A 285,022-nucleotide genomic window follows, 5' to 3' on the forward strand; every position below is an offset into this window, starting at 1 on the left:
GTGGGTAAGAGCCTGGCCTCTGGGTCTTTGTGGGTAAGAGCCTGGCCTCTGGGTCTTTGTGGGTAAGAGGCTGGCCTCTGGGTCTTTGTGGGTAAGAGACCGGCCTCTGGGTCTTTGTGGGTAAGAGCCTGGCCTCTGGGTCTTTGTGGTTAAGAGCCTGGCCTCTGGGTCTTTGTGGGTAAGAGACTGGCCTCTGGGTCTTTGTGGGTAAGAGCCTGGCCTCTGGGTCTCTGTGGGTAAGAGCCTGGCCTCTGGGTCTTTGTGGGTAAGAGCCTGGCCTCTGGGTCTTTGTGGGTAAGAGCCTGGCCTCTGGGTCTTTGTGGGTAAGAGCCTGGCCTCTGGGTCTTTGTGGGTAAGAGCCTGGCCTCTGGGTCTTTGTGGGTAAGAGCCTGGCCTCTGGGTCTTTGTGGGTAAGAGCCTGGCCTCTGGGTCTTTGTGGGTAAGAGGCTGGCCTCTGGGTCTTTGTGGGTAAGAGGCTGGCCTCTGGGTCTTTGTGGGTAAGAGCCTGGCCTCTGGGTCTTTGTGGGTAAGAGCCTGGCCTCTGGGTCTTTGTGGGTAAGAGCCTGGCCTCTGGGTCTTTGTGGGTAAGAGCCTGGCCTCTGGGTCTTTGTGGGTAAGAGGCTGGCCTCTGGGTCTTTGTGGGTAAGAGACCGGCCTCTGGGTCTTTGTGGGTAAGAGCCTGGCCTCTGGGTCTTTGTGGTTAAGAGCCTGGCCTCTGGGTCTTTGTGGGTAAGAGACTGGCCTCTGGGTCTTTGTGGGTAAGAGCCTGGCCTCTGGGTCTCTGTGGGTAAGAGCCTGGCCTCTGGGTCTTTGTGGGTAAGAGCCTGGCCTCTGGGTCTTTGTGGGTAAGAGCCTGGCCTCTGGGTCTTTGTGGGTAAGAGCCTGGCCTCTGGGTCTTTGTGGGTAAGAGCCTGGCCTCTGGGTCTTTGTGGGTAAGAGCCTGGCCTCTGGGTCTTTGTGGGTAAGAGCCTGGCCTCTGGGTCTTTGTGGGTAAGAGGCTGGCCTCTGGGTCTTTGTGGGTAAGAGGCTGGCCTCTGGGTCTTTGTGGGTAAGAGCCTGGCCTCTGGGTATTTGTGGGTAAGAGCCTGGCCTCTGGGTCTTTGTGGGTAAGAGGCTGGCCTCTGGGTCTTTGTGGGTAAGAGACCGGCCTCTGGGTCTTTGTGGGTAAGAGACCGGCCTCTGGGTCTTTGTGGGTAAGAGCCTGGCCTCTGGGTCTTTGTGGGATAGAGGCTGGCCTCTGGGTCTTTGTGGGTAAGAGACTGGCCTCTGGGTCTTTGTGGGTAAAAGACTGGCCTCTGGGTCTTTGTGGGTAAGAGCCTGGCCTCTGGGTCTGTGTGGGTAAGAGACTGGCCTCTGGGTCTTTGTGGGTAAGAGACTGGCCTCAGGGTCTTTGTGGGTAAGAGCCTGGCCTCTGGGTCTTTGTGGGTAAGAGACTGGCCTCTGGGTCTTTGAGGGTAAGGGACAAGCCTCTGGGTCTTTGTGGGTAACAGCCTGGCCTCTGGGTCTTTGTGGGTAAGAGACTGGCCTCTGGGTCTTTGTGGGTAAAAGACTGGCCTCTGGGTCTTTGTGGGTAAGAGCCTGGCCTCTGGGTCTTTGTGGGTAAGAGACTGGCCTCTGGGTCTTTGTGGGTAAGAGCCTGGCCTCTGGGTCTGTGTGGGTAAGAGACTGGCCTCTGGGTCTTTGTGGGTAAGAGCCTGGCCTCTGGGTCTGTGTGGTTAAGAGACCGGCCTCTGGGTCTTTGTGGGTAAGAGCCTGGCCTCTGTGTGTTTGTGGGTAACAGCCTGGCCTCTGAGTCTTTGTGGGTAAGAGACTGGCCTCTGGGTCTTTGTGGGTAAGAGCCTGGCCTCTGGGTCTTTGTGGGTAAAAGACTGGCCTCAGGGTCTTTGTGGGTAAGAGCCTGGCCTCTGGGTCTTTGTGGGTAAGAGACTGGCCTCTGGGTCTTTGTGGGATAGAGACTGGCCTCTGGGACATTGTGGGTAAGAGACTGGCCTCTGGGTCTTTGTGGGTAAGAGCCTGGCCTCTGGGTCTCTGTGGGTAAGAGCCTGGCCTCTGGGTCTTTGTGGGTAAGAGCCTGGCCTCTGGGTCTTTGTGGGTAAGAGCCTGGCCTCTGGGTCTTTGTGGGTAAGAGACTGGCCTCTGGGTCTTTGTGGGTAAGAGCCTGGCCTCTGGGTCTTTGTGGGTAAGAGCCTGGCCTCTGGGTCTTTGTGGGTAAGAGCCTGGCCTCTGGGTCTTTGTGGGTAAGAGCCTGGCCTCTGGGTCTTTGTGGGTAAGAGCCTGGCCTCTGGGTCTTTGTGGGTAAGAGCCTGGCCTCTGGGTCTTTGTGGGTAAGAGCCTGGCCTCTGGGTCTTTGTGGGTAAGAGCCTGGCCTCTGGGTCTTTGTGGGTAAGAGCCTGGCCTCTGGGTCTTTGTGGGTAAGAGGCTGGCCTCTGGGTCTTTGTGGGTAAGAGGCTGGCCTCTGGGTCTTTGTGGGTAAGAGCCTGGCCTCTGGGTCTTTGTGGGTAAGAGCCTGGCCCCTGGGTCTTTGTGGGTAAGAGCCTGGCCTCTGGGTCTTTGTGGGTAAGAGCCTGGCCTCTGGGTCTTTGTGGGTAAGAGGCTGGCCTCTGGGTCTTTGTGGGTAAGAGACCGGCCTCTGGGTCTTTGTGGGTAAGAGCCTGGCCTCTGGGTCTTTGTGGTTAAGAGCCTGGCCTCTGGGTCTTTGTGGGTAAGAGACTGGCCTCTGGGTCTTTGTGGGTAAGAGCCTGGCCTCTGGGTCTCTGTGGGTAAGAGCCTGGCCTCTGGGTCTTTGTGGGTAAGAGCCTGGCCTCTGGGTCTTTGTGGGTAAGAGCCTGGCCTCTGGGTCTTTGTGGGTAAGAGCCTGGCCTCTGGGTCTTTGTGGGTAAGAGCCTGGCCTCTGGGTCTTTGTGGGTAAGAGCCTGGCCTCTGGGTCTTTGTGGGTAAGAGCCTGGCCTCTGGGTCTTTGTGGGTAAGAGGCTGGCCTCTGGGTCTTTGTGGGTAAGAGGCTGGCCTCTGGGTCTTTGTGGGTAAGAGCCTGGCCTCTGGGTCTTTGTGGGTAAGAGCCTGGCCTCTGGGTCTTTGTGGGTAAAAGGCTGGCCTCTGGGTCTTTGTGGGTAAGAGACCGGCCTCTGGGTCTTTGTGGGTAAGAGACCGGCCTCTGGGTCTTTGTGGGTAAGAGCCTGGCCTCTGGGTCTTTGTGGGATAGAGGCTGGCCTCTGGGTCTTTGTGGGTAAGAGACTGGCCTCTGGGTCTTTGTGGGTAAAAGACTGGCCTCTGGGTCTTTGTGGGTAAGAGCCTGGCCTCTGGGTCTGTGTGGGTAAGAGACTGGCCTCTGGGTCTTTGTGGGTAAGAGACTGGCCTCAGGGTCTTTGTGGGTAAGAGCCTGGCCTCTGGGTCTTTGTGGGTAAGAGACTGGCCTCTGGGTCTTTGAGGGTAAGGGACTGGCCTCTGGGTCTTTGTGGGTAACAGCCTGGCCTCTGGGTCTTTGTGGGTAAGAGACTGGCCTCTGGGTCTTTGTGGGTAAAAGACTGGCCTCTGGGTCTTTGTGGGTAAGAGCCTGGCCTCTGGGTCTTTGTGGGTAAGAGACTGGCCTCTGGGTCTTTGTGGGTAAGAGCCTGGCCTCTGGGTCTGTGTGGGTAAGAGACTGGCCTCTGGGTCTTTGTGGGTAAGAGCCTGGCCTCTGGGTCTGTGTGGTTAAGAGACCGGCCTCTGGGTCTTTGTGGGTAAGAGCCTGGCCTCTGTGTGTTTGTGGGTAACAGCCTGGCCTCTGAGTCTTTGTGGGTAAGAGACTGGCCTCTGGGTCTTTGTGGGTAAGAGCCTGGCCTCTGGGTCTTTGTGGGTAAAAGACTGGCCTCAGGGTCTTTGTGGGTAAGAGCCTGGCCTCTGGGTCTTTGTGGGTAAGAGACTGGCCTCTGGGTCTTTGTGGGATAGAGACTGGCCTCTGGGACATTGTGGGTAAGAGACTGGCCTCTGGGTCTTTGTGGGTAAGAGCCTGGCCTCTGGGTCTCTGTGGGTAAGAGCCTGGCCTCTGGGTCTTTGTGGGTAAGAGCCTGGCCTCTGGGTCTTTGTGGGTAAGAGCCTGGCCTCTGGGTCTTTGTGGGTAAGAGACTGGCCTCTGGGTCTTTGTGGGTAAGAGCCTGGCCTCTGGGTCTTTGTGGGTAAGAGCCTGGCCTCTGGGTCTTTGTGGGTAAGAGCCTGGCCTCCTGGTCTTTGTGGGTAAGAGACTGGCCTCTGGGTCTTTGTGGGTAAGAGACTGGCCTCTGGGTCTTTGTGGGTAAGAGCTTGGCCTCTGGGTCTTTGTGGGTAAGAGCCTGGCCTCTGGGTCTTTGTGGGTAAGAGCCTGGCCTCTGGGTCTTTGTGGGTAAGAGACCGGCCTCTGGGTCTTTGTGGGTAAGAGCCTGGCCTCTGGGTCTTTGTGGGTAAGAGCCTGGCCTCTGGGTCTTTGTGGGATAGAGGCTGGCCTCTGGGTCTTTGTGGGTAAAAGACTGGCCTCTGGGTCTTTGTGGGTAAGAGCCTGGCCTCTGGGTCTGTGTGGGTAAGAGACTGGCCTCTGGGTCTTTGTGGGTAAGAGACTGGCCTCAGGGTCTTTGTGGGTAAGAGCCTGGCCTCTGGGTCTTTGTGGGTAAGAGACTGGCCTCTGGGTCTTTGAGGGTAAGGGACTGGCCTCTGGGTCTTTGTGGGTAACAGCCTGGCCTCTGGGTCTTTGTGGGTAAGAGACTGGCCTCTGGGTCTTTGTGGGTAAAAGACTGGCCTCTGGGTCTTTGTGGGTAAGAGCCTGGCCTCTGGGTCTTTGTGGGTAAGAGACTGGCCTCTGGGTCTTTGTGGGTAAGAGCCTGGCCTCTGGGTCTGTGTGGGTAAGAGACTGGCCTCAGGGTCTTTGTGGGTAAGAGCCTGGCCTCTGGGTCTATGTGGGTAAGAGACTGGCCTCAGGGTCTTTGTGGGTAAGAGACTGGCCTCTGGGTCTTTGTGGGTAAGAGACTGGCCTCTGGGTCTTTGTGGGTAAGAGCCTGGCCTCTGGGTCTTTGTGGGTAAGAGCCAGGCCTCTGGGTCTTTGTGGGTAAGAGACTGGCCTCTGTGTGTTTGTGGGTAACAGCCTGGCCTCTGAGTCTTTGTGGGTAAGAGACTGGCCTCTGGGTCTTTGTGGGTAAGAGCCTGGCCTCTGGGTCTTTGTAGGTAAAAGACTGGCCTCAGGGTCTTTGTGGGTAAGAGCCTGGCCTCTGGGTCTTTGTGGGTAAGAGACTGGCCTCTGGGTCTTTGTGGGTAAGAGACTGGTCTCTGGGTCTTTGTGGGTAAGAGCTTGGCCTCTGGGTCTTTGTGGGTAAGAGCCTGGCCTCTGGGTCTTTGTGGGTAAGAGCCTGGCCTCTGGGTCTTTGTGGGTAAGAGCCGGGCCTCTGGTCTTTGTGGGTAAGAGACTGGCCTCTGGGTCTTTGTGGGTAAGAGACTGGCCTCTGGGTCTTTGTGGGTAAGAGACTGGCCTCTGGGTCTTTGTGGTTAAGAGCCTGGCCTCTGGGTCTTTGTGGGTTAGAGACCGGCCTCTGGGTCTTTGTGGGTAAGAGACTGGCCTCTGGGGCTTTGTGGGTAAGAGCCTGGCCTCTGGGTCTTTGTGGGTAAGAGACTGGCCTCTGGGTCTTTGTGGGTAGGAGACTGGCCTCTGGGTCTTTGTGGGTAAGAGCCTGGCCTCTGGGTCTTTGTGGGTAAGAGACTGGCCTCTGGGTCTTTGTGGGTAAGAGACTGGCCTCTTGGTCTTTGTGGTTAAGAGCCTGGCCTCTGGGTCTTTGTGGGTAAGAGACTGGCCTCTGGGTCTTTGTGGGTAAGAGCCTGGCCTCTGGGTCTTTGTGGGTAAAAGACTGGCCTCAGGGTCTTTGTGGGTAAGAGCCTGGCCTCTGGGTCTTTGTGGGTAAGAGACTGGCCTCTGGGTCTTTGTGGGATAGAGACTGGCCTCTGGGACATTGTGGGTAAGAGACTGGCCTCTGGGTCTTTGTGGGTAAGAGCCTGGCCTCTGGGTCGCTGTGGGTAAGAGCCTGGCCTCTGGGTCTTTGTGGGTAAGAGCCTGGCCTCTGGGTCTTTGTGGGTAAGAGCCTGGCCTCTGGGTCTTTGTGGGTAAGAGACTGGCCTCTGGGTCTTTGTGGGTAAGAGCCTGGCCTCTGGGTCTTTGTGGGTAAGAGCCTGGCCTCTGGGTCTTTGTGGGTAAGAGCCTGGCCTCCTGGTCTTTGTGGGTAAGAGACTGGCCTCTGGGTCTTTGTGGGTAAGAGACTGGTCTCTGGGTCTTTGTGGGTAAGAGCTTGGCCTCTGGGTCTTTGTGGGTAAGAGCCTGGCCTCTGGGTCTTTGTGGGTAAGAGCCTGGCCTCTGGGTCTTTGTGGGTAAGAGACCGGCCTCTGGGTCTTTGTGGGTAAGAGCCTGGCCTCTGGGTCTTTGTGGGATAGAGGCTGGCCTCTGGGTCTTTGTGGGTAAGAGACTGGCCTCTGGGTCTTTGTGGGTAAAAGACTGGCCTCTGGGTCTTTGTGGGTAAGAGCCTGGCCTCTGGGTCTGTGTGGGTAAGAGACTGGCCTCTGGGTCTTTGTGGGTAAGAGACTGGCCTCAGGGTCTTTGTGGGTAAGAGCCTGGCCTCTGGGTCTTTGTGGGTAAGAGACTGGCCTCTGGGTCTTTGAGGGTAAGGGACTGGCCTCTGGGTCTTTGTGGGTAACAGCCTGGCCTCTGGGTCTTTGTGGGTAAGAGACTGGCCTCTGGGTCTTTGTGGGTAAAAGACTGGCCTCTGGGTCTTTGTGGGTAAGAGCCTGGCCTCTGGGTCTTTGTGGGTAAGAGACTGGCCTCTGGGTCTTTGTGGGTAAGAGCCTGGCCTCTGGGTCTGTGTGGGTAAGAGACTGGCCTCAGGGTCTTTGTGGGTAAGAGCCTGGCCTCTGGGTCTATGTGGGTAAGAGACTGGCCTCAGGGTCTTTGTGGGTAAGAGACTGGCCTCTGGGTCTTTGTGGGTAAGAGACTGGCCTCTGGGTCTTTGTGGGTAAGAGCCTGGCCTCTGGGTCTTTGTGGGTAAGAGCCTGGCCTCTGGGTCTTTGTGGGTAAGAGACTGGCCTCAGGGTTTTTGTGGTTAAGAGACCGGCCTCTGGGTCTTTGTGGGTAAGAGCCTGGCCTCTGTGTGTTTGTGGGTAACAGCCTGGCCTCTGAGTCTTTGTGGGTAAGAGACTGGCCTCTGGGTCTTTGTGGGTAGGAGCCTGGCCTCTGGGTCTTTGTGGGTAAAAGACTGGCCTCAGGGTCTTTGTGGGTAAGAGCCTGGCCTCTGGGTCTTTGTGGGTAAGAGACTGGCCTCTGGGTCTTTGTGGGATAGAGACTGGCCTCTGGGACATTGTGGGTAAGAGACTGGCCTCTGGGTCTTTGTGGGTAAGAGCCTGGCCTCTGGGTCTCTGTGGGTAAGAGCCTGGCCTCTGGGTCTTTGTGGGTAAGAGCCTGGCCTCTGGGTCTTTGTGGGTAAGAGCCTGGCCTCTGGGTCTTTGTGGGTAAGAGACTGGCCTCTGGGTCTTTGTGGGTAAGAGCCTGGCCTCTGGGTCTTTGTGGGTAAGAGCCTGGCCTCTGGGTCTTTGTGGGTAAGAGCCTGGCCTCCTGGTCTTTGTGGGTAAGAGACTGGCCTCTGGGTCTTTGTGGGTAAGAGACTGGTCTCTGGGTCTTTGTGGGTAAGAGCTTGGCCTCTGGGTCTTTGTGGGTAAGAGCCTGGCCTCTGGGTCTTTGTGGGTAAGAGCCTGGCCTCTGGGTCTTTGTGGGTAAGAGCCGGGCCTCTGGGTCTTTGTGGGTAAGAGCCGGGCCTCTGGGTCTTTGTGGGTAAGAGACTGGCCTCTGGGTCTTTGTGGGTAAGAGACTGGCCTCTGGGTCTTTGTGGGTAAGAGACTGGCCTCTGGGTCTTTGTGGTTAAGAGCCTGGCCTCTGGGTCTTTGTGGGTTAGAGACCGGCCTCTGGGTCTTTGTGGGTAAGAGACTGGCCTCTGGGGCTTTGTGGGTAAGAGCCTGGCCTCTGGGTCTTTGTGGGTAAGAGACTGGCCTCTGGGTCTTTGTGGGTAGGAGACTGGCCTCTGGGTCTTTGTGGGTAAGAGCCTGGCCTCTGGGTCTTTGTGGGTAAGAGACTGGCCTCTGGGTCTTTGTGGGTAAGAGACTGGCCTCTTGGTCTTTGTGGTTAAGAGCCTGGCCTCTGGGTCTTTGTGGGTAAGAGCCTGGCCTCTGGGTCTTTGTGGGTAAGAGCCTGGCCTCTGGGTCTTTGTGGGTAAGAGACTGGCCTCTGGGTCTTTGTGGGTAAGAGACTGGCCTCTGGGTCTTTGTGGTTAAGAGCCTGGCCTCTGGGTCTTTGTGGGTAAGAGCCTGGCCTCTGGGTCTTTGTAGGTAAGAGTCTGGCCTCTGGATCTTTGTGGGTAAGAGACTGGCCTCTGGGTCTTTGTGGTTAAGAGCCTGGCCTCTGGGTCTTTGTGGGTAAGAGCCTGGCCTCTGGGTCTTTGTGGGTAAGAGCCTGGCCTCTGGGTCTTTGTGGGTAAGAGACTGGCCTCTGGGTCTTTGTGGGTAAGAGACTGGTCTCTGGGTCTTTGTGGGTAAGAGACTGGCCTCTGGGTCTTTGTGGTTAAGAGCCTGGCCTCTGGGTCTTTGTGGGTAAGAGCCTGGCCTCTGGGTCTTTGTGGGTAAGAGCCTGGCCTCTGGGTCTTTGTGGGTAAGAGCCTGGCCTCTGGGTCTTTGTGGGTAAGAGAACGGCCTCTGGGTCTTCGTGGGTAAGAGAACGGCCTCTGGGTCTTTGTGGGTAAGAGCCTGGCCTCTGGGTCTTTGTGGGTAAGAGACTGGTCTCTGGGTCTTTGTGGGTAAGAGCCTGGCCTCTGGGTCTTTGTGGGTAAGAGCCTGGCCTCTGGGTCTTTGCGGGTAAGAGACTGGCCTCTGGGTCTTTGTGGGATAGAGACTGGCCTCTGGGACATTGTGGGTAAGAGACTGGCCTCAGGGTCTTTGTAGGTAAGAGCCTGGCCTCAGGGTCTTTGTGGGTAAGAGACTGGCCTCTGGGTCTTTGTGGGTAAGAGACTGGCCTCTGGGTCTTTGTGGGTAAGAGACTGGCCTCTGGGTCTTTGTGGGTAAGAGACTGGCCTCTGGGTCTTTGTGGGTAAGAGACCGGCCTCTGGGTCTTTGTGGGTAACAGCCTGGCCTCTGGGTCTTTGTGGGTAAGAGACTGGCCTCTGGGTCTTTGTGGGATAGAGACTGGCCTCTGGGTCTTTGTGGGTAAGAGATTGGCCTCTGTGTCTTTGTGGGTAAGGCACTGGCCTACGTGTCTTTGTGGGTAAGGCACTGGCCTCTGTGTCTTTGTGGGTAAGAGACTGGCCTCTGGTTCTCCATGGGTAAGGCACTGACCTCTGTGTCTTTGTGGGTAATAAACTGGCCTCTGTATCTCCCTGGATAAGGTACTGGCCTCTGGGTCACCACGGGTAAGGCACTGGCCTCTGTGTCTTTGTGGGTAATAAACTGGCCTCTGTATCTCCCTGGATAAGGTACTGGCCTCTGGGTCACCACGGGTAAGGCACTGGCCTCTGTGTCTTTGTGGGTAATAAACTGGCCTCTGTATCTCCCTGGATAAGGTACTGGCCTCTGGGTCACCACGGGTAAGGCACTGGCCTCTGTGTCTCCACAGGTAAGGCACTGGCCTCTGTGTCTTAGTGGGTAAGCCACTGGCCTCTGGGTCTTAGTGGGTTAGGCACTGGCCTCTCCTGTGTCATTGTAGGTAATGAACTGGCCTCTGGGTCTCTGTGGGTAAGGCACTGGAATCTGTATCTCCTTGGGTAAGGAACTTGCCTCTGGGTCACCACAGGTAAGGCACGGGCCTCTCTGTCTAACTGGGTAAGGCACTGACCTGTGCGTAAGACACTGGCATCTGTATGTCCGGGGGTAAGGTACTTCCCTCTGGGTCACCACGGGTATGGCAATGGCCTCTGTGTCTTTGTGGGTAAGGCACTGGCATCTGTATCTCCGTGGGTAAGGCAATGGCCTCTGTGTCTTTCTGGTTAAGACCATGGCCTCTGTGTCATCATGGGTAAGGCACTGACTTCTGTATCTCCATGGGTAAGGTATTGGCCTCAGGGTTGCCGTGGGTAAGGCACTGGCCTCTGTGTCTTTGTGGGTACAGCCATGGCCTATGCGTCTTTGTGTGTAAGGCACTGGCCTCTGAGTTTCCACGGGTAAAGCACTGGCGTCTGTGTATTTGTGGGTAAGGCACTGGCCTCTGTGTTTTTCTGGGTAAGGAACATCCCTCTGTATCTTTGTAGGTAAGAAAATGGCCTCTCTGTATTTCTGGGTAAGAGACTGACCTCTGTGTCTCCCTGGATAAAGCACTGGCCTCCGTGTCTTTGCAGGTAAGGCCATAACGTATGTGTCTTTGTGGGTAAGGCACTGGACTCTGGGTCTTTGTGGATAAGGCACTGGCCTCTGTGACTCGGTGGGAAAAGCACTGGCCTCTGGGCCTTTGTGGGTAAAAGACGGGCCTCTGGGTCTCCACAGGTAAGGAACTGGGATCCGTACCTTTGTGTGTAAGATACTGGCTTCTGTGTCTTTGTGTGTGAAAGACTGGCTTCTGTGTCTTTGTTGGTATGTCTCCATGGGTAAGGTACTGGCCTCTGGGTCTTCCTGGGTAAGAGACTGGCCTCTGTGTGTTTGTGGGTAAGGCACTGGCCTCTGTGTGTTTGTGGGTAAGGCACTGGCCTCTGTGTCATTGTGGGTAAGGCACTGGCCTCTGTGTGTTTGTGGGTAAGGCACTGGCCTCTGTGTCATTGTGGGTAAGGCACTGGCTTCTGTGTGTTTGTGGGTAAGGCACTGGCCTCTGTGTGTTTGTGGGTAAGGCAGTGGCCTCTGTGTCATTGTGGGTAAGGCACTGACCTCTGTGTGTTTGTGGGTAAGGCACTGGCCTCTGTGTGTTTGTGGATAAGGCACTGGCCTCTGTGTCATTGTGGGTAAGGCACTGGCTTCTGTGTGTTTGTGGGTAAGGCACTCGCCTCTGTGTGTTTGTGGGTAAGGCACTGGCCTCTGTGTCATTGTGGGTAAGGCACTGGCTTCTGTGTGTTTGTGGGTAAGGCACTGGCCTCTGTGTGTTTGTGGGTAAGGCACTGGCCTCTGTGTCATTGTGGGTAAGGCACTGGCTTCTGTGTGTTTGTGGGTAAGGCACTGGCTTCTGTGTGTTTGTGGGTAAGGCACTGGCCTCTGTGTGTTTGTGGGTAAGGCACTGGCCTCTGTGTCATTGTGGGTAAGGCACTGGCTTCTGTGTGTTTGTGGGTAAGGCACTGGCCTCTGTGTGTTTGTGGGTAAGGCACTGGCCTCGGTGTCATTGTGGGTAAGGCACTGGCTTCTGTGTGTTTGTGGGTAAGGCACTGGCCTCTGTGTGTTTGTGGGTAAGGCACTGGCCTCTGTGTCATTGTGGGTAAGGCACTGGCTTCTGTGTGTTTGTGGGTAAGGCACTGGCCTCTGTGTGTTTGTGGGTAAGGCAGTGGCCTCTGTGTCATTGTGGGTAAGGCACTGACCTCTGTGTGTTTGTGGGTAAGGCACTGGCCTCTGTGTGTTTGTGGATAAGGCACTGGCCTCTGTGTCATTGTGGGTAAGGCACTGGCTTCTGTGTGTTTGTGGGTAAGGCACTCGCCTCTGTGTGTTTGTGGGTAAGGCACTGGCCTCTGTGTCATTGTGGGTAAGGCACTGGCTTCTGTGTGTTTGTGGGTAAGGCACTGGCCTCTGTGTGTTTGTGGGTAAGGCACTGGCCTCTGTGTCATTGTGGGTAAGGCACTGGCTTCTGTGTGTTTGTGGGTAAGGCACTGGCTTCTGTGTGTTTGTGGGTAAGGCACTGGCCTCTGTGTGTTTGTGGGTAAGGCACTGGCCTCTGTGTCATTGTGGGTAAGGCACTGGCTTCTGTGTGTTTGTGGGTAAGGCACTGGCCTCTGTGTGTTTGTGGGTAAGGCACTGGCCTCGGTGTCATTGTGGGTAAGGCACTGGCTTCTGTGTGTTTGTGGGTAAGGCACTGGCCTCTGTGTGTTTGTGGGTAAGGCACTGGCCTCTGTGTGTTTGTGAGTAAGGCACTGGCCTCTGTGTGTTTGTGGGTAAGGCACTGGCCTCTGTGTGTTTGTGGGTAAGGCACTGGCCTCTGTGTGTTTGTGGGTAAGGCACTGGCCTCGGTGTGTTTGTGAGTAAGGCACTGGCCTCTGTGTGTTTGTGGGTAAGGCACTGGCCTCTGTGTCATTGTGGGGAAGGCACTGGCTTCTGTGTGTTTGAGGGTAAGGCACTGGCCTCTGTGTCATTGTGGGTAAGGCACTGGCTTCTGTGTGTTTGTGGGTAAGGCACTGGCCTCTGTGTCATTGTGGGTAAGGCACTGGCTTCTGTGTGTTTGTGGGTAAGGCACTGGCCTCTGTGTGTTTGTGGGTAAGGCACTGACCTCTGTGTGTTTGTGGGTAAGGCACTGGCTTCTGTGTGTTTGTGGGTAAGGCACTGACCTCTGTGTGTTTGTGGGTAAGGCACTGTCCTCTGTGTGTTTGTGGGTAAGGCACTGACCTCTGTGTGTTTGTGGGTAAGGCACTGACCTCTGAGTCATTGTGGGTAAGGCACTGGCTTCGGTGTCTTTGCGGGTAAGACACTGACTTCTGTGTCTCCGTGGATAAGGCACTGGCCTCTGTGTCATTGTGGGTAAGGCACTGGCTTCTGTGTGTTTGTGGGTAAGGCACTGGCCTCTGTGTGTTTGTGGGTAAGGCACTGACCTCTGTGTGTTTGTGGGTAAGGCACTGGCTTCTGTGTCTTTGTGGGTAAGGCACTGTCCTCTGTGTGTTTGTGGGTAAGGCACTGACCTCTGAGTCATTGTGGGTAAGGCACTGGCTTCGGTGTCTTTGCGGGTAAGGCACTGACTTCTGTGTCTCCGTGGATAAGGCACTGTCCTCTGTGTGTTTGTGGGTAAGGCACTGTCCTCTGTGTGTTTGTGGGTGAGGCACTGACCTCTGTGTGTTTGTGGGTAAGGCACTGACCTCTGAGTCATTGTGGGTAAGGCACTGGCTTCGGTGTCTTTGCGGGTAAGGCACTGACTTCTGTGTCTCCGTGGATAAGGCACTGTCCTCTGTGTGTTTGTGGGTAAGGCACTGTCCTCTGTGTGTTTGTGGGTAAGGCACTGGCCTTTGTGTGTTTGTGGGTAAGACACTGACCTCTGTGTGTTTGTGGGTAAGGCACTGGCTTCTGTGTGTTTGTGGGTAAGGCACTGACCTCTGTGTGTTTGTGGGTAAGGCACTGGCCTCTGTGTGTTTGTGGGTAAGGCACTGGCCTCTGTGTGGGTAAGGCACTGGCTTTGGTGTCTTTGCGGGTAAGGCACTGACTTCTGTGTCTCCGTGGATAAGGCACTGTCCTCTGTGTGTTTGTGGGTAAGGCACTGTCCTCTGTGTGTTTGTGGGTAAGGCACTGGCCTTTGTGTGTTTGTGGGTAAGACACTGACCTCTGTGTGTTTGTGGGTAAGGCACTGGCTTCTGTGTGTTTGTGGGTAAGGCACTGACCTCTGTGTGTTTGTGGGTAAGGCACTGGCCTCTGTGTGTTTGTGGGTAAGGCACTGGCCTCTGTGTGGGTAAGGCACTGGCTTTGGTGTCTTTGCGGGTAAGGCACTGACTTCTGTGTCTCCGTGGATAAGGCACTGTGCCTTTATGCGTAATAGACTGGTGTCTGGGTTTTCTTAGGCAAGGAACTGTCCTCTGCTTTTAAGGAAGCTAATGTCCTGTGAGAGCCTCACATGGAAGTGAGGGTCCTGTGGCAGCGGGTGAAGGAGTGGGAACCTTATGTGCGGGACTGTCCGTGGCATAATCCTGTGTGATCCGACAGATCTCTGCTCGGGACATGGTGATCTACCTCTTTTCTGTCTCCTTGGAGGCACTAGTCTTACCCCCATCATCGTGTGTGTTTCAGAACCTAGCACCTTGTTGGAAGGGTCTTCACAATAACCACAGTCCCAGGTTGGGAAACAGTGTCAACAAACTTTCCCAGCCTTGTCCTGCTGTGAGGGAACTTCAGGCCTATGCCCAGCCTGCTCCATGAAACCACCCTGAGTAGAATGAGGTTCATCCCTGAGTGACAGCGGGTCATTCCTGAGGAGGCTGTTTATTTCTCCCGGGTACACTGGTTGTACTTCATATGGCATTGGTGACCAGAGCCCTCTGTGCTGGCCCAGAGGACCAGTTCAGACAAGGGAAGGTGACTAATGGGCCTGTCAGAAGGCGCTGCTCTGAAAATTTGTGCTGCATACAAGTGGCCACCGAAACATATGGAGCCCAATTCATAAAGGTAAACTTAAACCAAAAGTCTAAGGGCCCAATTCACAAAGGAAAACTTAGACCAGAATTCTAAGGGCCCAATTCACAAAGGTAAACTTAGACCAGAATTCTAAGGGCCCAATTCACAAAGGTAAACTTAGACCAGAATTCTAAGGGCCCAATTCACAAAGGTAAACTTAGACCAGAATTCTAAGGGCCCAATTCACAAAGGTAAACTTAGACCAGAATTCTAAGGGCCCAATTCACAAAGGTAAACTTAGACCAGAATTCTAAGGGCCCAATTCACAAAGGTAAACTTAGACCAGAATTCTAAGGGCCCAATTCACAAAGGTAAACTTAGACCAGAATTCTAAGGGCCCAATTCACAAAGGTAAACTTAGACCAGAATTCTAAGGGCCCAATTCACAAAGGTAAACTTAGACCAAAAGTCTAAGGGCCCAATTCACAAATGTAAACTTAGACCAAAAATCTAATTTTACGACTGTCGGTCTTCACAAAGGTAAGTTACAAGTAGTATCTTTACCACCGCACTCGGGGCAAAATCTCCACCCGATTAGGGAGATTCCACTCCAGGTGAGGAAACTCAGCCCGAGTGCAGACGTAAAAAAACCTATTCATAACTTGCGTTTGTGAAAACTGAAAGTCGTACACTTAGACTTGTGGTCCAAGTTTACCTTTGTGAAACGTGCCCATGGTTGGGCCGCCACGTTATGTGCCGCCACGTTGGAGCCAATACTGCCCAAGTATAATTTGATTGGAGATTGCGTTAGGCGCATTTGTGTAAAATTGCCCCTAATGTGAGTTAATTGCAAGATAAGTCATGAACAATAACAAGCTGAATTTGTGCCAACGTTTATACTTCCTGCCGGTAACCATCTGATTACAAATTCCGTGACAATAAAGAGTTGCGTGCAAGCACTGGGCTTTGCATGTGCCTTTTGTGGTGTTAAAGACATTGTAACACTGCACTCTTCCGGCTTAGGGTAGGGATTACATGGCAATGGTAGGTCCCACATTAAAAGGACACTTTAAAAAAACTTGTGCATTCACATATAAAAGTTGCTTTTTCCTTTTGTCTGAAGAAGGGACCTTTTTAAGTCGAGAAAAGCTTGAAAATAAATACCTTTGTCAGTCAAACGTTTACCTGCTTTTGTCTGAGCGGCTGCTGTGACATGTGTCACATCTTACAGCCCTAGCTGTAGAGACTGCCGATGTTAATCACATTAGTTTTGGAACACTAGTCAACCAGGCTGGCAATGCCAGTACTTTAGCTCCTGGAGCTGCAGCCAGCAGGGCCTTCTTCACAAGTTTGAGTGTTTTTGAATCCCGGTTGCCATTAGGGGGTCCTGGCCAGAAGTCTACAGGCGCAGACGGGACTGGCCAATGACAGAGTGGTCCAGTTGCGGTTGCCTCTGCGTCATCAGCGCAGGTTGGCCCAGTGTAGACAGGGCTGGCCAATGACAGAGTGGTCCAGTTCTGGTTGCCTTTAGGTCATCCGCGCAGGTTGGCCCAGTGTAGACAGGGCTGGCCAATGACAGAGTGGCGAAGTTCCGGATGCCTCTAGGTCCTCAGAGCAGGTTTGCCATGCTGGACGAGGTCTCTCTCCGCTGGTTCTCTGCCAGCCTGCCTGAAATGGTGAACACCCCGATGTTGCCTCTGTTAATACCCCTGGTGCCAATGGGACAAAAGAAGTTAAACAACAAGTACACCAGCACGGCGAGGAAGAGCAGCGAGCCAAGGGTGGCCATTGCCACGCCTACTTTGAACTTGGTGGACAAGGGGTGTCTTTCGCCAACCTGGGAGGTAGAGTTGTCCAACACGAGCAGGATGATCCCACACACCAGGATGATGACGGCGCTGATCAGCAGGACAATGGAATCAGAGAAGCCGCCGCTCTTCAGCGCGTCAATCTGATCCCGGCTACTGATGCAGTTCATGTCCTGGACAGCAGAGCTGAGCAGTTGCTTCATCAGGATGAGGAGGGCCAGGATGCACAGCGTACTGCCCACCGCCAACCGCCACTCGCTGGAGCGACTGCTGGTGGTGTTCACAAGCAGAATCCCGCCCACTCCGCAGAGCAGGATGACGAGTACGGCGACACTGTAGCACAGGATGGACTTCCTGGGATCCCGGGCCCACCACAGTTCAATGTGCTCATCCAGGATGTTCCGCTCCATACGGTGTGGATCGAAGGGGACTCTGGGTGGAGAAGCCTCCTCCATCCTTTCCATTCTGTGTCCACCTGAAGAAGGATGGGTGCAAGATAGAGTAACCACGTCACAGAAGGAGGACCTCTGGATGGCAGTATACCTGACCCCTCAGGGTCATCACTGCTGTAGTTGTGGTGCAGCGTGGGGCCTCCATGTCTGTCCTAGTGGTTGCAGATCCTGTCACTCTTGTAGAGACTTAGCACCATGTCCTAGTGGTTGCAGACCCTGTGAGACTCCGGTAGAGACCTAGCAAAGCGTCCCAGTGGTTGCAGACCCTGTGACTCCTGTAGAGACCTAGCAACGCGTCCCAGTGGTTGCAGACCCTGTGACTCCTGTAGAGACCTAGCAACGCGTCCCAGTGGTTGCAGACCCTGTGACTCCAGCAGAGACTTAGCAACGTGTCCCAGTGGTTGCAGACCCTGTGACTCCTGTAGAGACCTAGCAACACGTCCCAGTGGTTGCAGACCATATGACTCCTCTGGAGACCTAGCGACGTGTCCTAGTGGTTGCAGACCCTGTGACTCCAGCAGAGACTTAGCAAGACCCCGCGTCATGTGATGAGGATAGCGTGGTCGAGATCTTCAGTTCCCAGACACCGTAGGCCTCTCCGACGACGTATGGTATGAATGTTCTAGGAGGATTGCGAAATCACAGCCTCTCAAGAGAATTCTTGGCCTCTTCTCTTCCACGTCACCTGAAAGTGCAGAAAACAAGACAGCATTAGATGAAGCCAGAGGCTTTGGCTGTGTACAGCGCTCTGCAGCCTCGCAACTAGCTTTGCACTATATAAATGCCACATATATACATACAGAGCTATATTTTGTATACTGAACTCAAGTATGCTGATGCTGAGGACAACAGATGTGGGTATCTGGGAATACAAAGCCTGTGACCTTTCTATATGTGTTCACGTTGTTCTTAGCATAGAATTATAGGGAATTCAAATGGAGAAAAAGCATCCTATATGGGATATGAAGTCCGCCTTTATGGTTAATATAAAGGAACGCAACCATCCTTTGTCTGCTATGTGGAATGTGACCAACCTAGATGGGCTATGATGAGTGAGATCATCCTATATGGGCTATGAGGTGTGAGCCATCCTATATGGGATATGAGAACCGTCCTGCTGGGAATATGGGGATTGTAAAGCAGCAATAGTATCTTATACGAGATATGAAGACTACCTTCGTGGTAGTATAAAGTAATGAGACTTTTTGAATGTGGGATTTGGTGTGTACAAAACAGTGAGGCCATACGATATGGAATATGAGAAATGGGACCAACCTATATGGTTTATGAGGAGTGAGCTATCCTAATAGGGTTATGGCGATCCTCTGGCAGGGTAAGTGTGGAATACATGAGTTTTGCCCACTCCGCTTTATGCTTGTAACGCGGAGTTCTGGCAAAACTCCTCCAACTGCCACATGGTGACGTTTTTTCATGTGCAGCTCACCAACGTTAAATTGGTGAGTGGGAGTGAGAATTGGCATCCCCATGCATTATTTTCGGGCAATAGGACGGCACCTGGTGAGATTTTCTCAACGTAGGCGGTTGTTGGCAGTCCCGCCCATTTGCGGTGAGAAAGCTGCCGCTCACAGTGAGAAAGCTGCCACTCGAGTAGAAAATCTACTCGAGCTGGACCAAAGAAGTAGAGCCTACTGGTGCGCTGCGTGGTGCAGTTCCCTCTGATTTCGCAGCATGGAACAAGCTCCCGGTGCTAAAAATCAGCATGGCGCCTGGATTTTGCCCACTTGCGGAACTCTGTGGAATCTTGCTGAGTTTTTATGTGACTTCCCGGAATTCTGCGGAGTGAAGCTCCGCGAGTTCTGCCAACCCCCTATCTTATATGAGATACGAAAGCCACCTTTATGGTGAGTAGAAAGGAGTAAAACCATCCTCTATGAGGAACGAGCCATCTGGTATGGAATATGAGGGCCGCCCTGCAGTGAATATGGGGAATACAAATGGGCAAGAACATCTTATATGTCACATGAAGACCACCTTTATGGTGAGTATAGAGAATGAGACTATTGAATGTGGAATATAGTACGTACGAAGAAGCGAGACCATTCGCTATGGAAATATTTGTTTATTGTAAAGTTCAAGACATCTGACAAAGACAATGCATGCACGCGGTACATACTTTAAGAACTTGTAGTAGATTTGCTAACATTTGCTTATGACTCTCAGCACCACCCAAAGCCTGTTCTCTGCAGCTTTGCTCCTTACTGCCTGTGTCCCCCAGGAGTACCTTTATAGTCTTCCGTCAGGAATGCTATAATCTAATCAGCTGCAGCATTGCCGCTTAGGAGCCTCCCTCTAGCTCCACCCCCACCTCAGCATCATCAGAGCTACAGCATCTGGACCACGCCCAGGGTCAGAAACCCCCAAGTTGAAGCTGTTCATCAACAGCTCCACTAGACCTACAAAGATGGCGTCTTCCAATGCCAACCTCTTTATCAAATCCAACACTCGCAGCCGCATCAACATTCCCTTTACTGACTCATGTGCTCCAGATATTCCTGGTCCAGTGATACCTCCCTTTAGAAACAGACCTGAGTGTGAAGAAGGCTCCATTGAGCACTTCCCAGCACCTGTTACCACCCGCCATACCACAGGCCAACCACCTCTTTTTCAGCAGCCTGCACCCCCTCTCATGAGCCAGACTTCCCCAATCTTGATCAGACCCTGGCCCCCGTTTAATAATCTACCCACACTCTTCTTGCACTGCACTGTGTCCTTTTAACTGAAGAATGAAAAACTGCCATGGGTGGGATGCTTGAATTAATCTCAGCCACTGATAATTACCCAGGCTGCATTCCAATCCATCATTTGTGTCCACATTTCTACCTCAGGCAGGAACCAGCCCTTTGCAAATCAGCAAGAGGAACATTGTCCTTCATAAGACAGACATCTTGCCACGAGCCAGGGATACTTCCCAGGCCTCACCCCAAAGTACCAACCCAGGTGCTGCGGACGGAGTCAGCTGTCTCCTGGATAGTCATGTGCAGGTGACTGGCCATTAAAGCACCTCCATGGACCGCTCATAGCAGGGGCGGATCTAGGCTCATGGCGGCCCTGGGCAGGGAGCATAGGTAGGGGGCCCCGGAAGAGGGGGTCTGGGCAGGGCGGAGCCCCCGGAGCTCAGGAAGGGGGTCAGGGTGTTTGGAAGTGGAACAGAGCTGGAGGCCACCAAATCCCTGCCACTGGGGCCGCGACGCAAATATGTATCCATCCTCAGAGGATTATTATATTAAGGATATATATTGGCGTGGCGGCCCCTGGGGTTTAGCGGCCCTGTGCAGGTGCACAGTTTGCACATGACTAAGGCTTGCTCATAGTCACCAGCAGTTGCCCTCTGACATGTTGCAGAGTTCATTTCACATTCAGGGAACCCGTGGATCCAGCGCTGACCCGAAGGTCAGAAGTGTGGCTCACTGGTTAGAGGCGGCAGACCCGTAAGCAGAGAACGGCCTGGGACCAGGGTTCGATTCCCGACGCGGCAGGGTCGTGGACCAGGGTCAGCGGACACGATAATTCTCGCCTCGGTGCCTACTCTAGTCAGAAACCACACTCGGCAACTCTGGGCATCAGCTTGCCTCATCTTCACAACGGCCCCCCCAGACCGCCGGGGATGCTTGGTCGCACCTTAGAGATACCCATCAGGGACCATCTCTCAGGGTGAGCCAGGACGGGTTCCCCAGCGGTCGAAGCGTGGAGATACTCCTCCGGGAGTCGATTCCTAGCGCTATATAAACCCGCAATTAAATTAAAGGTCCCCTGTATCCACACTCGGGCAGCCTCCTAGATCATCTAAAGTGGTCCTGGATCCGCTCCTCCACCACTCTGACTCCAGGAGGCAAACACCTTCCTTTTGTCACTCTTGGTGGCTCCGCTTCCCCTAGCACAGCATCGCTCCTTTTGCCTTCCGTACCCGAAGCTATGCCTCGCCAAGCGGGTACCCTTCTTATGCCAGTCCTTTCCATCACTGTCAATCCTAACCCGGTTGTCTCAGCAATGGATACTGCCTTGAAGTGTCCATGGTTGAACAGCAAGGCCTTGAGTGAAGAATTTCCAAGAGTCCCTGTGGTGTCACATGATCAATCACAGTGGCGGCTGCCTCTGAATGGAAGTGGCGGGTGAAAATAAATAAATAAATAAACTTACCTCTGTGACGCCGCAGCGGCTGCAGATGCCGCTGCACGACTCTCCTGCCACTGCACGTCTCTCTTCCATCTACTGCCAGCACCGGAAGCCCCCAGCTTTCCATACTCTCCCAGCCAATAACGACACTGCCTGAGCAGCATTGTGATTGGACTGAGCGGCCTGTTGGGCCTGGGAGGCCTGCCATTTTCTCCACGGGGCCGTGCAACACAGCTCAATGGAGAACATTCCAAGTGTGCATGACGGTTAGGGCTGGTCAAGTGTCATGCGCATGTAGGGAAGTAGTGAAAACCACTCCTGCTCCCTCCATGGCGAGCCAGCCACGCCCCGCCCCGTCCGACCTGGCTGCAGCCAAGTAAAATAAAATTATAAGAACTTCTTGTTATTATCATTTTATTTTTCTCTCGCACTGCTCAAGGAGTAGGCGGGTGATGCTCTTCCGCCTTAGCGGAGGAGCCGCCACTGATCAATCAACATGGCATCCTTCCAGGCGGCCCCAAAAACCAGCAGCATTGTAGGGTTCTTAATGACACACCTGGAAACTATTACATGCAAAAAATAATGTTTTAACACCCTCAAAATAATCAAAAGTGGTAAATTGAGAAAGTTCTCAGAGACTGTACTCTGCACACTGTAGCACAGGAGCAGGCGCAACCTGTATACACAGAACATCCAAGGGCTGCCAAAAAATAATTCTGAGAAGCCATTTGGGGGAAAAAAACTTAGGGTTTCTAACAGGCTTGAGGATTAAAGCAGCAGGCACCGGCCAAACTTCTTCCAAGAGACTAAAACGGTGGCCCTACATGACCAGGGCCACTGGAATTATGCAGCAGGGGAGGGTCAAACTACGTGGGGGGGTTGAGTACAGTATGCATCAAGAAAAGGCAAATTATGCGGCGTAAAGGGCACATATTTTAATAGTATTACTTCATTACTTTGGGCTTTTTACATTTGTTAACACTGCCTTGGCATTGGAGGCACCTCATTAGTGCCAGTTAACACCCAAAGGTAACAATGCGCAACAGAAAGGTGACCAGTCAAGCTTTGCAAGGTCTGCGCGGCTGCAGATGTTGTTGCTGTGTTGGTAACTTTTGAACCGTTTGAGCTAGAAAGACTTTTTATTGTTAAAATCTTCATACTATGATGGGTTATGTGGCAAATGCGGCAAATCTATAATTATGTGAAAATAGCTGCACAATTGCATAATTTCAGTGGCCCTGTACACGACTCAGATCTCTGTATGGAGAGGGGGTCGGTGCTCGGCGGATGAGAAGGGGGGTGACCAGTGCACGCCTCACTCGGGGTGACTGACCTAGTAACTGAAGGGCGACCTCAGGCAGAGGTAGAAATAAACTGGGGTTCAGATGAATGTCTGCTAGGGAGGTTGTATGGGGACTCACACACAGGTGGGGGTGAGGCTGAGGGTGTTCCGACCCTCAGTGGGGGCGCGTATGGGGTGTGCACCAGGGGCAGGAACCAGAAAGAGTGGCACAATCCTGACAATGGACAGCCCCAGATCACTTTCCTTTTGTGCCAGGCACTCCAGGAGCTGTGAGGCACAGACACTTCCTTGTTCTCCAGCATTAGTGGGAAAGGAATGATTAATGTGTGCAAACAAGTGAGCCCTGTGTGCAGGGAGACCGCAGCCGGTGAACAAAGCCCGTGTGAAGAGGGCGCTGCAACGAGAGCTGCACAAAGGGGCAAAGTCATCCACACTTCCCCTACCTCATTTGAACACGTCACTGTCCTCGTGAGCTTAGCAAAGGTATGGAAAAGGTGCAATCATGTGCACATAATACCTATATATATGAGAGGAAACAAGGCTGTGACCCTCAGTGGAGGTGTGCGAAGTTGGGAAACTGGTTCGACGGCACAAACTTTCCAAAGTGCGACGGCTGCCAACCTCAGCCACCTCAGCCCATGCCACCACTCTATGTCAGGAACGGAGGCCAGGATTACGCTTCTCTTTCTTTACTGAAGCATCACAGCAGCCAACAAAACTTTCAACTTCATAACACAGAAGGCTTAGTCCTGCTTCTCTCCACCAATCACAGTCCACCGCGTAGGCTAAAGAGCACAGTGACGAGAAAGCCCTTCCTCTTTTTTCGCTGCTGCAGCAGCTGAGCTGAGTCCATTACCCTATTTTATTACGCACTGTGACGTTATTGGTACTGTGTAATTGTTGCTCTCAGTTGTGTTGTGTCCCCGGTGTTCGGTGCGCAGGACGGGAGCTGTGCCACCTGCCTGGAGCGGGAGATGAGCGCACGCGCATGCGCACTCGGGGTCTGCCGCGCATGCGCGGTGAGGCACAATAGGGAATAATGACCAATCGGTTCATTGCTCTGCACCCAGCGAGTGCATCTCTGCCCCTCCACATCCGGGGAGAAAAAAGTGAGATCGGGGCTCAGCCTAAAGAGAGCTAAGTACCTCCCACCACTACTTAAAATAAATCTTTTGGGCAACAATTTAGGGTTTGTTTTACCCTGTTAATAGGTTATTGGTCCTTCTTGAACCCGTATAGGCCTGCCTCTCCCCCTTTAACCTCCCAAAACCCTTGGTGAAAGTGGCCATGGCTAATTGTGTCGATGAAGGTGATAACTATCTGGAGTAACATAACAGGTGTAAAGCACACAATTACCCGAAGGTGTCTTGGCACTGAACAACAGATGTTTATTGTTACCCAACTCAATGGTACTCATTTTAAGAACCTCAGATGGATAAATGGCTGAGTGGACCCGCCAGGATTTGAACCTGTGACCATGAAGTCAAACACAGGCCCTTGCAGTGGCTGCTCCACCAGACCCAGGTATATATAAGTCTCAAAAGAATAAGACATGGAAGAGCGTTTAGTAGAGGCACTTGAAACTCAAGTTTGGGAGTCTGTGAATAGAGCTTTGATAAAGGCTTTGCTGCCCTTCGCCCAACCCTGGCACGCTATGGTCGGCATGAGTTGGTCGGTTTGGTGCAGCACGAGGCGGGCTTTGACCGTGGTACTTCTTCCAGAGGTTCCTTGACTAATGTCCCTTTCACAATTCGCACATTCAGTCCTGTGTGACCACCTATATATAAGTACTGGTTTTTACGAACCCTCGGAGTTTGCTCGAAGCTCCACCGACATGGTGGACCCTCTACATCATCCTCAGATTCGCTATCAGATGAGAAGGCTCCTCAGGAGGACTTTGAACCTGCCACCAAATGGAAACAACATGTGAGACCTGATATTCCCCCCCCAAACAAATATGTTGTTTGATCCAAAGGAGATTGTTCACCCCCGCTCCACAGAATGGGTGCCATGTACGGAGGTGGCACATTATGTGCAAGACATCTTGCAACAAGGCTTTGAGCAGGAAGTGTGTAGCACGTTGCTCTCTGAATGCGTGCGACTGTCTCTTCTGGGTAAAGTGGTAGTCACACAAGACCTGGATCCAAACATGGCCACTTTTCTTAAGAAATGTTTTAACTGCTTCGCCGTGGCGGACATTCAGCCGCGGCGTGGAAAAAAATGACACGCACGCAGTTCGGACAGCCCCTGGCCGCCTGACACACACGCCCACCGTGATGTCGGACGCATCGAAAAGGTTAAGGATCCTAGGAGAGGACTGGATAGAGCCTGGCGGGAATGCCAGGACATTGTGCTTGATATCGTTGGTCCCCTTAGTAAAATCCTGGACTTGGCAGTCCAGACTAAGGACAGTCAGTCTCCATTGGATCCTGGCAAACTACTGGAGTGGGCACAGAGAGCACTGTACCTTTTGAAGAACACCAACTGCGCATTTTACTGTGAACTTACTGTACCACAATATTCCTGTATGGAATAGTCAGACACGTAACCACTTGAAAATGCGAGTTAAAACATTCAGCCACGTAGTAAGTCGAGCAACAAGCTCAGAAGGCAGCATGCTCACCTTAGTGTTTACACAAAGCGCTGCAACAAAAAATGTGGTTGGATCACTTATGAATCACCCTCAATTTCTCAAGCATGTTTCACTACCAGTTTCTTGCACTAGTACAGATATCAATCCTGTTACTAACTTCTAGGAGTTATCTGACAGAGACTTAATGTTTGCGCCCCAAAAGATCTTAGTGGTCAAAGGCACCAAGAACAGCTATCCATACTCTAGAAAACCAACCATCTTCTTCAGACTGGCTGTGTGGAGCTCAAGAAAGAAGTTTTGATATAGCCTCTATTACTGATGTGGGCCTCCCCGAAACACTGACTAACAGGCTGCAAAGTCTACAGACGTAGACAGCCAGAACACAACAAAAGTGCACAAACGTGTGGATATGATACCAGACTGAACCCACCCAAATAGCTTTAATTTATAATTCTATGTTATACATGCACTATCATTACATTGGCCTACCTCTACATAGAGGCCACTACATCACTGTAATGACACCTGGGAAAAATATGATTATTGGTTGATGGGGTGCGAGCCCCACTCAGACAACAACCACAATCCTTGTTGAGTGAATCACAAAAGTCACTAAATTAACATGTGCATAACCGACAGGTAGCTTGTCACAAAAGCAGTCAGGCTTAACTTAGAGGTAATGTGTAAAGTATATATGCAGCACTCAAACAATAATAAAGTAAAAATTCAACACAAGAAAAATCCCAAACCAATTTACAAAAGTAGAGTTTGTCTTAATAAATAAAATGATACTAGAACAACTAAGATCCAATAAGTAGAACCGGAGATACGCAATTTCAAAATTTAAAGTAGATATAGCGCCTAAAAGCACAAAGTGCCTCTTGCAGTCATCTGGTCATGCTAGATCGGGTGTAAGTCACAAGTTCAATCTGACTGCGATGGAGTGCAGGCAGGATACAAGAGCAAGGTTAGTACAGCTGAAAAAATCAATTTTCTCAAACTCTGGTGCAAAGAGTCAATTTTGCAGTGGAGGAGGCCACGAGAAGCAGGGAGAGTGTCGTGGATGGCATTGATCTATTAGGAAGAGCAGGTCTGGCAACACAGACAGTCTGCTTCGCTGTAGCGTGAAGATCTGATTGGGCGTCATGGACGGTCGTTGCTGGAGCTTCTCATTAGCGGTCACTGCCATCTGTCGTTGCTGTAGCATGAAGTTCATATCTCGTTCTGCCGGTTGTGGCTGGCAGTCGCTGTTGCATGAAGACTTGGCTTCACTGGAGCTTCACGTTGGCTGTCATCACAGGCGTTGGAGTCTTGGAGCGAACGGACCAGTTTGCAGTTGCAAAGAGTCCAAAACTTAAGGATTTACCTTTTTTTTACAGACAAGTGCCCTCTGATGCCAGCCAAGATTCAGGGCCTAGTGGGGCGACTCTTGGGAATCAGGGACTCACTCTAGCAGAGGTCAGCAGGGCTCAGGCAGGTACAATTGCAGCTCTAGTCAGCTGGGCAGAGACAGGACAGGTCTCCGGAACTTGTTATGTCCCTGTAGCTCACACAGGAGGCCAGCCAGCTAACTCTTGGAGACACTCAGTTGGTCCTGGGTTCAAGGAGCAGGTCCAGGCTTCCTTCCTCTGGCTGCAGGCCAGTCCTTCCAGCAGCAAGGCAGCAGGCTGGTCCGTCTTTCAAGTATTCCACTGGTCCAGAAATTATCATATGAGTGGCTCAGAAGGTCCAATATTTATACCTGGTGCTAGCCTATGAGTTAGGGGGGGGATTCCCTATACGAGCCCCTCATCTGGTTCTAGGAAGTTCTTTCCTTCCCGTGTCAAGACTAGTGTTAGTTCCTTTGTGTGAGTGTGCTGGAGGCAGCCCTTTGAATATAAGTCAAACAGGGAACACCTCTACTCCAACCACCCTGGCAGGATTGCCCATCCTGCCAACACCTAGTCCCCCTTGTCTCACTGTCTGGGAGGAATACACAAAGACCAACCTCTAAGTTATTCACAGTCATATGACCCAGGACACAGGCAGCTGGTACAAAATGGATGGTACAAGAAAATACCAACTTTGAAAAAAAGTGGCCTTTTCAGGATTGTAACTTGAAACCCAAATGTATCATTAAAGAGGATTTAAAATGTCAATACATTTAAGTCCAAACATGATATTCCTACCTGCTCCCAATTAAAAGTTAGCACTTATATTAAAGGTAATAAGATAGCCCATTGTTGTCCAATGGAAGAGATAGTCCTTACAGTATTGAAAAAACGAATTAAGGAGTTTTTTACTACCAGGACATGTAAAACTTAAAAGCACAAGTCCTACATTTTAAATGCAATACACCCTGCCATTTGGATTGTTATGGCCTACCATAGAGGTTTTAAAAATGCCATTACAGGCACTGTAATTGCAGGCCTGTGTTACTTAAGTGGGCAGCACAATGAGTGTTTGAAGTCCACTGGTAGGATTTAATTTACAGGGCCTAGGTACATATATTACCATATACTGGGGACGTATAAGTAAATTAAATATTCCAATCAGGTGTAAGCTAATTGTACCATGTTTTAGGGAGGGAGCACAAGCACTTTAGCACTCGTCATCTGTGGTAAAGTGCACAGAGTCCTAATGACAACAAAAATGTAATTCAGAAAACAGGAGAGCTAAATGCAAAATGTTTAGGGGTGACCCTGCACAGAGGTTCAAGTCCAATACTGTCCTCACTCAAAGCACTTTCCTAGAAGCTCTCAATATAGACCAGATCCTCCTATTCCTAAATAAACCTTTACTAGACCCTGATGGTTTTGCCAACTACCAGCCCATCACTCACCTACCCTTCATTGGTAAGACCATGGAAAAAGCAGTTAATGGGCATCTCCAAAATCACATCAATGCAAGCCATCTCCTGCACGACAACCAGTCAGGCTTCATATCACACTGCAGCGTGGATGCCAAAACCGTACACATCATAGACAATGCTCTCTTGACCACAAATCCCTGCCTTCTAATATTGCTGGACCTCTCAGCCAAGCATCCCACCCTCACAGGCACCACGGGGTCTCGCATGGGAGCCACAAGCAGTGTCCTTCACTCAGGGATGGCTTTAGCACTGGTGGTGCCCGGTGCAACAATCTTTTATGGCGTCCCACCCAGCCAATGATCTCTTCCTTGGATTCCCTCATGACCACCCAGCCAAAGTACCTCGTATCTCTCCATAGCCTTGTTCTCACATACATTTAATTTGTTTTTACTCATCGCCACGTACTGCCCGGTCTGCAATCTTCGCTCAGCCCATCTTCACCTTCTGGTCACTTCGATGGTTAAACTTAAAAAGCTGGGTGGCCGCAGATTCAGTTATTTGGCACCCAAGTTGTGGAACTCACTTTCCCTGGCAATTAAGACCTCTGACACCCTGCTGAGCTTCAGGAAGAGTCTAAAAACCTGGCTCTTCTCTAATTCCAACTAGTCTTTTTGTCACCACCTCACAATCATTATTTCAGCGCCAGGAAACTTATGGTGTCAGTGCGCTTTATAAGTTTAGCCTAACAAAGTGCTGGTAAAGGATGGCTTTACTAATAAGAATGTACATCTACCCAAACAAACCCTTTTCAGCAAAATTAGGCCTAGATAATGAAAGACTGGGGGAAAAAACATAATGTCTTAACCTATTTTATGCAGTTTGCATGCAGCTCTTTGATGACCGTTTGTAACAGTCGCTGTTCTATATTAGGGTTGTTTCCTATGAAATGTGGTAACAAAAGGATCTCTGTAACAAAAGCAGTAATCTACTCAGCTATCCACATAAAATACAGATCTGCGATCTGCACAGTCCGAGTTCTTTGCAGCAGGCATATCAGCCCTCTGTGCTACTTCATGGCGAGTCAAAACTGCCACTAGACAAAAACCCCATCTCTCTCTCTAGCAGGAACATTAAGCACAAGAGTTCTCTTGACATTTGTATTGCTGCCTGAAATCTGGAAGCACAAGGAACTCTGCAGCAGGTGCTTTTAAATCGTAAGTTATTGCTAAACACAGCACCCCTCTTGAGGTCAGTGCCCCCTCCCCAGGTCATCGCCCAGTCGCACCCTCCTACAGCAGGCCCTGCCTTCACTGGTTCTGCTCCTATTTTTCCAGCTGGCACCAGTTTGTTCACATGGGCACCCCCAGGTCACAAAAGATGCCTATCGCACATGGCGTCGCCCAGGCTTACATGCGATCTCCTGTCATCTTCAACCTCTACATGGAGCTGCCAGGGCTGGACACCAAAACTGGCCCTGGCAAAGTGCTCCCCCCCCCGGGGGGGTTGTGGGTGCCGCCGAGCTCTTTGCCAGGGCCGGTTTTGGGCGATTTTGCAGCTATGCTGGAAAAACGGCCCTGTAACAAAAACGGTCCCCAGGGGCCCAAAACCGGCCCCCACGCTTGCAGCCCACCGGGCGATTGCCCGTTGCCCGCTATGGCCAGTCCGGCCCTGGGAGCTGCGTGGTTCTCTACTCACAGATAACAGCATCGAGATTCACCAGTATGCTGATGATCCATAACTTTACCTGAAAGTCTCCTGTGCTGCAGACATCCAGCACCTCAAACGCTGCCTGCAGATCACCCACACCTGAATGTCTTATGGCTGCCTGAATTTCAACCCAGCCCAGGCAGAATTCCGACTATTTGCCAACAACAGCAACCAAGACACAGTACAAACCTGGCTCAGTTAAATGAACCTTGATGGCTTTGAACCACAATTCTCACCAGATGACAATACACCCAGATTCACCGTGGACACCAATCTCTACCAGTTTAGCCCTATTGAGCTGTTCTGTTTTCTTTCCCTCATGATCCTCTGACTCCTTTTATCTCATTCATAGAAAGGATGACGTTTTCAAGATATGCACAGAAACATTACTATTGTGTCTCCTAATTGTCTAAAGTGACATGCTTTTATTTAGAGATGCATATAATCAATATGTGAATCGAGATGATGCATTTGTTGTCATGACTGATTAGCCTTGCTGATACTTTGGTGTCTTCAAGTTCTGCATTTGTTTTCATAAGCCAAGATACAATCGGTGATCACATACTATAAAAACTCAGGTATCAAAGCACAGCCAAAGAGGGACTTTGTGCTTGGACTATCAAGCCAGGGGGCACACTGCTTCGCAGCACCCACCGTCCTCAGTCAGAGGCGACATCGGGGACCACAAAAAGAAGTGGCCGTCAGTTTGTCGCTGTTTATTTTCAGCCCCAAACAAGCTGTAATAGGAAACAGCTGACTGGCTACTTTACAACTAAAGCACAGGTATGCTGTGCAACCCATCCTCAGAAACTCAAGTACAGCCTTCCTATTTACTACTCTAGCTAGAATTAACAGAGCACTTAGAAATAGCCCTTGGGTGCTAGGATGCTAAAAATTCAATGACCATGTAGACATGACTTTTCTGTTTTTGTTGACCATGATATGATGAGTTGCATTCCCCTTTGCATTCTGTGTGGTTACAATTCCTATTTTATGCACTTGGTTATGACTTTAAAATAAACATTTTTAAATACAATTGTAGTTTCTTAGTGCTATTCTAAGTGTGTTATTCATTTACAAAAGGGGGTTTGGAGTTCCACTGTGTCTCTGAACTCATCTTGTGGGACTGATCATTACCAGAAAACACTTCCTGTGCAGTATTGCACTGTGGGTTGTGCATGGGTTGCAGTTCAATTCGATTTCTAATTCCCACTGGTGCACCCTGCTGCTGTGGGTGCCGGGGACTGGGTGTCCGATCATATCACTGAAAGGAATACATTGCAATAAAAACAAAGGAGACTTGGTGCAAGCTCTGTCTTTTAAAAAACGTCCAACCATTTCTTCCAGAAAACATCTTAAGAACTGCTGTTCATGCTCTCATAATCTTGCATCTGGATAGCGGTAATGCCCTAGTCCGTGGCCTCCAAGCTCACACTGGCGCTCTTTAGGGCCATCCTACATATTGCAGCACATCTCATCCAAGGCTTGAAGAAATATGATCACAACCTCCCCCCCCCACCACTCCCCACCCTGATGGAAATCCATTGGCTCCCTTTGTCAGCCCGCACCATCTTTAAAACCAGCTGCTTCATTTACAAAGCCATCACGACCAGCATCCCCTGCTGATCTGCAAACAAGTTCACTATCTCTGTTGACTCTCAGCCAGGAAACCATCAGGCTGGAGACAGAGAAGTGTAGAAAAGACAAAAACAAGACAACAGGCCTTTGAGTCTGTAACAGTCTCCCTGTATCTGTCAGGACTGCCTCAACGCTGCTCCAATTTAGGAAAGAGTTGAAGACTCACCTCTCCAAAGAACACTACATCACAACACAATGCATTATCCATCCAAACTCAGCTTCCTGTCCTATTACTCACCAACTTTACGCTTGCATTTGCCCATGTACAGCGCACCGCTGCCTTTTGCATGGGTTTGTGGTATAGAAATGCCACTTATGTACATACATACACAGAGTGCCACATTGAGCAGACAGACATATAAAGTAGCTAGTTATTACATCAGCCCCACTACGAGGTCTGTTTATCTGCATTGGCCCTTGCCATGAACCTAACTCTAACCTTACCCTAACCCAAACACTAAAGCTGACCCTAGTACTTGTCCTTGCTCTGCACATCTCCAGGATGCAGAGATCACTACCTTCTGAAGAGTAAATGACAAAAGAGCACAGAGGGATGGCACGTCTCCTTATTACCTGATCCAAAAATGCTGTATTTTGCTTTCGTGTTCTTCTCTGGTGCAGCCGGGGTTGGTCCTAACACCGATGTAAAAGTACAAGAACATCAGAGACCACTTGCATTGCATGTAATTCAGAAAGTAAAAAAGAGAACGCATAAGGGAGACCGTGAACCTCAATTTTGAAAGAAGGAAAGCAAATGGATTCATAGGCTTGATACTGTTACATAAGGTTGCAATATAGAGTCAGAAATGCATTACTGGTTATTTTAAGGACAGATGAGGTTTGATGCTCTTAAATATGGTCTCAATACAGAGTAAGTAATGCATTATTGGTTATTTCAAGAAGGGGCGAGGCCCAATGCTGTTAAATATTGCCTATATATAGAAGCAGAAATGCATTATTGTTTATTTTAAGAAGGGATGAAGCTCAGTTCTGTTAAACATGGCCTCAATATAGAAGTATCATTGTTTATTTAAAGAGGGAATGAGGCCCAGTGCTGTTAAAAATGGATTCAATATACAGGCAACGATGCAGAAAATGTTTTATGAGGTTTGATTCTGGTAAATATTAGGTGATGGGGTTACTCTTGTAATTTCCTATAGTGTAATTGTGAAATTTAAGTGAGATTACGCGGAATTATGCAAAAAGCATAACCCGGCATTTAGCACTATTGTTTTAGCACAAATGGACCCTTGCGTCCACAATTGACTATAAGCTGCATTTTGTGCTTAGAAAATAGCGCTAAATGCAACAGAACACGAACAGCAGCAGCCAGCTGCCACTTGTGCTCTCTAAATTCATTATTCCTGTGCTTTTGCAGTAGAATTTTTGTGTCTTATTACTCATAGTTTCAGAAACGGGCATGAGCGTATAATTTTGCCTCATAAGAGTAATGCGAAATTACTAAAATTTCTCCGATTACTCAGGCGTAATTGAAATTTCCCGTAAGCCTATTAAATATGGTCTCATACAGAGTAAGCAATTCAGTATTGGCTATTTTAAGACCTGACAGGACTCAGAACTCATAAATATGGACTCACTAGAGAGGCTGAATGAATGATTAGTTATTTCAAGGACAGATGAGTTTTGGTGCTGTAAATATGAACTCATTACAGAGGCAGAACACATTACTGGTTAACGAAGCACGGATGAGTCTAACGCTTCACCAACTGGAGACGAAGAGCTGTACTGAAGCAGGTTAGGAGTACGCACCCTACTGAACATTTGCAAGATATGAGATTATTTGCTATTGGACAGCTTGATGGACTTCATAACCCACTGTTTACTGTGTGTATAACATTTATCACTCGTATTATCTCTGCTCTACACCTGCCTTTTGTGTATTTGTACAAACCTTGTTCTGAGTTTATTCCTATCAGGACTGCTCGATGCATCTTGAATCAGTGATGGTCACTGTGGATATGCAAACAGCACCTAAAATGCAAAAGTATGCAAGAGTGCTAGGTCAGGCAATTAATTATGCACAATCATTATGTGGATATTTCCATGTCATTACCATACAAACCTGGGACCTCACACTCCCTCTCTGAGGGTCTCCATAACCCACTCTGGCCTGGTTACCCGCGACAACCGACAAAACGCCTTGTCATTTCCCTGATTTGATAACATAAATATATGTCTATTGGTGAAGGATCAGGAACTTGTCCCAGGCGAGCATCTATACTCAACATGGAACCCAGTTTACTATCCCCTAAGCTAGGATCCCAGAACCTTATATACCATGACGTCACACTGCAGCTCTGCGTCATCGTGCACGCAAGCGTCCTGTGTCATGAGGGATGTAGTGAGCAGGTGTGACACCTAAATGAATAACCCAGTGCCCTCCATCACTAAAGCTCAGACCTCATTAGGATAAACAGAACCACAGACTGCATGAAGGTTACTCAACCTTCACCGATGGCAAGTGACCTGCAGTCACGCCTTTAGCAAACCCATGCACAGGATGTTGCATAAGACAGAGGTTTTCAAGGTGTGGGAGTCGGTCATTGTATTTACTCGCAGGGATTATACTCTAAAATTGTATAGCCAGGAGGAATGCAAACTCAGGATTTAAAACATAGCCCAGTGCTTGGGGTTATTTGTTATTACTACCCTTGTAGCAGCCTTGTATTAACAGATTGAGAACAATCAGTAAGGTGTTTGACCCATGTCTTGCAGTTTGCACGCACGGCCTTGATTTCGGTGCATAGCTCACTGTGCTATATTAAAAGGATTGCACTTTATGAACTGCAAGTAATAAAAGGATATTTGTGTCAAAGGCAGTGACTCATTTACCCATCTACATAACATAATAATCTGTCATCTGCATGGTGCAGATGTGTTTTGCTGGATTCACATGAACCTTCTTAGCTACTTTATGAGTCTAAACTGAGACTAAACAAAACACAGATCTCTCCAGGAAGCATTTTAACCACCAGAGTTATCTTACCATTATTATTTTTATTCCCTGAGATTTAATGGGCAGACAAAGCTCTCTGCGCAGGTGCTTTGGCCCCGTAAAATAGTCTAAATTGCAGCCTTTGCAACTAATTAAGCCACCGATTTACTATCACGTTTCTCCTTGGTGCCAATTTCATTGTGACTGATGTTTTTTTAAATCATAAATGTAGACATTGACGGTCAGACTGCTTTTCATGACCCCGCCCCCTGTGACTCCACCCTCTTTTTGTTGCTCACCTTGAGCCCCAATGTATGGGTTCCAAGAGTAAAGTATTCCCACTTCCAGAACTGTCAGCAAGGGGATAGAAAACATTATGCCTTCCCCTCTAACCCCCGGTGCCTTCCTGTGCTTGAGTAATTGCTTATATCACTTCTGGACATTTGCCTTTTCCCATTTCTGGGCAAAATGTTGACTTAGAAACTAGAAAGCCAGGGTACTGGGGTTGTAACTAAAGGGTCAGAAAGGAGCAAAGGGACACAAGCAGAACTCTGTGTTGCTCCCTTACACAAAGCCAAGGAAAACATGTCCATTGTAGACCACCCTGGGCTCTCCAACGCCAACCCCTGGCTCTGATGGGCCATGAGCATCCCTCTGCCCACTACACCAGGTACCAAGAATGAGTAGCGTCAAGCGCCTTACATTTTGGGAGATCTCCTCATAATATGAAATTACTTGAGGCTCACTGATGGCCGTGTTGTTACTCCCAGTGCCCGGTGATGACCAGTTGTTGAGGTTGGATCTGTGCCCGCCTGTCGCCGATATAAACAGAGGTGTTTATCAATGTGTGGGTGACATATTTTTCAGAAACAGCGCACCCGTAGTTGTTGGTCTTTATCACATTCACGCCTAAAGGGGAGAAGCTTATGAAAGGTGCAAGACATGTACAGCATCACACCATATGGTGATAGGAGAAGAAATTCTTGTAATATCCATCACTGATTTAAGATAATAAGGACCTATATTAGATTCATATGGCAGGTGAAGTATCCTGATGATGATCCATAACATTTATCATCTTTAAGGATCGAAACATCATTGAGTCTTTGGAGTTGAAAGGACAAAGAAATCCCTTATTTGTCCTTTCTGAGTTCCTATATGTTTGGATGTTATATCTGTATTTATATCTCGTATTACATTGTCACCCATTAAATAGCATGCATCCTCTTTATTCTACATTATTAGGGTTTGAGTAGACAACTGAACTTTGAAAAAAAGCTTTTGTTCATGCCTAGCCACAAATGCAACACTGCTGCCAACTGAGCACACAGCAGGCATGATCTGTTATTGTGCACTCATGACAAGTAAGCAAAGCAGGGCTGCCAGGGGCTGCACACAGGTTTGCACGCCGCAACTAGAGAAGGGGGAATAACGCATATAAAGATAGCTGAGAGTCTAAAGAGGAGCCAATAGATTCGTTTTAGTCTGTTCACCAAAGTAACATCCACAAAACGCCACAGGCTGATAGGAAAAGGTGATGGGCAACCAATCATGCCAATGCCTGAAAGGGTCTTACTAAAATAAGTTAATAGCTAAGAGGGCTGACACAAAGCCACTCTGTTGTATGTCAGTTATACTGTTTTAGGTTTCAACCTACAATAACTGATAAAATCTCAAGAATGAGTATTTTTTATTTTTTACTTAAGGGGTCAACACAATGTAACTTTTTTATACATAGTAGCAGCAAAAAAGACTCGTCTAAGATTATTCTGGTTGGGTTTTGTTGTGTAGGGGTGCCACTAAAATATTGTTTCTTCTTTCTTTTATTTCTTCCAGTTTTGTGTGCTTGGATTAAAGGTTCATGGATTAGAAGAATATTTTAGGTGTGATCTAATTATTCTACAAACAGTAGAAATACTAAAATCATATTTGATCTTTTGGTAGTTTTTAATCCTTTCACTGAAATGCAACTTATTGCAATCTTGTACTATCACATTAACCCACAGACACAGAACAGGTAAAATCCTTTGATAAAGCAACCCCCTTTTCTAACAAGTTACTATTGATAGCAGGTGAACTGCAAAGCACCCAGAGTTCAAATATCCAGTGCAAGGTGTAGTGACAGGTACATGTGAAAAGAGTGATGTCACCATGCTCACTAGATTGTGGTGAAAACACAATACACGACTTTCCACATACCATACAAAATTCACAGCTGCAAAGTATCTCACTTCTATGTGCGATACCTTCATCTAATCCTGTTCTTTTACCAAATTTCACTTTACTGCTGGGATTTTTAAGCCTTTAGTTACACTGCTTACAGCAAAATTTCAGTCACAGAATACAATATGATGTCAGTTTAAAGGTCAGGACTGACTGAAAGTGAGACATTTGCCTTGGGACACTTGGCAGCTCTGAATATCCACACAACAGCAGCATCACCTCAATGTAGTCAGGCAAAGAGTGCAGAAGAGCAGTTGTGACCATGCTTGAAGCATCACATTTTAGGTGCCTCCGATGGCAAGGCTACAAATTAATCCGCTCTAATTCAATATTTTTAAAGTTCTTAAGGTATTATACAGTTGTCATGATTGACCACCTCTACAATGTCATAATACTCAGTAATGAGCAGGTGACCAACCCTATACTGTACCCAGGAACTTGTTTACTAAAACATTTGAATATAGTGCCCTTACTTTTTAAGCCATTTATAAGTCCTGACAGAGTGAGTGTGAGAGGTAATGAGATGTGAATGTGAGTGAAAGTGCAATACACAGACTTTGTATGCTAAAACAGTCTGACATAAGTCCATTTGGCATACTTCCACTGCGACGATAATACATAACCTTCATTGCTTCTCCTTTAAATTAAATATACGCTTTAGTACAATCACTGCAAACAAAAAAAACATGTTTTTTGTAATTACTACAAAAACACAGTTTCTGTTTATTTTGGGGGTTAATCAGCTGAATAAACACTGATAAGCACTGATTTCAAAAGGTTTGGAAAGCACTGAGAAAACACCAGTGAAACCGACACACAATAAACAGTGAAAGCAGGACAGTCTAGTTGTATGCTGTTTGTTGTGTGGCCATGATTTCTGCCAAACCACTAAAGCTGTGTGTAAATACAATAGTGAATGAGCAATGAACACCTGGCACAGGGAATATTGAGAGCCCTGCAAACACACTTAGGCATGGGCACAGACTCCATTCCATGCATGCATGCATACAGATAGCCATGGAGTGTGTGTTCATTCTATGAATTGTGCATGTGTGTTAAAGCTAACACGCTTACAGACAACATGCTCCAGCCCATCATCGACTTCCACTGCAGCACACATCTGCACTCCTGTGGAAGCTCTAACTACAGAAGAGAGAGACTGGAAAGCACGCGGATCATGAGGAGTGTTGTGAAATCAAAGGCTTGTTTTGGATCATACCAAGCAGCCTCTGATATCACAAAACTGGTATCCGAATAGGTCTGACGTCAGTACTGTCCTGATGTCAGTTTGAATCTACATCACAGCTGGGGTGTTTAATCATTCTCTCTGGTATAGACATTAGATACAGCACACCCTGCTGTACGCTATAAAGATACTGGAAGTCACTGGGGAGTTTCGGTCTAGGGTCATAGAACTCCAAGGTGACTTACTGTATTTAATGTACAGTAGAGGGTATTTTATTCCTTATAATACATGGTCACGCCATCACCCATCCCATAACCTGCTTAAACCTTTGTTGTTATGCTCTTTAATATGAAAGATAGTATGGTTGCATAGATGAAGAATAAAAGTGAAACATGTAGCATGACATTAAACTCGACAAAGATCAGTTAGTAATTTGTTGCAAAAACATACTAGAGTCAGCTTAAAGTGCATATTACAAATTACTGTAGTTCAGAATGTGTAGAAACATGCAGAAAGATTGTGTTTTGGGGGTAATGACCCATTGCATCAATGTTCTTTTAGAAACAACAATCAGAAAGAAATTCTAGTTCTTTTTTGTGGTATTTAAACTGTAGCTGTAATTAAGCACCAAGGCTTCTGGCTCTGGCAGACAGAAATATGATGTAACAACTCAACTAAAATAACTTATTACAGTTGAACAGCTATGACATGTAATCATTACAGGTGACTAGAGCTGAAGCAACTCAACTGTAAAAGAAGCATTAGAGAGAGGCTTTAACCAGGGATTGCAGGCTCCTCTATACGTTATGCCTATACTTTAAATCACATTATCTGATAGACAGGCATACACCTGGAGCCCTCTACTCACAACAGTGTATCCGGACCCCAAAGTGGCTCCTGAAGCCTTCTCGACTCCTTATGGTGGCGTGTACCGCAACAGCGGAAAGGAAAAGATTCCTTTTGTTATTTAACCCTCACACACCCTATTGGTGTCATGCTTCATCATCGGGTTCACCTTGACTCCGAAAGGTCAGGGTGGGTTCAACCGTATTTCAGGGAGCCCTTAGGAGAGGTAGGCCAGGGGGACTTAAAGATAAAAATCCTACTGCACCCCCAGGTATCCCTTTGTCAATGGGGATGCAGTGGATGTTAAAAAGATAATAAAAGCAGGTCTTTTTTGGAGGTTATGGCCCTAAAACCCTAAAAAACTGCCAACATGTTTCAGCCCAAAGATTAGTGGCCAAAAATGGTCATGGGCTTTCATGAGGGCACAATGAAATTCCCTCCCTGGTGTAGATCAAAAGACAATATTGCTGACCTATATATTATTTTAGAAGGCGCAGAAAGCTGCAACCTTCGTGAAAATAGTGACAGTAAAAACAATCACAACAGGGAGAATACTTCTATCTCCGGGGATCAGAGATACTGAATAGATTTACCACTGGGCAGGACCTTTGGAGTACGTTTGACTACAAGGCTACCCCATCGTGACCCCGTAGATACTTGCATTCCCCTCTAATTGGGCGAAATTTTTTGTTAAAGGAAAAAGGGAGATAAGCATTCTCCCTATTGTGATTGTTTTTACTGTCACTATTGTCACGAAGGTTGCAGCTTTCTGCGCCTTCAAACCTAATATATAGGCCAGCAAATATTGTCTTTTGATCTACACCAGGGAGGGAATTTCATTATGCCCTCACGAAAGCCCAGGACCATTTTTGGCCACTAATCTTTGGGCTGAAACATGTCGGCAGTTTTTTAGGGTCTTAGGGCCATAACCTCCAAAAAAGAACTGCTTTTATTATCTTTTTAACATCCACTGCTTCCCCATTGATAAAGGGATACCTGGGGGTGCAGTAGGATTTTTATCTTTAAGTCCCTCTGGCCTGAGTGAGCAGTTTAGAAGGGGTTTCTTAGACTTACAGGAGTCTGGCGGGGCTGAGGGAAAGTCTTGAGTAAGGCTTCTACTCACAATTGCAGTGGCCCAGGTCAGTTCCTGGGAGATCCAGCGGGGCTTCCATCTGATCAAGAATAATCCACCCGTGTCGTCTACCCTGGGATCCACAGAGATCACGGGTTGATGTGTGCTCTCAACAGCAGAGATGTCCAGTGAGTGACCGTTCAGTGTTACTGTGGGGATATCTGGTGAGTGACAGTCCTCAGCCGGATACCGCTGCGCTTATCCATGCTCTTCCTCAGGGGTGAAGGGATGAACACGGGAACTCCTGGGGTGCTTGCGATATGTCTCTGTAGATCCATGGCCCCTGAGGCTGGACTCCGCTGCTCTTAGGCCGGGGCGTGGGGTGTGATGAACCTCTGCATCCGTGGACCTCAGAAAGTGAATCACCACCAATGGCTTCTGCTAGATGTGATGCTGGGGGGCTCCATGAGTCTGGGAGGAGGGTCTCCAGGGACCTTTGGTGATGGGCTCGCGGGCCACCACGTACCTTGACTGGAAGTGTTTAGGGGTGCTAGTCTGCTGGCCTCCACGAAGGGCTCATGGGCATGAGTTTCAATGGGGACACATGCGGAGGGTCTGTGAGGGTCTCATAGGGGCCCCTAGGATGGGCCTCCGGGTCTCAGGCAGATGTGTCCCAGGGGTGGACCATCGAGGGTCTCAGGCAGGTGTGTCTGAGGATGGACCTCCGGGTCTCAGGCAGAGGTGTCACAGGGATGGACCATCGAGGGTATCAGACAGGTGTGTCCCATGGATAGACTTCTGGGTCTCAGGAATGGGTCACTGTGGATCAGCCAAGTAAGTCCCACAAACGTGTTTCTGAGGGTCTCACACTGGTGTTTCCCAGGGATCTGCCCCTGAGGGGATGGCCCTCTGAGGTTTCAATCAGGTGTCTTCCAGGGGTAGATATCTGAGGTTTCAGCCATGTGTCCCCCAAAGATGAGTCTTTTAAAGTCTCACAAAGTGACGCGAAAGCTTAGAAACAGGTATCTAAGCGTCTCAGCAGGGACGGGCCGCTGAGGGTCTTGGAAAGAGGTGAGACATTCCAGAGTTGGGTGTTCCAGGGACTCAGACAGAGGCTTGCTAGGAATTATCTCTGTAGATCCCAGGAAAGGGGTGTCCCAGGGATGGGTCTCTAAGGGTCTTGGTAAGGGTGTGACACTCCAGGGATGGGTATCCAAGGGTCTCAGACAGGGATGAGCCTTTGCAGGTCTCACACAGGTGTACCCAGGTATGGAATCCTGAGGGTCTCATAAAGGTGTGTCCCAGGAATGGACCTCTCAGGTCTCACACAGGTGTATCAACTTAAGGGATGATACCCTGAGGGTCTCACACAGGTGTACCCAGGGATGGAACCCTGAGGGTCTCACACAGGTGTACCCAGGGATGGAACCCTGAGGGTCTCATACAGGTGTACCTAGGGACGGAACCCTGAGGGTCTCATACAGGTGTGTCCCAGTAATCGCCCTCTGAGGTCTCATACAGGTGTTCCACAGGCATGGGCGCCTGAGGGTCTCACACAGGTGGGTCCCAGCGATGGACCTCTGCAGGTTCAGCCATGTATTTCACAGGAATAGGTCTCCTAGAGTCTCAGAAAGGATTGTGTGAGCCCAGGGGTAGGTTTCTGAGGGTCTCAGGAAGGGTTGTATGAACCCAGGGGTAGGTTTCTGAGGGTCTCAGGCAGGGTTGTGTGAACCCTGGGGTAGGTTTCTGAGAGTCTCAAGCAGGGTTGTGTGAACCCAGGGTAGGTTTCTGAGGGTCTCCGGCAGGGTTGTATGAACCCAGGGTAGGTTTCTGAGGGTCTCAGGAAGGGTTGTGTGAACCCAGGGTAGGTTTCTGAGGGTCTCAGGAAGGGGTGTGTGAACCCAGGTTAGGTTTCTGAGAGTCTCAAGCAGGGTTGTGTGAACCCACGGATAGGTTTCTGAGGGTCTCAGGCAGGGTTTTGTGAACCCAGGTTAGGCTTCTGAGGGTCTCAGGAATGGTTGTGTGAACCCAGGGTAGGTTTCTGAGGGTCTCAGGTAGGGTTGTATGAACCCAGGGTAGGCTTCTGATGGTCTCAGGAATGGTTGTGTGAACCCAGGGTAGGTTTCTGAGGGTCTCAGGCAGGGTTGTATGAACCCAGGGTAGGTTTCTGAGAGTCTCAAGCAGAGTTGTGTGAACCCAGGGTAGGTTTCTGAGGGTCTCAGGTAGGGTTGTGTGAAGCCAGGGGTAGGTTTCTGAGGATCTCAGGCAGGGTTGTGTGAACCCAGGGTAGGTTTCTGAGGGTCTCAGGAATGGTTGTGTGATCCCAGGGGTAGGTTTTTGAGGGTCTAAGGCAGGGTTGTGTGAACCCAGGGATAGGTTTTTGAGGGTCTCAGGCAGGGTTATGTGAACCCAGGTATAGGTTTCTGAAGGTCTCAGGCAGGGTTGTGTGCACCCAGGGATAGGTTTCTGAGGGTCTCAGAAAGAGTTGTGTGAACCCAGGGATAGGTTTTTGAGGGTCTCAGGCAGGGTTGTGTGAACCCAGGGGTAGGTTTCTGATGGTCTCAGGAAGGGTTGTGTGAACCCAGGGATAGGTTTTTGAGGGTCTCAGGCAGGGTTATGTGAACCCAGGTATAGGTTTCTGAGGGTCTCAGTCAGGGTTGTGTGAAACCAGGGATAGGTTTCTGAGGGTCTCAGAAAGGGTTGTGTGAACCCAGGGGTAGGTTTCTGAGGGTCTCAGGAAGGATTGTGTGAACCCAGGGATAGGTTTCTGTGGGTCTCAGGAAGGCTTGTGTGAACCCAGGGATAGGTTTCTGAGGGTCTCAGGCAGGGTTGTGTGAACCCAGGGTAGGTTTCTGAGGGTCTCAGGTAGGGTTGTGTGAAGCCAGGGGTAGGTTTCTGAGGATCTCAGGCAGGGTTGTGTGAACCCAGGGTAGGTTTCTGAGGGTCTCAGGAATGGTTGTGTGATCCCAGGGGTAGGTTTTTGAGGGTCTAAGGCAGGGTTGTGTGAACCCAGGGATAGGTTTTTGAGGGTCTCAGGCAGGGTTATGTGAACCCAGGTATAGGTTTCTGAAGGTCTCAGGCAGGGTTGTGTGCACCCAGGGATAGGTTTCTGAGGGTCTCAGAAAGAGTTGTGTGAACCCAGGGATAGGTTTTTGAGGGTCTCAGGCAGGGTTGTGTGAACCCACGGGTAGGTTTCTGATAGTCTCAGGAAGGGTTGTGTGAACCCAGGGATAGGTTTTTGAGGGTCTCAGGCAGGGTTATGTGAACCCAGGTATAGGTTTCTGAGGGTCTCAGTCAGGGTTGTGTGAAACCAGGGATAGGTTTCTGAGGGTCTCAGAAAGGGTTGTGTGAACCCAGGGATAGGTTTTTGAGGGTCTCAGGCAGGGTTGTGTGAACCCAGGGGTAGGTTTCTGATGGTCTCAGGCAGGGTTGTGTGAACCCAGGTATAGGCTTCTGAGGGTCTCAGGAAGGGTTGTGTGAACCCAGGGATAGGTTTTTGAGGGTCTCAGTCAGGGTTGTGTGAAACCAGGGATAGGTTTCTGAGGGTCTCCGGCAGGGTTGTGTGAACCCAGGGGTAGGTTCCTGATGGTCTCAGGCAGGGTTGTGTGAACCCAGAGGTAGTTTTCTGAGGGTCTCCGGCAGGGTTGTATGAACCCAGGTTAGGCTTCTGAGGGTCTCAGGAATGGTTGTGTGAACCCAGGGTAGGTTTCTGAGGGTCTCAGGAAGGGTTGTGTGAACCCAGGTTAGGTTTCTGAGAGTCTCAAGCAGGGTTGTGTGAACCCAGGGATAGGTTTCTGAGGGTCTCAGGCAGGGTTTTGTGAACCCAGGGTAGGTTTCTGAGGGTATCAGGAAGGGTTGTATGAACCCAGGGGTAGGTTTCTGAGGGTCTCAGGCAGGGTTGTGTGAACCCTGGGGTAGGTTTCTGAGAGTCTCAAGCAGGGTTGTGTGGACCCAGGGTAGGTTTCTGAGGGTCTCCGGCAGGGTTGTATGAACCCAGGGTAGGTTGCTGAGGGTCTCAGGAAGGGTTGTGTGAACCCAGGGTAGGTTTCTGAGGGTCTCAGGAAGGGTTGTGTGAACCCAGGTTAGGTTTCTGAGAGTCTCAAGCAGGGTTGTGTGAACCCAGGGATAGGTTTCTGAGGGTCTCAGGCAGGGTTTTGTGAACCCAGGTTAGGCTTCAGAGGGTCTCAGGAATGGTTGTGTGAACCCAGGGTAGGTTTCTGAGGGTCTCAGGCAGGGTTGTATGAACCCAGGGTAGGCTTCTGAGGGTCTCAGGAATGGTTGTGTGAACCCAGGGTAGGTTTCTGAGGGTCTCAGGCAGGGTTGTATGAACCCAGGGTAGGTTTCTGAGAGTCTCAAGCAGGGTTGTGTGAACCCAGGGTAGGTTTCTGAGGGTCTCAGGTAGGGTTGTGTGAAGCCAGGGGTAGGTTTCTGAGGATCTCAGGCAGGGTTGTGTGAACCCAGGGTAGGTTTCTGAGGGTCTCAGGAATGGTTGTGTGATCCCAGGGGTAGGTTTTTGAGGGTCTAAGGCAGGGTTGTGTGAACCCAGGGATAGGTTTTTGAGGGTCTCAGGCAGGGTTATGTGAACCCAGGTATAGGTTTCTGAAGGTCTCAGGCAGGGTTGTGTGCACCCAGGGATAGGTTTCTGAGGGTCTCAGAAAGAGTTGTGTGAACCCAGGGATAGGTTTTTGAGGGTCTCAGGCAGGGTTGTGTGAATCCAGGGGTAGGTTTCTGATGGTCTCAGGAAGGGTTGTGTGAACCCAGGGATAGGTTTTTTAGGGTCTCAGGCAGGGTTATGTGAACCCAGGTATAGGTTTCTGAGAGTCTCAGTCAGGGTTGTGTGAAACCAGGGATAGGTTTCTGAGGGTCTCAGAAAGGGTTGTGTGAACCCAGGGGTAGGTTTCTGAGGGTCTCAGGAAGGGTTGTGTGAACCCAGGGATAGGTTTCTGAGGGTCTCAGGAAGGCTTGTGTGAACCCAGGGATAGGTTTCTGAGGGTCTCAGGCAGGGTTGTGTGAACCCAGGGTAGGTTTCTGAGGGTCTCAGGTAGGGTTGTGTGAAGCCAGGGGTAGGTTTCTGAGGATCTCAGGCAGGGTTGTGTGAACCCAGGGTAGGTTTCTGAGGATCTCAGGAATGGTTGTGTGATCCCAGGGGTAGGTTTTTGAGGGTCTAATGCAGGGTTGTGTGAACCCAGGGATAGGTTTTTGAGGGTCTCAGGCAGGGTTATCTGAACCCAGGTATAGGTTTCTGAAGGTCTCAGGCAGGGTTGTGTGCACCCAGGGATAGGTTTCTGAGGGTCTCAGAAAGAGTTGTGTGAACCAGGGATAGGTTTTTGAGGGTCTCAGGCAGGGTTGTGTGAACCCAGGGGTAGGTTTTTGAGGGTCTCAGGCAGGGTTATGTGAACCCAGGTATAGGTTTCTAAGGGTCTCAGTCAGGGTTGTGTGAAACCAGGGATAGGTTTCTGAGGGTCTCAGAAAGGGTTGTGTGAACCCAGGGATAGGTTTTTGAGGGTCTCAGGCAGGGTTGTGTGAACCCAGGGGTAGGTTTATGATGGTCTCAGGCAGGGTTGTGTGAACCCAGGTATAGGCTTCTGAGGGTCTCAGGAAGGGTTGTGTGAACCCAGGGATAGGTTTTTGAGGGTCTCAGTCAGGGTTGTGTGAAACCAGGGATAGGTTTCTGAGGGTCTCCGGCAGGGTTGTGTGAACCCAGGGGTAGGTTCCTGATGGTCTCAGGCAGGGTTGTGTGAACCCAGGGGTAGTTTTCTGAGGGTCTCAGGCAGGGTTTTGTGAACCCAGGGGTAGGTTTCTGAGGTCTCAGGCAGGGTTGTGTGAACCCAGGGGTAGGTTTCTGAGGGTCTCAGGGTTGTGTGAAACTAGGGGTAGGTTTCTGAGGTCTCAGGCAGGGTTGTGTGAACCCAGGGGTAGGTTTCCGAGGGTCTCAGGCAGGGTTGTGTGAACCCAGGGGTAGGTTTCTGAGGGTCTCAGGTGCGGTTGTGTGAACCTGGGGGTAGGTTTCTGAGGGTCTCAGCTAGGGTTGTGTGAACCCAGGGTATGTTTCTGAGGGTCTCAGGAAGGGTTGTGTGAACCCAGTGATAGGTTTTTGAGGGTTCAGGCAGGGTTTTATGAACCCAGGGATAGGTTTCTGAGGTCTCAGGCAGGGTTGTGTGAACCCAGGGGTAGGTTTCTGAGGGTCTCAGGGTTGTGTGAAACTAGGGGTAGGTTTCTGAGGTCTCAGGCAGGGTTGTGTGAACCCAGGGGTAGGTTTCCGAGGGTCTCAGGCAGGGTTGTGTGAACCCAGGGGTAGGTTTCTGAGGGTCTCAGGTGCGGTTGTGTGAACCTGGGGGTAGGTTTCTGAGGGTCTCAGCCAGGGTTGTGTGAACCCAGGGTAGGTTTCTGAGGGTCTCAGGAAGGGTTGTGTGAACCCAGGGATAGGTTTCTGAGGGTCTCAGGCAGGGTTTTGTGAACCCAGAGGTAGGTTTCTGAGGGTCTCAGGAAGGGTTGTGTGAACCCAGGGATAGGTTTCTGAGGGTCTCAGGCAGGGTTTTGTGAACCCAGAGGTAGGTTTCTGAGGGCCTCAGGAAGGGTTGTGTGAACCCAGGGTAGATTTCTGAGGGTCTCAGGAAGGCTTGTGTGAACCCAGGGATAGGTTTCTGAGGGTCTCAGGCAGGGTTTTGTGAACCCAGGGGTAGGTTTCTGAGGGTCTCAGGAAGGGTTGTGTGAACCCAGGGATAGGTTTCTGAGGGTCTCAGGAAGGCTTGTGTGAACCCAGGGATAGGTTTCTGAGGGTCTCAGGAAGGCTTGTGTGAACCCAGGGATAGGTTTCTGAGGGTCTCAGGCAGGGTTGTGTGAACCCAGGGATAGGTTTGTGAGGGTCTCAGGCAGGGTTGTGTGAACCCAGGGTAGGTTTCTGATGGTCTCAGGTAGGGTTGTGTGAAGCCAGGGGTAGGTTTCTGAGGATCTCAGGCAGGGTTGTGTGAACCCAGGGTAGGTTTCTGAGGGTCTCAGGAATGGTTGTGTGATCCCAGGGGTAGGTTTTTGAGGGTCTAAGGCAGGGTTGTGTGAACCCAGGGTAGGTTTCTGAGGGTCTCAGGTAGGGTTGTGTGAACCCTGGGGTAGGTTTCTGAGGGTCTCAGGCAGGGTTGTGTGAAGCCAGGGGTAGGTTTCCGAGGGTATCAGGAAGGGTTGTGTGAACCCAGGGTAGATTTCTGAGGGTCTCAGGTAGGGTTGTGTGAACCCAGGGGTAGGTTTCTGAGGGTCTCCGGTACGGTTGTGTGAACCCAGGGGTAGGTTTCTGAGGGTCTCAGACAGGGTTGTGTGAACCCAGGGTAGGTTTCTGAGGGTCTCAGGAAGGGTTGTGTGAACCCAGGGATAGGTTTTTGAAGGTCTCAGGCAGGGTTGTGTGAACCCAGGGGTAGGTTTCTGAGGGTCTTGGGCAGGGTTGTGTGAACCCAGGGTAGGTTTCTGAGGGTCTCAGGCAGGGTTGTATGAACCCAGGGTTGGTTTCTGAGGGTCTCGGGCAGGGTTGTGTGAACCCAGGGTAGGTTTCTGAGGGTCTCAGGCAGGGTTGTATGAACCCAGGGTAGGTTTCTGAGGGTCTCAGGCAGGGTTAGGTGAACCCAGGGGTAGGTTTCTGAGGGTCTCAGAAAGGGTTGTGTGAACCCAGGGATAGGTTTTTGAGGGTCTCAGGCAGGGTTGTGTGAACCAGGTATAGGTTTCTGAGGGTCTTAGAAAGGGTTGTGTGAACCCAGGGGTAGGTTTCTGAAGGTCTCAGGAAGGGTTGTGTGAACCCAGGGATAGGTTTTTGAGGGTCTCAGGCAGGGTTATGTGAACCCAGGTATAGGTTTCTGAGGGTCTCAGAAACGGTTGTGTGAACCCAGGGATAGGTTTTTGAGGGTCTCAGGCAGGGTTGTGTGAACCCAGGGGTAGGTTTCTGATGATCTCAGGCAGGGTTGTGTGAACCCAGGTATAGGTTTCTGAGGGTCTCAGGAAGGGTTGTGTGAACCCAGGGATAGGTTTTTGAGGGTCTCAGTCAGGGTTGTGTGAAACCAGGGATAGGTTTCTGAGGGTCTCCGGCAGGGTTGTGTGAACCCAGGGGTAGGTTCCTGATGGTCTCAGGCAGGGTTGTGTGAACCCAGGGGTAGTTTTCTGAGGGTCTCAGGCAGGGTTGTGTGAACCCAGGGGTAGATTCCTGAGGGTCTCAGGCAGGGTTGTGTGAACCCAGGGGAAGGTTGCTGAGGTCTCAGGCAGGGTTGTGTGAACCCAGGGGTAGGTTTCTGAGGGTCTCAGGGTTGTGTGAAACTAGGTGTAGGTTTCTGAGGTCTCAGGCAGGGTTGTGTGAACCCAGGGGTAGGTTTCCGAGGGTCTCAGGCAGGGTTGTGTGAACCCAGGGGTAGGTTTCTGAGGGTCTCAGGTGCGGTTGTGTGAACCTGGGGGTAGGTTTCTGAGGGTCTCAGCCAGGGTTGTGTGAACCCAGGGTAGGTTTCTGAGGATCTCAGGTGCGGTTGTGTGAACCTGGGGGTAGGTTTCTGAGGGTCTCAGCCAGGGTTGTGTGAACCCAGGGTAGGTTTCTGAGGGTCTCAGGAAGGGTTGTGTGAACCCAGTGATAGGTTTTTGAGGGTCTCAGGAAGGGTTGTGTGAACCCAGGGGTAGGTTTCTGAGGGTCTCGGGCAGGGTTGTGTGAACCCAGGGGTAGGTTTTTGAGGGTCTCAGGAAGGGTTGCGTGAACCCAGGAGTAGGTTCCTGGGGGTCTCAGGGAGGGTTGTGTGAACCCAGGGGTAGGTTTCTGACGGTCTCAGGAAGGGTTGTGTGAACCCAGGAGTAGGTTTCTGACGGTCTCAGGAAGGGTTGTGTGAACCCTGGGGTAGGTTTCTGAGGGTTTCAGGAAGGGTTGTGTGAACCCAGGGTTAGGTTTCTGAGGGTCTCAGGAAGGGTTGTGTGAACCCAGGGGTAGGTTTCTGAGGGTGTGAGAAAGGGCTGTATGAACCCAGGGGTAGGTTTCTGAGGGTCTCAGGCAGGGTGTGTGAACCCAGGGTAGGTTTCTGAGGGTCTCAGGAAGGGTTGTGTGAACCCAGGGGTAGGTTTCTGAGGGTCTCAGGAAGGGTTGTGTGAACCCAGGGGTAGGTTTCTGAGGGTCTCAGGAATTGTTGTGTGAACCTAGGGGTAGGTTTCTGAGGGTGTGAGAAAGGGCTGTATGAACCCAGGGGTAGGTTTCTGAGGGTCTCAGGAAGGGTTGTGTGACCCAGGTTAGGTTTCTGAGGGTCTCAGGAAGGGTTGTGTGAACCCAGGGGTAGGTTTCTGAGGGTCTCAGGAAGGGTTGTGTGACCCAGGGGTAGGTTTCTGAGGGTCTCAGGAAGGGTTGTGTGAACCCAGGGTAGGCTTCTGAGGGTCTCAGGAATTGTTGTGTGAACCCAGGGGTAGGTTTCTGAGGGTCTCAGGAAGGGTTGTGTGAACCCAGGGGTAGGTTTCTGAGGGTCTCAGGAAGGGTTGTGTGAACCAAGGGGTAGGTTTCTGAGGGTCTCAGGAAGGGCTGTGTGACCCAGGTTAGGTTTCTGAGGGTCTCAGGAAGGGTTGTGTGAACCCTGGGGTAGGTTTCTGAGGGTCTCAGGAAGGGTTGTGTGACCCAGGTTAGGTTTCTGAGGGTCTCAGGAAGGGTTGTGTGAACCCTGGGGTAGGTTTCTGAGGGTTTCAGGAAGGGTTGTGTGAACCCAGGGGTAGGTTTCTGAGGGTCTCAGGAAGGGTTGTGTGAACCCAGGGATAGGTTTCTGAGGTCTCAGGCAGGGTTGTGTGAACCCAGGGGTAGGTTTCTGAGGGTCTCAGGCAGGGTTGTGTTAACCCAGGGTAGGTTTCTGAGGGTCTCAGGAAGGGTTGTGTGAACCAAGGGGTAGGTTTCTAAGGGTCTCAGTCAGGGTTGTGTGAACCCAGGGGTAGGTTTCTGAGGGTCTCAGGAAGGGTTGTGTGGGTGTCTAGTAGGTCTTAGGTCACTTCTGTTGTCTCAGGCAGTCCCTGAGCCGTGGTGTCTCAGTGGGTTTCAGGAAATGAGTCTAAGGGAGTTGGTTCTTCTGCCCCTGGGTCTCTGTAGGCCTTAGCGAGGTAGTCCTGTGTTCTTGGATTCCTCTGGCTTCGTGCAGACTGTTGCTCGCCTCCTGGCTCTCTGGGGATTTAAGTCAGGTAGTTGCTGCACTCTAGGTCTCGTTCATCTCAATGGTCATCAGGCAGGTGGCTGCTCATCTCCTGTTTCTCTGTGGCTTTAGGGCAGATGGTTGCTCAGCTCCTGATCTTCAAGGTGTTGATGGCTGTCAGGCAGGTGGTTGCTCATCTTCTGGTTCTTTATGGATTTCAGGCAGGCAGTTGTTCAGCTGCTGATCTTCTGGGTGTCTCTGGCTATCAGGCAGGTGGTTGCTCATCTTCTGGTTCTTTATGGATTTCAGGCAGGCAGTTGTTCAGCTGCTGATCTTCTGGGTGTCTCTGGCTATCAGGCAGGTGGTTGTGCATCTCCTGGATCTCTGTGGCCTGTTCTTCTGCTAGTTCTCTGTGGCCTGTTCTTCTCCTGGTTCTCTGTGGATTTAGGACAGGCGTTGGTGCAGCTCCTGGTGTTTCAGTACTCTGCTGGTTCTCAGGAGGAGGCCTGGGGCAATCTGTTCTTCGTCTCCTGGCCTTTGAGGGTCTCAGGCAGGTGGTTGCTCATCTCCTAGCTCTCTGTGGCTTGTTCTTCTCCTGGTTCTCCGTGGCTTTAAGGTAGTTGTTTGCTCAGCTCCTGATCTTCAAGGTGTTGATGGCTGTCAGGCGGTGGTTGCTCATCTTCTGGTTCTCTGTGGATTTAGGGCAGTTGTTTGCTCAGCTCCTGATCTTCAAGGTGTTGGTGGCTGTCAGGCGGTGGTTGCTAATCTTCTGGTTCTCTGTGGATTTAGGGCAGTTGTTTGCTCAGCTCCTGATCTTCAAGGTGTTGATGGCTGTCAAGCGGTGGTTGCTAATCTTCTGGTTCTCTGTGGATTTAGGGCAGTTGTTTGCTCAGCTCCTGATCTTCAAGGTGTTGGTGGCTGTCAGGCGGTGGTTGCTCATCTTCTGGTTCTCTGTGTATTTATGGCAGGTGTTTGCTCAGCTCCTGATCTTCAAGGTGTTGGTGGCTGTCAGGCGGTGGTTGCTCATCTTCTGGTTCTCTGTGTATTTATGGCAGGTGTTTGCTCAGCTATTGGTATCTGCGCTCTCTGTGGCTTGTTCTCCTCCAGGTTCTCTGTGGATTTAAGGCAGGCAGTTGCTCAGCTTTTAATCTTCAGGGTGTCTGTGGCTACCAGGCGGGTGGCTGCTCATCTTCAGGTGTGTGTCCAGCTCCTGGTGTGTCGGTGCTCTGTGGGATTATGGCAGACAGTTGCTCAGCTGCTGGTTCTCAAGAGGAAGTCTGACACAGTCTGTCCTCGGTCTCCCGGTCTGTGTGGGTCTCAGGCAGGTGGTTGCTGAGTTCCTGGTTGTCCTGGTCAGTCTGTGCTCGGTCTCAGGTCGGTGTGGGTCTCAGGCAGGTGGTTGCTGAGTTCCTGGTTGTCCTGGTCAGTCTGTGCTCGGTCTCCCGGTCTGTGTGGGTCTCAGGCAGGTGGTTGCTGAGTTCCTGGTTGTCCTGGTCAGTCTGTGCTCGGTCTCCCGGTCTGTGTGGGTCTCAGGCAGGTGGTTGCTGAGTTCCTGGTTGTCCTGGTCAGTCTGTGCTCGGTCTCAGGTCGGTGTGGGTCTCAGGCAGGTGGTTGCTGAGTTCCTGGTCCTCTTGTCGGACTCGAGGCAGCTGGTGAGGAGTGATGGTTTCTGTTCGTCTCTTCGGTCTATCGAGGTCTGTCTGTGGGACGGGAGAGGCGGACAGACAGACACGTGAATGATGCCGATGCTGGGAGGCACCGGGTGCGCTGGGGGAGGCCCCACGCCCCCGTCAGTGGGTGGTGCAGGCACCGGGTGCTGTACTCGGTGGACCCCACGCGCACGCACACGTCAGTGGGTGCCGTGCGGACCTTGCACCCAGCCTGGGGTGGCACACGCACGGAGAGGGGGTGGGTGCTGCCCCGCCGGGCACACACAGGACAGCCCACACACACACACACACGGGGATTGTGGTGCACACAATGCTGTGCTTCAGCCCGGCTGCCGCTCCGCCTGTCTCTGGAGTGTCTCTTTCTTGTCACCAACTGGTGCCCGTCACCGAGAGAGCAGTGCGGCCGTGGGACAGCGTGTGCGCGGGGGGTCAAGGGCAGAGGGGTGGGTGTACCGGGGGGAGGGGGTGGGTTCCATCCCTGGCTGAATACAGATACAGAGACAGATTTTTGAAGGCGGAGACTGGCCCCTCCCGCTGCCGGCCTGGTGGAAAGGACATGAGAGTACCTCGCGGGGAGCCTGGCAGTGCCCGCCACTGGACAGGGCACGCGGCAGAGATGCCCCTCATAGACACCAATGTACCCCACCTGTACCCCGAGCTTTAAGAGACCCCTCGGCGCATGCACACCCCTTTCTTTACAGCCCCCTCAATGTTTACAGACACACGGGCGAGTAACCCCTCCAGTGCTCAGTTATAGATTAACCCATTTCTGATTTTATTGATGTATTTATTGATTTATGGAAGGGTTCTTGAAACGGTCATTGAATAGACATCCGTCACCTGCTTTATTGGGGCCGCGAGGGAGCGAACCCATTAACCACCTAGTACAGGGATTTAACCCCATCAACCCCACTTTTATAGTGCACTCTGCAGGGTTATCACCGTAAATACCGTTTTTATGGTGTAAATTGGAGTGTTAATCCCTTCAAGCACAGTTTTATAGTGTACCCTGCATGATTAACCCCTTCATTTCCACTCATATAGTGGAGTGTGTTGGATTAACTCCTTCAACCAGCATCTTTGTAGACCCACTTGCCGGACAAGCTGCAAAATGATGGAATTTCTTCCGGCAAAGACAAAAGACTTTGGGGCAGATTTACAAGAAACTCACGCATCTGTATAGATGCATCAGTTTTTCTGCACCTCAGTGAAAAACCCTTGCGTCACCATAGATGCGCCATATTTCTGACACATCTGTTGGTGGAAAAGTCACGCATTGGTGGAGTTGTGTTGCAAGTATGACACAACTTCAGCAGTGCGTGTTGTGGCCTATTTCCAATACACTGCGTCATTCCTTATGCCTGCTTCAAGCAGGCATAATGTTTTGATGTAGTAGTGTCCTAAAATTCACGCAGTGAAACTTTCACTGCGTCACTTTTATGAGGCTCTCCTGCGTGGGAACGCCTACCCTGCATACATCATACCTGACGCAGGTATAATGTCACGCAGGGCTTTACAACGCGACGCATCTCACTAGATGCATCATGTAGTAAATTTGCCACATTTTTTACACCGCCGTTGCGTTAGAAAAGTGACGCAACAGCAGTGTAAAAGTGACGCAAGGGGCTTGTAAATCCGCCCCTTTATATTCAGAGAAGTGTCAGAGCTGTCTCTTACCAAGCAGGTGATGGTGGATTGCACAGACCAGTAAATCACCCACGCAAGGAAGCTATGGCCATGAGACCACATCCACCCACGCACCAGACCTCTGCCCTCAAGGGTCATTGCTCCAGCACAGTGCAGCGACAATCTGCTCTAATTCACTGGAGTGCAAACAAGAGCACAGCTGTGGGGGTCTCTGCGACACGAGGAGTGCGCTGTACTACTTATCACACCTGGCACCAGAGCACTTCCCCGCAGGCCACACTCACAACTCACCCCTTTCCACCAGACGCAATCAATGACCATGAAGGCCTCGTGCTCTATCCCTCAAGCCTCTTTGCTGCACTTGTCTCTTTCGGGCAGCAGGAGTCGTCAGGATAAGAGCAAGTCTGGGTATCAAGCACAGCACCAAAACATGCACGGCAAAGGCCACGCTGCACTTCAACATCAGTCCAACCACGCACGTCATGCAGTGAAAGGGAGCTAGCGGGCTCTAAAGTGCTTTGGTGCAAAAAGAACAATTGATGGACAGAATGCAGAACAATGTCATACATTCACCCCAGTACAGAGATCTGGGACTAAATCCATGTTTTTTTTGCTCACCATGCCATTCCAGTTTGAACCCAGCCATATGCAAATCAGGGATGACCCTGTGCCCCATGGGAACATCAACTGTGTGCCTTTTGCTAAAGTGCTTTAGTGCCACCTCAAGAGCATGAAGCGCTCTACCAATGCCAGTACACTAAAACGGATCTCTGAGTGTGGGGGCGTCAGTACCCCTCACACCACAAGTTCAACATTGGGTTCAAGGTCCAAATACACCAGAATGAATCAGCGCAGGGGGTCACCTGACCAACCGATTGGCTAACCTCACCTCCAGATCAGACTGTTCACTCCAGGCACAAGTCCCAGAGTGAAACAATGGAGGTGCAAAGCGCTTACTTACTTGGATCTACTTTACAACATGTTCCTTAGTACATATCAACGTTCGGATATAGTGGCCTACTCGCCAGCCGAGAGGTCATCAGAAGAGCTTTGCACTCTTGCACAAAAAAACAATAGTACAAATACATTTGCAGCTTTTTGGTTACGTGTCAGCCCAGAATGCAGCTCATACGTACCAGTACGAGGCTGACTATAACTTCATTGATGTAACTGAGCTGTGTATGAATCCGGGACTAAAGATTCTGTATGCACCCTTTCGGTACCCGATCACACATTATTTGATGATGCCTCTGACGGTTTGAGAGTCACCATTTACACTGACAGTCAGTATAGCTTTGGAGTCGTTCACGAATTTCTGTAGTTGAGACCCCAGAGAGGGTTTCTGACCTCCTCTGGTTCCACCATTTGCAACCGCCTGTATATTATGAACCTGTCGACAGCACTTCAATTGCCAAGAGTGATAGTCATCGAGAAATGTGCTTACCACAAGAGTGGCGATGATTTTGTTACTTTCTAACACTAAGGAGTTAGGTCCTGGGGCATGAAGTCGGCTGGACCATTAATAAATTGTGTAAAGAAGTAATTGCCAACTTCACCTTACTTTTCACCTTACAATTAAGGAAAAACAAACCAAAGTTACTATATGGTCTGTTTGGTATATCTACTTGATACCTTTTTATTTTTTATTTTCTTATTTTCAAGTATTTTTTGTTTGAAAAAGACACAACAATACGAAAAACATTTTCAACATAAATTCACTAAACAAACAATTACATTCCACATTACATATATAAATACCACATAAATCTACATTACATATATAGACACCATATCGATTTTTGTCAACAATTAGATTCAATGAATGATCTCTAATTCTAATCAAAGAACAAAGGACAAGGTAAACATTTGGATACTATTATTCTTCAAACAGCAACTTAATACATTTCAATTTGTCAATATCATTTAGTATGCTGCAAATAAATGCATTCCTGATTTAAATGCCGACGCGTTTCAAACCCATTCTGTCATTTTATGGGTTCTCATCAGGGCTCTGTCTCTTTTGTTTGTCTGAATTCCAGCTTGTCGCCGGTCGTCTGCTTTACACTTCACTTGCTAGCTCATATGTTTCTTTATCTTTTCTGGTCTTTATCCACGTGTATGCACCCTTATCGATAGTTTGTTTCGTAGTATATTCAAATACTTATCACAGTGTGGCGCATTTGTGCGCGGGGTGCAGCACGTCTCGGCTTAATAGGTTTATAGAGTTGAAGGGTTGCGTTTCCCTCCTTTCTTCAATTGCGCGGTCCCGCGCTGAGTGCTTCGTGCGTCTATGAGACGCCTGTTTTTCTTATCCTCTTCACCGCTAGTCTCCTGCTTGTCTTGTATGCCGAGTTTGGGTCCGCTTAGTCCTTTGACATCGCGGCCATCTTTTAGTGGGTTATTTAAGGATTCTGAAACATTCGGCAAATATTTACTTTGTCCTTTGTTCTTTGATTAGAATTAGAGATCATTCATTGAATCTAATTGTTGACAAAAATCGATATGGTATCTATATATGTAATGTAGATTTATGTGGTATTTATATATGTAATGTGGAATGTAATTGTTTGTTTAGTGAATTTATGTTGAAAATGTTTTTCGTATTGTTGTGTCTTTTTCAAACAAAAAATACTTGAAAATAAGAAAATAAAAAATAAAAAGGTATCAAGTAGATATACCAAACAGACCATATAGTAACTTTGGTTTGTTTTTCCTTAATTGTAAGGTGAAAAGTAAGGTGAAGTTGGCAATTACTTCTTTACACAAGATGATTTTGTTACAGCAGGTACTAGGTATGCCGACGAGATCGCCAGATGCTGCGCTCTTGAAACCAACACATTTCACTTAGATGAACCACGCAGTGAGGAAAATGTGACAGTCTTGAGTACAGTAGCGTCTTTTCAGCTATGGTGGAGGAGCGTCACCCACCCCTTCCATCAGCGTAAATAAAAAAAAAACAATAAAAAATCTTGGTTTATTATCGTTTTCTTTTGTCTCCATGCAGAGTCTTGGAGGTGTGGCTTGGGGGGTGACAAGCACCGGCGGGGAGTGGCGGGCACTGCTATCAGTGCGCATGTCGGTTTGGCGGAATTCCGCATAGTGCAACTCTGCGAACTCCACCCACCCCTGGTGATTACCAGACTGACGTTGATGAGCTTTCGTGAAAGAGGAGACAGCAGTTAAGGAAACAAAAAACATGAGAATTTTTCAGAACATTCCCAAAGAAAGATTGAGATAGTTTACCGTAGGTCAGCGGTTAAAGGACCGCAGAGCCCATTGGCATCAAGCTGACATACTCGACTATCACTAATAGATTTTGAGATTGGGTTAAGACAGCAATATAGGAAGAAGAGAACTAACAAAAACTAAATTCAAGCAAAGATTGAAGTTATTTCTTCCTTTCTCTGTAACAAGATTGACATGGTGTTATTTGCGGTGAAATTGTCCTTATAGTTTTGGCTGTTGCCGTCGCAATCCTCATATTTGGGCTTGTTGTTGGGTTTCTATTTGCTGGAGGGGGATGTCTCGCCTAACCAGAGTAAAGTGAACCAAACAGTAGTGATTAAACCAAAGAAGCCAGTAGGTAGGATTTCTCATGGTTCAAATTCTGAGAATATCTTTGGATATAATGTCTACTACCAGATGCTTGTGGAGTATGTAATGTTTATGCGTGTAGAGAACTGTTTTGTATATTCTTATCTCCCTACTTTTGCATCTGAAGGCTTAATTTATTGTCACCTTTCTTTCCCTTACACTTTTTCCTGTAACATGTTCCTGAATCTGTGACACAAACCTTGAATATTAATAAGCTTTGTTTATTTTATTTTGCTCTGGTTGACTTTTTTAGCACAACTTAGGTTTGAAACTAGATGTTTGAAATTGGTTTTGATACACTTCTTTTTTCTCTCGCTATGCAGGAGATATACTGCTCTGTGCTGCTCGGTGGTGAAAACGAGGAATTGAATGTTTACGCTCTAACCGTATCTCAAAGGTGCATGAATTTTATAATGACTGCTATTTACTATGATCACATTTATGCCTCTATGTCATGCAAGCGGGAATACATCATGCGTTAGTTTGTCGTAAGAATGTATTCCTATGGAATATCCTACAGTGTGTTTTATCTTTGTGAGTGTCGTTCATAAATTTTTAAGAGTAAGTTTTGATCAAATCATTAGGTAGTTGATACGTCTTCATCAGAATTCATTTTTATTTTAAAGTGGTCATTGGGTATTGTATTATTCAAGAATAGACTCTGATTAGGTATATGTTCAATAGTCCATCCCTATTTCATAAATCACTGACCCATCTGGGCTTAAAACATAGCTATTGGCCTCATGGATATTCCACTTACATGTTCACATCTACTGGAGCGCTCTTTGGATATCCAATGTTCAATTTGTATAAAAAACATTAATCAACTTGTTATGAATGTTGGTGAGAACAGACCATAATTAATTCTAGTATCATATCCTTTACTATAGAATCAGGACTATATCAATTCCTGCTTTCTGCTCATTCAAGGAATTAAACAGAGGACTTTTCGTATTTTCAACGATCTTGTAACTGAGAGTGAGTTCGACATTATTATATTTTTAAATGAAATAATTGTCTATTTCCATGTGGTCAATAAGTTGTTGCATTCGGGGATTGATTAGGTAAATAGGATATTACCAATTTCAATTGTGTGGTGACTATTATCCTGTTAGCCCTATATTATATATGCCCCAATTGTAAATATCGTTTAGACAATCTGTTTAATCCCTTATGCTCTTTTTCAAACCTTTCCTTCTTTGATATTCTTTTTCTTTTCTTGTTTATTATGTATCTGATGCTTTGGGTACTTATTATTATATTGTTTATGAGGTCGTATTTTATGTTACCTTTAGAAAACATGATGTAATATATAGGAATCAAGATGACAGCAGAAAGTTCCCCTTGTGTTTTTATAAAAATGTTAAATTATTGTAATTTTAAAAGAATTGAATACTTTATAATGTGCAACACCGTAATGAAATAATTTGATGATGGTGTTTTCTCTCCCTTTTTCTTTACATATATGATCCAGATTTTATACATATCTTTCCGCTTGTGGCTCCTGAAGAAGGCGTTTGCTATGCCGAAACGCGCATCGATGCTATTTGCCACTCTGCTTGGATATTTCGATTAAAAGTCTTAGGCTTTTTTTATATATTGATGATCATTGTTTGTTTTGTTGTATATAAATTCATGTTTTTAATGCCCTGTCAATAGACAGTTCACAATTGTCATAAACTGTATGATTTTTTAATGTGTTTTTTAATGTGTCTATTAAACTGATGGTACTATCCATTGTTATTTTTTATGTTTTTTTCTTGCTGTTATCTGATGTCACATGTTTTCCTATATGCTACTGCCTAGGAATTTTTTCACATACCCTGAATCTGTTGTATTATTAAGGCATAGTCAAGCAGTATTATTCTGATGATGAGCTATCTTTAGAAAATGTATGTTACCAATACCTTTAATATATATATATATATATATATACAAATGATGAAGCATATTTCCCAAATTTTGAATTATCATGAACTAGTAAGTAAAGTAGAGAACATGGTGACATTTTTCTTGCCTCCTGCACGTTCTAATTTAAGTAACCCAGATGTTTGAGAACTTTTATGCAAGATTAACCAAGCAGAGAGAATCTTTGTAGATTAAGTTAACGAAAAGATAAGAAAGGAATAGGATTTTACAGCAGAAGGAGTCAAGGAAAGCTCAAATGGAGGAAGCAAGAAATGTTAGAAAAAGGATTTACATCCAAGATTGAACTTGGACTTGGTAAAGAAATGAAAACTTTGCATTGCTTGAGAACAAGAAGGAAACGAGATAGTTAAAATGGTAGGTTGGTATCAGTGTGAACAGAAAATATTTAGTAGAGGACAACGTATTGGCAGGATATGGAGAAAGCATAAGGACAATATACTATGTATGTAGCAAATCCGCTTATTTTCAGTCGCTCCAAAATTGGTTAGGTAGCTGTTATGCAGCCTTGTTCTTTCCAATGATATACCAAACTGACATCTTAGGTGCCAGGAATGGAGCATATCTGAGAAGAAGCAAACTCAGTTTAGCACAAATTTTGGGATATATATTTGGTCCATTGATACCATGTAAATGTACAGGAATTTATATAGCGCAAATCACCAAGCGCTTGCTTAGGGAACCCGTCCTGGTATTCCCCTGTGAGATAACCCCGGCAGGGTATCCGCAAGGTGAAAGCCAGGCATCCCGCCGCGAGGGGCCGTTGTGGAGATTAAGCAAGCTATTGCCCAGAGTCGCAGAGTGTGAACCTGTGAATCGAGTAGGCACCGGAGAGCGACTTGTCGAGTCCATGGACATTTTAGGACTCAAGACCCCGCCGAGCCAGGAATTGAACCCTGGTCCCAGGCTGACCTCTGCTTCCAGGTCTGCCTCCTCTAACCAGTGAGCCACACTTCTCCCACTCATCAGTAGGAGTGTACTTAAATGACGTGCAGATCAGACATTATCAACTTTGGTGGACAGATTAGCCACAAACTCCACAGGAGTTTAACAGTGGAACAAGGAACTGAGGCATTGAGCGCAATGATAATTCAAAATCGCTTGGCTTTAGATATGCTTCTTGCAAAGGACAGCATAGTGTGTAAGGTAATGCACACTAGAGAATACTGTGCCTATATTCCTAGAATAGAAAACCAGATTAACAACATTGGTGCTCATATTACGAATATCACACATGAGATAAAAGAGCTGGAGGAAACGGGTGGTTGGGAAGGAGTATCTTTTGTGATCAGTTCTATTGGGAGAGGATTTTGCGAATTAGGTGAGTGGCTTGGAAGCGTAGGCGGAGGAATCCTTAAACTGCTTTTGATCGCTATCCTAGTCATATTCATTGGAGCAGCATGTATTTTCCATTTCCTCAGAGGCTGTGGAATAATCTCATCAAAGGATGGGATAAAATTTTGGGGGAAATGCTGTCAGCGACCGAGCAGAAGAAAGACAAAAATGATTGATGTGAAATGACTAATTACTCAGCGACCTGTGCACTGAAATTAAAGACCTGGAGGAAACCAGAAAGAAAAGCCCAAAGCTGGTGTCCTATGAAACTTGCAGATATAATGATTGTGACGATTCAAGGGAACCCTCGGGGGGCGGGGGGTGATACAGCTGTTCTGTTAGCATGTATGCTTTGCATGTAGCAAGAATTGGCATTCTATCTTAAGGCAAACTAGAATTTAGATGATATGTTTACTGTGATGTTTCATTAAACCCTGTGAATCAAACTGTATTTTAATTTCTTACTAGAATAAAAAAGAAATGTGTCCCTCAGAAAAGGACGAAGATTTTCCCAGACTGTTTTGAATAAAGTGTGCACATTCATGGTTAACCCTGGCTGGCCCAGGGAAAGCACGTACCATGTAAGACTTTCTGGTCCTTCCTTAGATGATTGTTCCTAAGAAGCTTCATGTAGTAGAAATATGAGAAACCTGTTGAATGTATTCACTTGTGAAAGTTTCTGTTCTCTTATTTCTGGTTTGACCAGAACACGTGAACCACTTACGTCTGTAGTGAATAAATGAAATCTTTTGTTTAGAGCCATATAAAAGAGTCTGATTTTTTGATGTGGCAGAGAGCCTCTTTCCCCTTAATTTAGAAAGCAAATATATGCTGGATTACCATCTCATTGCTTTAATCCGTATTTAATCATCTGAACTTTGCTGAGTTCTTCTTTGATTCTGTACTTTAACCGAGCTTTGCAGTCTGGTTGTGTACTAATTAATTTTGACCATATTGAATTAAGTCCTGTATGCCTAAACTGCTTATAATAAAACCTTTAACGGTGAGACTTTATTGGCTGTCACTTTTGTGGGACCAAATGTGTTCTACATTATTGTTCTTTGAAATTGCCACCTTTGACTTCTCAAATTGAGACAAATGCAGCCGGGAGCACCAAGTCCGCCTAGAGACCACACCGCTCCTGATCGATCAAGGCGCGCTGTGGAGAAAGAACAAATGGGTTTGCGCGCCTTCGCTTGTGAAGTTTTGCTAATCTGTCAGGGGATGTAGATGGTTTTGCCAAACCAAAGCTCTGGACTTCCATTGAGCGCCCTACGATCGGACCATGAGTTTAGCATCAATCAATCAATCAGGGGTTTATAAAGCGCGCTACTCACCCATGAGGGTCTGAAGGTGCTGGGGGGTGGGGGTTTGCAGCTCCGGATCAGTCGAATAGCCAGGTCTTGAGGCTCTTCCTGAAGGGGTGCAGAGTGGGTGAGCGTCTGATGTTGACTGGGAGCTCGTTCCAGGTCTTGAGGCTCTTCCTGAAGGGGTGCAGAGTGGGTGAGCGTCTGATTTTTTTTTCAAATATATTTTTATTGCAGAATTAGAAACCACAGGATACAATCAATCAACCAGTGCACTCGTGACATCCCCTCGTCCACTAAGAAGTCCAAACTGTACACAGCCATTCAGCCCGCATCCCGGGGGCCGGGCGGCATGTTATTACATTCAATAGGAAAAGCACGGTGCACGTCCCACGGGGACCATGGTCGAAAAGTCGTTGTACGTATCTGCTTTTATCCCCCCCACCCACAACAACTTCTCCGTCAGCCATCCCAGAGGTAAAGCAGTGACACCGCTCATATCGGGGCCTACCCTAGGTGCTATCGTTCTATCTCGCCTGGCTGCTCCCTCCAGCCCTTTCATACTCCACACTGTGCCAACCATCCTAGTAGAGTCAAGGCACCCAGGCGGCTACCATCCAGTGGCTTCCGTCCCACCCCGAACCCCCATGAACCAGTCCCCCCCAAGGCCCCCCCCCCCCGGCAACTGCTGGGCGTACGCCTTGTCCTGTCGAGTTAGATGGAACCACCACAGTGCGGAATATAGCACTTCTGTGTTCGCCCCGTGGTGTCCACTGGCTTAGTTCTCCCCATCCTCGTCGTCCACAAAAGAATCACGCAAGGCCTGCACCACTAGCTCCCATGCACGCGTGTTAAAAGTTAGGCTGAAAACCGTCAACATTATCGGCGCCCTCTTGCTCTCCTTAAACCTTTTGTGCGCGTAAAACAGCCGCCATTTTGGACACCATGGCTTCCCTGCTCTCGCCGAGAGCCAGCGCGTCTCTCTCTCTCCTAACTTCGCTGGCAACCCCCCTGCTTGCACCTGCCTTGAGTCATAAACCCCTCTTCGGCGCTGCTCTGCCCCAGGCCCTCATCCTGTTCCCAGCGCGACACCTCCCTGCTTCCCCGTCATGACCTCCGGCCCTTTTGATGCAAACCCCTTTTCCCCGTGTGCCCGTTTGTCTTCCCCGTTCCCAGGCCGACACCCAGCTCTGCCGATACCAATCCCTTGCCCCTCCCCGTACAATAGAAAGCTTTCCTCCTCTAAGGACCCCCCGAGATGATCAAAGCCCCCCCCCATCCCACGAGATCCGATCGAAACCCACACACACTGTGGATCGGCGGAATACCCAGCTGCGCGATGATCATCACCTGTTGTGAACGGGGCGGGGACTTCCACTGTAACCTTGCGTGGGAACGGGCTGGGAAAGGGGGGATTCTGAGGATGTCTTTCCGTACTTCAAAGTATCAACGAGAATGTGTTACATGCAATAAACAGATAAACGTGTGTATAAGAGGCCAGGCCTCAGGGATGCAGTTAGAGCACCTCAGAACGATACCTTCTGTCCGTTTTCGTTGTGTTCTCCTCCGGAGCGAATAAAAACCTTGTTTCCTGCCTTCCAGTCTCCAGCGCCTGCCTCTTCAATAGTTTAACTTCTTTGTGGGTTCAAGAGGCGACATCGCCGGGCAATAATTAAGGATCTTATATTCTGGTTGGTAGTGCCCCCCAGTTTGTATTTTTCCACAATTGGCGTCCCAAGCGTGGGGCCCATCAGCGACCCATGGATCCAGTGGGAGAGGTCCTGACGACAAAGTGAACGACTGCAACGATCGGGAACGCGTCTGTCCGATAGACCCTCGTCTGACAGCCGATCATCCGAACTTCACTGGTTCCGAACAGACCTCTCTCGAGTGATCTACGGTCCTGACTGGGAACCATCAGGAGTGCCGCGAGGATAACGAAGAAGAGAGGACGATCGGGCGCTGGATTCGGAAGTCAGGAAACTGTCCATGCGGTCCGGGTAAGGTCGTGTTACCACGACAAATTGCGAAAAAATTGCTTGATTGCTTGTTTGTTAAATACTAGTATTGCTCTTTTTGTTTATTTGGAGATTCACTGTCTGCAAACGGAGAAACAACAGGCTCTCTCTTTGCAAGCAGTGGAGGATAGGTAGGGCAGACAACCGTGCTTATTTTTCTCCCCCACTCAATAATCACCTGAAACTGAGCTGTTGTTCACAAACTATTGTTTCCTGGAGATTCCCTGTCTGCAAACAGGGAAGAGACCACCCTTTTTGCAGATAGTGAAAAGGGTAGGTAACGCAGATCTTTGCGGACCTACTCATTCTCCCCATTGTTATTTATCGGTCTTTTGTTATCTTGATCTATGAGGGATTCACTGTCTGCAAACGGAGAAACAAAGGTCTCTCCCTTTGCAAGCAGTGGAGGATAGGTAGGGTAGCAGCCGTGCTTATTTTTTTCTCCCCCACCCTATAATTGCTTGAAACTGAACTGTTGTTCGCAAAATTATTGTTTCCTGGAGATTCCCTGTCTGCAAACAGGGAAGAGACCACCCTTTTTGCAGATAGTGAAAAAGGTAGGTAACGCAGATCTTTGCGGACCTACTCATTCTCCCCATTGTTATTTATTGGTCTTTGGTTATTGTGATCCATGAGGTATTCACTGCCTGCAAACAACGTAGAATAGAAATATTCTGTCTAGTCTTTGCACCTAGTGATAAGATAGGCAGTGCTGACTTTTTAGTCCCTCGTTACGAGCCATCATGTCTGTCTTCTCCCCACTGATTAGTAGCCTGTTTAGCCCGGACCGCTTATTAGAGATGGACCATCCAGCCCCACTGGAAGGCACCCCTAATAAGGACATGTTCATGAAGCATGGATTGACCGCTATTGCCTATAGTAAACTATGGCATAAATATACAAAACAGGGTCAAGAAAGTCAATGGCCCCTGATAGGATCCTTCGATGATGATAAAATAAAAACGCTAGAAACTGCCCTAGGTAAAAACAAGACAACACCTACTATGCTTGATAGCTTCGGCATGTGGCGAAAAGAAACTGAACAGCGTAAAAAGAAAACTGAGAGTAGGTTGGAAAAAGAGCTGCAAAAAGCAGCCCACCTAGCTGCTCAGAAACTAAAAAAGGAGATAGAGGAAAGAGAGAAAGCTAAACAGAAACTAGAAAGGGAAACGCCAAACCAGTGTCCGGTTAGAACCCCCTCCATGCTCTACCCTGATTTACCCTCGAAACGACAAGCCAATGAGGACCTGCTGTTAGGTCCCCCTATCATCTACATGCCCCCTCCATATGCCCCTTCTCAACCCTTGGCGCAGCACGCGCCACCCCCAGGTACAAACGAAGGTACCGCCACAGCGTCGGCCCCAATGGCCTCTGTGCCAGCCGAACCCCTTGTATTAAAACCCGCATCAACGACAACGTTAGACGAGCATGAGACTCGAGGGGCTGGCCTTGCAAGAACAAACAGGCTAGACAAAGATGAGCGAGCGGGGATCGACAAAATAGCAAGGACACTGGTAGAAAGGAAGGATGATGAAGAGTACATCACAGATATGTTCAGCTCGTATACAGGGAGTCACAGACGACATTTTACCGTACGACTGTGTTATCATGTCTTGAATGCATACGAGGACCGATATCGAGACAAAGGTCCCGAGAGCCTAAGGACTCTGTACCGGAAGGTCGATATCGGGGATGAGGGCGAGTGTGATGTGTCGGACCTCCTTACGCGTACGCTTGAGGTTTTCCGCCACCTCACTGAACGAAAGCCGGGAGCTAAATCCGCGGCCCCCGTAGTGACCGAACCACCAACCGAGCAATCTAACACCATGATGCCGATACGTGAGGCTGCCCCTTACTGGGTTCCCCCTCGAGGTACAGGGACTCACGATGATGCAAACAACCAAGATGCAAAGGGAAGGGTAGTATACAACTGGGTCTACCAGCCATGGGACCGGCAAGAGATACTGACATTCCGGAAATCTCTACCCGACCTACGTAAAAACCCCACTGCCTTCTATACTGAATTGGGTACAGCCCTGGGTTCAACTATCATGACCCTGGCTGACATCGACTTGTTCTTCGGGTTATGTCTACCAGCTGATGTGTGGAAGCAAATCCGGAAAGTCGACCACCTTGAGCTGTTCGGACATACCTGGTCACAACTCGATGACTTGGACAAACAACGGGGACCAGGACAAAAGCCGTTGAAATCCATTCTAGACCTCCCAGATAAAATTGTAGAGAAATTAAAAACCCTAATCCCAGAAAAGAAAGTGGACTGGTCGATAGTAACAGCCTGTCGCCAAAAACCCCAGGAGGATGTATCGGAATACTTCTCCCGGTTTGAAACGGTGTTCTCCGATTACAGCGGCCAGGACATGACCACTGCAACCGGACACCATCTGTTTGTCCAGAATTATGTTAAGGGCCTATCATTGGACATCTCCCAGAAACTACAGGCCAGCGAGAGTAGTTGGGCAGCCTCCAAACCTACAGCGATTCTCCAAATGGCCCAATATTATGAGCATCAGAAAAATGAAAACGATAGGGCGACAGAGAAAAAGAAGAAAGACTTAAAAGAGAGGGTGATGATTGCCAAACTGCAAGGGGTGACTATAGGACGAGACCAATACCGGGGAAACTACCAGACAAACGTCCCTAAGACTGCATTTCCCCAGGACCGCACTCTGACTCCCTACAGTGGACGCACAGACCTTAGAGATGACCAGTGCGCTTTCTGCAAAGGGACTGGCCATTGGAAATCCCAGTGCCCAGTTCTCCTGGAAATGATCAGGAACAGAGACCCCAGGGATGTAGCAAACGGACCGAGACCTAAGGGACCACAACGAGGGCCCCCAAATGACGCGACTAATGACAGATCAAGCAAACCGAATACGTTCGATCGACCCAGACAGAACCAATATCAACAATCTGACTATGACGACACTCACACCTTTGCATAGGACAGCCAAGGGCGAGGGAGGGATCCAGTCGAGCTCTATGTTGACCAGCAGGGCCCTTATGTCACTGCTAAGGTCCTGGGTACCAAGTCTCCATTTCTGGTAGACACTGGCGCAACACGTAGTGCGTTATCTAAACGACTGATTCCAAGGGCACCCTTGTCTGGCTCACTCATAACATCGACAGGTTTCGATGGAACGCCCTCCACCAACCCTTTGTCTGCCCGATTCTCTTTGACGTAGAAAACAACACCACCGACACCACGTTCTTGCTTTCCTCCAATAGCCCTGACGCCATTATGGGACTTGACTTACTGAAACACTTCCGAGCGACGATTAGGTGTTCTCAAGATGGAGTTCGAGTGTTTCTTTACGACAACCCCGTTCTGCTTAAACATTGTTCCCCCCGACACATGTTTTCCATCACCGACGTCGACGCGTCCCTGCTTGACACCCTACCTCCGTACCTGTGGGCCAAAGCGGATTCGGACGTAGGGCGTATGTTAATTGACCCAGTGCACATTACTGTCCGACCAGACGCAACACTCCCAAAACTCCCACAATATCGGATATCGCCAGAGGGCGAGAAGGCATTGGTAATGATTATCCAGTCACTGATAGACGCAGGAGTGGTAGAGGAAGTGGTTAGCAACGTTTGCAACAGCCCTATCTTGCCCATTATCAAGAAGCAGGGAGAGGGAGATGAGAAAGCATACCGTTTCATCATCGACCTCCGAGAGATCAACAAAGTGGTGGTACCCCAGTACCCTGTGGTCTCAGACATCACCACCATCCTGACCTTGATTCCATCCACTGCCACCACCTTTTCCGTCATCGACCTCAAGAACGCATTCTTCTCCATCCCCATCCACCCAGACAGCCGATATCTCTTCGGCTTTACCCTAAAATCCCGCTCATATAGGTTTTGCCGAGCCCCTCAAGGCTACACGGAGAGCCCTAGCATCTACAGCCAGGCCCTCAAAAGGCAACTAGACCAAGTCCGGTTACCCGACGGGGTGGTGTTGGTACAATATGTCGATGACATCCTTTTGGCAGCCGACACCACCCCTCTAGCGGTTACCGCCACCATTCAACTCTTGCACTTCCTTGCGGAAAATGGCCACAAGGTCTCCAAGAAGAAGTTGCAATTCTGCCTACCCCAGGTCACTTACCTAGGCCACCTTCTGTCCAAAGATGGAAGGAAACTCACCCCTGATCGAATCCAGACCATTCTAGACACCCCTGTCCCTAAAACCCAGAAGCAGGTTCGCTCCCTATTAGGCCTCACCTCCTTCTGCCGACAATGGTTGCCAAACTTCAGCCTCGTTGTAAAACCACTGCTCTCTCTCCTAAACAAAGACGTCCCTTTCCCACTCCCTTGGACTCCTGAGTGTCAAACTTCCTTCACAGAACTACGAGATGCCCTTTGCTCAGCCCCTGTCCTGGGTACCCCTGATTACAGAAAGCCCTTCTCCCTTTACACTCACGAAAGGGAGGGGTGCGCTTTATCTGTCCTGACCCAGGCCATCGGTCCTAAGCAACGACCGTGCGCTTACTTCTCTGCCACTCTTGACCCTGTCGCCAGAGCCTTGCCTGCCTGCCTTCGAGCTGTAGCTGCTGCTGCAGTCTCTATCCGACAGAGTGAGGGGATTGTACTCTCGAATTCCCTCACGGTACTGGTACCCCATGCAGTCGACACCCTCCTGAACCAAACCAAGACGCAACATCTGACGAGTGCACGACTGACTGGATACGAACTAACCTTGCTTGCCCCCCATATCACCCTGAAAAGATGCACCACACTGAACCCAGCAACTCTGTTACCCTTGCCAGAGAACGATCCCAATGTGCACCCCGTACATGACTGCGTGACTCTTACGGACGAACAGACCAGGAGTAGGGTCGATCTCAGAGACACAGCTTTCCCTGACCCCGACGGGGAGTTGTGGGTAGACGGTTCTTGCATCAAACTCTCTGATGGTACCACTTCCGCTGCCTATGCAGTCACCACGGCTCGAACTGTAGTAGAAACAGCCCGCATCACCCAGCGATCTGCCCAGGCAGCGGAACTGATTGCTTTGACACGAGCCTGCATCCTGGCAACAGGAACCACAGCGAACATTTACACTGACAGCCAGTATGCCTTCGGGGTGGTTCACCATTTTGGGCTCCTCTGGAGGGAGAGAGGATACTTGACCTCACACGGCACACCCATTTTGCACGGGGATTTAGTCTCCGCCTTAATCGAAGCTGTCCTCCTCCCCAACAAACTTGCCGTTATCAAATGCCAGGCACACAAGAAGGTGACAGACATTATTGGACAGGGAAATGCACTAGCCGACATTACCGCCCGAACGACAGCTGAAAATAGAACGACAACACATATGTACGTGACCAGGTCACAAGCAGAAAACTGGACTGACGCCAAGGACACAATTAGAGACATACAAACGACTAGCACACAACACGAATTGACTGAATGGACACGGGTGGGATTGAAAGACGATGAAGGCTGCTGGCGGACAAAAGACACGAACAAATGGCTACTACCTGATTCGTACTTGATTCCTATATTAACCATGGCACACTCCCCTGCCCACATAGGATCAGCCCCCATGATCGAACTTGTCTCCAGGGTTTGGCACAATGACAAGATCCCAGATTCCGCCAAACGCCTGGTTCAACAATGTTTAATATGCCTGCAACACAACCCCGGGAAAGGAACTGTAGTACCCCGGGGGGGATTTGGGGTCCCAAACCACCCATTTGAAGTCCTGCAGATGGACTACATCCAGCTAGACAGATGCCAAGGCCTGAAATATGTACTTGTCGTGGTGTGCGCATTTAGCAAATGGGTGGAAGCATATCCAACCCGCGACAACACCGCTATGGCCACTGCAAAGGTCCTGTTAAAGGAGTTTTTCCCCCGTTATGGCCTCTGTCGTGTTTTGTGGAGTGATAACGGCCCCCACTTTGTAGCCAACGTTATCCAGCTCATCCTAAATGGGCTGGGTATTAAACAGAAATTCCACGCAGTCTTCCACCCTCAATCTGCTGGGCTTGTCGAACGACACAACGCCACACTAAAGCTTAAACTGGCCAAAATAGTGGCTACGACGGGCCTGAAATGGCCAGACGCCCTCCCATTGGCATTGCTATCGATGCGCTCTACCCCCACCCGACATCACTTAACCCCTTATGAAGTTGTTTTCGGTCGACCCATGAGCGTCTGGTCTGCCCCGAAACCAACGTCCATTCATGACGTTCCGGATGTCCTAATGTCTGATTATCTGTACAAATTGACTGAAACTTTGTCTGTCCTTCATCAGCAGGTGCAGCAGGCCATCCCCGATGCTTCCAGGGGTCCGGGTCACGCCATCCAGCCGGGGGACTTCGTGCTGATCCGAAACTTTCAGCGATCAAAGAGTTTGGAACCCCGGTGGACGGGCCCCTGGCAAGTGCTGATCACCACTCGGACCGCACTTCGAGTGGAGGGGAAGAAACATTGGCTGCACGCCCATCACTGCAAAAAGGTCTCTCCAACCCTGGCCACGACAGACACCGTCAACACCCAAGAAGAGCTCCTGAACCAGGACCGACCATCGTTGAACTGCTATCCTGACACAGAGACACTTGAACTTTCAAAACATCCTGACCCCACTGTGCCATCTCGAGAAGGGTATTTCCTGCGTCGAAAGGAGGGAGCTTCGGCTAAGTAGGCCACGGACTAGGTTAAAGAATCTCAGAACGGTGACCCAAACTACCAAGGGTTACCTGGAGAGAAGCTAAAACTAAGTCTGTGGTCCTGCCCACTACCGAGCACCTTGAAGACGAAGATGATGGAAGCGCCAGATAAGAAGATGATGGAAGCGCCAAACAAGAAGCCGACTGAGACAACAGGAAATACCCACTACAGAAATCCGAGAACAGACAGACTCCATAGCTCAAAGACAATTGCACTCTTCATCGTAATCCTCCTCTGTTTTCTCCTCATGACTACGCTCTGGATTATGGAAGAACACGCACCTGCTCACGAAACATTCCTAACCACTGCTCAGCCTACCACCATGAAGGAACATTATCTAATTTCGCTCTCTCCTCAACTAAGAGAGAGGCGAAAGGAGTTTTGGAACAACTCTTTCGTGCAGCTACTTCACCAGCACAATCTTGCCACCAACGCCACCAACTGCTGGATCTGTGGGTTGCTACCCCATGCCACTGGACATTCAATACCATTCATCCCTTCACCCTTCTCCGTCCACGGCTCCTGCCTTGCCTGGCTGATCCTCCTGCAAGAGAGCTATACGGGAAATGCCACCTCCAGCAGAGCTGCAGCACATTCTTCTCATGGGGCCGGGCGAAACAAGACAAAGACACACTTCTGCCCGCTGACCCCCAGCGACTCAATCCAAATGGACATTCCGGCCAAAGAACGAATCGAAATGCAGGTGTTCAACAATCCAACCAGACCCACCTTCTCCTATCTGCGGAAATGAACGGCTGCCACTCTGACTGTGGCCCTGACGGTCATCAACGTCACAGGCCACATGTGTGTAGAAGGACTTGGGACACAGCTGGTGGGTCACAGCGCTTGCCGCTTTACCAGAACTTTGGACTCCACGGATCCACCTTCCTTTGTGTCATCCCCAAACATGTATTTCATCTGTGGCACGAAGGCCTACACCTGGCTCCCCAAAGGCTGGGGGGGCACTTGCTACATCTCCTTCGTCCTTCCTCCAACTTATGTGGCCCCAGCGAATCACCACAGACAAAAACGAGCCAAAGACGTTGAGCAAGCCGACTCAACAGGAGCACAGTTCCTCGATGCTATGAAAGGACTCGTCCCCCTCTGGGGCCCGATGGCAAACAGCCGTGCCATCCGACATTTGACTCAGGCAGTCGAGACAACCATGAACATCACAGCGGGCATCTTTGCCAACAACACTGCCGAGCTCCAAGCGGTCCGTTTGGTGGCTCTTCAGAACCGCCTCGTTCTAGATGTGGTTCTGGCGGACCGTGGAGGAGCATGCCGCATTATTGGGGCCAGCTGTTGTACATACATACCGGACAACTCACCCTCAGTGTACAAAGCCATCGAACATCTTCACAGACTCTCTTCGGAAGTTCACCAAGAGCAAGAAGAATGGTCGCTTGGTGGTTGGTTCTGGGACACCGTCAAAAGCTGGGGCTGGAGACTGCTCACCATTATCCTGATTCCCGTAGTTGTAATATGTGGCCTATGCTTAGGAATTCAATGTTTGCCACCTATGTGTTCTTTATGTGCGAGTTGTATTTTTCCCAAAACTGTGGACATTGGAAGCGAACATATGAGGGCATTATATGATACCGAAGTTAGGAATTTGATGAAAATTGACATTGAGTAAGCAAGTTGGCTAGATATGTTGAAAAGGGAGGACTGTTAAAAGTTAGGCTGAAAACCGTCAACATTATCGGCGCCCTCTTGCTCTCCTTAAACCTTTTGTGCGCGTAAAACAGCCGCCATTTTGGACACCATGGCTTCCCTGCTCTCGCCGAGAGCCAGCGCGTCTCTCTCTCTCCTAACTTCGCTGGCAACCCCCCTGCTTGCACCTGCCTTGAGTCATAAACCCCTCTTCGGCGCTGCTCTGCCCCAGGCCCTCATCCTGTTCCCAGCGCGACACCTCCCTGCTTCCCCGTCATGACCTCCGGCCCTTTTGATGCAAACCCCTTTTCCCCGTGTGCCCGTTTGTCTTCCCCGTTCCCAGGCCGACACCCAGCTCTGCCGATACCAATCCCTTGCCCCTCCCCGTACAATAGAAAGCTTTCCTCCTCTAAGGACCCCCCGAGATGATCAAAGCCCCCCCCCATCCCACGAGATCCGATCGAAACCCACACACACTGTGGATCGGCGGAATACCCAGCTGCGCGATGATCATCACCTGTTGTGAACGGGGCGGGGACTTCCACTGTAACCTTGCGTGGGAACGGGCTGGGAAAGGGGGGATTCTGAGGATGTCTTTCCGTACTTCAAAGTATCAACGAGAATGTGTTACATGCAATAAACAGATAAACGTGTGTATAAGAGGCCAGGCCTCAGGGATGCAGTTAGAGCACCTCAGAACGATACCTTCTGTCCGTTTTCGTTGTGTTCTCCTCCGGAGCGAATAAAAACCTTGTTTCCTGCCTTCCAGTCTCCAGCGCCTGCCTCTTCAATAGTTTAACTTCTTTGTGGGTTCAAGAGGCGACATCGCCGGGCAATAATTAAGGATCTTATATTCTGGTTGGTAGTGCCCCCCAGTTTGTATTTTTCCACACGCGCCGCATCCAAAACCTTCTCATTCCCCATCTTAACAGCCTGCCGCATCCGGAGCACACTCTCGCAGGCAGACCACCGCAGCAATTCATTCTTCCATCTACGCAGCGAGGGCCCCCCCCTGGACTTCCAATGCCACGATATCTCCCTCTGCGCCAATATCAGACCCAGATCAAGGAACTTGCTCGTCACCTTGGTGCGTTTAGTGTGCGGGAACCAGAGCAGCAGGCACGCCGCCATATCGAATTCCACCTCCCTATCTGTCACTGCATTCAGGAGTCCCCCTACCTCCGCCCAATAGGTCCCCAATTGCGGGCACTTCCAAAACAAATGATCCATGTCCGCTCCCAGAGACGAACACCGTGGGCATCGGGCATCCGGCACCTGGAAGTACCGCTGTAATTTCTCTGGAGTTAAATAGGCCCTATGAAGCACATAGAAATGCACTTGCTGAAAGCGCGCATTTCTCGCGCCCTTCCACGTGCGCCGCAGGATGTGTCCCCAAGCCGTATCCGGTATGTGCCGGCCCACACTCTCCTCCCATTTAGCCTTGAGCCCCAGGAGTGGCTCCAGTCCCTCATTCAGCATCCTATTATGGAGGCACGTCACAGCTTTGACCGTGCCTGCTGCCATCACCACATATTGGCACGCCATAGTCGTCGTGGGTTCTACGAGCCCCCCTTTCCAGTGCTTCTGTATGGCAGCCACCACTGCCGCGTGCAGGAGGAACCCCCCGTCGGGCAGCCCGAACTGGTCCCGGAGCGCCTCGAACGGTGCCAAAGCCCCATCTATGTACAAGTCGCCTACCACCTGTAGTCCCGCCTCCTCCCAATCCAGCAACGGGGACCAATCTCCCCCGTGCGGCAAGGCCGTCAGCATGCCGATCGGGATCTCCGGCGCATAAGGCCGCGAAGCCCTCGCTCTCCGAAGGCTCCTCTGCCAACACAGCCGGAGCGTCCTTTCCTCCATAGTGAGGGCCCGCAACTCAAGCCTCTGCTGCATGACAATATAAGACAGCACGTGGCGTCGTATCCCTCGGTCCCGGTCCTCCTCTGGACCCCGGAACACCCTAGCTACGTTCTGTGTAAGAACCTGCAGCTGCGCCGCTAGATAATACAGCTCGAAGTCAGGCACAGCCATGCCCCCTTCAACCTTAGGGCGAAGGAGCGTGCTCAGGGCCACTCTACGGCGGCCGTGTCCCCATAAGAAGCCAATAATCATCGATCTCAGGTCTCTGAAGACCCCTTGGGGAATCCAGACAGGCAGCGTTCGGAAATAATAGAGGAAGCGGGGGAGCGCCACCATCTTCAAAAGCGCAATCCTACCCAGAACCGTCAGCGGGAGGGGGGTGAGCGTCTGATGTTGACTGGGAGCTCGTTCCAGGTCTTGAGGCTCTTCCTGAAGGGGTGCAGAGTGGGTGAGCGTCTGATGTTGACTGGGAGCTCGTTCCAGGTCTTGAGGCTCTTCCTGAAGGGGTGCAGAGTGGGTGAGCGTCTGATGTTGACTGGGAGCTCGTTCCAGGTCTTGAGGCTCTTCCTGAAGGGGTGCAGAGTGGGTGAGCGTCTGATGTTGACTGGGAGCTCGTTCCAGGTCTTGAGGCTCTTCCTGAAGGGGTGCAGAGTGGGTGAGCGTCTGATGTTGACTGGGAGCTCGTTCCAGGACTTGAGGCACTTCCTGAAGAGGTGCAGAGTGGGTGAGCATCTGATGTTGACTGGGAGCTCGTTCCAGGTCTTGAGGCTCTTCCTGAAGAGGTGCAGAGTGGGTGAGCGTCTGATGTTGACTGGGAGCTCGTTCCAGGTCTTGAGGCTCTTCCTGAAGGGGTGCAGAGTGGGTGAGCGTCTGATGTTGACTGGGAGCTCGTTCCAGGTCTTGAGGCTCTTCCTGAAGGGGTGCAGAGTGGGTGAGCGTCTGATGTTGACTGGGAGCTCATTCCAGGACTTGAGGCACTTCCTGAAGAGGTGCAGAGTGGGTGAGCATCTGATGTTGACTGGGAGCTCGTTCCAGGTCTTGAGGCTCTTCCTGAAGAGGTGCAGAGTGGGTGAGCATCTGATGTTGACTGGGAGCTCGTTCCAGGTCTTGAGGCTCTTCCTGAAGAGGTGCAGAGTGGGTGAGCATCTGATGTTGACTGGGAGCTCTTTCCAGGTCATTGCTGTGACGTAGGAGAAGGCTCTTCCACCTGCTCTGGGTCTGTGGATGCGTGGGGTCTCGGCCAGGGCGGGGTCGGCAGAGTGGAGGTTCCTTTTGTGCACGTGGAAGGAGACTCTTTCGTTGAGGTAATTGGGTCCGATGTTGTGGAGGGATTTGTAGGCGTGGGTGAGTAGCTTGAAGGTTACTCTCTTCCCGATGTGGAGCCAGTGGAGGTCACATAGGTGTGGGGTCATGTGCTTGTCTTGTGGGGTTCTGAGGATGGGTCTGGCTGCAGTGTACTGGATGGTTTGGAGCTTGTGTAGCAGAGGTTTGTTGATTCTGGCGTAGCGGGCGTTACCTTAGTCCAGTCTGCTAGTTATGAGTGCTTGGGTGACGGTCATTCTGCATTCAGGGGTGATCCACATGAAGGTCTTGCAGCGGATGCGGAAGGAGTTGAAACAGGTAGAGGCAACATCGTTTGATCTGGCAGGTCATGGTGAGGGAGGAGTCAAGTTATATGATACCACAATGGTGCTTTCTTTGCACAGATGGGGATTTTGCAAACAAAAGCAATTTGAAAAGCAAATGTGAAAATACATGGATGTGTGACTTTAGTTCCTACTGCATTTTCACTCCTGTGAGCAAAGATCATGTTGACCTCATTGTGATGTTAACCAAATGTGATCTCATGCTCATGCACACGGTTTACTGTCCTGTCCAAAAGTACCCTCATACACCACAAACACTCAGCCCTGAAGGCCAATCATAATTCCTTAATCAGTAACAAATACTATTGTTTCAAACCAGACTTCCTTAAAACTGACTCTATGCGTTTTACGAAGCCCGTGCATCTCCACCCTCCTCGACCAACACACAAGGCTTCATCCTCTTGGCTTTGACTCAAACTCCCTTACATGAAAACATTAACTGCCTCAGGGTACCAAAAGAAGAAATGTGAGGTGCACATCACAGTGGATGAAAATAGAAACTCCTGATCTGTTCCTCGGACAGCCGCTTCCACATCTTTACTCCATTGAACCACACCCTGAAGGCCATAAGAGATTCTCCCATGTCTGGGGCATCACTACTGATACATGCTGACAACTCTCATGACTGCGGCGATGACACGAGCTTGCCCCCCTCCCCTGGTACCTTCTCCACACTGCCATCCGGACACCCCTTTGGTATGAAAGTAGACAGTGTAACGGCAAGATAGGCTAAAGTAGTTGAGACTCTTACTTGGGGCCATTCTACTCTTACGCTGAGATAGTTTGAAAAACGACCGATGACCAAACCCAGACCCCTTCTGGTAGCCGCTGCTGCCCCCGATACAGACTCCCTCGGACATCCAACTTTCCGATCTTGTCCATCTCACAAACTGACTATCCACAGAAGGTCCCGACCACGAATCACAACAAAGGGGCAGGTACTTTCCTCATACTTCATTAAAGCTACTTACTACTGACCAGAGCACAGATGTTATCCACTCCCTAAAATAAACTGCCTAAAACCAACTAAATCTGGATCATCTTCATGAGAGGACAAAAAGCCTGCGGACCACACTCTCTCTCTTTCCCACAAGCACTCTCCACCCACGGACTGCTCTCCTGGCTTGAGTTACAATTCTCAGAGCATGCGTACTAATGAAGAGCTCAACATGCACTAGCCAAATAATTCCATTCTGCCGGTGGAGTTCACAGATTTTTGTGCACTCCGCGTTCCGCTTGGAACATTGAGCTCCAGCAAAACTCCACCAACCGCTACATGGAGTTTTTTTCAAGCACGTCTCACCAGCGTTAAGTTGGCAAGCGAGAATTTGTACCCCCTAACAAGAGTTTCAGGCCCTAGAACTCCTCTCGGTGAGAGTTCTCAAAACAGGCGGTTGCAGCAGATCGTGACCATTCGCGTTGAGAAAGCTGCCGCTCGAGTCAATCAATCAATCAATCAAAGTATTTATAAAGCGCACTACTCACCCAGAGGGTCTCAAGGCGCTAGGGGAGGGGGGTCCGCTACTGCTCGAACAGCCAGGTCTTGAGTTGCTTCCTGAAGACGAGGTGGTCCTGGGTCAGGCGGAGGTGGGTCGGGAGGGAGTTCCAAGTCTTGGCGGCGAGATAGGAGAAGGACCGTCCCCCTGTGGTGGCTCTTCGGATGCGGGGGACGGCGGCGAGGGCGTGGCCGGTCGATCGAAGCTGGCGTTTGGGAGCGTAGAAGTTGAGGCGGCTGTTGAGGTATCCTGGGCCTTGGTTGTGTAGGGCTTTGTGTGCGTGGGTGAGGAGACGGAAGGTGATTCTCTTGTTGACCGGGAGCCAGTGCAGGTCTCTCAGGTGTCCGGAGATGTGGCTGCGACGGGGGATGTCCAGGATGAGTCGTGCTGAGGCGTTCTGGATCCGCTGGAGTCTCTGCTGGAGTTTGGCGGTGGTTACGGCGTAGAGGGAGTTGCCGTAGTCCAACCGGCTGGTGACGAGGGCCTGGGTGACCGTCTTCCTGGTCTCGGTGGGGATCCATCGGAAGATCTTACGTAGCATGCGCAGGATGTTAAAGCATGACGAGGAGACGGCGTTGACTTGTCTGGTCATGGAGAGGGAGGAGTCCAGGATGAAGCCCAGGTTGCGTGCGTGGTCTGTTGGTTTGGGTGCGCTGCCTAGGGCGGGGGGCCACCAGGAGTCGTCCCAGGCGGAGGGTGAAGGTCCCAGGATGAGGACTTCCGTCTTGTCCGAGTTCAGTTTCAGGCGGCTGTTCTTCATCCATTCGGCTACCTCTTTCATCCCCTCGTGTAGGTTGGCTCTGGCGGTGGCGGGGTCGTTGGTGAGGGAGAGGATCAGCTGGGTGTCGTCGGCGTAGGAGATGATGTTGAGGTTGGGCTGGCGTGCGATGTCTGCGAGGGGGCTCATGTAGACGTTGAAGAGGGTTGGGCTGAGCGAGGAGCCTTGAGGGACGCCGCAGATGACTTCGGTGGCTTCTGATCTGAACGGGGGGAGGCGGACTCTCTGTGTCCTTCCGGCGAGGAAGGAGATGATCCACTCCCGTGCCTTCTCCTGGATTCCGACGTTGCTGAGGCGCTGCACTAGGGTGAGGTGACAGACAGTGTCGAAGGCCGCGGAGAGGTCTAGGAGGATGAGGGCTGCTGTTTCTCCGTTGTCAAGCAGGGCTCGGATGTCATCGGTGGCTGCGATCAGGGCGGTCTCGGTGCTGTGGTTGGCCCGGAAGCCAGACTGCGAGAGGTCGAGGGATTCGTTCGTCTCGAGGAAGGCGGTCAGCTGTTTGTTGACGGTCTTCTCGATGACTTTTGCAGGGAACGGGAGCAGCGAGATGGGGCGGTAGTTCTTGAGGTCGGTGGGGTCGGCTGATGGCTTCTTGAGTAGAGCGCTGAGTTCGGCGTGCTTCCAGCTCTCCGGGAAGGTGGCGGTGTCGAAGGAGGTGTTGATGATGTCCCGCAGGTGGGGTGCGATGACCGCGTCGGCCTTGTTGAAGATGTGGTGAGGGCAGGGGTCGGTCGGCGATCCGGAGTGGATGGAGTTCATCGTGCGGACGGTGTCTTCGGTGCTGATCGGGGTCCAGGCGCGGAGGGTGGTGGTGGGGGGCGGTGGTTCGGTCGTGGCGTGCGTCGGTTGAGTGCTGAAGCTGTTGTGTATGTCCGCGATCTTGTTGTGGAAGTAGGAGGCGAGGGAGTTGCAGAGGTCTTGCGAAGGGGTGATGTCGTTGTTTCCGGCGATGGGGTTGGAGAGCTCTTTAACGATGATGAAGAGTTCCTTGCTGTTGTGTGCGTTGTTGTCCAGACGTTCCTTGAATGCAGTTTTCTTGGTGGCGTGGATCAGTTGGTGGTGTTTTCGAGTGGCGAGCTTGAGGGCAGTCATGTTGTCCGGTGTTGGGTCTCTGCGCCAGGCTCTCTCGAGGGCTCGGCAGTTCTTCTTGGAGCTCTTGAGTTCATCGGTGAACCATGTGGCTTTCTTGCTGCCGGGTCTGCTAGGTGGGGTCCTCAGGGGGGCGAGATCGTCTGCAGTGGCAGAAAGAAGCAGCGTCCTTTGGCGCACCCTATGGTGCCATTCACGCTGGCTTTACACCGTAGAACAAGCTTTCTGCACAAACAATTTGCACGAGCAGTACAACATGCCAAATTCCACCTGCTTTTGGAACTCAGAATTTCTCACAGAGTTTTTCTGAAACTCTACGGAATTCCGCAGAGTGAAACTCCACAAGTTCTGCCCACCCTTAACAACACACAAACACGCTTCACACACACCAGCCACAATGATTTGTAATATTTGCATATTACCTATAACAGACTCACAACACCCAAAAACTTTATGATCACAGATGCCACAGCACATCCTACCAAACAATCTACTCAGCAAGATATATTTTCCCAATACAAGATCAAAGCGCCCAAGCAACATCAAAGGAATCGGCTCATCCCACCTTCTCAACCCAGATCCTACACAGTGCCTCATAGCTACTGAAGGACTGCGGTCTCTATCCTAATACCACCCTACCCTCTCTAGACCTCGCAAAGCAGAGGACACTCCTTATCCTACCTCTCTGAAAAGTCCTGGAATGACCTCCCCCTTCACCTCTGGACCTCATCCTCGGTGCTAAAAATCAGGAAAGAACTCAAGACCTGGCTATTCAACTGCCCCTGCCCCTGCAGCAGCATTCTCAGCGCCTGGATACCCTAATGGTTGACTTGCCGTGCTTTACAAATCCTGATTGATTCCTAGACCATGACCCGATGCCACTGCAGTCATGGAAACAGGTTCTGCTCATCCTTGGAAACATCCTCTACAACAACTGGCGTAAGGAGGCCTTTAACCCGTTTACTGCAGCGATAATTTTGCTGCAGTGCGGGCGTTCCACGGAGTGGGCGGGGCTGCGTCGGCCGTTGGCCGTTCGCAACACCAGCGAGGTAGTGCTCGTGGCGGCCAACGGCCGACGGGAGCACGGAAGGGGTTAACCAAAAAACAACTCCTAAGTGCAAATTGATGAACTCACTTCTCATTCCAGTGCCTCAATATGGAGATTACAAACAGGACAGCTGAACCCCAGAGGCTTATCATTTTCTACAAATACCAGACAGCACTAATGTTTTCCTTGGTTGTATCACTGACCATCTCACCTTCTCTTCGGATCTGATTCTCTGTGGAGATTTGAACCTTCCCTGGGAAATGGATGAACACACTCACCCCTCCCCCCTCCCTCAAACCCCTGTTAACAAAGACCAACCTACAGCAGCAATGAACTGTCTCTGCTGACAGAAAGGATGAAAAGGCTCACCCATACCCCCTCCCTTAAACCCCTGCTATCAGAGAACAACCTACTGCAGCATTGCACTGTCTCTGCCCACAGAAAGGATGAAAACACTCAGCCATACCCCCTCCCTCAAACCCCTGCTATCAGAGAAGTACCTACTGCAGCATTGCACTGTCTCTGCCCACAGAAAGGATGAAAATACTCACCCACCCTCCCCTCAAACCCCTGCTATCAGAGAACAACCTACTGCAGCATTGCACTGTCTCTGCCCACAGAAAGGATGAAAACACTCACCCATACCCCCTCCCTCAAACCCCTGCTATCAGAGAACAACCTACTGCAGCATTGCACTGTCTCTGCCCACAGAAAGGATGAAAACACTCACCCACCCTCCCCTCAAACCCCTGCTATCAGAGAACAACCTACTGCAGCATTACACTGTCTCTGCCCACAGAAAGGATGAAAACACTCACCCGTCCCCCTCCCTCAACCCCCTGCTATCAGAGAACAACCTACTGCAGTATTGCACTCTCTCTGCCCACAGAACGGATGAAAACACTCACCCGTCCCCCCCTCCCTCGAACACCTGCTATCAGAGAACAACCTACTGCAGCATTGCACTGTCTCTGCCCACAGAAAGGATGAAAACACTCACCCATCCCCCCTCCCTCAAACCCCTGCTATCAGAGAACATCCTACTGCAGCATTGCACTGTCTCTGCCCACAGAAAGGATGAAAACAGTCACTCGTCCCCCTCCCTCAAAACCCTGCTATCAGAGAACAACCTACTGCAGCACTGCACTGTCTCTGCCCACAGAAAGGATGAAAACACTCACCCGTCCCCCTCCCTCAAACCCATGCTATCAGAGAACAACCTACTGCAGCACTGCACTGTCTCTGCCCACAGAAAGGATGAAAACACTCACCCTTCCCCCTCCATCAAACCCCTGCTATCAGAGAACAACCTACTGAAGCACTGCACATGCTCTGCCCACAGAAAGGATGGAAACCCTCACCCATCCACCTCCCCCAAACGCCTGCTATCAGAGAACAACCTACTGCAGCATTGCATTGTCTCTGCCCACAGAAAGGATGAAAACACTCATCCGTCCCCCCTCCCTCAAACCCCTGATATCAGAGAACAACCTACTGCAGCATTGCACTGTCTCTGCCCACAGAAAGGATGAAAACACTCTCCCAGCCCCCCTCCCTCAAACCCCTGCTATCAGAGAACAACCTACTGCAGCATTGCACTGTTTCTGCCCACAGAAAGGATGAAAACACTCACCCATCCCCCCACCCTCAAACCCCTGCTATCAGAGAACAACCTACTGCAGCATTGCTCCTCTATGCCCACAGAAAGGATGAACACACTCACCAATACCACCTCTCTCGAACCCCTGCTATCAGAGAACAACCTACTGCAGCATTGAACTCTCTATGCCCACAGAAAGGATGAAAACACTCACCCTTCCCCCTCCATCAAACCCCTGCTATCAGAGAACAACCTACTGAAGCACTGCACATGCTCTGCCCACAGAAAGGATGGAAACCCTCACCCATCCACCTCCCCCAAACCCCTGCTATCATAGAACAGCCTACTGCAGCATTGCACTGTCTCTGCCCACAGAAAGGATGAAAACACTCACCCATCCCCCCTCCCTCAACCCCCTGCTATCAGAGAACAACCTACTGCAGCATTGCTCCTCTATGCCCACAGAAAGGATGAAAACACTCACCCTTCCCCCTCCCTCAAACCTCTGCTATCAGAGAACAACCTACTGAAGCACTGCACACGCTCTGCCCACAGAAAGGATAGAAACCCTCACCCATCCACCTCCCCCAAACCCCTGCTATCAGAGAACAACCTACTGCAGCATTGCACTGTCTCTGCCCACAGAAAGGATGAAAACACTCACCCATCCCCCCTTCCACAAACCCTTGCTATCAGAGAACAACCTACTGCAACATTGCATTGTCTCTGCCCACAGAAAGGATGAAAACACTCACCCATTCCCCCTCCCTCAAACCCCTGCTATCAGAGAACAACCTACTAAAGTACTGCACGCGCTATGCCCACAGAAAGGATGAAAACACTCACCCATCCACCTCCCCCAAACCCTGCTATCATAGAACAGCCTACTGCAGCATTGCACTGTCTCTGCCCACAGAAAGGATGAAAACACTCACCCATCCACCTCCCCCAAACCCCTGCTATCAGAGAACAACCTATTGCAGCATTGCACTGTCTCTGCCCACAGAAAGGATGAAAACACTCACCCATCCCCCCTCCCTCAAACCCCTGCTATCAGAGAACAGCCTACTGCAGCATTTCACTTTCTCTGCCCACAGAACGGATGAAAACACTCATCCACCCCCCTCCCTCAAACCCCTGCTATAAAAGAACAACCTACTGCAGTATTGCACTGTCTCTGCCGACAGAAAGGATGAAAACACTCACTCATCCCCCTTCCTCAAACCCCTGCTATCAGAGAACAGCCTACTGCAACATTGCACTGTCTCTGCCCACAGAAAGCAGGAAAACACTCACCCATTCCCCCTTCCTCAAACTCCTGCTATCAGAGAACAACCTACTGAAGCACTGCACACGCTCTGCCCACAGCAAGGATGAAAACACTCACCCATCCACCTCCCCCAAACCCCTGCTATCAGAGAACAACCTACTGCAGCATTGCACTGTCTCTGCCCACAGAAAGGATGAAAAGACTTACCCATCCCCCCTCCCTCAAACCCCTGCTATCAGAGAACAACCTACTGCAGCATTGCACTCTCTATGCCCACAGAAAGGATGAAAACACTCACCCTTCCCCCTCCCTCAAACCTCTGCTATCAGAGAACAACCTACTGAAGCACTGCACACGCTCTGCCCACAGAAAGGATAGAAACTCTCACCCATCCACCTCCCCCAAACCCCTGCTATCAGAGAACAACCACCTGCTGCATTGCACTGTCTCTGCCCACAGAAAGGATGAAAACACTCACCCATCCCCCCCTTCCACAAACCCCTGCTATCAGAGAACAACCTACTGCAACATTGCATTGTCTCTGCCCACAGAAAGGATGAAAACACCCACCCATTCTCCCTCCCTCAAACCCCTGCTATCAGAGAACAACCTACTGCAGCACTGCACACGCTCAGCCCACAGAAAGGATGAAAACACACACCCACCCTCCCCTCAAACCCCTGCTATCAGAGAACAAACTACTGCACCATTGCACTGTCTCTGCCCACAGAAAGGATGAATACACTCACCTGTCCCCCCTCCCTCAAACCCCTGATAACAGAGAACAACCTACTGCAGCATTGCACTGTCTCTGCTGACAGAAAGGATGAAAACACTCACACGTCCCCCCTCCCTCAAACCCCTGCTGTTAGATTTGGGGGTCTCTAGTTGGCACAGGTGGGTACTTGTGACAAATGGGGACCCTTTCCTCTCTGCCCACAGAAAGGATAAAAACACTCACCCACCCCCCTCCCTCAAACCCCTGCTATCAGAGAACAACCTACTGCAGCATTGCACTGTCTCTGCCCACAGAAAAGATGAAAACACTCACCCATCCCAACTCCCTCAAACCCCTGCTATCAGAGAACAACCTACAGCAGCACTGCACACGGTATGCCCACAGAAAGGATGAAAACACTCACCCACCCTCCCCGCAAACCCCTGCTATCAGAGAACACACTACTGCAGCATTGTACTGTCTCTGCCCACAGAAAGTATGAAAACACTTACCCGTCCTCCCTCCCTCAAACCCCTAATAACAGAGAACAACCTACTGCAGCATTGCACTGTCTCTGCCCGCAGAAAGGATGAAAACACTCACCCATCCCCCCTCCCTCAAACCCCTGCTATCAGAGAACAACCTACTGCAGCATTGCACTGTTTCTGCCCACAGAAAGGATGAAAACACTCACCCATACCCCCTCCCTCAAGCCCCTGCTATCAGAGAACAACCTACTGCAGCATTGCACTGTCTCTGCCTACATAAAGGGTGCACACACTCACCAATACCACCTCCCTCGAACCCCTGCTATCAGAGAACAACCTACTGCAGCATTGAACTCTCTATGCCCACAGAAAGGATGAAAACACTCACCCTTCCCCCTCCCTCAAACCCCTGCTATCAGAGAACAACCTACTGAAGCACTGCACACGCTCTGCCCACAGCAAGGATGAAAACACTCACCCATCCACCTCCCCCAAACCCCTGCTATCAGAGAACAACCTACTGCAGCATTGCACTGTCTCTGCCCACAGAAAGGATGAAAACACTTACCCATCCCCCCTCCCTCAAACCCCTGCTATCAGAGAACAGCCTACTGCAGCATTGAACTCTCTATGCCCACAGAAAGGATGAAAACACTCACCCTTCCCCCCTCCCTCAAACCTCTGCTATCAGAGAACAACCTACTGAAGCACTGCACACGCTCTGCCCACAGAAAGGATAGAAACCCTCACCCATCCACCTCCCCCAAACCCCTGCTATCAGAGAACAACCTACTGCAGCATTGCACTGTCTCTGCCCACAGAAAGGATGAAAACACTCACCCATCCCCCCCTTTCACAAACCCCTGCTATCAGAGAACAACCTACTGCAACATTGCATTGCCTCTGCCCACAGAAAGGATGAAAACACTCACCCATTCCCCCTCCCTCAAACCCCTGCTATCAGAGAACAACCTACTGAAGCACTGCACGCGCTATGCCCACAGAAACGATGAAAACACTCACCCATCCACCTCCCCCAAACCCCTGCTATCAGAGAACAACCTACTGCAGCATTGCACTGTCTCTGCCCACAGAAAGGATGAAATCACTCACCCATCCACCTCCCCCAAACCCCTGCTATCAGAGAACAACCTACTGCAGCATTGCACTGTCTCTGCCCGCAGAAAAGATGAAAACACTCACCCATCCTCCCCTCCCTCAAACCCCTGCTATCAGAGAACAGCCTACTGCAACATTGCACTGTCTCTGCCCACAGAAAGGATGAAAACACTCACCCATCCGCCTCCCCCAAACCCCTGCTATCAGAGAACAACCTACTGCAGCATTGCACTGTCTCTGCCCACAGAAAGGAGGAAAACACTCACCCATTCCCCCTCCCTCAAACCCCTGCTATCAGAGAACAACCTACTGAAGCACTGCTCACGCTCTGCCCACAGAAAGGATGAAAACACTCACCCATCCACCTCCCCCAAACCCCTGCTATCAGAGAACAACCTACTGCAGCATTGCACTTTCTCTGCCCACAGAATGGATTAAAACACTCACCCACCGCCCTCCCTCAAACCCCTGCTATCAGAGGACAACCTACTGCAGCATTGAACTCTCTATGCCCACAGAAAGGATGAAAACACTCACCCACCCCCTCCCTCAAACCCATGCTATCAGAGAACAACCTACTGCAGCATTGAACTCTTCATGCCCACAGAAAGGATGAAAACACTCAGCCATCCCCCCTCCCTCAAACCCATGCTATCAGAGAACAACCTACTGCAGCACTGCACACGCTCTGCCCACAGAAAGGATAACAACACTCACCCACCCCTCCATCAAACCCCTGCTATCAGAGAACAACCTACTGCAGCACTGCACACGCTCTGCCCACAGAAAGAATGAAAACACTCACCTACCCTCCCCTCAAACCCCTGCTATCAGAGAACAAACTACTGCAGCATTGCACTGTCTCTGCTGACAGAAAGGATGAAAACACTCCCCCCTCCCCCCTCCCTCAAACCCCTGTTAACAGAGAACAACCTACAGCAGCATTGCACTGTCTCTGCTGGCAGAAAGGATGAGTACACTCACCCATCCCCCCTTCCTCAAACCCCTGCTAACAGAGAACAACCTACCACAACATTACCTGTCTCTGCCCACAGAAAGGATGAAAACACTAACACGTCCCCCCTCCCTCAAACCCCTGCTGTTAGATGTGGGGGTCTCTAGTTGGCACAGGTGGGTAGTTGTGACAAATGGGGACCCTTGCCTCTCGTCAGGGTATGGGGGTACACTCCTAAAATAACCCCTGCTCACCCTTTTGGTAGCTTGGCAAGAGCAAACAGGCTTATCTCAGAGGCAGTGTGTAAAGCATTTGTGACCACATATACCCAGTGGCAACATTACAGAGGGACACCACATAGTTGTATATTAAAAATGAGTATTCTTTATATGGACTTAAACCCAAGACCATAAATGATAATAATCCACAATACTATACTTAAGATGGTAGTTTTAGCTTAGTTCTGTTCAGTTCTTAAGAAGCGACACTTTGCGTCAATGTACCTTACGATGCGTTGCGCTTCCACAACAAGCAATGCTGAAGCGATGGAAATGCGGCAAAGTTCCAGTGCAAAGAAATAAAGACGTGAAGATCTTCCAGATGCGGCACGCTTCTCCGATGATGCGAGACGTCTCGGTTCGATGCGTCAGCTGCAGAAGCGACACCCTTGCTCCGCGATGCGACAGCAACAGCTTCAGCTGCGACACTCTTCTCCGACGTTACGAGAAGTTTCTGCACAATGCGACAAATACAGCGGCGACATCCAAGATGCAACGGCAGCAGCTCCGGCGGTGGTACGCTTCTCGGTGGATGCGAGGCACTTTTCTTGATCCGGTGCAATACAACAGCTACAGCTGCGACATCCACGATGCGACAGCAGCAGCAGCGACGGCAACATGCTTCCTCTTCATTGCGAGACGCTTCTCTCGATGCGGTGCAATACGACAGCTACAGCGGCGACATCCAAGATGCCACGACAGCAGCAGCGACGGTGACACGCTTCCTCTTCGTTGCGAGACGCTTCTCTCGATGCGGTGCAATACGACAGCTACATCGGCGACATCCATGATGCGACGGCAGCAGCGACGGGGACACGCTTCTTCCTCTTGAGTTGCGCTTTCAGGTCCTTGCGACACGCAGTCCCTCGGAAGGCCCAAAACAGCAGCAGGCACTTCCCAAGGAACTCTGGGGAGCTGGGGGTTGAAGTCTGTTGTCCTTGAGGCTTCAGCAGGAGGCAAGCTCTGTTCCAAGCCTTTGGAGATCCTTCACAAGTTGAAAGTAAAGTACACAAAGTTCTTTCTCCTCTCTTTTGCAGTCAGGCAACCACTGCAGGCCAATCCCCCAAGCAGCACTTCAGCTTAGGGATAGTCTCTCCTCAGTTTCTTCAGGTTCCTCTCCCCAGCAGAGGTTTCTTCTTGTAGTCCAAAAGTGATCTAATTTCTTGAGATCAGGATCCCAATATTTATACCCCAAAATCCTTTATCCTCTGAGGGCAGAGGGGCCTTTGCCCAGTCCAAACCAGTTCTGGAGCACTCTATTTACATGACTCCTTCTTTCCTTTCACAGTGCAGGGCAGAAACATCAGATGCCCCACAGGAGGTGGAGCCAGCATTGTGGAGGGAAAGCACAGCCTTGGAGCACTTTGTTGACATGATTCCTTCTCTTCTTTCACTGTGCAGGGCAGAGACATCAGACACACCACAGGGGGTGGGGCCAGCACTGTGGGGGTCATGCACAGTCCTATTCAGTTCCCAGGTGCAACTCCTGCCACCCATCTAGATGCAGATCTCTCTATTCACCACTGGGCTGACTCATTCGGTCTCTTGGAATCCCCCAGCCCTGTCACTCAAAAACACCAGACAAGGAATACACAACCTAGCAGAGGCAGGCCTGGATAGTTAGACAAGAAAACACCTAGGGCCAGATGTAGGTCGCCATTTACCGGTCGGTAACGGCCGATTTCGGCCGTTACCGACCGGTATTTGGGATTTGGCATGTAGGGGGCATCTCATTTACAGAATCGGTATATTTACCAATTCGGTAAATATACAGAATCGGTAAAATACTGAATCGGTAAATTTACCGATTCTGTAAATCAAGATGTAGGTGGCACTTCAAAGAGTGCCACAGGCCCTTTAGGAGTCGGTATTTACCACCCAATCCTATTGGGTGGTAAAATACCAAATTCCAGTGTACATGCACATCTGTGCATGTACACCTATGCCATGTGACACACAGACATGCCCTTAGGGCATGTATGTGTGCCAAATGGCACACAAGCCTGCAATTGGGGTGCTACAGGGTGTCAAAGTGACACCCCGTTCCCCCTTCCAGGATTTGGTATTTACCGATTCGGTAAATACCGAATCGGTATCTTCAATTGATTCCTATGGGCTTCAAAGCCCATAGGAATCAATGGGGAATACCGAATCTTACAGATTCGGTAATTGTAAATTAAAAATTACCTACATCTGCCTCCTTCCAATTTACCGATTAAATTCGGTATTTATGAGTCGGTAAATTAGATTTACCTACATCGGGGCCCTACTTTCTAAAAGTGGTATTTTCAAACACAGAATGTTAAAACCAAATTCACTAAAATATGTATTTTATCATTCTGAGTTCAGGCATACCAAACTCAAATTTCTACCATGTTCCCTGAGTCAGTTAGGATTATGATGTAATGATGTATCTGCCCATTCTGGCCTATGGAGAACAGGTAGCCTTGCAATAGTGAAAAACGAAAATGGCTGTAATTCACTATTAGGACATGCCACACACATCAGGGCTTGTCCTACCTTATACTTACAATGCATTCTGCCCTTGGGCCTACCGTAGGGGTGTCTGATATGAAGAAAGGGGAAGGTTTAGGGACTGGCAAGTGGGTGCACTTGCCCAGTCAGCATGGCAGTACCAGACTACACACAGGCTCTGCAATGGCAGACTTGAGACACACATTTACAGGTTGCCTCTGTGGGTGGCACAAACAGTGCTGCAAGCCCACCAGCAGCATGTGGTTTACAAGCCCTGGGCACAGTCAGTGCACTGTACTAGGGTCTCACAGGTAAACCAAACCAATCAATCATGGAATCACCAATTCATACATCAATTTACACAGGGAGAGCATATGCACTTTAGTGCTGATCAGCAGTGGTAAAGTGCACAGAGTCATTAAACCAACAAAAACAGGTCAGAGAAAATACAGGAGGAAGGCAAAAAGTTCAGGGATTACCCTGCAAAAAGGGTCAAGTCCAACACCTGCTAACAGATAACAACCTACTGCAGCACTGCACTGTCTCTGACAACAGAAAGGATGCTGCCTGGAGCCTCACATACATCCATGAAGGGTCGCCATTCACACATGTGCTACCCGTTCACGCTCGACTGCTCAGACCACTTCCTCATTCCTTTAAAATTTTTGAACCTAGAGCACCATCATCTTGCTAAACATGACAAAGAAATGGGGAAATGAAGGTATACCAGAGTGGTAACAGGCATTGACAATTCCAGGAAGTCCCATGAACACATCAAACAGGCATGCACGAAGGAGCACCTATGATGTGTGACTTGCCTCTGTGTGATGTCTCTTTCCGCGCCATGTGTATCTGCGCCCTGATTCTTAAAACCTCAGCGCTGATTGTTGATGTCAGGTGTCACCACAGGCTTGCTTTCAATGAAACCGCAGGATTTACACTCGCTGTACAAGAGGTGAGAAGCGCAATACGTCAACCGCCTGTACAAGGGGCGAGATGTGCAGTACGTCCACCGCCTGTAGAAGGGGTGAGAAGTGCAGTACGTCCACCGCCTGTACAAGGGATGAGAAGTGCAGTACGTCCATCGCCTCTACAGGGGGTGAGATGCACATTACTTTCATCACCTGTACAAGGGGTGAGAAGTGCAGTACGTCCACCGCCTTTACAAGGGGTGAGAAGCGCAGTATGTCCACCACCTGTACAAGGGGCGAGAAGTGCAGTACATCCACCGCCTGTACAAGGGGCGAGAAGTGCAGTACGTCCATCGCCTGTACAAGGGGTGAGAAGTGCAGTACATCCACCGCCTGTACAAGAGGTGAGAAGTGCAGTATGTCCACCACCTGTACAAGAGGTGAGAAGTGCAGTATGTCCACAACCTGTACAAGGGGCGAGGAGTGCAGTATGTCCACAACCTGTACAAGGGGCGAGAAGTGCAGTACGTCCACTGCCTGTACAAGGAGCGAGAAGCTCAGTACGTCCACCGCCTGTACAAGGAGCGAGAAGTGCAGTACATCCACCGTTTGTACAAGGGGGGAGAAGCGCAGTACGTCCACCGCCTGTACAAGGGGTGAGAAGCGCAGTACGTCCACCACCTGTACAAGGGGTGAGAAGTGCAGTACATCCACTGCCTGTACAAGAGGTGAGAAGTGCAGTACGTCCACCACCTGTAAAAGAGGTGAGAAGTGCAGTACGTCCACCGACTGTACAAAGGGCGAGAAGTGCAGTACGTCCACTGCCTGTACAAGGAGCGAGAAGCGCAGTACGTCCACCGCCTGTACAAGGAGCGAGAAGTGCAGTACATCCACCGTTTGTACAAGGGGTGAGAAGTGCAGTATGTCCACCACCTGTACAAGAGGTGAGAAGTGCAGTATGTCCACAACCTACAAGGGGCGAGAAGTGCAGTATGTCCACAACCTGTACAAGGGGCGAGAAGCGCAGTACGTCCACCGCCTGTACAAGGGGTGAGAAGTGCAGGATGTCCACCACCTGTACAAGAGATGAGAAGTGCAGTACGTCCACCACCTGTACAAGAGGTGAGAAGTACAGTACGTCCACCGCCTGTACAAGGGGTGAGAAGCACAGTACGTCCATCCCCTGTACAACTGGTGAGAAGTGCAGTACGTCCACCTGTGCAAGAGGTGAGAAGCACAGGACGTCCACCGCCTGTAACAAGAGGTGAGAAGTGCAGTACGTCCACTGCCTGTACAAAGGGCGAGAAGTGTAGTACGTCCACAGCCTGTACAAGGAGAGAGAAGAGCAGTACGTCCATCACCTGTACAGGGGTCGAGAAGAGCAGTACATCCACCACCTGTACAAGGGGCGAGAAGTGCAGTACGTCCACTGCCTGTACAAGGAGCGAGAAGCGCAGTACGTGCACCGCCTGTACAAGGGGTGAGAAGTGCAGTACGTCCACCACCTGTACAAGAGGTGAGAAGTGCAGTACGTCCACCGCTTGTACAAGGAGCGAGAAGCGCAGTACGTCCACCGCCTCCACAAGAAGTGCAGTACGTCCACCGCCTGTACAAGAGGTGAGAAGTACAGTACATCCACTGCCTGTACAAGGGGTGAGAAGCACAGTACGTCCATCCCCTGTACAAGGGGCGAGAAGTGCAGTACGTCCACTGCCTGTACAAGGAACGAGAAGCGCAGTACGTCCACCGCCTGTACAAGGGGTGAGAAGTGCAGTACGTCCACCGCCTGTACAAGAGGTGAGAAGTACAGTACGTCCACCGTCTGTACAAGGCGTGAGAAGCACAGTACGTCCATCCCCTGTACAAGGGGTGAGAAGTGCAGTACGTCCACCACCTGTTCAAGAGGTGAGAATTGCAGGACGTCCACCGCCTGTACAAGAGGTGAGAAGTGCAGTACGTCCACCGCCTGTACAAAGGGCGAGAAGTGCAGTACGTCCACCGCCTGTACAAGGAGAGAGAAGCGCAGTACGTTCATCACCTGTACAGGGGTCGAGAAGAGCAGTACATCCACCACCTGTACAAGGGGCGAGAAGTGCAATAGGTCCACCACTTGTACAAGGGGCGAGAAGCGCAGTACGTTCATCACCTGTACAGGGGTCGAGAAGTGCAGTACATCCACTGCCTGTACAAGGGGCGAGAAGTGCAATACGTCCACCGCCTGTACAAGGGGTGAGAAGTGCAGTACATCCACCGCCTGTACAAGAAGCGAGAAGCACAGTACGTCCACCGCTTGTACAAGGAGCGAGAAGCGCAGTACGTCAACCGCTTGTACAAGTGGTGAGAAGTGCAGTACATCCACCGCCTGTACAAGGGGCGAGAAGTGCAGTACGTCCACCGCATGTACAAGGGGTGAGAAGTGGAGTTCGTCGTCCGCCTGTAAAAGGGGCGAGACGTGCATTACGTCCACCGTGTGTACAAGGGGCGAGAAGTGCAGTGCGTCCACTGCCTGTACAGGGGGTGATAAGAGCAGTACGTCCATGGCCTGTACAAGGGGTGAGAAGTGCAGTACGTCCACCGCCTGTACAAGGGGTGAGAAGTGCAGTACGTGCACCACCTATACAAGGGGTGAGAAGTGCAGTACGTCCATTGCCTGTACAAGGGGTGAGAAGCTCAGTACGTCCACCACCTGTACAAGAGGTGAGAAGTGCAGTACAACCGCCGTCTGTACAAGGGGTGTGAAGTGCAGAACGTCCATCACCTGTACAGGGGGCGAGAAGTGCAGAATGTCCACTGCCTGTACAAGGGGCGAGAAGTGCAGTAGGTCCACCGCCTGAACAAGGGGCAACAAGTGCAGTACGTCCACCGCCTGTACCAGGGGTGAGAAGCGCAGTACGTCCACAGCCTGTACCAGGGGCGAGAAGTGCAGTACGTTCACCGCCTGTACAAGGGGCGAGAAGTGCAGTACGTCCACCGCCTGTACAAGGGGTGAGGAGTGTAGGACGTCTACCGCCTGAACAAGGAGCGAGAAGTGCAGTACGTCCACCGCCTGTACAAGGGGCGAGAAGTGCAGTACGTCCACCGCCTGTACAAGGAGAGAGAAGAACAGTACGTCCATCACCTGTACAGGGGTCGAGAAGAGCAGTACGCCCATCGCCTGTACAAGGGGCGAGAAGTGCAGTACATCCACTGCCTGTACAAGGGGCGAGAAGTGCAGTATGTCCACCGCCTGTACAAGGAGAGAGAAGAACAGTACGTCCATCACCTGTACAGGGGTCGAGAAGAGCAGTACGTCCACCGCCTGTACAAGGAGCGAGAAGTGCAGTACGTCCACCGCCTGTACAAGGGGCGAGAAGTGCAGTACGTCCACCGCCTGTACAAGGGGCGAGAAGTGCAGTACGTCCACCGCCTGTACAAGGGGCGAGAAGTGCAGTACATCCACTGCCTGAACAAGGGGCGAGAAGTGCAGTACGTCCACCGCCTGTACAAGGAGAGAGAAGCGTAGTACGTCCATCACCTGTACAGGGGTCGAGAAGAGCAGTACGTCCACCGCCTGTACAAGGAGCGAGAAGTGCAGTACGTCCACCACCTGTACAAGGGGCGAGAAGTGCAGTACGTCCACCGCCTGTACAAGGGGCGAGAAGTGCAGTACGTGCACCACCTGTACAAGGAGCGAGAAGTGCAGTACGTTCACCGCCTGTACAAGGGGCGAGAAGTGCAGTACATTCAGTGCCTGAACAAGGGGCGAGAAGTGCAGTACGTCCACCGCCTGTACAAGGGGCAAGAAGTGCAGTACGTCCATCGCCTGTGCAAGGGGAGAGAAGTGCAGTACATCCACTGCCTGTACAAGGGGTGAGAAGTGCAGTTCATCCACCGCCTGTACAAGGGGTGAGACGTGGATTATGTCCACCGTGTGTACAAGGGGCGAGAAGTGCAGTACATTCACTGCCTGTACAAGGGGCGAGAAGTGCAGTATGTCCACCGCCTGTACAAGGGGCGAGAAGTGCAGTACATGCACCACCTGTACAAGGGGCGAGACGTGCAGTACGTCCACCGCCTGTACAAGGGGCGAGAAGTGCAGTACGTCCACCGCCTGTACAAGGGGCGAGAAGTGCAGTACATCCACTTCCTGTACAAGGGGCGAGAAGTGCAGTACGTCCGCCGCCTGTACAACGGGCTAGAAGTGCAGTACGTCCACCGCCTGTACAAGGACCGAAAAGCGCAGTACGTCCACAGTGTGTACAAGTGGTGAGAAGTGCAGTACGTCCACTGCCTGTACAAGGGGCGAGAAGTGCAGTACATCCACTGCCTGTACAAGGGGCGAGAAGTGCAGTACGTCCACCGCCTGTACAAGGGGCGAGAAGTGCAGTACGTGCACCACCTGTACAAGGGGCGAGACGTGCAGTACGTCCACCGCCTGTACAAGGGGCGAGAAGTGCAGTACGTCCACCGCCTGTACAAGGACCGAAAAGCGCAGTACGTCCACAGTGTGTACAAGGGGCGAGAAGTGCAGTACATCCACTTCCTGTACAAGGGGCGAGAAGTGCAGTACGTCCGCCGCCTGTACAAGGGGCTAGAAGTGCAGTACGTCCACCGCCTGTACAAGGACCGAAAAGCGCAGTACGTCCACAGTGTGTACAAGGGGCCAGAAGTGCAGTACGTTCACCGCATGTACAAGGGGCGAAAAGTGCTGTTCTTCCACCCACTGTACAAGAGATTAGAACCTTGGACTCTCAGTGATCACTCAAGCCACGCCCTCCTTCAGGCTCTTGGTCAACATTCACGGGTGGAGATCTAAAGGCACTTTATGATCAGGGCTACTGCATGCGAAAGCACATTCCTTGAGAAGCAGTGAGGGCAAAGGTCACAGAAAAGTGTAAAATGTACACTAGGATTGACTTCCTAACTATCACAAGCACACGTCACCACTGAGGGAAGGAATGTGAGAGGCCCCGCCCTCCGTCAAGTCGATAAACAGCGATGGTCCATGGACTCCGGTTTGTACCCGGATTCCTCAATACTGCTTGCACCCCCTGTGCCCAGCACAGCACTTTACAACGGGTTTGCACGCTCGTCTGTGCAACACTCGCAGCCTCCCCATCAATGCATGCATTCAATGTCACTCCTCAGTTTGCGTCAATGAGAGGTATGTAAAGGGGGGCGGGGATCTGTGTGCTCAGCAGGTCATGTTAGGTGATGCTTAAGTCTTGTTCTGTTATGTTATGGTTTTGTTATGTTATTTTATGCTATGTTATGTTACAGTCTTGTTATAGTATGTCATGTCATGTTATTTTATGTTATGTGATGTTATGTCATGTGATGTCATGTCATAGTATTTTATGCTGATTTGATTTTTTTTTTTTTTAAACCTTTATTGAGTTAATCAAAGTATGACAAGCGCAGGCCTACAACCACAGAGGCCGGCCGCAAACACAGGAATCAAATCAGGAGTCATGCACGTATATACGACCAAATAATATCGACAATATAGATACAGCATGTGATTGTATATGCCTCAACGCAGCAGGATATCAAAGGTTTAATTTTAAAGTTATAAAGAAGCAGAAGTGGCTGTACTATCGGTGGCGTCACACCATAACATGAAGTTAAGAAGAGATGGGGGGGAGGTATCCCGCAGTGAAAACAAGTCCAGGTGATGAGCAATGTGAACCTTGGGCACACTATGCCCGCCGAGGCTGACGAGGAATAAAAGACAATGTAATAGCAAGCGATTAGCGAGCACACCCTCCCGAAAACCCACCCTCCAGAGACACTAAGGTATAGGCAAGTATAGACGCCAAACAGAGAAAGAAAAAAAAAGATAAGGAGAGACAGCCAACCCTACTGTAAGGAAGGAAAAACCCTACCCAAAGAAAGAGGAAAGAAAGAAAGGGGACCATAGAACAAAACAAACTAAAATAACAAACCCCCCCAACACCCGCCACCCTGCACCCCTGTAATGGCTACGGCCTACCCCACTAACAGCGTGCCTGTCGCCCCGGAACACCCCAAAGAAGGGAAATAAAGAAAGCGGAGGAGGAGAAGAACAAACATACTCCCGGCCACCTATACCCCCCGCCATTAGCGACCTCCCCAAAACATATTGTCCATTATTAAAAGCAAGTATTAAGCACCAATATGGGGCTGATTTGATTTTTGAATTTGTAAACAGTGACAATTACCCAAAAAGCATCAAGGCGCTGTAAATGACCATCCGGAGAAACCCATATTTACAAGCTCCAGGCATCACCAGAGCGTCACTGTTAGACGGGGACCCTGAGGGTCGGCCGGATACTGAGGGAGAGATCCCCGAGGGGGACCGTCTCCGGTGATCGTACAGACAAGTTACCTCCCTCCCCACAAACAGGCACCACACCAAGTCGAGTTCAATGCTTTATATAAGGTTCTTAAGGCAAGGATATCAGCGATACAGGATATCTCGGACCCGGGGGTCCTCTCACTTCTAGTCTCTGTAGGGAAAGGGGGTAGCGGGACAGTCTTGGTACCGGATCGGTACAGGTAGTGGTAAGGGGCGAGCTCACAATCCTCGAGCTGGAGGGTCTGTGGATCGGGCCGCGGCAGCGCCAGCAGGCCAAGATGGTAGTCTCACAAGGCAGAGGGCCGCGGCAGCGCCAGCAGGCCAAGTCGATGGTTTCACGAGGCAGAGGGCCGCGGCAGCGCCAGCAGGCCAAGATGGTTTCACTAGGCAGAGGGCCGCGGCAGCGCCAGCAGGCCAAGACGATGGTTTCACGAGGCAGAGGGCCGCGGCAGCGCCAGCAGGCCAAGACGATGGTTTCACGAGGCAGAGGGCCGCGGCAGCGCCAGCAGGCCAAGACGATGGTTTCACGAGGCAGAGGCCCGCGGCAGCGCCAGCAGGCCAAGATGGTTTCACGAGGCAGAGGGCCGCGGCAGCGCCAGCAGGCCAGTCACGGATGAGTTCTTCTCGGGTCTCTCGACTCCAGGATACAACTGCCTTCCTGGTCTGGCACTGCCCCAGTTATAGGTCTGGTCCCCTTTGATGTCCGGACCCTCGCGCCTGGGGGCCGGGAGGTCCGGGATGAGGGAGTCCAGACACCCAGCAGGGGGGTGGAGCCAGCGCCCAGGGCGGCCGGGGGTGATCGACACCTGGCGGAGGGGAGCCGTTGACGATTCCTTCTCCCATTGATTTGCCAAGTGGTCGCTCTGCCTCCTGGGGGGAGGTTGGTGCCCCGATGTCGGGGCCGGCCGGGCCCAGGGTTAGGGTCGAGTTGAGGCCACGCGGCCTCGTGCTGCAGTGCCCCAAGATGGCGGCCGGTTCGATGTCGGGGTGTGGATGGTGACCCGGGCCAGCTGGGTCCGGGGCTGGTGTCTTGTAGTGGAGGGATTGCAGGGTACTTCGGGTGGTCGTTTAGGGACTCTGGCTGGGGATGCAGGGAGAGCCAGGGTCCAGGTCCTACTGCGGGGAGGGGGGGCAGCCCGACCATGCGGCCTGTCCAACATGCGTCCCCCCCAGCTGAAGGCGGGGAGAGTCAGCCATCTTCCTGGGGACTCTCCTCGCTGAGGCGGAAAAAGCGTGACAGGCCGTCGGCGTTGGCGTGGTCCTGGCCTGGACGATGTTCCACCGTGAAGTCCATCCCCTGCAGGGAGATGGACCAGCGCAACAGCTTCGGGTTTTCCCCCCGCATTTGCATCAGCCATTGCAGGGGTCGGTGGTCTGTTTGCACCCGGAAGTGGGTGCCGAAGAGGTATGGCCGGAGCTTCTTGAGTGCCCAGACTACGGCGAAGGCCTCTCTCTCAATGGTGCTCCAGCGCTGTTCTCGGGGCAAGAGGCGTCTGCTGATGAAGACCACCGGATGGTCGACCCCTTCGGCGTTGAGTTGGGAGAGGACGGCCCCCACACCATGATCGGAGGCGTCCGTCTGCACAATGAATTCCCGGCTGTAGTCGGGAGCCTGGAGCACGGGGGCCGTGCACATGGCGGTCTTTAGTTTCTCGAAGGCCGATTGGCAGTCCAGGGACCAGTTGACGGTTTTGGGGCCCTTTTTGGAGGTGAGCTCTGTGAGGGGCCCCACGATGCTGCCATAGTCCTTCACGAACCGCCGGTAGTATCCGGTGAGCCCCAGGAAGGCCCGGACCTCCGTTTGGGTCGTAGGGGGTTGCCAGGCCTGGATGGCAGCAATCTTGAGTTGGAGAGGAGCCACTAGCCCGCTTCCCACTTGGTGTCCCAGGTAGGTCACGGACCCTTGGCCAACCTGGCACTTGCTGGCCTTGATGGTGAGCCCGGCTTGCTGGAGGGCGTGTAGAACCTCCCGCAGGTGGCGGAGGTGGTCGGTCCACTGGTGGCTGTACACAGCAATGTCGTCCAGGTAGGCGGCGCTGAAGTCTTCCAGGCCCGCCAGTACCTGGTTTACCAGCCGTTGGAACGTGGCCGGGGCGTTTTTCATGCCGAAGGGCATGACTTTAAAGTGGTAGTGCCCGTCTGGGGTAGAGAAGGCGGATCGTTCTTGGGCCCGAGGGGTGAGGCCGATCTGCCAGTAGCCCGCTGTTAGGTCGAAGATGCTCAGGTAGCGGGCGGCCCCCATCCGGTCAATTAGCTCGTCGGCCCGGGGGATGGGATGAGCGTCGGTCCTGGTAACTGCATTCAGCCCCCGATAGTCCACGCAGAACCGGAGCTCAGGGGCAACGCCCGGGGCGGCCGCCTTGGGAACCAGGACGACTGGGCTTGCCCAGGGGCTGTCTGAGGGTTCGATCACTCCCAGGGTCAGCATTTTGGACACCTCGGTCTGGATGCAGGCTCGTACCCGGTCTGGTACGCGGTAGGCCCGGTGTCGGATAGGAGGGCTGTCCCCGGTGTCCACATCGTGGAGGCACCAGGGGGTGACTCCGGGGGTGAGGGAGAACAGGGAGGCGAACCGCCTCAGGAGCGTTTGGCAGTCTTGGCGTTGCTCCGGGGACAGGGCCTCGGAGAGCTGGACCCCTTCCACTGAGCCATCCTGCTCGAAGGCCCTCAGTAAGTCCGGAAGGGGTTCGGAGTCTTCTTCTGTCCCATTATCGGTAGCCATCAGGAGGCTGAGCTCGGATCGCACAAAATGGGGTTTTAGCCTGTTGGCATGGAGGACCCGTAGGGGGTTCCGGGCAGTCTCCATGTCGATTAAATAGGTGACGGGCCCTTTGCGTTCGATTACCTTGAAGGGCCCGGACCATCGGTCTTGGAGTGCACAGGGTTCAACCGGGGACATCACCCAGACCTGTTGTCCCGGTTCGAACTCAATGGAGGACGCGTGCTGATCGTACCACCTCTTCATGTCCTCCTGACTGGCCTCGAGATTGGCTTTGGCGGTGTCTCGGAACTGCCGGGTCTGGTTGCGGAGAGCTAGGAGGTACCTGTAGATGTCCGGGGGAGTTTTCTGGGGAGGCTGCTCCCAACCTTCCTTGACTAGGCTGAGGGGGCCCCGGACGGGGTGCCCGTACAGGAGTTCAAATGGGCTGAAGCCGAGGGACTTCTGCGGGACCTCCCGATAGGCAAACAGGAGGCAGGGAAGTAGCACGTCCCACTGGCGTCGAAGGGGTTCTTCTAGGCCCATAATCATCCCCTTGAGGGTGCGGTTGAACCTCTCGACCAGTCCGTTTCCTTGCGGGTGATAGGGGGTCGTGAATTTGTAGGTGACCCCGCATTGTTGCCAAAGAGACTTCATATATCTGGAGATAAAGTTCGTGCCCCTGTCACTGACGACCTCCCGGGGGAACCCCACCCGGGAGAAGATCCCCATCAGGGCCCGGCCCACCACGGGGGCCGTCACCGTCCGAAGAGGGATGGCCTCGGGATAGCGAGTGGCGTGGTCTACGAGGACCAGGATGAACCGGTGTCCTTGGGCTGTTCGAGGGTCGAGGGGCCCCACAATGTCTATTCCCACTCGTTCAAACGGGGTGGTGACGACAGGAAAGGGTTGCAATGGTGCTTTGATTTTTCGGCCACTTTTTCCGCTGGCCTGGCAGGTGGGGCAGGCCTTGCAGTGGTTGGTGACATCCTTTCGCATGTGGGGCCAGAAAAAATGGGTCACCAGGCGGTCGTAGGTTTTATCCTGCCCCAGGTGTCCGGCAAGGGGGACATCGTGGGCTAAGTTCAGGAGGAAGTCTCGGAAGCGAAGGGGCACCACCAGCACCCGACTGGCCCCTAGTTCCGCCACTTTCTGCTCGCTGTAGAGCAGGTCTTGGTCCCAGTAGATCCAGTGGGCCCCCGAGGTATCCCCGGTGCTCTGGGCCAGGGCTTGCTGCCGGAGTCCTTCGAGAGAGGGACAGGTTTTCTGTTCGGCCCGGAATTGTTCCTGCGTGGGGCCTCCCTCCTGCCGCCATTGTGCCAGGTCAGGGATGTCCCGAAGCTGGTCGGATCCTTCTTCGGTTTGGGTCAATGGACTGGCTCCTGGGGCGGCCTCCTCTGGGATGAGCGCGGGAGGAGGTTCTGGCCACTCGGGCTCTTCTGGGCTGGGGACCGCGCGGGCGGTCATGGACCGGGTCGTGACGCAGACCCATTCGGGGAGGCCAAGCATCCCCAGGTGCTCCCTCCGTTCGACAGCTGCCCATGGAGAGCTTTCAAGGTCGTTTCCTAGGAGGCAGTCCACGGGGGCATCATCGCGGACAGTTACTTTTAACATCCCTGTTACTCCTCCCCACTCGAAGGGGACGCAGGCCATGTGGCATAGGCTTTCGGAGTTGTCGGCTGATCGGACAGGGCAAAGAATGTTCGGCAAGATTTGGTCGGGAGTGACGAGGTGGCGTCGGACCGCCGTTACACTGGCCCCGGTGTCGCGGAGGGCTTCCGCCCGGCGGCCATTAATGTTGACCCATTGACCGTACTTCTGGGTGTTGGCGGGAAGGGGGGCCCGCGGAATCATGTCTCTCTCCCCTAAGCAGACCAGTGCCATGGCGGCAGGCGCCCATTCAGAGGGATCGGTCTCGTACTCTTCTTGGTCTTCCGGGATTAGTTCTTCCCCTAGGGCCGCCGCTGCAACTTGGCGGGGGGTAGTGTTCGGATTCTTTGGGCAGTTGGGATCACTGGCGTAGTGGCCGGGTCGCTGGCACCTGTGGCACGTAATGTTGGCCCGGAAACCGGCCCGGACGGCAGGGCTTCCTCGGCCAACCGGGGTCGAGGGGTTTCTGGGGGGTGACGAGGGGCCGGGGTCTCTCCCCCGACCCTGACTCCCTCCTCCCCCTCGGGGGCGATACGGTCTGGATAATTCGCTGGGTGCGTTCCGGCCAACTCGGGTGCTTTCCCACCGGTCGGCTTCGACGGCGAGTTGTCGAGGGTCGGTTAGCTTACTGTCCAGGAGGTGTTGCCGGAGCTCCACGAAGCAGTTGTTCGACAGGTGTTCCCATACGATAAGGTCAAAGAGTTGTTCGTAGGTGGTTACTTTGTTGCCCTTGATCCACCCCTCGAAGGCTCGGCTAAAAAAGTTCACGTACTCCACCCAAGTTGTACCCGGAATCCGTTTGCAGTCGCGGAACCGTTGGCGGTACATCTCAGGTGTGAGCCCGTATCGAGTGAGGAGGGCGGCCTTCATGTGGTCGTAGGAGATCATCAGCTGGTCCGGGAGTTGCAGCAGGGCGTCCCGCCCTTCGTTGACAAACCTCCCCCATAATCCGGCTCCCCAATCGCTTCGGGGAATCCGGTGGGAGGTCATTGCCACCTCATAGGCTTTAAACCACTGCTGTATATCATCGTTCTTGTGGTATTCCCGGATGACATCTTTGGGGATGTGAACCTTGGGTTCGGTCGAGGCAGACGGGGTCGGTCGTTCGGGGAGCCCGAGGTCTTTATTCTGTTTCTGGATCTCCAGTGCTTTGAGATCGCGCTCATGTTCGTACTCTAGTTTCTTTTCCTCTAGCTCTCTCTGTCTTTGCTTGTCTTCTCGCTCTTCCTTGAGCCGTAAGTGTTCCAGGGTTATTTTTTGTTCGACCAGCTTGAGTTCTCCATCCAAGCGAAGTCGGGCTAGTTCTAATTCGTGGAGTCTGGTTTTTTCTCTTTCTCGGATCTCTTCCAGGGAGAGACCCGCTCTTTCTTTAGTTGGTGCGGGGCTCGTTTCGGTCGTTTGTGTTCGGGGTACGGCCGTACCCGTTTCCGCCCAGGCTTCTAGGGCTCGTTTGAAGTCTTCCTTCGTACTCAGACCCGTGGTTGGGAGACCAAGTTCCATGCAATATTGCTTCAGTTCTCGGTGGTTGTAGTCTTCCAATTTTTCCATCTGGAATTTCTCCGTTGTTCCGCTCTCTGTTGTCATGGTGGTCGTGTGTCGTGGGTCGGGTGACTTTCTGTACGATTATGCGTAGGTTCGGATCCCGTCGCTGGCCACCAATGTTAGACGGGGACTCTGAGGGTCGGCCGGATACTGAGGGAGAGATCCCCGAGGGGGACCGTCTCCGGTGATCGTACAGACAAGTTACCTCCCTCCCCACAAACAGGCACCACACCAAGTCGAGTTCAATGCTTTATATAAGGTTCTTAAGGCAAGGATATCAGCGATACAGGATATCTCGGACCCGGGGGTCCTCTCACTTCTAGTCTCTGTAGGGAAAGGGGGTAGCGGGACAGTCTTGGTACCGGATCGGTACAGGTAGTGGTAAGGGGCGAGCTCACAATCCTCGAGCTGGAGGGTCTGTGGATCGGGCCGCGGCAGCGCCAGCAGGCCAAGATGGTAGTCTCACAAGGCAGAGGGCCGCGGCAGCGCCAGCAGGCCAAGTCGATGGTTTCACGAGGCAGAGGGCCGCGGCAGCGCCAGCAGGCCAAGATGGTTTCACTAGGCAGAGGGCCGCGGCAGCGCCAGCAGGCCAAGACGATGGTTTCACGAGGCAGAGGGCCGCGGCAGCGCCAGCAGGCCAAGACGATGGTTTCACGAGGCAGAGGGCCGCGGCAGCGCCAGCAGGCCAAGACGATGGTTTCACGAGGCAGAGGGCCGCGGCAGCGCCAGCAGGCCAAGATGGTTTCACGAGGCAGAGGGCCGCGGCAGCGCCAGCAGGCCAGTCACGGATGAGTTCTTCTCGGGTCTCTCGACTCCAGGATACAACTGCCTTCCTGGTCTGGCACTGCCCCAGTTATAGGTCTGGTCCCCTTTGATGTCCGGACCCTCGCGCCTGGGGGCCGGGAGGTCCGGGATGAGGGAGTCCAGACACCCAGCAGGGGGGTGGAGCCAGCGCCCAGGGCGGCCGGGGGTGATCGACACCTGGCGGAGGGGAGCCGTTGACGATTCCTTCTCCCATTGATTTGCCAAGTGGTCGCTCTGCCTCCTGGGGGGAGGTTGGTGCCCCGATGTCGGGGCCGGCCGGGCCCAGGGTTAGGGTCGAGTTGAGGCCACGCGGCCTCGTGCTGCAGTGCCCCAAGATGGCGGCCGGTTCGATGTCGGGGTGTGGATGGTGACCCGGGCCAGCTGGGTCCGGGGCTGGTGTCTTGTAGTGGAGGGATTGCAGGGTACTTCGGGTGGTCGTTTAGGGACTCTGGCTGGGGATGCAGGGAGAGCCAGGGTCCAGGTCCTACTGCGGGGAGGGGGGGCAGCCCGACCATGCGGCCTGTCCAACAGTCACTTTTTTTTTACGCTTCGGTGGTGCTCTATGCTGCCCATATTTACAAGGATCACTTTGCGTGGCTTAAGACAGCCTTGTAAATTTGGCCCTCAGCAACGCAGTTTTCTGCAGCAAAGTGGCGTGTAATGGGTGTCGCTGTGGGCGATCCCAGTAACACCCACAGCTTGTGGACACTGTTCCAGATTTTCAAGGATCTGTAAATTTGAGGCAGGACCAAAAACGAATGCCTTTCAAAAGGAGGCGTTGATGTGGCACAATGAGGAGAAATGCTTGTATTTCTCCTCATTTTTTGCTCCTTCTATGTGAGCTGCATTCTGCAGCTCATATAGAAGAAGTAAAACGCCATTAATTATTGTTTTTTGTACAGGAAGGTGTCCCTTCCTACAGAAACACCATCAGCCCTGCAACACAGGCACCCTTGCAGCATTGTGCAAGGGTGCCTGCAGTGGCGCTCGGCAGCTTGTTTAGCGCCTGTGCTGGGGTGGGCGGCTACTTTTAGCATCGATGCAGGGGTGAGCCCAGGGATGCACCATATTCATGTTAATACGACGCATCCTCATGTTTTGAAATATACACATGCCACACAGTTTTACTGTGTTCGAGACATGGAACACCTCAAACACTACTGCCAACAAGAACATTGAGCAACAAAACACCCAAGCCTTGCTTGCAGGTGGATGAGCTCAAACCCCAACTATCACCCAACTCAAACTTACCTGTATTCATCCTGAACAATTACCTCACCCTCAGGAAACACAACTTAACAACACAAGGACTTCTCCAGTAGAGAACATGAAGAAGTAAAGAAGCATTCCTGCATCAGATGTTGCAGGAATGCTCAATGCATAATTTTGCTTTCAAATAGGAACGATATATAGCACAAAAGATAGAAGTTACCATATTCCCACACCTAAGTGATGTGTGCCTAAAGGGTGAGTCATGTTCACTGCACTCACGGAAATTAGATTGACTAACATAGAGATTTGAAGTGAGTAATATGTACTGCTTATTGTTGCAGTTATGATGGGAAGAAATTGAATAATGATGAGGACAATACTCTGAACCCAGCTTTTTAATACTGGGTAAGTGTATTCGTGAAGAATAAAGACGAAATACACACTACGGATATGTGAGATTAGTATTAGTGATATATACTTTTATTTTCAGATTTACGGAGAATTCAAATATTGGAAGAATCAGAAGGGATTTGTTATTGATCCTTGAGAATGGGAGCAAATTGAGGTACATTTTAGTGGTCTATCTTATTGTTTGAACAACGAGGCGGACCTTACTAACCGAATATATCGATGACTTATTTGGTTACTTAGTTATTCAAAGGATGAATGCTGATATTAAGGTTTCTCTTTACAGAAATACATTTCATTTGACTCAAGAATTACTCCAAGAGTTTCAGAAACCGTGAATATATAGGTGAATATCAGAATAGGTTATACCTTGACCATCACCTTACCTATCTTTACTCTTGGTATTGGGACTTTTACTTTACTCACAGAATTCTGGATTGAATTTCAATTGGAGTGGCTTTACGTTTTCTTTCTTTTCCTTAAAATTACACACTTAGCGGGCTTTTACATTAACAGGAAGGTGGCAGGTACTCCCTTTCCTCTTAACATTGGCCATGCGTTATTCGTGTAATAATTGTGGGTAATGTCTATTTGGTTTCAGCCCTGAAGAAGTCAGTGTGTTACATTGTACACGACGAAACATGTGTTGGCTGTTGTACCATCATTTGAATATTGAAGCAAGAGAATAAACATCAAGGAAAATCCACCTATTTTGATTTATGGACATTTCTATTACAAATTTGTGATTTTGAGACAAGTGACTCTTGCCTGAAACATTCTCTTTTATTCACGAACTGGTTCTTGATATGTGTGCTCAGAGGTTATTGTAGAATTCCTGCATGCTGCACTTGTGTGTAGCCCTGTCTGAGTGGCCCCATTGCAGGTGGAACTCGTATCCAGTTAGTACACTAACCTAGAGTGTGCTCTGAGGCCTGGTCTGTCTATAGTGCAACCGAGGTCCAGAGAACCTGCTCTGTGACCCACAGGGGTGCACCAAACATGTATTCTTTTATGACCTGGGACTACTAACCATGTCCTTACTTGTTCACGTAAAGCGGCAGGTGCAGCGTACTGATTTTTGAAGATATTCGTTTTGAAATATTTCTGTTCTATGAGCGGGTGTGACTTGGTGGTCATTAGGGGTGGGCGGTAAACTCTGCTCTGCTGGAGGAGTTTGCAAAGTTTTGCCACTCTGTGCTCCGCTTGAAACGCAGTTTGGTAAAAACTCGACCAACCGCCGTGTGGCAGAGTTTTTCTCATGTGCGGCTCACCAACGTGAAATTGACGAGCGTGAGCGAGAAAAAAGGAGTGCTAGACCACCCCCTGGGAGATTTCTCAACACGGTCAGTCGCGACATCTCCACAAGTTCCGCCCATCCCAAAGCATGTAATAGTTCCACTTTAGTGTAACACCAAGGTCCTAGTGCTGAAATTCGGAGTGTATGTAACGTGTGCTCACACTGTGAACGTGTGGAACATACATGACAGTGAGGCCCTGTGGACTGTAAGCATGATTGCTGTTTCAGATGCCCTCTGGTTCAGTATGGCACAAGACAGAGGGTGCCAGTGAGTGGGCAGTGTCAGGAGCTGGCAGTGGTGAGTGTTGGACAGGCCACATGAAGGGCTCGCTCCCTCCCCGCAGGACAGGGCCCGGGCCACCGTCAGCACCATTGCCCGGCCCAGCCGCCATCTTGGACACGGCACCACGCGGCCGCGCGGCCTCAGCCCTACCCCAACCCTGGGCCTGGCCAGGCCCCGACATCCCGGCACCACCATCCACCCAGGAGGTGAACGGACCACTTGGCAGGTCAATGGGAGTAAGAAGTGTCGATGGCTCTCCCCCGCCAGGTGCCGAGCACCCCCAGCCTCCTCGGGCGCTGGCTCCACCCCCCTGCTGGGTGTCTGGACTCCCTCATCCCAGACCTCCCGACCTCCAAGAGTGAGGGTCCGGACATCAAAGGGCGCCAGACCTATAACTGAGGACGCCCCAGGACAGGAAGGCAGTTGTATCCTGGAGTCGAGAGACACCGCGACGAACTCATCATTGACGGACTGCTGGCGCTGCCACAGCCCTGCCTTGTGAACTATTGTCCTGCCTGCTGGCGCTGCCGCGGCCCTCTGCAACCTTCATCCTCGTGGGACCTGCTGGCGCTGCCGCGGCCCTCTGCAACCTTCATCCTCGTGGGACCTGCTGGCGCTGCCGCGGCCCTCTGCAACCTTCATCCTCGTGGGACCTGCTGGCGCTGCCGCGGCCCTCTGCAACCTTCATCCTCGTGGGACCTGCTGGCGCTGCCGCGGCCCGTTGCAACCTGCATTCTCGAGGGACCTGCTGGCGCTGCCGCGGCCCGTTGTAACCTTCCTCCTCGTTGGGACCTGCTGGCGCTGCCGCGGCCCGTTGCCACCTACGACCTCTTCGGGACCTGCCGGCGCTGCCGCGGTCTGACCCGTCCGAACACCGAGCTCGAGGATTGTGAGCTATCCCAGTTACACCTCCGTACCCGTGGGTACCAAGACTGTCCCGCTACCCCCTTCCCTTCCTAGAGACTAGAATTGAGAGGATCATCGTGTCCTGATCGCCTTGTATCGTACCACCCTACTACAAGAATTGCCTATAAAAGGTGTTATCCTGATCTTTGTGTGGTGTCCATCTGTGGGGGGGAAGTTACCTGTCTGTGCGATCGCTAGAGACGGTCCTCACTGGAGGCCTCTCCCTTGTGCTCGGCCGACCCTCCAGGTCCCCGTCTAACATTGGTGGCTAGCGGCGCGATCCGAACCAACGCGTACCGCACAGACAGTAACTCACCCTACGACTAAAACCACAATGACGACCAAAGAGAGCGGATCGGCGGAGAAGTTCCAGATGGAAAGGCTGGAAGAATACAACCACCGAGAGCTCAAACAATTTTGCATGGACTTAGGCATTGCTACCACCGGGCTAAGCACAAAAGAAGACTTCAAAAACGCTCTAGAGGCCTGGACAGAGACAAATACCGCAACCCCCCGGGACCCCGCAGCCCCGGAAGTCAACACCACCCTGACGGAAGAACGGAGAACAGGCCCTTCCCGTGAAGAGATCCAAGAGCGGGAAAAAAATAGATTACACGAGTTAGACTTGGCACGACTCAGATTAGACGGAGAATTGAAGCTGGCGGAACAAAAAATAAACTTAGAACACTTACGGCTCAGAGAAGAGCGAGAGGAAAAACAGAGACAGAGGGATCTCGAAGAAAAAAGACTGGCATACGAGCACGAGTGCAAACTAGCGGAGATAGAAATACGCAAACTGAACAAAAACCTAGGGGTGCCCGAGCAACCGCACTCCCCGGGTCCTACCGAGCAGAAGGTCCACATCCCCAAGGATGTGGTCCGAGAATATCACCGGAACGACGACATACAGCAGTGGTTCAAGGCCTATGAGATTGCCATGACCGCCCACCGGGTCGCTCGAAGTGACTGGGGAGCCGGTCTATGGGGGAGATTCGTCAACGAGGGTCGTGATGCCCTGCTGCAGCTTCCGGACCATCAAATGACGTCCTATGACCATATGAAGGCCGCCCTCCTCAGTCGATATGGGCTTACACCCGAAATGTACCGCCAGAGGTTCCGCAACTGCACCCGGATCCCAGGTACAACGTGGTTGGAATACGTGAACTATTTCAGCCGAGCCTTCGAGGGGTGGATCAAGGGTAACAACGTAACCACTTACGAAAAACTCTTCAATCTCATTGTGTGGGAGCACCTCTCCAACAACTGCTTCGTCGAGCTCAGGCAGCACCTCCTCGACAGTAAATTGACTGAACCCCGGCAGCTCGCCACCGAGGCTGACCGGTGGGAGAGCACCCGAGTGGCCCGGAGTGGGCCGAATGAGCAGAACAGAACCAACCAAGGTCATCATCGTCCCCGAGGAGGAGGAGGAGGAGGCCCGGGCCGGGGCAGAGATGCCGTCCCGGCCGCACCCGCTAACGCCACCCCGGCTCCAGCAGGCCGGGGAAACCCCCCGATGCGCCTGGGGTTCCGAGCCAACGTGACGTGTCATCGATGCCAGCGAGTCGGCCACTATGCCAGTGACCCGACCTGCCCGAAGAACCAGGTCCCCGGGCCCCGCCAGGTGGCGGCCGCCGCCCTGGGAGAAGAACAAGTCTCCGAAGACACTGAGACCTATGAGTCGGAGCAGTTCGAGTGGGAACCCGCCGCCATGACCCTGGCATGCCTGGGAGGAAGAGACATGGTCCCGCGGACTCCCCTGCCCGCCAACACTCGGAAGTACAGCCAATGGGTGAGCATCAATGGGCGCAAGGCCGAGGCCCTGCGTGACACCGGGGCCAGTGTGACGGCCGTCCGTTGTCACCTGGTGACCCCAGAACAAATCCTACCAAACGAACTTTGCCCCGTCCGATCGGCAGATAACTCGGAGAGCCTGTGTCGGATGGCCTGCGTCCCCTTCGAATGGGGAGGAGTGTCCGGCATGCTGAAAGTAACTGTCCGCGACGATGCCCCCGTGGACTGCCTCCTGGGGAACGATCTCGAGAGCTCCCCGTGGGCCGCTGTGGAAAGAAGAGAGCATCTGGGGATGTTGGGTCTCCCGGACTGGGCGTGCGTGACCACACGGTCCTTGGCCACCCGCACCATCCCTAGACCAGAAGAACCAGAATGGGCAGCACCTCCGCCCTCGATCGCTCCAGAAGAAGACTTCCTCCAGACCGACCACCCGGACCCCACCACAGAGGGGTCCACACAGCCCCCCGAGCTTCCCGACCTGGCTCAGTGGCGTCAAGAAGGGGGGCCCACCCAGGAACAATTCCGGCAGGAGCAAAAGACCTGCCCCTCCCTCGAGGGATTGCGACAGCAAGCGCTCGCCCAGAGCCAAGGAGACACCACCGGGGCCCACTGGGTTTATTGGGACAATGATCTCTTGTACAGCGAGCAGAAAATCGCAGAACTGGGGGCCGGGCGAGTGCTGGTGGTGCCCCTCCACTTCAGAGACTTCCTGTTGAACCTGGCCCATGATGTCCCCCTGGCCGGGCACCTGGGCCAAGACAAGACCTACCACCGCCTGGTGACTCACTTTTTTTGGCCCAAAATGAGAAATGACGTCTCCAACCATTGCCGGTCCTGCCCGACCTGCCAGGCCAGCGGGAAGAGCGGCCGCAAACTCAAGGCACCCCTACAACCATTCCCCGTGGTGACCACCCCGTTCGAAAGGGTGGGAATAGACATTGTGGGGCCCCTGGACCCCCGAACAGCACAGGGGCATCGCTTCATCCTGGTCCTGGTGGACCACGCTACCCGCTATCCTGAGGCGGTCCCCCTTCGTACTATAACAGCCCCAGTAGTGGGTCGAGCCTTGATGGGGATCTTCTCTCGAGTGGGCTTCCCCCGGGAAGTCGTCAGCGACAGGGGTACGAACTTTATTTCAAAGTATATGAAATCCCTCTGGCAGCAGTGCGGAGTCACTTACCGATTCACAACCCCCTATCACCCCCAGGGGAAACGTCGAGCGGTTCAACCGCACCCTCAAGGGGATGATCATGGGGCTGGAAGAACCCCTACGCCGCCAGTGGGACGTGCTACTACCATGCCTCCTCTTCGCCTACCGAGAAGTCCCCCAGAAGTCCCTCGGCTTCAGCCCCTTCGAACTCCTGTACGGACACCCCGTTCGCGGGCCTCTCAGCCTAGTGAAGGAGGAATGGGAAATGGCCCCCCTAAAGACCCCTCCGGACGTCTACAAATACCTCCTGACACTCCGCAATCAGACCCGGAAATTCAGGGAGATCGCTAAAGCCAATCTGGAGGCCAGTCAAGAGGACATGAAGAAGTGGTACGACCAACATGCCTCCTCCATCGAGTTTGAACCGGGTCAGCAGGTATGGGTGATGTCCCCCATCGAACCGTGTGCCTTGCAGGACAAATGGACGGGGCCCTTCAAGGTGATCGAGCGCAGGAGTCCCGTCACCTATCTCATCGACCTGGAGTCCCCCCGGAACCCCCTCCGGGTCCTCCACGCCAACAGACTCAAACCCCACTTCATACGCTCAGAGCTCAGCCTGCTGATGGCTACCGACAGTGGCACAGAAGGAGACTCCGAGCCCCTCCCTGACCTACTGAGGACTCGGGAAAGAGATGGTTCGGTGGACGGGGTCCGACTCTCCGAGGCCCTGACCCCAGAGCAGCGTCAAGATTGCCGGGCCCTCCTGCTGCCGTTCGCAAACCTGTTCTACCTCGCACCCGGAGTCACCTCCTGGTGCCTGCACGACGTGGACACGGGGGACAGTCCTCCTGTCCGACACCGGGCGTACCGAGTACCGGATCGGGTACGTACATGCATCCAAGAAGAAGTCTCCAAGATGCTCGCCCTCGGGGTCATCGAGCCTTCGGACAGTCCCTGGGCCAGCCCGGTCGTCCTGGTCCCCAAGGCCGCGGCACCAGGCACTACGCCGGAGCTCCGATTCTGCATCGACTATCGGGGGCTGAACGCGGTCACCCGAACCGACGCTCACCCTATCCCCCGAGCAGATGAACTAGTCGACCGCATGGGGGCAGCCCGCTACCTAAGCATCTTTGACCTGACAGCGGGCTACTGGCAGATCGGCCTCACCCCCAGGGCCCAAGAACGTTCCGCTTTCTCCACCCCGGACGGGCACTACCATTTCAGAGTGATGCCCTTCGGCATGAAGAACGCTCCAGCCACTTTTCAAAGACTGGTGAACCAGGTATTGGCGGGCCTCGAAGAATTCAGCGCCGCCTACCTGGACGACATCGCGGTATACAGCCGCCACTGGGCAGACCACCTCCACCACCTCAGAGCGGTCCTGCAGGCCCTCCAACAGGCCGGCCTCACCATAAAGGCCAGCAAGTGCCAGATCGGCCAGGGGTCCGTGTCCTACCTCGGACACCAAGTGGGGAGCGGTCTGGTGGCCCCCCTCCAACTCAAGGTAGCTGCCATCCAGTCCTGGCAACCCCCCGAAACACAAACAGAGGTCCGAGCCTTCCTGGGGCTCACCGGATACTACCGGCGGTTTGTGAGGGAATATGGCAGCATTGTGGGGCCCCTCACGGAACTCACGTCTAAGAACCACCCAAAAAGAGTCAACTGGACTCCCGACTGTCACGCAGCCTTCGAGACGCTGAAGGCCGCCATGTGCACCGCTCCGGTGCTCCAGGCCCCCGACTACAGCCGCGAGTTCATCGTGCAGACCGATGCCTCCGACCATGGTATTGGGGCCGTCCTCTCCCAACTGAACCCCGAAGGAGTGGACCAACCAGTGGCCTTCATCAGCAGACGCCTACTGCCCCGAGAACAGCGCTGGAGCACAATTGAGCGAGAGGCCTTCGCAGTGGTATGGGCCCTCAAGAAGCTCCGGCCGTACCTCTTCGGAACCCATTTCCGGGTACAGACAGATCATCGGCCCCTGCAATGGCTCATGCAGATGCGGGGGGAGAACCCCAAACTATTGCGATGGTCCATCTCCCTGCAGGGGATGGACTTCACTGTGGAGCATCGCCCTGGCCAAGACCACGCCAACGCGGATGGCCTGTCCCGCTTTTTCCGCCTCGACGAGGAAAGTCCCCAAGAAGATGGGTGACTCTCCCCGCCTTCAGCTGGGGGGGACGCATGTTGGACAGGCCACATGAAGGGCTCGCTCCCTCCCCGCAGGACAGGGCCCGGACCACCGTCAGCACCATTGCCCGGCCCAGCCGCCATCTTGGACATGGCACCACGCGGCCGCGCGGCCTCAGCCCTACCCCAACCCTGGGCCTGGCCAGGCCCCGACATCCCGGCACCACCATCCACCCAGGAGGTGAACGGACCACTTGGCAGGTCAATGGGAGTAAGAAGTGTCGATGGCTCTCCCCCGCCAGGTGCCGAGCACCCCCAGCCTCCTCGGGCGCTGGCTCCACTCCCCTGCTGGGTGTCTGGACTCCCTCATCCCAGACCTCCCGACCTCCAAGAGCGAGGGTCCGGACATCAAAGGGCGCCAGACCTATAACTGAGGCCGCCCCAGGACAGGAAGGCAGTTGTATCCTGGAGTCGAGAGACACCGCGACGAACTCATCCTTGACGGACTGCTGGCGCTGCCACAGCCCTGCCTTGTGAACTATTGTCCTGCCTGCTGGCGCTGCCGCGGCCCTCTGCAACCTTCATCCTCGTGGGACCTGCTGGCGCTGCCGCGGCCCTCTGCAACCTTCATCCTCGTGGGACCTGCTGGCGCTGCCGCGGCCCTCTGCAACCTTCATCCTCGTGGGACCTGCTGGCGCTGCCGCGGCCCTCTGCAACCTTCATCCTCGTGGGACCTGCTGGCGCTGCCGCGGCCCGTTGCAACCTGCATTCTCGAGGGACCTGCTGGCGCTGCCGCGGCCCGTTGTAACCTTCCTCCTCGTTGGGACCTGCTGGCGCTGCCGCGGCCCGTTGCCACCTACGACCTCTTCGGGACCTGCCGGCGCTGCCGCGGTCTGACCCGTCCGAACACCGAGCTCGAGGATTGTGAGCTATCCCAGTTACACCTCCGTACCCGTGGGTACCAAGACTGTCCCGCTACCCCCTTCCCTTCCTAGAGACTAGAATTGAGAGGATCATCGTGTCCTGATCGCCTTGTATCGTACCACCCTACTACAAGAATTGCCTATAAAAGGTGTTATCCTGATCTTTGTGTGGTGTCCATCTGTGGGGGGGAAGTTACCTGTCTGTGCGATCGCTAGAGACGGTCCACACCGGAGGCCTCTCCCTTGTGCTCGGCCGACCCTCCAGGTCCCCGTCTAACAGTGAGCATCTCTCCTCTCATCATGTCCCACTCACATCTCACTCTTCTCGGTCTCAACCTCACCTGGTTCCGATGTAAGTCTTTTTCACCTGTCCATGCTGTCAACCCCACCACCCCCCACCCTCCTGGTCCTGCCTCACTGGTATTGGCTGTGAGTCTTAACTCCTCCCCTGTCCCTCGTGTCAGTGACACCAGTCCTGTCCCTCCCTCATCTGTGCCTGCTGTCACTCTCACACCTCACCTGTCTCTGATGTCTGACTGGGAGTCATGTTGTCTTTGCACTCACTCTCACCCTGACATGTCTCTGCTCTGTGTCTCTCTGTCACTTGTCTCTGATGTCTGACGGGGAGTCATGTTGTCTTTGCACTCACTCTCACCCTGACATGTCTCTGCTCTGTGTCTCTCTGTCACTTGTCTCTGATGTCTGACGGGGAGTCGTGTTGTCTTTGCACTCACTCTCACCCTGACATGTCTCTGCTCTGTGTCTCCCTGTCACTTGTCTCTGGTGTCTGACTGGGAGTCGTGTTGTCTTTGCACTCACTCTCACCCTGACATGTCTCTGCTCTGTGTCTCTCTGTCACTTGTCTCTGGTGTCTGATTGGGAGTCATGTTGTCTTAGCACTCACTCTCACCCTGGCATGTCTCTGCTCTGTGTCTCTCTGTCACTTGTCTCTGATGTCTGACTGGGAGTCGTGTTGTCTTTGCACTCACTCTCACCCTGACATGTCTCTGCTCTGTGTCTCTCTGTCACTTGTCTCTGGTGTCTGATTGGGAGTCATGTTGTCTTAGCACTCACTCTCACCCTGGCATGTCTCTGCTCTGTGTCTCTCTGTCACTTGTCTCTGATGTCTGACTGGGAGTCGTGTTGTCTTTGCACTCACTGTCACCCTGACATGTCTCTGCTCTGTGTCTCTCTGTCACTTGTCTCTGGTGTCTGACTGGGAGTCATGTTGTCTTTGCACTCACTCTCACCCTGACATGTCTCTGCTCTGTGTCTCTCTGTCACTTGTCTCTGGTGTCTGACTGGGAGTCATGTTGTCTTTGCACTCACTCTCACCCTGACATGTCTCTGCTCTGTGTCTCTCTGTCACTTGTCTCTGGTGTCTGACTGGGAGTCATGTTGTCTTTGCACTCACTCTCACCCTGACATGTCTCTGCTCTGTGTCTCTCTGTCACTTGTCTCTGATGTCTGACGGGGAGTCATGTTGTCTTTGCACTCACTCTCACCCTGACATGTCTCTGCTCTGTGTCTCTCTGTCACTTGTCTCTGGTGTCTGACTGGGAGTCATGTTGTCTTTGCACTCACTCTCACCCTGACATGTCTCTGCTCTGTGTCTCTCTGTCACTTGTCTCTGCTGTCTGAATGGGAGTCGTGTTGTCTTTGCACTCACTCTCACCCTGACATGTCTCTGCTCTGTGTCTCCCTGTCACTTGTCTCTGGTGTCTGACTGGGAGTCGTGTTGTCTTTGCACTCACTCTCACCCTGACATGTCTCTGCTCTGTGTCTCTCTGTCACTTGTCTCTGATGTCTCACTGGGAGTCGTGTTGTCTTTGCACTCACTGTCACCCTGGCATGTCTCTGCTCTGTGTCTCTCTGTCACTTGTCTCTCATGTCTGACGGGAAGTCATGTTGTCTTTGCACTCACTCTCACCCTGACATGTCTCTGCTCTGTGTCTCTGTGTCTCTCTGTCACTTGTCTCTGATGTCTGACTGGGAGTCATGTTGTCTTTGCACTCACTGTCACCCTGACATGTCTCTGCTCTGTGTCTCTCTGTCACTTGTCTCTGGTGTCTGACTGGGAGTCATGTTGTCTTTGCACTCACTCTCACCCTGGCATGTCTCTGCTCTGTGTCTCTCTGTCACTTGTCTCTGGTGTCTGACTGGGAGTCATGGTGTCTTTGCACTCACTCTCACCCTGACATGTCTCTGCTCTGTGTCTCTCTGTCACTTGTCTCTGATGTCTGACTGGGAGTCGTGTTGTCTTTGCACTCACTCTCACCCTGACATGTCTCTGCTCTGTGTCTCTCTGTCACTTGTCTCTGGTGTCTGACTGGGAGTCATGTTGTCTTTGCACTCACTCTCGCCCTGACATGTCTCTGCTCTGTGTCTCTCTGTCACTTGTCTCTCATGTCTGACTGGGAGTCATGTTGTCTTTGCACTCACTCTCACCCTGACATGTCTCTGCTCTGTGTCTCTCTGTCACTTGTCTCTGGTGTCTGACTGGGAGTCATGTTGTCTTAGCACTCACTCTCACCCTGGCATGTCTCTGCTCTGTGTCTCTCTGTCACTTGTCTCTGGTGTCTGACTGGGAGTCATGTTGTCTTTGCACTCACTCTCACCCTGACATGTCTCTGCTCTGTGTCTCTCTGTCACTTGTCTCTGGTGTCTGACGGGAAGTCATGTTATCTTTGCACTCACTCTCACCCTGACATGTCTCTGCTCTGTGTCTCTCTGTCACTTGTCTCTGGTGTCTGACTGGGAGTCATGTTGTCTTTGCACTCACTCTCACCCTGACATGTCTCTGCTCTGTGTCTCTCTGTCACTTGTCTCTGGTGTCTGACTGGGAGTCATGTTGTCTTTGCACTCACTCTCGCCCTGACATGTCTCTGCTCTGTGTCTCTCTGTCACTTGTCTCTCATGTCTGACTGGGAGTCATGTTGTCTTTGCACTCACTCTCACCCTGACATGTCTCTGCTCTGTGTCTCTCTGTCACTTGTCTCTGGTGTCTTACTGGGAGTCATGTTGTCTTAGCACTCACTCTCACCCTGGCATGTCTCTGCTCTGTGTCTCTCTGTCACTTGTCTCTGGTGTCTGACTGGGAGTCATGTTGTCTTTGCACTCACTCTCACCCTGACATGTCTCTGCTCTGTGTCTCTCTGTCACTTGTCTCTGGTGTCTGACGGGGAGTCATGTTATCTTTGCACTCACTCTCACCCTGACATGTCTCTGCTCTGTGTCTCTCTGTCACTTGTCTCTGGTGTCTGACGGGGAGTCATGTTGTCTTTGCACTCACTCTCACCCTGACATGTCTCTGCTCTGTGTCTCTCTGTCACTTGTCTCTGGTGTCTGACTGGGAGTCATGTTGTCTTTGCACTCACTCTCACCCTGACATGTCTCTGCTCTGTGTCTCTCTGTCACTTGTCTCTGATGTCTGATGGGGAGTCATGTTGTCTTTGCACTCACTCTCACCCTGACATGTCTCTGCTCTGTGTCTCCCTGTCACTTGTCTCTGGTGTCTGACTGGGAGTCGTGTTGTCTTTGCACTCACTCTCACCCTGACATGTCTCTGCTCTGTGTCTCTCTGTCACTTGTCTCTGATGTCTCACTGGGAGTCGTGTTGTCTTTGCACTCACTGTCACCCTGGCATGTCTCTGCTCTGTGTCTCTCTGTCACTTGTCTCTCATGTCTGACGGGAAGTCATGTTGTCTTTGCACTCACTCTCACCCTGACATGTCTCTGCTCTGTGTCTCTGTGTCTCTCTGTCACTTGTCTCTGATGTCTGACTGGGATTCATGTTGTCTTTGCACTCACTGTCACCCTGGCATGTCTCTGCTCTGTGTCTCTCTGTCACTTGTCTCTGATGTCTGACTGGGAGTCGTGTTGTCTTTGCACTCACTCTCACCCTGACATGTCTCTGCTCTGTTTCTCTCTGTCACTTGTCTCTGATGTCTGACGGGGAGTCATGTTGTCGTTGCACTCACTCTCACCCTGACATGTCTCTGCTCTGTGTCTCTCTGTCACTTGTCTCTGATGTCTGACTGGGAGTCGTGTTGTCTTTGCACTCACTCTCACCCTGACATGTCTCTGCTCTGTGTCTCTCTGTCACTTGTCTCTGATGTCTGACTGGGAGTCATGTTGTCTTTGCACTCACTCTCACCCTGACATGTCTCTGCTCTGTGTCTCTCTGTCACTTGTCTCTGGTGTCTGACGGGGAGTCATGTTGTCTTTGCACTCACTCTCACCCTGACATGTCTCTGCTCTGTGTCTCTCTGTCACTTGTCTCTGGTGTCTGACTGGGAGTCATGTTGTCTTTGCACTCACTCTCACCCTGACATGTCTCTGCTCTGTGTCTCTCTGTCACTTGTCTCTGGTGTCTGACGGGGAGTCATGTTGTCTTTGCACTCACTCTCACCCTGACATGTCTCTGCTCTGTGTCTCTCTGTCACTTGTCTCTGGTGTCTGACTGGGAGTCATGTTGTCTTTGCACTCACTCTCACCCTGACATGTCTCTGCTCTGTGTCTCTGTGTCTCTGTGTCACTTGTCTCTCATGTCTGACGGGAAGTCATGTTGTCTTTGCACTCACTCTCACCCTGACATGTCTCTGCTCTGTGTCTCTGTGTCTCTCTGTCACTTGTCTCTGATGTCTGACTGGGAGTCGTGTTGTCTTTGCACTCACTCTCACCCTGACATGTCTCTGCTCTGTTTCTCTCTGTCACTTGTCTCTGATGTCTGACGGGGAGTCATGTTGTCGTTGCACTCACTCTCACCCTGACATGTCTCTGCTCTGTGTCTCTCTGTCACTTGTCTCTGATGTCTGACTGGGAGTCGTGTTGTCTTTGCACTCACTCTCACCCTGACATGTCTCTGCTCTGTGTCTCTCTGTCACTTGTCTCTGATGTCTGACTGGGAGTCATGTTGTCTTTGCACTCACTGTCACCCTGACATGTCTCTGCTCTGTGTCTCTCTGTCACTTGTCTCTGGTGTCTGACTGGGAGTCATGTTGTCTTTGCACTCACTCTCACCCTGGCATGTCTCTGCTCTGTGTCTCTCTGTCACTTGTCTCTGGTGTCTGACTGGGAGTCATGGTGTCTTTGCACTCACTCTCACCCTGACATGTCTCTGCTCTGTGTCTCTCTGTCACTTGTCTCTGATGTCTGACTGGGAGTCGTGTTGTCTTTGCACTCACTCTCACCCTGACATGTCTCTGCTCTGTGTCTCTCTGTCACTTGTCTCTGGTGTCTGACTGGGAGTCATGTTGTCTTTGCACTCACTCTCGCCCTGACATGTCTCTGCTCTGTGTCTCTCTGTCACTTGTCTCTCATGTCTGACTGGGAGTCATGTTGTCTTTGCACTCACTCTCACCCTGACATGTCTCTGCTCTGTGTCTCTCTGTCACTTGTCTCTGGTGTCTGACTGGGAGTCATGTTGTCTTAGCACTCACTCTCACCCTGGCATGTCTCTGCTCTGTGTCTCTCTGTCACTTGTCTCTGGTGTCTGACTGGGAGTCATGTTGTCTTTGCACTCACTCTCACCCTGACATGTCTCTGCTCTGTGTCTCTCTGTCACTTGTCTCTGGTGTCTGACGGGAAGTCATGTTATCTTTGCACTCACTCTCACCCTGACATGTCTCTGCTCTGTGTCTCTCTGTCACTTGTCTCTGGTGTCTGACTGGGAGTCATGTTGTCTTTGCACTCACTCTCACCCTGACATGTCTCTGCTCTGTGTCTCTCTGTCACTTGTCTCTGGTGTCTGACTGGGAGTCATGTTGTCTTTGCACTCACTCTCGCCCTGACATGTCTCTGCTCTGTGTCTCTCTGTCACTTGTCTCTCATGTCTGACTGGGAGTCATGTTGTCTTTGCACTCACTCTCACCCTGACATGTCTCTGCTCTGTGTCTCTCTGTCACTTGTCTCTGGTGTCTTACTGGGAGTCATGTTGTCTTAGCACTCACTCTCACCCTGGCATGTCTCTGCTCTGTGTCTCTCTGTCACTTGTCTCTGGTGTCTGACTGGGAGTCATGTTGTCTTTGCACTCACTCTCACCCTGACATGTCTCTGCTCTGTGTCTCTCTGTCACTTGTCTCTGGTGTCTGACGGGGAGTCATGTTATCTTTGCACTCACTCTCACCCTGACATGTCTCTGCTCTGTGTCTCTCTGTCACTTGTCTCTGGTGTCTGACGGGGAGTCATGTTGTCTTTGCACTCACTCTCACCCTGACATGTCTCTGCTCTGTGTCTCTCTGTCACTTGTCTCTGGTGTCTGACTGGGAGTCATGTTGTCTTTGCACTCACTCTCACCCTGACATGTCTCTGCTCTGTGTCTCTCTGTCACTTGTCTCTGATGTCTGATGGGGAGTCATGTTGTCTTTGCACTCACTCTCACCCTGACATGTCTCTGCTCTGTGTCTCCCTGTCACTTGTCTCTGGTGTCTGACTGGGAGTCGTGTTGTCTTTGCACTCACTCTCACCCTGACATGTCTCTGCTCTGTGTCTCTCTGTCACTTGTCTCTGATGTCTCACTGGGAGTCGTGTTGTCTTTGCACTCACTGTCACCCTGGCATGTCTCTGCTCTGTGTCTCTCTGTCACTTGTCTCTCATGTCTGACGGGAAGTCATGTTGTCTTTGCACTCACTCTCACCCTGACATGTCTCTGCTCTGTGTCTCTGTGTCTCTCTGTCACTTGTCTCTGATGTCTGACTGGGATTCATGTTGTCTTTGCACTCACTGTCACCCTGGCATGTCTCTGCTCTGTGTCTCTCTGTCACTTGTCTCTGATGTCTGACTGGGAGTCGTGTTGTCTTTGCACTCACTCTCACCCTGACATGTCTCTGCTCTGTTTCTCTCTGTCACTTGTCTCTGATGTCTGACGGGGAGTCATGTTGTCGTTGCACTCACTCTCACCCTGACATGTCTCTGCTCTGTGTCTCTCTGTCACTTGTCTCTGATGTCTGACTGGGAGTCGTGTTGTCTTTGCACTCACTCTCACCCTGACATGTCTCTGCTCTGTGTCTCTCTGTCACTTGTCTCTGATGTCTGACTGGGAGTCATGTTGTCTTTGCACTCACTCTCACCCTGACATGTCTCTGCTCTGTGTCTCTCTGTCACTTGTCTCTGGTGTCTGACGGGGAGTCATGTTGTCTTTGCACTCACTCTCACCCTGACATGTCTCTGCTCTGTGTCTCTCTGTCACTTGTCTCTGGTGTCTGACTGGGAGTCATGTTGTCTTTGCACTCACTCTCACCCTGACATGTCTCTGCTCTGTGTCTCTCTGTCACTTGTCTCTGGTGTCTGACGGGGAGTCATGTTGTCTTTGCACTCACTCTCACCCTGACATGTCTCTGCTCTGTGTCTCTCTGTCACTTGTCTCTGGTGTCTGACTGGGAGTCATGTTGTCTTTGCACTCACTCTCACCCTGACATGTCTCTGCTCTGTGTCTCTGTGTCTCTGTGTCACTTGTCTCTCATGTCTGACGGGAAGTCATGTTGTCTTTGCACTCACTCTCACCCTGACATGTCTCTGCTCTGTGTCTCTGTGTCTCTCTGTCACTTGTCTCTGATGTCTGACTGGGAGTCATGTTGTCTTTGCACTCACTGTCACCCTGGCATGTCTCTGCTCTGTGTCTCTCTGTCACTTGTCTCTGATGTCTGACTGGGAGTCGTGTTGTCTTTGCACTCACTCTCACCCTGACATGTCTCTGCTCTGTGTCTCTCTGTCACTTGTCTCTGATGTCTGACTGGAAGTCATGTTGTCTTTGCACTCACTCTCACCCTGACATGTCTCTGCTCTGTGTCTCTCTGTCACTTGTCTCTGATGTCTGACGGGGAGTCATGTTGTCTTTGCACTCACTCTCACCCTGACATGTCTCTGCTCTGTGTCTCCCTGTCACTTGTCTCTGGTGTCTGACTGGGAGTCGTGTTGTCTTTGCACTCACTCTCACCCTGACATGTCTCTGCTCTGTGTCTCTCTGTCACTTGTCTCTGGTGTCTGATTGGGAGTCGTGTTGTCTTTGCACTCACTCTCACCCTGACATGTCTCTACTCTGTGTCTCCCTGTCACTTGTCTCTGGTGTCTGACTGGGAGTCGTGTTGTCTTTGCACTCACTCTCTCCCTGACATGTCTCTGCTCTGTGTCTCTCTGTCACTTGTCTCTGATGTCTGACTGGGAGTCGTGTTGTCTTTGCACTCACTCTCACCCTGGCATGTCTCTGCTCTGTGTCTCTCTGTCACTTGTCTCTCATGTCTGACGGGAAGTCATGTTGTCTTTGCACTCACTCTCACCCTGACATGTCTCTGCTCTGTGTCTCTCTGTCACTTGTCTCTGGTGTCTGACTGGGAGTCATGTTGTCTTTGCACTCACTCTCAAATTGACATGTCTCTGCTCTGTGTCTCTGTGTCTCTCTGTCACTTGTCTCTGGTGTCTGACTGGGAGTCGTGTTGTCTTTGCACTCACTCTCACCCTGACATGTCTCTGCTCTGTGTCTCTCTGTCACTTGTCTCTGGTGTCTGACTGGGAGTCATGTTGTCTTTGCACTCACTCTCACCCTGACATGTCTCTGCTCTGTGTCTCTCTGTCACTTGTCTCTGGTGTCTGACCGGGAGTCATGTTATCTTTGCACTCACTCTCACCCTGACATGTCTCTGCTCTGTGTCTCTCTGTCACTTGTCTCTGGTGTCTGACTGGGAGTCATGTTGTCTTTGCACTCACTCTCACCCTGACATGTCTCAGCTCTGTGTCTCTCTGTCAATTGTCTCTGATGTCTGACTGGGAGTCGTGTTGTCTTTGCACTCACTCTCACCCTGACATGTCTCTGCTCTGTGTCTCTCTGTCACTTGTCTCTGGTGTCTGACTGGGAGTCGTGTTGTCTTTGCACTCACTCTCACCCTGACATGTCTCTGCTCTGTGTCTCTCTGTCACTTGTCTCTGGTGTCTGACTGGGAGTCATGTTGTCTTTGCACTCACTCTCACCCTGACATGTCTCTGCTCTGTGTCTCTCTGTCACTTGTCTCTGGTGTCTGACGGGGAGTCATGTTATCTTTGCACTCACTCTCACCCTGACATGTCTCTGCTCTGTGTCTCTCTGTCACTTGTCTCTGGTGTCTGACGGGGAGTCATGTTATCTTTGCACTCACTCTCACCCTGACATGTCTCTGCTCTGTGTCTCTCTGTCACTTGTCTCTGATGTCTGACTGGGAGTCGTGTTGTCTTTGCACTCACTCTCACCCTGACATGTCTCTGCTCTGTGTCTCTCTGTCACTTGTCTCTGGTGTCTGACTGGGAGTCGTGTTGTCTTTGCACTCACTCTCACCCTGACATGTCTCTGCTCTGTGTCTCTCTGTCACTTGTCTCTGGTGTCTGACTGGGAGTCGTGTTGTCTTTGCACTCACTTTCACCCTGACATGTCTCTGCTCTGTGTCTCTCTGTCACTTGTCTCTGATGTCTGACTGGGAGTCGTGTTGTCTTTGCACTCACTCTCACCCTGACATGTCTCTGCTCTGTGTCTCTCTGTCACTTGTCTCTGGTGTCTGACTGGGAGTCGTGTTGTCTTTGCACTCACTCTCACCCTGACATGTCTCTGCTCTGTGTCTCTCTGTCACTTGTCTCTGGTGTCTGACGGGGAGTCATGTTGTCTTTGCACTCACTCTCACCCTGACATGTCTCTGCTCTGTGTCTCTCTGTCACTTGTCTCTGGTGTCTGACTGGGAGTCGTGTTGTCTTTGCACTCACTCTCACCCTGACATGTCTCTGCTCTGTGTCTCTCTGTCACTTGTCTCTGATGTCTGACGGGGAGTCATGTTGTCTTTGCACTCACTCTCACCCTGACATGTCTCTGCTCTGTGTCTCTCTGTCACTTGTCTCTGGTGTCTGACTGGGAGTCGTGTTGTCTTTGCACTCACTCTCACCCTGACATGTCTCTGCTCTGTGTCTCTCTTTTTCACTTGTCTCTGGTGTCTGACTGGGAGTCGTGTTGTCTTTGCACTCACTCTCACCCTGACATGTCTCTGCTCTGTGTCTCTCTGTCACTTGTCTCTGGTGTCTGACTGGGAGTCGTGTTGTCTTTGCACTCACTCTCACCCTGACATGTCTCTGCTCTGTGTCTCTCTGTCACTTGTCTCTGATGTCTGACGGGGAGTCATGTTGTCTTTGCACTCACTCTCACCCTGACATGTCTCTGCTCTGTGTCTCTCTGTCACTTGTCTCTGATGTCTGACGGGGAGTCGTGTTGTCTTTGCACTCACTCTCACCCTGACATGTCTCTGCTCTGTGTCTCCCTGTCACTTGTCTCTGGTGTCTGACTGGGAGTCGTGTTGTCTTTAAACTCACTCTCACCCTGACATGTCTCTGCTCTGTGTCTCTCTGTCACTTGTCTCTGGTGTCTGATTGGGAGTCATGTTGTCTTTGCACTCACTCTCACCCTGACATGTCTCTGCTCTGTGTCTCTCTGTCACTTGTCTCTGGTGTCTGACTGGGAGTCATGTTGTCTTTGCACTCACTCTCATCCTGACATGTCTCTGCTCTGTGTCTCTCTGTCACTTGTCTCTGATGTCTGACTGGGAGTCGTGTTGTCTTTGCACTCACTCTCACCCTGACATGTCTCTGCTCTGTGTCTCTCTGTCACTTGTCTCTGGTGTCTGACTGGGAGTCATGTTGTCTTTGCACTCACTCTCGCCCTGACATGTCTCTGCTCTGTGTCTCTCTGTCACTTGTCTCTCATGTCTGACTGGGAGTCATGTTGTCTTTGCACTCACTCTCACCCTGACATGTCTCTGCTCTGTGTCTCTCTGTCACTTGTCTCTGGTGTCTGACTGGGAGTCATGTTGTCTTAGCACTCACTCTCACCCTGGCATGTCTCTGCTCTGTGTCTCTCTGTCACTTGTCTCTGGTGTCTGACTGGGAGTCATGTTGTCTTTGCACTCACTCTCACCCTGACATGTCTCTGCTCTGTGTCTCTCTGTCACTTGTCTCTGGTGTCTGACGGGGAGTCATGTTATCTTTGCACTCACTCTCACCCTGACATGTCTCTGCTCTGTGTCTCTCAGTCACTTGTCTCTGGTGTCTGACTGGGAGTCATGTTGTCTTTGCACTCACTCTCACCCTGACATGTCTCTGCTCTGTGTCTCTCTGTCACTTGTCTCTGGTGTCTGACTGGGAGTCATGTTGTCTTTGCACTCACTCTCACCCAGACATGTCTCTGCTCTGTGTCTCTGTGTCTCTGTGTCACTTGTCTCTCATGTCTGACTGGAAGTCATGTTGTCTTTGCACTCACTCTCACCCTGACATGTCTCTGCTCTGTGTCTCTGTGTCTCTCTGTCACTTGTCTCTGATGTCTGACTGGGAGTCATGTTGTCTTTGCACTCACTGTCACCCTGGCATGTCTCTGCTCTGTGTCTCTCTGTCACTTGTCTCTGATGTCTGACTGGGAGTCGTGTTGTCTTTGCACTCACTCTCACCCTGACATGTCTCTGCTCTGTGTCTCTCTGTCACTTGTCTCTGATGTCTGACTGGAAGTCATGTTGTCTTTGCACTCACTCTCGCCCTGACATGTCTCTGCTCTGTGTCTCTCTGTCACTTGTCTCTCATGTCTGACTGGGAGTCATGTTGTCTTTGCACTCACTCTCACCCTGACATGTCTCTGCTCTGTGTCTCTCTGTCACTTGTCTCTGGTGTCTGACTGGGAGTCATGTTGTCTTAGCACTCACTCTCATCCTGGCATGTCTCTGCTCTGTGTCTCTCTGTCACTTGTCTCTGGTGTCTGACTGGGAGTCATGTTGTCTTTGCACTCACTCTCACCCTGACATGTCTCTGCTCTGTGTCTCTCTGTCACTTGTCTCTGGTGTCTGACGGGGAGTCATGTTATCTTTGCACTCACTCTCACCCTGACATGTCTCTGCTCTGTGTCTCTCTGTCACTTGTCTCTGGTGTCTGACGGGGAGTCATGTTGTCTTTGCACTCACTCTCACCCTGACAGGTCTCTGCTCTGTGTCTCTCTGTCACTTGTCTCTGGTGTCTGACTGGGAGTCATGTTGTCTTTGCACTCACTCTCACCCTGACATGTCTCTGCTCTGTGTCTCTCTGTCACTTGTCTCTGATGTCTGACGGGGAGTCATGTTGTCTTTGCACTCACTCTCACCCTGACATGTCTCTGCTCTGTGTCTCCCTGTCACTTGTCTCTGGTGTCTGACTGGGAGTCGTGTTGTCTTTGCACTCACTCTCACCCTGACATGTCTCTGCTCTGTGTCTCTCTGTCACTTGTCTCTGATGTCTCACTGGGAGTCGTGTTGTCTTTGCACTCACTGTCACCCTGGCATGTCTCTGCTCTGTGTCTCTCTGTCACTTGTCTCTCATGTCTGACGGGAAGTCATGTTGTCTTTGCACTCACTCTCACCCTGACATGTCTCTGCTCTGTGTCTCTGTGTCTCTCTGTCACTTGTCTCTGATGTCTGACTGGGAGTCATGTTGTCTTTGCACTCACTGTCACCCTGGCATGTCTCTGCTCTGTGTCTCTCTGTCACTTGTCTCTGATGTCTGACTGGGAGTCGTGTTGTCTTTGCACTCACTCTCACCCTGACATGTCTCTGCTCTGTGTCTCTCTGTCACTTGTCTCTGATGTCTGACGGGGAGTCATGTTGTCGTTGCACTCACTCTCACCCTGACATGTCTCTGCTCTGTGTCTCTCTGTCACTTGTCTCTGATGTCTGACTGGGAGTCGTATTGTCTTTGCACTCACTCTCACCCTGACATGTCTCTGCTCTGTGTCTCTCTGTCACTTGTCTCTGATGTCTGACTGGGAGTCATGTTGTCTTTGCACTCACTCTCACCCTGACATGTCTCTGTTCTGTGTCTCTCTGTCACTTGTCTCTGGTGTCTGACGGGGAGTCATGTTGTCTTTGCACTCACTCTCACCCTGACATGTCTCTGCTCTGTGTCTCTCTGTCACTTGTCTCTGGTGTCTGATTGGGAGTCATGTTGTCTTTGCACTCACTCTCACCCTGACATGTCTCTGCTCTGTGTCTCTCTGTCACTTGTCTCTGGTGTCTGACGGGGAGTCATGTTGTCTTTGCACTCACTCTCACCCTGACATGTCTCTGCTCTGTGTCTCTCTGTCACTTGTCTCTGCTGTCTGACTGGGAGTCATGTTGTCTTTGCACTCACTCTCACCCAGACATGTCTCTGCTCTGTGTCTCTGTGTCTCTGTGTCACTTGTCTCTCATGTCTGACTGGAAGTCATGTTGTCTTTGCACTCACTCTCACCCTGACATGTCTCTGCTCTGTGTCTCTGTGTCTCTCTGTCACTTGTCTCTGATGTCTGACTGGGAGTCATGTTGTCTTTGCACTCACTGTCACCCTGGCATGTCTCTGCTCTGTGTCTCTCTGTCACTTGTCTCTGATGTCTGACTGGGAGTCGTGTTGTCTTTGCACTCACTCTCACCCTGACATGTCTCTGCTCTGTGTCTCTCTGTCACTTGTCTCTGATGTCTGACTGGAAGTCATGTTGTCTTTGCACTCACTCTCACCCTGACATGTCTCTGCTCTGTGTCTCTCTGTCACTTGTCTCTGATGTCTGACGGGGAGTCATGTTGTCTTTGCACTCACTCTCACCCTGACATGTCTCTGCTCTGTGTCTCCCTGTCACTTGTCTCTGGTGTCTGACTGGGAGTCGTGTTGTCTTTGCACTCACTCTCACCCTGACATGTCTCTGCTCTGTGTCTCTCTGTCACTTGTCTCTGGTGTCTGATTGGGAGTCGTGTTGTCTTTGCACTCACTCTCACCCTGACATGTCTCTACTCTGTGTCTCCCTGTCACTTGTCTCTGGTGTCTGACTGGGAGTCGTGTTGTCTTTGCACTCACTCTCTCCCTGACATGTCTCTGCTCTGTGTCTCTCTGTCACTTGTCTCTGATGTCTGACTGGGAGTCGTGTTGTCTTTGCACTCACTCTCACCCTGGCATGTCTCTGCTCTGTGTCTCTCTGTCACTTGTCTCTCATGTCTGACGGGAAGTCATGTTGTCTTTGCACTCACTCTCACCCTGACATGTCTCTGCTCTGTGTCTCTCTGTCACTTGTCTCTGGTGTCTGACTGGGAGTCGTGTTGTCTTTGCACTCACTCTCACCCTGACATGTCTCTGCTCTGTGTCTCTGTGTCTCTCTGTCACTTGTCTCTGGTGTCTGACTGGGAGTCGTGTTGTCTTTGCACTCACTCTCACCCTGACATGTCTCTGCTCTGTGTCTCTCTGTCACTTGTCTCTGGTGTCTGACTGGGAGTCATGTTGTCTTTGCACTCACTCTCACCCTGACATGTCTCTGCTCTGTGTCTCTCTGTCACTTGTCTCTGGTGTCTGACCGGGAGTCATGTTATCTTTGCACTCACTCTCACCCTGACATGTCTCTGCTCTGTGTCTCTCTGTCACTTGTCTCTGGTGTCTGACGGGGAGTCATGTTATCTTTGCACTCACTCTCACCCTGACATGTCTCTGCTCTGTGTCTCTCTGTCACTTGTCTCTGATGTCTGACTGGGAGTCGTGTTGTCTTTGCACTCACTCTCACCCTGACATGTCTCTGCTCTGTGTCTCTCTGTCACTTGTCTCTGATGTCTGACTGGGAGTCGTGTTGTCTTTGCACTCACTCTCACCCTGACATGTCTCTGCTCTGTGTCTCTCTGTCACTTGTCTCTGGTGTCTGACTGGGAGTCATGTTGTCTTTGCACTCACTCTCACCCTGACATGTCTCTGCTCTGTGTCTCTCTGCCACTTGTCTCTGGTGTCTGACTGGGAGTCATGTTGTCTTTGCACTCACTCTCACCCTGACATGTCTCTGCTCTGTGTCTCTCTGTCACTTGTCTCTGGTGTCTGACGGGGAGTCATGTTGTCTTTGCACTCACTCTCACCCTGACATGTCTCTGCTCTGTGTCTCTCTGTCACTTGTCTCTGGTGTCTGACTGGGAGTCATGTTGTCTTAGCACTCACTCTCACCCTGGCATGTCTCTGCTCTGTGTCTCTCTGTCACTTGTCTCTGGTGTCTGACTGGGAGTCATGTTGTCTTTGCACTCACTCTCACCCTGACATGTCTCTGCTCTGTGTCTCTCTGTCACTTGTCTCTGGTGTCTGACGGGGAGTCATGTTATCTTTGCACTCACTCTCACCCTGACATGTCTCTGCTCTGTGTCTCTCTGTCACTTGTCTCTGGTGTCTGACGGGGAGTCATGTTGTCTTTGCACTCACTCTCACCCTGACATGTCTCTGCTCTGTGTCTCTCTGTCACTTGTCTCTGGTGTCTGACTGGGAGTCATGTTGTCTTTGCACTCACTCTCACCCTGACATGTCTCTGCTCTGTGTCTCTCTGTCACTTGTCTCTGATGTCTGACGGGGAGTCATGTTGTCTTTGCACTCACTCTCACCCTGACATGTCTCTGCTCTGTGTCTCCCTGTCACTTGTCTCTGGTGTCTGACTGGGAGTCGTGTTGTCTTTGCACTCACTCTCACCCTGACATGTCTCTGCTCTATGTCTCTCTGTCACTTGTCTCTGATGTCTCACTGGGAGTCGTGTTGTCTTTGCACTCACTGTCACCCTGGCATGTCTCTGCTCTGTGTCTCTCTGTCACTTGTCTCTCATGTCTGACGGGAAGTCATGTTGTCTTTGCACTCACTCTCACCCTGACATGTCTCTGCTCTGTGTCTCTGTGTCTCTCTGTCACTTGTCTCTGATGTCTGACTGGGAGTCATGTTGTCTTTGCACTCACTGTCACCCTGGCATGTCTCTGCTCTGTGTCTCTCTGTCACTTGTCTCTGATGTCTGACTGGGAGTCGTGTTGTCTTTGCACTCACTCTCACCCTGACATGTCTCTGCTCTGTGTCTCTCTGTCACTTGTCTCTGATGTCTGACGGGGAGTCATGTTGTCGTTGCACTCACTCTCACCCTGACATGTCTCTGCTCTGTGTCTCTCTGTCACTTGTCTCTGATGTCTGACTGGGAGTCGTGTTGTCTTTGCACTCACTCTCACCCTGACATGTCTCTGCTCTGTGTCTCTCTGTCACTTGTCTCTGATGTCTGACTGGGAGTCATGTTGTCTTTGCACTCACTCTCACCCTGACATGTCTCTGCTCTGTGTCTCTCTGTCACTTGTCTCTGGTGTCTGACGGGGAGTCATGTTGTCTTTGCACTCACTCTCACCCTGACATGTCTCTGCTCTGTGTCTCTCTGTCACTTGTCTCTGGTGTCTGACTGGGAGTCATGTTGTCTTTGCACTCACTCTCACCCTGACATGTCTCTGCTCTGTGTCTCTCTGTCACTTGTCTCTGGTGTCTGACGGGGAGTCATGTTGTCTTTGCACTCACTCTCACCCTGACATGTCTCTGCTCTGTGTCTCTCTGTCACTTGTCTCTGGTGTCTGACTGGGAGTCATGTTGTCTTTGCACTCACTCTCACCCTGACATGTCTCTGCTCTGTGTCTCTGTGTCTCTGTGTCACTTGTCTTTCATGTCTGACGGGAAGTCATGTTGTCTTTGCACTCACTCTCACCCTGACATGTCTCTGCTCTGTGTCTCTGTGTCTCTCTGTCACTTGTCTCTGATGTCTGACTGGGAGTCATGTTGTCTTTGCACTCACTGTCACCCTGGCATGTCTCTGCTCTGTGTCTCTCTGTCACTTGTCTCTGATGTCTGACTGGGAGTCGTGTTGTCTTTGCACTCACTCTCACCCTGACATGTCTCTGCTCTGTGTCTCTCTGTCACTTGTCTCTGATGTCTGACTGGAAGTCATGTTGTCTTTGCACTCACTCTCACCCTGACATGTCTCTGCTCTGTGTCTCCCTGTCACTTGTCTCTGGTGTCTGACTGGGAGTCGTGTTGTCTTTGCACTCACTCTCACCCTGACATGTCTCTGCTCTGTGTCTCTCTGTCACTTGTCTCTGGTGTCTGATTGGGAGTCGTGTTGTCTTTGCACTCACTCTCACCCTGACATGTTTTTACTCTGTGTCTCCCTGTCACTTGTCTCTGGTGTCTGACTGGGAGTCGTGTTGTCTTTGCACTCACTCTCTCCCTGACATGTCTCTGCTCTGTGTCTCTCTGTCACTTGTCTCTGATGTCTGACTGGGAGTCGTGTTGTCTTTGCACTCACTCTCACCCTGGCATGTCTCTGCTCTGTGTCTCTCTGTCACTTGTCTCTCATGTCTGACGGGAAGTCATGTTGTCTTTGCACTCACTCTCACCCTGACATGTCTCTGCTCTGTGTCTCTCTGTCACTTGTCTCTGGTGTCTGACTGGGAGTCATGTTGTCTTTGCACTCACTCTCACCCTGACATGTCTCTGCTCTGTGTCTCTGTGTCTCTCTGTCACTTGTCTCTGGTGTCTGACTGGGAGTCGTTTTGTCTTTGCACTCACTCTCACCCTGACATGTCTCTGCTCTGTGTCTCTCTGTCACTTGTCTCTGGTGTCTGACTGGGAGTCATGTTGTCTTTGCACTCACTCTCACCCTGACATGTCTCTGCTCTGTGTCTCTCTGTCACTTGTCTCTGGTGTCTGACCGGGAGTCATGTTATCTTTGCACTCACTCTCACCCTGACATGTCTCTGCTCTGTGTCTCTCTGTCACTTGTCTCTGGTGTCTGACGGGGAGTCATGTTATCTTTGCACTCACTCTCACCCTGACATGTCTCTGCTCTGTGTCTCTCTGTCACTTGTCTCTGATGTCTGACTGGGAGTCGTGTTGTCTTTGCACTCACTCTCACCCTGACATGTCTCTGCTCTGTGTCTCTCTGTCACTTGTCTCTGATGTCTGACTGGGAGTCGTGTTGTCTTTGCACTCACTCTCACCCTGACATGTCTCTGCTCTGTGTCTCTCTGTCACTTGTCTCTGGTGTCTGACTGGGAGTCATGTTGTCTTTGCACTCACTCTCACCCTGACATGTCTCTGCTCTGTGTCTCTCTGTCACTTGTCTCTGGTGTCTGACTGGGAGTCATGTTGTCTTTGCACTCACTCTCACCCTGACATGTCTCTGCTCTGTGTCTCTCTGTCACTTGTCTCTGGTGTCTGATGGGGAGTCATGTTGTCTTTGCACTCACTCTCACCCTGACATGTCTCTGCTCTGTGTCTCTCTGTCAGTTGTCTCTGGTGTCTGACTGGGAGTCATGTTGTCTTTGCACTCACTCTCACCCTGACATGTCTCTGCTCTGTGTCTCTCTGTCAATTGTCTCTGATGTCTGACTGGGAGTCGTGTTGTCTTTGCACTCACTCTCACCCTGACATGTCTCTGCTCTGTGTCTCTCTGTCACTTGTCTCTGGTGTCTGACTGGGAGTCGTGTTGTCTTTGCACTCACTCTCACCCTGACATGTCTCTGCTCTGTGTCTCTCTGTCACTTGTCTCTGGTGTCTGACTGGGAGTCGTGTTGTCTTTGCACTCACTCTCACCCTGACATGTCTCTGCTCTGTGTCTCTCTGTCACTTGTCTCTGGTGTCTGACTGGGAGTCGTGTTGTCTTTGCACTCACTTTCACCCTGACATGTCTCTGCTCTGTGTCTCTCTGTCACTTGTCTCTGATGTCTGACTGGGAGTCGTGTTGTCTTTCCACTCACTCTCACCCTGACATGTCTCTGCTCTGTGTCTCTCTGTCACTTGTCTCTGGTGTCTGACTGGGAGTCGTGTTGTCTTTGCACTCACTCTCACCCTGACATGTCTCTGCTCTGTGTCTCTCTGTCACTTGTCTCTGGTGTCTGACGGGGAGTCATGTTGTCTTTGCACTCACTCTCACCCTGACATGTCTCTGCTCTGTGTCTCTCTGTCACTTGTCTCTGGTGTCTGACTGGGAGTCGTTTTGTCTTTGCACTCACTCTCACCCTGACATGTCTCTGCTCTGTGTCTCTCTGTCACTTGTCTCTGATGTCTGACGGGGAGTCATGTTGTCTTTGCACTCACTCTCACCCTGACATGTCTCTGCTCTGTGTCTCTCTGTCACTTGTCTCTGGTGTCTGACTGGGAGTCGTGTTGTCTTTGCACTCACTCTCCCCCTGACATGTCTCTGCTCTGTGTCTCTCTTTTTCACTTGTCTCTGGTGTCTGACTGGGAGTCGTGTTGTCTTTGCACTCACTCTCTCCCTGACATGTCTCTGCTCTGTGTCTCTCTGTCACTTGTCTCTGATGTCTGACTGGGAGTCGTGTTGTCTTTGCACTCACTCTCACCCTGACATGTCTCTGCTCTGTGTCTCTCTGTCACTTGTCTCTGATGTCTGACTGGAAGTCATGTTGTCTTTGCACTCACTCTCACCCTGACATGTCTCTGCTCTGTGTCTCTCTGTCACTTGTCTCTGATGTCTGACGGGGAGTCATGTTGTCTTTGCACTCACTCTCACCCTGACATGTCTCTGCTCTGTGTCTCCCTGTCACTTGTCTCTGGTGTCTGACTGGGAGTCGTGTTGTCTTTGCACTCACTCTCACCCTGACATGTCTCTGCTCTGTGTCTCTCTGTCACTTGTCTCTGGTGTCTGATTGGGAGTCGTGTTGTCTTTGCACTCACTCTCACCCTGACATGTTTTTACTCTGTGTCTCCCTGTCACTTGTCTCTGGTGTCTGACTGGGAGTCGTGTTGTCTTTGCACTCACTCTCTCCCTGACATGTCTCTGCTCTGTGTCTCTCTGTCACTTGTCTCTGATGTCTGACTGGGAGTCGTGTTGTCTTTGCACTCACTCTCACCCTGGCATGTCTCTGCTCTGTGTCTCTCTGTCACTTGTCTCTCATGTCTGACGGGAAGTCATGTTGTCTTTGCACTCACTCTCACCCTGACATGTCTCTGCTCTGTGTCTCTCTGTCACTTGTCTCTGGTGTCTGACTGGGAGTCATGTTGTCTTTGCACTCACTCTCACCCTGACATGTCTCTGCTCTATGTCTCTGTGTCTCTCTGTCACTTGTCTCTGGTGTCTGACTGGGAGTCGTGTTGTCTTTGCACTCACTCTCACCCTGACATGTCTCTGCTCTGTGTCTCTCTGTCACTTGTCTCTGGTGTCTGACTGGGAGTCATGTTGTCTTTGCACTCACTCTCACCCTGACATGTCTCTGCTCTGTGTCTCTCTGTCACTTGTCTCTGGTGTCTGACCGGGAGTCATGTTATCTTTGCACTCACTCTCACCCTGACATGTCTCTGCTCTGTGTCTCTCTGTCACTTGTCTCTGGTGTCTGACGGGGAGTCATGTTATCTTTGCACTCACTCTCACCCTGACATGTCTCTGCTCTGTGTCTCTCTGTCACTTGTCTCTGATGTCTGACTGGGAGTCGTGTTGTCTTTGCACTCACTCTCACCCTGACATGTCTCTGCTCTGTGTCTCTCTGTCACTTGTCTCTGATGTCTGACTGGGAGTCGTGTTGTCTTTGCACTCACTCTCACCCTGACATGTCTCTGCTCTGTGTCTCTCTGTCACTTGTCTCTGGTGTCTGACTGGGAGTCATGTTGTCTTTGCACTCACTCTCACCCTGACATGTCTCTGCTCTGTGTCTCTCTGTCACTTGTCTCTGGTGTCTGACTGGGAGTCATGTTGTCTTTGCACTCACTCTCACCCTGACATGTCTCTGCTCTGTGTCTCTCTGTCACTTGTCTCTGGTGTCTGATGGGGAGTCATGTTGTCTTTGCACTCACTCTCACCCTGACATGTCTCTGCTCTGTGTCTCTCTGTCACTTGTCTCTGGTGTCTGACTGGGAGTCATGTTGTCTTTGCACTCACTCTCACCCTGACATGTCTCTGCTCTGTGTCTCTCTGTCAATTGTCTCTGATGTCTGACTGGGAGTCGTGTTGTCTTTGCACTCACTCTCACCCTGACATGTCTCTGCTCTGTGTCTCTCTGTCACTTGTCTCTGGTGTCTGACTGGGAGTCGTGTTGTCTTTGCACTCACTCTCACCCTGACATGTCTCTGCTCTGTGTCTCTCTGTCACTTGTCTCTGGTGTCTGACGGGGAGTCATGTTGTCTTTGCACTCACTCTCACCCTGACATGTCTCTGCTCTGTGTCTCTCTGTCACTTGTCTCTGGTGTCTGACTGGGAGTCGTGTTGTCTTTGCACTCACTCTCACCCTGACATGTCTCTGCTCTGTGTCTCTCTGTCACTTGTCTCTGATGTCTGACGGGGAGTCATGTTGTCTTTGCACTCACTCTCACCCTGACATGTCTCTGCTCTGTGTCTCTCTGTCACTTGTCTCTGGTGTCGCACTGGGAGTCGTGTTGTCTTTGCACTCACTCTCCCCCTGACATGTCTCTGCTCTGTGTCTCTCTTTTTCACTTGTCTCTGGTGTCTGACTGGGAGTCGTGTTGTCTTTGCACTCACTCTCACCCTGACATGTCTCTGCTCTGTGTCTCTCTGTCACTTGTCTCTGGTGTCTGACTGGGAGTCGTGTTGTCTTTGCACTCACTCTCACCCTGACATGTCTCTGCTCTGTGTCTCTCTGTCACTTGTCTCTGATGTCTGACGGGGAGTCATGTTGTCTTTGCACTCACTCTCACCCTGACATGTCTCTGCTCTGTGTCTCTCTGTCACTTGTCTCTGATGTCTGACGGGGAGTCGTGTTGTCTTTGCACTCACTCTCACCCTGACATGTCTCTGCTCTGTGTCTCCCTGTCACTTGTCTCTGGTGTCTGACTGGGAGTCGTGTTGTCTTTGCACTCACTCTCACCCTGACATGTCTCTGCTCTGTGTCTCTCTGTCACTTGTCTCTGGTGTCTGATTGGGAGTCATGTTGTCTTTGCACTCACTCTCACCCTGACATGTCTCTGCTCTGTGTCTCTCTGTCACTTGTCTCTGGTGTCTGACTGGGAGTCATGTTGTCTTAGCACTCACTCTCACCCTGGCATGTCTCTGCTCTGTGTCTCTCTGTCACTTGTCTCTGGTGTCTGACTGGGAGTCATGTTGTCTTTGCACTCACTCTCACCCTGACATGTCTCTGCTCTGTGTCTCTCTGTCACTTGTCTCTGGTGTCTGACTGGGAGTCATGTTTTCTTTGCACTCACTCTCACCCTGACATGTCTCTGCTCTGTGTCTCTCTGTCACTTGTCTCTGGTGTCTGACTGGGAGTCATGTTGTCTTTGCACTCACTCTCACCCTGACATGTCTCTGCTCTGTGTCTCTCTGTCACTTGTCTCTGGTGTCTGACGGGGAGTCATGTTATCTTTGCACTCACTCTCACCCTGACATGTCTCTGCTCTGTGTCTCTCTTTTTCACTTGTCTCTGGTGTCTGACTGGGAGTCGTGTTGTCTTTGCACTCACTCTCACCCTGACATGTCTCTGCTCTGTGTCTCTCTGTCACTTGTCTCTGGTGTCTGACTGGGAGTCGTGTTGTCTTTGCACTCACTCTCACCCTGACATGTCTCTGCTCTGTGTCTCTCTTTTTCACTTGTCTCTGGTGTCTGACTGGGAGTCGTGTTGTCTTTGCACTCACTCTCACCCTGACATGTCTCTGCTCTGTGTCTCTCTGTCACTTGTCTCTGGTGTCTGACTGGGAGTCGTGTTGTCTTTGCACTCACTTTCACCCTGACATGTCTCTGCTCTGTGTCTCTCTGTCACTTGTCTCTGATGTCTGACGGGGAGTCATGTTGTCTTTGCACTCACTCTCACCCTGACATGTCTCTGCTCTGTGTCTCTCTGTCACTTGTCTCTGATGTCTGACGGGGAGTCGTGTTGTCTTTGCACTCACTCTCACCCTGACATGTCTCTGCTCTGTGTCTCCCTGTCACTTGTCTCTGGTGTCTGACTGGGATTCGTGTTGTCTTTGCACTCACTCTCACCCTGACATGTCTCTGCTTTGTGTCTCTCTGTCACTTGTCTCTGGTGTCTGATTGGGAGTCATGTTGTCTTTGCACTCACTCTCACCCTGGCATGTCTCTGCTCTGTGTCTCTCTGTCACTTGTCTCTGGTGTCTGACTGGGAGTCATGTTGTCTTTGCACTCACTCTCACCCTGACATGTCTCTGCTCTGTGTCTCTCTGTCACTTGTCTCTGGTGTCTGACTGGGAGTCATGTTGTCTTTGCACTCACTCTCACCCTGACATGTCTCTGCTCTGTGTCTCTCTGTCACTTGTCTCTGGTGTCTGACTGGGAGTCATGTTGTCTTTGCACTCACTCTCACCCTGACATGTCTCTGCTCTGTGTCTCTCTGTCACTTGTCTCTGGTGTCTGACTGGGAGTCATGTTGTCTTTGCACTCACTCTCACCCTGACATGTCTCTGCTCTGTGTCTCCCTGTCACTTGTCTCTGGTGTCTGACTGGGAGTCATGTTGTCTTTGCACTCACTCTCACCCTGACATGTTTCTGCTCTGTGTCTCTCTGTCACTTGTCTCTGGTGTCTGACGGGGAGTCATGTTATCTTTGCACTCACTCTCACCCTGACATGTCTCTGCTCTGTGTCTCTCTGTCACTTGTCTCTGGTGTCTGACGGGGAGTCATGTTGTCTTTGCACTCACTCTCACCCTGACATGTCTCTGCTCTGTGTCTCTCTGTCACTTGTCTCTGGTGTCTGACTGGGAGTCATGTTGTCTTTGCACTCACTCTCACCCTGACATGTCTCTGCTCTGTGTCTCTCTGTCACTTGTCTCTGATGTCTGATGGGGAGTCATGTTGTCTTTGCACTCACTCTCCCCCTGACATGTCTCTGCTCTGTGTGTCTCCCTGTCACTTGTCTCTGGTGTCTGACTGGGAGTCGTGTTGTCTTTGCACTCACTCTCACCCTGACATGTCTCTGCTCTGTGTCTCTCTGTCACTTGTCTCTGATGTCTCACTGGGAGTCGTGTTGTCTTTGCACTCACTGTCACCCTGGCATGTCTCTGCTCTGTGTCTCTCTGTCACTTGTCTCTGATGTCTGACGGGAAGTCATGTTGTCTTTGCACTCACTCTCACCCTGACATGTCTCTGCTCTGTGTCTCTGTGTCTCTCTGTCACTTGTCTCTGATGTCTGACTGGGAGTCATGTTGTCTTTGCACTCACTGTCACCCTGGCATGTCTCTGCTCTGTGTCTCTCTGTCACTTGTCCCTGATGTCTGACTGGGAGTCGTGTTGTCTTTGCACTCACTCTCACACTGACATGTCTCTGCTCTGTGTCTCTCTGTCACTTGTCTCTGATGTCTGACGGGGAGTCATGTTGTCGTTGCACTCACTCTCACCCTGACATGTCTCTGCTCTGTGTCTCTCTGTCACTTGTCTCTGATGTCTGACTGGGAGTCGTGTTGTCTTTGCACTCACTCTCACCCTGACATGTCTCTGCTCTGTGTCTCTCTGTCACTTGTCTCTGATGTCTGACTGGGAGTCATGTTGTCTTTGCACTCACTCTCACCCTGACATGTCTCTGCTCTGTGTCTCTCTGTCACTTGTCTCTGGTGTCTGACGGGGAGTCATGTTGTCTTTGCACTCACTCTCACCCTGACATGTCTCTGCTCTGTGTCTCTCTGTCACTTGTCTCTGGTGTCTGACTGGCAGTCATGTTGTCTTTGCACTCACTCTCACCCTGACATGTCTCTGCTCTGTGTCTCTCTGTCACTTGTCTCTGGTGTCTGACGGGGAGTCATGTTGTCTTTGCACTCACTCTCACCCTGACATGTCTCTGCTCTGTGTCTCTCTGTCACTTGTCTCTGGTGTCTGACTGGGAGTCATGTTGTCTTTGTACTCACTCTCTCCCTGACATGTCTCTGCTCTGTGTCTCTCTGTCACTTGTCTCTGATGTCTGACTGGGAGTCGTGTTGTCTTTGCACTCACTCTCACCCTGGCATGTCTCTGCTCTGTGTCTCTCTGTCACTTGTCTCTCATGTCTGACGGGAAGTCATGTTGTCTTTGCACTCACTCTCACCCTGACATGTCTCTGCTCTGTGTCTCTCTGTCACTTGTCTCTGGTGTCTGACTGGGAGTCATGTTGTCTTTGCACTCACTCTCACCCTGACATGTCTCTGCTCTGTGTCTCTGTGTCTCTCTGTCACTTGTCTCTGGTGTCTGACTGGGAGTCGTGTTGTCTTTGCACTCACTCTCACCCTGACATGTCTCTGCTCTGTGTCTCTCTGTCACTTGTCTCTGGTGTCTGACTGGGAGTCATGTTGTCTTTGCACTCACTCTCACCCTGACATGTCTCTGCTCTGTGTCTCTCTGTCACTTGTCTCTGGTGTCTGACCGGGAGTCATGTTATCTTTGCACTCACTCTCACCCTGACATGTCTCTGCTCTGTGTCTCTCTGTCACTTGTCTCTGGTGTCTGACGGGGAGTCATTTTATCTTTGCACTCACTCTCACCCTGACATGTCTCTGCTCTGTGTCTCTCTGTCACTTGTCTCTGATGTCTGACTGGGAGTCGTGTTGTCTTTGCACTCACTCTCACCCTGACATGTCTCTGCTCTGTGTCTCTCTGTCACTTGTCTCTGATGTCTGACTGGGAGTCGTGTTGTCTTTGCACTCACTCTCACCCTGACATGTCTCTGCTCTGTGTCTCTCTGTCACTTGTCTCTGGTGTCTGACTGGGAGTCATGTTGTCTTTGCACTCACTCTCACCCTGACATGTCTCTGCTCTGTGTCTCTCTGTCACTTGTCTCTGGTGTCTGACTGGGAGTCATGTTGTCTTTGCACTCACTCTCACCCTGACATGTCTCTGCTCTGTGTCTCTCTGTCACTTGTCTCTGGTGTCTGACGGGGAGTCATGTTGTCTTTGCACTCACTCTCACCCTGACATGTCTCTGCTCTGTGTCTCTCTGTTACTTGTCTCTGGTGTCTGACTGGGAGTCATGTTGTCTTTGCACTCACTCTCACCCTGACATGTCTCTGCTCTGTGTCTCTCTGTCAATTGTCTCTGATGTCTGACTGGGAGTCGTGTTGTCTTTGCACTCACTCTCACCCTGACATGTCTCTGCTCGGTGTCTCTCTGTCACTTGTTTCTGGTGTCTGACTGGGAGTCGTGTTGTCTTTGCACTCACTCTCACCCTGACATGTCTCTGCTCTGTGTCTCTCTGTCACTTGTCTCTGGTGTCTGACTGGGAGTCATGTTATCTTTGCACTCACTCTCACCCTGACATGTCTCTGCTCTGTGTCTCTCTGTCACTTGTCTCTGGTGTCTGACGGGGAGTCATGTTATCTTTGCACTCACTCTCACCCTGACATGTCTCTGCTCTGTGTCTCTCTGTCACTTGTCTCTGATGTCTGACTGGGAGTCGTGTTGTCTTTGCACTCACTCTCACCCTGACATGTCTCTGCTCTGTGTCTCTCTGTCACTTGTCTCTGGTGTCTGACTGGGAGTCGTGTTGTCTTTGCACTCACTCTCACCCTGACATGTCTCTGCTCTGTGTCTCTCTGTCACTTGTCTCTGGTGTCTGACTGGGAGTCGTGTTGTCTTTGCACTCACTTTCACCCTGACATGTCTCTGCTCTGTGTCTCTCTGTCACTTGTCTCTGATGTCTGACTGGGAGTCGTGTTGTCTTTCCACTCACTCTCACCCTGACATGTCTCTGCTCTGTGTCTCTCTGTCACTTGTCTCTGGTGTCTGACTGGGAGTCGTGTTGTCTTTGCACTCACTCTCACCCTGACATGTCTCTGCTCTGTGTCTCTCTGTCACTTGTCTCTGGTGTCTGACGGGGAGTCATGTTGTCTTTGCACTCACTCTCACCCTGACATGTCTCTGCTCTGTGTCTCTCTGTCACTTGTCTCTGGTGTCTGACTGGGAGTCGTGTTGTCTTTGCACTCACTCTCACCCTGACATGTCTCTGCTCTGTGTCTCTCTGTCACTTGTCTCTGATGTCTGACGGGGAGTCATGTTGTCTTTGCACTCACTCTCACCCTGACATGTCTCTGCTCTGTGTCTCTCTGTCACTTGTCTCTGGTGTCTGACTGGGAGTCGTGTTGTCTTTGCACTCACTCTCACCCTGACATGTCTCTGCTCTGTGTCTCTCTTTTTCACTTGTCTCTGGTGTCTGACTGGGAGTCGTGTTGTCTTTGCACTCACTCTCACCCTGACATGTCTCTGCTCTGTGTCTCTCTGTCACTTGTCTCTGGTGTCTGACTGGGAGTCGTGTTGTCTTTGCACTCACTCTCACCCTGACATGTCTCTGCTATGTGTCTCTCTGTCACTTGTCTCTGATGTCTGACGGGGAGTCATGTTGTCTTTGCACTCACTCTCACCCTGACATGTCTCTGCTCTGTGTCTCTCTGTCACTTGTCTCTGATGTCTGACGGGGAGTCGTGTTGTCTTTGCACTCACTCTCACCCTGACATGTCTCTGCTCTGTGTCTCCCTGTCACTTGTCTCTGGTGTCTGACTGGGAGTCGTGTTGTCTTTGCACTCACTCTCACCCTGACATGTCTCTGCTCTGTGTCTCTCTGTCACTTGTCTCTGGTGTCTGATTGGGAGTCATGTTGTCTTTGCACTCACTCTCACCCTGACATGTCTCTGCTCTGTGTCTCTCTGTCACTTGTCTCTGGTGTCTGACTGGGAGTCATGTTGTCTTAGCACTCACTCTCACCCTGGCATGTCTCTGCTCTGTGTCTCTCGGTCACTTGTCTCTGGTGTCTGACTGGGAGTCATGTTGTCTTTGCACTCACTCTCACCCTGACATGTCTCTGCTCTGTGTCTCTCTGTCACTTGTCTCTGGTGTCTGACTGGGAGTCATGTTGTCTTTGCACTCACTCTCACCCTGACATGTCTCTGCTCTGTGTCTCTCTGTCACTTGTCTCTGGTGTCTGACTGGGAGTCATGTTGTCTTTGCACTCACTCTCACCCTGACATGTCTCTGCTCTGTGTCTCCCTGTCACTTGTCTCTGGTGTCTGACTGGGAGTCATGTTGTCTTTGCACTCACTCTCACCCTGACATGTCTCTGCTCTGTGTCTCTCTGTCACTTGTCTCTGGTGTCTGATGGGGAATCATGTTGTCTTTGCACTCACTCTCACCCTGACATGTCTCTGCTCTGTGTCTCTCTGTCACTTGTCTCTGGTGTCTGACTGGCAGTCATGTTGTCTTTGCACTCACTCTCACCCTGACATGTCTCTGCTCTGTGTCTCTCTGTCACTTGTCTCTGGTGTCTGACGGGGAGTCATGTTGTCTTTGCACTCACTCTCACCCTGACATGTCTCTGCTCTGTGTCTCTCTGTCACTTGTCTCTGGTGTCTGACTGGGAGTCATGTTGTCTTTGCACTCACTCTCACCCTGACATGTCTCTGCTCTGTGTCTCTGTGTCTCTGTGTCACTTGTCTCTCATGTCTGACGGGAAGTCATGTTGTCTTTGCACTCACTCTCACCCTGACATGTCTCTGCTCTCTGTCTCTGTGTCTCTCTGTCACTTGTCTCTGATGTCTGACTGGGAGTCATGTTGTCTTTGCACTCACTGTCACCCTGGCATGTCTCTGCTCTGTGTCTCTCTGTCACTTGTCTCTGATGTCTGACTGGGAGTCGTGTTGTCTTTGCACTCACTCTCACCCTGACATGTCTCTGCTCTGTGTCTCTCTGTCACTTGTCTCTGATGTCTGACTGGAAGTCATGTTGTCTTTGCACTCACTCTCACCCTGACATGTCTCTGCTCTGTGTCTCTCTGTCACTTGTCTCTGATGTCTGACGGGGAGTCATGTTGTCTTTGCACTCACTCTCACCCTGACATGTCTCTGCTCTGTGTCTCCCTGTCACTTGTCTCTGGTGTCTGACTGGGAGTCGTGTTGTCTTTGCACTCACTCTCACCCTGACATGTCTCTGCTCTGTGTCTCTCTGTCACTTGTCTCTGGTGTCTGATTGGGAGTCGTGTTGTCTTTGCACTCACTCTCACCCTGACATGTCTCTACTCTGTGTCTCCCTGTCACTTGTCTCTGGTGTCTGACTGGGAGTCGTGTTGTCTTTGCACTCACTCTCTCCCTGACATGTCTCTGCTCTGTGTCTCTCTGTTACTTGTCTCTGATGTCTGACTGGGAGTCGTGTTGTCTTTGCACTCACTCTCACCCTGGCATGTCTCTGCTCTGTGTCTCTCTGTCACTTGTCTCCCATGTCTGACGGGAAGTCATGTTGTCTTTGCACTCACTCTCACCCTGACATGTCTCTGCTCTGTGTCTCTCTGTCACTTGTCTCTGGTGTCTGACTGGGAGTCATGTTGTCTTTGCACTCACTCTCACCCTGACATGTCTCTGCTCTGTGTCTCCCTGTCACTTGTCTCTGGTGTCTGACTGGGAGTCGTGTTGTCTTTGCACTCACTCTCACCCTGACATGTCTCTGCTCTGTGTCTCTCTGTCACTTGTCTCTGGTGTCTGATTGGGAGTCGTGTTGTCTTTGCACTCACTCTCACCCTGACATGTTTTTACTCTGTGTCTCCCTGTCACTTGTCTCTGGTGTCTGACTGGGAGTCGTGTTGTCTTTGCACTCACTCTCTCCCTGACATGTCTCTGCTCTGTGTCTCTCTGTCACTTGTCTCTGATGTCTGACTGGGAGTCGTGTTGTCTTTGCACTCACTCTCACCCTGGCATGTCTCTGCTCTGTGTCTCTCTGTCACTTGTCTCTCATGTCTGACGGGAAGTCATGTTGTCTTTGCACTCACTCTCACCCTGACATGTCTCTGCTCTGTGTCTCTCTGTCACTTGTCTCTGGTGTCTGACTGGGAGTCATGTTGTCTTTGCACTCACTCTCACCCTGACATGTCTCTGCTCTATGTCTCTGTGTCTCTCTGTCACTTGTCTCTGGTGTCTGACTGGGAGTCGTGTTGTCTTTGCACTCACTCTCACCCTGACATGTCTCTGCTCTGTGTCTCTCTGTCACTTGTCTCTGGTGTCTGACTGGGAGTCATGTTGTCTTTGCACTCACTCTCACCCTGACATGTCTCTGCTCTGTGTCTCTCTGTCACTTGTCTCTGGTGTCTGACCGGGAGTCATGTTATCTTTGCACTCACTCTCACCCTGACATGTCTCTGCTCTGTGTCTCTCTGTCACTTGTCTCTGGTGTCTGACGGGGAGTCATGTTATCTTTGCACTCACTCTCACCCTGACATGTCTCTGCTCTGTGTCTCTCTGTCACTTGTCTCTGATGTCTGACTGGGAGTCGTGTTGTCTTTGCACTCACTCTCACCCTGACATGTCTCTGCTCTGTGTCTCTCTGTCACTTGTCTCTGATGTCTGACTGGGAGTCGTGTTGTCTTTGCACTCACTCTCACCCTGACATGTCTCTGCTCTGTGTCTCTCTGTCACTTGTCTCTGGTGTCTCACTGGGAGTCATGTTGTCTTTGCACTCACTCTCACCCTGACATGTCTCTGCTCTGTGTCTCTCTGTCACTTGTCTCTGGTGTCTGACTGGGAGTCATGTTGTCTTTGCACTCACTCTCACCCTGACATGTCTCTGCTCTGTGTCTCTCTGTCACTTGTCTCTGGTGTCTGATGGGGAGTCATGTTGTCTTTGCACTCACTCTCACCCTGACATGTCTCTGCTCTGTGTCTCTCTGTCACTTGTCTCTGGTGTCTGACTGGGAGTCATGTTGTCTTTGCACTCACTCTCACCCTGACATGTCTCTGCTCTGTGTCTCTCTGTCAATTGTCTCTGATGTCTGACTGGGAGTCGTGTTGTCTTTGCACTCACTCTCACCCTGACATGTCTCTGCTCTGTGTCTCTCTGTCACTTGTCTCTGGTGTCTGACTGGGAGTCGTGTTGTCTTTGCACTCACTCTCACCCTGACATGTCTCTGCTCTGTGTCTCTCTGTCACTTGTCTCTGGTGTCTGACTGGGAGTCGTGTTGTCTTTGCACTCACTCTCACCCTGACATGTCTCTGCTCTGTGTCTCTCTGTCACTTGTCTCTGGTGTCTGACTGGGAGTCGTGTTGTCTTTGCACTCACTTTCACCCTGACATGTCTCTGCTCTGTGTCTCTCTGTCACTTGTCTCTGATGTCTGACTGGGAGTCGTGTTGTCTTTCCACTCACTCTCACCCTGACATGTCTCTGCTCTGTGTCTCTCTGTCACTTGTCTCTGGTGTCTGACTGGGAGTCGTGTTGTCTTTGCACTCACTCTCACCCTGACATGTCTCTGCTCTGTGTCTCTCTGTCACTTGTCTCTGGTGTCTGACGGGGAGTCATGTTGTCTTTGCACTCACTCTCACCCTGACATGTCTCTGCTCTGTGTCTCTCTGTCACTTGTCTCTGGTGTCTGACTGGGAGTCGTGTTGTCTTTGCACTCACTCTCACCCTGACATGTCTCTGCTCTGTGTCTCTCTGTCACTTGTCTCTGATGTCTGACGGGGAGTCATGTTGTCTTTGCACTCACTCTCACCCTGACATGTCTCTGCTCTGTGTCTCTCTGTCACTTGTCTCTGGTGTCGCACTGGGAGTCGTGTTGTCTTTGCACTCACTCTCCCCCTGACATGTCTCTGCTCTGTGTCTCTCTTTTTCACTTGTCTCTGGTGTCTGACTGGGAGTCGTGTTGTCTTTGCATTCACTCTCACCCTGACATGTCTCTGCTCTGTATCTCTCTGTCACTTGTCTCTGGTGTCTGACTGGGAGTCGTGTTGTCTTTGCACTCACTCTCACCCTGACATGTCTCTGCTCTGTGTCTCTCTGTCACTTGTCTCTGATGTCTGACGGGGAGTCATGTTGTCTTTGCACTCACTCTCACCCTGACATGTCTCTGCTCTGTGTCTCTCTGTCACTTGTCTCTGATGTCTGACGGGGAGTCGTGTTGTCTTTGCACTCACTCTCACCCTGACATGTCTCTGCTCTGTGTCTCCCTGTCACTTGTCTCTGGTGTCTGACTGGGAGTCGTGTTGTCTTTGCACTCACTCTCACCCTGACATGTCTCTGCTCTGTGTCTCTCTGTCACTTGTCTCTGGTGTCTGATTGGGAGTCATGTTGTCTTTGCACTCACTCTCACCCTGACATGTCTCTGCTCTGTGTCTCTCTGTCACTTGTCTCTGGTGTCTGACTGGGAGTCATGTTGTCTTAGCACTCACTCTCACCCTGGCATGTCTCTGCTCTGTGTCTCTCTGTCACTTGTCTCTGGTGTCTGACTGGGAGTCATGTTGTCTTTGCACTCACTCTCACCCTGACATGTCTCTGCTCTGTGTCTCTCTGTCACTTGTCTCTGGTGTCTGACTGGGAGTCATGTTTTCTTTGCACTCACTCTCACCCTGACATGTCTCTGCTCTGTGTCTCTCTGTCACTTGTCTCTGGTGTCTGACTGGGAGTCATGTTGTCTTTGCACTCACTCTCACCCTGACATGTCTCTGCTCTGTGTCTCCCTGTCACTTGTCTCTGGTGTCTGACTGGGAGTCATGTTGTCTTTGCACTCACTCTCACCCTGACATGTCTCTGCTCTGTGTCTCTCTGTCACTTGTCTCTGGTGTCTGACGGGGAGTCATGTTATCTTTGCACTCACTCTCACCCTGACATGTCTCTGCTCTGTGTCTCTCTTTTTCACTTGTCTCTGGTGTCTGACTGGGAGTCGTGTTGTCTTTGCACTCACTCTCACCCTGACATGTCTCTGCTCTGTGTCTCTCTGTCACTTGTCTCTGGTGTCTGACTGGGAGTCGTGTTGTCTTTGCACTCACTCTCACCCTGACATGTCTCTGCTCTGTGTCTCTCTTTTTCACTTGTCTCTGGTGTCTGACTGGGAGTCGTGTTGTCTTTGCACTCACTCTCACCCTGACATGTCTCTGCTCTGTGTCTCTCTGTCACTTGTCTCTGGTGTCTGACTGGGAGTCGTGTTGTCTTTGCACTCACTTTCACCCTGACATGTCTCTGCTCTGTGTCTCTCTGTCACTTGTCTCTGATGTCTGACGGGGAGTCATGTTGTCTTTGCACTCACTCTCACCCTGACATGTCTCTGCTCTGTGTCTCTCTGTCACTTGTCTCTGATGTCTGACGGGGAGTCGTGTTGTCTTTGCACTTACTCTCACCCTGACATGTCTCTGCTCTGTGTCTCCCTGTCACTTGTCTCTGGTGTCTGACTGGGAGTCGTGTTGTCTTTGCACTCACTCTCACCCTGACATGTCTCTGCTTTGTGTCTCTCTGTCACTTGTCTCTGGTGTCTGATTGGGAGTCATGTTGTCTTTGCACTCACTCTCACCCTGGCATGTCTCTGCTCTGTGTCTCTCTGTCACTTGTCTCTGGTGTCTGACTGGGAGTCATGTTGTCTTTGCACTCACTCTCACCCTGACATGTCTCTGCTCTGTGTCTCTCTGTCACTTGTCTCTGGTGTCTGACTGGGAGTCATGTTGTCTTTGCACTCACTCTCACCCTGACATGTCTCTGCTCTGTGTCTCTCTGTCACTTGTCTCTGGTGTCTGACTGGGAGTCATGTTGTCTTTGCACTCACTCTCACCCTGACATGTCTCTGCTCTGTGTCTCTCTGTCACTTGTCTCTGGTGTCTGACTGGGAGTCATGTTGTCTTTGCACTCACTCTCACCCTGACATGTCTCTGCTCTGTGTCTCCCTGTCACTTGTCTCTGGTGTCTGACTGGGAGTCATGTTGTCTTTGCACTCACTCTCACCCTGACATGTTTCTGCTCTGTGTCTCTCTGTCACTTGTCTCTGGTGTCTGACGGGGAGTCATGTTATCTTTGCACTCACTCTCACCCTGACATGTCTCTGCTCTGTGTCTCTCTGTCACTTGTCTCTGGTGTCTGACGGGGAGTCATGTTGTCTTTGCACTCACTCTCACCCTGACATGTCTCTGCTCTGTGTCTCTCTGTCACTTGTCTCTGGTGTCTGACTGGGAGTCATGTTGTCTTTGCACTCACTCTCACCCTGACATGTCTCTGCTCTGTGTCTCTCTGTCACTTGTCTCTGATGTCTGATGGGGAGTCATGTTGTCTTTGCACTCACTCTCCCCCTGACATGTCTCTGCTCTGTGTCTCCCTGTCACTTGTCTCTGGTGTCTGACTGGGAGTCGTGTTGTCTTTGCACTCACTCTCACCCTGACATGTCTCTGCTCTGTGTCTCTCTGTCACTTGTCTCTGATGTCTCACTGGGAGTCGTGTTGTCTTTGCACTCACTGTCACCCTGGCATGTCTCTGCTCTGTGTCTCTCTGTCACTTGTCTCTGATGTCTGACGGGAAGTCATGTTGTCTTTGCACTCACTCTCACCCTGACATGTCTCTGCTCTGTGTCTCTGTGTCTCTCTGTCACTTGTCTCTGATGTCTGACTGGGAGTCATGTTGTCTTTGCACTCACTGTCACCCTGGCATGTCTCTGCTCTGTGTCTCTCTGTCACTTGTCCCTGATGTCTGACTGGGAGTCGTGTTGTCTTTGCACTCACTCTCACACTGACATGTCTCTGCTCTGTGTCTCTCTGTCACTTGTCTCTGATGTCTGACGGGGAGTCATGTTGTCGTTGCACTCACTCTCACCCTGACATGTCTCTGCTCTGTGTCTCTCTGTCACTTGTCTCTGATGTCTGACTGGGAGTCGTGTTGTCTTTGCACTCACTCTCACCCTGACATGTCTCTGCTCTGTGTCTCTCTGTCACTTGTCTCTGATGTCTGACTGGGAGTCATGTTGTCTTTGCACTCACTCTCACCCTGACATGTCTCTGCTCTGTGTCTCTCTGTCACTTGTCTCTGGTGTCTGACGGGGAGTCATGTTGTCTTTGCACTCACTCTCACCCTGACATGTCTCTGCTCTGTGTCTCTCTGTCACTTGTCTCTGGTGTCTGACTGGCAGTCATGTTGTCTTTGCACTCACTCTCACCCTGACATGTCTCTGCTCTGTGTCTCTCTGTCACTTGTCTCTGGTGTCTGACGGGGAGTCATGTTGTCTTTGCACTCACTCTCACCCTGACATGTCTCTGCTCTGTGTCTCTCTGTCACTTGTCTCTGGTGTCTGACTGGGAGTCATGTTGTCTTTGTACTCACTCTCTCCCTGACATGTCTCTGCTCTGTGTCTCTCTGTCACTTGTCTCTGATGTCTGACTGGGAGTCGTGTTGTCTTTGCACTCACTCTCACCCTGGCATGTCTCTGCTCTGTGTCTCTCTGTCACTTGTCTCTCATGTCTGACGGGAAGTCATGTTGTCTTTGCACTCACTCTCACCCTGACATGTCTCTGCTCTGTGTCTCTCTGTCACTTGTCTCTGGTGTCTGACTGGGAGTCATGTTGTCTTTGCACTCACTCTCACCCTGACATGTCTCTGCTCTGTGTCTCTGTGTCTCTCTGTCACTTGTCTCTGGTGTCTGACTGGGAGTCGTGTTGTCTTTGCACTCACTCTCACCCTGACATGTCTCTGCTCTGTGTCTCTCTGTCACTTGTCTCTGGTGTCTGACTGGGAGTCATGTTGTCTTTGCACTCACTCTCACCCTGACATGTCTCTGCTCTGTGTCTCTCTGTCACTTGTCTCTGGTGTCTGACCGGGAGTCATGTTATCTTTGCACTCACTCTCACCCTGACATGTCTCTGCTCTGTGTCACTCTGTCACTTGTCTCTGGTGTCTGACGGGGAGTCATTTTATCTTTGCACTCACTCTCACCCTGACATGTCTCTGCTCTGTGTCTCTCTGTCACTTGTCTCTGATGTCTGACTGGGAGTCGTGTTGTCTTTGCACTCACTCTCACCCTGACATGTCTCTGCTCTGTGTCTCTCTGTCACTTGTCTCTGATGTCTGACTGGGAGTCGTGTTGTCTTTGCACTCACTCTCACCCTGACATGTCTCTGCTCTGTGTCTCTCTGTCACTTGTCTCTGGTGTCTGACTGGGAGTCATGTTGTCTTTGCACTCACTCTCACCCTGACATGTCTCTGCTCTGTGTCTCTCTGTCACTTGTCTCTGGTGTCTGACTGGGAGTCATGTTGTCTTTGCACTCACTCTCACCCTGACATGTCTCTGCTCTGTGTCTCTCTGTCACTTGTCTCTGGTGTCTGACGGGGAGTCATGTTGTCTTTGCACTCACTCTCACCCTGACATGTCTCTGCTCTGTGTCTCTCTGTTACTTGTCTCTGGTGTCTGACTGGGAGTCATGTTGTCTTTGCACTCACTCTCACCCTGACATGTCTCTGCTCTGTGTCTCTCTGTCAATTGTCTCTGATGTCTGACTGGGAGTCGTGTTGTCTTTGCACTCACTCTCACCCTGACATGTCTCTGCTCGGTGTCTCTCTGTCACTTGTCTCTGGTGTCTGACTGGGAGTCGTGTTGTCTTTGCACTCACTCTCACCCTGACATGTCTCTGCTCTGTGTCTCTCTGTCACTTGTCTCTGGTGTCTGACTGGGAGTCATGTTATCTTTGCACTCACTCTCACCCTGACATGTCTCTGCTCTGTGTCTCTCTGTCACTTGTCTCTGGTGTCTGACGGGGAGTCATGTTATTTTTGCACTCACTCTCACCCTGACATGTCTCTGCTCTGTGTCTCTCTGTCACTTGTCTCTGATGTCTGACTGGGAGTCGTGTTGTCTTTGCACTCACTCTCACCCTGACATGTCTCTGCTCTGTGTCTCTCTGTCACTTGTCTCTGGTGTCTGACTGGGAGTCGTGTTGTCTTTGCACTCACTCTCACCCTGACATGTCTCTGCTCTGTGTCTCTCTGTCACTTGTCTCTGGTGTCTGACTGGGAGTCGTGTTGTCTTTGCACTCACTTTCACCCTGACATGTCTCTGCTCTGTGTCTCTCTGTCACTTGTCTCTGATGTCTGACTGGGAGTCGTGTTGTCTTTCCACTCACTCTCACCCTGACATGTCTCTGCTCTGTGTCTCTCTGTCACTTGTCTCTGGTGTCTGACTGGGAGTCGTGTTGTCTTTGCACTCACTCTCACCCTGACATGTCTCTGCTCTGTGTCTCTCTGTCACTTGTCTCTGGTGTCTGACGGGGAGTCATGTTGTCTTTGCACTCACTCTCACCCTGACATGTCTCTGCTCTGTGTCTCTCTGTCACTTGTCTCTGGTGTCTGACTGGGAGTCGTGTTGTCTTTGCACTCACTCTCACCCTGACATGTCTCTGCTCTGTGTCTCTCTGTCACTTGTCTCTGATGTCTGACGGGGAGTCATGTTGTCTTTGCACTCACTCTCACCCTGACATGTCTCTGCTCTGTGTCTCTCTGTCACTTGTCTCTGGTGTCTGACTGGGAGTCGTGTTGTCTTTGCACTCACTCTCACCCTGACATGTCTCTGCTCTGTGTCTCTCTTTTTCACTTGTCTCTGGTGTCTGACTGGGAGTCGTGTTGTCTTTGCACTCACTCTCACCCTGACATGTCTCTGCTCTGTGTCTCTCTGTCACTTGTCTCTGGTGTCTGACTGGGAGTCGTGTTGTCTTTGCACTCACTCTCACCCTGACATGTCTCTGCTATGTGTCTCTCTGTCACTTGTCTCTGATGTCTGACGGGGAGTCATGTTGTCTTTGCACTCACTCTCACCCTGACATGTCTCAGCTCTGTGTCTCTCTGTCACTTGTCTCTGATGTCTGACGGGGAGTCGTGTTGTCTTTGCACTCACTCTCACCCTGACATGTCTCTGCTCTGTGTCTCCCTGTCACTTGTCTCTGGTGTCTGACTGGGAGTCGTGTTGTCTTTGCACTCACTCTCACCCTGACATGTCTCTGCTCTGTGTCTCTCTGTCACTTGTCTCTGGTGTCTGATTGGGAGTCATGTTGTCTTTGCACTCACTCTCACCCTGACATGTCTCTGCTCTGTGTCTCTCTGTCACTTGTCTCTGGTGTCTGACTGGGAGTCATGTTGTCTTAGCACTCACTCTCACCCTGGCATGTCTCTGCTCTGTGTCTCTCGGTCACTTGTCTCTGGTGTCTGACTGGGAGTCATGTTGTCTTTGCACTCACTCTCACCCTGACATGTCTCTGCTCTGTGTCTCTCTGTCACTTGTCTCTGGTGTCTGACTGGGAGTCATGTTGTCTTTGCACTCACTCTCACCCTGACATGTCTCTGCTCTGTGTCTCTCTGTCACTTGTCTCTGGTGTCTGACTGGGAGTCATGTTGTCTTTGCACTCACTCTCACCCTGACATGTCTCTGCTCTGTGTCTCCCTGTCACTTGTCTCTGGTGTCTGACTGGGAGTCATGTTGTCTTTGCACTCACTCTCACCCTGACATGTCTCTGCTCTGTGTCTCTCTGTCACTTGTCTCTGGTGTCTGATGGGGAATCATGTTGTCTTTGCACTCACTCTCACCCTGACATGTCTCTGCTCTGTGTCTCTCTGTCACTTGTCTCTGGTGTCTGACTGGCAGTCATGTTGTCTTTGCACTCACTCTCACCCTGACATGTCTCTGCTCTGTGTCTCTCTGTCACTTGTCTCTGGTGTCTGACGGGGAGTCATGTTGTCTTTGCACTCACTCTCACCCTGACATGTCTCTGCTCTGTGTCTCTCTGTCACTTGTCTCTGGTGTCTGACTGGGAGTCATGTTGTCTTTGCACTCACTCTCACCCTGACATGTCTCTGCTCTGTGTCTCTGTGTCTCTGTGTCACTTGTCTCTCATGTCTGACGGGAAGTCATGTTGTCTTTGCACTCACTCTCACCCTGACATGTCTCTGCTCTGTGTCTCTGTGTCTCTCTGTCACTTGTCTCTGATGTCTGACTGGGAGTCATGTTGTCTTTGCACTCACTGTCACCCTGGCATGTCTTTGCTCTGTGTCTCTCTGTCACTTGTCTCTGATGTCTGACTGGGAGTCGTGTTGTCTTTGCACTCACTCTCACCCTGACATGTCTCTGCTCTGTGTCTCTCTGTCACTTGTCTCTGATGTCTGACTGGAAGTCATGTTGTCTTTGCACTCACTCTCACCCTGACATGTCTCTGCTCTGTGTCTCTCTGTCACTTGTCTCTGATGTCTGACGGGGAGTCATGTTGTCTTTGCACTCACTCTCACCCTGACATGTCTCTGCTCTGTGTCTCCCTGTCACTTGTCTCTGGTGTCTGACTGGGAGTCGTGTTGTCTTTGCACTCACTCTCACCCTGACATGTCTCTGCTCTGTGTCTCTCTGTCACTTGTCTCTGGTGTCTGATTGGGAGTCGTGTTGTCTTTGCACTCACTCTCACCCTGACATGTCTCTACTCTGTGTCTCCCTGTCACTTGTCTCTGGTGTCTGACTGGGAGTCGTGTTGTCTTTGCACTCACTCTCTCCCTGACATGTCTCTGCTCTGTGTCTCTCTGTCACTTGTCTCTGATGTCTGACTGGGAGTCGTGTTGTCTTTGCACTCACTCTCACCCTGGCATGTCTCTGCTCTGTGTCTCTCTGTCACTTGTCTCTCATGTCTGACGGGAAGTCATGTTGTCTTTGCACTCACTCTCACCCTGACATGTCTCTGCTCTGTGTCTCTCTGTCACTTGTCTCTGGTGTCTGACTGGGAGTCATGTTGTCTTTGCACTCACTCTCACCCTGACATGTCTCTGCTCTGTGTCTCCCTGTCACTTGTCTCTGGTGTCTGACTGGGAGTCGTGTTGTCTTTGCACTCACTCTCTCCCTGACATGTCTCTGCTCTGTGTCTCTCTGTCACTTGTCTCTGATGTCTGACTGGGAGTCGTGTTGTCTTTGCACTCACTCTCACCCTGGCATGTCTCTGCTCTGTGTCTCTCTGTCACTTGTCTCTCATGTCTGACGGGAAGTCATGTTGTCTTTAACTCACTCTCACCCTGACATGTCTCTGCTCTGTGTCTCTCTGTCACTTGTCTCTGGTGTCTGACTGGGAGTCATGTTGTCTTTGCACTCACTCTCACCCTGACATGTCTCTGCTCTGTGTCTCTGTGTCTCTCTGTCACTTGTCTCTGGTGTCTGACTGGGAGTCATGTTGTCTTTGCACTCACTCTCACCCTGACATGTCTCTGCTCTGTGTCTCTCTGTCACTTGTCTCTGGTGTCTGACCGGGAGTCATGTTATCTTTGCACTCACTCTCACCCTGACATGTCTCTGCTCTGTGTCTCTCTGTCACTTGTCTCTGGTGTCTGACGGGGAGTCATGTTATCTTTGCACTCACTCTCACCCTGACATGTCTCTGCTCTGTGTCTCTCTGTCACTTGTCTCTGATGTCTGACTGGGAGTCGTGTTGTCTTTGCACTCACTCTCACCCTGACATGTCTCTGCTCTGTGTCTCTCTGTCACTTGTCTCTGATGTCTGACTGGGAGTCGTGTTGTCTTTGCACTCACTCTCACCCTGACATGTCTCTGCTCTGTGTCTCTCTGTCACTTGTCTCTGGTGTCTGACTGGGAGTCATGTTGTCTTTGCACTCACTCTCACCCTGACATGTCTCTGCTCTGTGTCTCTCTGTCACTTGTCTCTGGTGTCTGACTGGGAGTCATGTTGTCTTTGCACTCACTCTCACCCTGACATGTCTCTGCTCTGTGTCTCTCTGTCACTTGTCTCTGGTGTCTGATGGGGAGTCATGTTGTCTTTGCACTCACTCTCACCCTGACATGTCTCTGCTCTGTGTCTCTCTGTCACTTGTCTCTGGTGTCTGACTGGGAGTCATGTTGTCTTTGCACTCACTCTCACCCTGACATGTCTCTGCTCTGTGTCTCTCTGTCAATTGTCTCTGATGTCTGACTGGGAGTCGTGTTGTCTTTGCACTCACTCTCACCCTGACATGTCTCTGCTCTGTGTCTCTCTGTCACTTGTCTCTGGTGTCTGACTGGGAGTCGTGTTGTCTTTGCACTCACTCTCACCCTGACATGTCTCTGCTCTGTGTCTCTCTGTCACTTGTCTCTGGTGTCTGACTGGGAGTCGTGTTGTCTTTGCACTCACTCTCACCCTGACATGTCTCTGCTCTGTGTCTCTCTGTCACTTGTCTCTGGTGTCTGACTGGGAGTCGTGTTGTCTTTGCACTCACTTTCACCCTGACATGTCTCTGCTCTGTGTCTCTCTGTCACTTGTCTCTGATGTCTGACTGGGAGTCGTGTTGTCTTTCCACTCACTCTCACCCTGACATGTCTCTGCTCTGTGTCTCTCTGTCACTTGTCTCTGGTGTCTGACTGGGAGTCGTGTTGTCTTTGCACTCACTCTCACCCTGACATGTCTCTGCTCTGTGTCTCTCTGTCACTTGTCTCTGGTGTCTGACGGGGAGTCATGTTGTCTTTGCACTCACTCTCACCCTGACATGTCTCTGCTCTGTGTCTCTTTGTCACTTGTCTCTGGTGTCTGACTGGGAGTCGTGTTGTCTTTGCACTCACTCTCACCCTGACATGTCTCTGCTCTGTGTCTCTCTGTCACTTGTCTCTGATGTCTGACGGGGAGTCATGTTGTCTTTGCACTCACTCTCACCCTGACATGTCTCTGCTCTGTGTCTCTCTGTCACTTGTCTCTGGTGTCTGACTGGGAGTCGTGTTGTCTTTGCACTCACTCTCCCCCTGACATGTCTCTGCTCTGTGTCTCTCTTTTTCACTTGTCTCTGGTGTCTGACTGGGAGTCGTGTTGTCTTTGCACTCACTCTCACCCTGACATGTCTCTGCTCTGTGTCTCTCTGTCACTTGTCTCTGGTGTCTGACTGGGAGTCGTGTTGTCTTTGCACTCACTCTCACCCTGACATGTCTCTGCTCTGTGTCTCTCTGTCACTTGTCTCTGATGTCTGACGGGGAGTCATGTTGTCTTTGCACTCACTCTCACCCTGACATGTCTCTGCTCTGTGTCTCTCTGTCACTTGTCTCTGATGTCTGACGGGGAGTCGTGTTGTCTTTGCACTCACTCTCACCCTGACATGTCTCTGCTCTGTGTCTCCCTGTCACTTGTCTCTGGTGTCTGACTGGGAGTCGTGTTGTCTTTGCACTCACTCTCACCCTGACATGTCTCTGCTCTGTGTCTCTCTGTCACTTGTCTCTGGTGTCTGATTGGGAGTCATGTTGTCTTTGCACTCACTCTCACCCTGACATGTCTCTGCTCTGTGTCTCTCTGTCACTCGTCTCTGGTGTCTGACTGGGAGTCATGTTGTCTTAGCACTCACTCTCACCCTGGCATGTCTCTGCTCTGTGTCTCTCTGTCACTTGTCTCTGGTGTCTGACTGGGAGTCATGTTGTCTTTGCACTCACTCTCACCCTGACATGTCTCTGCTCTGTGTCTCTCTGTCACTTGTCTCTGGTGTCTGACTGGGAGTCATGTTGTCTTTGCACTCACTCTCACCCTGACATGTCTCTGCTCTGTGTCTCTCTGTCACTTGTCTCTGGTGTCTGACTGGGAGTCATGTTGTCTTTGCACTCACTCTCACCCTGACATGTCTCTGCTCTGTGTCTCCCTGTCACTTGTCTCTGGTGTCTGACTGGGAGTCATGTTGTCTTTGCACTCACTCTCACCCTGACATGTCTCTGCTCTGTGTCTCTCTGTCACTTGTCTCTGGTGTCTGACGGGGAGTCATGTTATCTTTGCACTCACTCTCACCCTGACATGTCTCTGCTCTGTGTCTCTCTTTTTCACTTGTCTCTGGTGTCTGACTGGGAGTCGTGTTGTCTTTGCACTCACTCTCACCCTGACATGTCTCTGCTCTGTGTCTCTCTGTCACTTGTCTCTGGTGTCTGACTGGGAGTCGTGTTGTCTTTGCACTCACTCTCACCCTGACATGTCTCTGCTCTGTGTCTCTCTTTTTCACTTGTCTCTGGTGTCTGACTGGGAGTCGTGTTGTCTTTGCACTCACTCTCACCCTGACATGTCTCTGCTCTGTGTCTCTCTGTCACTTGTCTCTGGTGTCTGACTGGGAGTCGTGTTGTCTTTGCACTCACTCTCACCCTGACATGTCTCTGCTCTGTGTCTCTCTGTCACTTGTCTCTGATGTATGACGGGGAGTCATGTTGTCTTTGCACTCACTCTCACCCTGACATGTCTCTGCTCTGTGTCTCTCTGTCACTTGTCTCTGATGTCTGACGGGGAGTCGTGTTGTCTTTGCACTCACTCTCACCCTGACATGTCTCTGCTCTGTGTCTCCCTGTCACTTGTCTCTGGTGTCTGACTGGGAGTCGTGTTGTCTTTGCACTCACTCTCACCCTGACATGTCTCTGCTTTGTGTCTCTCTGTCACTTGTCTCTGGTGTCTGATTGGGAGTCATGTTGTCTTTGCACTCACTCTCACCCTGGCATGTCTCTGCTCTGTGTCTCTCTGTCACTTGTCTCTGGTGTCTGACTGGGAGTCATGTTGTCTTTGCACTCACTCTCACCCTGACATGTCTCTGCTCTGTGTCTCTCTGTCACTTGTCTCTGGTGTCTGACTGGGAGTCATGTTGTCTTTGCACTCATTCTCACCCTGACATGTCTCTGCTCTGTGTCTCTCTGTCACTTGTCTCTGGTGTCTGACTGGGAGTCATGTTGTCTTTGCACTCACTCTCACCCTGACATGTCTCTGCTCTGTGTCTCCCTGTCACTTATCTCTGGTGTCTGACTGGGAGTCATGTTGTCTTTGCACTCACTCTCACCCTGACATGTTTCTGCTCTGTGTCTCTCTGTCACTTGTCTCTGGTGTCTGACGGGGAGTCATGTTATCTTTGCACTCACTCTCACCCTGACATGTCTCTGCTCTGTGTCTCTCTGTCACTTGTCTCTGGTGTCTGACGGGGAGTCATGTTGTCTTTGCACTCACTCTCACCCTGACATGTCTCTGCTCTGTGTCTCTCTGTCACTTGTCTCTGGTGTCTGACTGGGAGTCATGTTGTCTTTGCACTCACTCTCACCCTGACATGTCTCTGCTCTGTGTCTCTCTGTCACTTGTCTCTGATGTCTGATGGGGAGTCATGTTGTCTTTGCACTCACTCTCCCCCTGACATGTCTCTGCTCTGTGTCTCCCTGTCACTTGTCTCTGGTGTCTGACTGGGAGTCGTGTTGTCTTTGCACTCACTCTCACCCTGACATGTCTCTGCTCTGTGTCTCTCTGTCACTTGTCTCTGATGTCTCACTGGGAGTCGTGTTGTCTTTGCACTCACTGTCACCCTGGCATGTCTCTGCTCTGTGTCTCTCTGTCACTTGTCTCTCATGTCTGACGGGAAGTCATGTTGTCTTTGCACTCACTCTCACCCTGACATGTCTCTGCTCTGTGTCTCTGTGTCTCTCTGTCACTTGTCTCTGATGTCTGACTGGGAGTCATGTTGTCTTTGCACTCACTGTCACCCTGGCATGTCTCTGCTCTGTGTCTCTCTGTCACTTGTCTCTGATGTCTGACTGGGAGTCGTGTTGTCTTTGCACTCACTCTCACCCTGACATGTCTCTGCTCTGTGTCTCTCTGTCACTTGTCTCTGATGTCTGACGGGGAGTCATGTTGTCGTTGCACTCACTCTCACCCTGACATGTCTCTGCTCTGTGTCTCTCTGTCACTTGTCTCTGATGTCTGACTGGGAGTCGTGTTGTCTTTGCACTCACTCTCACCCTGACATGTCTCTGCTCTGTGTCTCTCTGTCACTTGTCTCTGATGTCTGACTGGGAGTCATGTTGTCTTTGCACTCACTCTCACCCTGACATGTCTCTGCTCTGTGTCTCTCTGTCACTTGTCTCTGGTGTCTGACGGGGAGTCATGTTGTCTTTGCACTCACTCTCACCCTGACATGTCTCTGCTCTGTGTCTCTCTGTCACTCTTCTCTGGTGTCTGACTGGCAGTCATGTTGTCTTTGCACTCACTCTCACCCTGACATGTCTCTGCTCTGTGTCTCTCTGTCACTTGTCTCTGGTGTCTGACGGGGAGTCATGTTGTCTTTGCACTCACTCTCACCCTGACATGTCTCTGCTCTGTGTCTCTCTGTCACTTGTCTCTGGTGTCTGACTGGGAGTCATGTTGTCTTTGCACTCACTCTCTCCCTGACATGTCTCTGCTCTGTGTCTCTCTGTCACTTGTCTCTGATGTCTGACTGGGAGTCGTGTTGTCTTTGCACTCACTCTCACCCTGGCATGTCTCTGCTCTGTGTCTCTCTGTCACTTGTCTCTCATGTCTGACGGGAAGTCATGTTGTCTTTGCACTCACTCTCTCCCTGACATGTCTCTGCTCTGTGTCTCTCTGTCACTTGTCTCTGGTGTCTGACTGGGAGTCATGTTGTCTTTGCACTCACTCTCACCCTGACATGTCTCTGCTCTGTGTCTCTCTGTCACTTGTCTCTGGTGTCGGACGGGGAGTCATGTTGTCTTTGCACTCACTCTCACCCTGACATGTCTCTGCTCTGTGTCTCTCTGTCACTTGTCTCTGGTGTCTGACTGGGAGTCATGTTGTCTTTGCACTCACTCTCACCCTGACATGTCTCTGCTCTGTGTCTCTCTGTCAATTGTCTCTGATGTCTGACTGGGAGTCGTGTTGTCTTTGCACTCACTCTCACCCTGACATGTCTCTGCTCGGTGTCTCTCTGTCACTTGTCTCTGGTGTCTGACTGGGAGTCGTGTTGTCTTTGCACTCACTCTCACCCTGACATGTCTCTGCTCTGTGTCTCTCTGTCACTTGTCTCTGGTGTCTGACTGGGAGTCATGTTATCTTTGCACTCACTCTCACCCTGACATGTCTCTGCTCTGTGTCTCTCTGTCACTTGTCTCTGGTGTCTGACGGGGAGTCATGTTATCTTTGCACTCACTCTCACCCTGACATGTCTCTGCTCTGTGTCTCTCTGTCACTTGTCTCTGATGTCTGACTGGGAGTCGTGTTGTCTTTGCACTCACTCTCACCCTGACATGTCTCTGCTCTGTGTCTCTCTGTCACTTGTCTCTGGTGTCTGACTGGGAGTCATGTTGTCTTTGCACTCACTCTCACCCTGACATGTCTCTGCTCTGTGTCTCTCTGTCACTTGTCTCTGGTGTCTGACCGGGAGTCATGTTATCTTTGCACTCACTCTCACCCTGACATGTCTCTGCTCTGTGTCTCTCTGTCACTTGTCTCTGGTGTCTGACGGGGAGTCATGTTATCTTTGCACTCACTCTCACCCTGACATGTCTCTGCTCTGTGTCTCTCTGTCACTTGTCTCTGATGTCTGACTGGGAGTCGTGTTGTCTTTGCACTCACTCTCACCCTGACATGTCTCTGATCTGTGTCTCTCTGTCACTTGTCTCTGATGTCTGACTGGGAGTCGTGTTGTCTTTGCACTCACTCTCACCCTGACATGTCTCTGCTCTGTGTCTCTCTGTCACTTGTCTCTGGTGTCTGACTGGGAGTCATGTTGTCTTTGCACTCACTCTCACCCTGACATGTCTCTGCTCTGTGTCTCTCTGTCACTTGTCTCTGGTGTCTGACTGGGAGTCATGTTGTCTTTGCACTCACTCTCACCCTGACATGTCTCTGCTCTGTGTCTCTCTGTCACTTGTCTCTGGTGTCTGACGGGGAGTCATGTTGTCTTTGCACTCACTCTCACCCTGACATGTCTCTGCTCTGTGTCTCTCTGTCACTTGTCTCTGGTGTCTGACTGGGAGTCATGTTGTCTTTGCACTCACTCTCACCCTGACATGTCTCTGCTCTGTGTCTCTCTGTCAATTGTCTCTGATGTCTGACTGGGAGTCGTGTTGTCTTTGCACTCACTCTCACCCTGACATGTCTCTGCTCGGTGTCTCTCTGTCACTTGTCTCTGGTGTCTGACTGGGAGTCGTGTTGTCTTTGCACTCACTCTCACCCTGACATGTCTCTGCTCTGTGTCTCTCTGTCACTTGTCTCTGGTGTCTGACTGGGAGTCATGTTATCTTTGCACTCACTCTCACCCTGACATGTCTCTGCTCTGTGTCTCTCTGTCACTTGTCTCTGGTGTCTGACGGGGAGTCATGTTATCTTTGCACTCACTCTCACCCTGACATGTCTCTGCTCTGTGTCTCTCTGTCACTTGTCTCTGATGTCTGACTGGGAGTCGTGTTGTCTTTGCACTCACTCTCACCCTGACATGTCTCTGCTCTGTGTCTCTCTGTCACTTGTCTCTGGTGTCTGACTGGGAGTCGTGTTGTCTTTGCACTCACTCTCACCCTGACATGTCTCTGCTCTGTGTCTCTCTGTCACTTGTCTCTGGTGTCTGACTGGGAGTCGTGTTGTCTTTGCACTCACTTTCACCCTGACATGTCTCTGCTCTGTGTCTCTCTGTCACTTGTCTCTGATGTCTGACTGGGAGTCGTGTTGTCTTTCCACTCACTCTCACCCTGACATGTCTCTGCTCTGTGTCTCTCTGTCACTTGTCTCTGGTGTCTGACTGGGAGTCGTGTTGTCTTTGCACTCACTCTCACCCTGACATTTCTCTGCTCTGTGTCTCTCTGTCACTTGTCTCTGGTGTCTGACGGGGAGTCATGTTGTCTTTGCACTCACTCTCACCCTGACATGTCTCTGCTCTGTGTCTCTCTGTCACTTGTCTCTGGTGTCTGACTGGGAGTCGTGTTGTCTTTGCACTCACTCTCACCCTGACATGTCTCTGCTCTGTGTCTCTCTGTCACTTGTCTCTAATGTCTGACGGGGAGTCATGTTGTCTTTGCACTCACTCTCACCCTGACATGTCTCTGCTCTGTGTCTCTCTGTCACTTGTCTCTGGTGTCTGACTGGGAGTCGTGTTGTCTTTGCACTCACTCTCACCCTGACATGTCTCTGCTCTGTGTCTCTCTTTTTCACTTGTCTCTGGTGTCTGACTGGGAGTCGTGTTGTCTTTGCACTCACTCTCACCCTGACATGTCTCTGCTATGTGTCTCTCTGTCACTTGTCTCTGGTGTCTGACTGGGAGTCGTGTTGTCTTTGCACTCACTCTCACCCTGACATGTCTCTGCTATGTGTCTCTCTGTCACTTGTCTCTGATGTCTGACGGGGAGTCATGTTGTCTTTGCACTCACTCTCACCCTGACATGTCTCTGCTCTGTGTCTCTCTGTCACTTGTCTCTGATGTCTGACGGGGAGTCGTGTTGTCTTTGCACTCACTCTCACCCTGACATGTCTCTGCTCTGTGTCTCCCTGTCACTTGTCTCTGGTGTCTGACTGGGAGTCGTGTTGTCTTTGCACTCACTCTCACCCTGACATGTCTCTGCTCTGTGTCTCTCTGTCACTTGTCTCTGGTGTCTGATTGGGAGTCATGTTGTCTTTGCACTCACTCTCACCCTGACATGTCTCTGCTCTGTGTCTCTCTGTCACTTGTCTCTGGTGTCTGACTGGGAGTCATGTTGTCTTAGCACTCACTCTCACCCTGGCATGTCTCTGCTCTGTGTCTCTCGGTCACTTGTCTCTGGTGTCTGACTGGGAGTCATGTTGTCTTTGCACTCACTCTCACCCTGACATGTCTCTGCTCTGTGTCTCTCTGTCACTTGTCTCTGGTGTCTGACTGGGAGTCATGTTGTCTTTGCACTCACTCTCACCCTGACATGTCTCTGCTCTGTGTCTCTCTGTCACTTGTCTCTGGTGTCTGACTGGGAGTCATGTTGTCTTTGCACTCACTCTCACCCTGACATGTCTCTGCTCTGTGTCTCCCTGTCACTTGTCTCTGGTGTCTGACTGGGAGTCATGTTGTCTTTGCACTCACTCTCACCCTGACATGTCTCTGCTCTGTGTCTCTCTGTCACTTGTCTCTGGTGTCTGACGGGGAATCATGTTGTCTTTGCACTCACTCTCACCCTGACATGTCTCTGCTCTGTGTCTCTCTGTCACTTGTCTCTGGTGTCTGACTGGCAGTCATGTTGTCTTTGCACTCACTCTCACCCTGACATGTCTCTGCTCTGTGTCTCTCTGTCACTTGTCTCTGGTGTCTGACGGGGAGTCATGTTGTCTTTGCACTCACTCTCACCCTGACATGTCTCTGCTCTGTGTCTCTCTGTCACTTGTCTCTGGTGTCTGACTGGGAGTCATGTTGTCTTTGCACTCACTCTCACCCTGACATGTCTCTGCTCTGTGTCTCTGTGTCTCTCTGTCACTTGTCTCTGATGTCTGACTGGGAGTCATGTTGTCTTTGCACTCACTGTCACCCTGGCATGTCTCTGCTCTGTGTCTCTCTGTCACTTGTCTCTGATGTCTGACTGGGAGTCGTGTTGTCTTTGCACTCACTCTCACCCTGACATGTCTCTGCTCTGTGTCTCTCTGTCACTTGTCTCTGATGTCTGACTGGAAGTCATGTTGTCTTTGCACTCACTCTCACCCTGACATGTCTCTGCTCTGTGTCTCTCTGTCACTTGTCTCTGATGTCTGACGGGGAGTCATGTTGTCTTTGCACTCACTCTCACCCTGACATGTCTCTGCTCTGTGTCTCCCTGTCACTTGTCTCTGGTGTCTGACTGGGAGTCGTGTTGTCTTTGCACTCACTCTCACCCTGACATGTCTCTGCTCTGTGTCTCTCTGTCACTTGTCTCTGGTGTCTGATTGGGAGTCGTGTTGTCTTTGCACTCACTCTCACCCTGACATGTCTCTACTCTGTGTCTCCCTGTCACTTGTCTCTGGTGTCTGACTGGGAGTCGTGTTGTCTTTGCACTCACTCTCTCCCTGACATGTCTCTGCTCTGTGTCTCTCTGTCACTTGTCTCTGATGTCTGACTGGGAGTCGTGTTGTCTTTGCACTCACTCTCACCCTGGCATGTCTCTGCTCTGTGTCTCTCTGTCACTTGTCTCCCATGTCTGACGGGAAGTCATGTTGTCTTTGCACTCACTCTCACCCTGACATGTCTCTGCTCTGTGTCTCTCTGTCACTTGTCTCTGGTGTCTGACTGGGAGTCATGTTGTCTTTGCACTCACTCTCACCCTGACATGTCTCTGCTCTGTGTCTCTCTGTCACTTGTCTCTGGTGTCTGACCGGGAGTCATGTTATCTTTGCACTCACTCTCACCCTGACATGTCTCTGCTCTGTGTCTCTCTGTCACTTGTCTCTGGTGTCTGACGGGGAGTCATGTTATCTTTGCACTCACTCTCACCCTGACATGTCTCTGCTCTGTGTCTCTCTGTCACTTGTCTCTGATGTCTGACTGGGAGTCGTGTTGTCTTTGCACTCACTCTCACCCTGACATGTCTCTGCTCTGTGTCTCTCTGTCACTTGTCTCTGATGTCTGACTGGGAGTCGTGTTGTCTTTGCACTCACTCTCACCCTGACATGTCTCTGCTCTGTGTCTCTCTGTCACTTGTCTCTGGTGTCTGCCTGGGAGTCATGTTGTCTTTGCACTCACTCTCACCCTGACATGTCTCTGCTCTGTGTCTCTCTGTCACTTGTCTCTGGTGTCTGACTGGGAGTCATGTTGTCTTTGCACTCACTCTCACCCTGACATGTCTCTGCTCTGTGTCTCTCTGTCACTTGTCTCTGGTGTCTGACCGGGAGTCATGTTGTCTTTGCACTCACTCTCACCCTGACATGTCTCTGCTCTGTGTCTCTCTGTCACTTGTCTCTGGTGTCTGACTGGGAGTCATGTTGTCTTTGCACTCACTCTCACCCTGACATGTCTCTGCTCTGTGTCTCTCTGTCAATTGTCTCTGATGTCTGACTGGGAGTCGTGTTGTCTTTGCACTCACTCTCACCCTGACATGTCTCTGCTCTGTGTCTCTCTGTCACTTGTCTCTGGTGTCTGACTGGGAGTCGTGTTGTCTTTGCACTCACTCTCACCCTGACATGTCTCTGCTCTGTGTCTCTCTGTCACTTGTCTCTGGTGTCTGACTGGGAGTCATGTTGCCTTTGCACTCACTCTCACCCTGACATGTCTCTGCTCTGTGTCTCTCTGTCACTTGTCTCTGGTGTCTGACGGGGAGTCATGTTATCTTTGCACTCACTCTCACCCTGACATGTCTCTGCTCTGTGTCTCTCTGTCACTTGTCTCTGGTGTCTGACGGGGAGTCATGTTATCTTTGCACTCACTCTCACCCTGACATGTCTCTGCTCTGTGTCTCTCTGTCACTTGTCTCTGATGTCTGACTGGGAGTCGTGTTGTCTTTGCACTCACTCTCACCCTGACATGTCTCTGCTCTGTGTCTCTCTGTCACTTGTCTCTGGTGTCTGACTGGGAGTCGTGTTGTCTTTGCACTCACTCTCACCCTGACATGTCTCTGCTCTGTGTCTCTCTGTCACTTGTCTCTGGTGTCTGACTGGGAGTTGTGTTGTCTTTGCACTCACTTTCACCCTGACATGTCTCTGCTCTGTGTCTCTCTGTCACTTGTCTCTGATGTCTGACTGGGAGTCGTGTTGTCTTTGCACTCACTCTCACCCTGACATGTCTCTGCTCTGTGTCTCTCTGTCACTTGTCTCTGGTGTCTGACGGGGAGTCATGTTGTCTTTGCACTCACTCTCACCCTGACATGTCTCTGCTCTGTGTCTCTCTGTCACTTGTCTCTGGTGTCTGACTGGGAGTCGTGTTGTCTTTGCACTCACTCTCACCCTGACATGTCTCTGCTCTGTGTCTCTCTGTCACTTGTCTCTGATGTCTGACGGGGAGTCATGTTGTCTTTGCACTCACTCTCACCCTGACATGTCTCTGCTCTGTGTCTCTCTGTCACTTGTCTCTGGTGTCTGACTGGGAGTCGTGTTGTCTTTGCACTCACTCTCACCCTGACATGTCTCTGCTCTGTGTCTCTCTTTTTCACTTGTCTCTGGTGTCTGACTGGGAGTCGTGTTGTCTTTGCACTCACTCTCACCCTGACATGTCTCTGCTCTGTGTCTCTCTGTCACTTGTCTCTGGTGTCTGACTGGGAGTCGTGTTGTCTTTGCACTCACTCTCACCCTGACATGTCTCTGCTCTGTGTCTCTCTGTCACTTGTCTCTGATGTCTGACGGGGAGTCATGTTGTCTTTGCACTCACTCTCACCCTGACATGTCTCTGCTCTGTGTCTCTCTGTCACTTGTCTCTGATGTCTGACGGGGAGTCGTGTTGTCTTTGCACTCACTCTCACCCTGACATGTCTCTGCTCTGTGTCTCCCTGTCACTTGTCTCTGGTGTCTGACTGGGAGTCGTGTTGTCTTTGCACTCACTCTCACCCTGACATGTCTCTGCTCTGTGTCTCTCTGTCACTTGTCTCTGGTGTCTGATTGGGAGTCATGTTGTCTTTGCACTCACTCTCACCCTGACATGTCTCTGCTCTGTGTCTCTCTGTCACTTGTCTCTGGTGTCTGACTGGGAGTCATGTTGTCTTAGCACTCACTCTCACCCTGGCATGTCTCTGCTCTGTGTCTCTCTGTCACTTGTCTCTGGTGTCTGACTGGGAGTCATGTTGTCTTTGCACTCACTCTCACCCTGACATGTCTCTGCTCTGTGTCTCTCTGTCACTTGTCTCTGATGTCTGACTGGGAGTCGTGTTGTCTTTGCACTCACTCTCACCCTGACATGTCTCTGCTCTGTGTCTCTCTGTCACTTGTCTCTGGTGTCTGACTGGGAGTCATGTTGTCTTTGCACTCACTCTCGCCCTGACATGTCTCTGCTCTGTGTCTCTCTGTCACTTGTCTCTCATGTCTGACTGGGAGTCATGTTGTCTTTGCACTCACTCTCACCCTGACATGTCTCTGCTCTGTGTCTCTCTGTCACTTGTCTCTGGTGTCTGACTGGGAGTCATGTTGTCTTAGCACTCACTCTCACCCTGGCATGTCTCTGCTCTGTGTCTCTCTGTCACTTGTCTCTGGTGTCTGACTGGGAGTCATGTTGTCTTTGCACTCACTCTCACCCTGACATGTCTCTGCTCTGTGTCTCTCTGTCACTTGTCTCTGGTGTCTGACGGGGAGTCATGTTATCTTTGCACTCACTCTCACCCTGACATGTCTCTGCTCTGTGTCTCTCAGTCACTTGTCTCTGGTGTCTGACTGGGAGTCATGTTGTCTTTGCACTCACTCTCACCCTGACATGTCTCTGCTCTGTGTCTCTCTGTCACTTGTCTCTGGTGTCTGACTGGGAGTCATGTTGTCTTAGCACTCACTCTCACCCTGGCATGTCTCTGCTCTGTGTCTCTCTGTCACTTGTCTCTGGTGTCTGACTGGGAGTCATGTTGTCTTTGCACTCACTCTCACCCTGACATGTCTCTGCTCTGTGTCTCTCTGTCACTTGTCTCTGGTGTCTGACGGGGAGTCATGTTATCTTTGCACTCACTCTCACCCTGACATGTCTCTGCTCTGTGTCTCTCTGTCACTTGTCTCTGGTGTCTGACGGGGAGTCATGTTGTCTTTGCACTCACTCTCACCCTGACATGTCTCTGCTCTGTGTCTCTCTGTCACTTGTCTCTGGTATCTGACTGGGAGTCATGTTGTCTTTACACTCACTCTCACCCTGACATGTCTCTGCTCTGTGTCTCTCTGTCACTTGTCTCTGATGTCTGACGGGGAGTCATGTTGTCTTTGCACTCACTCTCACCCTGACATGTCTCTGCTCTGTGTCTCCCTGTCACTTGTCTCTGGTGTCTGACTGGGAGTCGTGTTGTCTTTGCACTCACTCTCACCCTGACATGTCTCTGCTCTGTGTCTCTCTGTCACTTGTCTCTGATGTCTCACTGGGAGTCGTGTTGTCTTTGCACTCACTGTCACCCTGGCATGTCTCTGCTCTGTGTCTCTCTGTCACTTGTCTCTCATGTCTGACGGGAAGTCATGTTGTCTTTGCACTCACTCTCACCCTGACATGTCTCTGCTCTGTGTCTCTGTGTCTCTCTGTCACTTGTCTCTGATGTCTGACTGGGAGTCATGTTGTCTTTGCACTCACTGTCACCCTGGCATGTCTCTGCTCTGTGTCTCTCTGTCACTTGTCTCTGATGTCTGACTGGGAGTCGTGTTGTCTTTGCACTCACTCTCACCCTGACATGTCTCTGCTCTGTGTCTCTCTGTCACTTGTCTCTGATGTCTGACTGGAAGTCATGTTGTCTTTGCACTCACTCTCACCCTGACATGTCTCTGCTCTGTGTCTCTCTGTCACTTGTCTCTGATGTCTGACGGGGAGTCATGTTGTCTTTGCACTCACTCTCACCCTGACATGTCTCTGCTCTGTGTCTCCCTGTCACTTGTCTCTGGTGTCTGACTGGGAGTCGTGTTGTCTTTGCACTCACTCTCACCCTGACATGTCTCTGCTCTGTGTCTCTCTGTCACTTGTCTCTGGTGTCTGATTGGGAGTCGTGTTGTCTTTGCACTCACTCTCACCCTGACATGTCTCTACTCTGTGTCTCCCTGTCACTTGTCTCTGGTGTCTGACTGGGAGTCGTGTTGTCTTTGCACTCACTCTCTCCCTGACATGTCTCTCCTCTGTGTCTCTCTGTCACTTGTCTCTGATGTCTGACTGGGAGTCGTGTTGTCTTTGCACTCACTCTCACCCTGGCATGTCTCTGCTCTGTGTCTCTCTGTCACTTGTCTCTCATGTCTGACGGGAAGTCATGTTGTCTTTGCACTCACTCTCACCCTGACATGTCTCTGCTCTGTGTCTCTCTGTCACTTGTCTCTGGTGTCTGACTGGGAGTCATGTTGTCTTTGCACTCACTCTCACCCTGACATGTCTCTGCTCTTTGTCTCTGTGTCTCTCTGTCACTTGTCTCTGGTGTCTGACTGGGAGTCGTGTTGTCTTTGCACTCACTCTCACCCTGACATGTCTCTGCTCTGTGTCTCTCTGTCACTTGTCTCTGGTGTCTGACTGGGAGTCATGTTGTCTTTGCACTCACTCTCACCCTGACATGTCTCTGCTCTGTGTCTCTCTGTCACTTGTCTCTGGTGTCTGACCGGGAGTCATGTTATCTTTGCACTCACTCTCACCCTGACATGTCTCTGCTCTGTGTCTCTCTGTCACTTGTCTCTGATGTCTGACTGGGAGTCGTGTTGTCTTTGCACTCACTCTCACCCTGACATGTCTCTGCTCTGTGTCTCTCTGTCACTTGTCTCTGATGTCTGACTGGGAGTCGTGTTGTCTTTGCACTCACTCTCACCCTGACATGTCTCTGCTCTGTGTCTCTCTGTCACTTGTCTCTGGTGTCTGACTGGGAGTCATGTTGTCTTTGCACTCACTCTCACCCTGACATGTCTCTGCTCTGTGTCTCTCTGTCACTTGTCTCTGGTGTCTGACTGGGAGTCATGTTGTCTTTGCACTCACTCTCACCCTGACATGTCTCTGCTCTGTGTCTCTCGGTCACTTGTCTCTGGTGTCTGACGGGGAGTCATGTTGTCTTTGCACTCACTCTCACCCTGACATGTCTCTGCTCTGTGTCTCTCTGTCACTTGTCTCTGGTGTCTGACTGGGAGTCATGTTGTCTTTGCACTCACTCTCACCCTGACATGTCTCTGCTCTGTGTCTCTCTGTCACTTGTCTCTGGTGTCTGACTGGGAGTCATGTTATCTTTGCACTCACTCTCACCCTGACATGTCTCTGCTCTGTGTCTCTCTGTCACTTGTCTCTGGTGTCTGACGGGGAGTCATGTTGTCTTTGCACTCACTCTCACCCTGACATGTCTCTGCTCTGTGTCTCTCTGTCACTTGTCTCTGGTGTCTGACTGGGAGTCATGTTGTCTTTGCACTCACTCTCACCCTGACATGTCTCTGCTCTGTGTCTCTCTGTCACTTGTCTCTGATGTCTGACGGGGAGTCATGTTGTCTTTGCACTCACTCTCACCCTGACATGTCTCTGCTCTGTGTCTCCCTGTCACTTGTCTCTGGTGTCTGACTGGGAGTCGTGTTGTCTTTGCACTCACTCTCACCCTGACATGTCTCTGCTCTGTGTCTCTCTGTCACTTGTCTCTGATGTCTCACTGGGAGTCGTGTTGTCTTTGCACTCACTGTCACCCTGGCATGTCTCTGCTCTGTGTCTCTCTGTCACTTGTCTCTCATGTCTGACGGGAAGTCATGTTGTCTTTTCACTCACTCTCACCATGACATGTCTCTGCTCTGTGTCTCTGTGTCTCTCTGTCACTTGTCTCTGATGTCTGACTGGGAGTCGTGTTGTCTTTGCACTCACTCTCACCCTGACATGTCTCTGCTCTGTGTCTCTCTGTCACTTGTCTCTGATGTCTGACGGGGAGTCATGTTGTCGTTGCACTCACTCTCACCCTGACATGTCTCTGCTCTGTGTCTCTCTGTCACTTGTCTCTGATGTCTGACTGGGAGTCGTGTTGTCTTTGCACTCACTCTCACCCTGACATGTCTCTGCTCTGTGTCTCTCTGTCACTTGTCTCTGATGTCTGACTGGGAGTCATGTTGTCTTTGCACTCACTCTCACCCTGACATGTCTCTGCTCTGTGTCTCTCTGTCACTTGTCTCTGGTGTCTGACGGGGAGTCATGTTGTCTTTGCACTCACTCTCACCCTGACATATCTCTGCTCTGTGTCTCTCTGTCACTTGTCTCTGGTGTCTGACTGGGAGTCATGTTGTCTTTCCACTCACTCTCACCCTGACATGTCTCTGCTCTGTGTCTCTCTGTCACTTGTCTCTGGTGTCTGACGGGGAGTCATGTTGTCTTTGCACTCACTCTCACCCTGACATGTCTCTGCTCTGTGTCTCTCTGTCACTTGTCTCTGGTGTCTGACTGGGAGTCATGTTGTCTTTGCACTCACTCTCACCCTGACATGTCTCTGCTCTGTGCTCTGTGTCTCTGTGTCACTTGTCTCTCATGTCTGACGGGAAGTCATGTTGTCTTTGCACTCACTCTCACCCTGACATGTCTCTGCTCTGTGTCTCTGTGTCTCTCTGTCACTTGTCTCTGATGTCTGACTGGGAGTCATGTTGTCATTGCACTCACTGTCACCCTGGCATGTCTCTGCTCTGTGTCTCTCTGTCACTTGTCTCTGATGTCTGACTGGGAGTCGTGTTGTCTTTGCACTCACTCTCACCCTGACATGTCTCTGCTCTGTGTCTCTCTGTCACTTGTCTCTGATGTCTGACTGGAAGTCATGTTGTCTTTGCACTCACTCTCACCCTGACATGTCTCTGCTCTGTGTCTCTCTGTCACTTGTCTCTGATGTCTGACGGGGAGTCATGTTGTCTTTGCACTCACTCTCACCCTGACATGTCTCTGCTCTGTGTCTCCCTGTCACTTGTCTCTGGTGTCTGACTGGGAGTCGTGTTGTCTTTGCACTCACTCTCACCCTGACATGTCTCTGCTCTGTGTCTCTCTGTCACTTGTCTCTGGTGTCTGATTGGGAGTCGTGTTGTCTTTGCACTCACTCTCACCCTGACATGTCTCTACTCTGTGTCTCCCTGTCACTTGTCTCTGGTGTCTGACTGGGAGTCGTGTTGTCTTTGCACTCACTCTCTCCCTGACATGTCTCTGCTCTGTGTCTCTCTGTCACTTGTCTCTGATGTCTGACTGGGAGTCGTGTTGTCTTTGCACTCACTCTCACCCTGGCATGTCTCTGCTCTGTGTCTCTCTGTCACTTGTCTCTCATGTCTGACGGGAAGTCATGTTGTCTTTGCACTCACTCTCACCCTGACATGTCTCTGCTCTGTGTCTCTCTGTCACTTGTCTCTGGTGTCTGACTGGGAGTCATGTTGTCTTTGCACTCACTCTCACCCTGACATGTCTCTGCTCTGTGTCTCTGTGTCTCTCTGTCACTTGTCTCTGGTGTCTGACTGGGAGTCGTGTTGTCTTTGCACTCACTCTCACCCTGACATGTCTCTGCTCTGTGTCTCTCTGTCACTTGTCTCTGGTGTCTGACTGGGAGTCATGTTGTCTTTGCACTCACTCTCACCCTGACATGTCTCTGCTCTGTGTCTCTCTGTCACTTGTCTCTGGTGTCTGACCGGGAGTCATGTTATCTTTGCACTCACTCTCACCCTGACATGTCTCTGCTCTGTGTCTCTCTGTCACTTGTCTCTGGTGTCTGACGGGGAGTCATGTTATCTTTGCACTCACTCTCACCCTGACATGTCTCTGCTCTGTGTCTCTCTGTCACTTGTCTCTGATGTCTGACTGGGAGTCGTGTTGTCTTTGCACTCACTCTCACCATGACATGTCTCTGCTCTGTGTCTCTCTGTCACTTGTCTCTGATGTCTGACTGGGAGTCGTGTTGTCTTTGCACTCACTCTCACCCTGACATGTCTCTGCTCTGTGTCTCTCTGTCACTTGTCTCTGGTGTCTGACTGGGAGTCATGTTGTCTTTGCACTCACTCTCACCCTGACATGTCTCTGCTCTGTGTCTCTCTGTCACTTGTCTCTGGTGTCTGACTGGGAGTCATGTTGTCTTTGCACTCACTCTCACCCTGACATGTCTCTGCTCTGTGTCTCTCTGTCACTTGTCTCTGGTGTCTGACGGGGAGTCATGTTGTCTTTGCACTCACTCTCACCCTGACATGTCTCTGCTCTGTGTCTCTCTGTCACTTGTCTCTGGTGTCTGACTGGGAGTCATGTTGTCTTTGCACTCACTGTCACCCTGACATGTCTCTGCTCTGTGTCTCTCTGTCAATTGTCTCTGATGTCTGACTGGGAGTCGTGTTGTCTTTGCACTCACTCTCACCCTGACATGTCTCTGCTCTGTGTCTCTCTGTCACTTGTCTCTGGTGTCTGACTGGGAGTCGTGTTGTCTTTGCACTCACTCTCACCCTGACATGTCTCTGCTCTATGTCTCTCTGTCACTTGTCTCTGGTGTCTGACTGGGAGTCATGTTATCTTTGCACTCACTCTCACCCTGACATGTCTCTGCTCTGTGTCTCTCTGTCACTTGTCTCTGGTGTCTGACGGGGAGTCATGTTATCTTTGCACTCACTCTCACCCTGACATGTCTCTGCTCTGTGTCTCTCTGTCACTTGTCTCTGATGTCTGACTGGGAGTCGTGTTGTCTTTGCACTCACTCTCACCCTGACATGTCTCTGCTCTGTGTCTCTCTGTCACTTGTCTCTGGTGTCTGACTGGGAGTCGTGTTGTCTTTGCACTCACTCTCACCCTGACATGTCTCTGCTCTGTGTCTCTCTGTCACTTGTCTCTGGTGTCTGACTGGGAGTCGTGTTGTCTTTGCACTCACTCTCACCCTGACATGTCTCTGCTCTGTGTCTCTCTGTCACTTGTCTCTGGTGTCTGACGGGGAGTCATGTTGTCTTTGCACTCACTCTCACCCTGACATGTCTCTGCTCTGTGTCTCTCTGTCACTTGTCTCTGGTGTCTGACTGGGAGTCGTGTTGTCTTTGCACTCACTCTCACCCTGACATGTCTCTGCTCTGTGTCTCTCTGTCACTTGTCTCTGATGTCTGACGGGGAGTCATGTTGTCTTTGCACTCACTCTCACCCTGACATGTCTCTGCTCTGTGTCTCTCTGTCACTTGTCTCTGGTGTCTGACTGGGAGTCGTGTTGTCTTTGCACTCCCTCTCACCCTGACATGTCTCTGCTCTGTGTCTCTCTTTTTCACTTGTCTCTGGTGTCTGACTGGGAGTCGTGTTGTCTTTGCACTCACTCTCACCCTGACATGTCTCTGCTCTGTGTCTCTCTGTCACTTGTCTCTGGTGTCTGACTGGGAGTCGTGTTGTCTTTGCACTCACTCTCACCCTGACATGTCTCTGCTCTGTGTCTCTCTGTCACTTGTTTCTGATGTCTGACGGGGAGTCATGTTGTCTTTGCACTAACTCTCACCCTGACATGTCTCTGCTCTGTGTCTCTCTGTCACTTGTCTCTGATGTCTGACGGGGAGTCGTGTTGTCTTTGCACTCACTCTCACCCTGACATGTCTCTGCTCTGTGTCTCCCTGTCACTTGTCTCTGGTGTCTGACTGGGAGTCGTGTTGTCTTTGCACTCACTCTCACCCTGACATGTCTCTGCTCTGTGTCTCTCTGTCACTTGTCTCTGGTGTCTGATTGGGAGTCATGTTGTCTTTGCACTCACTCTCACCCTGACATGTCTCTGCTCTGTGTCTCTCTGTCACTTGTCTCTGGTGTCTGACTGGGAGTCATGTTGTCTTAGCACTCACTCTCACCCTGGCATGTCTCTGCTCTGTGTCTCTCTGTCACTTGTCTCTGGTGTCTGACTGGGAGTCATGTTGTCTTTGCACTCACTCTCACCCTGACATGTCTCTGCTCTGTGTCTCTCTGTCACTTGTCTCTGGTGTCTGACTGGGAGTCATGTTGTCTTTGCACTCACTCTCACCCTGACATGTCTCTGCTCTGTGTCTCTCTGTCACTTGTCTCTGGTGTCTGACTGGGAGTCATGTTGTCTTTGCACTCACTCTCACCCTGACATGTCTCTGCTCTGTGTCTCCCTGTCACTTGTCTCTGGTGTCTGACTGGGAGTCATGTTGTCTTTGCACTCACTCTCACCCTGACATGTCTCTGCTCTGTGTCTCTCTGTCACTTGTCTCTGGTGTCTGACTGGGAGTCGTGTTGTCTTTGCACTCACTCTCACCCTGACATGTCTCTGCTCTGTGTCTCTCTGTCACTTGTCTCTGGTGTCTGACGGGGAGTCATGTTGTCTTTGCACTCACTCTCACCCTGACATGTCTCTGCTCTGTGTCTCTCTGTCACTTGTCTCTGGTGTCTGACTGGGAGTCGTGTTGTCTTTGCACTCACTCTCACCCTGACATGTCTCTGCTCTGTGTCTCTCTGTCACTTGTCTCTGGTGTCTGACTGGGAGTCATGTTGTCTTAGCACTCACTCTCACCCTGGCATGTCTCTGCTCTGTGTCTCTCTGTCACTTGTCTCTGGTGTCTGACTGGGAGTCATGTTGTCTTTGCACTCACTCTCACCCTGACATGTCTCTGCTCTGTGTCTCTCTGTCACTTGTCTCTGGTGTCTGACTGGGAGTCATGTTGTCTTTGCACTCACTCTCACCCTGACATGTCTCTGCTCTGTGTCTCTCTGTCACTTGTCTCTGGTGTCTGACTGGGAGTCATGTTGTCTTTGCACTCACTCTCACCCTGACATGTCTCTGCTCTGTGTCTCTCTGTCACTTGTCTCTGGTGTCTGACTGGGAGTCGTGTTGTCTTTGCACTCACTCTCACCCTGACATGTCTCTGCTCTGTGTCTCTCTGTCACTTGTCTCTGGTGTCTGACTGGGAGTCGTGTTCTCTTTGCACTCACTCTCACCCTGACATGTCTCTGCTCTGTGTCTCTCTGTCACTTGTCTCTGGTGTCTGACGGGGAGTCATGTTGTCTTTGCACTCACTCTCACCCTGACATGTCTCTGCTCTGTGTCTCTCTGTCACTTGTCTCTGGTGTCTGACTGGGAGTCGTGTTGTCTTTGCACTCACTCTCACCCTGACATGTCTCTGCTCTGTGTCTCTCTGTCACTTGTCTCTGGTGTCTGACTGGGAGTCATGTTGTCTTAGCACTCACTCTCACCCTGGCATGTCTCTGCTCTGTGTCTCTCTGTCACTTGTCTCTGGTGTCTGACTGGGAGTCATGTTGTCTTTGCACTCACTCTCACCCTGACATGTCTCTGCTCTGTGTCTCTCTGTCACTTGTCTCTGGTGTCTGACTGGGAGTCATGTTGTCTTTGCACTCACTCTCACCCTGACATGTCTCTGCTCTGTGTCTCTCTGTCACTTGTCTCTGGTGTCTGACTGGGAGTCATGTTGTCTTTGCACTCACTCTCACCCTGACATGTCTCTGCTCTGTGTCTCTCTGTCACTTGTCTCTGGTGTCTGACTGGGAGTCATGTTGTCTTTGCACTCACTCTCACCCTGACATGTCTCTGCTCTGTGTCTCTCTGTCACTTGTCTCTGGTGTCTGACTGGGAGTCGTGTTGTCTTTGCACTCACTCTCACCCTGACATGTCTCTGCTCTGTGTCTCTCTGTCACTTGTCTCTGGTGTCTGACTGGGAGTCGTGTTGTCTTTGCACTCACTCTCACCCTGACATGTCTCTGCTCTGTGTCTCTCTTTTTCACTTGTCTCTGGTGTCTGACTGGGAGTCGTGTTGTCTTTGCACTCACTCTCACCCTGACATGTCTCTGCTCTGTGTCTCTCTGTCACTTGTCTCTGGTGTCTGACTGGGAGTCGTGTTGTCTTTGCACTCACTCTCACCCTGACATGTCTCTGCTCTGTGTCTCTCTGTCACTGGTCTCTGATGTCTGACGGGGAGTCATGTTGTCTTTGCACTCACTCTCACCCTGACATGTCTCTGCTCTGTGTCTCTCTGTCACTTGTCTCTGATGTCTGACGGGGAGTCGTGTTGTCTTTGCACTCACTCTCACCCTGACATGTCTCTGCTCTGTGTCTCCCTGTCACTTGTCTCTGGTGTCTGACTGGGAGTCGTGTTGTCTTTGCACTCACTCTCACCCTGACATGTCTCTGCTCTGTGTCTCTCTGTCACTTGTCTCTGGTGTCTGACTGGGAGTCATGTTGTCTTTGCACTCACTATCACCCTGACATGTCTCTGCTCTGTGTCTCTCTGTCACTTGTCTCTGGTGTCTGACTGGGAGTCATGTTGTCTTAGCACTCACTCTCACCCTGGCATGTCTCTGCTCTGTGTCTCTCTGTCACTTGTCTCTGGTGTCTGACTGGGAGTCATGTTGTCTTTGCACTCACTCTCACCCTGACATGTCTCTGCTCTGTGTCTCTCTGTCACTTGTCTCTGGTGTCTGACTGGGAGTCATGTTGTCTTTGCACTCACTCTCACCCTGACATGTCTCTGCTCTGTGTCTCTCTGTCACTTGTCTCTGGTGTCTGACTGGGAGTCATGTTGTCTTTGCACTCACTCTCACCCTGACATGTCTCTGCTCTGTGTCTCCCTGTCACTTGTCTCTGGTGTCTGACTGGGAGTCGTGTTGTCTTTGCACTCACTCTCACCCTGACATGTCTCTGCTCTGTGTCTCTCTGTCACTTGTCTCTGGTGTCTGACTGGGAGTCGTGTTGTCTTTGCACTCACTCTCACCCTGACATGTCTCTGCTCTGTGTCTCTCTGTCACTTGTCTCTGGTGTCTGACGGGGAGTCATGTTGTCTTTGCACTCACTCTCACCCTGACATGTCTCTGCTCTGTGTCTCTCTGTCACTTGTCTCTGGTGTCTGACTGGGAGTCGTGTTGTCTTTGCACTCACTCTCACCCTGACATGTCTCTGCTCTGTGTCTCTCTGTCACTTGTCTCTGGTGTCTGACTGGGAGTCATGTTGTCTTAGCACTCACTCTCACCCTGGCATGTCTCTGCTCTGTGTCTCTCTGTCACTTGTCTCTGGTGTCTGACTGGGAGTCATGTTGTCTTTGCACTCACTCTCACCCTGACATGTCTCTGCTCTGTGTCTCTCTGTCACTTGTCTCTGGTGTCTGACTGGGAGTCATGTTGTCTTTGCACTCACTCTCACCCTGACATGTCTCTGCTCTGTGTCTCTCTGTCACTTGTCTCTGGTGTCTGACTGGGAGTCATGTTGTCTTTGCACTCACTCTCACCCTGACATGTCTCTGCTCTGTGTCTCTCTGTCACTTGTCTCTGGTGTCTGACGGGGAGTCATGTTGTCTTTGCACTCACTCTCACCCTGGCATGTCTCTGCTCTGTGTCTCTGTGTCTCTCTGTCACTTGTCTCTGGTGTCTGACTGGGAGTCGTGTTGTCTTTGCACTCACTCTCACCCTGACATGTCTCTGCTCTGTGTCTCTCTGTCACTTGTCTCTGGTGTCTGACTGGGAGTCGTGTTGTCTTTGCATTCACTGTCACCCTGACATGTCTCTGCTCTGTGTCTCTCTGTCACTTGTCTCTCATGTCTGAATGGGAGTCATGGTGTCTTTGCACTCACTCTCACCCTGACATGTCTCTGCTCTGTGTCTCTCTGTCACTTGTCTCTGATGTCTGACTGGGAGTCGTGTTGTCTTTGCACTCACTCTCACCCTGACATGTCTCTGCTCTGTGTCTCTCTGTCACTTGTCTCTGGTGTCTGACTGGGAGTCATGTTGTCTTTGCACTCACTTTCACCCTGACATGTCTCTGCTCTGTGTCTCTCGGTCACTTGTCTCTGGTGTCTGATGGGGAGTCATGTTGTCTTTGTACTCACTCTCACCCTGACATGTCTCTGCTCTGTGTCTCTGTGTCTCTCTGTCACTTGTCTCTGGTGTCTGACTGGGAGTCATGTTGTCTTTGCACTCACTCTCACCCTGACATGTCTCTGCTCTGTGTCTCTCTGTCACTTGTCTCTGGTGTCTGACGGGGAGTCATGTTGTCTTTGCACTCACTCTCACCCTGACATGTCTCTGCTCTGTGTCTCTCTGTCACTTGTCTCTCATGTCTGATTGGGAGTCATGTTGTCTTTGCACTCACTCTCACCCTGACATGTCTCTGCTCTGTGTCTCTCTGTCACTTGTCTCTGGTGTCTGACTGGGAGTCATGTTGTCTTTGCACTCACTCTCACCCTGACATGTCTCTGCTCTGTGTCTCTGTGTCTCTCTGTCACTTGTCTCTGGTGTCTGACTGGGAGTCATGTTGTCTTTGCACTCACTCTCACCCTGACATGTCTCTGCTCTGTGTCTCTCTGTCACTTGTCTCTCATGTCTGAATGGGAGTCATGGTGTCTTTGCACTCACTGTCACCCTGACATGTCTCTGCTCTGTGTCTCTCTGTCACTTGTCTCTGGTGTCTGACTGGGAGTCGTGTTGTCTTTGCACTCACTCTCACCCTGACATGTCTCTGCTCTGTGTCTCTCTGTCACTTGTCTCTGGTGTCTGATTGGGAGTCATGTTGTCTTTGCACTCACTCTCACCCTGACATGTCTCTGCTCTGTGTCTCTCTGTCACTTGTCTCTCATGTCTGAATGGGAGTCATGGTGTCTTTGCACTCACTCTCACCCTGACATGTCTCTGCTCTGTGTCTCTCTGTCACTTGTCTCTGATGTCTGACTGGGAGTCGTGTTGTCTTTGCACTCACTCTCACCCTGACATGTCTCTGCTCTGTGTCTCTCTGTCACTTGTCTCTGATGTCTGACGGGGAGTCATGTTATCTTTGCACTCACTCTCACCCTGACATGTCTCTGCTCTGTGTCTCTGTGTCTCTCTGTCACTTGTCTCTGATGTCTGACGGGGAGTCGTGTTGTCTTTGCACTCACTCTCACCCTGACATGTCTCTGCTCTGTGTCTCTCTGTCACTTGTCTATGGTGTCTGACTGGGAGTCGTGTTGTCTTTGCACTCACTCTCACCCTGACATGTCTCTGCTCTGTGTCTCTCTGTCACTTGTCTCTGATGTCTGACTGGGAGTCATGTTGTCTTTGCACTCACTCTCACCCTGACATGTCTCTGCTCTGTGTCTCCCTGTCACTTGTCTCTGGTGTCTGACTGGGAGTCATGTTGTCTTTGCACTCACTCTCACCCTGACATGTCTCTGCTCTGTGTCTCTCTGTCACTTGACTCTGGTGTCTGACTGGGAGTCATGTTGTCTTTGCACTCACTCTCACCCTGACATGTCTCTGCTCTGTGTCTCTCTGTCACTTGTCTCTGGTGTCTGACTGGGAGTCGTGTTGTCTTTGCACTCACTGTCACCCTGACATGTCTCTGCTCTGTGTCTCTCTGTCACTTGTCTCTCATGTCTGAATGGGAGTCATGGTGTCTTTGCACTCACTCTCACCCTGACATGTCTCTGCTCTGTGTCTCTGTGTCTCTCTGTCACTTGTCTCTGGTGTCTGACGGGGAGTCCTGTTGTCTTTGCACTCACTCTCACCCTGACATGTCTCTGCTCTGTGTCTCTGTGTCTCTCTGTCACTTGTCTCTGATGTCTGACGGGGAGTCGTGTTGTCTTTGCACTCACTCTCACCCTGGCATGTCTCTGCTCTGTGTCTCTGTGTCTCCCTGTCACTTGTCTCTGATGTCTGACGGGGAGTCGTGTTGTCTTTGCACTCACTCTCACCCTGGCATGTCTCTGCTCTGTGTCTCTGTGTCTCCCTGTCACTTGTCTCTGGTGTCTGACTGGGAGTCGTGTTGTATTTGCACTCACTCTCACCCTGGCATGTCTCTGCTCTGTGTCTCTGTGTCACTTGTCTCTGATGTCTGACGGGGAGTCGTGTTGTCTTTGCACTCACTCTCACTCTGACATGTCTCTGCTCTGTGTCTCTCTGTCACTTGTCTCTGATGTCTGACGGGGAGTCGTGTTGTCTTTGCACTCACTCTCACTCTGACATGTCTCTGCTCTGTGTCTCTCTGTCACTTGTCTCTGGTGTCTGACTGGGAGTCATGTTGTCTTTGCACTCACTCTCACCCTGACATGTCTCTGCTCTGTGTCTCTCTGTCACTTGTCTCTGATGTCTGACTGGGAGTCATGTTGTCTTTGCACTCACTCTCACCCTGACATGTCTCTGCTCTGTGTCTCTCTGTCACTTGTCTCTGGTGTCTGACTGGGAGTCATGTTGTCTTTGCACTCACTCTCACCCTGACATGTCGCTCTGTGTCTCTCTGTCACTTGTCTCTGATGTCTGACTGGGAGTCATGTTGTCTTTGCACTCACTCTCACCCTGACATGTCTCTGCTCTGTGTCTCTCTGTCACTTGTCTCTGGTGTCTGACTGGGAGTCGTGTTGTCTTTGCACTCACTCTCACCCTGACATGTCTCTGCTCTGTGTCTCTCTGTCACTTGTCTCTGGTGTCTGACTGGGAGTCGTGTTGTGTTTGCACTCACTCTCACCCTGACATGTCTCTGCTCTGTGTCTCTCTGTCACTTGTCTCTGGTGTCTGATTGGGAGTCATGTTGTCTTAGCACTCACTCTCTTCCTGACATGTCTCTGCTCTGTGTCTCTCTGTCACTTGTCTCTCATGTCTGACTGGGAGTCATGTTGTCTTTGCACTCACTCTCACCCTGACATGTCTCTGCTCTGTGTCTCTCTGTCACTTGTCTCTGATGTCTGACTGGGAGTCATGTTGTCTTTGCACTCACCCTGGCATGTCTCTGCTCTGTGTCTCTCTGTCACTTGTCTCTGATGTCTGACTGGGAGTCGTGTTGTCTTTGCACTCACTCTCACCCTGACATGTCTCTGCTCTGTGTCTCTCTGTCACTTGTCTCTGGTGTCTGATTGGGAGTCGTGTTGTCTTTGCACTCACTCTCACCCTGACATGTCTCTGCTCTGTGTCTCTCTGTCACTTGTCTCTGGTGTCTGACTGGGAGTCATGTTGTCTTTGCACTCACTCTCACCCTGGCATGTCTCTGCTCTATGTCTCTGTGTCTCTCTGTCACTTGTCTCTCATGTCTGAGCGGGAGTCATGGTGTCTTTGCACTCACTCTCACCCTGAGATGTCTCTGCTCTGTGTCTCTCTGTCACTAGTCTCTGGTGTCTAACTGGGAGTCATGTGGTCTTTGCACTCACTCTCACCCTGGAATGTCTCTGCTCTGTGTCTCTCTTTCACTTGTCTCTGGTGTCTGATTGGGAGTCGTGTTGTCTATGCACTCACTCTCACCCTGACATGTCTCTGCTCTGTGTCTCTCTGTCACTTGTCTCTGGTGTCTGACTGGGAGTCATGTTGTCTTTGCACTCACTCTCACCCTGGCATGTCTCTGCTCTGTGTCTCTCTGTCACTTGTCTCTGGTGTCTGACTGGGAGTCATGTTGTCTTTGCACTCACTCTCACCCTGGCATGTCTCTGCTCTGTGTCTCTCTGTCACTTGTCTCTGGTGTCTGATTGGGAGTCGTGTTGTCTTTGCACTCACTCTCACCCTGACATGTCTCTGCTCTGTGTCTCTCTGTCACTTGTCTCTGGTGTCTGACTGGGAGTCATGTTGTCTTTGCACTCACTCTCACCCTGGCATGTCTCTGCTCTGTGTCTCTCTGTCACTTGTCTCTGGTGTCTGACTTGGAGTCATGTTGTCTTTGCACTCACTCTCACCCTGGCATGTCTCTGCTCTGTGTCTCCCTGTCACTTGTCTCTCATGTCTCTCATGTCTGACTGGGAGTCATGTTGTCATGTTGTCTTTGCACTCACTCTCACCCTGACATGTCTCTGCTCTGTGTCTCTCTGTCACTTGTCTCTGGTGTCTGACTGGGAGTCGTGTTGTCTTTGCACTCACTCTCACCCTGACTTGTCTCTGCTCTGTGTCTCTCTGTCACTTGTCTCTGGTGTCTGACTGGGAGTCGTGTTGTCTTTGCACTCACTCTCACCCTGACATGTCTCTGCTCTGTGTCTCTCTGTCACTTGTCTCTGGTGTCTGACTGGGAGTCGTGTTGTCTTTGCACTCACTCTCACCCTGACATGTCTCTGCTCTGTGTCTCTCTGTCACTTGTCTCTGGTGTCTGACTGGTAGTCGTGTTGTCTTTACACTCACTCTCACCCTGACATGTCTCTGCTCTGTGTCTCTCTGTCACTTGTCTCTGGTGTCTGACTGGGAGTCATGTTGTCTTTGCACTCACTCTCACCCTGGCATGTCTCTGCTCTGTGTCTCTGTGTCTCCCTGTCACTTGTCTCTGGTGTATGACTGGGAGTCGTGTTGTCTTTGCACTCTCTCTCACCCTGGCATGTCTCTGCTCTGTGTCTCTCTGTCACTTGTCTCTGGTGTCTGACTGGGAGTCGTGTTGTCTTTGCACTCACTCTCACCCTGACATGTCTCTGCTCTGTGTCTCTCTGTCACTTGTCTCTGATGTCTGACTGGGAGTCGTGTTGTCTTTGCACTCACTCTCACCCTGACATGTCTCTGCTCTGTGTCCCTCTGTCACTTGTCTCTGGTGTCTGACTGGGAGTCATGTTGTCTTTGCACTCACTCTCACCCTGACATGTCTCTGCTCTGTGTCTCTCTGTCACTTGTCTCTGGTGTCTGACTGGGAGTCATGTTGTCTTTGCACTCACTCTCACCCTGACATGTCTCTGCTCTGTGTCTCCCTGTCACTTGTCTCTGGTGTCTGACTGGGAGTCATGTTGTCTTTGCACTCACTCTCACCCTGACATGTCTCCGCTCTGTGTCTCTCTGTCACTTGTCTCTGGTGTCTGACTGGGAGTCGTGTTGTCTTTGCACTCACTCTCACCCTGACATGTCTCTGCTCTGTGTCTCTCTGTCACTTGTCTCTGGTGTCTGACGGGGAGTCATGTTGTCTTTGCACTCACTCTCACCCTGACATGTCTCTGCTCTGTGTCTCTCTGTCACTTGTCTCTGGTGTCTGACTGGGAGTCGTGTTGTCTTTGCACTCACTCTCACCCTGACATGTCTCTGCTCTGTGTCTCTCTGTCACTTGTCTCTGGTGTCTGACTGGGAGTCATGTTGTCTTAGCACTCACTCTCACCCTGGCATGTCTCTGCTCTGTGTCTCTCTGTCACTTGTCTCTGGTGTCTGACTGGGAGTCATGTTGTCTTTGCACTCACTCTCACCCTGACATGTCTCTGCTCTGTGTCTCTCTGTCACTTGTCTCTGGTGTCTGACTGGGAGTCATGTTGTCTTTGCACTCACTCTCACCCTGACATGTCTCTGCTCTGTGTCTCTCTGTCACTTGTCTCTGGTGTCTGACTGGGAGTCATGTTGTCTTTGCACTCACTCTCACCCTGACATGTCTCTGCTCTGTGTCTCTCTGTCACTTGTCTCTGGTGTCTGACTGGGAGTCATGTTGTCTTTGCACTCACTCTCACCCTGACATGTCTCTGCTCTGTGTCTCTCTGTCACTTGTCTCTGGTGTCTGACGGGGAGTCATGTTGTCTTTGCACTCACTCTCACCCTGGCATGTCTCTGCTCTGTGTCTCTCTGTCACTTGTCTCTGGTGTCTGACTGGGAGTCGTGTTGTCTTTGCACTCACTCTCACCCTGACATGTCTCTGCTCTGTGTCTCTCTGTCACTTGTCTCTGATGTCTGACTGGGAGTCGTGTTGTCTTTGCACTCACTCTCACCCTGACATGTCTCTGCTCTGTGTCTCTCTGTCACTTGTCTCTGGTGTCTGACTGGGAGTCATGTTGTCTTTGCACTCACTCTCACCCTGACATGTCTCTGCTCTGTGTCTCCCTGTCACTTGTCTCTGGTGTCTGACTGGGAGTCATGTTGTCTTTGCACTCACTCTCACCCTGACATGTCTCCGCTCTGTGTCTCTCTGTCACTTGTCTCTGGTGTCTGACTGGGAGTCGTGTTGTCTTTGCACTCACTCTCACCCTGACATGTCTCTGCTCTGTGTCTCTCTGTCACTTGTCTCTGGTGTCTGACGGGGAGTCATGTTGTCTTTGCACTCACTCTCACCCTGACATGTCTCTGCTCTGTGTCTCTCTGTCACTTGTCTCTGGTGTCTGACTGGGAGTCGTGTTGTCTTTGCACTCACTCTCACCCTGACATGTCTCTGCTCTGTGTCTCTCTGTCACTTGTCTCTGGTGTCTGACTGGGAGTCATGTTGTCTTAGCACTCACTCTCACCCTGGCATGTCTCTGCTCTGTGTCTCTCTGTCACTTGTCTCTGGTGTCTGACTGGGAGTCATGTTGTCTTTGCACTCACTCTCACCCTGACATGTCTCTGCTCTGTGTCTCTCTGTCACTTGTCTCTGGTGTCTGACTGGGAGTCATGTTGTCTTTGCACTCACTCTCACCCTGACATGTCTCTGCTCTGTGTCTCTCTGTCACTTGTCTCTGGTGTCTGACTGGGAGTCATGTTGTCTTTGCACTCACTCTCACCCTGACATGTCTCTGCTCTGTGTCTCTCTGTCACTTGTCTCTCATGTCTGAATGGGAGTCATGGTGTCTTTGCACTCACTCTCACCCTGACATGTCTCTGCTCTGTGTCTCTGTGTCTCTCTGTCACTTGTCTCTGGTGTCTGACGGGGAGTCCTGTTGTCTTTGCACTCACTCTCACCCTGACATGTCTCTGCTCTGTGTCTCTGTGTCTCTCTGTCACTTGTCTCTGATGTCTGACGGGGAGTCGTGTTGTCTTTGCACTCACTCTCACCCTGGCATGTCTCTGCTCTGTGTCTCTGTGTCTCCCTGTCACTTGTCTCTGATGTCTGACGGGGAGTCGTGTTGTCTTTGCACTCACTCTCACCCTGGCATGTCTCTGCTCTGTGTCTCTGTGTCTCCCTGTCACTTGTCTCTGGTGTCTGACTGGGAGTCGTGTTGTATTTGCACTCACTCTCACCCTGGCATGTCTCTGCTCTGTGTCTCTGTGTCACTTGTCTCTGATGTCTGACGGGGAGTCGTGTTGTCTTTGCACTCACTCTCACTCTGACATGTCTCTGCTCTGTGTCTCTCTGTCACTTGTCTCTGATGTCTGACGGGGAGTCGTGTTGTCTTTGCACTCACTCTCACTCTGACATGTCTCTGCTCTGTGTCTCTCTGTCACTTGTCTCTGGTGTCTGACTGGGAGTCATGTTGTCTTTGCACTCACTCTCACCCTGACATGTCTCTGCTCTGTGTCTCTCTGTCACTTGTCTCTGATGTCTGACTGGGAGTCATGTTGTCTTTGCACTCACTCTCACCCTGACATGTCTCTGCTCTGTGTCTCTCTGTCACTTGTCTCTGGTGTCTGACTGGGAGTCATGTTGTCTTTGCACTCACTCTCACCCTGACATGTCGCTCTGTGTCTCTCTGTCACTTGTCTCTGATGTCTGACTGGGAGTCATGTTGTCTTTGCACTCACTCTCACCCTGACATGTCTCTGCTCTGTGTCTCTCTGTCACTTGTCTCTGGTGTCTGACTGGGAGTCGTGTTGTCTTTGCACTCACTCTCACCCTGACATGTCTCTGCTCTGTGTCTCTCTGTCACTTGTCTCTGGTGTCTGACTGGGAGTCGTGTTGTGTTTGCACTCACTCTCACCCTGACATGTCTCTGCTCTGTGTCTCTCTGTCACTTGTCTCTGGTGTCTGATTGGGAGTCATGTTGTCTTAGCACTCACTCTCTTCCTGACATGTCTCTGCTCTGTGTCTCTCTGTCACTTGTCTCTCATGTCTGACTGGGAGTCATGTTGTCTTTGCACTCACTCTCACCCTGACATGTCTCTGCTCTGTGTCTCTCTGTCACTTGTCTCTGATGTCTGACTGGGAGTCATGTTGTCTTTGCACTCACCCTGGCATGTCTCTGCTCTGTGTCTCTCTGTCACTTGTCTCTGATGTCTGACTGGGAGTCGTGTTGTCTTTGCACTCACTCTCACCCTGACATGTCTCTGCTCTGTGTCTCTCTGTCACTTGTCTCTGGTGTCTGATTGGGAGTCGTGTTGTCTTTGCACTCACTCTCACCCTGACATGTCTCTGCTCTGTGTCTCTCTGTCACTTGTCTCTGGTGTCTGACTGGGAGTCATGTTGTCTTTGCACTCACTCTCACCCTGGCATGTCTCTGCTCTATGTCTCTGTGTCTCTCTGTCACTTGTCTCTCATGTCTGAGCGGGAGTCATGGTGTCTTTGCACTCACTCTCACCCTGAGATGTCTCTGCTCTGTGTCTCTCTGTCACTAGTCTCTGGTGTCTAACTGGGAGTCATGTGGTCTTTGCACTCACTCTCACCCTGGAATGTCTCTGCTCTGTGTCTCTCTTTCACTTGTCTCTGGTGTCTGATTGGGAGTCGTGTTGTCTATGCACTCACTCTCACCCTGACATGTCTCTGCTCTGTGTCTCTCTGTCACTTGTCTCTGGTGTCTGACTGGGAGTCATGTTGTCTTTGCACTCACTCTCACCCTGGCATGTCTCTGCTCTGTGTCTCTCTGTCACTTGTCTCTGGTGTCTGACTGGGAGTCATGTTGTCTTTGCACTCACTCTCACCCTGGCATGTCTCTGCTCTGTGTCTCTCTGTCACTTGTCTCTGGTGTCTGATTGGGAGTCGTGTTGTCTTTGCACTCACTCTCACCCTGACATGTCTCTGCTCTGTGTCTCTCTGTCACTTGTCTCTGGTGTCTGACTGGGAGTCATGTTGTCTTTGCACTCACTCTCACCCTGGCATGTCTCTGCTCTGTGTCTCTCTGTCACTTGTCTCTGGTGTCTGACTTGGAGTCATGTTGTCTTTGCACTCACTCTCACCCTGGCATGTCTCTGCTCTGTGTCTCCCTGTCACTTGTCTCTCATGTCTCTCATGTCTGACTGGGAGTCATGTTGTCATGTTGTCTTTGCACTCACTCTCACCCTGACATGTCTCTGCTCTGTGTCTCTCTGTCACTTGTCTCTGGTGTCTGACTGGGAGTCGTGTTGTCTTTGCACTCACTCTCACCCTGACTTGTCTCTGCTCTGTGTCTCTCTGTCACTTGTCTCTGGTGTCTGACTGGGAGTCGTGTTGTCTTTGCACTCACTCTCACCCTGACATGTCTCTGCTCTGTGTCTCTCTGTCACTTGTCTCTGGTGTCTGACTGGGAGTCGTGTTGTCTTTGCACTCACTCTCACCCTGACATGTCTCTGCTCTGTGTCTCTCTGTCACTTGTCTCTGGTGTCTGACTGGTAGTCGTGTTGTCTTTACACTCACTCTCACCCTGACATGTCTCTGCTCTGTGTCTCTCTGTCACTTGTCTCTGGTGTCTGACTGGGAGTCATGTTGTCTTTGCACTCACTCTCACCCTGGCATGTCTCTGCTCTGTGTCTCTGTGTCTCCCTGTCACTTGTCTCTGGTGTATGACTGGGAGTCGTGTTGTCTTTGCACTCTCTCTCACCCTGGCATGTCTCTGCTCTGTGTCTCTCTGTCACTTGTCTCTGGTGTCTGACTGGGAGTCGTGTTGTCTTTGCACTCACTCTCACCCTGACATGTCTCTGCTCTGTGTCTCTCTGTCACTTGTCTCTGATGTCTGACTGGGAGTCGTGTTGTCTTTGCACTCACTCTCACCCTGACATGTCTCTGCTCTGTGTCCCTCTGTCACTTGTCTCTGGTGTCTGACTGGGAGTCATGTTGTCTTTGCACTCACTCTCACCCTGACATGTCTCTGCTCTGTGTCTCTCTGTCACTTGTCTCTGGTGTCTGACTGGGAGTCATGTTGTCTTTGCACTCACTCTCACCCTGACATGTCTCTGCTCTGTGTCTCCCTGTCACTTGTCTCTGGTGTCTGACTGGGAGTCATGTTGTCTTTGCACTCACTCTCACCCTGACATGTCTCCGCTCTGTGTCTCTCTGTCACTTGTCTCTGGTGTCTGACTGGGAGTCGTGTTGTCTTTGCACTCACTCTCACCCTGACATGTCTCTGCTCTGTGTCTCTCTGTCACTTGTCTCTGGTGTCTGACGGGGAGTCATGTTGTCTTTGCACTCACTCTCACCCTGACATGTCTCTGCTCTGTGTCTCTCTGTCACTTGTCTCTGGTGTCTGACTGGGAGTCGTGTTGTCTTTGCACTCACTCTCACCCTGACATGTCTCTGCTCTGTGTCTCTCTGTCACTTGTCTCTGGTGTCTGACTGGGAGTCATGTTGTCTTAGCACTCACTCTCACCCTGGCATGTCTCTGCTCTGTGTCTCTCTGTCACTTGTCTCTGGTGTCTGACTGGGAGTCATGTTGTCTTTGCACTCACTCTCACCCTGACATGTCTCTGCTCTGTGTCTCTCTGTCACTTGTCTCTGGTGTCTGACTGGGAGTCATGTTGTCTTTGCACTCACTCTCACCCTGACATGTCTCTGCTCTGTGTCTCTCTGTCACTTGTCTCTGGTGTCTGACTGGGAGTCATGTTGTCTTTGCACTCACTCTCACCCTGACATGTCTCTGCTCTGTGTCTCTCTGTCACTTGTCTCTGGTGTCTGACTGGGAGTCATGTTGTCTTTGCACTCACTCTCACCCTGACATGTCTCTGCTCTGTGTCTCTCTGTCACTTGTCTCTGGTGTCTGACGGGGAGTCATGTTGTCTTTGCACTCACTCTCACCCTGGCATGTCTCTGCTCTGTGTCTCTCTGTCACTTGTCTCTGGTGTCTGACTGGGAGTCGTGTTGTCTTTGCACTCACTCTCACCCTGACATGTCTCTGCTCTGTGTCTCTCTGTCACTTGTCTCTGATGTCTGACTGGGAGTCGTGTTGTCTTTGCACTCACTCTCACCCTGACATGTCTCTGCTCTGTGTCTCTCTGTCACTTGTCTCTGGTGTCTGACTGGGAGTCATGTTGTCTTTGCACTCACTCTCACCCTGACATGTCTCTGCTCTGTGTCTCCCTGTCACTTGTCTCTGGTGTCTGACTGGGAGTCATGTTGTCTTTGCACTCACTCTCACCCTGACATGTCTCCGCTCTGTGTCTCTCTGTCACTTGTCTCTGGTGTCTGACTGGGAGTCGTGTTGTCTTTGCACTCACTCTCACCCTGACATGTCTCTGCTCTGTGTCTCTCTGTCACTTGTCTCTGGTGTCTGACGGGGAGTCATGTTGTCTTTGCACTCACTCTCACCCTGACATGTCTCTGCTCTGTGTCTCTCTGTCACTTGTCTCTGGTGTCTGACTGGGAGTCGTGTTGTCTTTGCACTCACTCTCACCCTGACATGTCTCTGCTCTGTGTCTCTCTGTCACTTGTCTCTGGTGTCTGACTGGGAGTCATGTTGTCTTAGCACTCACTCTCACCCTGGCATGTCTCTGCTCTGTGTCTCTCTGTCACTTGTCTCTGGTGTCTGACTGGGAGTCATGTTGTCTTTGCACTCACTCTCACCCTGACATGTCTCTGCTCTGTGTCTCTCTGTCACTTGTCTCTGGTGTCTGACTGGGAGTCATGTTGTCTTTGCACTCACTCTCACCCTGACATGTCTCTGCTCTGTGTCTCTCTGTCACTTGTCTCTGGTGTCTGACTGGGAGTCATGTTGTCTTTGCACTCACTCTCACCCTGACATGTCTCTGCTCTGTGTCTCTCTGTCACTTGTCTCTGGTGTCTGACTGGGAGTCATGTTGTCTTTGCACTCACTCTCACCCTGACATGTCTCTGCTCTGTGTCTCTCTGTCACTTGTCTCTGGTGTCTGACGGGGAGTCATGTTGTCTTTGCACTCACTCTCACCCTGGCATGTCTCTGCTCTGTGTCTCTGTGTCTCTCTGTCACTTGTCTCTGGTGTCTGACTGGGAGTCGTGTTGTCTTTGCACTCACTCTCACCCTGACATGTCTCTGCTCTGTGTCTCTCTGTCACTTGTCTCTGGTGTCTGACTGGGAGTCGTGTTGTCTTTGCACTCACTGTCACCCTGACATGTCTCTGCTCTGTGTCTCTCTGTCACTTGTCTCTCATGTTGAATGGGAGTCATGGTGTCTTTGCACTCACTCTCACGCTGACATGTCTCTGCTCTGTGTCTCTCTGTCACTTGTCTCTGATGTCTGACTGGGAGTCGTGTTGTCTTTGCACTCACTCTCACCCTGACATGTCTCTGCTCTGTGTCTCTCTGTCACTTGTCTCTGGTGTCTGACTGGGAGTCATGTTGTCTTTGCACTCACTTTCACCCTGACATGTCTCTGCTCTGTGTCTCTCGGTCACTTGTCTCTGGTGTCTGATGGGGAGTCATGTTGTCTTTGCACTCACTCTCACCCTGACATGTCTCTGCTCTGTGTCTCTGTGTCTCTCTGTCACTTGTCTCTGGTGTCTGACTGGGAGTCATGTTGTCTTTGCACTCACTCTCACCCTGACATGTCTCTGCTCTGTGTCTCTCTGTCACTTGTCTCTGGTGTCTGACGGGGAGTCATGTTGTCTTTGCACTCACTCTCACCCTGACATGTCTCTGCTCTGTGTCTCTCTGTCACTTGTCTCTCATGTCTGATTGGGAGTCATGTTGTCTTTGCACTCACTCTCACCCTGACATGTCTCTGCTCTGTGTCTCTCTGTCACTTGTCTCTGGTGTCTGACTGGGAGTCATGTTGTCTTTGCACTCACTCTCACCCTGACATGTCTCTGCTCTGTGTCTCTGTGTCTCTCTGTCACTTGTCTCTGGTGTCTGACTGGGAGTCATGTTGTCTTTGCACTCACTCTCACCCTGACATGTCTCTGCTCTGTGTCTCTCTGTCACTTGTCTCTCATGTCTGAATGGGAGTCATGGTGTCTTTGCACTCACTGTCACCCTGACATGTCTCTGCTCTGTGTCTCTCTGTCACTTGTCTCTGGTGTCTGACTGGGAGTCGTGTTGTCTTTGCACTCACTCTCACCCTGACATGTCTCTGCTCTGTGTCTCTCTGTCACTTGTCTCTCATGTCTGAATGTGAGTCATGGTGTCTTTGCACTCACTGTCACCCTGACATGTCTCTGCTCTGTGTCTCTCTGTCACTTGTCTCTGGTGTCTGACTGGGAGTCGTGTTGTCTTTGCACTCACTCTCACCCTGACATGTCTCTGCTCTGTGTCTCTCTGTCACTTGTCTCTGGTGTCTGACGGGAAGTCATGTTGTCTTTGCACTCACTCTCACCCTGACATGTCTCTGCTCTGTGTCTCTCTGTCACTTGTCTCTCATGTCTGAATGGGAGTCATGGTGTCTTTGCACTCACTCTCACCCTGACATGTCTCTGCTCTGTGTCTCTCTGTCACTTGTCTCTGATGTCTGACTGGGAGTCGTGTTGTCTTTGCACTCACTCTCACCCTGACATGTCTCTGCTCTGTGTCTCTCTGTCACTTGTCTCTGATGTCTGACGGGGAGTCATGTTATCTTTGCACTCACTCTCACCCTGACATGTCTCTGCTCTGTGTCTCTGTGTCTCTCTGTCACTTGTCTCTGATGTCTGACGGGGAGTCGTGTTGTCTTTGCACTCCCTCTCACCCTGACATGTCTCTGCTCTGTGTCTCTCTGTCACTTGTCTCTGGTGTCTGACTGGGAGTCGTGTTGTCTTTGCACTCACTCTCACCCTGACATGTCTCTGCTCTGTGTCTCTCTGTCACTTGTCTCTGATGTCTGACTGGGAGTCATGTTGTCTTTGCACTCACTCTCACCCTGACATGTCTCTGCTCTGTGTCTCCCTGTCACTTGTCTCTGGTGTCTGACTGGGAGTCATGTTGTCTTTGCACTCACTCTCACCCTGACATGTCTCTGCTCTGTGTCTCTCTGTCACTTGACTCTGATGTCTGACGGGGAGTCGTGTTGTCTTTGCACTCACTCTCACCCTGACATGTCTCTGCTCTGTGTCTCTCTGTCACTTGTCTCTGGTGTCTGACTGGGAGTCGTGTTGTCTTTGCACTCACTCTCACCCTGACATGTCTCTGCTCTGTGTCTCTGTGTCTCTCTGTCACTTGTCTCTGGTGTCTGACGGGGAGTCGTGTTGTCTTTGCACTCACTCTCACCCTGACATGTCTCTGCTCTGTGTCTCTGTGTCTCTCTGTCACTTGTCTCTGATGTCTGACGGGGAGTCGTGTTGTCTTTGCACTCACTCTCACCCTGGCATGTCTCTGCTCTGTGTCTCTGTGTCTCCCTGTCACTTGTCTCTGATGTCTGACGGGGAGTCGTGTTGTCTTTGCACTCACTCTCACCCTGGCATGTCTCTGCTCTGTGTCTCTGTGTCTCCCTGTCACTTGTCTCTGGTGTCTGACTGGGAGTCGTGTTGTCTTTGCACTCACTCTCACCCTGGCATGTCTCTGCTCTGTGTCTCTGTGTCACTTGTCTCTGATGTCTGACGGGGAGTCGTGTTGTCTTTGCACTCACTCTCACTCTGACATGTCTCTGCTCTGTGTCTCTCTGTCACTTGTCTCTGATGTCTGACGGGGAGTCGTGTTGTCTTTGCACTCACTCTCACTCTGACATGTCTCTGCTCTGTGTCTCTCTGTCACTTGTCTCTGGTGTCTGACTGGGAGTCATGTTGTCTTTGCACTCACTCTCACCCTGACATGTCTCTGCTCTGTGTCTCTCTGTCACTTGTCTCTGATGTCTGACTGGGAGTCATGTTGTCTTTGCACTCACTCTCACCCTGACATGTCTCTGCTCTGTGTCTCTCTGTCACTTGTCTCTGATGTCTGACTGGGAGTCATGTTGTCTTTGCACTCACTCTCACCCTGACATGTCTCTGCTCTGTGTCTCTCTGTCACTTGTCTCTGGTGTCTGACTGGGAGTCGTGTTGTCTTTGCACTCACTCTCACCCTGACATGTCTCTGCTCTGTGTCTCTCTGTCACTTGTCTCTGGTGTCTGACTGGGAGTCGTGTTGTGTTTGCACTCACTCTCACCCTGACATGTCTCTGCTCTGTGTCTCTCTGTCACTTGTCTCTGGTGTCTGATTGGGATGTTGAAAGTTGGGCTGAGACCGTCAACATTATCGGCGCCCTCTTGCTCTCCTTAACCTTTTTGTGCGCGTAAAACAGCCGCCATTTTGAACACCATGGTTTCCCTGCTCTCGCCGAGAGCCAGCGCGCCTTTCTCCCCCTCCTAGCTTCGCCGGCATCCCCCGCATACTGACAACCCCCCTGCCTGCATCTGCCGCGAATCATAAAACCCCTCTTCAGCGCTGCTCTGCCCCGGGCCCTCGTCCTGTTCTCAGCGCAACACCTCCCCTCTTCCCATTTATGATCCCCGGCCCTTTGATGCAAACCCCTTTCTTCCCGTGTGCCCGTTCGTCCTCCTCGTTCCCAAGCCGACACCCAGCTCTGCCGATACTGTTCCTTGCCCCTCCCCGTACAATAGAAAGTTTCCCCCCAGCAAGGGATCCCCGGGTTGATCAAAGCCCCCCGCCCTACGAGATCCGATCGAACCCCACACACTCCATGAATCGGCGGAATATCCAGCTGCGCGATGATCACCACCTGTTGTGAACGGGGCAGGGACTTCCACTGTAACCTTGCGTGGGAACGGGTTGGGAAGGAGGGAGTCTGAGGATGTCTTTCCGTACATCAAAGTACCGACGAGAATGTGTTACGTGCAATAAAGAGATAAACTTGTGTATAAGAGGCCAGGCCTCAGGGATGCAGTTAGAGCACCTCAGAACGATACCTTCTGTCTGTTTCGTTGTGTTCTCCTCCGGAGAGAATAAAAATCTTGTTTCCTGCCTTCCAGTCTCCAGCGCCTGCCTCTTCAATAATTTAACTTCTTTATGGGTTCAAGAGGCGACACCGCCGGGCAATACTTAGGGATCGTATATTCTGGTTGGTAGTGCCACCCCCTTTTTCAACAATTGGCGCCCAACGTGGGGCCCATCAGCGACCCATGGATCCAGTGGGAGAGGTCCTGACGACAAAGTGAACGACTGCAACGATCGGGAACGCGTCTGTCCGATAGACCCTCGTCTGACAGCCGATCATCCGAACTTCACTGGTTCCGAACAGACCTCTCTCGGGTGATCTACGGTCCTGACTGGGAACCATAAGGAGTGCCGCGAGGATAACGGAGAAGAGAGGACGATCGGGCGCTGGATTCGGAAGACAAGAAACTGTCCATGCGGTCCGGGTAAGGTCGTGTAATCACGACAAGTTGCGAAATGATTGCTTGATTGCTTGATTGTTTAAAAATACTAGTATTGCTCTTTTATTTATTTGGAGATTCACTGTCTGCAAACGGAGAAACAACGGGCTCTCTCTTTGCAAGCAGTGGAGGATAGGTAGGGCAGCAGCCGTGCTTATTTTTTCTCCCCCACTCAATAATTACTTGAAACTGAACTGTTGTTCGCAAAACTATTGTTTCCTGGAGATTCCCTGTCTGCAAACAGGGAAGAGACCACCCTTTTTGCAGACAGTGAAAAGGGTAGGTAACGCAGATCTTTGCGGACCTACTCATTCTCCCCATTGTTATTTATTGGTCTTTTGTTATTTTGATCCATGAGGTATTCACTGCCTGCAAACAACGTAGAATAGAAATATTCTGTCCAGTCTTTGCACCTAGTGATAAGATAGGCAGTGCTGACTTTTTAGTCCCTCGTTACGAGCCGTCATGTCTGTCTTCTCCCCACTGATTAGTAGCCTGTTTAGCCCGGACCGCTTATTAGAGATGGACCATCCAGCCCCACTGGAAGGCACCCCTAATAAGGACATGTTCATGAAGCATGGATTGACCGCTATAGCCTATAGTAAACTATGGCATAAATATACGAAAAAGGGTCAAGAAAGTCAGTGGCCCCTGATAGGATCCTTCGATGATGATAAAATAAAAACGCTAGAAACTGCCCTGGGTAAAAACAGGACAACACCCACTATGCTTGACAGTTTCGGCATGTGGCGAAAAGAAACTGAACAACGTAAAAAGAAAACTGAGAGTAGGCTGGAAAAAGAGCTGCGAAAAGCAGCCCACCTAGCTGCCCAGAACTTAGAAAAAGAGATAAAGGAAAGAGAGAAAGCTAAACAGAAACTAGAAATGGAAACGTCAAGCCAGTGTCCGGTTAGAACTCCCTCCATGCTCTACCCTGATTTACCCTCGAAACAACGAGCCAATGAGGACCTGCTGTTAGGTCCTCCTATCATCTACATGCCCCCTCCATATGCCCCTTCTCAACCCTTGGCGCAGCACGCGCCACCCCCAGGTACAAACGAAGGTACCGCCACAGCGTCGGCCCCAATGGCCTCTGTGCCAGCCGAACCCCTTGTATTAAAACCCGCATCAACAACAACGTTAGACGACCATGAGACTCGAGGGGCTGGCCCTGCAAGAACAAACAGACTAGACAAAGATGAGCGAGCGGGGATCGACAAAATAGCAAGGACACTGGTAGAAAGGAAGGATGATGAAGAGTACGTCACAGATATGTTCAGCTCGTATACAGGGAGTCACAGACGACATTTTACCGTACGACTGTGTTATCATGTCTTGAATGCATACGAGGACCGATATCGAGACAAAGGTCCCGAGAGCCTAAGGACTCTGTACCGGAAGGTCGATATCGTGGATGAGGGCGAGTGTGATGTGTCGGACCTCCTTACGCGTACGCTTGAGGTTTTCCGCCACCTCACTGAACGAAAGCCGGAAGCTAAATCCGCAACCTCCGTAGTGACCGAACCACCAACCGAGCAATCTAACACCATGATGCCGATACGAGAGGCTGCCCCTTACTGGGTTCCTCCTCGGGGTACAGGGACTCACGATGATGCAAACAACCAAGATGCGAAGGGAAGGGTAGTGTACAACTGGGTCTACCAGCCATGGGACCGGCAAGAGATACTGACATTCCGGAAATCTCTACCCGACCTACGTAAAAACCCCACTGCCTTCTATACTGAATTGGGTACAGCCCTGGGCTCAACGATTATGACCCTGGCTGACATCGACTTGTTCTTCGGGTTATGTCTACCAGCTGATGTGTGGAAGCAAATCCGGAAAGTCGACCACCTTGAGCTGTTTGGACATACCTGGTCACAACTCAATGACCTGGATAAACAACGGGGACCAGGACAAAAGCCTTTGAAATCCATTCTAGACCTTCCAGATAAAATCGTAGAGAAATTAAAAACCCTAATCCCAGAAAAGAAAGTGGACTGGTCGATAGTGACAGCCTGTCGCCAAAAACCCCAGGAGGATGTATCGGAATACCTCTCCCGGTTTGAAACGGTGTTCTCCGATTACAGTGGCCAGGACATGACCACTGCAACCGGACACCATCTGTTTGTCCAGAATTATGTTAAGGGCCTATCATCGGAAATCTCCCAGAAACTACAGGCCAGCGAGAGTAGTTGGGCAGCCTCCAAACCTACAGCGATTCTCCAAATGGCCCAATATTATGAGCATCAGAAAAATGAAAACGATAGGGCGACAGAGAAAAAGAAGAAGGACTTAAAAGAGAGGGTGATGATTGCCAAACTGCAAGGGGTGACTATAGGACGAGACCAATACCGGGGAAACTACCAGACGAACGTCCCTAAGACTACATTTCCCCAGGACCGCACTCTGACTTCCTACAGTGGACGCACAGACCTTAGAGAAAACCAGTGCGCTTTCTGCAAAGGGACTGGCCATTGGAAATCCCAGTGCCCAGTTCTTCTGGAAATGATCAGAAACAAAGACCCCAGGGATGTAGCAAACGGACCGAGACCTAAGGGACAACAACGAGGGCCCCCAAATGACGCGACTAACGACAGATCAAGCAGACCAAATACGTTCGATCGACCCAGGCAGAACCAATATCAACAATCTGACTATGACGACACTCACACCTTCGCATAGGACAGCCAAGGGCGAGGGAGGGATCCAGTCGAGCTCTATGTTGACCAGCAGGGCCCTTATGTCACTGCTAAGGTCCTGGGTACCAAGTCTCCATTTCTGGTAGACACTGGCGCAACACGTAGTGCGTTATCTAAACGACTGATTCCAAGGGCACCCTTGTCTGGCTCACTCATAACATCGACAGGTTTCGATGGAACGCCCTCCACCAACCCTTTGTCTGCCCCGATTCTCTTTGACGTAGAAAACAACACCACCGACACCACGTTCTTGCTTTCCTCCAATAGCCCTGACGCCATTATGGGACTTGACTTACTGAAACACTTCCGAGCGACGATCAGGTGTTCTCAAGATGGAGTTCGAGTGTTTCTTTACGACAACCCCGTTCTGCTTAGACATTGCTCTCCCCGACACATGTTTTCCATCACCGACGTTGACGCGTCCCTGCTTGACACTCTACCTCCGTATCTGTGGGCCAAAGCGGATTCGGACGTAGGGCGTATGTTAATTGACCCAGTGCACATTACTGTCCGACCAGACGCAACACTCCCAAAACTCCCACAATATCGGATATCGCCAGAGGGCGAGAAGGCATTGGTAATGATTATCCAGTCACTGATAGACGCAGGAGTGGTAGAGGAAGTGGTTAGCAACGTTTGCAATAGCCCTATCTTGCCCATTATCAAGAAGCAGGGAGAGGGAGATGAGAAAGCATACCGTTTTATCATCGACCTCCGAGAGATCAACAAAGTGGTGGTACCCCAGTACCCTGTGGTCTCAGACATCACCACCATCCTGACGTTGATTCCATCCACTGCCACCACCTTTTCCGTCATCGACCTCAAGAACGCATTCTTCTCCATCCCCATCCACCCAGACAGCCGATATCTCTTCGGCTTTACCCTAAAAGCCCGCTCATATAGGTTTTGCCGAGCGCCTCAAGGCTACACGGAAAGCCCTAGCATTTACAGCCAGGCCCTCAAAAGACAACTAGACCAAGTCCAGTTACCCGACGGAGTGGTGTTGGTACAATATGTCGATGACATCCTTTTGGCAGCCGACACCACCCCTCTAGCGGTTACCGCCACCATTCAACTCTTGCACTTCCTTGCGGAGAATGGCCACAAGGTCTCCAAGAAGAAGTTGCAATTCTGCCTACCCCAGGTCACTTACCTAGGCCACCTTTTGTCCAAAGATGGAAGAAAACTCACCCCTGATCGAATCCAAACCATTCTAGATACCCATGTCCCTAAGACCCAGAAGCAGGTTCGCTCCCTATTAGGCCTCACCTCCTTCTGCCGACAATGGTTACCAAACTTCAGCCTCGTTGTAAAACCACTGCTTTCTCTGCTAAACAAAGACGTCCCTTTCCCACTCCCTTGGACCCCTGAGTGTCAAACTTCCTTCACAGAACTGCGAGATGCCCTTTGCTCAGCCCCTGTCCTAGGTACCCCTGATTACAAAAAGCCCTTCTCCCTTTACACTCACGAAAGGGAGGGGTGCGCTTTATCTGTCCTGACCCAGGCCATCGGCCCTAAGCAACGACCGTGCGCTTACTTCTCTGCCACTCTTGACCCTGTCGCCAGAGCCTTGCCTGCCTGCCTTCGAGCTGTAGCTGCTGCTGCAATCTCTATCCGACAGAGTGAGGGGATTGTACTCTCGAATTCCCTCACGGTACTGGTACCCCATGCAGTCGACACCCTCCTGAACCAAACCAAGACGCAACATCTGACGAGTGCACGACTGACTGGATACGAACTGACCTTGCTTTCCCCCCATATCACCCTGAAAAGATGCACCACACTGAACCCAGCAACTCTGTTACCCTTGCCAGAGAACGATCCCAATGTGCACCCCGTACATGACTGCGTGACTCTTACGGACGAACAGACCAGGAGCAGGGTCGATCTCAGAGACACGGCTTTCCCTGACCCCGACGGGGAGCTGTGGGTGGACGGTTCTTGCATCAAACTCTCCGATGGTACCACTTCCGCTGCCTATGCAGTCACCACGGCTCGAACTGTAGTAGAAACAGCCCGCATCACCCAGCGATCTGCCCAGGCAGCGGAACTGATTGCTTTGACGCGAGCCTGCATCCTGGCAACAGGAACCACAGCGAACATTTACACCGACAGCCAGTATGCCTTCGGGGTGGTTCACCATTTTGGGCTCCTCTGGAGGGAGAGAGGATTCTTGACCTCACACGGCACACCCATTTTGCACGGGGATTTAGTCTCCGCCTTAATCGAAGCTGTCCTCCTCCCCAACAAACTTGCCGTTATCAAATGCCAGGCACACAAGAAAGTGACAGACATTATTGGACAGGGAAATGCACTAGCCGACATCACCGCCCGAACGACAGCTGAAAATAGAACGACAACACGTATGTACGTGACCAGGTCACAAGCAGAGAACTGGACTGACGCCAAGGACACAATTAGAGACATACAAACGGCTAGCACACAACACGAGTTGACTGAATTGACACGGGTGGGATTGAAAGACGATGAAGGCTGCTGGCGGACAAAAGACACGAACAGATGGTTGCTACCTGATTCATACTTGATTCCCATATTAACCATGGCACACTCCCCTGCCCACATAGGATCAGCCCCCATGATCGAACTTGTCTCCAGGGTTTGGCACAATGACAAGATCCCAGATTCCGCCAAACGCCTGGTCCAACAATGCTTAATATGCCTGCAACACAACCCCGGGAAAGGAACTGTAGTACCCCGGGGGGGATTTGGGGTCCCAAACCACCCATTTGAAGTCCTGCAGATGGACTACATCCAGCTAGACAGATGCCAAGGCTTGAAATATGTGCTCGTCGTGGTGTGCGCATTTAGCAAGTGGGTGGAAGCATATCCAACCCGTGACAACACCGCTATGGTCACTGCAAAGGTTCTGTTAAAGGAGTTTTTCCCCCGTTATGGCCTCTGTCGTGTTTTATGGAGTGATAATGGCCCCCACTTCGTAGCCAAAGTTATCCAGCTCATCCTAAATGGGCTGGGTATTAAACAGAAATTCCACGCAGTCTTCCACCCTCAATCTGCTGGGCTTGTCGAACGACACAATGCCACACTAAAGCTTAAACTGGCCAAAATAGTGGCTACCACAGGCCTGAAATGGCCAGACGCCCTCCCATTGGCATTGCTATCGATGCGCTCTACCCCCACCCGACATCACTTAACCCCTTATGAAGTTGTCTTCGGTCGACCCATGAGCGTCTGGTCTGCCCCGAAACCAACTTCCATTCATGACGTTCCGGACGTCCTAATGTCTGATTATCTGTAAAAATTGACTGAAACTTTGTCTGTCCTTCATCAGCAGGTGCAGCAGGCCATCCCCGATGCTTCCAGGGGTCCGGGTCACGCCATCCAGCCGGGGGACTTCGTGCTGATCCGAAATTTTCAGCGATCAAAGAGTTTGGAACCCCGGTGGACGGGCCCCTGGCAAGTACTGATCACCACTCGGACCGCACTTCGAGTGGAGGGGAAGAAACACTGGCTGCACGCTCATCACTGCAAAAAGGTCTCTCCAGCCCTGGCCACGACAGACACCGTCAACACCCAAGAAGAGCTCCTGAACCAGGACCGACCATCGTTGAACTGCTATCCTGATACTGAGACACTTGAACTTTCAAAACATCCTGACCCCACTGTGCCATCTCAAGAAGGGTATTTCCTGCGTCGAAAGGAGGGAGCTTCGGCTAAGTAGGCCACGGACTAGGTTAAAGGATCTCAGAACGGTGACCCAAACTACCAAGGGTTACCTGGAGAGAAGCTAAAACTAAGTCTGTGGTCCTGCCCACTACCGAGCACCTTGAAAACGAAGATGATGGAAGCGCCAGATAAGAAGATGATGGAAGCGCCAAACAAGAAGCCGACGGGGACAGCAGGAAATACCCACTACAGAAATCCGAGAACAGACAGACTCCATAGCTCAAAGACAATTGCACTCTTCATCACAATCCTCTTCTGTTTTCTCCTCATGACCACGCTCTGGATTTTGGAAGAACATGCACCTGCTCACGAAACATTCCTAACCACTGCTCAGCCTACCACCATGAAGGACCATTATCTAATTTCGCTCTCTCCTCAACTAAGAGAGAGGCGAAAGGAGTTTTGGAACAACTCTTTCGTGCAGCTACTTCACCAGCACAATCTTGCCACCAATACCACCAACTGCTGGATCTGTGGGTTGCTACCCCATGCCACTGGACATTCAATACCATTCATCCCTTCACCCTTCTCTGTCCACGGCTCCTGCCTTGCTTGGCTGATCCTCCTGCAAGAAAGCTATACGGGCAATGCCACCTCCAGCAGAACTGCAGCACATTCTTCTCACGGGGCCGGGCGAAACAAGACAAAGACACACTTCTGCCCGCTGACCCCCAGCGACTCGACCCAAATGGACATCCCGGCTAAAGAACGAATCGAAATGCAGGTGTTCAACAATCCAACCAGACCCACCTTCTCCTATCTGCGGAAACGAACGGCTGCCACTCTGACTGTGGCCCTGTCGGTCATCAACGTCACAGGCCACATGTGTGTAGAAGGACTTGGGACACAGCTGGTGGGTCGCAGCGCTTGCCGCTTTACCAGAACTTTGGATTCCACGGATCCACCTTCCTTTGTGTCATCCCCAAACATGTATTTCATCTGCGGCACGAAGGCCTACACCTGGCTCCCCAAAGGCTGGGGGGGCACTTGCTACATCTCCTTCGTCCTTCCTCCGACTTATGTAGCCCCAGCGAATCACCACAGGCAAAAACGAGCCAAAGACATTGAACAAGCCGACTCAACAGGGGCGCAGTTCCTCGATGCTATGAAAGGACTCGTCCCCCTCTGGGGCCCGATGGCAAACAGCCGTGCCATCCGACATTTGACTCAGGCAGTCGAGACGACCATGAACATCACAGCGGGCATCTTTGCCAACAACACTGCCGAGCTCCAAGCGGTCCGTTTGGTGGCTCTTCAGAACCGCCTCGTTCTAGATGTGGTTCTGGCGGACCGTGGAGGAGCATGCCGCATTATTGGGTCCAGTTGTTGCACATACATACCGGACAACTCACCCTCAGTGTACAAAGCCATCGAACATCTTCACAGACTCTCTTCGGAAGTTCACCAAGAGCAAGAAGAATGGTCGCTTGGTGGTTGGTTCTGGGACACCGTCAAAAGCTGGGGCTGGAGACTGCTCACCATTATCATGATTCCCGTAGTTGTAATATGTGGCCTGTGCTTGGGAATTCAATGTCTGCCACCTATGTGTTCTTTATGTGCGAGTTGTATTTTTCCCAAAACTGTGGACTTTGGAAGCGAACACATGAGAGCATTGTATGATACCGAAGTTAGGAACTTGATGAAAATTGACATTGAGTAAAGCAAGTTGGCTAGATATGTTGAAAAGGGGGGACTGTTGAAAGTTGGGCTGAGACCGTCAACATTATCGGCGCCCTCTTGCTCTCCTTAACCTTTTTGTGCGCGTAAAACAGCCGCCATTTTGAACACCATGGTTTCCCTGCTCTCGCCGAGAGCCAGCGCGCCTTTCTCCCCCTCCTAGCTTCGCCGGCATCCCCCGCATACTGACAACCCCCCTGCCTGCATCTGCCGCGAATCATAAAACCCCTCTTCAGCGCTGCTCTGCCCCGGGCCCTCGTCCTGTTCTCAGCGCAACACCTCCCCTCTTCCCATTTATGATCCCCGGCCCTTTGATGCAAACCCCTTTCTTCCCGTGTGCCCGTTCGTCCTCCTCGTTCCCAAGCCGACACCCAGCTCTGCCGATACTGTTCCTTGCCCCTCCCCGTACAATAGAAAGTTTCCCCCCAGCAAGGGATCCCCGGGTTGATCAAAGCCCCCCGCCCTACGAGATCCGATCGAACCCCACACACTCCATGAATCGGCGGAATATCCAGCTGCGCGATGATCACCACCTGTTGTGAACGGGGCAGGGACTTCCACTGTAACCTTGCGTGGGAACGGGTTGGGAAGGAGGGAGTCTGAGGATGTCTTTCCGTACATCAAAGTACCGACGAGAATGTGTTACGTGCAATAAAGAGATAAACTTGTGTATAAGAGGCCAGGCCTCAGGGATGCAGTTAGAGCACCTCAGAACGATACCTTCTGTCTGTTTCGTTGTGTTCTCCTCCGGAGAGAATAAAAATCTTGTTTCCTGCCTTCCAGTCTCCAGCGCCTGCCTCTTCAATAATTTAACTTCTTTATGGGTTCAAGAGGCGACACCGCCGGGCAATACTTAGGGATCGTATATTCTGGTTGGTAGTGCCACCCCCTTTTTCAACAGGGAGTCATGTTGTCTTTGCACTCACTCTCACCCTGACATGTCTCTGCTCTGTGTCTCTCTGTCACTTGTCTCTGGTGTCTGACTGGTAGTCGTGTTGTCTTTGCACTCACTCTCACCCTGACATGTCTCTGCTCTGTGTCTCTCTGTCACTTGTCTCTGGTGTCTGACTGGGAGTCATGTTGTCTTTGCACTCACTCTCACCCTGGCATGTCTCTGCTCTGTGTCTCTGTGTCTCCCTGTCACTTGTCTCTGGTGTCTGACTGGGAGTCGTGTTGTCTTTGCACTCTCTCTCACCCTGGCATGTCTCTGCTCTGTGTCTCTCTGTCACTTGTCTCTGGTGTCTGACTGGGAGTCGTGTTGTCTTTGCACTCACTCTCACCCTGACATGTCTCTGCTCTGTGTCTCTCTGTCACTTGTCTCTGGTGTCTGACTGGGAGTCGTGTTGTCTTTGCACTCACTCTCACCCTGGCATGTCTCTGCTCTGTGTCTCTCTGTCACTTGTCTCTGGTGTCTGACTGGGAGTCATGTTGTCTTTGCACTCACTCTCACCCTGACATGTCTCTGCTCTGTGTCTCTCTGTCACTTGTCTCTGGTGTCTGACGGGGAGTCGTGTTGTTTTTGCACTCACTCTCACCCTGACATGTCTCTGCTCTGTGTCTCTCTGTCACTTGTCTCTGGTGTCTGACTGGGAGTCGTGTTGTCTTTGCACTCACTCTCACCCTGACATGTCTCTGCTCTGTGTCTCTCTGTCACTTGTCTCTGATGTCTGACGGGGAGTCATGTTATCTTTGCACTCACTCTCACCCTGACATGTCTCTGCTCTGTGTCTCTGTGTCTCTCTGTCACTTGTCTCTGATGTCTGACGGGGAGTCGTGTTGTCTTTGCACTCACTCTCACCCTGACATGTCTCTGCTCTGTGTCTCTCTGTCACTTGTCTCTGGTGTCTGACTGGGAGTCGTGTTGTCTTTGCACTCACTCTCACCCTGACATGTCTCTGCTCTGTGTCTCTCTGTCACTTGTCTCTGATTTCTGACTGGGAGTCATGTTGTCTTTGCACTCACTCTCACCCTAACATGTCTCTGCTCTGTGTCTCCCTGTCACTTGTCTCTGGTGTCTGACTGGGAGTCATGTTGTCTTTGCACTCACTCTCACCCTGACATGTCTCTGCTCTGTGTCTCTCTGTCACTTGTCTCTGATGTCTGACGGGGAGTCGTGTTGTCTTTGCACTCACTCTCACCCTGACATGTCTCTGCTCTGTGTCTCTCTGTCACTTGTCTCTGGTGTCTGACTGGGAGTCATGTTGTCTTTGCACTCACTCTCACCCTGACATGTCTCTGCTCTGTGTCTCTGTGTCTCTCTGTCACTTGTCTCTGGTGTCTGACGGGGAGTCGTGTTGTCTTTGAACTCACTCTCACCCTGACATGTCTCTGCTCTGTGTCTCTGTGTCTCTCTGGTCTGACGGGGAGTCGTGTTGTCTTTGCACTCACTCTCACCCTGGCATGTCTCTGCTCTGTGTCTCTGTGTCTCCCTGTCACTTGTCTCTGATGTCTGACGGGGAGTCGTGTTGTCTTTGCACTCACTCTCACCCTGGCATGTCTCTGCTCTGTGTCTCTGTGTCTCCCTGTCACTTGTCTCTGGTGTCTGACTGGGAGTCGTGTTGTCTTTGCACTCACTCTCACCCTGGCATGTCTCTGCTCTGTGTCTCTGTGTCACTTGTCTCTGATGTCTGACGGGGAGTCGTGTTGTCTTTGCACTCACTCTCACTCTGACATGTCTCTGCTCTCTGTCTCTCTGTCACTTGTCTCTGATGTCTGACGGGGAGTCGTGTTGTCTTTGCACTCACTCTCACTCTGACATGTCTCTGCTCTGTGTCTCTCTGTCACTTGTCTCTGGTGTCTGACTGGGAGTCATGTTGTCTTTGCACTCACTCTCACCCTGACATGTCTCTGCTCTGTGTCTCTCTGTCACTTGTCTCTGATGTCTGACTGGGAGTCATGTTGTCTTTGCACTCACTCTCACCCTGACATGTCTCTGCTCTGTGTCTCTCTGTCACTTGTCTCTGGTGTCTGACTGGGAGTCGTGTTGTCTTTGCACTCACTCTCACCCTGACATGTCTCTGCTCTGTGTCTCTCTGTCACTTGTCTCTGATGTCTGACTGGGAGTCATGTTGTCTTTGCACTCACTCTCACCCTGACATGTCTCTGCTCTGTGTCTCTCTGTCAATTGTCTCTGGTGTCTGACTGGGAGTCGTGTTGTCTTTGCAATCACTCTCACCCTGACAGGTCTCTGCTATGTGTCTCTCTGTCACTTGTCTCTGGTGTCTGACTGGGAGTCGTGTTGTCTTTGCACTCACTCTCACCCTGACATGTCTCTGCTCTGTGTCTCTCTGTCACTTGTCTCTGGTGTCTGACTGGGAGTCATGTTGTCTTAGCACTCACTCTCACCCTGACATGTCTCTGCTCTGTGTCTCTCTGTCACTTGTCTCTCATGTCTGACTGGGAGTCATGTTGTCTTTGCACTCACTCTCACCCTGACATGTCTCTGCTCTGTGTCTCTCTGTCACTTGTCTCTGATGTCTGACTGGGAGTCATGTTGTCTTTGCACTCACTCTCACCCTGGCATGTCTCTGCTCTGTGTCTCTCTGTCACTTGTCTCTGATGTCTGACTGGGAGTCGTGTTGTCTTTGCACTCACTCTCACCCTGACATGTCTCTGCTCTGTGTCTCTCTGTCACTTGTCTCTGGTGTCTGATTGGGAGTCATGTTGTCTTTGCACTCACTCTCACCCTGACATGTCTCTGCTCTGTGTCTCTCTGTCACTTGTCTCTGGTGTCTGACTGGGAGTCATGTTGTCTTTGCACTCACTCTCACCCTGGCATGTCTCTGCTCTGTGTCTCTGTGTCTCTCTGTCACTTGTCTCTCATGTCTGAGCGGGAGTCATGGTGTCTTTGCACTCACTCTCACCCTGAGATGTCTCTGCTCTGTGTCTCTCTGTCACTAGTCTCTGGTGTCTAACTGGGAGTCATGTTGTCTTTGCACTCACTCTCACCCTGGCATGTCTCTGCTCTGTGTCTCTCTGTCACTTGTCTCTGGTGTCTGATTGGGAGTCGTGTTGTCTTTGCACTCACTCTCACCCTGACATGTCTCTGCTCTGTGTCTCTCTGTCACTTGTCTCTGGTGTCTGACTGGGAGTCATGTTGTCTTTGCACTCACTCTCACCCTGGCATGTCTCTGATCTGTGTCTCTCTGTCACTTGTCTCTGGTGTATGACTGGGAGTCATGTTGTCTTTGCACTCACTCTCACCCTGGCATGTCTCTGCTCTGTGTCTCTCTGTCACTTGTCTCTGGTGTCTGATTGGGAGTCGTGTTGTCTTTGCACTCACTCTCACCCTGACATGTCTCTGCTCTGTGTCTCTCTGTCACTTGTCTCTGGTGTCTGACTGGGAGTCATGTTGTCTTTGCACTCACTCTCACCCTGGCATGTCTCTGCGCTGTGTCTCTCTGTCACTTGTCTCTGGTGTCTGACTGGGAGTCATGTTGTCTTTGCACTCACTCTCACCCTGGCATGTCTCTGCTCTGTGTCTCCCTGTCACTTGTCTCTCATGTCTGACTGGGAGTCATGTTGTCTTTGCACTCACTCTCACCCTGACATGTCTCTGCTCTGTGTCTCTCTCTCACTTGTCTCTGGTGTCTGACTGGGAGTCGTGTTGTCTTTGCACTCACTCTCACCCTGACATGTCTCTGCTCTGTGTCTCTCTGTCACTTGTCTCTGGTGTCTGACGGGGAGTCGTGTTGTCTTTGCACTCACTCTCACCCTGACATGCATCTGCTCTGTGTCTCCTTGTCACTTGTCTCTGGTGTCTGACTGGGAGTCATGTTGTCTTTGCACTCACTGTCACCCTGACATGTCTCTGCTCTGTGTCTCCCTGTCACTTGTCTCTCATGTCTGACTGGGAGTCATGTTGTCTTTGCACTCACTCTCACCCTGACATGTCTCTGCTCTGTGTCTCTCTGTCACTTGTCTCTGGTGTCTGACTGGGAGTCGTGTTGTCTTTGCACTCACTCTCACCCTGACATGTCTCTGCTCTGTGTCTCTCTGTCACTTGTCTCTGGTGTCTGACTGGGAGTCGTGTTGTCTTTGCACTCACTCTCACCCTGACATGTCTCTGCTCTGTGTCTCTCTGTCACTTGTCTCTGGTGTCTGACTGGGAGTCGTGTTGTCTTTGCGCTCACTGTCACCCTGACATGTCTCTGCTCTGTGTCTCTTTGTCACTTGTCTCTGGTGTCTGACTGGGAGTCGTGTTGTCTTTGCACTCACTCTCACCCTGACATGTCTCTGCTCTGTGTCTCTCTGTCACTTGTCTCTGGTGTCTGACTGGGAGTCGTGTTGTCTTTGCACTCACTCTCACCCTGGCATGTCTCTGCTCTGTGTCTCTCTGTCACTTGTCTCTGGTGTCTGACGGGGAGTCATGTTGTCTTTGCACTCACTCTCACCCTGACATGTCTCTGCTCTGTGTCTCTCTGTCACTTGTCTCTGGTGTCTGACTGGGAGTCGTGTTGTCTTTGCACTCACTCTCACCCTGACATGTCTCTGCTCTGTGTCTCTCTGTCACTTGTCTCTCATGTCTGACGGGGAGTCATGTTGTCTTTGCACTCACTCTCACCCTGACATGTCTCTGCTCTGTGTCTCTCTGTCACTTGTCTCTGGTGTCTGACTGGGAGTCATGTTGTCTTTGCACTCACTCTCACCCTGGCATGTCTCTGCTCTGTGTCTCTCTGTCACTTGTCTCTGGTGTCTGATTGGGAGTCGTGTTGTCTTTGCACTCACTCTCACCCTGACATGTCTCTGCTCTGTGTCTCTCTGTCACTTGTCTCTGGTGTCTGACTGGGAGTCATGTTGTCTTTGCACTCACTCTCACCCTGGCATGTCTCTGCGCTGTGTCTCTCTGTCACTTGTCTCTGGTGTCTGACTGGGAGTCATGTTGTCTTTGCACTCACTCTCACCCTGGCATGTCTCTGCTCTGTGTCTCCCTGTCACTTGTCTCTCATGTCTGACTGGGAGTCATGTTGTCTTTGCACTCACTCTCACCCTGACATGTCTCTGCTCTGTGTCTCTCTGTCACTTGTCTCTAGTGTCTGACTGGGAGTCGTGTTGTCTTTGCACTCACTCTCACCATGACATGTCTCTGCTCTGTGTCTCTCTGTCACTTGTCTCTGGTGTCTGACGGGGAGTCGTGTTGTCTTTGCACTCACTCTCACCCTGACATGCATCTGCTCTGTGTCTCCCTGTCACTTGTCTCTCATGTCTGACTGGGAGTCATGTTGTCTTTGCACTCACTCTCACCCTGACATGTCTCTGCTCTGTGTCTCTCTGTCACTTGTCTCTGGTGTCTGACTGGGAGTCGTGTTGTCTTTGCACTCACTCTCACCCTGACATGTCTCTGCTCTGTGTCTCTCTGTCACTTGTCTCTGGTGTCTGACTGGGAGTCGTGTTGTCTTTGCACTCACTCTCACCCTGACATGTCTCTGCTCTGTGTCTCTTTGTCACTTGTCTCTGGTGTCTGACTGGGAGTCGTGTTGTCTTTGCACTCACTCTCACCCTGACATGTCTCTGCTCTGTGTCTCTCTGTCACTTGTCTCTGATGTCTCACTGGGAGTCATGTTGTCTTTGCACTCACTCTCACCCTGACATGTCTCTGCTCTGTGTCTCTCTGTCACTTGTCTCTGGTGTCTGACTGGGAGTCATGTTGTCTTTGCACTCACTCTCACCCTGACATGTTTCTGCTCTGTGTCTCTCTGTCACTTGTCTCTGGTGTCTGACTGGGAGTCATGTTGTCTTTGCACTCACTCTCACCCTGACATGTCTCTGCTCTGTGTCTCTCTGTCACTTGTCTCTGGTGTCTGACTGGGAGTGGTGTTGTCTTTGCACTCACTGTCACCCTGGCATGTCTCTGCTCTGTGTCTCTCTGTCACTTGTCTCTCATGTCTGACGGGAAGTCATGTTGTCTTTGCACTCACTCTCACCCTGACATGTCTCTGCTCTGTGTCTCTATGTCACTTGTCTCTGGTGTCTGACGGGGAGTCGTGTTGTCTTTGCACTCACTCTCACCCTGACATGTCTCTGCTCTGTGTCTCTATGTCACTTGTCTCTGGTGTCTGACGGGGAGTCTTGTTGTCTTTGCACTCACTCTCACCCTGACATGTCTCTGCTCTGTGTCTCTCTGTCACTTGTCTCTGGTGTCTGACTGGGAGTCATGTTGTCTTTGCACTCACTCTCACCCTGACATGTCTCTGCTCTGTGTCTCTCTGTCACTTGTCTCTCATGTCTGACGGGGAGTCATTTTGTCTTTGCACTCACTCTCACCCTGACATGTCTCTGCTCTGTGTCTCTCTGTCACTTGTCTCTCATGTCTGACTGGGAGTCATGTTGTCTTTGCACTCACTCTCACCCTGGCATGTCTCTGCTCTGTGTCTCTCTGTCACTTGTCTCTCGTGTCTGACTGGGAGTCGTGTTGTCTTAGCACTCACTCTCACCCTGGCATGTCTCTGCTCTGTGTCTCTCTGTCACTTGTCTCTGGTGTCTGACTGGGAGTCGTGTTGTCTTTGCACTCACTCTCACCCTGACATGTCTCTGCTCTGTGTCTCTCTGTCACTTGTCTCTGGTGTCTGACGGGGAGTCATGTTGTCTTTGCACTCACTCTCACCCTGACATGTCTCTGCTCTGTGTCTCTCTGTCACTTGTCTCTGGTGTCTGACGGGGAGTCATGTTGTCTTTGCACTCACTCTCACCCTGACATGTCTCTGCTCTGTGTCTCTCTGTCACTTGTCTCTGGTGTCTGACTGGGAGTCATGTTGTCTTTGCACTCACTCTCACCCTGACATGTCTCTGCTCTGTGTCTCTCTGTCACGTGTCTCTGGTGTCTGACTGGGAGTCATGTTGTCTTTGCACTCACTCTCACCCTGACATGTCTCTGCTCTGTGTCTCTCTGTCACGTGTCTCTCGTGTCTGACTGGGAGTCATGTTGTCTTTGCACTCACTCTCACCCTGACATGTCTCTGCTCTGAGTCTCTCTGTCACTTGTCTCTGGTGTCTGACGGGGAGTCGTGTTGTCTTTGCACTCACTCTCACCCTGACATGTCTCTGCTCTGTGTCTCTCTGTCACTTGTCTCTGGTGTCTGACTGGGAGTCGTGTTGTCTTTGCACTCACTCTCACCCTGACATGTCTCTGCTCTGTGTCTCTCTGTCACTTGTCTCTGGTGTCTGACTGGGAGTCATGTTGTCTTTGCACTCACTCTCACCCTGACATGTCTCTGCTCTGTGTCTCTCTGTCACTTGTCTCTTGTGTCTGACTGGGAGTCGTGTTGTCTTTGCACTCACTCTCACCCTGACATGTCTCTGCTCTGTGTCTCTCTGTCACTTGTCTCTGGTGTCTGACTGGGAGTCATGTTATCTTTGCACTCACTCTCACCCTGACATGTCTCTGCTCTGTGTCTCTCTGTCACTTGTCTCTGGTGTCTGACTGGGAGTCGTGTTGTCTTTGCACTCACTCTCACCCTGACATGTCTCTGCTCTGTGTCTCTCTGTCACTTGTCTCTGGTGTCTGACTGGGAGTCATGTTGTCTTTGCACTCACTCTCACCCTGACATGTCTCTGCTCTGTGTCTCTCTGTCACTTGTCTCTGGTGTCTGACTGGGAGTCGTGTTGTCTTTGCACTCACTCTCACCCTGACATGTCTCTGCTCTGTGTCTATCTGTCACTTGTCTCTGGTGTCTGACTGGGAGTCATGTTGTCTTTGCACTCACTCTCACCCTGACATGTCTCCGCTCTGTGTCTCTCTGTCACTTGTCTCTGATGTCTGACTGGGAGTCGTGTTGTCTTTGCACTCACTCTCACCCTGACATGTCTCCGCTCTGTGTCTCTCTGTCACTTGTCTCTGGTGTCTGACTGGGAGTCATGTTATCTTTGCACTCACTCTCACCCTGACATGTCTCTGCTCTGTGTCTCTCTGTCACTTGTCTCTGGTGTCTGACTGGGAGTCATGTTATCTTTGCACTCACTCTCACCCTGACATGTCTCTGCTCTGTGTCTCTCTGTCACTTGTCTCTGGTGTCTGACTGGGAGTCATGTTATCTTTGCACTCACTCTCACCCTGACATGTCTCTGCTCTGTGTCTCTGTGTCACTTGTCTCTGGTGTCTGACGGGGAGTCGTGTTGTCTTTGCACTCACTCTCACCCTGACATGTCTCTGCTCTGTTTCTCTCTGTCACTTGTCTCTGGTGTCTGACTGGGAGTCGTGTTGTCTTTGCACTCACTCTCACCCTGACATGTCTCTGCTCTGTGTCTCTCTGTCACTTGTCTCTGGTGTCTGACTGGGAGTCATGTTATCTTTGCACTCACTCTCACCCTGACATGTCTCTGCTCTGTGTCTCTCTGTCACTTGTCTCTGGTGTCTGACTGGGAGTCATGTTGTCTTTGCACTCACTCTCACCCTGACATGTCTCTGCTCTGTGTCTCTCTGTCACTTGTCTCTGGTGTCTGACGGGGAGTCATGTTGTCTTTGCACTCACTCTCACCCTTACATGTCTCTGCCCTGTGTCTCTCTGTCACTTGTCTCTGGTGTCTGACTGGGAGTCATGTTGTCTTTGCACTCACTCTCACCCTGACATGTCTCTGCTCTGTGTCTCTGTGTCTCTCTGTCACTTGTCTCTGGTGTCTGACGGGGAGTCATGTTGTCTTTGCACTCTCTCTCACCCTGGCATGTCTCTGCTCTGTGTCTCTCTGTCACTTGTCTCTGGTGACTGACTGGGAGTCATGTTGTCTTTGCACTCACTCTCACCCTGACATGTCTCTGCTCTGTGCCTCTCTGTCACTTGTCTCTGGTGTCTGACTGGGAGTCATGTTGTCTTTGCACTCACTCTCACCCTGACATGTCTCTGCTCTGTGTCTCTCTGTCACTTGTCTCTGATGTCTGACTGGGAGTCATGTTGTCTTTGCACTCACTCTCACCCTGACATGTCTCTGCTCTGTGTCTCTCTGTCACTTGTCTCTGGTGTCTGACTGGGAGTCATGTTGTCTTTGCACTCACTCTCACCCTGACATGTCTCTGCTCTGTGTCTCTCTGTCACTTGTCTCTGGTGTCTGACTGGGAGTCATGTTGTCTTTGCACTCACTCTCACCCTGACATGTCTCTGCTCTGTGTCTCTCTGTCACTTGTCTCTGGTGTCTGACTGGGAGTCATGTTGTCTTTGCACTCACTCTCACCCTGACATGTCTCTGCTCTGTGTCTCTCTGTCACTTGTCTCTGGTGTCTGACTGGGAGTCATGTTGTCTTTGCACTCACTCTCACCCTGACATGTCTCTGCTCTGTGTCTCTCTGTCACTTGTCTCTGGTGTCTGACGGGGAGTCATGTTGTCTTTGCACTCACTCTCACCCTGACATGTCTCTGCTCTGTGTATCTCTGTCACTTGTCTCTGGTGTCTGACTGGGAGTCGTGTTGTCTTTGCACTCACTCTCACCCTGACATGTCTCTGCTCTGTGTCTCTCTGTCACTTGTCTCTGGTGTCTGACTGGGAGTCGTGTTGTCTTTGCACTCACTCTCACCCTGACATGTCTCTGCTCTGTGTCTCTCTGTCACTTGTCTCTGGTGTCTGACTGGGAGTCATGTTGTCTTTGCACTCACTCTCACCCTGACATGTCTCTGCTCTGTGTCTCTCTGTCACTTGTCTCTTGTGTCTGACTGGGAGTCGTGTTGTCTTTGCACTCACTCTCACCCTGACATGTCTCTGCTCTGTGTCTCTCTGTCACTTGTCTCTGGTGTCTGACTGGGAGTCATGTTGTCTTTGCACTCACTCTCACCCTGACATGTCTCTGCTCTGTGTCTCTCTGTCACTTGTCTCTGGTGTCTGACTGGGAGTCGTGTTGTCTTTGCACTCACTCTCACCCTGACATGTCTCTGCTCTGTGTCTATCTGTCACTTGTCTCTGGTGTCTGACTGGGAGTCATGTTGTCTTTGCACTCACTCTCACCCTGACATGTCTCTGCTCTGTGTCTCTCTGTTACTTGTCTCTGATGTCTGACTGGGAGTCGTGTTGTCTTTGCACTCACTCTCACCCTGACATGTCTCTGCTCTGTGTCTCTCTGTCACTTGTCTCTGGTGTCTGACTGGGAGTCATGTTATCTTTGCACTCACTCTCACCCTGACATGTCTCTGCTCTGTGTCTCTCTGTCACTTGTCTCTGGTGTCTGACTGGGAGTCATGTTATCTTTGCACTCACTCTCACCCTGACATGTCTCTGCTCTGTGTCTCTCTGTCACTTGTCTCTGGTGTCTGACTGGGAGTCATGTTATCTTTGCACTCACTCTCACCCTGACATGTCTCTGCTCTGTGTCTCTGTGTCACTTGTCTCAGGTGTCTGACGGGGAGTCGTGTTGTCTTTGCACTCACTCTCACCCTGACATGTCTCTGCTCTGTTTCTCTCTGTCACTTGTCTCTGGTGTCTGACTGGGAGTCGTGTTGTCTTTGCACTCACTCTCACCCTGACATGTCTCTGCTCTGTGTCTCTCTGTCACTTGTCTCTGGTGTCTGACTGGGAGTCGTGTTGTCTTTGCACTCACTCTCACCCTGACATGTCTCTGCTCTGTGTCTCTCTGTCACTTGTCTCTGGTGTCTGACTGGGAGTCGTGTTGTCTTTGCGCTCACTGTCACCCTGACATGTCTCTGCTCTGTGTCTCTTTGTCACTTGTCTCTGGTGTCTGACTGGGAGTCGTGTTGTCTTTGCACTCACTCTCACCCTGACATGTCTCTGCTCTGTGTCTCTCTGTCACTTGTCTCTGGTGTCTGACTGGGAGTCGTGTTGTCTTTGCACTCACTCTCACCCTGGCATGTCTCTGCTCTGTGTCTCTCTGTCACTTGTCTCTGGTGTCTGACGGGGAGTCATGTTGTCTTTGCACTCACTCTCACCCGGACATGTCTCTGCTCTGTGTCTCTCTGTCACTTGTCTCTGGTGTCTGACTGGGAGTCATGTTGTCTTTGCACTCACTCTCACCCTGACATGTCTCTGCTCTGTGTCTCTCTGTCACTTGTCTCTCATGTCTGACGGGGAGTCATGTTGTCTTTGCACTCACTCTCACCCTGACATGTCTCTGCTCTGTGTCTCTCTGTCACTTGTCTCTGGTGTCTGACTGGGAGTCATGTTGTCTTTGCACTCACTCTCACCCTGGCATGTCTCTGCTCTGTGTCTCTCTGTCACTTGTCTCTGGTGTCTGATTGGGAGTCGTGTTGTCTTTGCACTCACTCTCACCCTGACATGTCTCTGCTCTGTGTCTCTCTGTCACTTGTCTCTGGTGTCTGACTGGGAGTCATGTTGTCTTTGCACTCACTCTCACCCTGGCATGTCTCTGCGCTGTGTCTCTCTGTCACTTGTCTCTGGTGTCTGACTGGGAGTCATGTTGTCTTTGCACTCACTCTCACCCTGGCATGTCTCTGCTCTGTGTCTCCCTGTCACTTGTCTCTCATGTCTGACTGGGAGTCATGTTGTCTTTGCACTCACTCTCACCCTGACATGTCTCTGCTCTGTGTCTCTCTGTCACTTGTCTCTGGTGTCTGACTGGGAGTCGTGTTGTCTTTGCACTCACTCTCACCATGACATGTCTCTGCTCTGTGTCTCTCTGTCACTTGTCTCTGGTGTCTGACGGGGAGTCGTGTTGTCTTTGCACTCACTCTCACCCTGACATGCATCTGCTCTGTGTCTCCCTGTCACTTGTCTCTCATGTCTGACTGGGAGTCATGTTGTCTTTGCACTCACTCTCACCCTGACATGTCTCTGCTCTGTGTCTCTCTGTCACTTGTCTCTGGTGTCTGACTGGGAGTCGTGTTGTCTTTGCACTCACTCTCACCCTGGCATGTCTCTGCTCTGTGTCTCTCTGTCACTTGTCTCTGGTGTCTGACGGGGAGTCATGTTGTCTTTGCACTCACTCTCACCCTGACATGTCTCTGCTCTGTGTCTCTCTGTCACTTGTCACTGGTGTCTGACTGGGAGTCATGTTGTCTTTGCACTCACTCTCACCCTGACATGTCTCTGCTCTGTGTCTCTCTGTCACTTGTCTCTGGTGTCTGACTGGGAGTCATGTTGTCTTTGCACTCACTCTCACCCTGACATGTTTCTGCTCTGTGTCTCTCTGTCACTTGTCTCTGGTGTCTGACTGGGAGTCATGTTGTCTTTGCACTCACTCTCACCCTGACATGTCTCTGCTCTGTGTCTCTCTGTCACTTGTCTCTGGTGTCTGACTGGGAGTGGTGTTGTCTTTGCACTCACTGTCACCCTGGCATGTCTCTGCTCTGTGTCTCTCTGTCACTTGTCTCTCATGTCTGACGGGAAGTCATGTTGTCTTTGCACTCACTCTCACCCTGACATGTCTCTGCTCTGTGTCTCTCTGTCACTTGTCACTGGTGTCTGACTGGGAGTCATGTTGTCTTTGCACTCACTCTCACCCTGACATGTCTCTGCTCTGTGTCTCTCTGTCACTTGTCTCTGGTGTCTGACTGGGAGTCGTGTTGTCTTTGCACTCACTCTCACCCTGACATGTCTCTGCTCTGTGTCTCTCTGTCACTTGTCTCTTGTGTCTGACTGGGAGTCGTGTTGTCTTTGCACTCACTCTCACCCTGACATGTCTCTGCTCTGTGTCTCTCTGTCACTTGTCTCTGGTGTCTGACTGGGAGTGGTGCTGTCTTTGCACTCACTCTCACCCTGACATGTCTCTGCTCTGTGTCTCTCTGTCACTTGTCTCTTGTGTCTGACTGGGAGTCGTGTTGTCTTTGCACTCACTCTCACCCTGACATGTCTCTGCTCTGTGTCTCTCTGTCACTTGTCTCTGGTGTCTGACTGGGAGTCATGTTGTCTTTGCACTCACTCTCACCCTGACATGTCTCTGCTCTGTGTCTCTCTGTCACTTGTCTCTGGTGTCTGACTGGGAGTCGTGTTGTCTTTGCACTCACTCTCACCCTGACATGTCTCTGCTCTGTGTCTATCTGTCACTTGTCTCTGGTGTCTGACTGGGAGTCATGTTGTCTTTGCACTCACTCTCACCCTGACATGTCTCTGCTCTGTGTCTCTCTGTCACTTGTCTCTGGTGTCTGCCTGGGAGTCATGTTGTCTTTGCACTCACTCTCACCCTGACATGTCTCTGCTCTGTGTCTCTCTGTCACTTGTCTCTTGTCTCTGGTGTCTGACTGGGAGTCGTGTTGTCTTTGCACTCACTCTCACCCTGACATGTCTCTGCTCTGTGTCTATCTGTCACTTGTCTCTGGTGTCTGACTGGGAGTCATGTTGTCTTTGCACTCACTCTAGCCCTGACATGTCTCTGCTCTGTGTCTCTCTGTCACTTGTCTCTGATGTCTGACTGGGAGTCGTGTTGTCTTTGCACTCACTCTCACCCTGACATGTCTCTGCTCTGTGTCTCTCTGTCACTTGTCTCTGGTGTCTGACTGGGAGTCATGTTATCTTTGCACTCACTCTCACCCTGACATGTCTCTGCTCTGTGTCTCTCTGTCACTTGTCTCTGGTGTCTGACTGGGAGTCATGTTGTCTTTGCACTCACTCTCACCCTGACATGTCTCTGCTCTGTGTCTCTCTGTCACGTGTCTCTCATGTCTGACTGGGAGTCATGTTGTCTTTGCACTCACTCTCACCCTGACATGTCTCTGCTCTGAGTCTCTCTGTCACTTGTCTCTGGTGTCTGACGGGGAGTCATGTTGTCTTTGCACTCACTCTCACCCTGACATGTCTCTGCTCTGTGTCTCTCTGTCACTTGTCTCTGGTGTCTGACTGGGAGTCGTGTTGTCTTTGCACTCACTCTCACCCTGACATGTCTCTGCTCTGTGTCTCTCTGTCACTTGTCTCTGGTGTGTGACTGGGAGTCATGTTATCTTTGCACTCACTCTCACCCTGACATGTCTCTGCTCTGTGTCTCTCTGTCACTTGTCTCTGGTGTCTGACTGGGAGTCGTGTTGTCTTTGCACTCACTCTCACCCTGACATGTCTCTGCTCTGTGTCTCTCTGTCACTTGTCTCTGGTGTCTGACTGGGAGTCATGTTGTCTTTGCACTCACTCTCACCCTGACATGTCTCTGCTCTGTGTCTCTCTGTCACTTGTCTCTTGTGTCTGACTGGGAGTCGTGTTGTCTTTGCACTCACTCTCACCCTGACATGTCTCTGCTCTGTGTCTCTCTGTCACTTGTCTCTGGTGTCTGACTGGGAGTCATGTTATCTTTGCACTCACTCTCACCCTGACATGTCTCTGCTCTGTGTCTCTCTGTCACTTGTCTCTGGTGTCTGACTGGGAGTCGTGTTGTCTTTGCACTCACTCTCACCCTGACATGTCTCTGCTCTGTGTCTCTCTGTCACTTGTCTCTGGTGTCTGACTGGGAGTCATGTTGTCTTTGCACTCACTCTCACCCTGACATGTCTCTGCTCTGTGTCTCTCTGTCACTTGTCTCTTGTCTCTGGTGTCTGACTGGGAGTCGTGTTGTCTTTGCACTCACTCTCACCCTGACATGTCTCTGCTCTGTGTCTATCTGTCACTTGTCTCTGGTGTCTGACTGGGAGTCATGTTGTCTTTGCACTCACTCTAGCCCTGACATGTCTCTGCTCTGTGTCTCTCTGTCACTTGTCTCTGATGTCTGACTGGGAGTCGTGTTGTCTTTGCACTCACTCTCACCCTGACATGTCTCTGCTCTGTGTCTCTCTGTCACTTGTCTCTGGTGTCTGACTGGGAGTCATGTTATCTTTGCACTCACTCTCACCCTGACATGTCTCTGCTCTGTGTCTCTCTGTCACTTGTCTCTGGTGTCTGACTGGGAGTCATGTTATCTTTGCACTCACTCTCACCCTGACATGTCTCTGCTCTGTGTCTCTCTGTCACTTGTCTCTGGTGTCTGACTGGGAGTCATGTTATCTTTGCACTCACTCTCACCCTGACATGTCTCTGCTCTGTGTCTCTGTGTCACTTGTCTCTGGTGTCTGACGGGGAGTCGTGTTGTCTTTGCACTCACTCTCACCCTGACATGTCTCTGCTCTGTTTCTCTCTGTCACTTGTCTCTGGTGTCTGACTGGGAGTCGTGTTGTCTTTGCACTCACTCTCACCCTGACATGTCTCTGCTCTGTGTCTCTCTGTCACTTGTCTCTGGTGTCTGACTGGGAGTCATGTTATCTTTGCACTCACTCTCACCCTGACATGTCTCTGCTCTGTGTCTCTCTGTCACTTGTCTCTGGTGTCTGACTGGGAGTCATGTTGTCTTTGCACTCACTCTCACCCTGACATGTCTCTGCTCTGTGTCTCTCTGTCACTTGTCTCTGGTGTCTGACGGGGAGTCATGTTGTCTTTGCACTCACTGTCACCCTGACATGTCTCTGCTCTGTGTCTCTCTGTCACTTGTCTCTGGTGTCTGACTGGGAGTCATGTTGTCTTTGCCCTCACTCTCACCCTGACATGTCTCTGCTCTGTGTCTCTGTGTCTCTCTGTCACTTGTCTCTGGTGTCTGACGGGGAGTCATGTTGTCTTTGCACTCTCTCTCACCCTGGCATGTCTCTGCTCTGTGTCTCTCTGTCACTTGTCTCTGGTGACTGACTGGGAGTCATGTTGTCTTTGCACTCACTCTCACCCTGACATGTCTCTGCTCTGTGTCTCTCTGTCACTTGTCTCTGGTGTCTGACTGGGAGTCATGTTGTCTTTGCACTCACTCTCACCCTGACATGTCTCTGCTCTGTGTCTCTCTGTCACTTGTCTCTGATGTCTGACTGGGAGTCATGTTGTCTTTGCACTCACTCTCACCCTGACATGTCTCTGCTCTGTGTCTCTCTGTCACTTGTCTCTGGTGTCTGACTGGGAGTCATGTTGTCTTTGCACTCACTCTCACCCTGACATGTCTCTGCTCTGTGTCTCTCTGTCACTTGTCTCTGGTGTCTGACTGGGAGTCATGTTGTCTTTGCACTCACTCTCACCCTGACATGTCTCTGCTCTGTGTCTCTCTGTCACTTGTCTCTGGTGTCTGACTGGGAGTCATGTTGTCTTTGCACTCACTCTCACCCTGACATGTCTCTGCTCTGTGTCTCTCTGTCACTTGTCTCTGGTGTCTGACTGGGAGTCGTGTTGTCTTTGCACTCACTCTCACCCTGACATGTCTCTGCTCTGTGTCTCTCTGTCACTTGTCTCTGGTGTCTGACGGGGAGTCGTGTTGTCTTTGCACTCACTCTCACCCTGACATGTCTCTGCTCTGTGTCTCTCTGTCACTTGTCTCTGGTGTCTGACTGGGAGTCGTGTTGTCTTTGCACTCACTCTCACCCTGACATGTCTCTGCTCTGTGTCTCTCTGTCACTTGTCTCTTGTGTCTGACTGGGAGTCGTGTTGTCTTTGCACTCACTCTCACCCTGACATGTCTCTGCTCTGTGTCTCTCTGTCACTTGTCTCTGGTGTCTGACTGGGAGTCGTGTTGTCTTTGCACTCACTCTCACCCTGACATGTCTCTGCTCTGTGTCTCTCTGTCACTTGTCTCTGGTGTCTGACTGGGAGTCGTGTTGTCTTTGCACTCACTCTCACCCTGACATGTCTCTGCTCTGTGTCTCTCTGTCACTTGTCTCTGGTGTCTGACTGGGAGTCGTGTTGTCTTTGCACTCACTCTCACCCTGACATGTCTCTGCTCTGTGTCTCTCCGTCACTTGTCTCTGGTGTCTGACTGGGAGTCATGTTGTCTTTGCACTCACTCTCACCCTGACATGTCTCTGCTCTGTGTCTCTCTGTCACTTGTCTCTGATGTCTGACTGGGAGTCGTGTTGTCTTTGCACTCACTCTCACCCTGACATGTCTCTGCTCTGTGTCTCTCTGTCACTTGTCTCTGGTGTCTGACTGGGAGTCATGTTATCTTTGCACTCACTCTCACCCTGACATGTCTCTGCTCTGTGTCTCTCTGTCACTTGTCTCTGGTATCTGACTGGGAGTCATGTTATCTTTGCACTCACTCTCACCCTGACATGTCTCTGCTCTGTGTCTCTCTGTCACTTGTCTCTGGTGTCTGACTGGGAGTCGTGTTATCTTTGCACTCACTCTCACCCTGACATGTCTCTGCTCTGTGTCTCTGTGTCACTTGTCTCAGGTGTCTGACGGGGAGTCGTGTTGTCTTTGCACTCACTCTCACCCTGACATGTCTCTGCTCTGTTTCTCTCTGTCACTTGTCTCTGGTGTCTGACTGGGAGTCGTGTTGTCTTTGCACTCACTCTCACCCTGACATGTCTCTGCTCTGTGTCTCTCTGTCACTTGTCTCTGGTGTCTGACTGGGAGTCATGTTATCTTTGCACTCACTCTCACCCTGACATGTCTCTGCTCTGTGTCTCTCTGTCACTTGTCTCTGGTGTCTGACTGGGAGTCATTTTGTCTTTGCACTCACTCTCACCCTGACATGTCTCTGCTCTGTGTCTCTCTGTCACTTGTCTCTGGTGTCTGACGGGGAGTCATGTTGTCTTTGCACTCACTCTCACCCTGACATGTCTCTGCTCTGTGTCTCTCTGTCACTTGTCTCTGGTGTCTGACTGGGAGTCATGTTGTCTTTGCACTCACTCTCACCCTGACATGTCTCTGCTCTGTGTCTCTGTGTCTCTCTGTCACTTGTCTCTGGTGTCTGACTGGGAGTCATGTTGTCTTTGCACTCACTCTCACCCTGACATGTCTCTGCTCTGTGTCTCTCTGTCACTTGTCTCTGGTGTCTGACTGGGAGTCGTGTTGTCTTTGCACTCAATCTCACCCTGGCATGTCTCTGCTCTGTGTCTCTCTGTCACTTGTCTCTGGTGTCTGACGGGGAGTCATGTTGTCTTTGCACTCACTCTCACCCTGGCATGTCTCTGCTCTGTGTCTCTGTGTCTCTCTGTCACTTGTCTCTGGTGTCTGACTGGGAGTCGTGTTGTCTTTGCACTCACTCTCACCCTGACATGTCTCTGCTCTGTGTCTCTCTGTCACTTGTCTCTGGTGTCTGACTGGGAGTCATGTTGTCTTTGCACTCACTCTCACCCTGACATGTCTCTGCTCTGTGTCTCCCTGTCACTTGTCTCTGGTGTCTGACTGGGAGTCATGTTGTCTTTGCAGTCACTCTCACCCTGACATGTCTCTGCTCTGTGTCTCTCTGTCACTTGTCTCTGGTGTCTGACTGGGAGTCATGTTGTCTTTGCACTCACTCTCACCCTGACATGTCTCTGCTCTGTGTCTCTGTGTCACTTGTCTCTGATGTCTCACTGGGAGTCGTGTTGTCTTTGCACTCACTCTCACCCTGGCATGTCTCTGCTCTGTGTCTCTCTGTCACTTGTCTCTCATGTCTGACGGGGAGTCATGTTGTCTCTTTACTCACTCTCACCCTGACATGTCTCTGCTCTGTGTCTCTCTGTCACTTGTCTCTGGTGTCTGACTGGGAGTCGTGTTGTCTTTGCACTCACTCTCACCCTGGCATGTCTCTGCTCTGTGTCTCTCTGTCACTTGTCTCTGGTGTCTGACTGGGAGTCGTGTTGTCTTTGCACTCACTCTCACCCTGACATGTCTCTGCTCTGTGTCTCTCTGTCACTTGTCTCTGGTGTCTGACGGGGAGTCGTGTTGTCTTTGCACTCACTCTCACCCTGACATGTCTCTGCTCTGTGTCTCTCTGTCACTTGTCTCTGGTGTCTGACTGGGAGTCGTGTTGTCTTTGCACTCACTCTCACCCTGACATGTCTCTGCTCTGTGTCTCTCTGTCACTTGTCTCTGGTGTCTGACTGGGAGTCATGTTGTCTTTGCACTCACTCTCACCCTGACATGTCTCTGCTCTGTGTCTCCCTGTCACTTGTCTCTGGTGTCTGACTGGGAGTCATGTTGTCTTTGCACTCACTCTCACCCTGACATGTCTCTGCTCTGTGTCTCTCTGTCACTTGTCTCTGGTGTCTGACTGGGAGTCGTGTTGTCTTTGCACTCACTCTCACCCTGGCATGTCTCTGCTCTGTGTCTCTCTGTCACTTGTCTCTGGTGTCTGACTGGGAGTCATGTTGTCTTTGCACTCACTGTCACCCTGGCATGTCTCTGCTCTGTGTCTCTCTGTCACTTGTCTCTGGTGTCTGACTGGGAGTCATGTTGTCTTTGCACTCACTCTCACCCTCTGCTCTGAGACCCTGTCACCTGCCTCTGATCCCTCCTGCCTCACTCGTCTTGGCTGTCAGTCTTAGCTCCTCGCCTGTCTCTGATGTCAGTGAGACATCTCCTCAGCAGTCCCTGCGCTGCCTCTCCCTCGTCTGTCTCTGCTGACGCGCTCTCATCCCCGCAGCTGTCTCAATGCCACAGTCCGTGACGTCAGAGGTGTGTCTCCTCTTCGGTGCCTGCACTCCGTCTCACACCGACATGTCTCTGTTCTGAGTCTGTCGCCTGTCTCGGACATCTCATACTCACTTGTCTGGGCTGTCAGCCTTGGATACTTCACCTGCCCAGATCTGTCTCTTCCCGCCAGTCCCTGTCCTGTCTCACCCTCACCTGTGCCTGCTGTCAGGCTCACACCTCCTGTCTCTCTTCGCTCTCACTCGCTGTCTCTTACCTGTGGACAGAGCAGGTCTCTTGTTGTCTCAGTGCTATGATTTGTGGCGCTCTCCTTCACGCTGAGAGCTCTCTCGCCCTCTCTTGACGCTCTCCTTCTCTCTGGGGGGTCTCTCGTCGTCTCTTGCAGGTGTCCTGCTCCCTGGGAGGTCTCTTGCTGTCTCCTAGCGCTCCCCAGCTCCCTAAGAGCTCTCTCCTCGTCTCTAGGTGCTTTCTAGCGCACTGAGAGCTCTCTCACACTTTCGTGGCGCTCTCCAGCTCACTGAGAGCTCTCTCGCTATGTCTTGGCGCTCTGTAGGTCGATGACAGCTCTCTAGCTGTCTCTTGGCGCCCTGCAGCTACCTGCGAGCGAGCTCTGCGCCTCTTGGCGCTTTACAGCCCTTTCTCGACGCTCTCGCTGCTTTCCTCCCCGCTTGTTTCCGTGTTTATCCGGCCCTGGGAGCAGCAGGTGCACATTCCTCTTCTCCCTCCTTCCTCCCTCCCCTTCCACTCACCTGGCAGCGCTCCCTGCTCCCCATTGGCTGCCGAGGGACACCTGACGCAGGCAGGTACTCTCTCTCTCCAGAGGTGCTCCCACGGACAGAGTCCGGGCAGGGCAGAGGGCAGCTTCGCTGGAGACCTCCGAAGCTGGGTGGGCCGGCCCGTCATTTGGGGCGGGGAACACGTGGCCCCTTCCTCCTCGTCATGACATTCGGGTCCTGAGAGACTGCCATGCGGGGGTCCCATGAGGCACAGTGTGTCCCCAGGGAAGGGGCTGGAGCTGACTGTCCGAGACAGAGACGTCCAAATAAGCCTGTTCACCTAGTGCTCCCTCTTCAGACTGTGAAAAGCGTCTCGAGGCCATTGTGTTCACACGGAGCGCTAGAAAAGTGTTCAGATCAATCCTCACTCTCCGTATAATAAAAGTCTCTCACCACAGACTGTTCTGAGCTCTTCCGTGTCTGTCAGTCTCTGGCTGCGTCCGTCTCTCTGTCTCTCTCTAGCGTGGCCCATAGTTTGAGGGTGGGGGAGCTGAGCCTAGGTGTGTGACCCCCCCCCCCCCCCCCCCGCCGCGACATTCGAGCCCTGGAGACACTAACCGGCAGGTCCCCGGGGGCACAGAGAGTGTCTCCAGGGTGGGGGTCTGGAGCTGTCTGAAAAGTGAGAGGTGCAAAGCATGCCAGTAGTTCTCCCAGTGAGTGCCCCCTCTTCAGACTACGAGGAGCGCCTCGAGGCCGCACACGGAGCGCTGGAAAGGGGCGCGGGTCCTTCTAGGGCCTGGCCTGTGTCCTAGCCTCTTTCTCGGACCCCACACCCCGAGAGGGGAGGGCACACACGGGCACACGGCTATTAATGTGTGTCCTCGGTGCGCGCTCCTCCGATGTTCTCTCGAGTCAGAGGGCGGACAGAGTAAAACCTACAATAATGGCTCAACTCTGCGAAAGCGGCGGGGGTGCCATAAAAAGAGATCTCACCTTGGCTCAGGTGACTGCTTCAGAGATTCTGCAGCTAAAAACAAAAACACGAGGCAACTTAATCCATGTTTACATCTCAGACACCCTTCTGAGAGAAGGAGCCATTACAAGAAGCCTCTCGGATTCAGGCGAACCCCAAACATGCTCCATTCCTGGCTGAGGTCCGTGGTCTGGTGCCATAGTGCCCATCTCGGCCCCACTCACCAGCCCTCCCGCAGCAACAGGCATGTCGCAGAAATAAGCAGACAAGACAACTTTTTGCTGGAGAAAATTGCTGCAGGTTTATTAGCATACAAATATGCCAACATGGTGGTTTATCTTACAGGCGATCCAAAGGCAAGCCGCCCCTCGCGGCCTACCACCTGATGGGCCAAACTTGCATCTTGGCCTTAGCCAATCGGTGCTTAGCGGTTGTGGTGAGGGGATAGCCACTCCCACTTCTGGTGAACCATTGGTCCACCCTCTTGCTCACGCCCCCCCACGAGGGGCGGAGTGTTCCAGCGACCCCGGGTTGTACAGGTTTCCAACGTCCGTAGGAGAGACGGGGCGACGTCGCACCCCAGCGTCCACCGCACAGACTTCCTGGGGATATTAGGCCTCAGCACCCTTTGTGCTCCTGAGGAGGGTACCCCTGAGTACCTTTCCACCTCTGGATCGCCCTGTAACTCCGCCACAGCCCTGGGTGTGGCGACCGTCGCAGTCAGTGCCCCCCACCAAGGCCGGCATTCCGACTTACATCTTGCTATTTCTAGGGCCTCTCCCCTATCCAGCAAGAACAAGTCCATGCTTATACTGGGCAGATGTACCCCATCGTCCTCAAAACACCCTGTGAATTTGGCTTGTAGCACCCAAGTCTAATGAAGCCAAGTCTCCTCTGCCCAGAGAATTTACGCATAGCGCAGATGAACTTCCTGCATGCAGGCTCCATAGCCTCCCTTGCCGAGCTCCCTGCCACAGGAGCCGGAGGTGATTTCCGACCATTGAAGTTTACTTGTCCCCCACTGGTTGCTGATTTCCACCGTGTGGTCATTGTGGTCTTCTTCTCTGGTGCATTACTTCGCCACATTGACCAGACAATTTCATAGTTCTTGTCAAATTATCCCTGGTGCACATAGCAATGGTGTCACAACAGGCTAGAGGGAATAAGTGTATGGTGCCCGTCATTAGACACTGCACCATTTCGTGAATTGTTAACCTACGCAGCCTACCCTGCTTGCTGAACCTTCGACGGGTCACAGATGCCCGGACCCTGCTATCCACCTGTGACCCTAGATACTTACACCAGAATGGTGTCGAACTACAAGATTGTGTGTCACATGTTTCGCTTTAGTCTTTTTGGTGGATCCGCTGGGACCCTTCTGTGTTAATGCAAATGCTGTGTCACGTACTACAGCCCTATAATGCCCTTGCCCGACCCTCAAAGACACCTTACTGCCTGATGCCCCTCGTAGCTCTGGCGAGGGGTTTTTGGCCCATGACACCCCAGTCTTATAGCTAAATTATGTTCTGACCCCATGTTCCCCTCAGTGTCTTGCACCCCTACCCACAAATTAGCTGGCAGCTTCTGCCAATGCCTGGCTATAGGGCTGGAGTGTTTGTCTGTCCTGCATGGTCTCGAGGATCCGTCTCTTGGTGCCTGCCTGCAATCCTTGATATTCTCACCATACCTGGGGCAAGCCCCTGCCGAAATCGCCTGCCTGTGCGAGCCGACCAAGCTGTCTCCCTCGGCATCCCATCACCTTAACACAAGGTTTACCTCTTTAGTCATGTCAATAATTGTCTCCATCATGCGTTAAGGCGAGTATGAGATCTGCTTAGACAACATCCCTTCTAATACACCGTGCAGAGTAACTTTTCATATTTGTCTCTTAACACATCGCCCCGTTTGGGCACTCGTTGGACCCAGGCGGCTATTAACAAGCACCCTATCCAAATGTATATATCATGTGTGCAACTTGGGACACTATTACTTTCTCACTACGTACTTCCCGGCATGAAAATACTGCCTACGATCTCCCCACCTTAGTACCTGAATAACCACTAAATAAATACTGTCTCAGGCAGAACGATTACTAGTGCACCTAGCCAAGGGCCCTCCACTGCATGTGAAACCCTGCAGTTCGTTTTAGACTGTTGTTATTACCTGCCCACATCTGGACCCTACAAATAAACCCAGCCAAAATAATCGCAGGCCCCCCTGCTAAGACACACCCTATCTGGCCGAAAACATGCCAATAAGTGTCCAATTTATTCTGGGCACCAGAAATTAAGACACACCATTAAATCCAAAGGCAAGTCACTAATGATCATGACTTACTCCGTGTCTGTTGTAGGGGTCCTCTCTGAAAGCCAGACAGTGCAACTTAGAGACAATTGAGGGACGGTGCCGCGCACCAGAAACAACCACCCTGACAAAAGAGCACCGGTGAACTTGCTGCTGAAAATAGCAGTGGCGGGCCATAGCCGCACTTCAGGAAGTCCAGGCTTGACTTTCTCACCTTGTGGAGTTAAAGCCGTTACCAATTTGACATGTGTGTACCCCGCAACTAACTAGGGAGGGAAAAATGTAAGGGCCCCTCCCCCTTGTGCAACACAGGTGGATTGCTATGACAGAAAGATATAAAAACTGTGTATGGTTTAATTCTGCAAGTTATTCTGGGCAACAGAAATTAAAACAAACCGTTCAATCCAAAGTGATTTAAACAAATAATGGCTTTGTTGAATCAGCCAAAACCAACATTGGAGTCATAGCCAAAAGGACTAAGTGTGGGCCAGAAAGGAGGAGGTATATGGGAGGCTCCTGCAGGCCCCAAGGTTTGTGTAACTTGCTGCTACCTCCCCATAATGCCAGTGGCCCTGAGTCTAGGCAAATGGTGATGTTGTGATACTACTTGAGTTAATGTGTGCACAGTTAAATCCGTTGTGTCATATTTCAAGCACCTGTGCACTGACCCATTCTGAGCTGTACGCTGAAAACCAGCCGTGCTGCAGTCTGCCCATGAGTTTATAAAGCTATCAAAATTAGAAAACCCTGCTGCTGTGGAAACTTCTGAGGCTTTGCCTGTGGGTCCGAATTTTTAGTGTGTCCGGGTGTATTTCCGCGCAGCAGGTGAAAGGGGGTTCAACATAGCTGATAAACAATTCTAAAGCTGATTAAAACAAATCTACTAGCTGCACTTAGTAACGTAATGCACTCCCACGAGCGCTATTAAGTGAGTACATACCCATAGCCTGCTAGTAACATATGCTTGAGATAATTTTGCCACTTGTATATATGTAACTAACCATTAGTACATATCAAAAGGTACTATACCCCCTAATACTATAGTGCGATAAGCTTTTTTCCTGCCATTGTTGTGAGGCTCCCTGGTGCATCCGGGCCAAACATTTTTTGCTATCCAGGAGGTTGTAACTAAAATGCATGTTTCAAGTAACAAAAGTGTGTATTGCGGGATCTTATTAAGGCTGGGGTAACGACGTATGTTTGGGTTTCTCCCCTGCTACATTCAAATTCATATTGCAATCAAGGTCTAAACTGGTGCTACATGAATGAAATAGTCGTCCTGTAATCACAATGTACCAAGGTCGAAAAAGTCAGGGTCAGGCAGGTCAGTCCTATATTATGATACAGAAAAGGGGGTGGTGATGAACAGAGTGTCTGAATTAAGCAGACCACTCTTACCCAGTCCAAAGATCAGGGCTTGATCCATCACCGTTATTTAGCTCACTGCCCCATCCCAGCTCAGAACCTGGCTATATGCAAATTAGTCTGTCCCTGGCCCAGTGCATCATGGGAACAGGGCAGACCAAACTACCAAGCCAATTCTTCACCAGAAAGGAGACAAGCTACCGGGGACCGGTTTCTGGCATTTCAGCCTCGTCGGCCCGGCTTGCTTGAATCCTGATGGAGCAGTGAGCAAGGGACTCATGTCTGAGTATACCCTGCCACACCTATAGTGGCCAAAAACGATACAGAAAAGGGGGTGGTGATGAACAGAGTGTCTGAATTAAGCAGACCACTCTTACCCAGTCCAAAGATCAGGGCTTGATCCATCACCGTTATTTAGCTCACTGCCCCATCCCAGCTCAGAACCTGGCTATATGCAAATTAGTCTGTCCCTGGCCCAGTGCATCATGGGAACAGGGCAGACCAAACTACCAAGCCAATTCTTCACCAGAAAGGAGACAAGCTACCGGGGACCGGTTTCTGGCATTTCAGCCTCGTCGGCCCGGCTTGCTTGAATCCTGATGGAGCAGTGAGCAAGGGACTCATGTCTGAGTATACCCTGCCACACCTATAGTGGCCAAAAACGATACAGAAAAGGGGGTGGTGATGAACAGAGTGTCTGAATTAAGCAGACCGCTCTTACCCAGTCCAAAGATCAGGGCTTGATCCATCACCGTTATTTAGCTCACTGCCCAATCCCAGCTCAGAACCTGGCTATATGCAAATTAGTCTGTCCCTGGCCCAGTGCATCATGGGAACAGGGCAGACCAAACTACCAAGCCAATTCTTCACCAGAAAGGAGACAAGCTACCGGGGACCGGTTTCTGGCATTTCAGCCTCGTCGGCCCGGCTTGCTTGAATCCTGATGGAGCAGTGAGCAAGGGACTCATGTCTGAGTATACCCTGCCACACCTATAGTGGCCAAAAACGATACAGAAAAGGGGGTGGTGATGAACAGAGTGTCTGAATTAAGCAGACCACTCTTACCCAGTCCAAAGATCAGGGCTTGATCCATCACCGTTATTTAGCTCACTGCCCCATCCCAGCTCAGAACCTGGCTATATGCAAATTAGTCTGTCCCTGGCCCAGTGCATCATGGGAACAGGGCAGACCAAACTACCGAGCCAATTCTTCACCAGAAAAGAGACAAGCTACCGGGGACCGGTTTCTGGCATTTCAGCCTCGTCGGCCCGGCTTGCTTGAATCCTGATGGAGCAGTGAGCAAGGGACTCATGTCTGAGTATACCCTGCCACACCTATAGTGGCCAAAAACGATGCAGAAAAGGGGGTGGTGATGAACAGAGTGTCTGAATTAAGCAGACCACTCTTACCCAGTCCAAAGATCAGGGCTTGATCCATCACCGTTATTTAGCTCACTGCCCCATCCCAGCTCAGAACCTGGCTATATGCAATTTTTGTCCACCCTAAGCGTGGAAGGGTATATTCAGATGTGAGTCCCTTGCTCATTGCACCATCAGGATTCAAGCAAGCCGGGCCGAAGACGGCTGTAATGCCAGAAACCGGTCCCCGGGAGCTTGTTTCCTTCTCAGTGTAAGAATTGGCTTTTGTAGTCTGGTCTGCCCTGTTCCCATGATGCACTGGGCCAGGGACAGACTAATTTGCATACAGCCAGGTTCTGAAACTGGGATGGTGCAATGAGCTAAAAAACGGTGTTGGATCTAGCCCTGATCTCTTGACTGGGTGAGAGTACTCTGCTTAATTCAGAGACTCTGTCCATCACCACCCCTTGTTGTAAATAATTTTGTCCACCCTAAGCGTGGAAGGGTATACTCAGATGTGAGTCCCTTGCTCATTGCACCATCAGGATTCAAGCAAGCCGGGCCGAAGACGGCTGTAATGCCAGAAACCGGTCCCCGGAAGCTTGTTTCCTTCCCAGTGTAAGAATTGGCTTTTGTAGTCTGGTCTGCCCTGTTCCCATGATGCACTGGGCCAGGGACAGACTAATTTGCATAGGGCCAGGTTCTGAAACTGGGATGGTGCAATGAGCTAAAAAACGGTGTTGGATCTAGCCCTGATCTCTTGACTGGGTGAGAGTACTCTGCTTAATTCAGAGACTCTGTCCATCACCACCCCTTGTTGTAAATAATTTTGTCCACCCTAAGCGTGGATGGGTATACTCAGATGTGAGTCCCTTGCTCATTGCACCATCAGGATTCAAGCAAGCCGGGCCGAAGACGGCTGTAATGCCAGAAACCGGTCCCCGGAAGCTTGTTTCCTTCCCAGTGTAAGAATTGGCTTTTGTAGTCTGGTCTGCCCTGTTCCCATGATGCACTGGGCCAGGGACAGACTAATTTGCATACAGCCAGGTTCTGAAACTGGGATGGTGCAATGAGCTAAAAAACGGTGTTGGATCTAGCCCTTATCTCTTGACTGGGTGAGAGTACTCTGCTTAATTCAGAGACTCTGTCCATCACCACCCCTTGTTGTAAATAATTCAGTCCTATATTATGCCTGAGTTTCCTGGACACTGTGCACCTCCCAATACCTTCGTACTTCCCTCGAGTCCCCAGGCAACACCGCGGGTACCCCTTAAAACAATTGTGTAACTTGTCCTGTGCGCGCTGTCTGTGAAGGAGAGAGAAATGCATGGATGCATAACATTCAACAAAAGTGCGCCCTCAACGATCCCTAGCAACGTGAGTGCCACCTAATTAGCGCTGGAAAGAGCTGGCTTCTAGTGCCCCGCTTGCGTGATTTTATCACCCTTTTCCAGAAAGGAGATGACTGGACCACCTCAACCCTATTGGCCTCCAGGGCCCGAATGCTTAGGACGAGTGCTGACTGATCTTTAGAATCCACAAGGGTTATCCTGGGTCCAAAAGGAACTCATAACTGTGGGTGCATGGCACCGCCCCCACCCTACAGTCTACCACGTATAAAGATGTTGCCCTGCTCTCAATAAATAGTGTCTATTCCGCTGAGGATCAGAATACCCCCGTGGCCCAAAGCAGGCGCGCAACACTTTAAGTAGATTATTACATTTTTTGCTCTCCATTCCCGATTGGTCCCTTTATATAGCCATTCCTGTATGACATGTGATAAAACTGGAGCTTGGTTGTATTAATTAGTTGTATGACATCAGCCCATAGCCTGCCTATGGCTGAAAATAACCAGGTACACCTTTAGCTGTCGGTGTTCCGCAACTGGACTGCTTATCTTGTGCCCCTTCAGTGATAGTGCAAGGTGAAAATTACCAGTGTTACAACATTCTTTTACACCAGTCAGATGTTATTTACTTATATACCCAACTCATACTTTCTTAATACAAGCTCTATCATAGCCCATCACCTCTTAATCTGTTAAATTATCGGAGAAGTTGTGCTGTTTTACATAATGTTCAACATCCCAAGAGGGTAATTAAAATGTGTCAGACCTGGCCAATATATGAAAATAGTTCACTGTCCAGGTGTCTGTTGCCACGCGCTAGAAACCCTCCAACTTAAGCGCTGCGAAAACTGGCGGGGCAAACATCGATCTATATCTATCCTTGCTACAAATCGAATTCAAGAGGGAACTATAAACCCGTTAGACCCCTGCCACCCAAATCCCTTAGAGGGAAGGACAATTGACTGAGTCAGCACAGGGATGGCCACTGCAATCTATGTTAGGTTACGCGCCCTTTGCCCTATCCTCGCACCACACGACTCCCCGTCATTACATTCTTGACTATCAATCAGGATTGACCCAAGAGGGTCTGTAGGAGAGTAGGGTCTGCAATCCTATGATCACCCAGATTTTTGCTTTTTGCTGCACTGGTTTACGACTTTCTCTGGCTGTGGGCCTGCTAATCAGACCCACAGCCTAGCTGTTCTCTCTATCCAAATTGTACTCAGGTACTGAATTGGCACTGGGCCCTCTCCAAGTCCCTGTACCCAGGGCTGAGGTGCACCCAGAAGTCTCCCAGGGGCTGAAGCATGTATTGTGCCACCCCTGGATTGACTAACTAAAACTGACACAACTGGCTGCACGACAGCTGGGGCAAGGTGGTGTACTCACCCTTTGCTTTAGATATAGTATACCTATATCTAACCCTAAAATGGACACACAGATCTCCTATCAGTCACTCCTATGGCAGGCCTTAACAATCCTGAAGGCAGAGTGCTTGGAATCGTGTGAGATGGTGCTCTGGCATGAGCTGAGCCTGTCTGCGGCTTTCGGGATCCATCCCTTAGCCGTTTCCATGATATCGCATACCATATACTCTTAAGTGCATTATAATCCTCGCGGTTATGTGCCAGCTCTGGTATCGCTTTATCAAAACATGTCGAGTAAGGTGTCATACGAATTGGAATACTAACCCCTCGCCAATTCTGGCGACGGGGTTAGCATTCCACCCTTCTAGAGGGACACGACATGCCTGTAACCTATAACCCGGTTAAAAGTCAGACAGAGCCTTAGCATCCACAAAATGGATGCTGCCACCGAGACACAAGTCTGCCCTCCTGCTGCTGGGAGTCCTCCCAGAGCAGGAGATAAGGACAAAGGGTTTCCTGCCAGGGGCGGTGCCAGCACCGTCCCAGACAGGGTTTTGTGTATTGTAGGTAGGCAGGGCTTTAGAGGAAGGTGACTGCAAGTGGCACCCCGGTGCTCACTGTGCATAGGCCGGCTGGAACCAGTTCCAGGGGCACTCCAGCCCCTGGCCTGGGGAAAAGCCCGCCAAGGAAGTGGGTGTAACCACCCCCCTCCTGGTCCCACCCATAGGGCAGGACCTAGTCGCGTGCCAGCCCCCTTTTACAGGATAAAGGTAGAGACTGGCCCCCTTCCAAATCAGATCATCTTTGGAATCAAGACACGACTTTCTGCGAAAGGACTTCAAGATTTCCTTCTTCAAGATTCTCCCTTGTGACTAAGGAGTAGTCACCCTGCATCCGCAGGCACCATCTAAAGAACACTGCGGTCTGCTGTAAGTCCTTCCTCCGGAATCCGACTGCCCAGCTCGACGAGAACCGGCTTCCCTGGCACCTCTGACCTCTACCCACCTCTACAGCCCAGCTGAGAACCGTGGGTGCGACGAGACCTCAAGGGACCGGCCATCTTCAAGACTGCCCGACTTCTTTCCAGCAAGCCCGCCGAGTAATCTACTGGTGAGTGCTTTGGGGTCCGAGAAGCCCCGACTCTGAGCAGCTCCAGCTCCGAAGTGCAGCCCCCCAGCATCTCCACGATCTGCGTGGGGCCCTTCTGCTTTCCGCTGCTCACCGCGTTGTTTGGCTACTAGCCCGTTGGCTTGTGGCCTTCCTGACGACGCCCGACGACATTTCTGCTGCTGGTCTGGTTGCTCCAGACTGGCCCTTGCTCCCTTCCAGAAGAGGAGCACCCCGGACCCTCCTGGTCCACTCAAGACGCCATTTTGAGTCCATCGCGTGGGCTTGAATTAGCCAAGGCTTGTTGCCCAATCCTGGGTAACTTCGACGCCGACGACTTCATCCTTCGTGGGACAGCTCGCACCTCCATCCTGGTCGCCGACAACGCCTCCTGGTCCGAGAGACTGCAGAGCCCAGCAGCGCCCACTCACCTGACTGCGGTGACTTCGCCCGGTGCCATCCTGGTGCCCACTTAATCACTGGCTAGTGATTCAAGAACTTGGTCCCCTCTGCTTTCAGGTTTCCTTCTTCCTTGATCCAGGCTTGGATCCATCGAACTTTTCTTCACTGGTCGCCTGCCAGCAACTTCTTCCTTCCAGGCTCCTGGTCCGGCAACGAGATCCCCGACGTCTTTTCAGACCTATGCAGCTGCAGCCCCTGGGCTAGGTAACTTCGGCACTCCGGTGTCCCAGCATAGCCTCACTATCCAAGGGTCAGGATCCACTGTCGTTTTCTCCCTACCAGGTCGGGTTCGCCCGTGAACACTAACTTTGTGAATTCTAGCTTCCATAGACTTTGTCCCGCATCCCGCGTGAGAGTGCACACTCTGCACCCGAGTCCCCTGGGCCTCCTAGTAGTAATCTAACGATTCCCTAGTCCAGTCCTAGCGATTCCAAAGCCTATTAGAACTGTTACTTACCTGCTAGTAATTCGCATTCCACTTTTAGCGTATATGGTTTTTCGTGCCCCTCGGGCATTTCTGTAACGTGCTAACTTAAAAGTATTTTCGTAAGAGTTTTGTTGTGTGCTTAGCTCCCTGTCTCATAAAGAGCCAGGGTAGTCTTGTTATAAATAAATACACTGTTTATTTTCATAACAACTTGTGTGGTGTCCTTTCACTGGGTGTTCAAGGGGTAATGTGATGGTAAAACAGCTGGCTTAACACGCCCTCTAGAGTCTTAGCCTTAGACTGCTCGTATCCATGCTACTAGGATAGCTGGTCTATAAGGTTGACTTACAACCAATCATCAATAAGGGTTGTTTGGACTGATATATAGTGATCACTAGAATAGTGAGCACTGCACATCAGGCCAACTTCTCACATTGGTGGCAGCGGTGGGATTTGAGCTTGCTGTTGTTTTACCACACATATCCTAAGAATATCTTGTGAAAGATCACATAAGTACTAAAGGTACATATAACTTAGCTTAGAATACTCTGAGTTCTACTGAACCAGCTGTTGTAGCTCCTAGGGCCTAGCACACCCTAAACTACAACTCTAGCAAGGGATCAGTAGGCAAACATATAGTGTAGGTAAGTGCACCACTTACACCTCACTAGAAAAGCATGTCGACTCAGGGGGACTCTACTGAGACTCCCCTGGTCAGTGTTGACCCTCCACAGGTCACTTCAAGATATGCAGCTCTCAGTTTCCATGAGATGAGACAGATCTGTGTCTCCAGAAAACTGAAGCAGGGGTCTAACCCCACCACTTCCTTTCTGATAGGTCTCTTAGAGACATATGATGCCAGAAAGCTTTCTCAGTTACATGAGAACATGCCAGCCTTAGAGGGAACCTCTGGGGATCCAGATCTCCACAACACTGATTCAGCAGTTGAGGAGGAGGATCAGGAGGTACTCTCTGGGGATGAGGTAGACAAGGGTCTTGAGGTAGTCAGAAGGCTAACTAGGACCAACTTAGACTTACTTGGGCTAGGATCTGGGGGCCCCCCAGTACTGACCCGAAGTGGGCCTAACCTTGGAGTTAGGAGAGATAGATCTCTTTCTAGGGACTCCAATAGATCTCTGCACTCTAATGCCTCTTCTCAGGGGAGAAGGAATCCTCCACAGAGGAGATTTACTTCCCCTCAGAGAAAGGAGCATGAAGCTAGGATGAGACAAGCTGAACTGAGGATTGAAAGGGAAGAAATTGCCCTGGCCAAAGAGAAGCTTGCCCTGGCAAGAGAGCAGCAGATGAGTGGGCTAGCTCCCACTGGTGGCAGCAATCTCCCAAGAGATAGAGAGAAGGGTTTAGATACTAAACACCTGACTAAAATAGTGCCTCCCTTTAAGCAAGGGGATGATATCCAGAAATGGATGGCTGCTCTGGAGAGGGCCTGCACTGTGCAGGGCATTCCCCAGAGTCAGTGGGCAGCTATACTGTGGCTCCCCTTTGATGGTAAAGGTAGAGATAAGCTCCTCACTACAAGAGTGGAGGATGCTAACAATTACCAGGTCCTGAAGAATACACTGGTTGATGGGTTTGGTTTAACCACTGAGCAGTACAGGTTGCTGTTCAGAGACACCCAGAAAACTCAGTCTCAGGACTGGTCTGATTTTGTGGATTGTGCCACTAAGGCTTTGGAGGGCTGGTTGCTGGGTAGCAAGGTTACAGATTACACAGGATTGTATAATCTAATGATGAGAGAACAAATGTTGAACAATTGTCAGAACCAGTTGCTGCACCAGCACCTTGTTGATTCAGATCTGACCTCTCCCCAAGAATTGGGAAAGAAGGCAGACAAATGGGTCAGGACAAGGATCAAGCAGAACCAGAACCAGAACCAGGGTGGTCAGAAGAAAGCAGACCAGAAGGGTAATGTTAAGAATGAGCAAAATGACCAGAAGTCTTCACCAGGTCCCCAACAAACCAAAGAGGGTGGGGGTCAGGCTTCCCAGAAGAAGAAGACTCAAGAAGGCCAGTCAAAAAGGTGGTGCCAGTACTGCAAAAGTAAATCTCACTGGTTTAGTGAGTGCACCAAAAGAGGAGGACAAACTCCTGCCACTACAGCTCCTAAAGCAACTGCACCCCCTAGTACAGTCAGTAGTGGTAGTGTCACTCCCAAGGCATTAGTTGGGTTAACCTTGGGTACTGAGGGGTCTGACAACTTAGTTGGCACACTCACTCAGGCTGTCCTTGTCTGTACAGGGGATATGGATATGTCCCCTGAAATAAGTCCCAATACCTTGGGCAAATACAGGCAGACACCTTTGATTAATGGCAAAATGGCTCAGGCCTATAGGGACACTTGTGCCAGTGTCACCATGGTGACACCTAACTTTGTGGACCCTGGACAGATCATGCCAGGTACTGATTTCCTGGTGACCAATGCCAGCAATGTCACTACTAGTCATAGTGTGGCAATTGTAGCTTTCTCCTGGGGTGGAGTGAAGGGACAAAAGAAAGTTGTAGTCAGTTCAGACCTCCCAGTTGATTGTTTGTTGGGCAATGATTTGGAGTCATCACAATGGTCAGAAGTGGAGCAGAGGACTCACATGGAGATGTTAGGCTTGCCAGCACATGTGCTTGCTGTGACTAGGTCACAGGCCAGAAGATGCCCCACTGAACAGGTGCTGGATCCTGAAATTATGGACCAGACACCTCCCAAGAAGAAGAGCAGTAAGGGTAAGGCTTTGCCTTCCCCCTTGCCCCAGGTTGAGGATCAAGTCTCTGAGGAGGCTGATCTAGAAGAGCTGAGGGAAACTGAGCCTAAAGAGCTTGAACTTGATCAAGTTGAGTTTCTGGGCTCAGGGGGACCCTCCAGAGCAGACCTGGGGAAGGAACAGTTGAGCTGCCCTTCCCTTGAACCCCTCAGACAGCAGGCTGCTGCTGAGGCTGCAGGGAATGCCACAGGTGCCCACAGGGTATACTGGGAAGATGGACTCCTGTACTCTGAGTCAAGAGACCCCAAGCCTGGTGCAACCAGGAGGCTGGTCATCCCCTTGTCTCTGAGAGGTTTCCTTCTCACCTTGGCCCATGAGATTCCCCTTGCAGGTCATTTAGGTCAGACAAAGACTTGGGACAGGCTTGTCTCACACTTTCACTGGCCCCATATGAATGAGAATACCAAGGAGTTTTGTCGCTCATGTGTCACTTGCCAAGCCAGTGGTAAGTCGGGTGGCACAACAAAGGCCCCCCTCATACCACTACCTGTGGTGGGGGTTCCCTTTGAAAGAGTGGGGATTGACATTGTTGGTCCAATGGAACCCCAGACAGCATCAGGACACAAGTTTATACTGGTGGTGGTGGACCATGCCACCAGGTATCCTGAGGCTATTCCCCTTAGGACCACTACAGCCCCTGTAGTGGCAAGAGCCCTAGTTGGAGTGTTCTCCAGAGTGGGTTTCCCTAAGGAGGTCGTTTCTGACAGAGGTACAAACTTCATGTCAGGATATCTGACTGCCATGTGGAAAGAGTGTGGTGTGAACTACAAGTTCACCACACCCTATCATCCACAATGCAATGGGCTTGTTGAGAGATTCAACAGGACCCTGAAAGGGATGATTCATGGACTACCTGAACCTCTTAGGAGAAGATGGGATGTCCTGATCCCCTGCCTCTTGTTTGCTTACAGAGAGGTCCCACAGAAGGGGGTTGGCTACAGCCCTTTTGAGCTTCTGTATGGGCATCCTGTAAGGGGACCCCTGTGTTTGGTGAAGGAAGGATGGGAGAGACCTCTCAAAAAGCCTGCAACCAACATAGTGGACTATGTACTTGGCCTCCGCTCCAGGATGGCTGAGTATATGGAAAAGGCATCTAAAAACCTTGAGGCCAGCCAGGAACTTCAAAAAGCTTGGCATGACCAAAAGGCTATACTGACTGTGTACCAGCCAGGACAGAAGGTGTGGGTGCTGGAGCCAGTGGCCCCAGCAGCTCTGAAAGACAAATGGTCTGGGCCCCACACCATCATTGAGCAAAAGGGAGAGGTTACCTACTTGGTGGACCTTGGAACTCCCAGGAGCCCTCTCAGAGTGCTCCATGTTAACAGGCTCAAGGCATATGTTGACAGGAAGGACATGAGCTTGCTCATGGCCACAGATGAGGGACAGGAGGAAGAGAGTGACCCTCTCCCAGACCTGCTCACTCAGAATCCTGATGATGGGTCAGTTGATGGTGTTGTCTTTTGTGGCAGCCTCACTGAACATCAGCAACAGGATTGCAGGCAAGTTCTGCAATCCTTTCGACATATGTTCTCTCTGACACCCAGCCAAACTGATTGGTGTACCCATGATGTTGACACTGGAGACAGTCTGCCTGTCAAGAGTAAAATCTACAGACAGCCTGATCATGTTAGAGACTGCATCAAAACTGAAGTGCAGAAAATGTTGGAACTGGGAGTCATTGAGCCCTCAGATAGCCCTTGGGCTAGCCCAGTAGTTCTAGTGCCAAAGCCTCACACCCAGGGTGGTAAGAGAGAGATGAGGTTTTGCGTAGACTACAGAGGCCTCAATGCAGTCACTAAGACTGATGCCCACCCAATACCAAGAGCAGATGAGCTTATAGATAGATTGGCTTCTGCCAACTTCTTAAGCACATTTGATTTGACAGCTGGGTATTGGCAAATCAGGTTAGCTGAGGAAGCCAAACCCAAGACAGCATTTTCTACCCCTGGAGGGCATTATCAATTTGTGGTAATGCCCTTTGGACTGAAAAATGCACCTGCCACCTTCCAAAGGTTGGTGAATCAAGTCCTCACTGGGCTGGATGACTTCTGTGCAGCTTATCTTGACGATATTGCTGTCTTTAGCTCCACCTGGGAGGATCACCTGGTCCACCTGAGGAAAGTGTTAGAGGCCCTGCAAAAGGCAGGCCTCACTATCAAGGCCACAAAGTGCCAGATAGGGCAGACACAGGTTGTATACCTGGGCCACCTTGTAGGTGGAGGCCAGGTTCAGCCACTGGAGAGTAAGATACAGGCCATCAAGGACTGGACTCCTCCAATCACCCAGACTCAGGTTCGAGCTTTCTTGGGCCTGACTGGGTACTATAGGAAGTTTGTCAGAAATTATGGGTGTAGGAAGGTGGCTACCTGACTATGGTTACCCCAGATTTTTTGCCTGTGTTTAGCTGGTTTTTTGACTTAGTTGACCTGGTTCCCTGCTAATCAGGGCCCCAGGCCATCTGCTCTCTCTGTAAAATGGATTCCATGTACCCTAGGTACATACCAATTGGAAATGGACTCCTTGTCAGCCCCTGTAGAATGCACTATAGGTGCACAGGGCACAGGAGCCACTAAGGCCTACCAGGGGCTGCAGCATATCTTTTGCCACCCCTGGCTGGTTCTTAAATTGACACAACTGGCTGATCACTCAGCTGGGGTAAGGTGGTGTACACACCCCTTGCTTAGATATAGTATACCTATGTCTAAACCTATATCTGGACACATGTAAACCTGTGAGCCACTCCTATAGACAGGCCTCACCAATCCTGGAGGCTGGGTGCATGGTTTTTATGTGAGATGGAGCTCTAGCATGAGCTGAGCCTGTCTGCAGCCGTCGGGAACAAATCCCTAAGCTGTTTCAGGATAATGCCATACCATATACTATTAAGTGCCTTATAATCCTCGCGGTTATTTAGCAACTCTGGTTTGGCTTTATCAAAACATGTCGTGTAAGGTGTCATACGCTTTGGAATACCATCCCCTCGCCAGTTCTGGCGACGGGGATGGCATTCCACCCCTCTAGAGGGGTAAGACATGTTACTTCACTTTAATGCGGTTGATTTCTCCAAAGGCCTGAAGATCCACAAAATGGATGCCTCTGCCACAGACAAATGTCTGGACCCCTGGAGCTGACCGAAACCCAGTCAAGGGGGTCCTGGACAAAGGGTTTCCTGTCACAGGAGGGTGTCACCGCCCTCCAGACAGGAGATAGTGTATTGTAGCAGGGAGGTTTGAAAGAAACCAGACACTGCCTGGGGCGCACAAGGCTGCCCCTTGCATAATCCGGCCAAACCGGTTCTGGGGCACTCCAGCCCTCGTGCCAGGGCGGCCTGGATCAAAGGAAGGGGGTGTAACCACCCACTTCCTGGGTCCCACCCATAGGAGGGGACCTAGCAGGTAATCACGCCCACCAGATTCGAATAAGAGTGGGAGCAGTGCCAATGCACATCAGATTTCCTGGAAGAAACATTTGAAACGATATTCTGGACCCTTCGCCCTCCATCTCAACGTGGAAGCCCGAAGAATCTCCCTTGTGGTCAAGGAGTGACCACCCTGCAGCAGCAGGCACCATCCAGCCCTCGACGTCTACTTAGTTGCAGTTCCCGCCGGAACTCGAGCGACTGAGATCGACGAGATCAAGCCTGCCCAGCTTCTAACAGCCCGATCCACAGTCCATGCAAAGCTGAGACCCGTGGAGGCGACCGGAAGCGTGGGGCACGCCATCTTGAAGTGACCACGAGACGCTGACCGTGCAGCCCACGAGTGACCCTCGAAGCTGTACACCGGGGTTTGAGAAGCCCCCACCCTGAGCTACTCCTGAGCCGAAGTTCAGCCCTCCACACTCGACGAGTGCTGCGTGGGGCCCTTTGGCACGATTTGGCTCAACGCGTTGGCCCGGTCACTTGCCAGCTGGCTTGTGGTCCCTGTGCCGACGAACTACAAAAGAAGACTCGTGATTCTGGTTGCTCCAGATCCACACCAGCTCCCCTGAAAGGGAGCCCCGACTCTGACCTTCCTGGTCCGAGTGAGACGCCATCTTCCAATCCCGCGTGGATTGCTCTTACCAAGGCTTGTTTGCTCCAAACCGGAAGCCGACTGCACCGACGGTGAGAGCCTGCGTGGGACAGATCGTGACCGGCTCCTGGACGTCGCAGATGCCCCAGAGCCCACGTGACAGCGAAGAGAAGCGCCTCGACGACCACCTGATTGCGCCCGACATTGCCTGGTTCCGTCCTGGTTCCACCCTGGTCACTGCTGAGTGACCCAGACTCTGTCCCCTCTGCTTTCAGGTACTCTACAACTTGAGTCCACCCTTGGACTCCACCGGACACTTCGTCTTCACCCTGCCTGCAGCCCTTTCAGCTTCAAGCACCAAGAGCCTGCGTGTCAAAACCCGACGCCACTTCGACCCTGTGCACCCACTTCCTGTGGGTGAGGTAACTTTGCTCCGCCGGTGTCCCCACACTGGTGCACACCTCTAGGGTCTGTGTGTTAAGTTTTGTTCCTCTAGGTTCAGCGGAAGTGTCCTTAAACTTTAACTATTTGACTTTTACGCACCATTGGTTAACATTGGTGCATGCGTGCGCTTTCCGCACATCTCCCGAATCCCGAGGGCCATTCCCGACTTCAGCATTGCTTGTCCTGACTGCTCCCAGCGATTCCCTAGGCCCTAGGCCTAACCACTGTTCGAGTGGCCTCTCTTATACCACTTGTTTAGTATATGGTTTGAGTGGCCCCCTGCCCTCATCCATAATTGTGCAACTTGTATGTTTAAACAGTGCTTTTGATTTAACGCTTGTGCCCCTTTATTCATAAAGAATACTGGGGATTGTTTTTAGTAATAAACACATATATTTTTATAATATATACTTGTGTGGTGTCCTTTCATTTGGTATTACAGGATTGTATGTGGTAAAACAGCTCGCTTAACACGACCTCTTAAGTTAAGCCTTTAGGCTGCTTAGTCCATGCTACCCCTAGGATAGCTTGTCTAATAAGGTTGACTTACAACCAGACACCATAAGGGGATTGTTTGGTCAGGTAGTAGGTGGTTCCAGAATTGGAAACATCCCCTACCAGGCCAACTTCTCACATTGGTGAGCAGCGGTGCGGATTTGAGCTTGCTGTTGTTTTACCATTGCAATCTTTATATCAAATTGAAAGATCACATCAAGTACCTCTAGGTACATATAAAATCAAAAGCTTAGCATATTAAGTTCTACTGAACTTAGTAGTTGTAGGTTGAAGGGAGTAGCACACCCCTGACTACAACTCACTAGCAAGGTCCAGTAGGAAAACACTTAGTGTAGGTAAGTGCACCACTTACACCTCACTAGTAACCATGTCTGACACAGGAAAGGCCTCAGGGTCTAGTCCTGTGACAGTTGACCCTACCCAGGCAACTTTTGGATATGACAAACTAACCCGCAGAGACTTGATTGCCTTGTGCAAAGCAAGAGGGTTAAAAAGGGGCAGAAGCCCCACCTGCCTAACCCTGGTAGAAATCCTAGAACAGGATGACTTAGAGGAGGCTAAAGCAGCTTCCCTAGACACAGGAAATGGAGAGAACCCCCCTGTAGTTGATCCCCCTGAAGAGGAGGATGATGATGACTTGGATGAGGACTCAGATGTTGGGGACTTAGAAGTACAGGATCAGGGTAGCCAGGTTCCAGTTGGTAGGCTTAGCCAGGCCAACTTGGACCTACTGGGGAATGGAGAGGGCCAGCACCTCCCCAGAACCCAACATGTGATTCTCCCAGGCAACAGAAGAGTGAGATCTCCCTCAGGGGACTCTCATCTTTCTAGTGCCTCCAGAGAATCAGAGAGAGGCATGAGTGCTTCTCAGAAAGCTGAGCATAGGGCTAGAATGAGGGCTGTCAGACTCCAGATAGAGAGAGAGGAGGTAGCCCTGAGTCAAGCTAAGCTTACCTTAGCTCAAGCTAAACTTGCCTTGGCAAGAGAGCAGAAATTGTGTGGCTTAGATGCCACTGGTGGCAGCAATATTCCTAAAGAGAAACCCAGGTCCTATGATAGTAGAAACCTGACAAAGATTGTGCCCCCCTTCAAAGAAGGGGGTGACATCCACAAATGGATGACTGCTCTTGAGAGAGCCTGCATGGTACAGCAGGTTCCTGAGGAACAGTGGGCAGCAATCTTATGGTACTCCTTTTCAGAGAAAGGGAGGGACAAGCTCCTCACTGTCAGACATGAGGATGCAAACAATTACAAAGTCCTGAAGAGTGTTCTGATAGATGGGTTTGGCTTAACCACTGAACAGTACAGGTTGAAGTTCAGAGACACCCAGAAGACACAGACTCAGGACTGGACTGATTTTGTTGATTGTGCAACTAAGGCTCTGGAGGGTTGGCTACATGGCAGCAAAGTACATGACTTTACAGGATTGTATAATTTGATTATGAGGGAGCAGATCCTAAGTAATTGTCAGAACCAGCTCTTACACCAGCACCTGGTAGACTCTGATCTGACCTCTCCCCAAGAATTGGGAAAGAAGGCAGACAAATGGGTCAGAACCAGGATTAGGCCTAAGAATCAGGACAGTAACCAGAAGAAGGAGTCTACCAAGCCTCAAGATAAGGGTGGGGATAAAAGTAAAGAAAAGACTTCCCCAGGGCCCCAAAACTCCAAGGATGGGGGTGGGTCCCAAGACACTTCTTCAACTGAGAAAAAGCCCTATTGTTATCCCTGTAAACAGGTGGGGCATTACAAAACAGACAGCTGTTGTCCCAAGAATAACAATAAAGAAAATATACCTCCAAAGCCAGCTTCAACACCTCCTGTTACTGTCAGCAGTAATCCCCCAGGAAGTGGAAGCACACCCAGGAATCTGGGTGGGTTTACTTTTGGAAATCAGGTGGACCCTGGCCTATCCAGGTCCCCATCACCCAATGATCTTGTTTATGAGGTTGGCATGGGGTTTGCCAACTTCTCTGCTTGCCCAAATACTTTGAGCAAGTATAGACAAGAACCCGTCATCAATGGTTTGAAAGTTGAAGCTTTTAGAGACACAGGGGCTAGCATCACCATGGTGGCTGATGGCATAGTCCCCTCTAAGCAACTTTTACCTGGTGCCACATACCAGGTTACAAACATTGATGGAATCCAAACAAATCATCCCATGGCAGTAGTAAGTCTCAGCTGGGGAGGTGTCATTGGCCCAAAGAGAGTGGCAGTGTCACCAAACTTGCCTGTAGACTGCCTACTTGGTAATGATTTGGAGATCTCAGCCTGGGCTGAGGTTGAACAGGAAACCCATTCTAGAATGGTGAATTCCAATGGAAAGGTTAGTGGGGCTGTAATGGCTACAGCCCCAATTCAAGATGTCCTTCCTGAAAAGGTTGGTAGGGCTGAGAAACTCTCTGCCCCATCTTTAGCAAAAGCTCTTCCTGAACAGAATAGCAAAGCTGTTATGATAGCAGCAGAAACCCAAACTGAGTCTCCTCCTGAAAAGGTTGGTGGGGCTGTGATGGCCACAGCCCAAACTCAAACTGACACGTGTGTTGTGAAACCTGAAATGATGGATAACTCCACACAAACTGAGAGCATGGAGGAGGAAGAGAAATCTCCCCCTCACCAGACTTTAGAACAGGATCAGCCTCCTCAGGGAACTGATCTTACCCCTGATGAAGGAACTGCCCCAGAGGTTGTTAGGCCTGGCCTGACAGAGCCTCTGATGGCGGTGGACCCTTCTCAGGTGGGACCCAGTCTGGAGCAGGTAACCTGCCCCTCTCTACCTTGCCTTAGCCAGCCCAGGGCTGCAGAGGACAAGAAGGACAGTGAGACCCAGAGGGCCCCCTGTCAAATAAAGCACCCCCATCGAAAGATTAGGTGCACCAAAACTAGTAGCCCTAGTAAGGTGAAAACTTTAAAAACTCCTAAGGGAGCCCCCTTAAAAACAGTTAGGGACCTCCCACAGATGGATTCTGTTGGGCACAGCCAAACCTGGGACCCAAAGGGCCCAAACCTGAACTGTCCCTCCAGCAAGCCAAACAGAGGGACCCAGCCTCCAGCTTTAGGTAGCCAGAGGTTGACCCTGAGAGCACAGTGCAACTCAGTTAAAGAAAGAAAGGCACACATGGTGGAAGATAATTGGAGGAAGCTAAGCCCTAAATTAGTAGAGCCTCGCTTCAATACTCCATATCCAAACCAGCCTTTAACTTTGCATAAACACACCCAAGGTAGTGATTCCCTATGGTGGAGACCCTCTAATACCCAAAGGGTGAGGGACTGCTTAGTGGACCATGAGACAGGGGGTACCCATGCTAGTGCAGGTACTTCCTTATATGGCCACTCAGGCAATATAGGCTTACCTGGCCAAGGATAGCCTTATCTCCTTTCGTTTGGGGGGGGGTTATGTAGGAAGGTGGCTACCTGACTATGGTTACCCCAGATTTTTTGCCTGTGTTTAGCTGGTTTTTTGACTTAGTTGACCTGGTTCCCTGCTAATCAGGGCCCCAGGCCATCTGCTCTCTCTGTAAAATGGATTCCATGTACCCTAGGTACATACCAATTGGAAATGGACTCCTTGTCAGCCCCTGTAGAATGCACTATAGGTGCACAGGGCACAGGAGCCACTAAGGCCTACCAGGGGCTGCAGCATATCTTTTGCCACCCCTGGCTGGTTCTTAAATTGACACAACTGGCTGATCACTCAGCTGGGGTAAGGTGGTGTACACACCCCTTGCTTAGATATAGTATACCTATGTCTAAACCTATATCTGGACACATGTAAACCTGTGAGCCACTCCTATAGACAGGCCTCACCAATCCTGGAGGCTGGGTGCATGGTTTTTATGTGAGATGGAGCTCTAGCATGAGCTGAGCCTGTCTGCAGCCGTCGGGAACAAATCCCTAAGCTGTTTCAGGATAATGCCATACCATATACTATTAAGTGCCTTATAATCCTCGCGGTTATTTAGCAACTCTGGTTTGGCTTTATCAAAACATGTCGTGTAAGGTGTCATACGCTTTGGAATACCATCCCCTCGCCAGTTCTGGCGACGGGGATGGCATTCCACCCCTCTAGAGGGGTAAGACATGTTACTTCACTTTAATGCGGTTGATTTCTCCAAAGGCCTGAAGATCCACAAAATGGATGCCTCTGCCACAGACAAATGTCTGGACCCCTGGAGCTGACCGAAACCCAGTCAAGGGGGTCCTGGACAAAGGGTTTCCTGTCACAGGAGGGTGTCACCGCCCTCCAGACAGGAGATAGTGTATTGTAGCAGGGAGGTTTGAAAGAAACCAGACACTGCCTGGGGCGCACAAGGCTGCCCCTTGCATAATCCGGCCAAACCGGTTCTGGGGCACTCCAGCCCTCGTGCCAGGGCGGCCTGGATCAAAGGAAGGGGGTGTAACCACCCACTTCCTGGGTCCCACCCATAGGAGGGGACCTAGCAGGTAATCACGCCCACCAGATTCGAATAAGAGTGGGAGCAGTGCCAATGCACATCAGATTTCCTGGAAGAAACATTTGAAACGATATTCTGGACCCTTCGCCCTCCATCTCAACGTGGAAGCCCGAAGAATCTCCCTTGTGGTCAAGGAGTGACCACCCTGCAGCAGCAGGCACCATCCAGCCCTCGACGTCTACTTAGTTGCAGTTCCCGCCGGAACTCGAGCGACTGAGATCGACGAGATCAAGCCTGCCCAGCTTCTAACAGCCCGATCCACAGTCCATGCAAAGCTGAGACCCGTGGAGGCGACCGGAAGCGTGGGGCACGCCATCTTGAAGTGACCACGAGACGCTGACCGTGCAGCCCACGAGTGACCCTCGAAGCTGTACACCGGGGTTTGAGAAGCCCCCACCCTGAGCTACTCCTGAGCCGAAGTTCAGCCCTCCACACTCGACGAGTGCTGCGTGGGGCCCTTTGGCACGATTTGGCTCAACGCGTTGGCCCGGTCACTTGCCAGCTGGCTTGTGGTCCCTGTGCCGACGAACTACAAAAGAAGACTCGTGATTCTGGTTGCTCCAGATCCACACCAGCTCCCCTGAAAGGGAGCCCCGACTCTGACCTTCCTGGTCCGAGTGAGACGCCATCTTCCAATCCCGCGTGGATTGCTCTTACCAAGGCTTGTTTGCTCCAAACCGGAAGCCGACTGCACCGACGGTGAGAGCCTGCGTGGGACAGATCGTGACCGGCTCCTGGACGTCGCAGATGCCCCAGAGCCCACGTGACAGCGAAGAGAAGCGCCTCGACGACCACCTGATTGCGCCCGACATTGCCTGGTTCCGTCCTGGTTCCACCCTGGTCACTGCTGAGTGACCCAGACTCTGTCCCCTCTGCTTTCAGGTACTCTACAACTTGAGTCCACCCTTGGACTCCACCGGACACTTCGTCTTCACCCTGCCTGCAGCCCTTTCAGCTTCAAGCACCAAGAGCCTGCGTGTCAAAACCCGACGCCACTTCGACCCTGTGCACCCACTTCCTGTGGGTGAGGTAACTTTGCTCCGCCGGTGTCCCCACACTGGTGCACACCTCTAGGGTCTGTGTGTTAAGTTTTGTTCCTCTAGGTTCAGCGGAAGTGTCCTTAAACTTTAACTATTTGACTTTTACGCACCATTGGTTAACATTGGTGCATGCGTGCGCTTTCCGCACATCTCCCGAATCCCGAGGGCCATTCCCGACTTCAGCATTGCTTGTCCTGACTGCTCCCAGCGATTCCCTAGGCCCTAGGCCTAACCACTGTTCGAGTGGCCTCTCTTATACCACTTGTTTAGTATATGGTTTGAGTGGCCCCCTGCCCTCATCCATAATTGTGCAACTTGTATGTTTAAACAGTGCTTTTGATTTAACGCTTGTGCCCCTTTATTCATAAAGAATACTGGGGATTGTTTTTAGTAATAAACACATATATTTTTATAATATATACTTGTGTGGTGTCCTTTCATTTGGTATTACAGGATTGTATGTGGTAAAACAGCTCGCTTAACACGACCTCTTAAGTTAAGCCTTTAGGCTGCTTAGTCCATGCTACCCCTAGGATAGCTTGTCTAATAAGGTTGACTTACAACCAGACACCATAAGGGGATTGTTTGGTCAGGTAGTAGGTGGTTCCAGAATTGGAAACATCCCCTACCAGGCCAACTTCTCACAATGGGTCCATAGTGACCCCCCTTAATGACCTGACAAGCAAAAAGATGCCAAAGAAAGTTCAGTGGACAGCAAGCTGTCAGAAAGCATTCAATGACCTAAAACAGGCCATGTGCACAGCACCTATCCTCAAGAGTCCAGATTACTCCAAGCCATTCATTGTCCAAACAGATGCTTCTGAGTTGGGTGTGGGAGCTGTTCTGTCTCAACTGAATTTTGATGGTAATGATCAGCCTATTGCTTTCATTAGTAGGAGGTTGACACCCAGAGAGAAAAATTGGTCAGCTATTGAGAGGGAGGCCTTTGCTGTGGTCTGGGCCCTGAAGAAGCTGAGGGCCTACTTGTTTGGCACTCACTTCACCATTCAGACAGACCATAAGCCCCTCTTGTGGCTAAATCAGATGAAGGGTGAAAACCCCAAACTGCTTAGGTGGTCCATTTCCCTACAGGGGATGGATTTTACAGTGGAGCATAGACCTGGGACTGATCACAGCAATGCTGATGGGCTCTCCAGGTATTTCCACTTAGAGCAAGAAGACTCACCTGGTCAAGGTTAGTTTATTGTCCCAAAGTTTGGGGGGGGGTCATGTAGGAGAGTAGGGTCTGCAATCCTATGATCACCCAGATTTTTGCTTTTTGCTGCACTGGTTTACGACTTTCTCTGGCTGTGGGCCTGCTAATCAGACCCACAGCCTAGCTGTTCTCTCTATCCAAATTGTACTCAGGTACTGAATTGGCACTGGGCCCTCTCCAAGTCCCTGTACCCAGGGCTGAGGTGCACCCAGAAGTCTCCCAGGGGCTGAAGCATGTATTGTGCCACCCCTGGATTGACTAACTAAAACTGACACAACTGGCTGCACGACAGCTGGGGCAAGGTGGTGTACTCACCCTTTGCTTTAGATATAGTATACCTATATCTAACCCTAAAATGGACACACAGATCTCCTATCAGTCACTCCTATGGCAGGCCTTAACAATCCTGAAGGCAGAGTGCTTGGAATCGTGTGAGATGGTGCTCTGGCATGAGCTGAGCCTGTCTGCGGCTTTCGGGATCCATCCCTTAGCCGTTTCCATGATATCGCATACCATATACTCTTAAGTGCATTATAATCCTCGCGGTTATGTGCCAGCTCTGGTATCGCTTTATCAAAACATGTCGAGTAAGGTGTCATACGAATTGGAATACTAACCCCTCGCCAATTCTGGCGACGGGGTTAGCATTCCACCCTTCTAGAGGGACACGACATGCCTGTAACCTATAACCCGGTTAAAAGTCAGACAGAGCCTTAGCATCCACAAAATGGATGCTGCCACCGAGACACAAGTCTGCCCTCCTGCTGCTGGGAGTCCTCCCAGAGCAGGAGATAAGGACAAAGGGTTTCCTGCCAGGGGCGGTGCCAGCACCGTCCCAGACAGGGTTTTGTGTATTGTAGGTAGGCAGGGCTTTAGAGGAAGGTGACTGCAAGTGGCACCCCGGTGCTCACTGTGCATAGGCCGGCTGGAACCAGTTCCAGGGGCACTCCAGCCCCTGGCCTGGGGAAAAGCCCGCCAAGGAAGTGGGTGTAACCACCCCCCTCCTGGTCCCACCCATAGGGCAGGACCTAGTCGCGTGCCAGCCCCCTTTTACAGGATAAAGGTAGAGACTGGCCCCCTTCCAAATCAGATCATCTTTGGAATCAAGACACGACTTTCTGCGAAAGGACTTCAAGATTTCCTTCTTCAAGATTCTCCCTTGTGACTAAGGAGTAGTCACCCTGCATCCGCAGGCACCATCTAAAGAACACTGCGGTCTGCTGTAAGTCCTTCCTCCGGAATCCGACTGCCCAGCTCGACGAGAACCGGCTTCCCTGGCACCTCTGACCTCTACTCACCTCTACATCCCAGCTGAGAACCGTGGGTGCGACGAGACCTCAAGGGACCGGCCATCTTCAAGACTGCCCGACTTCTTTCCAGCAAGCCCGCCGAGTAATCTACTGGTGAGTGCTTTGGGGTCCGAGAAGCCCCGACTCTGAGCAGCTCCAGCTCCGAAGTGCAGCCCCCCAGCATCTCCACGATCTGCGTGGGGCCCTTCTGCTTTCCGCTGCTCACCGCGTTGTTTGGCTACTAGCCCGTTGGCTTGTGGCCTTCCTGACGACGCCCAACGACATTTCTGCTGCTGGTCTGGTTGCTCCAGACTGGCCCTTGCTCCCTTCCAGAAGAGGAGCACCCCGGACCCTCCTGGTCCACTCAAGACGCCATTTTGAGTCCACCGCGTGGGCTTGAATTAGCCAAGGCTTGTTGCCCAATCCTGGGTAACTTCGACGCCGACGACTTCATCCTTCGTGGGACAGCTCGCACCTCCATCCTGGTCGCCGACAACGCCTCCTGGTCCGAGAGACTGCAGAGCCCAGCAGCGCCCACTCACCTGACTGCGGTGACTTCGCCCGGTGCCATCCTGGTGCCCACTTAATCACTGGCTAGTGATTCAAGAACTTGGTCCCCTCTGCTTTCAGGTTTCCTTCTTCCTTGATCCAGGCTTGGATCCATCGAACTTTTCTTCACTGGTCGCCTGCCAGCAACTTCTTCCTTCCAGGCTCCTGGTCCGGCAACGAGATCCCCGACGTCTTTTCAGACCTATGCAGCTGCAGCCCCTGGGCTAGGTAACTTCGGCACTCCGGTGTCCCAGCATAGCCTCACTATCCAAGGGTCAGGATCCACTGTCGTTTTCTCCCTACCAGGTCGGGTTCGCCCGTGAACACTAACTTTGTGAATTCTAGCTTCCATAGACTTTGTCCCGCATCCCGCGTGAGAGTGCACACTCTGCACCCGAGTCCCCTGGGCCTCCTAGTAGTAATCTAACGATTCCCTAGTCCAGTCCTAGCGATTCCAAAGCCTATTAGAACTGTTACTTACCTGCTAGTAATTCGCATTCCACTTTTAGCGTATATGGTTTTTCGTGCCCCTCGGGCATTTGTGTAACGTGCTAACTTAAAAGTATTTTCGTAAGAGTTTTGTTGTGTGCTTAGCTCCCTGTCTCATAAAGAGCCAGGGTAGTCTTGTTATAAATAAATACACTGTTTATTTTCATAACAACTTGTGTGGTGTCCTTTCACTGGGTGTTCAAGGGGTAATGTGATGGTAAAACAGCTGGCTTAACACGCCCTCTAGAGTCTTAGCCTTAGACTGCTCGTATCCATGCTACTAGGATAGCTGGTCTATAAGGTTGACTTACAACCAATCATCAATAAGGGTTGTTTGGACTGATATATAGTGATCACTAGAATAGTGAGCACTGCACATCAGGCCAACTTCTCACAGGGTCTCAATGCTCTGACGCAGTGCAGAGGGAAAAAGGTGGACATACACTACTTGCCCTCAGCTGCTCACAGTCCAGTGTTATAGACCAGCGGGGAGTGCACCTGCACTGTGCACCAGCAGCAGAACAAATCACAAACGATAGGACGAAAGAACCGTGCCAGCCAAACGACGGCATGCAGCTGCACTGCTCGTCATCAGCTGCTCGCCCCCTTGCCTCACTATCGGCCAAGTGCAATGGACCGCTTGCTAGTGCATCAGTAACATTACACAAGGTCAGCTTGATTCATTCTTTAGACGCAGGGAGACAAATTTCGATCTGAACAGCAGATAAAGATATATGCTGTCCAGCCGCTCTTACTGCTTGCTAGATTACATCTGATTGGTGATTTCTTCCACACACAAGTTGTTGCTCGGCCCTGAGCCTCCGTTAAAATCTTAACTATGAAATAACTCAATTGGCCCCAAAGTCGAGAGCAGTAGTGTCAGCATAATTTACATAGTGAAATCAACAGGATTGCGTAGCAAACACCTTACATGAGAACGTTTTAAAATGACTACAGCCCTTCCATGCATGTCGAGAAATGTAACTTCCACAGGAAAGCCCAGAATGAGGACCCAGCCGAGCCTCGAACCCTTGACTCGTGCACCAAAATTGGCAGCCTTAACCGTCGGGCCATTTCCTCTCCTCGACTTTTGTGTTCCTGGTTATTTCTATACCTAACTGCATCAGACAATACAATTGGCCTTCTGAAACCGATGCATCACGAACGAAAGAAATCTGCCCGACTGGGATTCCAGCTGAGCCTGGCCTAGTCCCCGCTGTAAAAACGGGGCCGCACTCGTGTCCTCCGACCTCCCAACTGGCGCCGGAGTGATATCATCGTAATTTTGAATCCCAGCACTTCAAACCTGCCAAGATAGTATCTAGTACGCGCTGGTACAAAGAGGGGGGCAACCTTTTGAAATTTAGGGACACCAGAAGAAAACGACCACGGAGGCCCTCAGTCGCGAACCTGGGAACCTAGCGATACTGAGCACCTCGTCGAGCACGCCACGGGCAGTGCCATCAGCTGATGAATGCTGATTCGTTACATAAAAGGAGAATATAGGATAAATAGCGCTCCTCTGGACCCAAGGCCCACTACTGCAATCTAGGTTACAATACCAAAAGTTGCAAAACAAACACGGTGCCTTGAACACGCCCGGGTTCTAGTGCGAGCATTCTTTAAAATTGGGCGCCATGTTAAAAATGTCTTAGCTCCGTGGAGGAGGCGGGGGGCCTCATTCATGTGGACGCCATTTTATAAAAACATGTGGCCCCTTGGAAGGGTGCGGGGTCTCGTTCCTGTGGCGCCATTTTCAAATTTGCTCGTGGCCCCCTGGGTTGTGGGCCCAGGCACGGTGGGGGCCATAATAGCAAAACGTAAGCCATCTGTCGATACCCGGGATCGAACCAGGGACAATAGCTCTACAGACTAACGCTCTCCTGATTGAGCTAATTCGGCTCCATAACATTGCACACCACATTGACCGGCTCTGCTTGTTTAATAATCCACAGTTGCTGCAACGCATCTCACCCCCGCTGGAAAGCTAGCAAGTCCCAGCCAACAAAACCACTGAAACACCAGGACACTCAAACTCACAGCATCCCGAGTCAAGTAAAAGACCCTACCCACGAGGCCACAAAGATGCATCACCCCCGGGCGTGGTCTCCCGCCACAAGGTTCGAACCCGGCAGCTCATTATAAGGGCTGCTGACCGGCCCTAGGATCGGCGAGTCAGACACCCGGCTGCAATGGTGATTACGCAACCTCCCCCCCCCCCCCCCCAGCACTAAACCGGCAACACATTTTTCAATTAAGCTCTGCCTGGCGGTCTCGCCTCGTACCACGAACGTCCCCGAGAAGGAGCCATCGTAGGTAACAGTGGGCATATGGGCAGTGCTGCCAATTTCAACCTACAGTTGGGCTCTCCTATCAGACTGCCTAATTGTAGTCTGACCTATCATCTACAACCAAGAAAAGGGAAGCCCTCGTTTTTCTGTTGACTATATACCCATTCCCTTTTTAGCATAAATCTTTTTTAGCATAAATCTCCCTATTTATTTTATGTACCTATGATACACAGCACAGGGCCTCACAAAGGTGACCCAATACCCAATCAGGTATGTACCTAAAGTACATGGCATCAATTTAGAGAGAGAACAGCTGGGCTGTGAGTCTGATTAGCAGGCCCACAGCCACATTAAAGTAAAAAAAACAGAGAATCACAGCAAAAAGTGTGGGTGACCATAGGAAGCAGATTCTACTCTCCTACACCCCTCTCACCACAGGCACACTACTGTGACCTCCACAAGGGCCCCTCTCCACCACAGCCACACTACTGTGACCTTACACAGGGGCCCCTCTCAATACAGGCACACTACTGTCATGTGCTGCAGGGCACCCCTCCACCGCATGTCTGCAGAAAGGCACCTCCCTTCCTACCGTAGGTGAACACTGTGACCTTCACAGTGACCTCAGGGAAGGCCTCCACCACATGACCTCTGTTCAGGAAGTATTAAACACCCGCCTCTTCATGCCTGAGGTAATAAGGAAGTAGACAAACTCGACTGAAGGCAGGGACACAAGAAGTATGCGGCAGGATACCAAATGTAAATGAAGTGTGAACAAAAGAGTATGTGTGCTCTTATTTGACTAAAGGCAGATTTTACAATATATCTTGCGTCATTGGTTTTTGGCTATTTTGACATTTTAACAAACTGCGATAGCAGAGTTGCCAGTGCTATAAAAATACAATGAGTTCTCAAGAAAGAAAACTATATGCATTCAACAGAGCCTGCTTGAAATACTATTAAGCCTCAATTCATAATGTTGCCTTGTACTGAAGCGGACGGATACCATGTTTAGCACTGGTCTTTCTACCTTACTGAGTAAAAGAGGTTGTGTGCAACTTTGTACTCAGCAGGAAAAAGTCTTACGTGTTTTAGGCTCCTTGTTATAAAAGGTGTGTTTCATTTATTCTGGACTTCCTTTTATGTTCTAAAACCTACCTTTAGTTTCTCAATCCCCCTGTTTTCACCTTATAAGGTTTCAAGAAGAGCATCTTTCCATACAAATAACCCCACAGAACTATACATTGTCTTCCTACATATGTATGTGTCTCAAGAGGGGAACCTCTGTAGGCTGACCGACACGTCCCTGCAGGAGACCCTCATAAGAGGGTGGCCCCCTTAGTGCCACAAGATGGCACACTAGGCAGCCTAGTGTTCCGAGACCCCTTTAGGGTCCCTAATGCCTCCCCCGCCCACCTGGCAGCCTCTTTGTACCCTCACCCTGACGCCGTTATGATATGTCCCCAGGGAGCTGCCGATCTTGCACACGGTGAGTGATTCCATCTGACCCCCCCACCTCATGCCCGGTCTCCCCATGTAGGGTTGTACACAGGGCAGGGCGGCCCAGCCATGCTTTCGAGCTGCCTTGGTGGGGGGGGAGAGAGTTGGTGCAGCTCCCTTAGGCTCGTCACGAGCGTCGCATTGTGCCTGGCGTAGCACCGTGGATACGACACCAGTGAGTGCTCCAGGCCCAGGGATCGAATCCGGTGCAAGTATCTCCCTGCTTCAGGTGACCGTCCCTAATCCTGCAGCAATTCAAGGGAGTATTGTGGCCTTCACCCAAGCGGTAGGCCTGGAAGCAGGCCGTGGCAACAGGCACGGGTAGGGGGGCCTTCCACTCCGTCGGGTTGCCCCGGCCCCCGAGTGGGTCCGGTGGAGCAGGGGCGTGTGAGCGCCAGCGGGGTTCAGACCCATTTCCCTTGTTCGGGTGAGGATTTTTTGGCCCTCTCCCCCCCTTTCCTGGTGTCGGCGGGGACTTTTGCCCGCGGTTGGGGCTGGGGGTAGGGATTGGGACTGGGGTGGGTTAGACTGGCCCTATCTCGCATGCTAGGAGCTTTCTAGCTTATTTTGCCACCTACATCGGCACCCGATGGGCCAGTTGCAGCCCGAACACAGGACAGTGTGGAAGCAGGCTTAGAAACTTTACAAATACAGACTCCCCTGAAATTATTAAACCAGGAGAAGAGGTAGACCAACCTCACATAGAAGGCGCCCACGGCTATATACAATTTAAAGCTACCAGGATATCAAACCACACCTAGCCTGTTTATGAGATTCTTAATAACTAGCTAGAGCCAGAATAGCTAGATCTGTGAAGAAATTGAAAATCAACACAGTATGCGCAGGCTGTTCAATATTTAAATATCAGTTAATCCTACTGAAGACTTATGTCAACGGTCAAATGGCAAAATGACAAAGTATTTTAGAACATAAAGTAATAAAGAATATGTAAAAATCCTGCTGAACATAACATTACTACAAATCATATAAGAAGCGTCCCAAACAAAAGCAACCTTTGGGTACGAAATCTTCAAAAATCTGATAATGCAGAGTATATTGAGATTAAAATTGTTTTTAACTATAGAAAGCATTGTCCTGAAGAAGGTGTTGAACTTGTTCACCGAAACGCCGCGTCGACAGTTATTGTGCTTTTTTCTTTTAAATAATTTCGCTCATGATGTTGTTTTAATAAAATGTATGTGATAATTTGTTTTTACAAAATGTTAATGAATGTCAAATATTATCTCTTGTGACAATACATTTCTCAATTTTAAGTAACAGAACCTCTATTATCTGATCATTACTCCTTGCTTGACGACCTATGTACCTATGTATCTGTATATTGTGTCTGAAATTGGGCGGGAGACAAGAATCTTACTCAGACTGATTAGAGCCTAAGTGTAAATGTGTTACTGTGTGGTGTACCCTATACCTAATCATACTCTCAGCTGTAGCTTATTTTTACGCTTGGATAGTAGGACTGCCTAATTGTAGTCTGACCTATCATCTACAACCAAGAAAAGGGAAGCCCTTGTTTTTCTGTGTACCATAGGTACCCAGGGTCTACCATGGGCTGCAGCACGTATTATGCCATTTGGTCTGGCTGGCCATCCAAACTGACACCACAGGCTGATCACTCAGCTTGGGTAAGGTGGTGTAATCACCCCTTACTTAGATATAATATACATATATCTACCCATATACATAGACATATATGCACCTATAAGTCACTCCTATGGTAGGCCTCGACAATCCTGGAGGTAGAGTGCTTGGTTTTATGTGAGAAGGTGCCCTAGCATGACCTGAGCCCCTCTGCAGCTTTCGGAACCATCTCCTTATAGCTGTTCTATGATATAGCCATACCATATACTCTTAAGTGAATTATAATCCTCGCATGTAATGCTAACTTTGGTTTGGCTTTATCAAAACATGTCGTGTAAGGTGTCAAACACTTTAAAATACTACCCCCTCCCCACCAATTCTGGAGGCGGGGGTAGAATCCACCCTTCTAGAAGGAAAAGACATGTATGTTACTGCTTTACCTGGTTAAAGTTAAACAGAGCCCCAGTATCACAAAATGGGTGCTTCTGCCACAGTCACAAGTCTGACATCCTGCTGCTGGACGAAACTCCGGCAGGGGAGCCCTGGACAATAGGTTTCCTGTCCAGGAAGGTGTCAGCACCTCCCCAAACAGGCAGATGTGTATTGGGATAGGGAGGGCTGCATTAGCAGATGCTTTTTTGAGACACTGCCTGGGGCACACAAGCTGCTCCATGCATAGCCCAGTTCAAACCAGCTGCTGGGGCACTCCAGCCCCGCTCTGGCATGAAATTGGACAAAGGGAAAGGGTTGTAACCACCCCCTTCCCAGGTCCACTCATAGGAGGGACCTAGGCATGTAATCCAACCCCTTAGCTTAGTATAAGTATAGGAGCTGTGTCCCCAGGACTTTAGATTATCCTGGAACGAAACTCTGATACAGAACTCTTGGACCTTTGATGTTCTATTTGGACTACAAGACTGAAGACATCTCCCTTGTGGTCAAGGAGTGACAACCCTGTGCAAACAGGCAGCATCAGTAACTTGCCAGTCTGCTTTGTTGACTCTCCCACCGGAACCCAAAGACTCAGCGACACAGAAATTGGACTTCCAGACTTCAATGACTCCGACCCACATCCACAGCAAAGCTGAGACCTGTGGCAGACACCATAGACGTGGGACCGGATACCCTGGACATCCTGCATGTTGCTAACTGCATCGACTCCTGAGGAAACTAGAAGTTGTGCATTGGGGCACGAGAAGCCCCAGACCTGAGCACCATTTGCACCAAAACTCAGCCCTCCACACTCCACGAGTGCCGCATGGGGCCCGCTCTTGCATTTCAGCTCAATGCGTCTTCCCGGTTGCTAGCCCATTGGCTAGTGAGCCCCCTGAAGGCAATCATTTGAAACCAAGCTGCTTTCCTGGTTGCTCCAGGCTTGCTCCAGCTTCCCTGCAAAGGAGAAGCTCCTCAGACCTTGCTGGTCTGACCCGAAGCCCATCTTCACTTCCTGCGTGGATTGCGTTTGCCAAGGCTTGTTGGGTCCAATCTGGATACCGATGCCGCAGTCAACTAGATCCTTTGTGGGACAGTTCAAATACAGCTCCTGGTTGTTGTCGACACCTCCTGGTCCTCGTGGATGCAGAGACATGCTTCATCTCTTCACCTGAGATCATCACGACATCACCTGGTTCTTTCCTGGTACCTTCCTGCTCACTGGCTAGTGACCCAGACTCTGTCCCCTCTGCTTTCAGATTCTTCACATCTTGGATCCACCCTTGGATCCACCCGGACACTCTTCCTTTGGTCGCCTGCAGCACTTCTTTGCAGATCTCCATTGAAAGCATTGACGAAACCCGACACCAAAAGGCACCTATGCACCCGGCTTCCCTGGGTGAGGTAACACGAGTTCTCCAGTGCTCCCGTGGGTCTTGACTCTCGAAGTGCCCTAGTCTAAAGGTGGTTTGTCGTAGTCCATCTGGAAGTGCCCTTAAACAGTAAGGGTCCAATTCACAGAAATAACTTAAGACTCAATCCTAAACTTACTACTATTTTGGTATTCACAGAATGCACTTACTACTTTTGGCATTCACAGAATGCACTTACTACTTTTGGTATTCACAGAAGTTAGGATTTTGTCTTAAATTTGTCTTAAGACAAACTTAAGACAGACTTAAGACAGACTTAAGACAGACTTAAGTTAGGATTTTGTCTTAAGTCTGTCTTAAGTCTGTCTTAAGCCTGTCTTAAGTTTGTCTTATGACAAACTTAAGACAAAATCCTAACTTAAGTCTGTCTTAAGTCTGTCTTAAGTTTGTCTTAAGACAAATTTAAGACAAAATCCTAACTTCTGTGAATACCAAAAGTAGTAAGTGCATTCTGTGAATGCCAAAAGTAGTAAGTGCATTCTGTGAATACCAAAATAGTAGTAAGTTTAGGATTAAGTCTTAAATTCATTCTGTGAATCGGGCCGTAACTTTTAACTTTTACGTTCTCCATTATAAGTCAATGGCAAATCGCGACTGTGTTTAGACACTGCACGTGTCTCCCGTGGACCTCCTACTCCCTAACCTTTGGTTGTTAAGTGTAGCCCCAGCGATTCCCTAGGCCCTAGGCCTACTCACTGTTTCTGTCGTAGTTCTTATACCACTTCTTTAGTATATGGTTTCTGAGGCCCCTAGGGCATAACTGTATTTGTGCAACTCATCGTATGCTAATTGAGTAACTTCTGATGTACTTTTACCTCTGACCTCATAAAGAGTCAGAGGGGTTGTGTTAGACATAAATACATATATGTTTGATATATACCTTGTGAGGTGTCCTTTCATTTGGTATTCAAGGGATTATAAGTGGTAAAACAGCTTGCTTCACATGCTCTGTGAAGTCTTAGCCTATAACTGCTGGTCCATGCTACCACTAGGATAGCTTGTCTATAAGGTTGACTATACAACCACCATCAATGAGGGTCGTTTAGACTGGTGTAAGGTGCCCACTCGAATAGTGGACATCATATGCCAGGTTAAATTCTCACAAGGGGCACCTGTGTAAGGTCACAGTAGTGTACCTATGGTGGAGAGGGAACCCTGTGTAAGGTTACAGTAGTGTGCCTGTGGTGAAAGGGGGCCCTGAGTAAGGTCACAGTAGTGTGCCTGTGGTGAGAGGGGCACTTGTGTAAGGTCACAGTAGCGTGCCTGTGGTGAGAGGGGCCCTTGTGTAAGGTCGCAGTAGTGTGCCTGTGGTGAGAGGGGCCCTTGTGTAAGGTTGCAGTAGTGTGTCTGTGATGGGAGGGGCCCTTGATTAAGGTCGCAGTAGTGTGCCTGTGATGAGAGGGGCCGCTGTGTAAGGTCACAGTAGTGTGCCTGTGGTGAGAGGGGCCCTTGTGTAAGGTCGCAGTAGTGTGTCTGTGGTGGGAGGGGCCCTTGATTAAGGTCGCAGTAGTGTGCCTGTGGTGAGAGGGGCCGCTGTGTAACGTCACAGTAGTGTGCCTGTGGTGAGAAGGGCCCTTGGGCAAGGTCACAGTAGTGTACTGGGGGTGATAGGGGCCCTTCTTGAAGGTCACAGTAGTGTGCCTATGATGGAGAGGGGCCCCTGTGTAAGGTCACAGTAGTGTACTGGGGGTGATAGGGGCCCTTCTTGAAGGTCACAGTAGTGTACCTAGGTTGGTGAGGGGCCCTTGTGTAAGGTCACAGTAGTGTGCCTGTGCTGAGAGGGGTCCTTGAATAAGGTCACAGTAGTGTGCCTGTGGTGAGAGGGGCCCCTGCGTAAAGTCACAGTAGTGTGACTGTGGTGAGAGGGGCACTTGTGTAAGGTCACAGAAGTGTGCCTGTGGTGATAGGGACCCCTGAGTAAGGTCACAGCAGTGTGTCTGTGGTGAGAGGGGCCCCTGTGTAAGGTCACAGTAGTGTGCCTGTGGTGAGAGGGTGCCTTGGGTAAGGTCACAGTAGTGTGCCTGTGGTGAGAGGGGCCCTTGTGTAATGTCTCAGTAGTGTGTCTGTGGTGTGAGGGGCCCGGTGTAAGGTCACAGTAGTGTGCCTGTGGTGAGAGGGGCCCCTCTGTAAGGTCACAGTAGTGTGTCTGTGGTGAGAGGGGCCCCTCTGTAAGGTCACAGTAGTGTGTCAGTGGTGTGAGGGGCCCGGTGTAAGGTCACAGTAGTGTGCCTGTGGTGAGAGGGGCCCCTCTGTAAGGTCACAGTAGTGTGCCTGTGGTGGGAGGGGCCCTTGTGTAAGGTCGCAGTAGTGTGCCTGTGGTGAGAGGGGCCCTGTGTAAGGTCAGAGTAGTGTACCTGTGGTGAGAGGGGCCCTTGTGTAAGGTCACAGTAGTGTGCCTGTGGTGTGAGGGGCCCGGTGTAAGGTGACAGTAGTGTGCCTGTGGTAGGAGGGGCCCTTGTTTAAGGTCACAGTATTATGCCTGTGTTGAGAGGGGCCCTTGTGTAAGGTCACAGTAGTGTGCCTGTGGTGAGAGGGGCCCTTGTGTAAGGTCACAGTAGTGTGCCTGTGGTGAGAGGGGCCCTTGTGTAAGGTCACAGTAGTGTGCCTGTGGTGAAAGGGGCCCTTGTGTAAGGTCACAGAAGTGTGCCTGTGGTGAGAGGGGCCCCTGTGTAAGGTCACAGTAGTGTGCCTGTGGTGTGAGGGGCCCGGTGTAAGGTGACAGTAGTGTGCCTGTGGTAGGAGGGGCCCTTGTTTAAGGTCACAGTAGTGTACCTAGGGTGGAGAGGGGCCCTTGGGTAAGGTCGCAGTTGTGTGCCTGTGGTGGGCGGGGTCCTTGTATAAGGTCACAGTAGTGTGCCTGTGGTGAGAGGGTCCCTTGTGTAAGGTCACAGTAGTGGGCCTGTGGTGAGAGGGGCCCTTGTGTAAGGTCACAGTAGTGTGCCTGTGGTGAAAGGGACCCCTGTGTAAGGTCACAGTAGTGTGCCTGTGGTGAGAGGGGCCTGTGTAAGGTCACAGTAGTGTGCCTGTGGTGAGAGGGGCCCCTGTGTATGGTCACAGTAGTGTGCCTGTGGTGAGAGGGGCCCTTGTGTAAGGTCACAGTAGTGTGCCTATGGTGAGAGGGGCCCTTGTTTAAGGTCACAGTAGTGTGCCTGTGGTGAGAGTGGCCCCTGTGTAAGGTCACAGTAGTGTGCCTGTGGTGAGAGGGGCCCTTGTGTAAGGTCACAGTAGTGTGCCTGTGGTGAGAGGGGCCCTTGTTTAAGGTCACAGTAGTGTGATTGTGGTGAGAGGGGCCCTTGTGTAAGGTCACAGTAGTGTGCCAGTGGTGAGAGGGGCCCTTGTGTAAGGTCACAGTAGTGTGCCTGTGATGAGAGCGGGCCTTGGGTAAGGTCACAGTAGTGTGCCTGTGCTGAGAGGGGCCCTTGTGTAAGGTCACAGTAGGGGTCCTGTGGTGAGAGGGGCCCCTGTGTAAGCTCACAGTAGTGTGCCTGTGGTGAGAGGGGCCCCTGTGTAAGGTCACAGTAGTGTGCCTGTGGTGAGAGGGGCCCTTGGGTAAGGTCACAGTAGTGTGCCTGTGGTGAGAGGGGCCCTTGTGTAAGGTCACAGTAGTGTGCCTGTGGTGAGAGCGGGCCTTGGGTAAGGTCACAGTAGCGTGCCTGTGGTGGGAGGGGGCCTTGTGTAAGGTCACAGTAGAGTGCCTGTGGTGAGAGGGGCCCCTGTGTAAGCTCACAGTAGTGTGCCTGTGGTGAAAGGGACCCCTGTGTAAGGTCACAGTAGTGTGCCTGTGGTGAGAGGGGCCCCTGTGTAAGGTCACAGTAGTGTGCCTGTGGTGAGAGGGGCCCTTGGGTAAGGTCACAGTAGTGTGCCTGTGGTGATAGGGGATCCTGTGTAAGGTCACAGTATTGTGCCTGTGGTGGGAGGGGCCCTTGTTTAAGGTTGCAGTTGTGTGCCTGTGGTGAGAGGGGTCCTTGTGCAAGGTCACAGTAGTGTGCCTGTGGTGAGAGGGGCCCTTGGGTAAGGTCACAGTAGAGTCCCTGTGGTAGGAGGGGCCCTTGTGTAAGGTCACAGTAGTGTGCCTGTGGTGAGAGCGGGCCTTGGGTAAGGTCACAGTAGTGTGCCTGTGGTGAGAGGGGCTCTTGTGTAAGGTCACAGTAGTGTGCCTGTGGTGAGAGCGGGCCTTGGGTAAGGTCACAGTAGTGTGCCTGTGGTGAGAGGGGCTCTTGTGTAAGGTCACAGTAGTGTGCCTGTGGTGAGAGCGGGCCTTGGGTAAGGTCACAGTAGTGTGCCTGTGGTGGGAGGGGCCCTTGTGTAAGGTCACAGTATTGTGCCTGTGGTGGGAGGGGCCCTTGTTTAAGGTCGCAGTATTGTGCCTGTGGTGAAAGGGACCCCTGTGTAAGGTCACAGTAGTGTACCTGTGGTGAGAGGGGTCCTTGTGTAAGGTCACAGTAGTGTGCCTGTGGTGAGAGGGGCCCTTGGGTAAGGTCACAGTAGAGTGCCTGTGGTAGGAGGGGCCCTTGTGTAAGGTCACAGTAGTGTGCCTGTGGTGAGAGGGGCCCTTGGGTAAGGTCACAGTATTGTGCCTGTGGTGGGAGGGGCCCTTGTTTAAGGTCGCAGTTGTGTGCCTGTGGTGAGAGGGGTCCTTGTGCAAGGTCACAGTAGAGTGCCTGTGGTAGGAGGGGCCCTTATTTAAGGTCAGAGTAGTGTGCCTGTGGTGAGAGGGGCCCTTGTGTAAGGTCACAGTAGTGTGTCTGTGGTGATAGGGGCCCCTGTGTAAGGTCACAGTAGTGTGCCTGTGGTGATAGGGGATCCTGTGTAAGGTCACAGTAGTGTGCCGGTGGTGGGATGGGTCCTTGTGTAAGGTCACAGTAGTGTGCCTGTGGTGAGAGGGGTCCTTGTGTAAGGTCACAGTAGTGTGTCTGTGGTGTGAGGGCCCCTGTGTAAGGTCACAGTATTGTGCCTGATGGTGGGAGGGGCCCTTGTTTAAGGTCGCAGTAGTGTGCCTGTAGTGAGAGGGGCCGTGTGTAAGGTCACAGTAGTGTGCCTGTGGTAAGAGGGGCCCTTGTGTAAGGTCGCAGTAGTGTGCCTGTGGTGATAGGGGCCCCTCTGTAAGGTCACAGTAGTGTGCCTGTGGTGAGAGGGGCCCTTGTTAAGTTCGCAGTAGTGTGCCTGTGGTGATAGGGACCCCTGAGTTAGGTCACAGTAGTGTGTCTGTGGTGAGAGGGGCCCCTCTGTAAGGTCACAGTAGTGTGCCTGTGGTGTGAGGGGCCGGGTATAAGGTCACAGTATTGTGCCTGTGGTGAGAGGGGCACTAGTGTAAGGTGACAGTAGTGCACCTATGGTGGAGAGGGGCCCCTGTGAAAGGTCACAGTAGTGTACCTAGGGTGCAGAGGAGCCCTTGTGTAAGGTCGCAGTTGTGTGCCTGTGGTGAGAGGGGTCCTTTTGTAAGGTCACAGTAGTGTGCCTCTGGTGAGAGGGGTCCTTGTGTAATGTCTCAGTAGTGGGCCTGTGGTGAGAGGGGCCCTTGTGTAAGGTCACAGTAGTGTGCCTGTAGTGAGAGGGGTCCTTGTGTAAGGTCACAGTAGTGTGCCTGTGGTGAGAGAGGCACCTACGTAAGGTCACAGTAGTGTGCCTGTGGTGATAGGGGCCCCTGTGTAAGGTCACAGTAGTGTGCCTGTGGTGAGAGTGGCCCTTGTGTAAGGTGACAGTAGTGTGCCTGTGGTGAGAGGGGCACCTGTGTATGGTCACAGTAGTGTGCCTGTGATGAGAGGGGCCCTTGTGTAAGGTCACAGTATTGTGCCTGTGGTGAGAGGGGTCCTTGTATAAGGTCACAGTAGTGTGCCTGTGGTGAGAAGGGCCCTTGTTAAGGCTGCAGTAGTGTGCCTGTGGTGGGAGGGGCACTTGGGTAAGGTCGCAGTAGTGTGCTCGTGGTGAGAGGGGCCCAGTGTAAGGTCACAGTAGTGTGCCTGTGGTGAGAGGGGCCCAGGGTAAGGTCACAGTTGTGTGCCTGTGGTGAGAGGGGTCCTTGTGTAAGGTGAAAGTAGTGTACCTATGGTGGAGAATGGACCCTGTGTAAGGTCACAGTAGTGTACCTAGGGTGGAGTCGGGCCCTTGTGTAAGGTCAAAGTAGTGTGCCTGTGGTGAGAGGGGCCCTTGTGTAAGGTCACAGTAGTGTGCCTGTGGTGAGAGGGGCCCTTGTGTATGGCCACAGTAGTGTGCCTGTGGTGAGAGGGGCCCTTGTGTAAGGTCACAGTAGTGTGCCTGTGGTGAGAGGGGCCCCTGTGTATGGCCACAGTAGTGTGCCTGTGGTGAGAGGGGCCCCTGTGTATGGCCAAAGTAGTGTGCCTGTGGTGAGAGGGGCCCCTGTGCATGGCGACAGTAGTGTGCCTGTGGTGAGAGGGGCCCCTGTGTATGGCCAAAGTAGTGTGCCTGTGGTGATAGGGGCCCCTCTGTAAGGTCCCAGTAGTGGGCCTGTGGTGAGAGGGGCACCTGCGTAAGGTCACAGTAGGGTGCCTGTGGTGATAGTGGCCCCTGTGTATGGTTAAAGTAGTGTGCCTGTGGTGAGAGGGGCCCTTGTGTAAGGTCACAGTAATGTGCCTGTGGTAGACGGGCCCTTGTGTGAGATCACAGTAGTGTGCCTGCGGTGAGAGGGGCCCCTGTGTAAGGACACAGTAGTGTGCCTGTGGGGAGTGGGGCCCTTGGGTAAGGTCACAATAGTATGCCTGTGGTGGGAGGGGCCCTAGTTTAAGGCCACAGTAGTGTGCCTGTGGTGAGAGGAGCCCTTGTGTAAGGTCGCAGTAGTGTGCCTGTGGTGAGAGGGGCCCTTGTTTAAGGCCACAGTAGTGTGCCTGTGGTGAGAGGAGCCCTTGTGTAAGGTCGCAGTAGTGTGCCTGTGGTGAGAGGAGCCCTTGTGTAAGGTGGCAGTAGTGTGCCTGTGGTGAGAGGAGCCCTTGGGTAAGGTCACAGTATTATGCCTGTGTTGAGAGGGGCCCTTGTTTAAGGCCACAGTAGTGTGCCTGTATTGAGAGGGGCCCCTGTGTAAAGTCACAGTAGTGTGCCTGTGGTGAGAGGAGCCCTTGTGTAAGGTCGCAGTAGTGTGCCTGTGGTGAGAGGGGCCCTTGGGTAAGGTCACAGTAGTGTGCCTGTGGTGAGAGGGGCCCTTGTGTAAGGTCGCAGTAGTGTGCCTGTGGTGAGAGGGGCCCTTGTTTAAGGTCACAGTAGTGTGCCTGTGGTGAGAGGGGCCGTGTGTAAGGTCGCAGTAGTGTGCCTGTGGTGAGAGGGGCCCTTGTGTAAGGTCACAGTAGTGCGCCTGTGGTGAGAGGGGCCCTTGTGTAAGGTCACAGTAGTGTGCCTGTGGTGAGAGGGGTCCTTGTGTAAGGTCACAGTAGTGTGCCTGTGGTGAGAGGGGTACTTGTTTAAGGTCACAGTAGTGTGACTGTGGTGAGAGGGGCCCTTGTGCAATGTCGCAGTAGTGTGCCTGTGGTGAGAGGGGCACTTGGGTAAGGTCGCCGTAGTGTGCCTGTGGTGAGAGGGGAACTTGTGTAAGGTCACAGTATTGTGCCTGTGGTGAGAGGGGCCCCTCTGTAAGGTCACAGTAGTGAGTCTGTGGTGTGAGGGGCCCGGTGTAAGGTCACAGTAGTGTGCCTGTGGTGAGAGGGGCCCTCGGGTAAGGTCACAGTAGTGTGCCTGTGGTGGGAGGGGCCCTTGTTTAAGGTCACAGTAGTGTGCCTGTGGTGAGAGGGGCCCTTGTTAAGGTCACAATACTGTGCCTGTGGTGAGAGTGGCACTTGGGTAAGTTCGCAGTAGTGTGCCTGTGGAGAGAGGGGCACTTGTGTAAGGTCACAGTAGTGTGCCTGTGGTGTGAGGGGCCCGGTGTAAGGTGACAGTAGTGTGCCTGTGGTAGGAGGGGCCCTTGTTTGAGGTCACAGTAGTGTACCTAGGGTGGAGAGGGGCCCTTGGGTAAGGTCGCAGTTGTGTGCCTGTGGTGGGAGGGGTCCTTGTATAAGGTCACAGTAGTGGGCCTGTGGTGAGAGGGGCCCTTGTGTAAGGTCACAGTAGTGTGCCTGTGGTGAAAGGGACCCCTGTGTAAGGTCACAGTAGTGTGCCTGTGGTGAGAGGGGCCTGTGTAAGGTCACAGTAGTGTGCCTGTGGTGAGAGGGGCCCCTGTGTATGGTCACAGTAGTGTGCCTGTGGTGAGAGGGGCCCTTGTGTAAGGTCACAGTAGTGTGCCTGTGGTGAGAGGGGCCCTTGTTTAAGGTCACAGTAGTGTGCCTGTGGTGAGAGGGGCCCCTGTGTAAGGTCACAGTAGTGTGCCTGTGGTGAGAGGGGCCCGTGTGTAAGGTCACAGTAGTGTGCCTGTGGTGAGAGGGGCCCTTGTTTAAGGTCACAGTAGTGTGCTTGTGGTGAGAGGGGCCCCTGTGTAAGGTCACAGTAGTGTGCCTGTGGTGAGAGGGGCCCTTGTGTAAGGTCACAGTAGTGTGCCTGTGGTGAGAGCGGGCCTTGGGTAAGGTCACAGTAGTTTGCCTGTGCTGAGAGGGGCCCTTGTGTAAGGTCACAGTAGGGGGCCTGTGGTGAAAGGGGCCCTGTGTAAGGTCACAGTAGTGTGCCTGTGGTGAGAGGGGCCCCTGTGTAAGGTCACAGTAGTGTGCCTGTAGTGAGAGGGGCCCTTGGGTAAGGCCACAGTAATGTGCCTGTGGTGAGAGGGGCCCTTGTGTAAGGTCACAGTAGTGTGCCTGTGGTGAGAGCGGGCCTTGGGTAAGGTCACAGTAGCGTGCCTGTGGTGGGAGGGGGCCTTGTGTAAGGTCACAGTAGAGTGCCTGTGGTGAGAGGGGCCCCTGTGTAAGCTCACAGTATTGTGCCTGTGGTGAAAGGGACCCCTGTGTAAGGTCACAGTAGTGTGCCTGTGGTGAGGGGGGCCCCTGTGTAAGGTCACAGTAGTGTGCCTGTGGTGAGAGGGGCCCTTGGGTAAGGTCACAGTAGTGTGCCTGTGGTGATAGGGGATCCTGTGTAAGGTCACAGTATTGTGCCTGTGGTGGGAGGGGCCCTTGTTTAAGGTTGCAGTTGTGTGCCTGTGGTGAGAGGGGTCCTTGTGCAAGGTCACAGTAGTGTGCCTGTGGTGAGAGGGGCCCTTGGGTAAGGTCACAGTAGAGTCCCTGTGGTAGGAGGGGCCCTTGTGTAAGGTCACAGTAGTGTGCCTGTGGTGAGAGCGGGCCTTGGGTAAGGTCACAGTAGTGTGCCTGTGGTGGGAGGGGCCCTTGTGTAAGGTCACAGTAGTGTGCCTGTGGTGAGAGCGGGCTTTGGGTAAGGTCACAGTAGTGTGCCTGTGGTGGGAGGGGCCCTTGTGTAAGGTCACAGTATTGTGCCTGTGGTGAGAGGGGCCCTTGTGTAAGGTCACAGTATTGTGCCTGTGGTGGGAGGGGCCCTTGTGTAAGGTCACAGTATTGTGCCTGTGGTGAGAGGGGCCCTTGTGTAAGGTCACAGTAGTGTGCCTGTGGTGAGAGGGGCTCTTGTGTAAGGTCACAGTAGTGTGCCTGTGGTGAGAGCGGGCTTTGGGTAAGGTCACAGTAGTGTGCCTGTGGTGGGAGGGGCCCTTGTGTAAGGTCACAGTATTGTGCCTGTGGTGAGAGGGGCCCTTGTGTAAGGTCACAGTATTGTGCCTGTGGTGAGAGGGGTCCTTGTATAAGGTCACAGTAGTGTGCCTGTGGTGAGAAGGGCCCTTGTTAAGGCTGCAGTAGTGTGCCTGTGGTGGGAGGGGCACTTGGGTAAGGTCGCAGTAGTGTGCTCGTGGTGAGAGGGGCCCAGTGTAAGGTCACAGTAGTGTGCCTGTGGTGAGAGGGGCACCTGTGTATGGTCACAGTAGTGTGCCTGTGATGAGAGGGGCCCTTGTGTAAGGTCACAGTATTGTGCCTGTGGTGAGAGGGGTCCTTGTATAAGGTCACAGTAGTGTGCCTGTGGTGAGAAGGGCCCTTGTTAAGGCTGCAGTAGTGTGCCTGTGGTGGGAGGGGCACTTGGGTAAGGTCGCAGTAGTGTGCTCGTGGTGAGAGGGGCCCAGTGTAAGGTCACAGTAGTGTGCCTGTGGTGAGAGGGGCACAGGGTAAGGTCACAGTTGTGTGCCTGTGGTGAGAGGGGTCCTTGTGTAAGGTGAAAGTAGTGTACCTATGGTGGAGAATGGACCCTGTGTAAGGTCACAGTAGTGTACCTAGGGTGGAGTCGGGCCCTTGTGTAAGGTCAAAGTAGTGTGCCTGTGGTGAGAGGGGCCCTTGTGTAAGGTCACAGTAGTGTGCCTGTGGTGAGAGGGGCCCTTGTGTATGGCCACAGTAGTGTGCCTGTGGTGAGAGGGGCCCTTGTGTAAGGTCACAGTAGTGTGCCTGTGGTGAGAGGGGCCCCTGTGTATGGCCACAGTAGTGTGCCTGTGGTGAGAGGGGCCCCTGTGTATGGCCAAAGTAGTGTGCCTGTGGTGAGAGGGGCCCCTGTGCATGGCGACAGTAGTGTGCCTGTGGTGAGAGGGGCCCCTGTGTATGGCCAAAGTAGTGTGCCTGTGGTGATAGGGGCCCCTCTGTAAGGTCCCAGTAGTGGGCCTGTGGTGAGAGGGGCACCTGCGTAAGGTCACAGTAGGGTGCCTGTGGTGATAGTGGCCCCTGTGTATGGTTAAAGTAGTGTGCCTGTGGTGAGAGGGGCCCTTGTGTAAGGTCACAGTAATGTGCCTGTGGTAGACGGGCCCTTGTGTGAGATCACAGTAGTGTGCCTGCGGTGAGAGGGGCCCCTGTGTAAGGACACAGTAGTGTGCCTGTGGGGAGTGGGGCCCTTGGGTAAGGTCACAATAGTATGCCTGTGGTGGGAGGGGCCCTAGTTTAAGGCCACAGTAGTGTGCCTGTGGTGAGAGGAGCCCTTGTGTAAGGTCGCAGTAGTGTGCCTGTGGTGAGAGGGGCCCTTGTTTAAGGCCACAGTAGTGTGCCTGTGGTGAGAGGAGCCCTTGTGTAAGGTCGCAGTAGTGTGCCTGTGGTGAGAGGAGCCCTTGTGTAAGGTGGCAGTAGTGTGCCTGTGGTGAGAGGAGCCCTTGGGTAAGGTCACAGTATTATGCCTGTGTTGAGAGGGGCCCTTGTTTAAGGCCACAGTAGTGTGCCTGTATTGAGAGGGGCCCCTGTGTAAAGTCACAGTAGTGTGCCTGTGGTGAGAGGAGCCCTTGTGTAAGGTCGCAGTAGTGTGCCTGTGGTGAGAGGGGCCCTTGGGTAAGGTCACAGTAGTGTGCCTGTGGTGAGAGGGGCCCTTGTGTAAGGTCGCAGTAGTGTGCCTGTGGTGAGAGGGGCCCTTGTTTAAGGTCACAGTAGTGTGCCTGTGGTGAGAGGGGCCGTGTGTAAGGTCGCAGTAGTGTGCCTGTGGTGAGAGGGGCCCTTGTGTAAGGTCACAGCAGTGCGCCTGTGGTGAGAGGGGCCCTTGTGTAAGGTCACAGTAGTGTGCCTGTGGTGAGAGGGGTCCTTGTGTAAGGTCACAGTAGTGTGCCTGTGGTGAGAGGGGTACTTGTTTAAGGTCACAGTAGTGTGACTGTGGTGAGAGGGGCCCTTGTGCAATGTCGCAGTAGTGTGCCTGTGGTGAGAGGGGCACTTGGGTAAGGTCGCCGTAGTGTGCCTGTGGTGAGAGGGGAACTTGTGTAAGGTCACAGTAGTGTGCCTGTGGTGAGAGGGGCCCCTCTGTAAGGTCACAGTAGTGAGTCTGTGGTGTGAGGGGCCCGGTGTAAGGTCACAGTAGTGTGCCTGTGGTGAGAGGGGCCCTCGGGTAAGGTTACAGTAGTGTGCCTGTGGTGGGAGGGGCCCTTGTTTAAGGTCACAGTAGTGTGCCTGTGGTGAGAGGGGCCCTTGTTAAGGTCACAATACTGTGCCTGTGGTGAGAGTGGCACTTGGGTAAGTTCGCAGTAGTGTGCCTGTGGAGAGAGGGGCACTTGTGTAAGGTCACAGTAGTGTGCCTGTGGTGTGAGGGGCCCGGTGTAAGGTGACAGTAGTGTGCCTGTGGTAGGAGGGGCCCTTGTTTGAGGTCACAGTAGTGTACCTAGGGTGGAGAGGGGCCCTTGGGTAAGGTCGCAGTTGTGTGCCTGTGGTGGGAGGGGTCCTTGTATAAGGTCACAGTAGTGGGCCTGTGGTGAGAGGGGCCCTTGTGTAAGGTCACAGTAGTGTGCCTGTGGTGAAAGGGACCCCTGTGTAAGGTCACAGTAGTGTGCCTGTGGTGAGAGGGGCCTGTGTAAGGTCACAGTAGTGTGCCTGTGGTGAGAGGGGCCCCTGCGTATGGTCACAGTAGTGTGCCTGTGGTGAGAGGGGCCCTTGTGTAAGGTCACAGTAGTGTGCCTGTGGTGAGAGGGGCCCTTGTTTAAGGTCACAGTAGTGTGCCTGTGGTGAGAGGGGCCCCTGTGTAAGGTCACAGTAGTGTGCCTGTGGTGAGAGGGGCCCGTGTGTAAGGTCACAGTAGTGTGCCTGTGGTGAGAGGGGCCCTTGTTTAAGGTCACAGTAGTGTGCTTGTGGTGAGAGGGGCCCCTGTGTAAGGTCACAGTAGTGTGCCTGTGGTGAGAGGGGCCCTTGTGTAAGGTCACAGTAGTGTGCCTGTGGTGAGAGCGGGCCTTGGGTAAGGTCACAGTAGTTTGCCTGTGCTGAGAGGGGCCCTTGTGTAAGGTCACAGTAGGGGGCCTGTGGTGAAAGGGGCCCTGTGTAAGGTCACAGTAGTGTGCCTGTGGTGAGAGGGGCCCCTGTGTAAGGTCACAGTAGTGTGCCTGTAGTGAGAGGGGCCCTTGGGTAAGGCCACAGTAATGTGCCTGTGGTGAGAGGGGCCCTTGTGTAAGGTCACAGTAGTGTGCCTGTGGTGAGAGCGGGCCTTGGGTCAGGTCACAGTAGCGTGCCTGTGGTGGGAGGGGGCCTTGTGTAAGGTCACAGTAGAGTGCCTGTGGTGAGAGGGGCCCCTGTGTAAGCTCACAGTATTGTGCCTGTGGTGAAAGGGACCCCTGTGTAAGGTCACAGTAGTGTGCCTGTGGTGAGGGGGGCCCCTGTGTAAGGTCACAGTAGTGTGCCTGTGGTGAGAGGGGCCCTTGTGTAAGGTTGCAGTAGTGTGTCTGTGATGGGAGGGGCCCTTGATTAAGGTCGCAGTAGTGTGCCTGTGATGAGAGGGGCCGCTGTGTAAGGTCACAGTAGTGTGCCTGTGGTGAGAGGAGCCCTTGTGTAAGGTGGCAGTAGTGTGCCTGTGGTGAGAGGAGCCCTTGGGTAAGGTCACAGTATTATGCCTGTGTTGAGAGGGGCCCTTGTTTAAGGCCACAGTAGTGTGCCTGTATTGAGAGGGGCCCCTGTGTAAAGTCACAGTAGTGTGCCTGTGGTGAGAGGAGCCCTTGTGTAAGGTCGCAGTAGTGTGCCTGTGGTGAGAGGGGCCCTTGGGTAAGGTCACAGTAGTGTGCCTGTGGTGAGAGGGGCCCTTGTGTAAGGTCGCAGTAGTGTGCCTGTGGTGAGAGGGGCCCTTGTTTAAGGTCACAGTAGTGTGCCTGTGGTGAGAGGGGCCGTGTGTAAGGTCGCAGTAGTGTGCCTGTGGTGAGAGGGGCCCTTGTGTAAGGTCACAGTAGTGCGCCTGTGGTGAGAGGGGCCCTTGTGTAAGGTCACAGTAGTGTGCCTGTGGTGAGAGGGGTCCTTGTGTAAGGTCACAGTAGTGTGCCTGTGGTGAGAGGGGTACTTGTTTAAGGTCACAGTAGTGTGACTGTGGTGAGAGGGGCCCTTGTGCAATGTCGCAGTAGTGTGCCTGTGGTGAGAGGGGCACTTGGGTAAGGTCGCCGTAGTGTGCCTGTGGTGAGAGGGGAACTTGTGTAAGGTCACAGTAGTGTGCCTGTGGTGAGAGGGGCCCCTCTGTAAGGTCACAGTAGTGAGTCTGTGGTGTGAGGGGCCCGGTGTAAGGTCACAGTAGTGTGCCTGTGGTGAGAGGGGCCCTCGGGTAAGGTCACAGTAGTGTGCCTGTGGTGGGAGGGGCCCTTGTTTAAGGTCACAGTAGTGTGCCTGTGGTGAGAGGGGCCCTTGTTAAGGTCACAATACTGTGCCTGTGGTGAGAGTGGCACTTGGGTAAGTTCGCAGTAGTGTGCCTGTGGAGAGAGGGGCACTTGTGTAAGGTCACAGTAGTGTGCCTGTGGTGTGAGGGGCCCGGTGTAAGGTGACAGTAGTGTGCCTGTGGTAGGAGGGGCCCTTGTTTGAGGTCACAGTAGTGTACCTAGGGTGGAGAGGGGCCCTTGGGTAAGGTCGCAGTTGTGTGCCTGTGGTGGGAGGGGTCCTTGTATAAGGTCACAGTAGTGGGCCTGTGGTGAGAGGGGCCCTTGTGTAAGGTCACAGTAGTGTGCCTGTGGTGAAAGGGACCCCTGTGTAAGGTCACAGTAGTGTGCCTGTGGTGAGAGGGGCCTGTGTAAGGTCACAGTAGTGTGCCTGTGGTGAGAGGGGCCCCTGTGTATGGTCACAGTAGTGTGCCTGTGGTGAGAGGGGCCCTTGTGTAAGGTCACAGTAGTGTGCCTGTGGTGAGAGGGGCCCTTGTTTAAGGTCACAGTAGTGTGCCTGTGGTGAGAGGGGCCCCTGTGTAAGGTCACAGTAGTGTGCCTGTGGTGAGAGGGGCCCGTGTGTAAGGTCACAGTAGTGTGCCTGTGGTGAGAGGGGCCCTTGTTTAAGGTCACAGTAGTGTGCTTGTGGTGAGAGGGGCCCCTGTGTAAGGTCACAGTAGTGTGCCTGTGGTGAGAGGGGCCCTTGTGTAAGGTCACAGTAGTGTGCCTGTGGTGAGAGCGGGCCTTGGGTAAGGTCACAGTAGTTTGCCTGTGCTGAGAGGGGCCCTTGTGTAAGGTCACAGTAGGGGGCCTGTGGTGAAAGGGGCCCTGTGTAAGGTCACAGTAGTGTGCCTGTGGTGAGAGGGGCCCCTGTGTAAGGTCACAGTAGTGTGCCTGTAGTGAGAGGGGCCCTTGGGTAAGGCCACAGTAATGTGCCTGTGGTGAGAGGGGCCCTTGTGTAAGGTCACAGTAGTGTGCCTGTGGTGAGAGCGGGCCTTGGGTAAGGTCACAGTAGCGTGCCTGTGGTGGGAGGGGGCCTTGTGTAAGGTCACAGTAGAGTGCCTGTGGTGAGAGGGGCCCCTGTGTAAGCTCACAGTATTGTGCCTGTGGTGAAAGGGACCCCTGTGTAAGGTCACAGTAGTGTGCCTGTGGTGAGGGGGGCCCCTGTGTAAGGTCACAGTAGTGTGCCTGTGGTGAGAGGGGCCCTTGGGTAAGGTCACAGTAGTGTGCCTGTGGTGATAGGGGATCCTGTGTAAGGTCACAGTATTGTGCCTGTAGTGAGAGGGGTCCTTGTGTAAGATCACAGTAGTGTGCCTGTGGTGAGAGAGGCACCTACGTAAGGTCACAGTAGTGTGCCTGTGGTGATAGGGGCCCCTGTGTAAGGTCACAGTAGTGTGCCTGTGGTGAGAGTGGCCCTTGTGTAAGGTGACAGTAGTGTGCCTGTGGTGAGAGGGGCACCTGTGTATGGTCACAGTAGTGTGCCTGTGATGAGAGGGGCCCTTGTGTAAGGTCACAGTATTGTGCCTGTGGTGAGAGGGGTCCTTGTATAAGGTCACAGTAGTGTGCCTGTGGTGAGAAGGGCCCTTGTTAAGGCTGCAGTAGTGTGCCTGTGGTGGGAGGGGCACTTGGGTAAGGTCGCAGTAGTGTGCTCGTGGTGAGAGGGGCCCAGTGTAAGGTCACAGTAGTGTGCCTGTGGTGAGAGGGGCCCAGGGTAAGGTCACAGTTGTGTGCCTGTGGTGAGAGGGGTCCTTGTGTAAGGTGAAAGTAGTGTACCTATGGTGGAGAATGGACCCTGTGTAAGGTCACAGTAGTGTACCTAGGGTGCAGAGGAGCCCTTGTGTAAGGTCACAGTAGTGTGCCTGTAGTGAGAGGGGCCCTTGGGTAAGGCCACAGTAATGTGCCTGTGGTGAGAGGGGCTCTTGTGTAAGGTCACAGTAGTGTGCCTGTGGTGAGAGCGGGCTTTGGGTAAGGTCACAGTAGTGTGCCTGTGGTGGGAGGGGCCCTTGTGTAAGGTCACAGGATTGTGCCTGTGGTGGGAGGGGCCCTTGTTTAAGGTCGCAGTAGTGTGCCTGTGGTGAAAGGGACCCCTGTGTAAGGTCACAGTAGTGTACCTGTGGTGAGAGGGGTCCTTGTGTAAGGTCACAGTAGTGTGCCTGTGGTGAGAGGGGCCCAGGGTAAGGTCACAGTTGTGTGCCTGTGGTGAGAGGGGTCCTTGTGTAAGGTGAAAGTAGTGTACCTATGGTGGAGAATGGACCCTGTGTAAGGTCACAGTAGTGTACCTAGGGTGCAGAGGAGCCCTTATGTAAGGTCAAAGTAGTGTGTCTGTGATGAGAGGGGCCCTTGTGTAAGGTCACAGTAGTGTGCCTGTGGTGAGAGGGGCCCTTGTGTATGGCCACAGTAGTGTGCCTGTGGTGAGAGGGGCTCTTGTGTAAGGTCACAGTAGTGTGCCTGTGGTGAGAGGGGCCCCTGTGTATGGCCACAGTAGTGTGCCTGTGTTGAGAGGGGCCCCTGTGTATGGCCAAAGTAGTGTGCCTGTGGTGAGAGGGGCCCCTGTGCATGGGGACAGTAGTGTGCCTGTTGTGAGAGGGGCACCTGCGTAAGGTCACAGTAGGGTGCCTGTGGTGATAGTGGCCCCTGTGTATGGTTAAAGTAGTGTGCCTGTGGTGAGAGGGGCCCTTGTGTAAGGTCACAGTAGTGTGCCTGTGGTGAGAGGGGCACCTGCGTAAGGTCACAGTAGGGTGCCTGTGGTGATAGTGGCCCCTGTGTATGGTTAAAGTAGTGTGCCTGTGGTGAGAGGGGCCCTTGTGTAAGGTCACAGTAGTGTGCCTGTGGTGAGAGGGGCCCTTGTGTAAGGTCACAGTAATGTGCCTGTGGTAGACGGGCCCTTGTGTGAGATCACAGTAGTGTGCCTGCGGTGAGAGGGGCCCCTGTGTAAGGACACAGTAGTGTGCCTGTGGTGAGTGGGGCCCTTGGGTAAGGTCACAATAGTATGCCTGTGGTGGGAGGGGCCCTAGTTTAAGGCCACAGTAGTGTGCCTGTGGTGAGAGGAGCCCTCGTGTAAGGTCGCAGTAGTGTGCCTGTGGTGAGAGGGGCCCTTGTTTAAGGCCACAGTAGTGTGCCTGTGGTGAGAGGAGCCCTTGTGTAAGGTCGCAGTAGTGTGCCTGTGGTGAGAGGAGCCCTTGGGTAAGGTCACAGAATTATGCCTGTGTTGAGAGGGGCCCTTGTTTAAGGCCACAGTAGTGTGCCTGTATTGAGAGGGGCCCCTGTGTAAAGTCACAGTAGTGTGCCTGTGGTGAGAGGAGCCCTTGTGTAAGGTCGCAGTAGTGTGCCTGTGGTGAGAGGGGCCCTTGGGTAAGGTCACAGTAGTGTGCCTGTGGTGAGAGGGGCCCTTGTGTAAGGTCACAGTAGTGTGCCTGTGGTGAGAGGGGCCCTTGTTTAAGGTCACAGTAGTGTGCCTGTGGTGAGACGGGCCGTGTGTAAGGTCGCAGTAGTGTGCCTGTGGTGAGAGGGGCCCTTGTGTAAGGTCGCAGTAGTGTGCCTGTGGTGAGAGGGGCCCTTGTGTAAGGTCACAGTAGTGTGCCTGTGGTGAGAGGGGTCCTTGTGTAAGGTCACAGTAGTGTGCCTGTGGTGAGAGGGGCCCTTGTGCAATGTCGCAGTAGTGTGCCTGTGGTGAGAGGGGCACTTGGGTAAGGTCGCTGTTAGAAAGGCGTCCCCGGGCGAGGCAGAAGATGTCTGACTGACCACCCCTAGGTCCACCTCTCCGTCGAGGAGTAGCCGAGCGGTTGCTGAGAGGCCTCCTGAATGAGGGTCCTCTCCTAGGATCGTACAGCAGAGTAATCACAACACTACAGAGGGACACCACACAAGAAGTTACGTTCTCAAGCTTTTATAGGGAATAAACGGTTGCTGGTTCTTGGCAGTATGTACAGGCAGATCGAGGGATCTGGAAAGTCTCTTAAAGGGGGGTAAGGTAGCGGGACAGTCTTACTCTGGGCGGAGGAAGGGATACCCTACGCACAGCTCTCAATCCTCGAGCTGGGGGGTTCCGAGATGCTCGAGCCGCGGCAGCGCCAGCAGGCTCTCAGATGGTTCGACAGGATAGGCCGCGGCAGCGCCAGCAGGCTCTCGGAAGGTTCAGCAAGGTAGGCCGCGGCAGCGCCAGCAGGCTCTCAGATGGTTCAGCAAGATAGGCCGCGGCAGCGCCAGCAGGCTCTCGGAAGGTTCAGCAAGGTAGGCCGCGGCAGCGCCAGCAGGCTCTCAGATGGTTCAGCAAGATAGGCCGCGGCAGCGCCAGCAGGCTCTCGGAAGGTTCAGCAAGGTAGGCCTCGGCAGCGCCAGCAGGCTCTCAGATGGTTCAGCAAGATAGGCCGCGGCAGCGCCAGCAGGCTCTCAGAAGGTCGTCGGGTTACGGATGAGTTCGTCTGGTGTCGGCCGTGACAGCGTCAGCAGGGCTTCCAGTCCAGGATATAACTGAAGTCTTAATCCAGGGTTGCCCCAGATATAGGTCTGGAGGTCTTTGAAGTCCGGACCCTCGCGCCTGGGGGTCAGAGGGGCCGGGATGATGGTGTCCAGACACCCAGCAGGGGGGTGGAGCCAGCGCCCAGGGAGGCCGGAGGGTGATCGATACCAGGCGTCCGGGGACGGCTGGAGGCCCATCGACACTCCCCTTCCTCTGGGATCTGTCGAGTGGCTACTCGACCACCTGGGTGGATCTTGGTGCCTCGATGTCGGGGCTTCGCTGGGGCCGGGGCTGGGGCCGAGGCCACGTGGGTGTGACGTGGCGGGTCCAAGATGGAGTCGAGCACGGCCTCGTGCTGAGGCCGTGATGGGCCTACCCTGGGGTCAGGCCTGCGCTGGTGGACCGGGATGGTAGCCGGCCCTGTGTGGTTGGGGCGTGCAGGATTGGGCCGAAGGGGCCGCCCGAGGTCTAGTGGAGGGCGGATATCATCCTGGGCCCGCCATGCGGGAGGGGTAGGACCACGCCATGAGGCCGGGTCCAGCACGCGTCCCCCCCAGCTGAAGGCAGGGGAGAGTCACCCATCTTCTTGGGGATTCTCCTCGCCAAGGCGGAAGAATCTGGACAGGCCGTCAGCATTGGCGTGGTCGTTGCCGGGCCGATGCTCCACGGTGAAATCCATTCTCTGCAGCGAGATGGACCAGCGCAGCAGCTTCGGGTTTTCTCCCCGCATCTGCATCAACCAACGCAGGGGCTGGTGGTCGGTCTGGACTCGGAAGTGGGTGCCGAAGAGGTAGGGCCGGAGCTTCTTGAGGGCCCACACCACGGCGAAGGCTTCCCTCTCGATGGTGCTCCAGCGTTGCTCTCTCGCCAGCAGGCGTCGGCTGATGAAGGCCACAGGTTGGTCGATTCCTTCGGGGTTGACTTGGGACAGGACCGCCCCGATGCCGTGCTCCGAGGCGTCGGTCTGGACCACAAACTCTCTGCTGTAGTCGGGGGCCTAGAGCACAGGGGCGGTGCACATGGCAGTCTTTAGAGTCTCAAAGGCCGTTTGGCACGCAGGGGTCCAGTGCACCCTCTTTGGTAGCTTCTTGGAGGTCAGTTCGGTCAGGGGCACCACAATGCTCCCGTAGTCTTTTATAAACCGCCGCTAATATCCAGTGAGCCCCAGGAAGGCTCGGACGGCGGTCTGGGTGACTGGGGGCTCCCAGTCCCGGATGGCGTCGATCTTTGGTTGGAGGGGAGCCACGTGGCCGCTCCCCACTTGGTGTCCCAGATAGGTCACAGTCCCTTGGCCTATCTGGCACTTACTGGCTTTGATGGTGAGTCCGGCCCGCCGAAGGGCCGTCAGGACCGTCCAGAGGTGGGTCAGGTGCTCACCCCAGTGAAGGCTGTACACAGCAATGTCATCGAGATAGGCAGCGCTGTACTCCTCTAGTCCGGCCAGCACCTGGTTCACGAGTCTCTGGAAGGTCGCTGGTGCGTTCTTCATGCCGAAGGGCATCACCTTGAAGTGATAGTGGGCATCGGGGGTCGAGAAGGCTGATCGTTCTTGTGCCCCCGGGGTGAGGCCGATCTGCCAGTACCCCGCCGTGAGATCGAAGGTGCTGAGGAATTTGGCAGCTCCTAAGCCATCGATTAGTTCATCTGCCCTGGGGATAGGATGGGCGTCGGTTCTGGTGACTGCATTCAGCCCCCGGTAGTCAACACAAAACCGGAGCTCCGGAGCTGTCCCGGGGGCGGCGGATTTAGGGACCAGGACAACGGGACTGGCCCAGGGACTGTTGGAGGGTTCGACTACCCCCAGAGCTAACATCTTGGCCACTTCTGTTTGGATGCAGGCCCGAACCCGGTCGGGTACTCGGAAAGCTCGGTGTTTCACGGGCGGGCTGTCTCCGGTGTCCACATCGTGGACACACCACCGGGTGACCCCCGGAGTGAGGGAAAACAGATCCGCAAACTGCCCCAGCAGCTTCCGGCAGTCTTGTTGCTGCTCTGGGGTCAGGGTAGAGAAGAGCCGGACCCCTTCGAAGGAGCCGTCTTTCTCGGAGGTGCTGAGGAGGTCTGGTAGTGGGTCGAAGTCGTCTTCCGCTCCGTCATCGGTCGCCAGCAGCAGACTCAGTTCAGTGCGTGCAAAGTGCGGCTTGAGTCGGTTAGCGTGGAGAACCCGGAGGGGGTTCCTGGGGGATTCCATGTCCACTAAGTAGGTGACGGGGCTCTTGCGCTCCACCACCTTGAAGGGCCCCGTCCACTTGTCCTGGAGGGCACAAGGTTCGACCGGGGACATGACCCAGACCTGCTGGCCCGGCTCGAATTCGATGGACGAGGCGTTCTGGTCATACCAGCGTTTCATCTCCTCCTGACTAGCCTCCAGGTTGGCCTCGGCAAGTTCCCGAAACTTCCGAGTCTGATTGCGTAGGGTCAGGAGGTACCGGTAGACATCAGGTGGGGCATCTCGGACTGCCGTCTCCCAGCCTTCCTTGACCAGGCTGAGGGGACCTCGGACCGGGTGCCCGTACAAGAGTTCGAAAGGGCTGAACCCCAGGGACTTCTGGGGTACCTCTCGGTAGGCGAACAGGAGGCAAGGCAGTAGGACATCCCATTTGCGCCGGAGGGGCTCCTCTAGGCCCTTGATCATCCCCTTCAGTGTCCTGTTGAATCGTTCGACTAGCCCATTTCCTTGGGGATGATACGGAGTGGTGAACTTATAGGCGACCCCGCACTGCTGCCAGAGGGACCGCATATGCTTCGAGATAAAGTTGGAGCCCCGATCACTCACGACTTCCCGAGGGAAGCCGACTCGGGAGAAGATGCTCATGAGGGCTCGGCCCACCACGGGGGCCGTGATGGTTCGGAGGGGGATGGCCTCGGGATAGCGGGTAGCATGATCCACCAGGACGAGGATGAAGCGGTGCCCCTGCGAGGTGCGAGGATCCAGGGGCCCTACGATGTCGATCCCCACTCGCTCGAAGGGGGTGGTGACCACGGGAAAAGGTTGGAGCGGGGCCTTCACCTTCCCCCCGCTCTTTCCGCTGGCTTGACAGGTCGGGCAGGTCCTGCAGTGGTTATGCACATCGTTCCGCATTTTCGGCCAGTAGAAATGGGTCACCAGGCGGCTGTAAGTTTTGTCCTGCCCCAGGTGCCCGGCGAGGGGCACATCATGTGCTAAGTTTAGGAGGAAGTCTCTGAATCGGAGGGGCACGACCAGCACCCGGCTGGCCCTTAGTTCGGCAATCTTCTGTTCACTGTAGAGAAGGTCGTTGTCCCAATAGACCCAGTGGGACCCCGTGGGGTCTCCCGCGGCTTGAGTAGCGGCTTGCTGTCGGACCCCCTCAAGGGAGGGGCAGGTTTTCTGCTCCTGCCGGAACTGTTCGCGAGTGGGACCCACTTCTTGGCACCATTGCGCGAGTTCGGGGAGGTGTTGGAGCTCGGGGAGGTTTTCTTGGTCGGGCTCTTGGGAGCCGTGTTCCAGGCCAGGGTCCTCGGGGATGACGGGTGGCGGCGGTGCGGGCCACTCCGGCTCTTCAGTCGAAGCTTCCCCCGCTGGGGTGGAGGCTCGGGCAGACATGGAGCGGGTGGTCGCGCAGACCCACTCGGGAAGGCCTAGCATCCCTAGGTGCTCTCTTCTTTCGACGCCTGCCCAGGGGGAACTTTCCAGGTCGTTCCCAAGGAGGCAGTCCACGGGGGCGTCGTCGCAGACAGTCACTTTTAGCATGCCCGACACTCCCCCCCACTTGAAGGGGATGCGGGCCATCTGGCACAAAGTCTCTGAGTTATCTGCGGACCGGACTGGGCACAGGACGTTAGGAAGGATCTGTTCGGCGGTCACCAAATGGCAGCGGACTGCTGTTACGCTGGCTCCAGTGTCACGGAGGGCTTCGGTTCGGCGACCATTGATGGTGACCCACTGGCGGTACTTCTGGGTGTTGCCGGGGATCGGGCCTCGGGGGATTAGGTCGTGAGTCCCCAGGCGTAATGACCCTGTCGCTGGCATCTGTGGCACGTAACATTCGGGCGGGGCCCTGGTCTGGCTGGGGGGCCCCCTCTCTGGCCCCAGGGTGGCGACGTGGAGGCAGGGGAAGACCCCTGGGGGGCATCTCGTCCCCGGCTCTGGCCTACTCTGCCGCCTCGGGGTCGGTGGTTTCCCGGAGATCCCCGGCCGGAGTCTTCCGTCAGACCCCGGCCGACTCGGGTGCTCGCCCATCTATCCGCCTCGACAGCGAGTTTTCGTGGCTCAGTCAGTTTTCTGTCGAGGAGGTGTTGCCGGAGTTTGATGAAGCAGTTATTGGATAGATGTTCCCACAGAATGAGGTCGACCAACTGCTGGTAGGTGGTGACCTGACAGCCCCGAGTCCACCCCTCGAAGGCTCTGCTGTAATAGTTCACGTACTCCACCCACGTGGTACCGGGGATTTTTTTGCAGTCTCGGAATCGCTGCCGGTACATCTCGGGGGTGAGTCCGTAGCGAGTGAGGAGGGCGGTCTTCATGTGCTCGTACGAGGTCATCTCGGCGTCGGGGAGCTCTAGCAGGGCGTCTCTTCCTTCGTTGATAAATTTCCCCCACAGGCCGGCGCCCCAGTCCTTGAGGGGTACTCGATGGGCGATCATGGCGACCTCGTAGGCTTTGAACCACTGTTGGATGTCGTCGTTCTTATAGTACTCTTTGACGACATCCTTAGGTATGTGCACCTTTGTGTCCCCCGGGGGAGGTGAGGTCTTCCCCCCGGAGCGATCAGTCTCGTTTGCCTTGGCTTTAAATTCCATTTCTTTGAGGACGCGCTCGTGCTCGAGCAGGAGTTTCTTCTCCTCGAGGTCTCTTTGTCTTCGCCTTTCTTCTAGGTCTCCTTCTAGCCGTAGCTGCGCCGAGGGCTAACTTCCTTTCTGCCAGTTGGTTCTCTCCTTCTTGCCTGAGTCGAACGAGCTCCAATTCATGGAGCCGGTTCTTCTCTCGTTCTCTGGCATCTTCGTGGGAGAGGCCCGTGTCTGGGTTCGCGGGTCCCCCTCCCGCTGGGTTCGTCGCAGCCTCCGTGCCTCCGTTCGGGCCCGGGTTATCTTCCCTCGGGGGTGGCGCCTCGCCGGCGTCCACCCAGGCCTGCAGGGCCGATTTAAAGTCTTCTTTAGTACTTAAGCCAGTGGTAGCGATGCCTAAGTCCTTGCAGAATTGCTTTAGCTCCTTATGACTGTAGTCTTCCATTTTCTCTTTCTGCAATTCTGTGCTCATGGTTGCAGTGGATTTTTTTTGGTAGTGAGCGAATTACTCTCTGTACGATCTGCGTGGGCTCGGATCCCAGCGCTTGCCACCAATGTTAGAAAGGCGTCCCCGGGCGAGGCAGAAGATGTCTGACTGACCACCCCTAGGTCCACCTCTCCGTCGAGGAGTAGCCGAGCGGTTGCTGAGAGGCCTCCTGAATGAGGGTCGTCTCCTAGGATCGTACTGCAGAGTAATCACAACACTACAGAGGGACACCACACAAGAAGTTACGTTCTCAAGCTTTTATAGGGAATAAACGGTTGCTGGTTCTTGGCAGTATGTACAGGCAGATTGAGGGATCTGGAAAGTCTCTTAAAGGGGGGTAAGGTAGCGGGACAGTCTTACTCTGGGCGGAGGAAGGGATACCCTACGCACAGCTCTCAATCCTCGAGCTGGGGGGTTCCGAGATGCTCGAGCCGCGGCAGCGCCAGTAGGCTCTCAGATGGTTCGACAGGATAGGCAGCGGCAGCGCCAGCAGGCTCTCGGAAGGTTCAGCAAGGTAGGCCGCGGCAGCGCCAGCAGGCTCTCAGATGGTTCAGCAAGATAGGCCGCGGCAGCGCCAGCAGGCTCTCGGAAGGTTCAGCAAGGTAGGCCGCGGCAGCGCCAGCAGGCTCTCAGATGGTTCAGCAAGATAGGCCGCGGCAGCGCCAGCAGGCTCTCGGAAGGTTCAGCAAGGTAGGCCGCGGCAGCGCCAGCAGGCTCTCAGATGGTTCAGCAAGATAGGCCGCGGCAGCGCCAGCAGGCTCTCAGAAGGTCGTCGGGTTACGGATGAGTTCGTCTGGTGTCGGCCGTGACAGCGTCAGCAGGGCTTCCAGTCCAGGATACAACTGAAGTCTTAATCCAGGGTTGCCCCAGATATAGGTCTGGAGGTCTTTGAAGTCCGGACCCTCGCGCCTGGGGGTCAGAGGGGCCGGGATGATGGTGTCCAGACACCCCGCAGGGGGGTGGAGCCAGCGCCCAGGGAGGCCGGAGGGCGATCGATACCAGGCATCCGAGGACGGCTGGAGGCCCATCGAAACTCCCCTTCCTCCGGGATCTGTCGAGTGTCTACTCGACCACCTGGGTGGATCTTGGTGCCTCGATGTCGGGGCTTCGCTGGGGCCGGGGCTGGGGCCGAGGCCACGTGGGTGTGACGTGGCGGGTCCAAGATGGAGTCGGGCACGGCCTCGTGCTGAGGCCGTGATGGGCCTACGCTGGGGTCAGGCCTGCGCTGGTGGACCGGGATGGTAGCCGGCCCTGTGTGGTTGGGGCGTGCAGGATCGGGCCGAAGGGGCCGCCCGAGGTCTGTTGGAGGGCGGATATCGTCCTGGGCCCGCCATGCGGGAGGGGTAGGACCACGCCATGAGGCCGGGTCCAACAGTCGCCGTAGTGTGCCTGTGGTGAGAGGGGCACTTGTGTAAGGTCACAGTAGTGTGCCTGTGGTGAGAGGGGCCCCTCTGTAAGGTCACAGTAGTGAGTCTGTGGTGTGAGGGGCCCGGTGTAAGGTCACAGTAGTGTGCCTGTGGTGAGAGGGGCCCTCGGGTAAGGTCACAGTAGTGTGCCTGTGGTGGGAGGGGCCCTTGTTTAAGGTCACAGTAGTGTGCCTGTGGTGAGAGGGGCCCTTGTTAAGGTCACAATACTGTGCCTGTGGTGAGAGTGGCACTTGGGTAAGTTCGCAGTAGTGTGCCTGTGGAGAGAGGGGCACTTGTGTAAGGTCACAGTAGTGTGCCTGTGGTGAGAGGGGCCCTTGTGTAAGGTCACAGTAGTGTGCCTGTGGTGAAAGGGGCCCCTCTGTAAGGTCACAGTAGTGTGCCTGTGGTGTGAGGGGCCCAGTGTAAGGTCACAGTGGTGTACTTGTGGTGAGAGGGGTCCTTGTGTAAAGTGACACTAGTGTACCTATGGTGGAGAGGCGCCCCTGTGTAAGGTCACAGTAGTGTACTGAGGGTGGGGAGGAGCCCTTGTGTAAGGTTGCAGTTGTGTGCCTATGGTGAGAGAAGTCCTTGTGTAAGGTAACAGTAGTGTGCCTGCAGTGAGAGGGGTCATTGTGTAAGGTCACAGTAGTGTGCTTGTGTTGAGAGGGGCCCTTGTGTTAGGTCACAGTAGTGTCCCTGTGGTGAGATGGGCCCTTGTGTAAGGTCACAGTAGTGTCCCTGTGGTGAGATGGGCCCCTGTGTATGGTCACAGTAGTGTCCCTGTGGTGAGATGGGCCCTTGTGTAAGGTCACAGTAGTGTCCCTTTGGTGAGATGTGCCCTTGTGTAAGGTCACAGTAGTGTCCCTGTGGTGAGATAGGCCCCTGTGTATGGTCACAGTAGTGTGCCTGTGGTGAGAGGGGCCCTTCTGTAAGGTCACAGTAGTGTGCCTGTGGTGAGAGGGGCCCCTGTGTAAGGTCACTGTATTATGCCTGTGTTGAGAGGGGCCCTTGTTTAGGGCCACAGTAGTGTGCCTATGGTGATAGGGGATCCCGTGTAAGGTCACAGTAGTGTGCCTGTGGTGAGATGGGCCCTTGTGTAAGGTCACAGTAGTGTGCCTGTGGTGAGAGGGGCCCTTGTGTAAGGTCACAGTAGTGTGCTTGTGGTGGGAGTGGCCCTTGTGTAAGGTCACAGTAGTGTGCCTGTGGTGATAGGGGATCCTGTGTAAGGTCACAGTAGTGTGCCTGTGGTGAGATGGGCCCTTGTGTAAGGTCACAGTAGTGTGCCTGTGGTGATAGGGGATCCTGTGTACGGTCACAGTAGTGTGCCTGTGGTGAGAGGGGCCCTTGTTTAAGGTCACCGTAGTGTGCCTGTGGTGAGAGGGGCCCCTGTGTATGGTCATAGTAGTGTGCCTGTGGTGAGAGGGGCCCTTGTGTAAGGTCACGGTAGTGTGCCTGTGGTGAGAGGGGCCCTTGTTTAAGGTCACAGTAGTGTGCTTGTGGTGAGAGGAGCCCCTGTGTAAGGTCACAGTAGTGTGCCTGTGGTGAGAGGGGCCCTTGTTTAAGATCACAGTAGTGTGCCTGCGGTGAGAGGGGCCCCTGTGTAAGGTCACAGTAGTGTGCCTGTGGTGAGAGGGGCCCTTGGGTAAGGTCACAGTATTATGCCTGTGTTGAGAGGGGCCCTTGTTTAAGGCCACAGTAGTGTGCCTGTATTGAGAGGGGCCCCTCTGTAAAGTCACAGTAGTGTGCCTGTGGTGAGAGGGGCCCTTGTGTAAGGTCACAGTAGTGTGCCTGTGGTGAGAGGGGCCCTTGTGTAAGGTCACAGTAGTGTGCCTGTGGTGAGAGGGGCCCTTGGGTAAGATCACAGTATTATGCCTGTGGTGAGAGCGGCCTGTGTAAGGTCACAGTAGTGTGCCTGTATTGAGAGGGGCCCCTGTGTAAAGTCACAGTAGTGTGCTTGTGGTGAGAGGGGCCCTTGTGTAAGGTCACAGTAGTGTGCCTGTGGTGAGAGGGGCCCTTGTGTAAGGTCACAGTAGTGTGCCTGTGGTGAGAGGGGCCCTTGTGTAAGGTCACAGTAGTGTGCCTGTGGTGAGAGGGGCCCTTGTTTAAGGTCACAGTAGTGTGCCTGTGGTGAGAGGGGCCCTTGTGTAAGGTCACAGTAGTGTGCCTGTGGTGAGAGGGGCCTTGGGTAAGGTCACAGTATTATGCCTGTGTTGAGAGGGGCCCTTGTTTAAGGCCACAGTAGTGCCCCTGTATTGAGAGGGCCCCTGTGTAAAGTCACAGTAGTGTGCCTGTGGTGAGAGGGGCCCTTGTGTAAGGTCACAGTAGTGTGCCTGTGGTGAGAGGGGCCCTTGTGTAAGGTCACAGTAGTGTGCCTGTGGTGAGATTGGCCCTTGGGTAAGGTCACAGTATTATGCCTGTGTTGAGAGGGGCCCTTGTTTAAGGCCACAGTAGTGTGCCTGTATTGAGAGGGGCCCCTGTGTAAAGTCACAGTAGTGTGCCTGTGGTGAGAGGGGCCCTTGTGTAAGGTCACAGTAGTGTGCCTGTGGTGAGAAGGGCCCTTGTGTAAGGTCACAGTAGTGTGCCTGTATTGAGAGGGGCCCCTGTGTAAGGTCACAGTAGTGTGCTTGTGCTGAGAGGGGCCCTTGCCTGCCGTGACCAAAGGGCTGTACTGATTGTTTACCAGCCAGGACAGAAAGTGTGAGTGTTGGAGCCAGTGGCCCCAGCAGTTCTCCAAGACAAGTGGAGTGGGCCCGACACTATTTTTGAACAGAAGGGAGAAGTTACCTATTTGGTAGATCTTGGAACTCCCAGGAGGCCCCACAGGGTGCTTCATGTCATCAGACTGAAACCATATTTTGACAGGGCTGACATGGGCATTCTCATGGCTACTGATGAAGGACAGGAGGAAGAGAGTGACCCTCTCCCAGACCTGCTTTCTCAGAACCCCGATGATTGATCAGTAGATCGTGTAGCCTTGGCAGGCAGCCTCACTGATCAGCAGCAAACTGATTGCAGACAAGTTCTACAACAGTACAGACATAAGTTTGTCCTGACTCCAAGTCAGATAACCTGGCGCACTCATGAAGTGGACACTGGGGACAGTCTGCCTGTACAAAAATAAGATTACATGCAACCTGATCATGTCAGTGACTGTATCAGGACTGAAGTCCCGGCAATGTTGGAATTGGGAGTAATTGAACCTTCAGAGAGCCCTTGGGCCAGTCCAGTAGTCCTAGTGCCTTAACCTCACACCCATGGTGGTAAGAGAGAGATGAGGTTTTGTGTAGACTACAGAGGTCTCAATGCAGTCACCAGGACTGATGCCCATCCAATACCCAGAGCAGATGAGCTCATAAGTTGGTCTCTGTCAAATATCTGAGCACATTTGGTCTGACAGCTGGCTACTGGCAAATCAGGCTAGCTGAGGTTGTCAAGCCAAAGACAGCATTTTCAACCCATAGTGGACATTATCAGTTTGTGGTGATGCCCTTTGGTCAGAAAAAGGCACCTGCCTCATTTCAAAGGTTGGTGTATAAAGTCCTTACAGGCCTGGAAGCCTATAGTGCAGCATACCTAGATGACATTCCTGTCATTAGCTCTACCTGGGAAGATCACCTGATCCACCTGAAAAATGTTTTGGAGGCTCTGCAGAAAGCAGGCCTAACGATCAAGGCTACGAAGTGCCAGATAGGGCAGAGTCAGGTTGTGTACCAGGGTCACCTTGTAAGTAGAGGCCAGGTTCAACCATCGCAGAGCAAAATCCAGACCATAATGGACTGGGTTGCTCCCACCACCCAGACTCAGGTCAGAGCTTTCTTAGGCCTGACTGGGTACAATAGGAGATTTGTCAAGGAGTATGGTTCCATTGTGACACCCCTGAATGACTTAACTTCAAAAAGATTGCCTAAGAAAGTTCAGTGGACAGTCAGCTGTCAAAAGGCATTTGATGACCTGAAGCAGGCCATGTGCACTGCACCAATTCTGAAAAGTCCTAACTACTACAAAGAATTCATTGTCCAAACAGATGCATCTGAGTTGGGGGTAGGGGCTGTGCTAGCACAATTGAATGATGAAGGTCAGGACCAGCCAGTGGCTTTTATTAGCAGAAGGCTGACCCCTAGAGAGAAACGTTGGTCAGCTATTGAGAGGGAGGCCTTTGCTGTGGGTTGTGCTCTGGAGAAGCTGAGGCCATACTTGTTTGGAACTCACTTCCTAATTCAGACAGACCATAAGCCCCTCTTGTGGCTAAATCAGATGAAGGGTGAAAATCCCAAACTACTCAGGTGGTCCATTTCCCTACAGGGGATGGACTATACAGTGGAACATAGACCAGGGAGTAACCAAGCCAATGCAGATGGACTCCAGATATTTACACTTAGAACATGAAGACTCAACTGGTCAAGGTTACTTTAATGTCCCTGCGTTTGGGGAGGTTATGTAGGAGAGTAGGCGAACAAAGTGGTACAAAAGGGGGTGGCGATGGACGGAGCATCTGGATTCAAGCAAGCCGGGCTGAAGATGGCTGAAATGCCAGAAACCGGTCCTCGGAAGCTTGTTTCTGGACCAGGGAAGGCATGGCTTGGCAGTTCGGGCTGGACTGTTCTCATGAGGCACAGGGTCAGACTGATTTGCATATGGCCATGTCTGAACTGGGGTGGCAGAATGGGCTA

General features: G+C 51.7%; 2 protein-coding genes across 2 annotated transcripts; one reads left to right on the top strand and one right to left on the bottom strand.

The window, feature by feature from the left end:
• Positions 1-14,901: 14,901 nt before the first annotated feature.
• TMEM125 (transmembrane protein 125) lies at positions 14,902-220,415 on the bottom strand. Its single transcript, XM_078672368.1, has 2 exons — positions 220,010-220,415; positions 14,902-17,174 (listed from the first exon to the last, which is right to left on the bottom strand). Exon 2 carries the CDS (start codon positions 16,499-16,501, stop codon positions 15,839-15,841), a length of 663 nt encoding a protein of 220 aa, XP_078528494.1. The 5' UTR covers positions 16,502-17,174; positions 220,010-220,415; the 3' UTR covers positions 14,902-15,838.
• Positions 93,591-200,296, top strand: LOC144807938 (endogenous retrovirus group PABLB member 1 Env polyprotein-like). The gene is made up of 2 exons (XM_078673534.1): positions 93,591-93,782; positions 197,447-200,296. The coding sequence occupies exon 2, from the start codon at positions 197,954-197,956 to the stop codon at positions 199,499-199,501; it is 1,548 nt and encodes a 515-aa protein (XP_078529660.1). The 5' UTR covers positions 93,591-93,782; positions 197,447-197,953; the 3' UTR covers positions 199,502-200,296.
• Positions 220,416-285,022: the final 64,607 nt, after the last annotated feature.

Source organism: Lissotriton helveticus, chromosome 1_2 (assembly GCF_964261635.1).
Source record: "Lissotriton helveticus chromosome 1_2, aLisHel1.1, whole genome shotgun sequence".
Lineage (NCBI taxonomy): Eukaryota > Metazoa > Chordata > Amphibia > Caudata > Salamandridae > Lissotriton > Lissotriton helveticus.

Coding starts and splice junctions, on each gene's coding strand:
- LOC144807938 (XM_078673534.1), top strand. CDS start 197,954: ATGATGGAAGCGCCAGATAAGAAGATGATGGAAGCGCCAAACAAGAAG.
- TMEM125 (XM_078672368.1), bottom strand. CDS start 16,501: ATGGAAAGGATGGAGGAGGCTTCTCCACCCAGAGTCCCCTTCGATCCA.